This window comes from Anopheles maculipalpis, chromosome 3RL (assembly GCF_943734695.1).
Source record: "Anopheles maculipalpis chromosome 3RL, idAnoMacuDA_375_x, whole genome shotgun sequence".
In the NCBI taxonomy this organism is placed as follows: domain Eukaryota; kingdom Metazoa; phylum Arthropoda; class Insecta; order Diptera; family Culicidae; genus Anopheles; species Anopheles maculipalpis.
The window spans coordinates 78,926,071-79,203,960 of NC_064872.1; the positions used below are offsets into that span (position 1 = coordinate 78,926,071).

The 277,890-nt window shown below is 42.5% G+C and overlaps 38 protein-coding genes across 38 annotated transcripts; 21 read left to right on the plus strand and 17 right to left on the minus strand.

Annotated features, from left to right (window-relative positions):
* Positions 1–10,916: 10,916 nt before the first annotated feature.
* On the minus strand, positions 10,917–12,761 carry LOC126562217 (transmembrane protein 135-like). The gene is made up of 5 exons (XM_050218661.1): positions 12,614–12,761; positions 11,560–12,375; positions 11,349–11,489; positions 11,116–11,282; positions 10,917–11,043 (listed from the first exon to the last, which is right to left on the minus strand). The coding sequence occupies exons 1-5, from the start codon at positions 12,758–12,760 to the stop codon at positions 10,926–10,928; spliced, it is 1,389 nt and encodes a 462-aa protein (XP_050074618.1). The 5' UTR covers position 12,761; the 3' UTR covers positions 10,917–10,925.
* A 2,080-nt stretch (positions 12,762–14,841) lies between these two features.
* Positions 14,842–16,505, plus strand: LOC126562208 (sodium channel protein Nach-like). The gene is made up of 5 exons (XM_050218652.1): positions 14,842–14,948; positions 15,014–15,566; positions 15,629–15,911; positions 15,971–16,228; positions 16,294–16,505. The coding sequence occupies exons 1-5, from the start codon at positions 14,842–14,844 to the stop codon at positions 16,503–16,505; spliced, it is 1,413 nt and encodes a 470-aa protein (XP_050074609.1).
* Positions 16,506–16,745: 240 nt separating this feature from the next.
* On the plus strand, positions 16,746–25,621 carry LOC126561622 (uncharacterized). The gene is made up of 6 exons (XM_050217882.1): positions 16,746–17,198; positions 22,333–22,461; positions 22,845–23,126; positions 23,347–23,465; positions 23,895–25,344; positions 25,439–25,621. Exons 1-6 carry the CDS (start codon positions 16,746–16,748, stop codon positions 25,574–25,576), a joined length of 2,571 nt encoding a protein of 856 aa, XP_050073839.1. The 3' UTR covers positions 25,577–25,621.
* Positions 25,622–25,946: 325 nt separating this feature from the next.
* Positions 25,947–26,881, minus strand: LOC126563102 (NADH dehydrogenase [ubiquinone] iron-sulfur protein 4, mitochondrial). The gene is made up of 4 exons (XM_050219718.1): positions 26,768–26,881; positions 26,450–26,597; positions 26,202–26,377; positions 25,947–26,127 (listed from the first exon to the last, which is right to left on the minus strand). The coding sequence occupies exons 1-4, from the start codon at positions 26,812–26,814 to the stop codon at positions 25,947–25,949; spliced, it is 552 nt and encodes a 183-aa protein (XP_050075675.1). The 5' UTR covers positions 26,815–26,881.
* Positions 26,882–36,573: 9,692 nt separating this feature from the next.
* On the minus strand, positions 36,574–51,611 carry LOC126561825 (uncharacterized). Its single transcript, XM_050218157.1, has 3 exons — positions 51,168–51,611; positions 40,184–40,325; positions 36,574–38,139 (listed from the first exon to the last, which is right to left on the minus strand). Exons 1-3 carry the CDS (start codon positions 51,407–51,409, stop codon positions 36,574–36,576), a joined length of 1,950 nt encoding a protein of 649 aa, XP_050074114.1. The 5' UTR covers positions 51,410–51,611.
* Positions 51,612–59,905: 8,294 nt separating this feature from the next.
* On the plus strand, positions 59,906–65,672 carry LOC126561680 (probable beta-hexosaminidase fdl). Its single transcript, XM_050217975.1, has 5 exons — positions 59,906–59,980; positions 62,259–62,545; positions 63,304–64,001; positions 64,066–64,222; positions 64,448–65,672. Exons 1-5 carry the CDS (start codon positions 59,951–59,953, stop codon positions 65,604–65,606), a joined length of 2,331 nt encoding a protein of 776 aa, XP_050073932.1. The 5' UTR covers positions 59,906–59,950; the 3' UTR covers positions 65,607–65,672.
* Positions 65,673–70,151: 4,479 nt separating this feature from the next.
* Positions 70,152–74,281, plus strand: LOC126561024 (nose resistant to fluoxetine protein 6-like). Its single transcript, XM_050216973.1, has 12 exons — positions 70,152–70,444; positions 70,521–70,725; positions 70,800–70,982; positions 71,072–71,271; positions 71,362–71,531; positions 72,476–72,644; positions 73,030–73,223; positions 73,312–73,462; positions 73,526–73,712; positions 73,797–73,939; positions 74,022–74,136; positions 74,199–74,281. The coding sequence occupies exons 1-12, from the start codon at positions 70,163–70,165 to the stop codon at positions 74,279–74,281; spliced, it is 2,082 nt and encodes a 693-aa protein (XP_050072930.1). The 5' UTR covers positions 70,152–70,162.
* A 3,636-nt stretch (positions 74,282–77,917) lies between these two features.
* On the plus strand, positions 77,918–81,723 carry LOC126561025 (nose resistant to fluoxetine protein 6-like). Its single transcript, XM_050216974.1, has 11 exons — positions 77,918–78,047; positions 78,130–78,272; positions 78,367–78,507; positions 79,449–79,614; positions 79,689–79,823; positions 79,910–80,106; positions 80,169–80,338; positions 80,407–80,769; positions 80,835–80,985; positions 81,065–81,397; positions 81,463–81,723. The coding sequence occupies exons 1-11, from the start codon at positions 77,918–77,920 to the stop codon at positions 81,721–81,723; spliced, it is 2,190 nt and encodes a 729-aa protein (XP_050072931.1).
* Positions 81,724–82,187: 464 nt separating this feature from the next.
* Positions 82,188–84,766, minus strand: LOC126561027 (uncharacterized). Its single transcript, XM_050216975.1, has 6 exons — positions 84,706–84,766; positions 84,246–84,385; positions 84,029–84,172; positions 83,102–83,944; positions 82,828–83,021; positions 82,188–82,755 (listed from the first exon to the last, which is right to left on the minus strand). Exons 1-6 carry the CDS (start codon positions 84,764–84,766, stop codon positions 82,188–82,190), a joined length of 1,950 nt encoding a protein of 649 aa, XP_050072932.1.
* Positions 84,767–85,792: 1,026 nt separating this feature from the next.
* Positions 85,793–88,055, minus strand: LOC126561028 (uncharacterized). The gene is made up of 6 exons (XM_050216976.1): positions 87,297–88,055; positions 86,890–87,219; positions 86,714–86,793; positions 86,177–86,640; positions 85,977–86,110; positions 85,793–85,909 (listed from the first exon to the last, which is right to left on the minus strand). The coding sequence occupies exons 1-6, from the start codon at positions 88,053–88,055 to the stop codon at positions 85,793–85,795; spliced, it is 1,884 nt and encodes a 627-aa protein (XP_050072933.1).
* A 4,053-nt stretch (positions 88,056–92,108) lies between these two features.
* LOC126561029 (nose resistant to fluoxetine protein 6-like) lies at positions 92,109–97,796 on the plus strand. Its single transcript, XM_050216977.1, has 8 exons — positions 92,109–92,309; positions 92,393–92,530; positions 94,736–94,907; positions 94,990–95,082; positions 95,148–95,874; positions 95,948–96,098; positions 97,242–97,428; positions 97,495–97,796. Exons 1-8 carry the CDS (start codon positions 92,109–92,111, stop codon positions 97,794–97,796), a joined length of 1,971 nt encoding a protein of 656 aa, XP_050072934.1.
* A 470-nt stretch (positions 97,797–98,266) lies between these two features.
* On the plus strand, positions 98,267–116,508 carry LOC126561030 (uncharacterized). The gene is made up of 25 exons (XM_050216979.1): positions 98,267–98,342; positions 99,622–99,776; positions 99,849–99,995; positions 100,061–100,223; positions 100,299–100,430; positions 100,498–100,691; positions 100,802–100,974; positions 101,052–101,220; positions 101,710–101,903; positions 101,970–102,450; positions 102,531–102,654; positions 102,712–102,802; positions 104,957–105,018; positions 105,096–105,208; positions 112,929–113,195; positions 113,372–113,518; positions 113,978–114,272; positions 114,343–114,706; positions 114,806–114,974; positions 115,282–115,361; positions 115,441–115,554; positions 115,628–115,778; positions 115,840–116,169; positions 116,247–116,361; positions 116,432–116,508. The coding sequence occupies exons 1-25, from the start codon at positions 98,267–98,269 to the stop codon at positions 116,494–116,496; spliced, it is 4,371 nt and encodes a 1,456-aa protein (XP_050072936.1). The 3' UTR covers positions 116,497–116,508.
* An 8,730-nt stretch (positions 116,509–125,238) lies between these two features.
* LOC126562052 (uncharacterized) lies at positions 125,239–130,248 on the plus strand. Its single transcript, XM_050218464.1, has 6 exons — positions 125,239–125,683; positions 125,805–125,976; positions 128,635–128,771; positions 128,860–129,057; positions 129,324–129,857; positions 129,931–130,248. The coding sequence occupies exons 1-6, from the start codon at positions 125,483–125,485 to the stop codon at positions 130,246–130,248; spliced, it is 1,560 nt and encodes a 519-aa protein (XP_050074421.1). The 5' UTR covers positions 125,239–125,482.
* A 3,776-nt stretch (positions 130,249–134,024) lies between these two features.
* On the plus strand, positions 134,025–136,255 carry LOC126561031 (2-amino-3-ketobutyrate coenzyme A ligase, mitochondrial). Its single transcript, XM_050216980.1, has 3 exons — positions 134,025–134,079; positions 134,682–134,884; positions 135,236–136,255. The coding sequence occupies exons 1-3, from the start codon at positions 134,025–134,027 to the stop codon at positions 136,253–136,255; spliced, it is 1,278 nt and encodes a 425-aa protein (XP_050072937.1).
* A 343-nt stretch (positions 136,256–136,598) lies between these two features.
* LOC126562558 (ATPase ASNA1 homolog) lies at positions 136,599–137,783 on the minus strand. Its single transcript, XM_050219104.1, has 3 exons — positions 137,361–137,783; positions 137,024–137,282; positions 136,599–136,940 (listed from the first exon to the last, which is right to left on the minus strand). Exons 1-3 carry the CDS (start codon positions 137,771–137,773, stop codon positions 136,599–136,601), a joined length of 1,014 nt encoding a protein of 337 aa, XP_050075061.1. The 5' UTR covers positions 137,774–137,783.
* Positions 137,784–139,232: 1,449 nt separating this feature from the next.
* On the plus strand, positions 139,233–158,847 carry LOC126561274 (uncharacterized). The gene is made up of 6 exons (XM_050217249.1): positions 139,233–139,310; positions 139,990–140,182; positions 151,756–156,254; positions 156,554–157,720; positions 157,794–158,414; positions 158,482–158,847. Exons 1-6 carry the CDS (start codon positions 139,275–139,277, stop codon positions 158,845–158,847), a joined length of 6,882 nt encoding a protein of 2,293 aa, XP_050073206.1. The 5' UTR covers positions 139,233–139,274.
* Positions 158,848–163,138: 4,291 nt separating this feature from the next.
* LOC126563644 (peptidyl-alpha-hydroxyglycine alpha-amidating lyase 2) lies at positions 163,139–174,750 on the minus strand. The gene is made up of 3 exons (XM_050220289.1): positions 174,544–174,750; positions 164,014–164,183; positions 163,139–163,938 (listed from the first exon to the last, which is right to left on the minus strand). Exons 1-3 carry the CDS (start codon positions 174,748–174,750, stop codon positions 163,140–163,142), a joined length of 1,176 nt encoding a protein of 391 aa, XP_050076246.1. The 3' UTR covers position 163,139.
* A 5,247-nt stretch (positions 174,751–179,997) lies between these two features.
* LOC126563354 (uncharacterized) lies at positions 179,998–188,456 on the minus strand. Its single transcript, XM_050219990.1, has 4 exons — positions 188,409–188,456; positions 186,011–186,121; positions 180,298–180,380; positions 179,998–180,092 (listed from the first exon to the last, which is right to left on the minus strand). The coding sequence occupies exons 1-4, from the start codon at positions 188,454–188,456 to the stop codon at positions 180,002–180,004; spliced, it is 333 nt and encodes a 110-aa protein (XP_050075947.1). The 3' UTR covers positions 179,998–180,001.
* Positions 188,457–192,709: 4,253 nt separating this feature from the next.
* LOC126562780 (cuticle protein 16.5-like) lies at positions 192,710–193,634 on the minus strand. The gene is made up of 2 exons (XM_050219363.1): positions 193,611–193,634; positions 192,710–193,540 (listed from the first exon to the last, which is right to left on the minus strand). Exons 1-2 carry the CDS (start codon positions 193,632–193,634, stop codon positions 192,710–192,712), a joined length of 855 nt encoding a protein of 284 aa, XP_050075320.1.
* A 17,538-nt stretch (positions 193,635–211,172) lies between these two features.
* On the minus strand, positions 211,173–211,525 carry LOC126561032 (uncharacterized). The gene is made up of 2 exons (XM_050216981.1): positions 211,500–211,525; positions 211,173–211,430 (listed from the first exon to the last, which is right to left on the minus strand). Exons 1-2 carry the CDS (start codon positions 211,509–211,511, stop codon positions 211,173–211,175), a joined length of 270 nt encoding a protein of 89 aa, XP_050072938.1. The 5' UTR covers positions 211,512–211,525.
* Positions 211,526–221,352: 9,827 nt separating this feature from the next.
* Positions 221,353–222,246, minus strand: LOC126562740 (uncharacterized). Its single transcript, XM_050219317.1, has one exon. The coding sequence runs from the start codon at positions 222,229–222,231 to the stop codon at positions 221,362–221,364; it is 870 nt and encodes a 289-aa protein (XP_050075274.1). The 5' UTR covers positions 222,232–222,246; the 3' UTR covers positions 221,353–221,361.
* A 6,070-nt stretch (positions 222,247–228,316) lies between these two features.
* On the plus strand, positions 228,317–229,284 carry LOC126562712 (uncharacterized). The gene is made up of 2 exons (XM_050219279.1): positions 228,317–228,362; positions 228,422–229,284. Exons 1-2 carry the CDS (start codon positions 228,317–228,319, stop codon positions 229,282–229,284), a joined length of 909 nt encoding a protein of 302 aa, XP_050075236.1.
* A 520-nt stretch (positions 229,285–229,804) lies between these two features.
* LOC126563068 (translocon-associated protein subunit beta) lies at positions 229,805–230,739 on the minus strand. The gene is made up of 3 exons (XM_050219677.1): positions 230,592–230,739; positions 230,301–230,498; positions 229,805–230,223 (listed from the first exon to the last, which is right to left on the minus strand). Exons 2-3 carry the CDS (start codon positions 230,491–230,493, stop codon positions 229,838–229,840), a joined length of 579 nt encoding a protein of 192 aa, XP_050075634.1. The 5' UTR covers positions 230,494–230,498; positions 230,592–230,739; the 3' UTR covers positions 229,805–229,837.
* Positions 230,740–231,386: 647 nt separating this feature from the next.
* On the plus strand, positions 231,387–233,236 carry LOC126561953 (phosphoglucomutase). The gene is made up of 2 exons (XM_050218346.1): positions 231,387–231,517; positions 231,603–233,236. The coding sequence occupies exons 1-2, from the start codon at positions 231,440–231,442 to the stop codon at positions 233,208–233,210; spliced, it is 1,686 nt and encodes a 561-aa protein (XP_050074303.1). The 5' UTR covers positions 231,387–231,439; the 3' UTR covers positions 233,211–233,236.
* Positions 233,237–234,447: 1,211 nt separating this feature from the next.
* LOC126563686 (optineurin-like) lies at positions 234,448–235,246 on the plus strand. The gene is made up of 3 exons (XM_050220330.1): positions 234,448–234,569; positions 234,643–234,977; positions 235,049–235,246. Exons 1-3 carry the CDS (start codon positions 234,465–234,467, stop codon positions 235,233–235,235), a joined length of 627 nt encoding a protein of 208 aa, XP_050076287.1. The 5' UTR covers positions 234,448–234,464; the 3' UTR covers positions 235,236–235,246.
* A 950-nt stretch (positions 235,247–236,196) lies between these two features.
* On the plus strand, positions 236,197–236,912 carry LOC126563050 (protein lin-7 homolog C). Its single transcript, XM_050219659.1, has 2 exons — positions 236,197–236,262; positions 236,349–236,912. Exons 1-2 carry the CDS (start codon positions 236,226–236,228, stop codon positions 236,903–236,905), a joined length of 594 nt encoding a protein of 197 aa, XP_050075616.1. The 5' UTR covers positions 236,197–236,225; the 3' UTR covers positions 236,906–236,912.
* A 1,124-nt stretch (positions 236,913–238,036) lies between these two features.
* On the minus strand, positions 238,037–239,524 carry LOC126562380 (actin-related protein 6). Its single transcript, XM_050218884.1, has 3 exons — positions 239,415–239,524; positions 238,323–239,336; positions 238,037–238,195 (listed from the first exon to the last, which is right to left on the minus strand). Exons 1-3 carry the CDS (start codon positions 239,492–239,494, stop codon positions 238,066–238,068), a joined length of 1,224 nt encoding a protein of 407 aa, XP_050074841.1. The 5' UTR covers positions 239,495–239,524; the 3' UTR covers positions 238,037–238,065.
* A 423-nt stretch (positions 239,525–239,947) lies between these two features.
* On the plus strand, positions 239,948–243,802 carry LOC126563531 (nodal modulator 1). The gene is made up of 3 exons (XM_050220177.1): positions 239,948–240,117; positions 240,217–240,772; positions 240,844–243,802. The coding sequence occupies exons 1-3, from the start codon at positions 239,981–239,983 to the stop codon at positions 243,775–243,777; spliced, it is 3,627 nt and encodes a 1,208-aa protein (XP_050076134.1). The 5' UTR covers positions 239,948–239,980; the 3' UTR covers positions 243,778–243,802.
* A 262-nt stretch (positions 243,803–244,064) lies between these two features.
* LOC126562604 (uncharacterized) lies at positions 244,065–245,323 on the minus strand. The gene is made up of 4 exons (XM_050219152.1): positions 245,185–245,323; positions 244,654–245,098; positions 244,441–244,584; positions 244,065–244,374 (listed from the first exon to the last, which is right to left on the minus strand). Exons 1-4 carry the CDS (start codon positions 245,321–245,323, stop codon positions 244,065–244,067), a joined length of 1,038 nt encoding a protein of 345 aa, XP_050075109.1.
* Positions 245,324–246,946: 1,623 nt separating this feature from the next.
* On the plus strand, positions 246,947–247,674 carry LOC126562991 (uncharacterized). The gene is made up of 2 exons (XM_050219597.1): positions 246,947–247,091; positions 247,157–247,674. The coding sequence occupies exons 1-2, from the start codon at positions 246,947–246,949 to the stop codon at positions 247,672–247,674; spliced, it is 663 nt and encodes a 220-aa protein (XP_050075554.1).
* Positions 247,675–249,899: 2,225 nt separating this feature from the next.
* Positions 249,900–250,432, plus strand: LOC126561033 (uncharacterized). Its single transcript, XM_050216982.1, has 3 exons — positions 249,900–250,011; positions 250,092–250,239; positions 250,315–250,432. The coding sequence occupies exons 1-3, from the start codon at positions 249,900–249,902 to the stop codon at positions 250,430–250,432; spliced, it is 378 nt and encodes a 125-aa protein (XP_050072939.1).
* Positions 250,433–251,392: 960 nt separating this feature from the next.
* LOC126561034 (uncharacterized) lies at positions 251,393–251,934 on the plus strand. The gene is made up of 3 exons (XM_050216983.1): positions 251,393–251,525; positions 251,599–251,746; positions 251,808–251,934. The coding sequence occupies exons 1-3, from the start codon at positions 251,393–251,395 to the stop codon at positions 251,932–251,934; spliced, it is 408 nt and encodes a 135-aa protein (XP_050072940.1).
* Positions 251,935–252,223: 289 nt separating this feature from the next.
* On the minus strand, positions 252,224–253,028 carry LOC126561035 (uncharacterized). The gene is made up of 2 exons (XM_050216984.1): positions 252,881–253,028; positions 252,224–252,819 (listed from the first exon to the last, which is right to left on the minus strand). Exons 1-2 carry the CDS (start codon positions 253,026–253,028, stop codon positions 252,224–252,226), a joined length of 744 nt encoding a protein of 247 aa, XP_050072941.1.
* A 274-nt stretch (positions 253,029–253,302) lies between these two features.
* Positions 253,303–253,755, plus strand: LOC126563410 (uncharacterized). The gene is made up of 3 exons (XM_050220051.1): positions 253,303–253,417; positions 253,494–253,659; positions 253,728–253,755. Exons 1-3 carry the CDS (start codon positions 253,303–253,305, stop codon positions 253,753–253,755), a joined length of 309 nt encoding a protein of 102 aa, XP_050076008.1.
* A 1,369-nt stretch (positions 253,756–255,124) lies between these two features.
* Positions 255,125–257,622, minus strand: LOC126561701 (conserved oligomeric Golgi complex subunit 5). Its single transcript, XM_050218007.1, has 4 exons — positions 257,567–257,622; positions 256,156–257,499; positions 255,893–256,081; positions 255,125–255,818 (listed from the first exon to the last, which is right to left on the minus strand). Exons 1-4 carry the CDS (start codon positions 257,601–257,603, stop codon positions 255,127–255,129), a joined length of 2,262 nt encoding a protein of 753 aa, XP_050073964.1. The 5' UTR covers positions 257,604–257,622; the 3' UTR covers positions 255,125–255,126.
* Positions 257,623–257,758: 136 nt separating this feature from the next.
* LOC126563298 (39S ribosomal protein L42, mitochondrial) lies at positions 257,759–258,187 on the plus strand. Its single transcript, XM_050219929.1, has one exon. The coding sequence runs from the start codon at positions 257,798–257,800 to the stop codon at positions 258,185–258,187; it is 390 nt and encodes a 129-aa protein (XP_050075886.1). The 5' UTR covers positions 257,759–257,797.
* Positions 258,188–258,251: 64 nt separating this feature from the next.
* On the minus strand, positions 258,252–259,765 carry LOC126561036 (cyclin-dependent kinase 10). Its single transcript, XM_050216985.1, has 5 exons — positions 259,756–259,765; positions 259,585–259,685; positions 259,444–259,516; positions 258,543–259,373; positions 258,252–258,473 (listed from the first exon to the last, which is right to left on the minus strand). Exons 1-5 carry the CDS (start codon positions 259,763–259,765, stop codon positions 258,283–258,285), a joined length of 1,206 nt encoding a protein of 401 aa, XP_050072942.1. The 3' UTR covers positions 258,252–258,282.
* Positions 259,766–268,781: 9,016 nt separating this feature from the next.
* Positions 268,782–270,098, plus strand: LOC126562891 (dynein regulatory complex subunit 4). The gene has a single exon (XM_050219490.1). It carries the CDS (start codon positions 268,797–268,799, stop codon positions 270,096–270,098), a length of 1,302 nt encoding a protein of 433 aa, XP_050075447.1. The 5' UTR covers positions 268,782–268,796.
* The last annotated feature ends 7,792 nt before the right edge of the window (positions 270,099–277,890 follow it).

A 277,890-nucleotide genomic window follows, 5' to 3' on the forward strand; every position in this document is an offset into this window, starting at 1 on the left:
TTTTGTATTAATCAACAGCAATGCTTCTTAAAAGAACAAAACAGTTGTAGTAAACATCAATCAATAAAGCTTATTGAGCCACCAAAGCGTAAAATATATCGGTTTTCAATTCATAAATTACTTTTTTAATCTACATACCTTCTTGCCCTATGTAAGTCTGCTTGTTGTTATAATATAAAATACTAAAAAATATTACTATTTACAACATCAGGTAAAAACTGGTTCTTCAACTAGACGGAAATTCTATTCTATTGGAAAATTCTAAATAAACCCCCAATCGATTATTCCCATCCTGTACTAACGAGAGCAATGCTGACGCAGGAACACAAACAAACAAAAAACTCACAAAAGAAATATGTATGAATATTAATCTCATTTGGTACAACCATAACCTTTAGCTCCTTCCCGAAAAGGATCTCCGCCCTCAGCCCTCTTCAAAAGGCTTACTTCCGGCTGTTTGAGAAACATTTCTATTGTGGAAATTAATCTCCATTCTGTACCATCCAGTGTTTGGCAATGCTAAACCAGTAAGCTCTACACCGAATAAATGGTTTGTTTGCATTTTTAATGTGTTTTCCGTTGCACAATTTCATCACGGTAACCCACGATGGTGGTTGTTCTGCCATCGATGAATATTTAAACCTAATGGTTCAATATAGAAAAACAAAACCATCTTTTGATGCTGGATCGGTGTGGCTCTCGACGAATACAACAATAAACCCCCGCTGGGTATCTCAACACTTTTCCATCGCAGTATCAGCAGCAAACCATGCTGCGAAAAAGCAGTGCGGCAAGCTTCGATTAGCTTGAGAAAATTCGTTTTTCTATTCCTTACAGCAACCTAGACGTTCGGAGGTTTCTGTGTGTCTGTAGAGTGAGCTTTTTTTCGCGCAATCGTTGCATTACTTTGGCACCTCAAGAACCTCGAAACTCCGTTACGGTAAACGGTTTGCTAATCGTGAAAAGAAACTCGCACACAAACACACACAAAATCTCAAGTGTGCTGAAATTTGAATAACAAATTTACCTTTCCAACCCAAAACCACAGCCATCCGGTCGGTTGGATCGCAGCTTTTTTTGGGGTGCCCAACGAGAAGAAAAAACAAACAGCAAGACGCACACACACCTAACACTCATCCAATACCGCCAAAGAAAGGGCCGATCTTTGCACCCCTTTTTCCCATCACTTCCCCGACTAAACGAAGGAAAAGTTAATCAAACTCTATCTGTTCGCATCATCTTCACCCTACTCTCCTGCAAGCTTTTCTGCCGAGGGAGCTCGCTGCGAGGAAGAAAAATCGATCATGTTTTTCCAATCTTTCCAACCACGAAACCGTTCCACCTCTCCGCACCGGTCGATCGATTGGGCACCATCTGGTGGTCTCGGGAGGTCGGTTGGTTCTGAGCTGTACGTAGGTCTCAAATGCGAAGCAATCTTTCGCGAGACGATGCAAAACTCCTACACAACTTTTTATTTTCTTTTCTGCTTCTTCCCTTATCAGAGAAAAAAAATCAAAATTTTGTATTCTTCAACCCTCAGGTACACCTCAAGGGCTTTAGAGCAATTATTTCACGCGGTTTCATTCAGCAAAAAAAAACAGAAACCCTCCCAAAAGCGCTTACCATACCGTCGTACCGTCTGATTAACAAACATAAAATGCTTACCAAGCGCCTCGTACCTTCATCGATTAACTTTTTCTCCCTTCGGTAAGAAGAACCCAACGAAATATCTCATTTTAATACCCACCCGAAACCCGGTCATCCATCTTGCCGACTGGTGGGTACGGCACGGTAGTAGCAGCACCGAGGCACCAGCGGGACACAACGCTAGCGGTTTTCGCGCAACAACAAAACGGTCAGCAACATTTTATCGATTGTACCAAGCAACGTTTACGAGCATTACTTTTTAACGACAGTTCGGACGCGGCAAATATGCAGACGTCGTTTCGAACGCCTCTCTAAAGGGACTCTTTCAACGATCCCACCATCATGCGGATCATGCGATGGATGTATTTTGAGAAAACATTTTCCCCCCCTCCGAAAAAGTCAGTTGAAAATTCGCCTCTTAAACACGAGCACGCAGGTGTCGCTTGGTGGTGTTTTGGGATCATCAGCATTGGAAAAATTATTTTCAATTATTTTCCCATTCAAAGCTCCTAATCGCTTTTCATGCTCCGCAGAGCAGCTTAGAGCTTTTGGCAAAGAAATTTGAAGAGCTGTCGTTCATTGTTCTACCGCTTGCTCTTGGTAACTTAAATAATCCACCGGACAACAACAGCTGAAAAAACTGAGAATAGGAATTTCATTACATGCCGAGCTGGTTTTTGGAATGCTAAACTTGGGTACGCAAACCGTGGAGGCGTCCACCAGAAACGGTAACTGTTGTAGCAGCTGAACAACAGTCCGCCACGGCCATTCACCATCGGAAAGCTATTTTCAAATGATAGCGTAGTCAGAAAATTCCATCATCAATTCCACCGTTCAACGAACACTCTATCGGATCCGGGCGGATAGCGCCCTTGCGGAGCCAGGCAGGCTTCCCTGTCAATCAGACCCGTCCCGTCCATCAAAGTACGAGCCGCGGCTCTTGGATGGGCACGAGTTTTGGGGTGAGATTTTCCAGCTACTTTACATAGCTTAGATTTAATGAGTGGTTAATGAAGTTGGTCGGATAATTTGCAAATTAATTGCTCGGCTAAGATTCAACTTAAAAGCCGATCCTGGCCGGCCTAGTTGTCATCATCAAGTAGCGTCAAAGTGTCTGCTTAATGTATTGGTGGAATTTGAAAGACCGGAAAGCTTGAGTGGTGCGTTGTCTTCGAATGACATAACTAAATCGTTTACTTAATTTAGGTTTTCTCTTTTTTGTTCTGATTGTGGTAAAAGAATGAGCTTATGCTGGAGGACCTAAAATAATGCAAACAACGGTTCAGAACAATTTCTCAGAAAAGTTTTTTTACAAGAACCGGAATGGATGGATGAACTTCAAAAAAAGTATCTTCCGGAGGTAGAGCGTTCGGATTAGGTGTGTGAAGCAATGGAGCTATGTAGACTGTGGCCAGCCGTGTCCGACAACAGCAACAAAAAAACCGGAACCTCGGCAACCCTCAGAATAACGATCCGAGCGTTATAGACACCGAGCGTACTGGACGCAAAAGGAAGTATTATCTGTTGATTGTTTTTAAGTATTCATAAAAGTTTTCTTGCTTGGCCGGGGCAAGAACGCATCACAGCAATTCAAACCCCTTTTCCAACAAGGATAGTCTCCAAAGTCTAGGCAAGTTATTCCTAGCATTCTAGGAACGCAAAAAAAAGTTTATGAACATTGTTTTGGTCGTGTTATCTTGCTTAAGGATGCAAAATTTAATTTTTCTCCATCAAACTGCGGGGAAATGGACAAAAAAAACCCTTGACTTCTCTCTAAAACCCTTCAGGTCAATGGGTCATCATCAGTAGCACAGGTTTTCTTGAGTGTATCCATTAAATGAGCATACAGAAGGGTCATTTTAAAGACCACTCAAACTCTAAAGGTGCGCAGCTAAACTGGCACCTTAGCGTTGGGACGAGCTACTGCGAGCCCGGATGTGTAGGTTGATGGTGTCTTTTCCAAACCGAATCACATCCCGGCTGCCAGCTTTATGTTGCATGTTTGTGGAGTTTAATTAACCATCACTGGCAGTACCGGCTTTTCAAGAACGTCCCCGCTTTTTGGTGTATGTATATATGCCATCGGCTAAACGGGATAGGGTTTTGAATGCTGAAAGTTTGTCCGCATCACGTTCATTACGGTCGATGAGGGCACTATGGCTATGGCACAAGTTTTGGCGAATGAATCGCCGGAAGGTAAAGCGAAATATGGCCGCGGGACGAAACAATGAAGCAAGTTCTGTAAATAGTGATTATCCACATGCCTGCCTGGCACCGAAATTGGGTACCTAAGCAACAGGCTTTTATGGAGAAAACCTCTCTCAGTACTCTTTTCGGTCATTAGCTTTCCAGCACGGTTTGCGTTAACTGCGTAAGGGGTTTTTTATGTGAGATACATTTATAGCCCAAGAAAAAGTCCGTCTCGGAGGAACAATAAAACGTATAATGTCTTTTTTTTAGCAGAAGGATATACTTTTGTAGCATCGTGGGAAAATCAGGAGAATTAATTACTTTTCTCTTTGAAATATTTATAATTTATCCAAGATAACCAGAATCTTCAGAAGATCATCCTGATGACATGCGCCCAACAAAAATGGGATCTAAATAGAGCTGGAACGATCATCAGGACACTTCTCGATATCTCGACAAAAACTGCATGCATTACAGTTCATCCAAAACTCCCTCATTTCTGTACTCATTGGAGCAATGAAGAAAAGCGAAACAAATCTTATTCCACTTCCAGACGCACATCAACACATTGCCAACTATCATCCACCATCCAGCGCCCAACTGGCTCCGTTTGTCAACTAATGTTTGGTCCTTGCTTATCTGACCATCGGCACCATCACAGCTTGGTTGGGCTAATGTCTGCAAACATCAGAGCACAGTGAAAGCAACAATTACATTGACCACCAGCAGCACTCGTGTGAGCTCCACACAGACACAGACACGAGATACGCTTTGTGTAGACAAACACTCTACAAAAAAATGTCCTCACCACAAAACGTTGGGTGGACATGATCATTAATATCCCTCCTCTCTCTGACTCTCTGTCTGTAGTGTAGCGTTATAACGTAGTCTTTTGTGAGGATAAAGTAATAAGTTGTCACTCTTGCTGGTGGGTAAGCCACCATCCTAACCTCTCCCGCCCAGGGCTAACCAGCAACCGGTGGGATCCGGTACGAACATCCAAGGACGGCAGAGCACGATGACTAGAAGAGCGTGTGCGAGTTCTCTAGTTTTATCTGTAATTATGCATCAACTCTACTTACCCTCATTACGCGCCGCGGTATGACGCTGGTATGCACGATTCCAACTGCCACCTGCGGTTCCTCTCGCCACCCTCCGCTTTCACCAGACGAACAAGAAGCAATAGTTTTCACCACCACTCGTGAACGGTTGCCATATTTTAATTCCACACCCACCACTGGTGGTGCTTGCTCCACGAAGGATTAAGCTTTTGGGGCAAAACACAACACCACAAATTTGTCGTCACTTGTCACACGAGATATGAGGATCCACTAAACTATATCGTACCCTTTTTACCTGTGTAGAACTAGCGAAGGATGGTCTACCGCTTGTTGATGGTTTTTTTTTTCTTAATCCAATTCTGGCCAATCAGCACATCAATCCTTGGTGAGGTTTTTTTTTATTATTGAAGAAGCCCGTAACTCGTTTCACGATTATTCCCAACAAATCGTTGCGGATGTGCACGATGCTCAATTGATTTTTGTCGTTTTCGCACCGATTAACAACCATACACGCACACGCACATCTAGTGAAAATAATCGGCTTAAATATGACCGCTTACACGCACACACACACACACGTTCACAAACACTGCTTTTTGCTTTCCGTCACGCCAAGAGCACACGCTGATCGTTTCACTGCGTGACACCGCACAGTATACCGATTATATGGTTTTGGGGCAAGTTTGAGTGACGATTGCGTTGACCTCAAGCTTATAGTGTAACCGGCTTTTTTTTATTCTCTCTCGGGACCAAAAATTTTGGACAAGGGAAGGAAAAAAAGGAACTCTCGTTCTAGTGGAGGTTCATTCCGGTGACACTAATTGAAAAATCACACACCACTCTGGTCTCACAAAAAAAACACACAGACACACACAGACGCACTCACACGTTCACACACTCCTATTGCTTTTCCTTCACCGATGAGGGGAGGGGAGGGGGAGAAAAAAGCTCCGATGCTTTTTCGGTTTTTATTTTCGTTCACAAATTTTCATTCACGGGCACCTTCCTGTGGAGAGGTTTGCTAGAATGCTGCTATAAAGAGCGATAGAAAGAAATGGAAAGCACAAACGATGACGTTAAATAGCGCGCGAATACACCAATAGCACCAACACTAGCACCTCCATGTTGGAGAGGATCGATCGGTCCTGTGGCTGGACGCGTGTCCACACGAAGCTCAAAATTACCACAAAACGCACCCCAAGCACTGTATGTGTACACGGGAGGGTGGTTGAGTGTGTTTTGTGTGTACTCTTATGTCCCCACTTTTAACCCTTCCACTACATAGGACACTGCTACTAATGATGATGATGGTGGTACTTGTGGTGCTTGAGGTTCTCCGCTCGCTGGGGCAATATTTACACACAAAGAGTGAGCGAGGGAGATGATCTCTATTGTGTAGAGTGTCGATAAACATGGAGGTAGTTGGTTCGAGTTCTCACACTTTCTGCACGAGGACTAATACAACTAATCTATGTTTACTTTTAGTCTGCACTTTTAGGACACCAACCTGAACTGCAAAGCCCACTGAAAGCTTCCCGATAGCTTCACATTCGTTATCATGTATTGATGAGACGATGTATCCTTGCCTTGTTCTTCCTTGACGTCAGCTGTCACCCTGCTATATCAGGATCAGGACATAACCTTCCGATCTACACTACCCAGCACTCCCTGCGCTCCAAACGAACGAACGTGTTCAAGTGGAAAAGTGGATACGATAGGACTATGGAAATGAGCTCTAACACGTAACACACACACACACACACGCACGCACAACATGTTGCTCAAGAAGCTCCACTTTGCATACATTCGGGGGACCCAGTTTGGACGATAGGCAAATGAGACGACCACGGATTAATGTATCAACGGATACTGTGGTGGATGAGTCTGACACAGTACGACCAACACACTGCTGATTATAGCCAGCTACTTAAGCCACTTGAACGACACAACAAAGTAACAAACTGGACCTTTTCGCTGCTCGCAGGACACACCGAAGAATACGAGGTGTGAGTCCAACTTCCTTCAAGAAAAATTGCAGGAACGATAACGCAAATCGCCTCAACACCTCTCACCTTTAGTGCCACAAAACTCCATAAAGCTCGCCCAATCTCACCCAGTCAACGAGTTGGTGTGCTTATGTACAGCAAAAAAAAAAAAACACAACATCGGACAATCACTTCTTTTGCATTACTGCTGCGTGTCTAGCGACAATTCCGGACATTCGGAATGGAGGGGAAAAAGACATTCGCGGTCCTCCAGCGTTGTGTCCTGCTTTTGTACGAAATGCAAAACGGGGGGAGAGTCTTTTGACTTCCTGAACGCAACCCGCTACACACCTTTGTAGGAGCGAACTTTCACACGGCAACAGTGTGCCCAACTCTCGAGGATGAATCCAGATTTTATGCCCTCAAGCTGGACAGCTCGTTTATCTCGCACCTCATGGTAACTGCACGTGCCAGCAGCGATGAGTGTTTGTTTGCTGTTCTGCACATACTTTCGCTCGCATTCGCTTTTAAAACAATGGCGACAGATTTGCCGAGTTTTCCAGATCTTTGTTCCAGCGCTGGGTTCTTGTAAGAACAATGGTGCAACATTCACAGCCTGGTAGTGGGGAGAGTTGCTGGTTCGTATCCATCATCATGCTCCAGTTTCTTCATTTGTATATTTTATGTCGTCTAAAAGTCGGCACACAACGACAGGCGGCACACAGTCACAGGCCAAATGGCGCTTCCACCAGCGAAAATCGTGCCACCAGCCATATTATCCACCAAACAAAAAGCAACAGCAACAAATGCTCCCTCCATTCCGCAATCGCACGCAATCGAACCAGCGACTCAGGCAAAGCTCAGCGCACAGCACTCAGTAAAAATTTGCCAATATTCGTGGTCGAAGTCGTTGTGGTTGTACGTCTGAACCGTTTGGCAGCATTGATTCTGCTGGTTCCGGTCGATGCGAAGGACCTCCTCACCTCTCGCCGAGGCAATCGTTCTCCGGACTCTTGGAACGTGCAAGCAATGTCGCGCTGCTGACTGGCCACGAACGGTTCAACGGTTTTTGGAATAATTTGTCTAGGAAGTGTATGTTGGCACCTTCAAACGGTACTCGTTCACTGTCCGTTCCTAAAATCGGGCCACCAGTAAGCTACCAGTAAACCCCCAACTAGCCACCATTTACGAGTATGACGAAGCGAAAAAATTACAAAACACAAAGAAAAGAACAAACGAAACACCCCATTCATATTTCACAGCACACGTACACTTACGCTCCAGTAGGCGCACATTTTGTCCTCTTCACACCCGAGCCTAGTGGAGTCCTGTGTACCTGTGTGCTGCCGGACACTGCTGTTACTAAGTAAATGGATCTTCACCAGTACGACAAATTAAAGGACACCCGTGAAGTGTGTACTCTTCCTTTACACAGTCGTCCTCGGACATGGACACACACACACACACGCACACACACGCACTTGCACACTTTCCACGGGACGACGGTAGCAATCAGCAATGGCTGGCAAGAATTCTTCTATTCCGCGCTTCCGTTAACACTCCATACACGGAGTGTGCTGCTAATTCTGCTCCTGCTGCACAATTCTTTCATTTTTATTCCTCTTTGCTAGACGAGCTAACGAGAAACGGTGTGATATGTCAGTGTACAGCGAGCGACGTGAGGGGAAGGGAATGGCACAGGGTTATGATTGCGGAACCCCCAACCCCCAGCAAGGAGAATCCGGTACGGATTTTGCTTCAGTCTCTGATCCTGTTTGTTTCCTTTCCCCCACCCCATTATCCTGGCAACAACCCCATCCCCACCCGGACCACCACTAGTATCACCACCGGGAACTGGGGTTCCACCTCTGTGTTTGCTACACAGCAGAGCCCTACAGTTCTCTTGTTTTTTCTGCAGCACGCACAGCGGTAACGATCTACCAACCCGCATGAAATCTCTCCGGCTACTGAGAAGTGGCCGAACGTGGCCGGTACGCGAATCCGGATGCCCGCAGGAGCGCGCTCGGCTGTCCCGTTCGCACCCGTTCGGGTTTTTTGGAGCTTCACGGCAAGTTTGCCGTTGACGTAATAACACGGACCGAAACGACCGAAGGCTGACTAAAGCTTTAAGCACACGCAGCGCGCAACAGTACAGAAGACCGGATGCGATGAGGATAACGATGGTGCGGGAATATTGTGTGAGTGTGTGTGTATGCTGCCTCTTTTTTGCTGTCCCATCATCGATCGATCCTGGTGACGTAGGTTAAAGTGAGACAACTGGTGGTTGCCGTGTGCTGTAAAAAGTTTTCCCTCTCCCGGAAGAAAATCCTAGCGTTTGAGAGAGCTTTCACAAAAAGCTTCCTTTCGTTCGATGTGGGAAAAAGCTTCGAATTTCACTGACAACTAACTAAGCATCCTTTGATTGGTGGTGTTGAACAGCAGGATACAGTAAGCTTTAGCTCGTAGCGTCAGGTGTGCGTTTGAGCATATGGAAGGTATTTAAAAATTAATGCTAAAGTTAAAAAAATTGTATTTTTCATTGTACTTGCTTATTAACATCTGGCTAAACATCTGGAAAGCATGGCTGTTAAGATTAAATCATACAGGTAATCCAACGGCGTCGTTGATAGTCATTTGAAGATTTCAAGATGTTTGCACACAGTTAAGGACTTTTGACTATTTTTTTCTAAGGTCAAGGATCAATCGAATCAACCTTTCGATTCCTGCAAAAGGCTGCTTCGACGAAGCCATCAAACTTGAGCAGCTCATAAGTAACTCCACAAGATAAATCCGTGTGTCTATACGGCCAGGCCGTTCTTACGAAAAAAAAAAAAGATAAAGAATGTAGCCTCAGCTTTTCTTCCCTCGAACACACGATGTAGATCCTCAGGGGTTATGCACCCCCAATGATACTGCAAATTCCCCCACTTAGAAAATTTGAATGTATAGGAAAAAGTTGGATTAATCCAGAACTTCCCGATCTATACATTGACGTCTTCACTCCATATCTATTTGGGGCTCTTTCTGTGTGCACGAGGACTGCCAGAATTTACGGGCTAGATCTTTCGCTTTCAACGTTCCGGTGACCGGTGTCCCATCCGGATCGTCTCCTGGTACGCTGTATTGACTATCAAGTTCCGGTGTATTAAGCTAGGGAACTTAGTAGTTGCCAGGTCTAGGCTTTTCAATAATTCAAATTCAATGAAAAAGTTTAAGATGCTTAGGAGTCTTTCGCATGACAGGATCAGCTCACCGTAACATGCAAAATCGAAAGATGGTTGTAGTATTTGTTTCGTTAATCTCCAATTTAAAGTTTTGAGAGGTTCCTGTGGGCCATGTCTAAAACATCAGCGTTTAGCAGGAATTTGACTTATACAATGCGATGAGGATATTCTCCTGCATATTTCTATTCTTGCGTCGCATGGTGCTTTGGATTGAAACACGGCATGCGTAAAATCTACAGCAAAAGATCACACAGCAAGTATAATAACTAATACAACACTTTATTCGTCAATAACTTCGTACACAGCTAAACAAATGTGTCCTACGCAATTTTTTTTTTAAATCCCTGGGTCACACGTGAAAACATATCCACGTACAACGTAAACTAACAAACCTTATCAAACCGTTTTAAGACAAAAAAAAACATGCACATTATCAAACAAAAGTAACTATAAAAGCAACAAACAAAAAAATCCCACGTAACAAGTAATTGAATTACCATTGCGTTAAAAGTACTTATATACCCGCTTTGCTTATAAGTGCGCTAGTTTCCATTCGCTGTGATGATTGATTGCGTTTAATGTCTTATCCTCTTGCGTATTACCGTAAAAACCGCTGAACGTGTAGTTAGTTCTGTTTCTGTGTTAACTAATCTTTGATTTGTTTTAATCTTTTGCAACAACCCTTTTTGCTAGACGCAAAGCTCAAAGCTTGCTAAAGACACCGCAACGACACTGTCCCATGCCGTTATGCAATTTTGGAAATGGGACAGAAATTACATTTCTGCTGTTAACGGGGAATCTGTTTCAACGTAAGCTTCTCAACTCAGTTGGCCCTGAAGGATTGGTTCCGTTTTACATAGCTTCATCATTGCGCGTATTTGGCCGGATGTATCCAAACCGTACACATCGAACCCACTACGATCCATGATGCAAATTCTGATTGGGGAAAGGAATGGAAAATGCATATTATTTTTCTTAACTACAAACAAGAATGATAAGTTTGCTTACCTTCCACCCGAGATAGAGTGTAAGAATTTCCAGTAGCTGGGTCGTAGATTTTGCGGCTCGATTGTGGCAGCATGAAATAGTAGTGCGGTACTGACGGCGTACAGCATCACGGTGAACCCGGGCACTCTCGGTAAGTAACCTTTTTCTATACCCCAGTTATAGGTTATCTGAAACCGGGATAGCAAGCCATTAAGGATAGGGGAAATTTTTAGGGCGACATGCGGCTCCCATACCTGTAACGTTTTCCACATAATGTACAAGGCAATCGTGTTGTCAGAGTAGAAGGCGAATGCGACACTAGCTAAAAGACCGCTAGGAAAGGCAAACATTGGACTATCACTGTCGGTAAAATGACGTAGCAGACAGGAAGACATCTGAAACGAGCGAATGTACGTCTCAAGTTAATTAAACTATTAATACAAAACAGTAACACCAAACCCTTACCTTATAAATAGAGGTAAATCCACCGAGAAACAGCCCCAATCGAGCTATCTCCTTGTTAAGGAACGTTTTGCGTATCAGTTCAGGTCGGCTAATGAACTTTCGCATTTGGAGCACCGCTTTCATCACGACCTGTATCCCAAGACCGATCGAAAACATGCGTCCACCACTAGAGAGCGTATCGTACAGACATCCGTACCGATGGCGACAGAGCCGATGCTTTCCCATCGCCTTCAACCGTCCCGTAAGCTGTAGATAGGCTTGCAGAACAGCCTGTATGAATGGTAACGGGTACTTTGGACTTTTCGAAGTCCGTGGGTTCTGTTCCCGGCTGGTTGGTTCTTCGGGCGTCGCCGCAATTGGAGCCACTTTCATCACCTCACTATCACCGATCGCAAACTTCACAACGTCAAACATTGAATCCCGGTAGGTTTCTTGACGGTTTTTCCGGAAGCAGTACATCAGCACCGAGGTAGCTAGGCCAAAAATGGCAATCTCTCCGTGTGGGATAGATTTCACTAATCCTCTCGATTGCAGTATGTTCCACATGGTTTCGGTCGCTACGTTCGATACATACAGGGCTAACAGTGCCCGCCGGGACGAGCGTTCTACCATGATCGATATGAGTGCGGCAAAGAATGCTGGCACATAGGAGGCCGTATAGAAGTTGTAGTTTCCCATCACTCTTCGTATCGAGCACATAAGCATGGAGTAGCTAAATGCATTCGTTGTTAGGAAGGCGGTCGATTGCAGCCAACCGCGCAGTGTTTTCTTCAGCTCTGGCAGTGTCGGTATGCGACCGCGCATTACGAGGGACAGCTTGAAGTAGGGAAGATGTAAGAGTACACTTGTTAATATGCTAATTTTACAGAGGAAAGGACAGGACCGGGGTTTAAATCCCATCTGGATCGTTCCCTTGTTGTGAGGACTTGTCTATCCAACTACGTTGTATCTGGCAGTGTAGTAAACCATTCAATGGCCGGAATGTGACCTTAGCAGCTAAGGTCGCTTTCAGCTAAGAAGAAGAAGAAAGGAGACAGAAATCCCGTACACTTACCGCATAAACGGCCGCATATATCCGTAAACAGTACTGCACACCGACAATCATCAGTTCCGCCGTTGCCAGTGTGCACGATTGCGTCCACGGGTGCACATATTCAAGGCAGGTGACGGGCACCGGTGTCATCTTGCTTAGTACCTGCATCTTTAGCACCGAGAACCGTGTTTGCGTAAGAAAGCACGGTGTCAGTTCGTTGAGCTGCCTAGTAGAGAAAATGCGTTTTGAAAGAAAAAAAAAAAGGCAACAATTTAAAACCACTTCCATATGGACAGAAGTAAAGTAGGTTCATAAAACGATTAAGAAGGTGACCCAACCACCACCCACCTCCCTCCGCCCTTCTTGGTACATTCAGGTTTCTCCCTTCTCCTTTCATCTTTTCCCCTTCTTGACAAGATGATAGTGAAACAGAGAGTGAGTGAGAGAGAGTTTTAAAAGCTGCGCAAGCAAAAAGCCCACTTAATCGCTGACATAATAACGCCGTGTTGGTGGGAGGGGACAAAATGCTCGCGACGCTCTGTCGTCCCCCAAAGGCGCGACGACGCAACACGACGCGTTCATGTTGAATTTGTTTACTTGCGCTTCAGCCGCCTATCAAACCCCAAAGTGGTTGATTGAAAGTATTGCTACATTTCTTATCAGTTTTGAACCGTGGAAGAGAAAGGGAAAGAGCGAAGGATTGTATTTTTGAGGAGGAAAAAGGAAAGTCACGATTGACGATAATTTTTATCAATAATCGAAAACCGATGAACAATGATACTAACTAAAATATGAACACATGTGATAAGCCAAGCGCAAACACGCAAGCAATGTGTTAAAGGTCGGACCACATGTGGGGAAACTAGCGATGCAACACTGTTGTTTTGCGTGTGAGATTAAACCAAAGCTTAAACACGCTTTTTACGCCAATCGTCGCGTCCTATACACCCCACGGTTCATCATACCATCCATTAACTAACCAAATTTATTCCAATTCCAGCGTAACGATCCGATTAACGTGTGGCGTCTGCTGCAGAGTGCTGTAATGTAACCGATAGTTACTCGTTAGCATTTACTAAATACACTTACCCTTTTCACGGTTATTCCGTCCTTGTCCTTTCCTGGCCCGCGGATGGAAAGTACTGCCCGTTTATAAGTGGACAAAAGTGCGATTAATTATCGGCCAGCCGTTAACCGAATGTGGCCCTTTTCCCGACGCCAGACTGAACTGTACTGTACTGATGGATTTGATGCATGTGTGTCTGGGGGGTAGCTACTGCAGTGTACAGCTATCGGATTAAATCCGGATTCCCTTTTTATCGCACCCACGTAATAAACCTTGCGATAAAGTAACTTGTTTTGCGATCCGGAATTCTTAACAGCAAGTTAAGCTGCTTTCTTGAGAACCATCTCCTGGGAAGAGCTTTTTCACTTCATTTTAGCACAGCCTGATTTTAACCTAGCATGGAACTGCTGCTGCTGCTGCAACTTCCAACACTAATGAATCACTGCATGCGCGGCGATACCATTCGACAGAAATCGTCCGGGTCACACACTATTAAGTAACGCAATGTTGTAGCGCGATATGCTCGTTTGATAAGCCGCGCTTGAATTCCTATTTTGTTGTGCACAAGGAAAATAGTGATTCCCGATGGTTTGTGTGGCGCAGCGACTGCCAGTTACGCCAGACGACCGAGTGACAAATAACAACAGTAGCAAACGGCGACGGTATACACACACTGCCAATAACAACAACACTCGACAGCTGTGCTGGGCAGCATTGGAGAGGGAGGGTGCGTGTGCGCGTGTGAGTGACGTTGTGAACTGACAGCTGTAATTTGTAAACAAATTCTGCAGAAGCGGTTTAGATTTGAATTTGGAATATAGCATGGGTTTATTTTATTTTGCGTAATTTCTAGAAAACTATGTTTTGCGACTGTTCTGACGATCAGTGGGACTTTTTTTGTTCTATTACCACTCTTATATGCGTGATTATCTTCAAGCACGTGCGTGTGGTGTTCAACAACTAATCACTAGAATCATTCAAGATATCAGACCGATAATGCGTGATTGATTGTTAATCTATTTTGTTCTTTTGTGTGATGGGTTTTGAAGCTGGTGGGAAATCTGTTTTCGTGGAAACATTGGGAAGGCATTGATGCATAATTTATTCACTGATTGAGGCAGAAATCAGTTATATAAATGGAACATTTTACAATCGGAAATGCATTCCCGTGCACGCAACCACCATGGTGTATCGGTTTTCCTTCACGAAAGCTATTCAAGATGTTCTTGCACAAACCAGTTTGCATGGTGTGTTTCATCTTGTCCACGCACGAAGCACATACATCGAGAAGTAAGTATCGGCAGGCAGTACTTTCCACTAGCAGCAGTTGGTAAAACGTTCTCCTCTTATTTCAGAGTAATATGGTTCGGTATCATTTCGATGGCCCTCTTTGCCGGATGTTACAATGTGGGAAGTTTTTGGGTACGCTACTGGACCAATCCTACCGTCATAGCACTGGACCGTGATTACCATCTATGGAACACAACATTTCCCAGCCTAACCGTATGTTTCCAGAAGCGACTAAATGAAGACGCACGTGCTGAAATGATAGCACGAATGGATCCTGAACTGGCCCCAAGATACGGAGAATTTCTCGACACGCTGCTCGAGAGTGATATTGAAAATGTCGGCCGTTTGGCAGAATTTGACGAATTTGAAGGGGTCAATTTGAGGGAGCTGCTGAACGAGCTTACCGATCGACCGAACGCCATCATCACGATGGAGGGTGATCTGCAGGGAACTTTGATCCGCTCGTTAACGGAAATGGGCATTTGCTATACGTTTAATACGGCCATCGGCAGGTACCTGAGCATCGATGCGTTAACACCGGACGAAAAGTTGTATGAAGTGAGTGTTTTCAACGGGGAAGCATCGGCAACGATATCGAACTGTACGTCCAATGCTAATGTAAGTTTACATATACATTCAAAAGCATTTTGACGAAATAATTAGAATGGAATATTCTGCAGATTTATTTTCACAGCCCGTACGAAATGCCAACCATTAGAAAATCGCTTCTGGTAGAGCGAGGATTTTTCACCTTCACCAAAATGGATTTTAATGCGCTCGCCATAACCTCCGTTCCCGCCTTGAGAAGCTTAAGCATTAAGCAAAGAAAGTGTCGATTTCCACACGAGTCAAACCTGAAGTTCTTTCCGGAATATTACTCCTACGGATTATGTCTGCTGGAGTGTAAATTTTATCTGTTTCTCAAACACTGCGATTGCATTCCATACTTTTATCAAATTGGAGGTAAAATTTGACTCGAAATGCTCTAAAGATAGGTGTTAATTAGCCTCTATTCGTAACAGATACTTCAAAGTATTGTAAGCTCTCGCAGCTAGCGTGTGTGGAGCTGTATCAAAGCTACATTTCCTTTTTAACGGCCGACGAGTTGCGGGAAATCTTTGGAGCGTGTAATTGCATGAAGAATTGTGACGATGTCACGTTCACGCTGCAGCAGTACGGTTCAACGTTTTGGTTCAATGATCCAGTTATTAAGTGGAACATTCGTATCCCGAAAATCCGTTACAGCCGAAGGATCATCTACGACTTTATCGATGCGATGGGTACGCCAACAAAGCGCCCGCGGTAATTTTGATATTTGCTAAAAAGATTATCCCTTTCATTTCAGTGTCCACCGGAAGCATATTGGAGTTTTTCTTTGGCTTCAGCATCATCACACTGATCGAACTGGCATACTTTTCAATGAGGAATCTAATTTTGGCTTGCCTTCGCATCAAAATGGTTCGAACAATGTGCAAACGGAAGCAGAGAAAAGTGAAAAATGTGGCACATCAGACTGTAGTCAAAAAAGCCCCGGGAAAGCTGATACCGATTAAATAAAGGGGGAATAATCGAACGATCGATTTAAAATTCTGATTTGAATGAATGTAAGTGTCCTCCGCGCGATTATACAAGCCTGCAATAGTATGCTGGCATCATTTTTAAAGCAACTGACAGTCTGGCACAACTGACAGCATGAAGTGTCAACAGAACCGCTTTTTCAGAAATAGCAAACGGTCGATTATTTTGTTTGGTTATTTTAGTGTGTTTGCCGCGTTCTTTGTGCCTTCGTGAGTAGAAATGTCTTATACAGAATATTCAAAAGTATTAGAAGCGTTCATAGCGAAACAGAAACGACTGCTAGAATTAGACAAAGAACGTGTATCCAGTGCTCCACCGGAAGTACCGAAGAAACAACAAAATTCTACTCCACCCGGAGAACCACGCAAGATAGATTCCGGGAGTGTGATAACTGGTGACCGCATCCCTTCCAATCCGTCCAACGCTAAGCTTTCCAAGGAAAAGGTCAATTCTCAAATAAGTCGCAAAACAAATATCGTGCAAGAAGAAGAAAATACCGGTGTACGCGTTAAAACTTTCCGTGAACTAACAGGAGCAGCGGGAGGAGGATCTATCGATTCGATAAATATTGACCCACGGCAGGATGTTGTGGATAACCTATCATCGGCATCCGAGGAAGGACCGTCAACCGTTCCATCGGCAAGCGGTGCGAAACAAATGTCGCCGCAACAGGTGAGTTCGCTATGGGTGTACACACAAACGTTCCAGCACGAAGAAGGATTCGGCGCACTAAGTGTTACCTTTGGTGTTTGGCTCGTGCTCCTTCCGTGGGTTAAGGATAGGTTCGGTGCAGACAGGTCGGTTTTCGATGCTAAGAAACGTCGACAAACCGGCAGTCCCTTCCAAGACGTGCACTTGGCAAGACATAGGCACACCCGGACGCCAAGACGTACTGTGCCGTTTAGAAATAGTTCCTTCTACAGTGTTACGTTTAGTCTTCCAGAAACCATTTTTTCCTCAAAGCATTAAAAACCTTATGGAAGTTTAGTGATTCCTAGTGTGTGTTTTAGTGCCACATCCGAGTGAAGGGAGAAAAAAAAAGATTGTGATCATAATCATGGTGTAATAATATCCAAAGCAACTCTCGATCATTTACAGGTTCGATCACTCGGATTAAATCGTAATTGGTTCCGGGACTGTAAGTCATGTTTGATACAAGTTTACAATTGTTTTATCCATATAATCGTGCCTAAAAGACCTATTTCTTAAAGTTTGGATAATTTAAAGCGGTTTAAATGTGAATTAAAATTGATCATCGGATACCGTTCCTCTATTACCCTTCCCTGATCCTGATTATCAGCCCTTAATCAGTAATACCTTACGGATTGCATAACAAGGACACTTCCATATTATGTCCAAACAAATAAGCAATACGTGACGCATTTGCGTGTCTGAAAAAAGGGCCAACAAGACGCAATAAATTGTAGTTCGTTTTTTTTTCATAAAAATTGTTCTTAAAATATGAGCGTAGATAATGATTGGGAAAAGGTGCAAATATTAAGCTCGAAAGGTGTCCCGTCTGATGGCAGTTGGAGACAAGATTTTTTATTTTTGGTATACAAAACTGTACCTCATTTGAACGAGCAAATATGTTCATGGTTGAGCAGCAAAATTTAGCTTAAAAAGCGACATTTTCGACACACGTATTGTAGCTGGAAGTTCTATTGGTTCTAAAAGAATCAATTGGAAAGCCCTCCAGTTAGCACAATACAGATGAGATTTAAATTCCCAGGAACTATGCTGGACTGTATATTTAGTTAAAAATTATTTTAAACTAAGCTTGATACTGTATGATGTATTCAAGGTTAAAATTTTCTAATTCGAATAATTTATTTAAATACATACATGGAATTTTTAAAAAACAGCACTGAAATAAGAACTTAAATGTACAGTAGTCTCTGAATGATCACCTTATATGGTGATCAATTCTGCCCGTAGAACGAATCTTTATCATCTCAATGATCGTTACACGGTCCATTTTATAACAGAAAAGGCTCACTAGATTTTATAGTTTTTATCGATCGCATACACAAAGCTAGCTTGCCCGGAACCCATGCGTCGTGTCTCACCTGAATGGCGGCACTCACCTGTAAAAGCTCGTATAATTAATTAATATCATTTCGGCACTATTCGAACCCCACCCACCGGCACCTTCATTTACAGTCGCCCATAATTAATCTTTTCTCACCATGCGGAAGAATGCACCCTCTGGATCAGTTTCCTGCCTGACTGAGGCTTTCTATTAACCTCCAAAAACGATTTTACGCGATGCGAGAAATTCTTGAATGAACCATTCCTAGGAAGTAGAATGGAATAAAGATCCTAGAAGCGAGGGCAATGCGTTGATGTGTATCACCATTACGATGGCCTAAAATATTATATTGTGTCCCCTTTTCACTAAACTCTGATGGTAAGGATCTCAGTGAGAGCACAGCACTGAGTTTAGTTCCGCGTTGGTTGACCGCGATGCATATTCGTCGTTGACAAGTGACCTCCGACACCAGTACGTGTCACACATATATCCCTTCTTGCTTATTTCAGGTCGGCACTTTCATCTTACGGCGCGAAGTAAGGCGCGCTTGTAAAAGGGAATCGAAAATTGGAAATTAATTCCAAATCTGTCCTAAATACATCGGCATCAATTCCTGGCGCCGTTTTTTTTTAGGGTTTTACTATTGCAGAGGGGTATCCCCTATAAACTGATCATCAGCTCAAGAGTGGCAGAGGAATCAGTGTCAACAGAACGCAATCAACTGTTGTACGCGCCGGACCGAACCGGCACAATAAAATGCATATTAATTGACAGGAAAGTGGAATGAACGAAAACGTCGATCCACTTATCCTGGCCAGCGCTACCGTTAGTCAATATTATTAGATCGAGGGTTGGATAAGTGACACGATTCTGGGAGTAGATAGTTGGTGCTGGCGCTGAATTTTCCATTTTGTTATCTGTTCTCTTACAATCGGTAAGGTGTCAGCAGTATCATAAGAAAATGTTCGTCCGCATGAACGTTTTACTTTCCATTAAAATTTCTCTTTTCCGGGAGTAATAATTAAGAAATTAACCATCCCAGTTTTGCCAGAAGAAGAGAGCCACAAGGATAAGGAAAAAAATTCTACGAGGGTGAAAAAAGGGATTTTAAAAGCAGCTTCATTTACATACCTACCTTTTTGCAGTTGTGGCTTGTTCGACAGCGGATTTTAAATTTACATCCACTTGGTTGCCCCACCTCGCAATACGTGACCGTGAAGAGGGCAATTTTTCTTCGTCAGGCGATTGAAAATTATGATGTGTTTTTGCCCGTTCTCGTTAGTTCTACTCGCTGTCGATTGAATTGCTGTCGGTCATTTGTGGAGTTTTGTGTTCTTGTTGCGTTTCTAAACCGTTTAAGGATTATTCTACACGAGAAGTAAATTGGCATGTATGGGTATTATGTTATTATACCGAGTCTAGGACCTCGTTGTCTGTGGCAGGATGTTAGGGTGCTTACAGTGATTTTGTTCCTATACATGTGGATGGATTCCCGGAAGGTTACTAAAGCGTTTTTTGAAGGTTTGAAAATTAAAGCATTATGTTGCGGCAAAACGGCGTCGACTGTCGAAAAACGATAGAGGTCATGCTGGGGGAACATTTTAAAGGGAGGTCTGTAAGTGTTAAGTTTGTGATATGAACCTGAGGTATTTTTTTATTGATTTTTTTGCTTTCGGAAGACGGTTGAGAAATTACAGCACAGTAAAATAGTTGGACGAAAGAATTTATAGTCGCTTCCGATCTCATATAATCATGTTCGGTATAATAACCATGACCATTGTCACATAGGCAGTGAAAGCATGGATGAATGTACTTTTAAGAATGTTTGCTACTTTTGATGTGTTTTCGATTGTGTAAGGCTTGTCTGCCTGTTTAAGTCTTCGTCGCTTAACGACATTCAAGGTCACAACACCGACCGTCTGATGGTGAACGAGACTTATTGATAGCATTTAATTAGATAGCCAGTCCTAACTACGAGGAAATTGTCTCGATGGGATTTAACCCCTCGTTCCTGCCGTGTGAAGACGGAGTCTACTGTTCGCCCAGGAGGGGTTCTTCCAAAAATTAGACAGTAATTACTCAAGAATCCCATAATTTGTCTTCCAAATATACGTTGTCCTTAATACAATTATGAAATGTAACCTCATTGAACAATTTTTGAATATAAATAAAACTCTTCCACATGTGCTTTCAAAGGTTGAGTAAGCCTCGATTGGTTTACTTCATTGGATTTATTCGATTAGAAGCGCCCTTGAAATTTGTCTAAATTTCCATGATTCAGCAAAATGAGTGTTGAATGTGTGACATTACAGTGGCCACCATTTTCACGGACCTCTATGTTTATCGTAATGCATGGCCAAGGTCTGTCGAAGCTCTTTCCCCGCCCTTAGCCCTATTATGACACTGTCGAAAACACAACGCCACACAGTATCAATTGCTAGCAAAGAATGGACGCAAAAATATAATATTCAATTTTCCCACTGGTGGCAACACTTTGACGAAGACGTTGCCAGTGGGATTGCCCTTACAGAAAGTGATTATTTGTTCCCCAAACCAACCGTACGGAGATCTCACCAGAAGGAGGGAAGTGTTGTAGAGAAAGGGCTAGCGTTGATGATGATGTTACATTTTTCAACAGTCCTCGTCACGAACTAGCGTCGGAGTACTGTGTGCACCGCTATTGTAATTGCATAGAAGAAAAAGCTCCACTACACCACAGAGGGACATGCATAGTCGGTTTTGCTGTCCATAGAGTAAACCGTAGAACTTTTTTCCAACCGCTAGCATGGCTCGTCATCGCCGAGTTGATAAACTTTAGAAGTTTAAATTACATCGCCGCACAATTGTTGAAACAATTCCATTATCTAGGTTCATTGTGCCCCGCAAATGTGTGGCACTTCCGTCGCATTTCGTTACAATTACCTTCGTCCTGACTACGTACCCAGGTGACTGGTCTAGTTTACCTTTACATGATCGGGGTTCCATCCAAAAAAAAAAACGAGACCGATGCGCCGCTTTACATAGAAACGTTTATGCATGTTGTCCCACAAAAAAAGCTTATTTCCGATTTGAGAAAGGTGTGTTGACTGCGTGCTTGCAGCATATTACCACGTGTTTATAAAGGAATAAAGTATGCAGACACGTGGAAACTTTAGCTGAAATGTTTATGAGTTAATGTGCATACAGGTGCAAACGTGTGTTAGCATTCCTTTATAAACCGATCGGTTATATTGATAAGATTTAAAGCAGCACGTGACAATAGAAGACTGTAGTGTCTGTCTAAGGCTAAAAAAAGCAAATTTCTTAAGGTAATTTTAGGCTGTACTAAGAATAGTTCGATTTGAATAGGAACGGCTAGGATCCCAATCGATGATGACGAAGTTGTCCTGTGGATCAATATCATACGTTAGTAAATAATTGCAGTCAGGAGTACAGTAATCCTACCAGCGATTCTCTCATGTCCTCATTTTCGTTGGCGTCAAAACGAAACGGTTATGCAAATGTGTTAATCGTTTCCATTCATCTATAAATATCTGATTCCGTTCGTTTGAACCCGGGAATCTAAAGGTTGGATTTTCCGGCAAATCACGACCTATTTTACTACGTTTAACTGCTAACGGGAGCATTATTAGGCCACAGTTTCTGCGTCTTTTTTCGTGGGCGCACATTACATCTAAAACTCCAAATGATATAATGTGACGAAACTATTGTAACTATCCCCATTGTGTTTAGAATGTTACTAACTCTCTCTCCATTTTGTTTATCTCATTACAGGATGAAATGGAACAGTGGGTCTCGGATACGTTCTTTTCGTACTTTCCGAGTTTCAACAAAAAGCAAAAGGAACAAAAAACCGTCCTGTCCCGTACGCGCCAGCAGGAGTATCAAGAGTATTTGAAAAATGTAAATTTCATTGCTAACGTGGTAAACTATCTCTGTTTCTGGAATCTTTTTTCGGTAGCACACAGCAGTAGATTGGCAAAACATTGGAGTAAACGTATAAAATGGGTTTTTGATTTTTTGCACTTGTGTTTGTAATGTTTGCATGGAGAAAGTAGCGAACTCAAGACACCTGTTTTTAGCCATTCAAGGCTGAGGTACTAGCCGTAAGCCTTAGACTCGATCAAAATTTAGTTTTTTTTTAATTCTAATGGCACAAGTTAATAGAAATATTTTCCTTTTTCCTTCGTACACCTTTCCAGTGCACAATAGAGCACCGTTTTCTGTATAATCATGAAATATCCAATTAACACTTGTTTCCTTCTAACTCACTCTCGCATTGCTAGATTCCGGAAGTGACGACCAAACACCAGCAGTACATGCAAAAGTACGGCACCGGCAAACCGTCCGGGACGGAGACGACCAATGAGAAGGGTACGAGTCCGCCACCACCGCCCGCCGCCGGTCAGCCGCAGGTCCGGTTCGGCAAGTCACTGGTGGCGGAAGCGAATGTCAACTTCCGCAAAGGTAGCCCGCGTGAGAAGTTGATCCAAGATTTAGCCCATACTGATCTGCCTACCATTCTTAACACAGACACTATCGATCGCAGGAACAGGATGTTGGCCGATGTAGGTATTCCGGGCTATTTTTTTTTTTTAACAAAAAATTGGTCCTTTATTTTTAAACTCTTTTTCTCTAGTAGCAAATCGCGCTTGGAAAAAAACCCCAAAACTAAAAGCTCTTCTTCTAATATGTAGTTTAAATTTGTATTTTAAAATTAATTGTTGTACACGTTTTTATCTTCCTTTTCTGGATGATGTATCTCGTTTTTGATCCACGTTCCAACAGGAGGAAAGTCGCCGCAAGATGGAATATCAGAAGGAGCTCATCAAGCAGATCGAGGAAAAGCGTAAAGAGGTGGAACGATTGCGCGAGAAGGAAAAGCTCGAAGAGGAAATGCTGACCAGGTACCGAAACGAGTGTGGAGAGGAGTGGAAGTTTTAGAAGAAGAAAAAAAGCTTTCACGCACGCACGCACTCATCTGATACGATGACTCGGTGGCACACATTATGTTAAATGAAAATGGAGCAGTTATTGTTATTGTCACGGACTAAAGCTATTTAGCTTAAAAGGGAACCGTTTATCGAAGAGAGGCCGTTTGGTTTTGGTCGTCCAAGAAACGCACCTCTTAAGTTATTTATTTAATTCAAACTAACATTGAAAATGAAATGTTATATTTTTTGTTAGTAATCTTAAAACAAAATTCTTCACGTGACCCAATTGTGAGGTCTGCAAAAGTAAATCAGAAAACTAGAGCTTTAGTCACGCCAGTCCTCCAGGAGTTAAACTTAATGGTTGCTCTTTCTCTCGCCGGTTTTTTTTTTCGTCCTGTACAGTCGTTTGGAACAGCAGCTTAAAACGATGCAGCTCGAGGAGCAGCTCGAACACGAACGGGTGCGCAGTGAAAAGATCCGTATCGCCAACGAACAGAACCACATTCGCCGGCTGCAACTGTTGGCTAACCTCGAGAACGATCACAAACTCTTCAATCCGTACGATGGTCAGCGGAAAGCATTTTCGGAAAATGGTGTAAAAGTGGTAGCACCCGCGCCAGGAACATCATCCATTCCACCGGGTGCATCCCAACATCCTAACGGATCCTATTCTTCCGGTGATGAGCGGACCAAGGTTTACCGGTACTTTAGCAATTCCGCCCAACAGCAGCCGCAACAGCAGCAAGAGAAACACAACCATTTTGTATCGTTCGGGGCGGCCTCTTCATCGGCACTATCATCCGAGCAAGATTATGAATCTTCCAGCGAAACGACAAACAATTCACTAATGGCGGATCACCGGTATCAGTACTGTAAAAGCTGTCGTGGTGATATTGATCGATCGTTTCTTCCACCGCAGCCGACGATTGGTACGAGAGATCATTCCAAGCAAAAGCGACAACATTGCGCCAAGTGTGGTTGTAAACGATCGCCGGGACAGATGCATAAGAAGCAGGACGATCCGATCGTACGGTGTATGAAATGTGATCGAACTATGAAGCGATCGCACGGTAAAGGACTACCAGCACTGTGTGCCGTCTGTACACTAACAACGGACGCGGATCGGAAGAATATGTTGCACCAAAAGTTGCATCAGGAGAAACGTTTGCACAAAGGTCGCCATTATTCCACACTAATGGATGATGATGACGATGAAGCGGTACAGGTACATCAGGCTGCTGTCGTCGGTTCACCCAAGAACAATCCGTACAAAATTATCGACATACAGTACCACGAAAGTGATAACGATAATGGTGATCTGGATGTGTTGAATCCGGTGATCGTGAGGAACAATTATCGTAAACCACCGTACTCGCTCAACATCGATAAAGATTCACTGTTTCATCCGAGCAAGAAAACACCCGAACCGGTACTTTCGGTCAACATTCGCAACGGGGAGGTGTTTGTGGACAATAAGATACGAGCGGGAGGAGTTGTTGGAGGGCCGTCACGAATCCCTGCGAGCCCATCCGATGCGGATGAAGGACATCGGGACGATGAAACGTCAACCGTTGGGGATGATATGCTCGATGAGCGAATTGCCAAGTACGTTCGCCATTACAACACGCTTTGGATGAAGCGTGGCACCAGAAAAACCAATGCGCACCACCATTCGCACCATCTGCATCATCTGCTGCATGATGAGGGTCCTCGTGATGGGATGAAAGATGGCGGCGGCAAATCATCATCCGGTACACGGCTTCCATCGCTTTCGCCTCCGAAAGTGTACGTTAGTGATCGACCGGAAAACCTCAAGAGTGACGGATTGAAGCTGGTGGAGAAGAAATGGGAGGTAAGGAGTCATCGAACCAGGATTTTTTGTGCGTTCGTATAAGCTTTGAGTAATATTTCTCTCCGGGGGATTTTTTTGTCTTGTCTTGTCAAAGATACCGGCCGTTGAACGGACAAAGGTAAACGAGAAAGGATCGACACGGGTACTGACACAGCTCGGTGCCATACGGAAGCAGTTGCAGCTGGAACAGCTTCAGATGGATGACCCATCGTCGTACTCGAAGAAATATTAGAATTTTGTTTTTCATATTTTACATATTATCGACACTCCGTCCGCTTACGTTAAAGTTAAGATTTGAAATAAAGGTGACTTTTAGCAAGAATTGCGTTTTTTTCCGGAAGCGAATGCGTAAAAATGAAACCGTAAAACAACTTAAAGTTGAGCTCTCGAATAAATTTGGCTAATTAATTTCCATTCCTAAATTAATAGCAGAAATAATGCATTTAAAGAGAATTCACGATGAAAGAAATTCGATTTTCACCATCTTTGCTGGTTTGGTTGTATTGATGTTTTTTTTTTTCTTCTTTGAAGCGGTGAATCTCTCTTATTTACAACGATCTAACAGTGTAATTCAACAGGACCATTTTCGAGCGATCCTCCCTCTACTTGGTCGATACACGGGTACGCTTGTTCCACGAGAAATTGATACCGTAGTTCTTTACGCGCGGTTTCTTCTGAATGTCGGGCTTGTCCACGAACCATCTCCATCCATTCTTTTCGCAGTGTGCGATCGCTTCGTCAACGTTGGTGAAATCGACACGCATGTTCGACAATGGATCACCACTAGAAAACAAAAGAAAGAAATTCGATTAACTTCACCCCATAAACACATAAACACACCGATCGCAAAATCTTACGTTGAGGACCATCCCATTAGTGGGTTCTCCCAGCGCTCACGGTTATCGAACTCGATGCTCCAGTGTTGGATGTTATCCGTGCCACTCTGCATAGCGTTCTTCGCCGGTATGAAGATACGTACGCGACGTTCCTTTACGTGCTCCTCCGGCACACCGGTAATCGGACTAATATCGACCTAACAATAAAAATATTATGATTATTCCCCTTTGCACTGCTGAATATAGGTGAATTCGTGTTTGTTGCAAACCTTGGTAGGGACGGTGATGGTTGGCAGATGATCACGGGCACGTTCCGCTTCACCGGCAAGGACAACGCTCGCATCCAGTATTGGGGCTTCTTTCTGGGCCTTTGGGTCCTTGCAAACGATCGATGACGTAGACAGTGATGCACGCATCCTGTGGGGAACCAAAAATCAACGACATCATTTTTACGAAAACAATCCGATTACACAACCATCATCCAGCCGGGGAGCGCGCAACACTCATTAGGGTAAGTTGATTTTTTAGTGTTCCACTGCAACAAACCAAAATCGGTAAGTAAAAGTGTTGATGGAATAACGATTTACCATTGCGTAGCACCAGTTCTGGCCACTGAACGTAGAAAGAGGCTCATTTTCGTGCGATTTTTCCTAGGCAAAACACGGATCAATACGGATTTTGCTGGGCCAGATATTTTTTGACAGCTGATCTGTACAAAAAAACACAAACACGCCTACTGTCAGATGGAAATGACAGCACGAGCGATTGATTACAGTGGAGGGGTTGTCGTAGTTAAGCTGTTCTTCCACGCAACACTATGTTGAAAAGAGTTGAAAAATTAATTAATTTCTACTTAAGTATCGAACTTAAGAAGAAAAATAATAAAACACACAAACACAAATCTTCACCCAAAATCCTTGTTATAGAGTTATTAGACGTGGTGGTTTTGGTTGTAATAAAGGTTGGTTGTAAAGCGATTTGACACAAGTTGCCCTGAAGCAAAGTATTAAATTAGGATTAATCTATTTATCATTGTTGGCTGTTTTGGTTCCTTAGTATCGTTCCGCTTCGATCCTGTAGCACTCTATCTTAAGGCTTCCCCTTGCTATTTCTGGCCTTCTTTACTTTATTTCTTCTGAACTGAATCAATCGATGATACGAGAACAAGTTTGTAGTAAATCGTAGCCTAGCGTTTCTAGTGAAACGTAGTTTTTAAATCGTTTTTTCTCACATTGAACAACTTAAAATGCTGTCACATTCTACAACAACACCCAATAAACACACCCTAATGCTGTCACCAGCTGCGGTACACGTGTAAACGCACCATCAGCGTGCAATAGTAGATCTCAGTTGTTTACGTTTTTTTGTCCGTAACCATAAAACAAAAATGCTGCAATTACTAATCGCACAAACTGTTTAATAGTCATATGAACCACACGTGAAAAAACGTTCGCGAGGGGTGGCTTAGGTTAGCACAAGCCAAATCCCAATCCTGCATGTGCCGAAAATCCGAAGGGCACGCTTCCTTTGCTCAGTGTGCGGTTAAAGTACGTGTTGTGCAAGCAGCCAGCCAAGATCGCAAGCAGCTAGCCAAGCTCGCAAGCAGCTCCACATCCCTCAACGGGATTCACACTTTTGCAACCCGTCCAGGGAAAGGGTTGTTTTTGTTGTTACGCGAGATTAGCGAGGAAAGTACGTGCGTGTGCTGCGACAGAGGCAGGTTGGGTGTGGGGCTCTGATTTCAGATGTTTCCGCTGCGTGACGACGAATAGGCGTGTGTGGTTGTGTGCGCGTCAGCAGCGGTGCTATCCGTCACAAAACCAGCGCACTATCGATTTCTATTTTGACTGGTCCGCCCAGCGTACACGGCAGTGCCCATCCGCGTGCAGGTTTATTCCGGGGCCCACCGGAAAAAAAGGTGTCACCAGTCGCAATCAATCGACCGGACCGTCTGTAAATAGGTGCGCTATCCTATCCCTGGGGTGTACGTGCCTACGCGCTTCGTACGCTGTGTTCGTGTGTGATGCAACGGAACATACCCGCAGCAATTAGTGACGGTCCCATAGTAGGCACAGATTTGCTTTACTCGCGAGTGTAATTATAACGCTAAAAAAGAACCACCTCGTTGCTGATGTTGCCGATGTCGTGCAAATGTCAAAATTCATCTCTCGCCTCGCGAAGGGATTGAGCAGCAATAGAAAGTGTCGAACCGCAAGGGTGACTTCGAATACGGGGTGTCCGGTGTGTCGGAGTATGATTCTTTCATCGCGCTAGTGCTCCCACGGATGAAGTAAGGAAAGGAGAAGATCGATACCGAGAGAAATAGAGAGAGAGAGAGGGAGAGAGAGAGAGAGAGAGAGAGAGAGAGAGAGAGAGAGAGTCCGAAGCGAAGGAAGAAATCGGCGCGCAACCGGCACACTTTCGGATCCCCTCACAAAAGTCACACCCGAGTGGGAGGGGGAGTCGTAGTAGTAGTTGCGATAGTAGCACCCCCAGTACTGGAGCAAAGAGCGAATCGGTCGGCAGAACAACCGTTCCCTTAATGATAGGTCTCGGTGGCGCCGATTGACGGCGAGACACGGCTTTTCCCGCTACTACCTACGGTGGGCCCTCTCTTGCATTGGAGGAAAACTGGCGTACGTAGCGAAAAGAAAGGAAGCTCCCCATAATAAGGCTTCAAATAGAAAACAAAATACGGCCAACGATAGTGGCTGAATTCATTTGGTTCGGGGTGGGAAAAGTGCAGTGAAAAACGCGTATGCAAAAATAGTGCACCATAGGAGGGAAAATCAATCAAAGTGATCGGGGTGAATAGATGAGTTCGTGAGTGAGTGTGTGTGTGAAAAAGAGAAAAAGAAGAAGATTTAATAAGCCCGTTTCCGTTACACCACTTCCAACACTGTTTTGCATTGTTTTGTTTTTTTTCCCCCTGTGTACGTGTGGAAAAGCCTTGCGTTTTCAAGTGTGCAACTATTAGTTCCAGTAATTCACCATCCAGTCCTGCTACCGTCAAGAGGTTTGGACTGTGCAGCAAAAAATACAAAAGAAACGACCCTCTCCGGGGAAAGAAATAGCGGCAGGGTGGAGGAAAAGCAGGTAAGTGGAGCCAGAAGAAGCGGCATGGAAGCAGCATGAAACATGAAACCGTCTGACGCTCCAGAAATCGATCGGATGTGAAGGAGGCAGCGACCATTATCCGCCATACATTCTTGCAAAATTCCGTAGGGAATGTAGTGGTTGGGGATGGAAATGGCATTATTAAATCAATAAATTTTTCCCTTTTTTTGGTCGCCCATTATCTCTCTCTTTCTTGGGGGAGGGAAAACCCCTGTCGAGACCGGTGTCCGGAAGCGGGAACGCGTGACCCCGGACTGGGTTGCCGCACGAGAAAAGTTAGCAACGCAGAAGAGTTTTAGTATTTAGAATTTTTCTTTAATAGGAAGGTCACAACACTGCGCTTATATTCAATTTCCACACACGTGTCTGGTGCGTTGATATCTAGAAGTACTTAGGTACGTATTTGGATAATTGAAATGGATCCACACCACCCTTCTTTGCAACGAAGAAGATAATCCTAAGGTTCGATGTACCAATTCGGCGAATTGAAGTTCCTCGTTGGTGGGCCTGTGCTCTATCGTCTGGATCATCCGCATACTGCTTTTGGAGCGTGCCGTACTAAGGTTTAGTTAGGTTTCGTCCACAACAGGGGAGCCCACTGCGGCAAAGCCTCAATTTCCCTACTGGCAAGTCAGTAGTACCACTAATCCGGTAGCACCTTTTACACCGAATACCCCTTTTTTGAAGATGGGTGTTATGTACTGAAATTTTAACAACACCTTCGTTCGGCGTTGTTCACCGTGGAGCCATGGGGCAGAGAGTAGTGGCTGTGCTGCGGCGGGGTTTGTGGCAACGAAACCAGAAGCGGTGTGACCTGTTTTGTATGTGCGTTTGTTTATTCTTGCCTTGTTGGGTCGTCGCTACACGTGCGATGTGGCACAGCAACGACGACGATGGATCGTAGCAAACGGTGCTGTTTAGGCAGCTGCATGCATATACAGCGCACTGAGAAATTTAGAATTTAACGTTCCAAACAGTGTGCTTTGGAATATATTTTTTTAAAGCTGTCTTTTCTATAGGCTACAGTGTTGGATAAGCAAACTGCAGGAGAAGCTATTCTTTCTCTGTTTAGTTATAGGATCCTCGTATATACGTTCCGTTTCCAATCCCATTGGAGAGGTAGTCACTACTAGGGAGAACGGTCAGAATCAAATTCTAACACTGGTTCTCTGCTTGCCAAATCCACGTTGGACAGCTTTTGCCACTGATCAGAGAAATGGTTGTTTGGTTAGTTAACTTGCAGGGAGACTCCGAGTTAATAAGTGACCTAACTAGTGTTGGAATAAGCGAATAATAATGGGGATTCGAATCTTCGGATCCAAATCCTGGTTGCTATTCAAATATCAGAATCCGAATACATAATTTTATGTCCAGGATCCTTGACATCGCTTCTACACTTCTTATCCGAATCACAATTGACTCCGAATTCCAATCCAATCTCCTGATCCTAGTCGAATCTGTCAATTAGACCCAACTCAATTCGAATCTTTCTATGGACTGAATCTTCGAATTTTACGAGTTGCGAATCTGATAGCTTTAGACCTAAAGAAATCGAGAAATCATGACGTATTTTTCATATTTTTCTATTTTATGTCATATTTTTATTTTTGAATATGCTTTCATTATTTTCAATACTACTCATGTATATATATTGACAAAAGAAATAGTTTTAATATTGTTATTACTCAAAATGCTGTCCGTTGTTTATAGATTGAGAGCAATTAAGAGTACTTAAATTCAGTGTTTATGATTTCTTGTGGACGAAACTTATTATTGTCTTAGTAAAGACAATAACTTTTATTGCTGTTTTATTTCTTTTTTGACTCTTCAATCTGGAGAGCTGGTTTGGTTTTTCTTGGCTTTTTTATATCCGTAACTAGATAATCGGGTCGGCATACGACCCCTGAGACTATAGATTCACCATATTTTTTTTTTCTAAAACAATCGCTTTTACTTTAATTTTTTTTACATTTTTGAAGAAAACATTTACGTTTGATTTATTTAATTTATGTGCATTATCATGCTGCTATTGGTTTAAGCATGACTGTAAAGAAGACTGCATTCTCTGACTGCATTACTGCTTAATAATGCAACCTCAAAACCGTGTGGCTGTCCTTCTAACGCTAGCAATAATGGAAAACCGTGTCTCTCTTGTGCCTGCATTGTTGCTTTCAAACTGCCGTTTTTAAGGTTTCAACCCCGAATGTTTCGGGCCGGTGCGGGCTCTCACGCCTAAACAGTTGACGCTTTTCATTTCGATGAAGTTATTTTTTCGGTTTGAATTTTCCCACTAGTAAACAAGCCGTTGAATCATTCTGTTTATTTTGCCTTCCTTTTCGTTCGGTTAAAATTCAGTTATTGTGTTTCGTTTCCCCCTCTTGTCACGCACGAGGAAATAAAATCACAAATTTGTAACGTGACCTTGCATGCGTTTAGCACTTTTGGAACTGCATTGAATGGCGCGTGCCCGCAGAAGACAACATCCCCCCACCGTATGTTGATAAACAATTAATTCAAACAAAACAAACAAACAACCTCGTAACCACATTCGCATAGCCAGCAGGGAGTAGTGGGGGCCACCGTATTTGTTTCCCGTTTGCGACGGAAATGTAGCGATTGTTCAGCCGTTCTTTTTTTTTTCGTCGTTGCAACAAACTAACATTCTTGTGGTGCATTTTCTGCTTCGTTGCACAAATGAAGCTACTCAGCCAAGTTTGGAGTAACAAATAAATATAAAACTAATCATTAGCATAGGGTTCCCTTGTCATCACTATCGTCCGTAAGCTAATCGGAATATTATTGTTCGCTCGGCTGCATTCTAATGGAGTTGAATGAATGATGGTACGGAAGGTGCCGTAAATAGTTATAGGGGTAGGATCCATACGAACGTGGAGAGCGATCGAGACGCGTTCCATGAATCGCTCCATTCAGTACCGTTTTCGTAATTGAAGTTTAGCTAAACTCGTTTGGTTATTTAATGATCCGATCCGACCTCACAACTAAATAGAGTTTAAATTGTGATCGTAAGCAATTTATGACAGTTTTTGAATGGTAATATTGACATTATTTATTTATTATTTGCCTACCTTTCTGATAATAAATGCAGTCGTAAGATTTTTTGTTTTTTATTTCATTAAAAATAATAGCTTTATATTATATGAAGTTGCTATTTTTTATATACGTTACATGCTTATTCCTTGCCAGTACTTCTGTGACAGATCGTTAATGTTATTTCTAACTTCTATGAGTTGATTTGTATCCTTGGTCCTGGCAAACGGCCTGGATTTACAGTACACATCATAAATAAAGCGACAATGATTTTTGATTGTGTGGAAAAGATTTTTTTTTTTGTTAAGAAAATCATTATTATTTGTTGAATAACTATTCTAGCAAGCATGTGCGAGAAGTCGGAGTAATTGTTTTAATTTTTTTGTGAAAAATAAATGAAGTTTTAGTTAGCCTTGGAGGCCGGAATTATTGTTTGAATTTATAAATATTGTCAACCCGACGTTTCCGATACCACGTAGTTGGATAGTCAGTCCATACTACGGGGGGACAGTCCGGAAAGTATTTGCCGCCTACATCACTGGGCCGGCCCCAGCAAGTCTGCTTACTTATCGAGTGCTACAAACGCTTTGCGGTCTTTGCCAGCCGCAGTAGAATCCGGAACCCCTCCCGCGCCGTCGTCCGCCGATCCGTTATCCCGGACTTGATGGCAGATGATTCCACGCCATCATCCCATCATCCCACATCCCTCAATCGGGGCCTACCACGCCTCCAGTGTCCGTGTGGACGGCCTAAAAGAACTTTCTGAGCTTAGTTGTCCGGTGCCACGCGTATTACATGGCCAGTCCATCGGAGCCTGGCGAGCCTAATTCGCTTCACGACGGTGAGGTCGTCATACAGTTCTAACAGCTTGTCGTTGTCGTCCAACGAGGCCAACGATCCTTCTGACCATCTTGCTCTCGAACGCGGCTAAGAGGACTACGTCTGTTTTGGACAGGGTCCATGTCTCAGAGGCGTATGTGAGTACTAGGACTACAAAGGTACGATACAGTCCCAGCTTCGATCCGTCCCAGCTGTTTTCGATACTGACTTTTGACCCGAAATAGGTGAAGTTTTGGACAACTTCAAATTTGCGGTCACCTGTCCGTACATCATCCCCACATAGTTCCGGATTTCTTAGCAGGGCCGCTGATGGTGCCACCATCAATTTAATCTTTGCCTCGTTAATCTGCAACCAGAGGTTTTCTGCCGTCTGCTCGATCCTTTGGTAGGCCTCTCTTATACCTGGGAGAGACGCAGACCAATTATGTAAGCAAGTCTAGTAAGACATTAAATCGCCTTCTTGACCTTGAGCAAGTCTTTAAACCAAGAAGAATTTCAAGATGAACCAATCATTCAGATACAATTACAAAACAATGCGCAACTCAAAGTACGAAAAAAAGTTTGTTGAAATGGGTTTCTAATTTTTAAAGCCAGTAATTAACTATGCTTAATCATAAGTATGTGCTTAATATTGCTACACACCGCAAAATACAGTTGATAACGCATGAATAAATAGAGCGTAACATTCCACCCAGACTGCGGACCTGACAGACTGACTTTACTAACCAAAAAAAGGGCATATATTTGGTCCATGATGACTCAATTTTTATTCCCTAGTCAGCAGCTTACTTTACATCGCTGAGCATAGATAGAGCGTAATAGTAAACTGGCGTACTTGCAATCTTTTTATGCTGCCATCTACCCAAACGGACCAGCAATTGGGAGTCGACCCATCAACGGGTCTCGCCAAATGCAAATCACTTATACGTCTGATGCGTGGTTTCCTGTACTGTGCGGCAAAAACAATTGCAGCAATAGTTGAAGTGAGCCGATTGTCACTCAAACGTTCCCTTGCCCTAGAGCTAGTTCCGGCTGTAGTTTGATGGTTCCGCTTTTGGCCGATTATTCATTGATAGTTTGCAATTTTATGCTGAATGAGAGCGCATTCTTCGAGTTAAATATAGCAAGCTGATTGATTGGTACGTTGCGTGAATTGCCCTTTATTTTCTTGTATGATGTAATACGATCCATTGGTATCAACGCGAGATAAGAGGGGAAACGTGGCGGTAGCCTTCATTCCGTTATCAGCTTTTCAGACGTTATGGGTTGCCGGGTTCAGAAACGCAAACTGTTGGGGTTTCCCCGCTTCGTTATGCAGTTTGATTGGTTTTTTCGGAGAGTAGCAATTTTTTTATTGTTGTCCCTTATCTTTTATCGCACCCAAGTCTGTGAGTTCCTGTTACGATATGAACCAGCGACATCAACGTGGATCGGAAGTTTTATAAAATTACATATTCTATTCGAATTAATTACACGTTTTAAATCTATCCTCGAATCATGTTTCCATTTGCCTCACTATCCTGAAGACTTATGTTCATTCATTAATTTAATTTATTTTAATTACAGTACAACCATCCCCTTTCTTGCCTGGGGAGAACGTGAGGGTGAGCCACATCATCATTCCACCCCAGCAAACAGTGTCCGGCTGGGGTTCGGTGGTTCGTTGCAAGGGTCAGCATAGATCAATTGCTACGACGATTCGAATGACGGACATCCCGAGCTCGGTCGAGTACACCCGTGTCCGGTTGACGGTCTTATGAATGTGGGTGCCTTTTTTTCGGAAGACAGCCCTAGTGCATCGGTTCAGCAGCGCGCGTTCGTAGTTTTGTTCGCGCTTTCGCCGTTTTTACTGCAGCGGTGTGTGCCGATGCGAGCGAGACGTACCTAAATCGAGTGAGTTTTTGATGCTTATCTGAAATGCTGTTTCATGTAGTGCTTAAAAGTGTGATAGTCTCTAGTGCCTAATGTATATTGTAAATATTTTTAAAAAGTATTATCCTCTCCAAAATAATTTCGCTACATTATTGTTTGAAATCCGCTTCTGCTGAAAATTTGCGAGAGGCTTAATGCTTTAAAAATAGACTGACTAGAGCAAAAAATTCAATGGATTAAATTTTGCTGAAATCCGATAAGCCCTTAACATCCGCTGTATTAAAGATTAGCACTTTATCAGTTGTTTTGGAGGATTAGCGATTCTTGAATAAAGAATGGTTGAATGAAGACAATATAAATAGATTGATCGACTACTAAGGACAGTCTCATAGTCCCTTCGATCGAGGACAATGGGTCCATTTTGAGTGATTGTTACCTTTTATCACTGGCAGGGCTCTGCAGCACGGTTCGGTTAGCGGAATCCGTCCCCTGAATTTGTTTTTCATGCTAGAAAACTCATAATACGAACATTTTTTTTTTTTTTATTGCTTCTGTGTTGTGGCAATACCTGCTGCAAATAAACTGATAAGGCTGCAATGTTCAATATGTAGATAGAAACACACTAATTGATCAATAGAACGCAGGGCTATAATAAGCAAAATATTTGAAATCAATCCATTTTGTTTAATGCACGCATTACTAAGCTACTTATCATGGTAAGTTGCATACCTTTAGGCGTGAGCGTATGATTTTATGTATTTAACATAACCACCATTTTATAATAAGATTTTCGTCACAGGTACACAAATACACACACACACATACATACAACTCTGTCGTGTTTTATTTGCGGGAAACACATTATACATTTATATTTTTTTACAATACTACAACATTAAAGCCATTTTGATGTGGTGTTCCTTGGGACCTATATGATAAGATACACGATATGGGGTTTTTTTCTTTCCTTCGCTGGGAGGTGCGCTACTTGCAATGAAACCCTTTACCCACCCTGTGCTATGGGCCACTTACCCGTGTTCTTGTAGTGCTGCTGTTGCTGTTTTCTGCATGTGAGGTTTACTAATGATAATACCAATCGTCAACAATACCCTAGTTGTGGAGATTGTTTCCAATATCTGCAGCTAGCTGACTTACTTCAATGGGGTTTTCTGTGTCTGTCTATCATTGCCTCGACACGTACGTAAACGTTTACTTTCCAATGTTTTGTTCTTGTTTTCCACGTATCACGCATTAATAAGATAACATGATGGCAAAGAGTGGACATATTCTTTTCCATATGTTTTTGCACAAACATTCTCTACAGGAGAACTTTCCCACCATCTCTCTACTACTTCTACCACTACTTCTACTGCTAAAAAGGCCATTTAATTGTGTTGTTAAGGTCCGGAATTGTGTCTTGGGTGGTGTTGTGTTGGTGTTCTTTTGCATTGTTTTTTTTATAGTGTTTTTGTTATGCTTTTCGATAAAAAGTGGGTTCGCTAGTGCGCTCACTGCCTTACACGTACCCGCTAGATTCCAGCTTTAAGGCCGCTTCATACGTCGGTAAACCGGTGTTGTCGATGATTTGACTCATATCTAACCGTACCAGACCGTTCTCGTTCAGCAAACTTCTGATACCGGATGGTGGTCGTTGGTCGGCAGTGGCGTTCGTCGCCATGTTACCGTTCGTGTGATCTTCCACCGTTGATGCCGGTTCCTCGGGACAGTAACTGTCGGGCTGATTGCAACACTGATTGGATGACGTGTTTGGACACTGATGAATGATGTCACGCGTCTCGCTTGCGGGAGTGTCCCCATGATCCATCGGGCTTATCGTCGTCGTCGTCGATGAATCGATAATGATGTTATTATTCTCACTGTTTACATTTGTGCCGAGTGTAGCCGCACGGCTCCACGTCTGGTAGTCCTCTTCGCCAATTATTGGCGAAGAGCTGTTGGTCGGTGAATCGGGTGCAATGGTGCCGATCGAGTAACGCAGGTTTTTGGTTTCATTAGCTATGCTGTTACCATTGTTGCCGTTGTTGTTATTCATGGTATCCGTCTGCCGGGTGGGACCGGCAGTGGACCCGACGGATGAAGCAGATGCCACCATCATCTGCATTGTCAGCATGTCAATGTCAACTGTAGCCGTCGTGGAGTTGGTGGTGCCTGCGGTACCACTATCGTCGATGGTATTGTTTCGATTGACGTCGTTGTGCCCACCACCGTTGGTATGAGGCGGCGTTGACTCAATGCTGATAGTCTCATAATCGACTAGGAGTGTCTCGTTATGTGTCAGTTCGATCGGATCCACCGGGGGACGGCACGAGGGCAGTATCTGCACAACCGGTGAGGTTGATGAATCCCTAGAACCCTCGACAAAGTAACCACAATTACGACAGTAAATTGGCGGTACTACTTGTCCAGCGTTGCCGGCAGCATCTTCTTCACCAGCACCGCCAGCGGGGCGACTAATGGAGCTATATCCACCGCTGGACGCTGTGGGACAGCTGCAACTAGCTGTCTCGTCATCGTCCCGATGGGTATCGCGCCATTCCGGCACATGGCCACTTCGACACAGAGGTTCACCAGCAGGATCATCACTGTAAGTGCGTTCATTTGACATCGATACGCCACATCTCCGTTGGGATCGTCTTGCCGACGTCTTCGGCAGCAGTGGAGTCGTTGCGGCAGATCCCGGACAGACCGATTGTTTATCGCACTCGTGCGACTCTGGATCGGAGCAACTGCTGTGGGAGGATGGACCGGCAGTTGGTCGCGTGTCGGTCGCCAGGGTGCGCTTGCGGCGAGAAACACTTGCTAATAGTTCGTCCTGTGCAACTACGGTATCGTAGGACGGTGGTGGACCATTCGGGTACGGTGTGTACTGGTAATGGTGCTGTTGTTGCTGTTGCTGTTGAAGCTGCTGCTGTTGATGATAATGTTGATGGTAGGGATACTGGGGATGGTGTCCGGTATGATTTATAGCGCTCGTGACCATCGGTAGCGACTGATAGTCACCGGTCGTACTGCTCCCATCCATAAAGAATCCACCCGTCCCGGAGGGTGGTGGATCGTAGCACTGCAAAAAAAAAAAAGGCAAAAGGAAAAGTTCTTAATCTTTTGTTGTGGCAATGACAGTGTAAGACGGGTCAGAAGATTATGGTGAAAACTGTATAGAAAATAAAAAAGGAAAAACCCTCCCCTTGCCGCTGCAAGTTCATTTTATCAACACAGATGCACTTAACGAGTAAAGATGGTTAAGATGCAACCTACTTTGAACCGCGTTGAAGTTAAGGTGCCAAATGACACCGACACAACCCACCGGGTTGAAGGTGATCCGAGAGCAAACGTACAATAAGGAAGCATGGTGCAATGGTTGGTGAGCTCCCGGAGCGGACATTTTTGTGATGCACATAAATTAATTAAACTACTTTGTGTCTGCAGTTTTTTTTTATTCGCGGCAAGACGGCTACCTTCACCGCTAGATACATACTGCTAGAGAAGATGGTAAAACTCTTCTACCTTTCCGACGAGGATTATACCACCCGTGTGCGCGAGCTCGGAAAAACAGCTTAATGAAATACACCGGGACACTTGTCGTAAACAGGGCAATTAATTTTCATTACCACGTTTCTCTCACCACATACTCCTTTCTCCCTGGAATCTTGCCTGTTTGCCTCTTGGTAGCTTTTACGGGGAAATTTTGTGGCACACCCGCCGCACTGTATGCGTTTAATTTCTTGATTAAGATTATTCGATTTGTTGATTGAATATTTAAGCCTACTCCCAAAAAAAAAAAAAAAACCCGTCACACACTATACGTGGAGTGCCATTTGGTCGTTTCGTTTTGTGGGTGACATGTTTTCCCTTCACCACCACAACGATTCCTACCCTCTATACATCCTCCACCGGCGAGAGCCTTTCACCTAGCAGTGATTTGTGTCGTTTCGTTTTGTCGAATTTTGGATGGGATGTTAGAATTTATCGCCCGATCGGTCAGTTATGTCGTTTGAATGGGATTTTTGGCTTTGCTTTATTATTCCTGGTGCTTGTAGTTACTTTGCGCACGCTAAATTGTGTGGCCTAGTGTTAGTAGCAGGCAGCTATTAATGGTGCAAACAAGGAAAAAGTGGAGCTGCCAAACGGCATCGATGTATCGTGCGTAGCGGGAATTTCCTTCCGAAATTGAATTAATTTTGTTTTTGAGATTTATTGATTTTTTTCTCTCTTGTGTTGCTAAATGTAAATTAAATCTACTTTAGCAGTTTAACTAGAAAGGTGTTAGATCTCCATTAAAAACTGCTTTTTTACTAAAAACTATTTTTTTCAGTCGCTTAATTTTTAAATATTATTTCTAAAGCACACCTTCAACTCTCCTTTATTACAACACAATGAATTGATTGGATTTTTTTTTCAATTAATAGCAAAACTTCGTAACCCATCGTAAGTTTCGAAAGTTCCAGCCACCTTTCAAAATGGCCTCCGGGGCAACGATATCGCAACCGTGTCGGAAGCTTTTCCCCCCAACCCAAAAGGCGTAATGTAATCATTTTACAATTTTGTATCGATTTTTACAACCACACACACACACACGTTGAATGCCCGCTTTGTGGTTCTTTTGATCGGAAAGAAAGCTTTTGCTAACTTTTCTGCGAATCGAACCCTCATAAAAAGGAAAATGACATGAAGGACCTCTCCTTGCCAAGGGTTTAAGGATGTGGTACCCAGAACTGCACCTCGGAACGAAGTGGTAAAGGCGCAACGTTCTTCGCTCTCGGTCGTTTCGCGCATGCAGGCGATTATAAATGTTTAATGGATCCCAAAAATATCACATCCGCTGACCCAGTTAATGCTGGTGTTCGCGTGAAAGGTGAAGAGTGAATAGAGACATCTATCTTGGCGATTGATTTTATTCGATTCCGAACGTTTCTTCTCGACGTCTTGCTATGCAACACGAGAAGCTAGAGAAGACAGTAAATTGGCACTTAAACATTTCTTCGATTCGATTTTTTCGCTTCTGCCATTCAGCTTAGCTTGATCTTGTTTGAGCCAGGGGTTCGTGGGCTAAATGGGATTTTTGTCTGGGCAGAGGAATTAGTAGAGAACTATAATACTGTACCCACCTGTTCCACGCTGTAGATTTCCATGTTTGCCTCCGTTTCGAGCCACTGCTGACGATAGATGGAGTTGGAGCGCTTTTTAATGTTCCGGTGGCAGCAGTAGCAGACGAAGCACACTACCGTAATGACCACGGACAGCATGGCGCTGAAAGAAAGTGAAAAATGTTGTGGAATTTTTGTTAGTTGAAATTTGATTTTTATATTTCTGTTTGATATTTATCCTGGTCATCGCCACCAATTTTTTATTGGCAAGAAACTGTAAGCCGTTTTTTTTTAAAAGATGAAGCACTTTTTGCTGATTTGGTCCATACGCTACAACGTCGCCTTATGATCTACCATTACTGCCTTTCCTTGAATCTAGTTTACCCGTAGCTCGATAGTCAGTCCATTCCTTTCCATTCCTTCGACTTTTTCCATTCCTAGCTGTAACCCTACTTTACCTTTTGCTTACTGTATCACTGGTATTTCAGGCTCCCCTTGTCCCATGTCCCAGCCTTCCCCTTGCGTATATCCTTTCGATAGCCACAACAAGAAGCTATGCTGTTCTGAGATAAATAGTATCATTCCATTCCGCATGCGATAACCTACCTATCACTATCTGTACAGAATTGTAGATATAATCAAAAGCACAAAAAAATCCTGTAGAGATTATGAACCAACGGGTCAAGCAAATCGTGAGACTCCCTACTCAGTAATGATACTGTATGATTTACAACACTGATTACTATATCAATTTCGGATACGCTTAGATCTACTGCACCATGGTCCACAGCGACTACCATTCCTATGTGGACTCTGCCCACGTTCCATTACTTCTTCGATTGAGGATGTCGCTATGGTCGCGATGGCTCGATAACGTCACACGATTCTCTGCTCTGTGTATAAGAAATATTCTTACCATGTTTTCAATTCATCTTAAAATATTGGTTAATTTTTTTATAATTATTACCTTAGCTACATCACCAAACTGTTCTTTCAAAATTTTGGTGCCGGAAGCTAAATAGTTTCACTTCGTTCTCAGCTGCACAACTGCAAACCTATTCCTTTGTTTACAAATTTCCAGAAACCTATCACAAAAAAAAAATCACAGTATATTTATTAACCGTTCTTTGGAAATTCTACGATCATCATAAATAAGGTGAGAAATCAATGAACTTTCACGACGATGATAACGTAACAACTTTGATGTTGTCGATCGCTGGGATTCTGCAAAGAAGCGTTGCAAGTACATCTCGTTTACAACCACGATAAGCGCTGTACAAGAATGATTTCTTTTTATTTTCCGATGAATTTACTACAGGACTCCCGACTACACGCTGTGAGCCTTCTGAGTGGAGAGGCTCGCCAACACAAGTACTAGACGGTGGATTACATCGGAAAACTTTGTCAGCAAAAGTTCGGCAAAAGCAGCTTGCCAACGCTGATTACGCTATGATAATAAATCCGCAACTCCCTTGTTGACCAAATTCCTTGCTTTATGGCTTGACCCGGTGTGGCTGTGGGTTTTATTTTACGATTGAAAAGCGCTCTAATCTTTACGAGTGTAAATATGAAGCGCTCGCTGTCGTCTCACCGCAAGTGCAAATGATGCGTTTATCGGTTGGGTGGTAATTTTATGCTTTTGTGTGTTTTTTTATCTGCTCTTTCTTCCTGGTTCTCTCGCTCTGTCTGTCTCTATCCGGCGTACTGATCAAGTGCGCCCAACAAGATGTTATTGTACTGTCGCTAAACAGTAGCAAAATGCGCAAGGTCGAACATGAAGAATGTACTATTGCCTAATGCAAAATAGCGGCAGGAAAATGCTGCCAAGGCAGAGAAAGCACAACCCTCGCGAACAATGCATTTCTTGAATGGGCATATGAATGGGAATTGTACTAAAAGAGGGGGAGGGTTCGGTGTGTTTTTTTTTTCTTTTTGGACTCTGACTGAGTAACTTATTGTTTGTTTGGCATTATTTTTTCAACCGATACATACGGCTGTTAGACGGTTGACAAGATTTCGAAATGTAAAATCATTTTTTCAATTGTCGTATCTGGTGGAACTATTTTCAAATAATATGACATTTTGTCTCATAAAAACCGTTGCGCCATTAAAATGAAAAAGCAAAGCAAATAACAATTATTCTCCTACGACGATGGAACCATCTGGCCAAGAACTGTGCATAAGTTCATTACTGGTTATGACAGGTAATAAGTTTTTATTGTCTCTTGCCCAGCTAGCTGCTGCTGGCTCATAGTTAACTTGAACCTCAGTTCAGTCCAGTGCAGAAAGAACAAAATAAAAATCGTTTTCCATTTGTTTTGTCTACTCTCAGTTTTTGTACCACAATACACTTGTCTGACTGATCTTTGTGATGACGGAAGTGAAATTGAATTCAGCTTGTCGGGAAAAAAAGTGAAATACACACATTTCTAGCTTACCTGCTGGGTCACATGTATTTCCGTATCATTTTATAATAGTGTTGCAAATTGTGTTTCTGTACATTTTTTCCACTTCATTTATTTAGCATGGAACGACTGGAAAGGCAAGCACAAAAACGGTTCTCCTTTGTACGCAAGAAATAGTGCAGAACTAATCCGCGGATGGAATGGTCACACTTTTACTCGAAATGTTTGGAAAGGAGAAAACACTACCGAACAATTCTGCTTCTTAGCAAAACAATTTCGATGATCACACTCGAAAGCACTTGCTTTAATTCTTTTGAGGGTTTTTTTCCCCTTCGCCTTTTCCCTCTTCATTTAAGATAAGTTTTCCCTGTACCCTGTTCCCTGTGTGCCCTACAGGTAAGAAGGGACCTTTTTTGTCGTTGCTCCAGAAGAAAATGCTGTGAAATTGATTTTTTGTTTAGTTCGGTTCGAGTTTCCCTAAAACCGATTGGTAAAAAAGGAAGGAGCGCGTGTACTTGTTGCAGAAAATGTTTCCTAAGAAGGAAGGAAAGAAACATTGTTGAGAGTATGAAAAGTTTTTTCGTTCGGTGGACGAAAGGTTTTATTTTGTTGTCATGATTTGGGGTCGAATGGTCGAACTTGCACTTGTTTGTTAAAGTTGTTCGATAATTTGCTATTTTTGGGTGCAAATGTTAAGGAGAATATATACTATAAAAAAAGAAAGTTTTGAACAAAAATCTTCTAAAAGTGAAGATGAACCGCTTTCTCTTCTCTCTTTGTTGTTGATAGTTAGAATTTCATCCGTTCAAATAAAGCCTTCAAACAAGAATAGATGTAAAGCCACAAATTTTTGCCCCATTTCCCACCCTCAAACGTGGAAATTGATTGTAAATTTACTAAAAAATAAAAAATGAACTCTCAACAAACCAAAAGCACCGAAGTGACCGATGCCCTAACTTATTTTATTCTCATTCAATCGCAACAAACTGAACCAAGAAGCTACAAATGGAACGCAAATTTTGCTTTTCTTCGTACATTAGTGATACTTTATCGAAGTGGGAAAAAACTTTTTTTTTCTCTCTTTTCTACAAAACTTGCAACTTTTGTTTTGCAAGGGTGTCAAACCGGCTTGGATAGCTTGAGGGCTAATTGTTGCGAAAGATGTGTAAGGCCGCCGCTCAAACCCAGACAAAGAAAAGTGCCAATCAATCGTGAGGAAATTGCATTATACGATTAAAAACTTTTGTTTGAAGGTTTTTGTTTTCTTAAATTATACTTTTAAGAAGAAGTATATTTTGTTAAAATTACTTAAAGGTTTAAACAGGGATGGTATTTATACTTCAGATTGATCATAATCCAGCTTGATATGTTGGAGTACCTAAAAATAAAAAAAATTATGTTTTCTTCGTAGCTAAGTATTCGGCTCTGAGTGTTCGGAGCGTTCGCCTGGATGTATGCAACGCATTTTTTTTAAACAATTATCCTTCCTGCAACAACGGCTCAAGGATTTCTAGGGTATGTTTGAGCCTGACATGGGCCAAAAAGTGTCAAAACTGTCCTTTTTTAAAACCAAACATAATGATTGCATACTTGTGGGCGCTGCTGGCGCAGTGCAAAAAGTTAAATAAAGGATTGTAGCATGAAAATGAACGATTAATTCTATTAACCTCATTAAAACTTTAACCATTCATCATGTTTAGCTTATGAAGTTAAAGTTAAATTATCTTGTATCTATAAATTTATCAAATCCCGAGAAAAAAAATCTACCATTATGCTAGCGAAAGTGTAAACTATTGCACGTCCGACCGCGCTTTTGCAAATAAAAGATAAATCACTTAATTGATAGCAAACGATCGGCAGCAAACAGGACAGCAAACTGAAAGCAAATCGTTCGTGCAAACACTAGTTCAATTATGTACTAATCGAATCGATCGTGATTATCGTGCCGCCAGCGCACACCTCGCTACATACGGTGGCCAGTACAGCGCCGAAGACATTCAGAACAAGCTTAATCCTTCGCACCATTGAGCGCATTAGAACCGGGTCGGGGCGGGAAAGGGTGACACTGGGTTTGGTTCTCTTTTCTTGTCCAGAATTTACCGTCCAATGGAAGTGCTAGTGACGTTGAAAGTAGTAAAGTAGAGGAAGAAGCAAAAAAAAAATCCGACCAGCTAGAAATGTACCGTACCGTGCAGAATGTTTTCTAATTTTCATTATTTCATTTCCCATATGTTTGTCACTTTTACGTTATAGCTTTTGCCTTTTTTTTCATCTTTCCTTTTCCTTCTTGTGGACACTTTTTCCTCGCTTTTCTTCAAATAATAAACTAAGAGTCCACCATCGTTATCACTTCCGGGGGTGCGGAACAACACTAAATGAGAACTTTTTCAACCCCCGGACTCCCACTTCTTTCCTTTTGATTGCAAATGGTTTCTAGAATCTCTAGTTTGGAATCGCTAAAGGAGGAGGAGGGCAAGAAAAAATCGCCTCCGGGGGAGGGAAAAAAAGCATACCGACCTGCATCCAGCTACAAACTGCATACATCCGGTCCGGAGTACGGTCGCTTTATCGAAGAGTGGGTTGGAAAAGGGAAAAACTCTCCACTCCTCCGGAAAGCCAATGGTGCTGCATCGTCAACCTGGAACACCGGGGACGTGCAAGGCCATACCGGAGCTTGCCACGGCGTCGGCCCGAACCAAGGTGACCGAGGTGAAATCACGGCAAACAGCTCGCGGCAATCGAAGGAAACCATAAACCATCGAAAGCTTTATACAGTTTGGTTGGGTGGAACCAAAAGAAAAAAAAATGGCATGGCAACTTTAGCTTTAGCAGGATATGTTCTATATTCCCGGTTTTCTTCATTTGCTCATTTGCTCTTTACTGATGGGGTGGTGGTGGTGGAGGTACTTCTTTCGCCTTGAGAGTGGAAGCCGGATGGATACAGCCTTATCTGTACATTTATCGGTGCAGCAAATGAGGATGTGTGTGTGTGTGTGTGTGAGGGAGGGTGAAAAATGGCGGATGTGAAAAATGTGTCGACCGGTCCTTAGCTAAATTACATGTCAAGAGAGTGTAATTATAAAGCTGCCGAGTGAAATCACTTCCGTTCTACATGGTCTTATTGCATTTTCTCTCTCATTCGGTGCGTTTGTGTTTTTGGTTGACGTTTGAATGACGATTTGTGAAGCCGAAATAGAAGAAAAAGCAGAAAAATTAGTTTCAAAACAAATGAGATTTTGATGTCTATAGTAAACCAGAAGTGAAATTCATTAACTGCTTAGCAAAAAATTAATGATTCAATGAAATTGCATATAAAAGGTAGATAAAACGCCTTATGAGCTTTAGTAAGAAAATTAAAAAAAAAACAAACTAATTCTAAACCTATTGAAAACTCATATAAAATTACATAATAATCGAATGCTAGAAAATAGGCTGAATATTTTTGATAATAAAAAATAGTCTTCAGTGAAAAAGTTAATACATGTTTGCGCCAAAATATCATAGATAATATAAATCTAAAATTTATTTGAAACATTAAAAAAAAGTATAATGTTTCCATTTTCTTCTGTAAAAATCATTGTGGTTTCCATTCCTTTTTCATTTTTGTTTGTTTCTCATTAAAACATGTGTACGTAAAATGTTTTCAAAAATTCATCTCTTCTCAATCCGAAATCAAAAGTTGAAGAAAAAAAACCCGGAAGGATGTTGCATTCACATTATGCAAATGTAGAGTGCTTAGGGAATAGTTGAAGACAGCATCATCATTACACACAATGATCAGAAACCAACACCAAACCCAACCCAACGAACAGTATGCTTCCGATTTGTATAATTGTCAGTGGAACTGTGACAGACAAACACCTAACGGTGTGTAAACGATGTCGTGTTTAGATGTAGACCGATACCACCAACAGCTTCCGGTGAAGGAAAAAGTTGCCCGCAATTTACTGCACCTCAAGCTACCCGTTTGCTCTCTTCCGTTGTTTGTTACTGGGATGTGAAAACTGTCACTCCAAAAAATGGATACACGTGCCATCTCCATCTTTTGCTGCTACGCGCAAGCACCCGGCAAACAAAAGCTAATGGGATTCAGCAAGAACGGAACGGACTGACTGCGAGTGGGACAGGAAAATCATTACGGTTAAGTTTTGCGGCTGGCTTTGAACTGGGTTTGTTGGGTCAAAGGATTTCGGTTCGGCGCACCACAATCAACCAAACGTTACCATTTTTTTTCCAAGTGCATCGTCAACACCTCCTCTCATTAGAACGTCCTGCTGTGGGGAGGGAATCGTTAATGGTGCACATCGAGGACGAGTGAAAAAAAAAACAACAATCAAATAGGGGCAGCCAAACCCAGCGTTTTTCGAGAGTCGATTGCTTCCGTCTTGTTTTGTGCTTGCCGTGTGGTCGCTCGGTGATGATGATGGTGGATGACAGAAAGTACCGGAACTGGTGGCTTTTATCAAACTCCGGCCCTGCTGCTGCATCTCATTCTGAAGATGCATTTCATGTTCTTCGGCAAAAGACAGGGGGGAAAATGCAGCAACTGTAGCCTAGGTACGGATTGACAACAATTGCACGTTGTATTAATGGTCACGGATGCAAAATGGTGTAACCATTGTAATGAGAGACAAGGTTCAAAGTGAACGTGAATGGATGGGACAAATTATGTAAATCTTTGGGAGAGTTTGGTGGAATGGTAGGTGATTAAAATTGAGCTCGATTATAGTCTTATTGGAAAGAGTCTTGTCGGGACTATATTATGCTATCTATATAGAAGTAGGTATTACAAGAAAATGCTATATCGAAACAATTTCAAAGTTGTCTTAAAACTGTAATTACTATACAAAAATCACTTATTGCTTGTTTTATTCAAATAATTTTGCATGTTGAATGCATGCGCCTAGATGTATGCAATATAACGTTTAATATCTTTCGTCATTCTACAACGAATTGAAGGAATTGTGGTCCGACTCAGAGGGCATTTTAAAAGGTATTTCAATAATTGAACTGAAAACTTAACAATCTTTCCTGTATGTATCTTGAATAAAAAGATCCATATTTATTAATTCTGAAATATTCTCAGCTACCAAACCCATTGATAATAATGGTTTCCTTCGCAAGTAAAAGACATCACACTCACTTATCACATCTTGCACCCCGCAAAATTGCCAACTGAATGAAAACGTTGCCCCTTTCCTTGTCCCCGCTTTTTTTACAGAATATTACCAATAACTGCTCACAGCAGACGAGCGACCACGCGATAAAGCGGAAGCGAATGTCTGTGCAGCGTGTGTGTACTTCAATGAAACCGCTCAATCGAAACCATAATCGATCGTCAAGCACCAAGCAACCACGAAACTATCTCTGCTTGTTTGGCTTTCTGGTTCCTATTTGATCCAGCACACCCAGCACCATCATCACGCGGACAGTATTTCATTTCCGTTCGTTCATCATAATCACATTTATATGTTTATATGCTCGCTGGCAATGAATTGGAAATTTTTCGCGCGTACATTTCCACGTGCTGCTCCGATGGCGCTGATTTCCCATCCCCATCGCACACGGTTGTTGGTGTCTTTGCGAACCACTGGAAAAGCGTATCATCGTCCCATTAACCGTCATTCCGAATCGAAACGTTGCGTGGGCAATGACGACGTCGACCATTGTGCCGATGACATGTCAATCTTTCGATTCCCGCGATTGGTGGGTGGGTCGAAGATGCTTTTACCACCAACCCGCGTACCGAAAGCCGCGTGTGAGGGTTGATTATTATCTGGACGTGCTGGGAATGATCAAACATTTTCATCTTTCTTGTGTGTTTGTGTGTTTTTTTTACTCTTTCTTTAAGCTTTTGGCTGCTAACAAAAGTGCGCTTCAAAGATTGCTGGTTCGGAACAGCCACCAAGAGTGTAAAATGTGCCGTTTTCCCATTCAGCTCTTTCTACTATAGATAGTACTCGTACTGGAAATCGCTTCTTAGCATCGTTTACAAAAAAAAAAACACACACACACACACGCGTGTGCTAGAATGGAACGATATTTCCATATCAACTATCGAACGAGGATAACAGAAGAAAAAAATCCAACCCGCATGCCGAACGCTCACTAAACGACAGCCATTTGCAAGTAGAGTTTATGTTTAAAGTTCACCCATTTAGCTACGAGTGGTTGGAAAGGAGTTGTCGTAGAGATGAGAGGATTACGGGTAGATGGGAGAGGGAGTATGGTTTCCGATCAAAATAATCCAACCCTTACGGTGTTTCGAACGTAGACGGTGTTTCCCCTACGACTAGTGAAAGTGTTGACTGTTTTATTTTGGTTCTTTGTGTTATGATTTGCATTTTGTCTGCAAACTTGTAAAGAACAGTGAAGCAATGTAAATTTGCATATTTTGCACCAAGTAGCAAAGTACAGTAGCATTAGACCAGCAAAATCGTTTGCCGTTGTTGGAATGGATTAAAAAAAAAATAGCGAGAACCTCCATTCTGTCTGTCTCAAGTTGGTGAGCTTTTTATAGCACGCAATTTGTTCCCATTAGACCCCTTTTTGTATCTGTTTGCATTATAATGCTTTTATTTGATTCATTTTTTCACAATTGTTCTTAATCATCACACTGCCAATGTTGGGCAATTTAGATTCCAATCGGTGCAGGCGTGATTTATACCATTCTTTTAGTACTCTAACTAAGCTCTTCGTTTCTATTAACAGGGCTCAGTAGCTACTCACCGCCCGGTTATGATTTATGTTGCTACATGTGTAAGACCATTATTATTTACACGCAATGTCGGTGTAATCAACCGATCTAAGCGCCATAAAAATAAAACAGGCATGCAAGAATGTAAGACAAAATCATAAAGTCACCGGATCAAGATCATCAACAAAGTGAGCGACTTTGTACCGAGCGTAAGAGTAAGAAATATGCCTGCCACAGACTATTCTTAGTTCGAGTTCGACGGCGGAACCCATTGGGCGATGTAAATGTTTCGCTAATTGGTGAAATTAAAAATGAATAATTTATTTTAATACCATTGTGGCTGAACCGTTACAAACTCGGCTAGCTGAGGCCTTAAAGGGGGGTGGGGGGGTGTGGGGGGCTTTTTTGTTGTTGTTATTATAAAAGGTTAAACTGCGTGAACACTGCCATTTGTGTGTGCGTTTCACGGTTGTGGCCTTCTGTTGGGTCGATATTTTATTACGAAAATGCCATATTATAGTCGTGCAAGTCGTGCCCATTATCGAGAGCCTTGTGGTGGAAAATGTGGAAAGTGGTAGTGGTGGTGGCGGTGGCAAAAGTTGATTCCGCTTGATGGAAATCGAGTTAACGTCACGATGCTTTCGGGTTTGGTTCCGGGCGTGCCACATTCGCTAGACGGCGGCAGGTTTGGGTTGTGTGAGGTGTGTTTTATAGTAATTTACAAACGGGGGTTAGGGTGCCTGGTACTACAACTTTTCCTCCTTTCTAGGCTTGTCTATTCACTGCTACGAGCAAGGGAGAAGGAAGAGTGAGTCGGCTTGCACAATTATGGATGTATTGAGAATGATGAAAATCAACTTTATCACTTTAGTTGATGGGGGGCATTTTGTCCAAGTTGTAAACATTTTTCACCTTTTTTTGTCTGTGTAAAGGTGTATTATACTAATGACTGGGAAGTAACGCACGTATTGGAAGGGTTCGTCACTTTTCGTGCTACAATCGTTTGAAAGATGCGATGAATCTAGCATACGATTATGCGTTGGTGTACAGTGCAACATTTTACTACATTATGGGTTCGTCTTCTAATATTTTTTCCAACAAATCCCACAAAAATATGAAGAAGTTTAAAATTTTCTGTAGAAAAAATAAAAAGGAAGCTCGAGAGTGTTTTTTAGCCATCTTTTTGTTCTTTTTCTTCATTTTCTTGGCCTAACAAGCTTCTATTTCAGGCCATGCTGGCCATTCAATGGCTTACTAGACTTACTGATACCATGTAGTTGGATAGTTAGTCGACACTACGGAGGAACGGCCTGGATGCGATTTATACCCCGATACTGTCGTGTAAAGACTGGCGCCGTTCTCCCATAAATAGCCTTTTGTGGCCTTAAATTTGTATATTCTGGATGGTTGATTTGAGAAAGCATTAAAAATGCTCTTCAATGAACTTGTGTTTTGTTCTAACTTAGTCGAGTATAGTTTTCATCCATTTTATATCTTTGAGTATTTGAATTTTATTTTCAAACCCCTTATAGAGCTTATATCTATAGTATGCACTGTACAGCACATGCTGTGAATCATATATGAGCTTTTCTTGTAAATTGAAATATGAATTGATTACAGTGCGTAGTTGTAAGTGAGAATGGTAAGCGAGTATGACCTAAACATGCTGATAAACTGAAGAAAATTAATGCGACACGGAACCGATGATGTCAATTGTAAGATAGGCTAATCCACCGTTGAGCCTTGAAAATGTCACAATCCTCTAATAAGCTTTAAATAACTTGAAGATGCATTGAAATTAGCAGACTTCTGTGCTTGCCTAGCTTTGCTAGCTAACGCATACCTGTTCGAAACCGTATTATTCTTGTGCAGATATCGCTTATCAATCAATCGATTTACTTACCCGCCAAGCATAATGTTAACATTGCCGTGCAGATTCGCCCCCGGTCGCATCGTTTGCAGTCCCTGATGGTGACCACCGCTGGTGCGCACGTTGCCCGCGTTGCCGGTTGCGTGACCAACGACAATGCTCTGCTCTACGCTGCCGCTCGCCCCACTGTACGAGCTGACGTACGAGATGGTCTGATTGTTGAAGCTGTTGTGTGAACCGACGGCCGATATGACGGCGAGCCGTTTTAAGGACATGCCCGGCGACGTATTCAATGTCAGTCTCGGTTCAATTTCGTCCCGTCCCGGCGTCGTTACCGGCTCACCGCGCGACACATTCCGCTCGGGATAGAGGGAGAAAATGGTTAACGGCCAAAGGTGACAAACATTCGGCTGGAGATTTTCGAACGGATTGTGGATGGCTTATTTCACGCACGTTTGCCCACCGTTGTCACGTTTGGAAAGCATTGTACTATCGCGTACGGTTGTTTTTCGCACACAGAACACTGAGTCACTTTTTTTTGGTTCTTTCGGGACGCTACGCTAAGGAACTCGGAAACTTTGCTTCACCGAGAGCACTTGGATATTTCGTTTTAGCTGGAGAAGATAGAAAGGAAGGAAATTGAAGAAAACACTATCTCCAAACTATTGCAGAATAAGGGCACGTGCTGTGCAACTTTCACTTGCTTCACGCCACTTGTTTGCACTGGTTTGGCACCGGCAACCGGGAAAATCCGGCTATTGGGCCGTTCGGTTGAGACGCAAAATGGCATAAAAATGCTAATCACATTCATAGCTCCATTTACGATGCAAAATGCACCGATTGGCTGCAAGATGGTTCTTGTTGAGCTTGTCGTTCGAAAGTAGTGATGTTCGGAGGCTAGTTTTAGAGAAAAAGATTGATGATAATAAATACAATTTTTCCGCAAAAATTCTATCTATATTTACTCTATTCAAATAGTATAAGTTTTCAATAGTTTTTCTGCTAGTAGAAAAGCTCTGATTTGCATAATTTTGTACACTGGCCTGATCCCTCGAACCTGTCACCTCGCAGTCAAACTTGGAGTAATAACCTTGTATTACTTTGCTGATGTTCACATTTAAAACATAATACAGCAATTAACCACCACTAGTCTTGTCAAACACACACACTAATGAGAGTCATAAAACATTATCCCAACACTGAATTAGCTTACTCGCTGTTTGATGCGTCGCATAGACGCATGGCACAAAAATCCTTGACCTAAGGTTTGTTTGAAGTCCCAAGGACCTAATGTACATTCCAGTGAAAGCTAGTAATTTGCTTGTAGATGGTAATAATCCCATCAATTTCCTCCTGATAAAAGCGGTATTATTGTCAGATGGTCACTTTCCTGGTCCCACTCAAATCCTCGTTTTGCAGTGAACTGGCAGCCCTGTTTGTGTCCATATCCTTGCTAAGGTGTTTAATTTTGGAACCTCTAACCAGCGGAGATGTCGTTACTCGCTATCCATCATTCATGTTTCCCCACGGGCATGGGGCGGAAAATGGAGGTCAACGTGTGACGCTAAAGACCAACCAAAAAACGGAAACCGGAAGCATTACGTCTCGAGTGTTTCGCTGAAGAAATCGGAGTTTTCGTCTTGCTTCGTAGCGAGCGGCTTCCGATAAGCTCCAAATTTTTGTTGTACGTGCCCCTTCGGGTCATACCGAAAAAGTTGGCCATAATTCGTGGGTTAATAGGGCTAGGCTTTAATGCCTAACTCTTGTTTGTGTGGCTGCTTTGTGAGGGATGGTGGTGGTAAGTTAGCACGCAAAAAACAAATTAAGCTGTTGTGGGTTTAGTGGCAACGTATCAATGTACAAACCATATATTTGGTTTGGTTTAAAGGTGCAGTTTGCACGGGAACTTTACTGCAAAGATAATGCATCATTTACTTGATGATGGACTCGTTCAAAAATTCGTTAGTATTGTTTTACGCTTGTTTAATTAGCTAATCCTCACTACTGCATTATGCTGTTTTCACACACTGATACATTTTCCTATTGGTGACCCTTTTTTTTGGTGTAACACTTTGTGGCCTAGGGAGAAATTGGAGCTTAGTTCAACACCGTCTCAATTAAATGCAATGAAGCTTCATACCAAAATTTTGATGCCACAATAACCAAGAACCTCTTGCAGACAATAACAGTAATTCATCAAAATTTATGTTTGAGAGCTATTGAGAGCCGAGAAAGTCTTTTGCACCTTCAGATTTTTACGCTGCATTTTAGACAAAAGAAGTATTACTCAGTGTTGGCTATTAAGTCCTACCGTTTTCGGACTGACTGAGTGAGGGCTGCCTATCCAACTACGTGGTATCGATGACTCCGGTAAGCTATTCGTTGGCCGGCGTTGATTTTAACTTAAAATGGACGTTCATTACAGTCCACGCCATTTAACCGACCCGTTCTAGCAAATATCAATATTCCCTTCAAGCTATTTTAGGGTCTTCATTAGTATGTGGATCAAGCAAAATAATCCTTCCGACACTTTCGTCTATTGCATCGCATCTAAAACAGTAGATCTATTTTTAGAGCCAAATAATAACACACTCAGCTATTCTCTTTGAGTTTTTATTCACACACCAACAAAAAAAAAAAGAAGTCTTCGAATTGCGTCAACCAATAAGGGTATTATGGCACCGCAATGTGTGTTCCTTCCTTCCCATCAAACCTTTAGAAGTTCTATTTTCGCTTCGTTTCACTTTCACTCAATCAATTCCATCCGCAAACCCCGGCGTGCCGTGCATGTGTATCGATTAAGAATAGTCCCGTTTTGCTGGTTCTAGTAGCCACCAGTGTTTGCCATACACTGCCACCACGGTTTTGCAAAAAGGCAAACACTAACTTCGTCACTCGGTACATAAGATTTCGCCGTTTGTTGGGGGTAGATTTCCTAAAAGATGATCTCTCAGCCACATTAGGAATACAAACTGCTCACTGCCTCATTGCACTTTCCACATTTACAAATCGACCCCTCGCACAATGCAGTCAACTTCTCGCTGTGTAACATACCACTATTCTGATATGTAGTTACGAACGCCACAACAACAACAAAAAAAGCCTTCGCCACGTTTCAATTCTTCCTTCTGGCTTCCGGCCGCCTAAAGGAATCGATTAAATGGCGCGAAAAGTGTCTTTGAAGATAATGGACCCTTCCGGCTGCCAACGCTTAATAGCATGCTTTACACTTGATTTCGCTTCTTCGCACCCGGGGACGATTCGTTCGTGACTGGTACGATTGGTGGTACGGTGCAGCTACAAATCTCATCAGCTAATGATGACGGAAACGAGTTAAGCAGGGAATTGGCCACATTTATTCGGTCAAAGAGCTGTTGGGGCTAACATCCTAAAGCAAATCGAGAGGAGAGGTGGTACGTTTCTTCCCGATCATTCAACCCACTCACAGCGGAGCGGTTGAAGGAGAAAGTGTGTACAGTTTTAAGGCCGAAAGTACACTTAACCGACGAGGGCGAACGAAGCAACGAAAAAAGGGGACCAGCAAAAAGCATAATACGAAATCTTCCTAATGGGGATGGAATTGTCATCGATCGTGTGCGCTGGTTGAGGGTAGCCAGCCCCGCCCGAACCCCACAATCTACCGGCGTGACGCAAAAGCCGATCGTTCATAACATAACAGCGTCTCGGGGAAGGTCAAGTATACCCGCGAGAAAATGACTACGCGGACCGAACCTCCCGGCGTGACGTAGCGGTGACTGTTCCACGCTTCAACCGTTAGTGCAAGCGTTTGAACTGTTATATCCGTTGGGATGGCAATCGTGCTGGACACAACAAACCATCCCATGCTAGTGGTTCGTATCTTCGTTCGCGACATAAACGACGTCATCTGTCTGAATAAAGGATGAAAATTTGTTCCACTTTGGCTTACATTGGTTTGTGATTTAGAAATGGGTTCATTAGATGATTAAATTTTCAACATACACTTTTAGTTTCTTTTTTTACAAATCAGTCAGGTAATCAACAGATAATATTTTTTTTTTAAATCGCACTTGTACAACTCCCTTCGGTGATTTCTTTTTAATTTTTTTTTTCACGAAATTGCAACTAGTAATCCAGCACGAATCACAACACTCGCAAACAATGTATTTACACCTCAAAACCGAACACAGCCACGCGTGTTTTCACGCGTGTACCTTCACTACGGTTAAGGGGTTTTCACCGAAAAAAAGGGCACACGCTTTATCGAATGCCGAAACCCACGGGCAGCACAACACGCCGTACACGCCTGCACGCGACACTTCGTTCGAGCGGACTGAAACACACAACGTCCGAGCGCGCGAGCATACACTCCTGGCGGGAAATACACTCGTGCGCGTTGTCTTCGTCGTCGTCGTCGTCGTCTGTCTTTCCACCCAAACCACACCAATGTCCTTGCCCATTGCAAGGGGTTAAGCTTTTCGTGCTTCCAGCAGTTCGGCGCAGCTTTTGAATGGTGGTGGAAGCCTTCACACACAGGGCGAAGGCGTTGCGTTCCCGACCAGCCAGCTTTCTCACAGCTGATGGAAATGGTGAGACGGTGCGCGTGTTGTTATTATTTTTTGTGTGTGTGTTGGGAAAGCTATCACTTTCTCTCTCTCTCTCTCTCTCTCACACACTCACAGTTCTTTCAGTCTCCCTTTGTCCTTTCTGGTGCTGGGCTTGCTTGTAGGTCGGTAATGCTGCTGACATTTTCCTCCATCCAACCACCCCGGGGGCGATTTTCGTTCGATCCTTTTGTGTGTGTGTGTATATCCCGAAAGGCAAACGTGGGGCATACCACCATCAGGGTTGGAAAGCGCATCGGGTTTCCTTCACTTGCACAGGGGTTGCACTTTATGGATTGGTTTTTGAGAGTTTTTTAAATTGCTTTCTTCTAAGAGTTGGTAAATTTTAGTTTTTTGTGTGGCTTACTATTATCTTAAATTGGATTTTTGCTGGGAAATCAGGTTCTTCGTTATTTCTAGAACTCTTAAAAAATCAGCTTGCATTTTTAAAGGAATTATGTTCTATAACACTTACCAAAGATTTAAATTTTGGTATTAGAAAATTGTTAAAATAATGTCCTCATTCTTATGCTTAATTACAGAATAAAAATAAACAGTACTAGATATTACTTGAAACAATCTTGCATAAAAATGCTGGAAAGTTTTCTTTTTTTATTTATTTAACAAACCAATCAATAAATAACACAAAAATAACTAAAATATACGTCCATAGGATGACTATTTATAATTTTAAGAATTTTATAACTTCTCAAAATCTGTTCTGTAGCTTTTAGTATACTTTTTGTTGAATATTTGATACTCAACTGCTTTATCTAATGTGTTATGTTACTAATGTTATATTTCTACTACATTTCATCCGGAGAAACGTGAAACCCTGCAATTGGATGCATAACGCGTACCACTCAAAACCTTCTCTGACTTTTCAAAGTTTCTGTTTCAATGTCGGATGGAGAACGTCGGCACTGTACTGGTAAATACTGGTGGATTTTTTTTTTTTGCATATTTTTGTTTGAATAGTTCAAAATCAAAAGCAACAAAAAAAAAACTTACTTGTCTCTAAAGAATCCACACTGACGAAAGATCATACTTATCCTGGCTGATCCATTCGTATTATGGATAGAAGAAACGACCGTTGAATGAATACGAGTTTCTTTCGTGCCGCCTTAAGCTTTAGTGCTCTGGAGCTTTTCACTTGGAACCCCACTTTTCCGCCCCAAACCAGTCCAAAACCTCCCGGGCTCTGTCCTACCAAAAAAGACCGTGATTTGTGTACGACCCTTCTTCACCTGATCCTCCTCCATTTTGCTCGCTAATCACCGGTCTATGGCTTGCTGTGCACCTGTATCTATTGGTTGTTCTTTTAAGGTTAAAGCACAAGCCGTGTTGGCTTCTGTTACCGTAGTAGTTTCTTTCTGCTCGCTTCCTGCTCTCCTGTTTGTTCGCTTGTTACCGAAAAAAAAAGAAGAAAGCAAAACTGCGCCACTGATCATAATGAACCGCACGAAGAGCCAGTAGTGGGTATCGCTTGGCGAACTATTTACCACCTTTTCCCGCTTCGAGAGCGGCACCGGCTGGTACGGGAAGCGTTGGGGAAAACATAGTGCGACAGGATCGGGTTAGTGTTTCCTGTGTTTTATGCTCGTGCTCGTCCCCGTGCTCGCGATGTGTCGATGCTTTTGGTGGCTTGGTGATGATGGTTTCTTTAGTTGGCCGCTCGGTATCGGGTCGGTTAGTTTGGTGTGATTTTTTCTCATCTCACCGAGCGCACGACGGAACACCGGCTGCACGTGCTTTCCGGTGCGTAAAGTTACGCTAATGCGTGGTTGTGTTTGTGTGTGTGCATGCATTATTTGGTGGTATAAGGAAAATTAGTGCGGTTTCGGCTAAAGTTTGTGTTTTTTAACGAAACAAAATAGAAAACCTTTCTTTACTAAATTATTCTGCTTTTAGAAGAACAGTTCGTAAGTATGAAATTCTACAAAATATGAATACAACCAATAATGTATTGGAAATTGAAGCTCATTATCATGATTTTTCTTTTTTGTGTACAGATATTCCGGAATAGCGATAATAAATAACTAAAAGCTAGCCAAACTGATCTAAATGTCAAACCACTTCCGTATACTTCCCTCATACCTTCTCCTAGCCCTGAGCTAGTCGAGACGGAAGCGAGTAAAATGTATACACCCGGTGATTAAATAAGTGGAAATCGAAATAACTACTTCATCCCCGGTCCTTCACTGGTGGACCACTCACCCAAACCCTTCCCCACTATTCGGTAAACAATATTGATTGGTTTGCGTTAAAAATACACAAACATCACACACACACACTCCACCCAACCCCTGTTCTACCCGTCCTCCAAGTGAAGTTTCGGTGGTAACGATAACTTACGTAATGGCGTGTCCCGGCCACTTCCTTCTTAATTAGATGAATTTCAAACCCGAGCCGTCCGAACAGTGTAGTATGTGTGTGCGGCGGACACGTTTTATGCGTCAGTTTGCTACGGTATCATTTGTGGTTTTATTATGTCCTGTGATGGAAAAAAGAGGACACACATGGTATGTGACTGTGTGTTGCTGCGTTGCTGCCAGATCATCTGGATGGGGATTTTAATTTGCTTTTTCGAGTTTGATTTGTGGACGATTTTTGAGCATTGGCTTTGGCGATGGTTTTTGTGGTGTAGAGATAAAGTTAGGAGAACTTAAAATAAATTGTTGCCTCTATTAGAAAACGCTATATGTCAGGACGAATATAGAAACATTGTAATTGATCTTATCAATTTTTTTCGCTTAATTAAAAACAAATTAAGGAACAATTTAAATTAATACTCCGCCCAGGACGTTTGTCTATTCCTAACCAATGCCAGGACAAGACACACTCGGGGTTTCCCGCTTCATCCGTACGTCATCAATTTGTCACTAGAAACCGTCCATCATCATCATGGTGTCTTCATCGTGGCACGCGAATCTGGGTAAAGCCATTGCGCCATTCGCATTGGTAAAAATAATCCTACCAGATGAGTACCACGCAGCAATATTTCGCGGTCATTCAGTAGCGTTCTTCGCGGCTGATGCGAACCTTATCATTCGGAACCGCGCCCGTATGGTTCGTTACTTCTTGTACGGAAAACCGTACGCGTACGTTGGGTGACGAGATTTTGCCGTTCCGGATTCGGGTTTAAATTTCGCTCGCATTTGGCAAAAGGCAAAACAGATATAACGAGCTTTTGCGCTATCAGGGCTTCCTCCTGTGAGCTCCAATCCATCCGAAAGTATAACGATGACCTGTGTTTTGTTGTGCGGGGGATTGTGTTTTGGAAGATTTTGGCAAAGAAACACTGGAATAGCCAAAAAGAGAATGTTCTGTTTATTTTATTTTAAATTCTTACTAAATGTACCGAGCACAACTTTAGTATGGTGACTTACGGTGGGACTAGTAGCAACTACTACCACTGCTACTACTACTACCACCACTACAATCCACTACGAGAAATGGTACCTAATTCCAATTCAATTATTTCAGATAGATTGAAATTTCGCAATTCATTTCACCGGGAGCATACAGCCGTGACACGGCAAAGATCTGCTTGTGGCGGTCGTTCCTCCTGCCCGGCTAGCTCAGCCGGATGTATAGAGCCCAGGTGTGGTGTGTCGTGGCATACCAGTGTGTTCTGATGGTAGTTGACATTTTTGGTGCAGAAAAGAATGTGACAAAATGGAAAGGGGAAGCTCTGGTACTAGTGGTTTGAATGAGAGCGCATCTAAAACCGAAGCACCAAGCACCATTGCGAGCATATTCAGAAAATGCAGTTTTCCAGCTGAGCGGATGTTGTGTTACTCGGGCAGATCTTTGTACATTTCTTGTGAGTTTTAATTTCCTTGTGATATTTTCGTCTTCCTGTTTTGCTTTGTAAGTGGTAAAATCGAATTAATGGGAAAGCATAGTTTAAGGCTTAGCTATCAATTCCGTCCACAGGCATATGTCTATCAGAATTTAAAGATTTTCATTCAATTTTGTTAAATCATCATTTTATTTAAACTCCTTATGACTATATGAATAACTCGCTTGGTTGTTATTATGCCTCCAATGAGATATTTAATGCATATCTGTGTTATTCCACTGGTAAAAACCTGCTTAAAATGAAATAAAAGCTGATTCGCTCTAATTAATGATTTTTTTTTTATTTCATCGAGTTAACTAATTTTTCTCAATTCTTTTCTCAATTTTCGTTTCAGGTATTTTAAACAAATGGTTCCATAGAGCTTAAATATGTTGCTTGCTCAAGATTATAATAGTAGGGTAAGCAATTTTTTTTTTAAATAACATAAGTGATCAAGATTGAATTTAAGTAATTAATTTACAAACTCGTTTTACAATTAGAAGAATTTAATCTCTTGACAAACAGCATCAAATTGTTATATAAAGACACAGCAATTCAATTACATTAGGTTAAGTTTTGTTCTGTCGCTACGTACTTTTGTAGCCCAGTTGTCTGTTTTCCATACAAAGAAAGTGTTTTCTGGCTTCTTTTGTTTATTTTATTTAATCTTAAAATCGTATACAAAGCTTAACGTCAGCAAAATTTCCGCTTCCTAAGGTTCAACAACTGTGCAAAGTGATTTTACGTAATGTCGCGATCGTTGGAGGTGATGGAAGCTGTTGCAGCTCGCTCTCTCTCGAAAAGCCACCCCAAAAGCTCACCCTTTTTAGCTACACTTTCGCCGCTGCATGGGACGAATGGGCCCGGATGGCCGGACACTCTGTTTTGCGATTCATCTGAAGTAAATTTAATTACTAGCCTGCGTACAACCATCATTGGTCACGTCACTTTCGCCAAAATCTCCAACCTCTAATGTCACAGTACCCTCTTTCGGTGTGCTTTTTTACGGCGACCATTACCAAAGACTTCACTACAGCGTACATGTCTCGGGGTGAATCATGAATCTTCAATTAAACTCGAAAAAAGACCCGGGAATGATAGTGAAAGTTGAGACTGTTTGGTTGACCCGTTCATTACATAGAGCACGAATGGTTGGGCAGTTCACTTGTTGAAGGCTTTCGCTTGTCTGGGTCATTAGACCCCGTTGGATAAGTTACCTTAAATCATTATCATACAATCCCCTCGTAAAGCAATTCATTCAATGGTGTATATAGACAAACAGAGTAAAAATAAGATGTCACCTGGTGTCATCAATATCGGACAAAAATTTCACCTAAAGTTAAACAAAAACAACACAAAAAGAATGGGTGAAGGGCATCATAGCATCTTTAACTTCCATTACACACACTCTCTCTCCTCCTTCTTTGCAAGACTTTTCTCATCAGTGTGTTTATTTCTTTGTCTTGCTAATCATAATCACTCACATGCTCTCCATTTTCGCTGATGCATAGGCTGAAATCAGGCTCCACTTTCTGTGCAGAAAAATCATCTCGTTCTCGAGTGTCCTCGGGCGTCCTTGAGGCCTATCAAATGGGTGGTAAACGGTGGCAGTGCAGTTGGATTCCCAGTTTTTGTTTTGCTTTGGGCCCCAATTTCCTTCTGATTAGTTCTTATGGCATAATCAGAAAACTTTTTGCCACAGTTCGTAAGATTTTTTGGTTTTTCGTACACTCGTTCTCGCGTTCCTCGCTGAAAGCATTGTTTGACTCGAACTCCGAGATCTACCTGTAAAGGGTGGCCGTGATGTGTTGCCTAGAAAGTTGAAAGAAGCCGACAATCTTCGATGCCAGACTGAATCTGCTCACGAACTTTGTGGTTCGTAATGTGACATAAATCATTCCACCAATAGAAAGTTCACTGTAATTATGACACTTCTGAGGTCTGAGTTCGTTTGAACGAATTGAGATGGATGGTAAAAGAATAGTTTCTGAGATGATTTTTTTTTTAATTCTCTGAAGAACAGTCAAGCCATATAATGATTTAATTTAATTCAGGGGCGAAATAAGTTGTCGAAAAGCTCTCACAAAATCGATCTTTTATTCAAAAAACGAATGTAAATTGTCACCTTGATTCAAAATGTATAGAATATGCATGATCCAAGACCTAAACGCTTGATATATGTACTTCCATGTTTGATGTTAAATATTAAATTACTTTCATCGGCCCTCCTGTTGGCTTCCAAAAGTTATCTACAAACTCAACCATAACGCATCAAATCTAGCCTGGTCTGGCATCGACTCTGGACACAAAATCGTCATCCAATGCTAGCGCCAGTCCGGAGAGTTCAGCTGAAGGTGTTCTAATTCAATTAATTCCTTTTCGGCCTCAATGTTCGTTCCCATGCAGTTGGTGCTCAGAAGGTGAGCGATGCATTTGTCATTTGTCGCACAACGCTCAAGATTGACATATTTCTTGCGTTAAATTGGGCTTTAGAGTACCAATGATTGTGATTGATTGCTGGGCAGCAAAGAGTCACGTTAGAAATTTGAGGTTAATTCGGTTAGCACAAGTTTTGATCCGCAACAAAGGTATTTGCTTGATTGATGTAATTTAAATTCAAAAATAAAATCCAAATAAAAATCAAATTTTATAACTAATTCATTTAACATTTTACATTTACTTTCTTTCTCCCTGCAGCGCTCGTCGATAGCATCATCTCAGTCCCGCAACATTCGCATTACAGTGCTGAAAAACATGTTTAAAAAGATGGCCCTCACCAGGTCAGCGCTGAAGAAGGCCTTGGTGGTGTTATTTGTCAGTGCGCTGGTAAGCTGCCTGCTCTTGCTGTACTGGAATGACAGTTCCGAATCACCCAAACCGTCCACCTCGATGTCCATGGGTTTCTACAACACGCATATCTACGGAAGCGCGGAAAGTACGATGACTGCTGGTGATAACTTTCGAACCAGTGCCATCCCAGTGAAGTAAGTTAACGGAATACGAAGCATGCTTGCAGCATAATCAAACATAAGTAAATTACAATTGTGCCAACAAAATTCTACTAAAATGGCAAAAAATTACTTCCCTAGGGGAGAAAAAGAAAAGCAAACACACACACACACACGCCCGCGTTTTAAATTGTCGCCTATCGGTATGTTTTTGTCTGCCGAGCTCGATAATGTAGGTTTGGGCTACGCTCTCCAAAATACTCGATAGAATAACTCATAGCACCCGGACCAGATAATCAACGTTTGCAGTTTATGATCCGTGTAAATGTCACGAAACAGCCAGCCAGCCACCACCGTCCGTCACCGAAGGCATCAACGAAAGCTGTTAACGATTTTGCCCAACGATAAAAACCATGCTAATGAGCGGAAATGGAAGCATAAAGCACAATTAGCTGCCGAATGGCGATTTTTATGTGCAGCGGTCCTTTTGCGGGGGATGATGGTTGACATCTTTTCATCCAAGACACGCAAAGTCTGGTTTGGTTTAAAAATTAAACTATGTGGTTATTTTGTTTGAAGGTTGTAAAAAGAGCCTTTAAAAATTGGAGAATTAAGCAGCAAACAGGAGAGCTTTTTTTTGGTTGCTCAAATTCCCGCAAGAACTCAGATTTTATCATAAAAAATTAAACGCACCTAACCTAATCGAGGAGCAGTTCGAGTTTATTGATTGGATTATTTATTAATTATCGGACTTTCTTCTCTTTTTTGGGTTCTTGGCTTCCTCCAAATTTTAGCCCCATCGAACGCTCGTGGACGTACAAATGCGTCAACAATCGATGCGTGCGGCACCATTTCGTGGACGGCGTTGAGGAGGACTTTGACACGAACAACAACGCACACCAGCAACAATCACCCCAACAGTCTCACGGGGGAGGACCCGGCAGCAGTAGCAGCAGCACGAACTCTGGCAGCTCATCCGGCAAACGTATACCACACCTAACCTGTACGATGACCTGCGGACCAATCAATATCTGGCCGCAGCCGACCGGTGCCACCACGATCGGTAGCAAAACGTCCCGCTTTCGGTTGTCCGACATGAAAGTAAAAATCGTGACCCGGTTCGAACCGGTCGAAAAGCTGCTCCAAGAGGCGTACGACGTGATGCGGTCCGAGATACGTGGTGTGATGGTTGCGCATGGTGCCAGCTTGGAGGAGATCGAAGGTGCACTACCGGTCGGTAGCGTTCCCGTGGGACTGCAACCATCGGCAACCGAACAACGGCCGGTAGCGACGGAAGTAAATGATGCCGCTGCCACGGCTGGGCGGAGACCGAGTACTGCAGATGCCGGTGTGGGAAAGATTCATTTCTTCAAGCTGGTAAGCGACAAACGGTACGACGTGGATGCGTTCGAGGTGAACGTGCATGTGGAGAAGTCGGCCGACACGCATCTGACGCTGCATACGGACGAGAGCTACAATATGACGGTAACACGTAAGTAAATTCTCCCTAATTTGTTGATTCTTGCAATTAATGCAGATCGGTTTTCTCGTTACAGATTCGGCAAGGGTGTTGATCGTGAAAATTTCTGCAAACACATTCTTTGGCGCGAAACATGGACTTACCACGTTGCAGCAGTTGATCTGGTTCGATGACGAAGAGCGTACGCTGAAAGTGCTGAACAAGGCGTCCATTGAGGATGTGCCAAAATTTAAGTAAGGAATCAGTTCATAGTAATGCTATTTGATTTCTTTTTCCAATCCTTTCTTCTTTCTGTAGTACCCTAGTAGCGTATCTCGTCCTCTACTGCCATTCTATAAACCCAATAACATCCCTATAAGCTTAATCGATGATGGTCGTTCTCTTCGTTCGATACACACACGATACACGCATTAAGATAAATAAATAATAAATATAACAATTATCTTCCTTTTTTCCAGCTACCGTGGCCTTATGCTCGATACCTCCCGGCACTACTTCTCGGTGGATTCGATCAAGCGCATGCTCGTCGGCATGTCACACTCGAAGCTGAACCGGTTCCACTGGCACATTACCGACTCGCAGAGCTTCCCACTAGTCTCCAAGCACTATCCTCAGCTAGCCCGGTACGGTGCCTACTCCGAGCATGAAGTATACACCCCGGACGATGTACGCACGCTGGCAGCGTTTGCCAAAACCCGTGGCATCCAAATCATTCCGGAGATCGATGCACCGGCACACGCCGGCAACGGATGGGACTGGGGCCCGAAGCACGGTCTCGGTGAGCTGAGTCTGTGCATCAATCAACAGCCTTGGAGCAATTACTGCGGTGAACCACCGTGCGGTCAGCTGAATCCGAAAAACAACAACACCTACCTAATACTTCAGAAACTGTACGAGGAGTTGCTGGAAATTGTTGGCCCGCTCGATTACTTCCACATCGGAGGCGATGAGGTGAATCTGGAATGCTGGCAGCAACACTTTAATGATTCCGATATGCGCACGCTTTGGTGTGATTTTATGCAGCAAGCGTACCATCGATTACAGCTTGCAAGTGGACAGAATGCAACAGCACCGCGGATGGTTGGTGTGTGGTCGAGCGGGCTTACCAGCGCACCGTGCCTCTCGAAAAACACGTTCGCTGTGCAGGTTTGGGGTGGTAGCAAGTGGCCAGAAAATTTCCAGCTCATCAACAGCGGCTACAGTTTGGTAATATCGCACGTGGACGCGTGGTATCTGGACTGTGGATTCGGAAGCTGGCGATCGACTGGGGAAGCTGCCTGTTCACCCTACCGCAACTGGCAAACGGTTTACAAGCATCGTCCGTGGGAAGAGATGAAGCTAACCTCGTTGCAGATGCGTCAGATTTTGGGTGGTGAAGCGTGCCTATGGACGGAGCAGGTGGATGAATCGCTGCTTGATGCACGCCTTTGGCCTCGTGCATCAGCCCTAGCCGAACGACTGTGGACCGACCCGACCGAGGAACGGTACAGTGAATCGGTACCGCTAGAGGTGTATAACCGGATGTCGGTGTTCCGAAATCATCTGCTCGAGCTGGGTCTGCGAGCGGAACCAATCTTCCCGAAGTACTGTGGGCAGAATCAGGACGAGTGTGTATGATATTACGTGAACCCGTTCTACTAAAGTGTGTGATCACGGTAAGAAGGTATAGCGGGCGCCGTCATCGTAAGTGGCATTGTGGTTGTGATAACTTTGACAAACAGGGCTTCTTCTGATACACGCCCTCCAACTTTGGTTATTCTCACGTAAACCTGGGACAGTGTAAACTGACCTTCGTTTATCTGACAAATTTCGGCTTCGCTCGCAGCAAAGCAAGCAACAAAAGGGAACATAAATTTAGGAAACGCTTGATTGAAACTCATGATATTACTATGACCAACAATCATGGAAGGACGATGTGCCCATTGCACTGCGCATTATTGGAGAGGAAGAGAGGGAACGAGCATATTTGTTTGTTGTTAGATATTTATGAAAGGAATAGAAAAAGAAAATAATACGATTGTAAATAGTTTGTAAATGAATGATTAGTGTACGGTAGATACTTATTTGGAGGTTTCAGTCTAGGGCTAGCAAACACAAAACTAAAGTATATATATAACCTACAGCACGTAGTGTTTAGCAACAATGATAATGATGAGGATGATTAGGACACCACGAGAATGTAGTTCCGTACGCAGTAAAAATCAGGAATATAATAATTAGTTTGATATTATTTCTTACTTAAATTTCTAACCGGGAACTACTAAAACACTAATAGAAAATTAACTCATTAAAAAAAACAAAAGCCCTCAACTCAAGGGATCAGCAATGAAGGTTGTATGTTCACCAGGAAAATGAAACACAATGTAGAAGAACATCATCCGATGGAAAAGGAATAATTCAAAGAAAAGAATTTAGATATTTAATTTCTTGCTCCTATTTTTACTTTAGTTACGATTCTTTCCACCATCATCATACCTCAAACCGAGAGCCTAGGGCACTGCATAGGAAAAGCTAGAATGGTGGTCGGTAAACAGTTGGAAAGTATTTGCTCGCATGTACTTAAGCAATACGATACGATCGTTGAGATTTATGCTAACGCCATACCGCCCATGGCAAATGCAAAAAGAAAAAAAAAACAAAAGACCCGTGTTCACAACCGTGTGCATACTATAAGCGCTAGCACTAGTTTGGGGCTTGTCAGCCAACAAGACGGACCCCGTGAATGCCCTCTAGTAAAGATCGAGCTTTTTTACGTAAGGTAATGTACGTATTAAAACTAATTTCACTCTCTAGTAGAACACCCGATATACCTGTAGATGACGATTTCGTAGGATTACGAGTGTTGGTTTGGGTTAAAAAATTGTTTAAACTCACCCTTTGCTGTGTGTGTTTGAATGGTGTTTGTGTGATTACCGTACCAGCGTTGGAAGAGATGTCTAGTTCTTGTTATTATGTTCTTTGTTAGCTATTGCTGCTTTAATTTTTATAGTGAAGAGGAAAACACACACAAGCCATACGAAGAAAAGCTTCCGCGTGGTTTCATTTTGCCAAAATTAATAATTAAACTACCACAAAACACACTGCTTCTCTCTCTCTCTCTCTCTCTCTCTCTCTCTCTCTCTCTCTTTATCTCTTAAGTACCATGCATAGCAAACATACACACAAACACACACGATAAATACTCGTCCCTTTTTTGTAGAAAATGCAATATATTAAGTAAATAACGTATGCATTACATTAAAAATATACTTAATTTTAAAGGTGTCTTGCAAAGAACTCAAATAATTAAATCCCCTAATTCTACGTTCAAGAAATTTTCTGTAATATCCCATAGGGTTGATTAAAAATAGATTCTCTGCTGGGTTTAAGCGCACCCAAAGCCTAAATGATTGATTGATCCTTCCTATTGAACTCATAATTATTGCAAAAATCTGTCTTTTGAGACATTTTGATACTGATGGGCGTAAAGAGATACTCCTTTTAATGGCTCGCTTAACATCTTCTTCAAACCGATAATTGTGAGTGATTCTTCTTTTTCTTGACATGTCCTCACTACGGGGGATCGTTTCTGACGGAATTTGAATTTTGAATGCACTATTGTGGATGATTATTTAATACCTAAACAATGTACCGTATCAACCGGGAATACTGAATTTCTCCTCTACGATACGAATATGAAACCATTAAGAAGGATCATGCAATCAGGCTTACAAAATGGGGAAAAATGTTTTGGAAGGAAGAAGAAAAGAAAAAGAGTTTTGGAAGGATCTATTTGAAATAAATTTTCAGAAAAAAAAAATGCAAACATTTTGCTTGTTTTATCAGGTGGATGGATTGCTCGGACACATTTATCGGTTGATAAATCTTTGAAGTAAGGCAATTTTTTTTTTAAATGGATACGTTAATAGGACTCTAGCTTAAGCTATCTGAAAAAGCTAAAAAAAACACCTACACTAATAAAGAGAGAGAGAGAGAGAGAGAGAGAGAAGAAAAAGGGAGATATAGATAAAAATTGTTTAATTGTCAAGTGACCAAAATTGCCTGATACTCAGCAAATAAATACGTGACATTCTTTTTTGTACAGCAATGCCACATCTCCATCCCACATCGATTCGAACGCAAAACAATGTTCCATGCGCAATGTTGCACTATCCTTTTCCTGGGGCGGTTACTCACTATACGAAAAATTAGATAATTCAGATACACGTATATATATTAGTATATACTTTTTTATACTAAAACAGCACCAAGGGGGAGGTACCTTCTATGATGTGATGTTGTTAGGTGTAAAGTAAACGAATGGAAAGGAAGCAATGCAGAAACGCCGTACGACAACCGGAGAGCCATAGTTTCGTAGTTTAGATATTTAACTTAAGCAAGGCAAACTCAATCATAGCACCACATACAATGCCGTCTTGGTTAGATTAATTCTGTTACTGAAATGTAGGATGTTTAGAACACAAAAAAAAGAAAAAAACTGACAGAAAACGGTGCATTACAATGAGTACATAATGCGTACAAACAAAAAGCGTTTTGTAATGTGGAGTGCATAAATTAATTCTTTGTGAGTTTAGCTGTTTGTTTATCGAACGATTTTGTACTGTTGATTTCAAGTAATGTTCGCTTCAGTGAGATAACAAAAAGTACAACTAATTAAAAAACATTAAGCATTAGTAAATGATGTATGCGATAATGCAATGCTGTGTTCTGTTTCGAAGTGAATCGTGGAATGCAAAAAGCCCATATTTAAATGTATCGAGTTGTTGCGCATGGCTCTCTTAAGATCAGTTCAGTTTTGTCTCTTTACTGGTAGCGAAAATAAACGAAAAGAATCATGATAATTCTTTGTTGCTTAAATAAAGTGATTTCGGCTTGGTAAATCGTAGTAGTAAAGTATCACAATTTATCTCCTTTGGGGTCGGGATCCGCATTTAATTCATTAACTAATTGATGCATGACGACGCTGTCGACGAGTGGTTTTTGTGTCTCAAAGGAATCCCATTCATCGATGACCCACTACACTTGGCCCCATCGTCTGCACTGATTCTCCTGAAAGGGTGAACGGTTTGCCTTTTTCTGCCCTGAATCTGACTGCTTTAAATCAGTAATGAGCTATTTAGCAGCAGTACGAGCACACAGTAGCCGTCACAGTGTATCGATTCGTATTAAACATTTATCCGAAAGTTCGCTTTCAAACCGCTAAAGAGAGCGTTCGTCCCAGCGCACCACCGACCTGCTGTCAAACAATGAAATGTTATTGCCATTATTTGATTTTTTGTTTTCAGTGCCATCAGCCAGTTTTCCTTTAAGATAGCCCGACCGTACACACGAAGCGAGATGGTTCAAGGTGATGGGCATTAATTATAGATTTGCTTTCGGTTGTGGCTTGAACAACCGCTGCTGGCAGGTTGGCAGCATGAGTTAGTGCAAAACGCATGCAATTAAATGCTTCCGCCCGTTCCCGCAGTGGAATTATGTTGCATTTTTGAGTGCATTTTGTACGACCATCGCGATACAATAGGCGGGCAGACTGGGTAGCTTTTGTGTCAGTTGTACAATAGATTTCAAGAGAAGAAAATCTTTCCGTTAAAGTGTTCGGTGCTTGAAATGTGCTTAGTGGCACGAGTTTTTGGATGCATTTTGTTTGCCGCAGTTTTTGTGGAAGCGACAAAAAGTGTCATCAACAATACGGAGTGCGCTAAAGATGCTGGATTTAACTGTGAGTTTGTACAAGATACAATTATTGAAATTATTGCAGAGAAGTCATTATTGAAGATAATTACTAGGGACAAAGCAAGTGCCCTATGTCCAGCGATGAATCGTGCGATGGATGCTCGAAATTTGCAGTCTATCACTATGAATTTGAGGTTTTTTACTGCCTCAAGTCGATTATTGATGGTTTATAGCTCCAGAACTTTAATGGGCTTCGCCGTCCAAATGGTTTAAAATCCTCGGCATGTATCCTTGTTATCTCGAGCACAAGACACAAGGATCGAAAGTTTATGCTATGTGCTCTAGAAAACTGACTACCATGGACCTGTAATAATTTTTGATACGCTACCCATCAATCTTCCTATCAAACATCAAACAAACAGTAATTTCCGCTAATAATTAAACGCTTATCTCCGCATTCCTACTTTTAAAAAATCCTTCCAGTCACGGCATACTACCAGATGCCCTCGCTCTACCTCTACGATGACTACGATCGTTGTCTTGAAGAGTTCCCGGTACGTGCCACCTATTGCCTGATAGATGGTTGGATCGTACCAAACGACACCATACCGCTATGGTCCGTGATAGAGCAATTTTCCAGCGACACCAAACGTAGCTTCCGGCATGATCGAATACAGCGTGGCCTGTGCATGAACCGGTGCCAGCTGCTAATGAGCAAATTCGATCGACGCACCCAGATGAAGTACTTCCAACCGCGCTTCGTAACGAACGATTCTCAGAAAGTAAACTAGGAAAATAATTCGCCACGGATGCAAGGATACTCCAGTCGAATTTTTCTAACCTCCCCCTTTTCCACAGATCACGTTCGATCCGAATACGTTCCGCGGGGCACTCGATTGGCGTAACCGGTACCGCCGTTTAGCCAATCAATGTGTCAATTATGAGCTAAAGCGTCAGTACTCTCTGATGGCTTACAGCACAGTCGAATATTGTGTGACGAACCGGCAGGCAGCGGCCCGGGACGTGCCTGCGTCCGGGCTGGTAACGCCCACGGAAGCTTTAGGTGACATTGCAAACGATGAAATATGTATTTTTGCCATCGCTCACAGCACTTCTACTCTTTCCCACGATTTTCAGATGCGATTGATGTTGTGTTTCTAGTAATTCTGAGCCTTCTGTTTGTCCTTACGGTGATCTCCACCACCTACGATTGCTATCGGTATCGTCAGATGAAACCATACGGCACGGGAGTGGTTGGATTAAGCGATTACTATCGATCCGGTATCGAGCGTTTCGGTGCTAGCCAGCGTATGTGTGTGTATGACTTAATACGATATAATTCTCCAGCAAGGAAAAATCTGTAAAATAATGCCTCTTTTTATGTCCTGAACACACACACACCCGCATACGGGTAGGTCTATTGGTGTCGTTTTCCTTACCCCGAAACTGGCATCTACTGACGACGACACGGAAAAAGGCGACCACATCGGCGAAAGATTTGCGCTTCATACAATCGGTGCGCTTTCTCGTAATGTACCTCGTCATTGCTGGCCATTCGATGCTGTTTAATTGCATCTTTCCACTGCACAACCCACAGTACGTGGAGCTGGTACGTATGATGATGCTTTGGGGGTGTCCTTCTTCCGTAGAGTTTAATCATTTAATCATTGTTCTGTGCGACGTGTGCTTTCTTTTACAGAATTATCGTCGATTCATTACGATGCTTATATTTAATGGTATCACGGTGGTGCAAACATACTTTACCATAAGCGGATTTCTGTTGGCCGTTCATTTTGTGGATTTTGCTGAGAAGCAGCGGAGCTTCCGTTTGAAGGATTTCCTTCAAAGTATTATCTACAGATTTTTAAGGTAATTTTGAATGCTTTCAATTTAGTAATTCACTGTTTAGCATGAGCTTTAAAAGGCTCAGATTTGTTCTGCGGTTCATTCATTGAGCTTCTTCTGCTTTTATCTCAACGCTTATTCGGAGATGAACCTAATGCTTTAAAAACGGTCTAAATTTCGAGCAGACGCTCTATAATACGTGAGATATTCATCGATGTGAACATAACGAGTGCAGCTAGCTGTGAATGTACTATGGGCATTCTTATTTTATACATTTTTTGTAACAAAGACTAGGCATCTACTACTGGTTGCTATCCACATCTATTGTATAAAATAATTCTTTGCTATCTTTTCTTTTTTTCCTTTTATTCTTCAATATTCAGTTTTCAACAGCATCAATTGATATCGATATTAGTTTGAAGTATCTTTTGATTTCAACACTTCATAATAAATAACGCGATTCTGTTCCTATCATGCCATTAAACCTCTTCGATCTCTTGAAGTCTTTTTTGGCTTTAAAAAAAATGTCAAAACTCATCATGAAACTTTCTATATTCCTTCGCATTAATATTTGTTACTGCATTTTCCATAATTGATGCTTCTGGTGTTTCGGTGGTAAAGGCGAACATGGAACCAGTTGTGACACGGCAGGGTTGGGGTTCAAATCCTTTGCAAACCGTTCTCTCGTAATGAGGACTAACACTTCAACTTCTTCTTGGCTTAACGTCCTTCCAGGTGATGATACCGCGTAGTTCCAACGTGTCTCAACTATGTATTTTCAATACAAGTCTACCGTAAGCCATTCGATGGCCGACCTAGTAAGATTGTTAAGTCAAGAAGGAACACTTTCCTGCTAGAGACCTCTGTTGGTAGAAGCAACCGACTTGATTCAGATATGAAATTCAACACTAAAAATACCTGGATTAGTTTGCCCTTCGGTATAATTTTACGTACGATCGTTCTTTCAGATTAACCCCCGTTTACGGATTTATGCTGCTTCTAGACGCTTCCTGGTTAATACGCCTGCAAGATGGTCCAATCTGGAAGCGTGTCGCCGAAACGGAACGTACCTACTGTAGAAGCAACTGGTGGGCTAATGTGCTGTACGTTAACAACTACCTCACCGTTTCCGAACCGGTAGGTGCCGTGCGTTTTATTGACATTGCCAGCATGACAAGCATTTAACATCACGTACCGTTAAACGCTAATTGCACTTATCATCATTATTATTGTGCCATGTAGTTTTAGGGGTGGGAATTTGTACACCTCGTTTAGATGACTACTAAACGCGGCGGGCGAGTTCCATCATCATTTCAATTTATGCTAATGAGTTGATATCTGTAGTGACTTGTTTAGTTGAATAGTTTAGTTGAATAGTTTATATAGCTGTATCAGTTTAATTATAACATGTTTAAACCGATCGTTAGCATTATGAAACTTGCGTAAACAAGAAATAGAAAGGAAACTTCGTTCAGTATGAAATAATAATCTTGAAGTGATTCTTTCCCGTTTCATCATGTAGTGCTTGCAACAGACCTGGTACCTTGCAACGGACTTTCAACTGTACATTATTGGACTTACTCTGCTGGCAGGTACATGGCGCTATCCGAAGCTTCTAAAACCTTTGCTTACGTTGGCCGTAGCCGGAGCACTCGTAGTACCGGCCATCGTCACATATGTAAATCGCTTTGAAGGAGTCGTTATATTGCGGCCCGAGTAAGTGTTCCAGTAAAATGGGAGTTTGATTCGTAGCCGTAAAACGGCGTTAACTGTGTGCGTTTTGTCCTTTTCCAACTCCCGAAAGAGCCCTCAAGTATGTGCTGTGGTATGACGAAATGTATCGCAAAATGTACATCCCAACGCACACCAACTTTGGCAGCTATCTGGCCGGGTTGATGGCTGGCTTGATGTACCACAGGCTGAAGCGTGCCGACTTTGTTGCCGTTCGCCATAAAGTAAGTCAAATAACATCCATTCTTTACATCAATCATTACCATTTATTATTCTGCCTTCTGCAGGGCTTTCTCGTCCTCTGGCACGCATCGTTACCGGCTGCAATCGTCCTGCTGCTGTCCGCGTACATATTTTATGCGTACGATTTTGAGAAGCCCACCATATGGATAGCCATTTATGCGGCACTTTCCAAAAATCTCTGGGGCGCACTTTTCGGTGTCCTGTTCGTTGGAGTAGCGTTCGGAGTCGGTGGTAAGTGTGGATACTATGGAGGGAAAATGTCGGATGTCGTTATGTCTGCGATTGACGGTGTGAAACGCTTTTTTTTTGTCGAAGGATTTCTTCGTGTCGTCCTTAATAATTCGATCTTTCGACCACTGGGCAAGGTGACGTACTGTGTGTTCCTGTGTCATCTGTTTGTGATACGCGTCACGTTGGGCAATGTGCGGCAGCCAATCTACGTAAGCGATATGCGAATTGTAAGTTGCCGTAAAGAAAATGCAAGTTTGTTGAATATTGGTATCTTAACTCTATTTTACTTATGCCTTCTTCATTCTGTAGCTAGTAGTTACCTCTTCAACCCTTGTGTTGGCCTACATTATGGGGACGTTGATGTGTTTGCTGATAGAGATACCGTGCTCCAACATACAGAAACATTTATTCTTCTTCAAAAAAGGTAACGCCAGTTTTACTGTAGTTCACCAACCTTTTTCTAAATTTTCCCTTCTTTTTTAACAGAAAATATCTACAAAGAAGAGATACAGCTAGTTTGCAATGGAGAACGCACCAATCAAAAGAACCAAAGTGAAGCAGTGAACTAAAGAAACACCAGTAGAATCTTAAATAATTCTAAGAGTAATTAGAAGTCTTTAAAAAGGTATTTTTTATTAGATAATTTTACTTTATTTATCGAAATTTGTTGCATCAATATCATCATTCAAACTTTGGAGGTTTAGATTGATATTGAATTATTATTTGTTCTTTAATTTTGGACTACGTTTTTGCTTCCAACTAACATTTAGACATTAAAATAACTGTCCAAACTAAACAAACCAATTATATTTAAAAAGACCATACTATCACTTTCCCTCTGTTGTTATGCCATTCACCCACCAGCTCTTAATAGTGCGCCTGCACCACAAAGTAAAACACGGCACCATGCCTCATTGACGCACAATCAGCTCTGTTTAGTTAAACGATTATTGCCCTTTTACACAATCACAAACCGCGACTTTTACCCTTTCCAGCGAGCCCTTTTCTTATTAGCGCACGTTCTACGATCCACAATCCGCGATCCCGTATTTTTCTACCGGCAAACGATGACTTCGGCAGTGACAAATTAGCCTGTTCTAGGAATCAATCCACCGGGGAAAAGTGGTTGAAATTGTGATTAAACAGAAAATGGATTAATAAATAGAGCATTTAAGACACATTGAAGAGAACGGATACAACGGGATTGCTTATGTTCTAGGGTTAGCTTTCAGAGTAAATGGGTTACATTTTATGATGCAAAAAAACCAGTTCGGGATTGCTTTTTTCCGGTGGGCAGCAGACAGCAGCAAATGCAGTTACGCATACGAATGTGCGTTCAATTTGTGATTAAGTCGTCAGCGAGTTCTGAGTGATTTTGACGGTAATGTGAGCAGTGTTAAGTCATGCAGGTGAAATGTTGATGTGTTAGTGAAACCGTTGGGATAAAGCGATATTGTTGTGAATTGCTTTAGATTAATGTTAAATTTACCACATTGGTCATTTACACTATTTATGCTCTTATATTTTCGAAACTTGTTTCTTAGATTGTTCACAAAAAATATCAAAATACGTTTAACAACATTGATCGATTAAATCTTTCTTGAACTGACATTTCCATAACCACACACTAAGACTTAATAATCTTCTTAGAAATCTGGTAAGATTTTAAGTCATCCGACTAAGCCACCATTTTTTCTTCAACGATAAATTCTTATGTGAAACAAAATGGCACCTAAAAGTTACTTGCTTTAAAAAAAACCTCACTTGTGCGTCTAACCAGTCTGCATCGTAAATGCAACGGCTTATAATAACAGCTACTGCTCTACTGGCATCGATAGAAATTATTCAAATGTCTCGAAACCTACACACCATTATTTGTGCATTTGCAATCTTATAATGTGCGTCTCCGATTGCTATGCTTTTGGTTTATCGTGACGCAACTCGTAGTGCGCGGAATCCGGCCCACCGGAGACGGCCATGAACAGACCCTTCTAGACGGAAGGCTGTACTAGCTGGTGGAAGCTTCAGCGCACAAGGACACCGGAAGAAATTCGAATGGAAAATTCCACCTGCTAAGCTATGTTCTATGTGCTGTATTGCTGGTCTTTGGAGGCTTGTCATTCTGTGCCACCCATCCACCGGTGATTGGCGTGGCGTTGACTTGAATGTTTTTATTACAGTATGTTATTAATGCTTGGGAGAGCGAGTGTCCTACGGACAGGGATGTTTAATTATATATACGGGATTATTCTGATTCCTGGCTCACTGGATGGGTCAAAGGGTTAGACGAGTTTGCGCCTTAGATAACTGAACTTATTAATCGATCAATCAACAATATCGATCCGATATAACCAGGATCACCCAAGTTTGTCACGACGTGAAATGAAGGTTAATTGATCCAGGCGGGCGTTATCTGACTGGCACTACCAGAACATTACTGAATTCATTCAGCAAATTCTTATCCGTCTCCACTATCGTAATAACAGCACGAAAAGACGGTCTAATGGTTGATGAATGCGTTCCTTGCGAACAAACCGGTTTAGCGTAGCGACCGACCAGTGCGTGACGTTATGTGATGCGATAGACACGGGTGTGTGAGCGCGAACGCGCCGTCAGTCCCGGGTTTGATGATCAGCTGGTGACCTTGGGGCATCACTACCATGAGCTTTTCTTGCTATGCAAAAAAGCACTCCCAATCATCTCAGGAGTGGCAAGCAAAGGAGAGGAAACGTAGAAGAAGACTTTTTTCTGCTTCTTTAATTTAGTTTCGCTGATTGATTGATGAGAGCGAGTGTTGGTAGTCACGATCTTGCACTAGAAATGTTGATCAAGCCTCATTAGTGGCAAATTTTTAAAATTTCATTGCGCCAGTCAGTTGTTAGGCGAAACACTTTGCTGACGCTTAAAGCTCTGATACGGTTACAGGTTTTTTAATGTTTTGGTGCGAGCATTACCAACTTCGACACTCTTCACCTCAAACAATTACCATCCGCCGAACATTGTGGGCCAGTGTGTCAAATGATGCGAATCAGACGTACGGCAAATGATGCCTCTGACGTAATGGGCAATAAATGCTCACACGAGATCATCTTTTATGTTGCGAGAGATGCGAAAAGAGAAGCTGAATAGTTTTTCGCTAAACGGTTTATTGCTTTGTAGTGTAATGGGAATTTTTGTTTTCATCCGAGGGCTAAGCCCAGTAAAAGTTTCTATGACTCATAGTCTAGAGAGGGTTTTCATCGGGCGCTTCCTTTGTTTTGATTGAGGAATGTACTAAGCAGCTTGGAAAAAAGGGGAAATTCTGAAGCTGTTTTCCAATGATTGTACGCTTCAGTCGGAAAAGTATTTAATGATTCAATTTTATATACCCAAAGTAGATTTAAAGTCCTATAAACGCATCTTCGAAAAACAAATCTACGCTGCTTTCGGTATGCGTATACGAAACGGTTTCCATCATCAACGAAAAAGTCGTCAAAATTGCCTCACAAGTGTCGGGGTAACTAATAGCAATAATCTCCTGAGAAGGGAAAACACCCCTTTAGCTAACTAAAACACTAGGTCAATGTTACGAAAAATGGCTACGGTATAAAATGCGCCATAACGACGAGATGAAAGCGAAAGCTTCCAAAATGCCCGGAAAGTGCGTGTCGTATTGGTATACGAACAGAGGGCGAACGAAAGAAACACAGAGGGAAGAAACTCGATCAAACGATCAGATGACCATCGAAGAAAGAAAAGCTACCGAATTAATCAATTATCAGAAGCGGTTTCTTCATTACTAAGGTGTGTTTTAAGTGTTTAAATATTAGAATGATTAAAAGAAATTAAAACAGTCTGTCTCATGCTTCATGCAAGAAAAAAAAGCGAGAGGGTGGGGAAAAGGCGATTCTACACGACCGCAGGCAGAGGGCGGTAGAATAGCGAAACAGTACGTCATAGACACCTGCACAACGCACCTGTCTGCTGGCTTATCCCTTTTAGCTGTAGGAAGCTCAACGCAGCGCTATTAGTGTTACAACACCCCAAGATCGCGAGCAAGACTGTCGATCATTTCTCTGTACCGATCCGGTCATCCAGTAGCTGCTCGGCATCGGCGCGTACCACATCGGAGTTTATTCCTGGCCTGGTAACTGCTGGATACTCAAAATCAAAAGAACGGCTTAAGGAATTATTAGTTCGGGATTTGTTTGTGTGAAAAACAGACGATGAAATTTCCCTTTACCGTGCTACGATCGAACAGCTCATCCCACATGGTCCGTTTTGTGATTTTGGTGCTCTGTATCGGATGGCATTTAGCAACAGTTGAGGCGTTCGATGTATTACTAGGATACAACAGTGAGTTTCGTTGTCTTGCGTTTGCAGTGAGTGAACGGGAAAATGATCTTAACGCCGTTCTCTGCAATCTGTTTACCCTTAGAGAGTGAATATTGGAAAATTCCTCAACTGCAGGTGTACGATAGTATTGAGCAGTGTCTCCACAACAAACCGACGGGTGTGTTCTGTATCGCAAAGGTGGTAATCAAACCGGACAGCCGCTCGGAAATATGGAGATTAATTAAAGTAAATAGTGCCAGTGGCGATTTTCCTGCTTCGAGCTGATGGTTGTAGTGAAATAAATTGTGCTTTTTGTGGTGTCTTTTCTTTCCCGCCTTAGAAATACTCCAAATTTACGTTCCAGTACAATCACGATGTGCTTACGCGTGGCGTGTGTCTTGAACGGTGTGCCGGTGTGGTGGAGCAGTTGGGCTCGTCAGCAGATAGGTATTATGAGCCAAAGTTTAACGTATCGAAACGGGTAAGTTGTACAGAATATTCGATCTTTTGGTTTATTTTTTCCCTCAGTGGAAAGTGAAAGATTATTTTTATTTTATTTCTTCCTATTTACGAGTGTATTAATTGATGAAATATTGCATAACTTTGTGTACTGCATATGACGCCCAAAAATATGCAAATGCATGTAAATGTATACAAGGATATATTAAGCCAAAGTAGAGTATTAAACGATTGATAATCCGTCTTTAGAAATATTGAATAAAAATAAGGTATTGATGCAGGGCATTCTAGGAGTAGTAGCGAGTGTAGGGGTACTTCATACAGACAACAGTGTGGTGATAAATTGTCAACAGCAATGGGGCACGTATTCCAAAGCTTCTGTAAATATTGTTAATTTATAGTAATGGATTAATGTTCTGGCAGCAAAACGGGCACTACGATATACATTTGAATCAAATGCAACATTATCCATTTCATGTGCATGTGAAAATAAATGCACAAACTCCAAAAAAACAATAAATCCACGATTTTGATATTTTTTGCAGTTTTTTATTTGATCAGTTAATCTTTGCTTGGGGGAAAGCAGTTCAAATAAATTTTTTTGCTGATCCTGATACAGCACGACAGATAATGATGCCAGTGAAAAGCTATTGCTATAGCTGCACTTATTAAATCAATTTAGATAGAATCCTTAGATAGACATTCAAGAAGCTCAAACATACAAAACTTCCCAGCCGGCCTACGTGCAGTTAGGTATAATTTTTGTTTTATCGGGAAAGTAGGCAATTTCAGGTTCGATACCTTTAACCGAATGATCTTTAAAAAGTCTCCTTACACAATGGGTGAAGGACCAGTGACGGAATAGAGTATGAGCAAAGTAGTGAGCATTGGTGAACGAAGTTTTGGTCCTGATAAGAAAGTAAGTAAGAAAGAAAATGATAATTTTGATCTTATTTCTTCCAGTACGCAATTTCGGATTGGTTGCTTCCAAACGTTACCCAGTACCGGCAATCCTATGGCCATTTGATCAATGTGTGCCAAAACTACGATCTTCGAACACGCTACAACCTCACTGGATATTCCGAAATAGAAGAATGTACCACCAATGCAACCCGACAGCGTCCTATGGGTATACTTTTTTTCTCCACTCCTGTACTCAATTCTCACTTGGCGCATCTAATAGATCTCTTCCTCTTTTTACAGACATTCTAGACATTTGCTACCTAACACTACTTGTAATCCTGCTACTGCTAGCGATCGGTTCACAGTGCTACGATAGTTGGCTTGCACGAAGATCGCCCGATGAAAACCATTACGGAAAAACGCTCAAAAGTCGTGGTATGTTCACTTCAAACACATCCAACCTTCGCAACCTGCTGCTACACCACACTAATCAAACTTTAGCTGCTTACCTACCTTCACAGTGGCAACTTTGGCGACTGCTTTTTCCATGCGTCGAAATTGGACGCGGTTAACGTACAAAGCGGCGCGTAGCCAGTATCAGCAGGATTTGGATTTTCTCGATCTGATACGGGTGCTGACGATGAGCTTCATACTGCTGCTGCATGTGTTTATTGGAATGGCCATGTTCACTGCTCAGAATCCACTGGCAATGGAGCAGGTAATATAGGAGTCAATTGTGGTTGTTTTGCAGTTGCCCTGAAACTTACGCTTCCGGTTCAGTTTTCAGCACATCCACTGTCGCAGATGCTATTCTCGATTGCACCGTTCCAGGTGGACATGTTCTTTTGCATCAGTGGACTACTGCTCACCGTACAATTTCTCGAACACACCGAAAACAAACGCTTCCGTATCAGTATCATTTGGCAGGGATTGATTAATCGTTATCTAAGGTAGTTACTATGTTGCAGAAACGATTCTGCGTGAACCTTAGATATCACTGTGCCCGTGTTCTTTGCAGATCGCTACCAGTGTACGCAGTGCTGATGCTATTCACAGTATCTCGCTACGATACCTTCCAGACAACACCGTCCGCCTACAAAATTATGCCCAAAGTACGGCTAATCTGTCGGCAGAAGTGGTGGATCAATTTCCTGTACATCAACAACTACTACCAGCCGGAGGAACAGTGTCTCATACACACCTGGTATTTGGCCGCAGACTTTCAACTGTTCGTCATCGGATTGGTGGTGTTGACTGTACTGTGGCGGTTTCCGAAAGCTACCTTCTGGACGGCAGTCTCACTAGGTGTGGTAGGTTTCTTGTTGCCTATGATCAATACGTACCTGCACGCCATGGATGCAATGATGCCACTGACCATGAAGTAAGCATGCATATTAGACACAAACGGTCCAACATGTGTCCAACATACTGATCTATTAATTACAGAGGGAATGAATATCAACTGTGGTACGACGAGTACTTCGTAAAGTCATATCAAGCAACAGAAACGCACTGTTGTAGCTACTTTTGCGGCATGATTGCAGGGTTACTCTACTATAAGATCACTCGCAAAGAGCTGCCACTTCCGATCGCGACGGTAAAGCATTGTTTTACTCAAGATTCCGGACATAATGGCGAATGTTTACTAACACCTGCCTTTTTCTCGCATTTCTCAGATAAAGAATGTGTTTACTTTGGCGTACATTTCCATCATCGGCTTTGCTCTGCAGGCCCCGCTCTACAATATGATGCGGTTCAGCAAACCGTCCGTCTGGATGGCAATCCTGTCCGGCGTTCACAAGCTATCGATCGGTTCGTTCTACTCAATGGCATTCCTGTTGCTTACCTTCCACGATAGAAACTCGTCCCTCCGTCGCTGGTTTAGTGGGAACGCACTTAGCCGCGCAATGGCACGACTCGGGTTCGGTTTCTATCTTGTGCAGATGACGGTTCTGAAGGTGGTGTTCGGTAACTATCCGGAAGATACACGCATCAACGTTCAACTGATCGTAAGTAGCGTTACGAAGCTGTGATTGCGTCTTCCTAATTACAATTATTTTATGCCACATTTTAGGTATCAACATTTTGCTCAACATTTATCTTGTCATACGGTATCGCACTGTTTGCGTTCATCTTCATCGAAAAACCTTTCGATGTACTGTTCAAGCTACTACTGAGCAATGGGAATAAACGCAAAACCGAACCGAACTCAGCAACGGTTCAATCGAATGGCAACATTTCGGTGATATCCTCGGTAATGGGACCCGGTGCAATGGTGAAACAGAACGAAAAAGTTATAAAACATGGATCTTCCGTAGAACACGGCCCAAATTAGTGGAACCAATACCCCAGAAAGAGATTTTTATTGGTAGAGCAACCATCTTCCTTAGCTGTATTTTGTAATAAGAGCAGGCCAATGAAAACGCAAGTGCCGACTTTTAACAGCAGTTTTAGACCCCATTTCCTGAATTTTGGGAGTAGAAACGACGAATGTAGGTAATCGTTACTTTAAGGTTTAAGGTAATCTGGCCTGGCTGCTAGAAATAACTATTAAACATAGGAGTTAATTATTCTGATTTTGAAGAGCTTTGTTTTGCTTCTTTGCCATCGTGTTGAGATTTAGTAGATCCTACAGAAAATAAGATTAAAAAATAAGATAAACATAATCTTCTTGAAGTTATTGAGCGGATCCTTACCAAACATTCGTTTAAAGATAGCAGCAGCCGGTAATTCAACCATCAAGGCTAGTATTAGTGCAATGGCGTAACATACGATCCACGTATAAGCAACAGCTTCAAACTAAAAGACATAAAATTGTGAAATAATTCGTGAAATCTTCGATAAACCTTTTCTCTTTGTTTCACTCAAAGCCATCCTTACAAAAATCTTCCAACTGAAGTCAATTCCCTCTCCGGTAGCATTTTGTGTTAAGCTCTTTAACACGCTAAACTGCACCATAAACACACCGAAGGAGAGTCTGCTGAGCATTTGGAGTACGGGATGGAAATGAATCCACGAGTGACGTCCCTGCCATACGGTTGCACCGTACAGAATGCCCGTCGCACACATGGCACCCCAACAACATCGATGAACCGCACCGTAGATTGCATTCCAAAGCATCGGTTCGCTGTAGTCCAGATCGTAGAACAGGGGAGAAACAATGGCCTGCAGTAGAACCATCGTCGGTGGTACCCATTTCAGTAGCGATGCAAATGTTCCATCGGAAAGAACGGGGACGGAAGCTTTTCGATAGTGATGGTAGGCGATACCAGCGAACATACCACTGAAGTAGCTGCAGCTATGTGGATGTGATAGCATATAATCATTCTCCAGGGCTGGATGAGCGTAGAACACGAACCGAAGTTGCCTGAAAAGGAATAAGGTTGCTAGAAAAGTTAGGCCAAAGTCCAGGCAGTAAATAGTGACAGAATGTACGTACTTGGAGTTAGCAAGAATAACTCCGGGCAGTTTATGGCGGTAAAGGTTCACGATAGGAGCACCGATCGAGAAAATTGTTGTGATAGTTACAAGCGGTTTCAGCAGTCGCGGATGACGATTGGCCAGCAGTAGGAAGGGAAGTCCAACGAGGAAGAATTGAAAATCAGCTGCCAGGTGCCATGTTTGTTGCATACACTTTCACAATTTAACAAAAAAACAATACCAGAAGTATTTTCTTAAAAAATCTGTAGTGCTTAAGGAAGGTTTTGTTTTACCATATTGCTGTATTTGAAGTAATTGTTGAGGAACAAAAAGTTCAACCATCCATTCGTCCGGCAGTTATCCTTTTCCAGACCAAAAAACCTATAATCACCTGGACCTCGGGCAAACCAATCAAGCCAGGACACCTGATACAGCCATACTACAAACAAGACGGGGAAAATGCGTACATAACGCATCACAACACCCTTCCACAAGAAAGACCACCCAATGCGGTTCGTCTTCGATGCGGCACATTCGAGAAAATGTACGGCCAACATAACACCGCTGATCGTGAAGAATGTATGCACCTGAAATGGGAACACGCTAACAGCGATCAACGACAGCCTTAGGTCGAAAAATTCTTCCAACATGCGCATGTTTGCTGTTGGTGCCGCCACAAAGCACAGGGAAACGTGAATGGCGAGTATGATCAACACCGACAGCATCCGAAAGATTTCAACGAAAGCGAAATCCCGCTGAAGGGTGGACTTTGGTGTGGCAATCAGCTGAGACCAGGTTCTTCGAAGCGAAAACTCCATCCAGAGAGCGTCGCGTATTCGCGTTGTTTGGTGGTCAGTTTTGTTGTTATTATTTGAAGCAATCTTGGTGTAACGCCAATCGGTGTAGCTCGCATATCCAACTGCGCCAAATAGCAGTACAACAATCAATCCGAACAACACGTGGTACACATCAAGTGCTGGACGATGAGAATCGGCCGTGATACATCGTTCTAGCTCGGAGTAGCCGGTCAGATTGTAGCGCTGGCGAAGGTGATCGTTTACACAGATGTTGAGGATCCTACCGTACCGGGCCACATGTTGAGGAAGCTCTCGTTCGGATGGTATTGAAAGAAGATGCTGAAAACAAAAACAGAACAAACACCACTGGTAAACACTCGACGAACGATCGGCCACTCGAGCATCGGGCAAGCAAACACCTACGTAGGGTTTCACCGTAATGGGTTCCGTATCGAGTGTGGCTTTGAGCGAAGAATTTAAACTGTTCACTAGCTTTACGCACGCTTCGACGCACATTCCTCGATCTAGGAGCGAGTGGTCGTGGTAGGAAGCGTGTTTGGAATATTTCTAGAAAAAAGTGCATAAACATAAGAACTTTTGATCACAACAAATCGTAAGATCATTGCCTGATTCTGATCACCTCTATAGCGTGCCATATTTTGGAGTCTTCCTTCGGTTTCAGAACCGTTTTCACAACACAGTAAACGCTTGAAGGATATTGCGCGAAACACTCGGTTAAACTGTCATATTGAAAAAGCGGTGGCATAAGCTCGTAATCATCTGCAAAATGAAAATCGTAAGATTTTGTACAGAATGCACAGCTTTTCACGTGGGGTCACCTTTGGAATTTGCACTAAAGGACCAACAGGAGCCAACAAACACTGACAATAGGAGAACAATTTGCACAAAAGCTACGCCTTGCCCGCCCATGGTCCGGACCGATGCGATGTGTACCGTACGGATGTTGAAACGTATATGAATCGTCGAATTTTTGGGCAATCCCAAAGGCGGAGAAAAAGGCACCCAGGAGCTGATGGTTTGAATCGGTACAAAAAGAAGATTTATTTATTTACTGTTGATCACTTAAGCCGTGCTCGTACTCAAGGATGGGTAGTTCACCTTGAGATTTGAGGGCTTTTGTATGAGGGATGGCATGGGCATGGTTTGGTGAACTGTGGCTGAAAGTGCAACTTCCCGAAACGGTAAGCTGATACCTCGTTTCTTTTCTATTCCACATATGATTGTTAACAGGCTAGAAAAAAAACATTAGAATAAGAATTTCCTTTTCTTTCTTTGCAAGCTTGCAGCATTGCACCTTTACATGAAAACTTGCGTGTAAAAAAAGCTTCTCTACCAAAGAAGGAAGCATCGTGTGCCCCTTCTATTGAGAAGACCGCCGCCTGTGGGCAAATAACGATGCGCCCTGAGGCTGTCAAAATCGGGGAATAAACGATACTATAAATGTTCCAAAAACAGGTTATCCTTGTTAAACTACTAGAGCAGACCATACACTAACGTGAGTCAGCGATGCACCTTTAGTGATCATTCTGGAGGAACGCCTCGAGGTTTTTTTTGGATGAGACCATCGTCGGTGACTTTAACATTGTTTAATTAAATATCGAAAAATCTATCAAGTTTAAGCGTCATCGAGAATGCAGAATCAAACAATTTCCTAAGCAATTGCATTACATTTTTCATAATTACTTTTTATTCTTTAGACAAATGCCGTTGTAAAAAAGGTATCTTAGCATGCTGCCTCTTTAGTTGAAAACCACTGCTTCTTGGCTTAATTTCTTTCCCGCGCTACACAAAGCTTCATCGACTCACTTACACCGGCACACGTTACGATGTATCCAATTTCAAACGAAGAACGACAACTGTTGATTAGTCGACACTCGATTATCCGTGTTTTGTCCGTTTGAATTTGAACCAGCAACGTGTAACGATGTAACCGTTGTAATATCAAGCTTTGGTTTTGTTTTATTAAAATTTGCTATTTTTTAAACGTATAAAATGATAGCATTACCTGACTGATATATTTTTGGTTTTCATTTAATTACTTTGCTACAAACTGGGGTTTCCGTCACAATCGCGCCAGATATGTATTTCAAGACGGCATTAAATGGAACATCATTTTTTACTACACCCGACTATCTGATATGTTAAAGTATTGTAACAATACACCACTCAAGATCGGAAGAAGAATATCCGTCGTAGTACTTTGATTGCAGAATTTTCGTATGTGTAGTGCAGCAGTACGGAGAGAACGTACGTTATTCCAAACACCTTCAGTGATTTTCGAATCTAAAAAATAAAAATACCAAACGAGTTATCGATACAGCACAGAAATGGCGTCTAATTGTAGCATTACCAGAAAGAAGGGAGTTACTGTTGTCTCTCTAATCACATCGCTACAATAAACGATTCGCATGATGGGAAAGTGAATAAAGTAAATGCAGTAGTAAAGCGTCGCACCCATTCTAACGATCGGTGGGATGTAAATATCTAAACCGGGAATAAAATCAAATTTAAATTGAATTAAATGCAAGCAAACCCAACTTCAGGAGATACCTTTTTCTGCAAGTATTATGCGCAGGAAGAATGCGCCAAAGAAGGATGCTGCGCAAAGTTTGTACATAGAGTAACAAACTGCTAACCACCAACGATTATGCTGAGATTCATCCTCGGAAGCAGTGATCGTAACGGATATAGAGAGCCCGAGAATTACGAGCAAAAACAAAATTACAAGATGCAAGTTGTGTAACATCTTCTTTCGAGTTTCGGAGTTGGGATCGGTCCGTTGGCATTGATCGTAGACGATTCCAGCTACCATGCCACTAACACTCCAGGCAAGATTGTTATAGAAAGGTGTATAAAGTTGTGCCATAAAGTTGCTATCGAGTAGAAAGAAACGCATCTCGTGCAGATTGGAAGGACCAACGGGATCAAAATCAGTAAACAGCACTGTGAGGAATGGTCCAAGGAAGGAGCATACGATCAGGAATGTAATGATGAACCCTGTGTGTTTAGGTTTTCTAACAAAAGAAGAAAAAATTTGTCTTAAGTAGGTTTAAAATCTAAAGTAAAACACATAAAGACGTAATTTACCTAAATATGGCCAGTATTGCCAATGTGATCACTACGTACAGTTGCATATCCGCACTGACGTACCACGAGTCTGGCAGGCACTGTAAAACAAAGATCGACAAAGGTAAATCACGTTTCTATGGTGATCGTTTGACACACACCAACAAAACCACTCAAACATAATAGTTTTTTTTTACCGGTTTATGCATATTAAAGTTAGAGATGAACAGCACGTTCATCCACCAGTACGATCGGCAGAAACCTTGCTCCATGATCAGCTGACGCGAACCGAGCGGTCCACCACCGCTAAAGCGATCGTACGCGAACGTCGCGAATCCAACCATCAGCAGATTGAGTGGAACCAGTCTTATCAATCGATTTATAACGATCGCTCCGAATGTGGGTCGATGGGTGGGACCGGTATGCAGCAGCTTCACCGTAAGCAGCATGGAACTCATCGTGAAGAACACCAGCATCAGAAAGGGGCAGAGTAGGCGCCATACCTTCGCGTTCGGGTGTGCTATGAACTAGTGAACTAGTGTTGGTAAGTGGAACGATCTATTCTAGGCGCGAGATATGTAGATATCTTGGCTAGCTCACTCACTTCCTCCAGTAGTTCGATGTTTTCCATCGGTACCAGAAACGGGCCGAAGAGGCAACAGTGGGCTAGAACTACTCCAACCGAACCGAAGCATTTGTACAAATCGAACAGCGCAAACTGTTTGATCGATTTACGCTCTGCCGAAGGTGTCCGAAGCTCCTTGCCGATCCACTGACGTGCGTTCAGCAGCAGAAGACAGCCGAGCGCTAGCACTACTGCCAGTGTAACACCGATCGCTTGCTCGAACTGTGGCTTTGGGTCACTTTTCAAGCAGTATTCTATCTCCGTGTACGCCGTAAGTTCACGATACTGCGTCACCAGGCGTCGATTAATCTCCTCACTAGCAACGCACTCTGCCGACACATCAGGATGCATCGAGCGAGGAAAGTACGCTCGGTTCAAGATATATCGATCCGATTGGTTCCATGAGGCGGGCAAACTGGTTCCGATTAACTCGCTAACGTTAGACGCAATTCTTTGTGCAGCTTTCAAACAAATTCCACGATCGAGAAGTGTCCTTCGAAAATGGCGACGATCATGAACTTCAAAGTAGGACCGCGAGTTTGTAACTGCTTCGCCGGACAGTATTACACGCACCACACAGTACCAATCTTTCCCGGGAGCAATGTCACACCTGTTCCAATCGTCCAGCTCGTACAGTGGCGGTTGCTTAGCGGCGTGTACCGTGGAAGAAAGAGAATTCACCAATTTAGGCACCGTTTGTAATGACACTAGTAGTAGAACTATTCCAACGGAATTCATCTTTCCGGATGTACTCGCTGGAAGTGAACAGAACACTCTGAATGTTGGTCGGCGGAATGCGTTGTACACACTTTATCACTTGTGCTGATGATGCACGGGGCAAGGGAATAATTATCAGTTGCTGTTGAAGTTGTTGATGCTCAGACATGTGTTTTTCTTTTGCTTTGTTTTGCCGGTTCTCCGGGGGCAAACGTGTGGGAGAAGACCTACAAGTTACCGTGCGTGTTTATTGATTTTTTTGTAGCCATTACGCTCACAACGATTGCGAGACGGTTGAAGAAATCCAAAGTCCTTTTGCATTTGAATGGACCGTTGAAAATTGTAGTTAACTGGATTGACTATGTTTTGGGGGTAAAAATTATTGTAAAACCCCTTAAATAGAGAAATAACAGTATCAAGGGTAAGCAAGTAAGTAAGTAACATCAAATTATACGCGTATTTTGGACTGTTTTTGATGCATTTTGGTGCGTTTGATGATTGTTCAAATCTTTTGGATTGTAAATATCATCAGGTATCACGGTTTCATAGGTTAGAATCGTATTAGAATAAGACGACTCTAAAATTAAATTCTTTGGTGAACTCGTTTTCGATCGATTATGGATTTTTTTTTTATTTTAAATATGACGACTTGCGCCGTATTGTCCAATCGTTTCCGATTAGTAATATTTTCTCCTCATAAATCATTCATATTATTTATCACAGCCTCTAAGGTACGACATATTGAGGGAACTCAGCGAATGACCAGCGCTACGTCGTTTGATGAACCATAAAATGAACGAAGTATTAGCATCCTTTTACGTCATACGATGCATGAACCTGGATATTTTCACCAGTAATAGCATGTTTGGCTTGGCCCGCATTGTTTCCTGCGCAACTCCACCACTAATTTGCGAATAGAAAAAATTTGCATAACATTTTTAATTATATAGCAGGTTTTATCAGGCAAATATTCTGATCCCTCCTGAAGATTTTCGTTGAGGAGATTCCTGGTTAAAATTTTTTAAATCGATATTAATATGTTTATCGTGCAAAGTAGTAATAGTGAATTGAGCAGTAATTGCTCGTACCTTTTTTTTTGAAGTTTCATTTCTATGCCACTTCAAGCTTGTAAAACTGTGAGTTTTGTACTTCCAGACTTTGTTCTTTGTGAGAGAGCGACAAAATACATAAAATCGATACTCTTTCACACGTCAGAACCAGTAGCAAATCTCATTCGACCTGCTGTAGTTAAATATAAAAATATCTTCACATTTCTTCCCAATGGTAGTCGAACTCTTCAGAAATGAAATGCTTCAAAATTCCTTCGTTTTTATAGGGGCTAATAACAAAAGTATGAATACGCACAAAGAACCAAAAAATGTGTAATTTCCGTATTCGAGCTAACATTTCAACGTAACACTTTTCGAAGATTCAAAATTATTTTTTCTAGCTGGAAAATTCAATAACCGGTTCGTTTTTATGGGAGTATTGCTAAAAATATTATAATAAATATTAAACCACCGGAACCGGATTCGTAGTAGAGATAATGGAATTCCAAGGCGACAAGTTCTTCTGTAACGGCTAAAACGGGCTTAAGTATGTGATGCTTAGCTGTTGCATGCGATAAAGTAGGAGTCGTTCATTAAGAGTTAATGGAAATGGATAGTTCCGGCAAACGGAACCATTTTTGAATAACAAGTTTAAGATTTGTATTGAGCTGTTCACAGGTAAAGACAATAGTGCACGGGTGAAGACAAACGGGTTGACCATCCCACATCGTAACAACGCAAGGTCATTTGTGGTAATATCGGCCAAGGAGAAGAAGTGCCAAAATCTTACGATGGGAAACCCCCATCGGATTCCCCTCGCTTCGTTCTCAAGATCATCGCATCTTGCGTCTTATACCTGCCATCTATTTAGGTTTATGAATATCAACGTTTCTCGCTAGTGAGAAACTTATTATTTTAAATCAAATTTTCAAATTATACCCTTAGCTCCTGCTAGTAAGTACGAGCAATTCAGATAGCGTTGCGTGCCTCTCTGTACTGATGACAGTTCAGTGAGTATAATTTTACAATAAACTAAGTCCCGCTTATCGTCGGTAGCTTTACAATCAGTCATGCGATTAAACATGCAATGAAATGCAGCGAGATGAACCGCAACTACCACACAAACATTGATCTGTCTGGAACGCAACGATCATGTAAAGTTGTTTGAATAACCGTTGAGGGGCGGACGATGGGCTGTGCTATAAAGTTTATGATTGAATATTTGTTTAGCTGTCGCAGTTTCACTCTATCTCGCTCACGCTTACTCATTTTCTTGCGAACCAAATTGTCCTGCAGTTACAGTTAAGAGCCCATCAAATGAATGATTTTGAACCCTTTTGTCTGGAAGCCTTCACTCCCGCCGGGACGGAGGAAGGTTAAGTAAGTCGAGCGTAAGGGTGAAGGCATTACCTTGATGACCCTTTTGCTCTTAGCACGTGCTGTGTGCGATTTTATGACGCCGCGGATTCTCTCCCGCTAAAGGAGCTTGGTCTTACAGACGTCGCAGTTGCACAATAGTGCAAGATGCACTGTGATCTGTCGATTGAACTTGAATGTGTGATTTTCATTTTAACAATTGTTTATTTTTGTTGCTGCTTGTTGATTTGCTGTCTTTGTTGCGTGCTAGAGTTATAGTTTTGCTTTCCTTTTTGAATATTTTGAAACAAATTAATCGTTAATTAATTTAATTAATGTGTTGTCGAGCATGTGATGCGTGTGTGTCCCCACGTTATCCATTGCGTATTAGTGTGGCTATGCTTGCATTATTTTTTTATTTATTGGGTCACGTTTGGTCAAAAATGTTTCTTCGGTTTAAATATTCTAAATGTGATTTAATCATACCCTTAACTAGCTGAAATTCAAGGACAGTTTCGAGTGTAACGATGTTACGAGATGAGAATATGAGAGGCGCCAGTGAACGTCCGCGTCAGTCTCTCATCGCTATTTTCACACGATTCCTGCATCTAACCCAAACGCGCTCACCTATCCACTTTAATCTAGAAATTGTAATATTTATTCACCCATTTTTTAGGATTGATTTGCGATTCACTTTTATATTTATTTTGGTACTTACGTATGCATGTTCGTTGTTTATTTTATTTCATTTGGTATCTTGAGGAAGGGTTTTTTTCATTTTTGTAACTATATTTTTATTGCTTACTTAAAATTTTTTCTATTTGATTTATTTATTCGTCTAATCTTTATATTGTGATTTAGTTTTTAAGGATTTTTTTTACTCAAAATTGAAAAACTCTCCATTTTTATTGTTGTTTTTGATATACTTTTTTGATTCTAAATAATTTTTGCTAATTATTTTACCTGATTTTTAATGTAATTATTTTATTTCTATTTCATAATTAAAAATGGCCTATTGCGCTTCATTGACAATTTTTACCATATCGATACGCTTTACGCACGTATGGGTTTAATTGGCCCACCCATGACCTTTTGCGCATGCGGTCAAAAGTGGCAGTAATAATTTTGAAAAGTTTAGAAAATTAGCCGTGTTCGCAGAAACTTACCGCACGCAACCAGCTATCCTTGCGAAGCTTACGATCCAAATCTGGACCATCAGATTGTTACAGCCACACACGCACATTCATCTAACCACACAACGTGTCGCTAGATCTCATGGTGAGCTACTCGCGATCGACGAGCGCGCGCTACCAATCAACCAAACCATCCCATCCGGCTGAGCTTTAACACCTACCCGATACGGCGCGTAAACCCCCAATCTCTACCCCACCCTTATTCGGTAAGCTAACCACCAACATCGCGACTAAGATTTGCGAACGGCTCACCAATACAAATAGAAACATTTACATCCACCCGATTACCATTGTAAATTGATCGTACGGCCTGGCGGCTGGGCGAGAAATGTCCAGCCCCACAACAACGTATCGACCAAAGTTAGACGCACTAGGACCGTTCAGTTTATCTGTGGCAGTTTCGGAGAACAGGTTCTCTCGATAAGACGCGTTCTTACGGAACCATCTTCATCATATCGCGCCGGTGGTCATACAGCATGGATCGTAGTGTGGTGAAATTGGGCCTGCTGTTGCTTGCCTCTAGCTTAATAGTTCGATCGGAATCATCTTCGGTGCCGCCCATCTTTCTGTACGATGATTTTGACCACTGTGAGGCACAATCGTCCGTGTACTGTTACGGTCGAACGGTGCTGCGAGTCGACCAATTTCCGGCCGGGTTCGTTGTACCACAAACGGAAGTAAGTGATGAGTTAAATAACCGAATTCTTGACGTGTGCGCTGGTGCGAATTAAAAGGGCTGTATCCTTCCGTTTCGGTGTAGAGCATGGATCGCATCGTGTACAAGCATCGGGTACATCACCTGGAGCTAGGGATCTGTTTGCGCGAGTGTGAACAAGAGCTGGAGGGAATTGCCAACCGGGAGACGCTGTATCAACCGCAAATTCCTGTCAATTTTACTGTGAGTATGGTATCCTAGAAATAGCTCGGTGGGTTTCGAGCCAATCTTGCTTCGTGTTAATGTGTGTGAAAATCGTTTCGCCAGCAGCAGAATCAGATGTTGAACCAGATGAAATCTCCAAACTTGATTTGAGCTTGAGAATGCTGGTTGTTCGGTGAATGCGATTAATTATTTATTATTTGTTGATATCGGTGAGTTCGGTTTGGGTTAGCCTGTTACGTGGAGCAGTTTTCTGCATGCTTTATAATCCTGTTTTACATGTGTCGATTAAGCTTTGGAAGCTGGCGCTATTTTAGTTTTGTTGAATATTTATGTAAAGGTAATCTCTTAACGCCGAACTTGTTTATTATAATAGAAGCTGATAAACACGACAGTTAGTCAGGCAATATGATTAAAACATGCAGATCACAATCGAATAACGGTTACCGAAATGTGAGTAACCCATAGAACACCGATATTCTTATGATGATCCAATAACAGAAGCTCGCCGGAACTAATTTTTTAAATTATGTCGCGATAGGAAAACTTGAAATTATAAAGCCCTGAAGATAGCATTGTCTCATGTTGCTCTTCTTCTTGGGTTATCGACCCGCTCGTTGTCCAGCCGGCGAAATCGAATGGCTTACGTGGCTTATGGATGCCACGTAGTTAGATGGTCGCTCCTCGCTCAGTTCCAAGTTTTCGCATTTTTAACCATTCGATTTTATTTTTTTAAATCATTTTTTAATGGCTTAACTAAAAAAATAAAAAGTGCCAGAAAAAAAAGCACTGATAAAACATTTTCATTGCTTCGCTAAGGCTCTTCTTTTTTTCTCGAAAACTTAGCAACTGTGACGTGCCGCTGGTATTATATTCTTTCAAAAAGAAGTGAATTTTACGTTGAAGATTAGAAGATAAAACCGGTCAATTTGGGAAGACCATTGGCGTCCCTGTGATTGGTAGATCCATTTAGAGTTGCCAAAGACAAGAGCAGATCGCTGCAACTTGGAGCATGTTGAATGGAAAAGAAAAAAAAAACGGAAGATTTGCCTGTGGCTAACACCATCGGCAAGGTTGAACATTGGGTAGCGATGATCTATTGGGTTAAGAAATTTTTAAATAAAAAAGAATCATAAAACAGCGCATCCTCTGTTTGAGCTAATATTTTCATCGGAGATCCACTCATCGACTATAAAGACACCTTTTAGTAATTTTCAACACGATAACGCTGGGTTGCATATTGTTGCAGCTCCAATCAGATAGTTTATGCATAACAACGACCATGAAATTTCCACCTCTAATAAAATAATCTGCTACAATAGCTGCATGAGACGTACAAGACTTTGTATTGAGACCAAAAAAGTGGTCAATAAGGATTATGCAAACAAATATAATATTAGCATGACTTTTGAAGTTTTTAAGCAGCTGGTGGATCATTCTCTCAAAGTCTTCATCCTTACTAAGCATCTAAATTTTGTAATTACCTTCTTTGCACAATCAAAAAAATATGTTTAAGTGTCTTATAGCTCTACGTACAGTGTGTTCTTAATTCGCAGTAAACAATAGTCCAGCAAATCTCTCAAGTCATGCACTTAGTTTTCACACAACTTAACGAACTCCAAAATTGGACTATAAGGTTTCCAATCCGTCTAGAGCCAATTACGACTAATAAGCTCTTGACTGATAAGAACAGTTCTCAGAGGCTTCCGGTGACTTATTAAGCCTATCGGAACTGAATTTTACGTCATAAACTGAGAGCTTTCTTGTTTGAAAGTTTAAATACTTCTTCATAGTTATCTAACATACTTTGCTTCCAGGAAACTTAAATTATTTACCCTGATTGTTCAGCTTGTGTTAGCGTTATTCCTGCTTGTTAGTGTTGAAAAAGTTGCATACAATCGGTACTGTAATTGACGCAGTGTGTGAGCCTGTAACCGCCTGGAACAGATGCAATTTAGCCAATCAGTGAGGAAAGTCCTTTGTTCTACGCACGCAACTTTCACAGCTTTTCCCGACACTATCGTGGGATACATGCGTACACGAGTTTTACGAGCTCATTTAAACCCGTCCCCTTATCCGCCATTATCACTGCTAAACAATCACGCAAAATTGTACCGGAATGCAGCGCCGGCCTGAAAGCAGTGTCCACCATCTACCGTCCGGTCGATCGGCAATTAACCGTGAACTACAAATCTCATTCAATTTGCTTAATTCATCTATTTCAAGTTCTTGATTCCGAACGAGCTGTTTCCCACGATGAAAGACGATAAGCGCCGGTACGAAACGATGGTGAACGTGTGCGTTAACCGGCGACTACGCGCGCGTTACAACATTACCGGTTACACCGCGCTCGAGTACTGCCGACCCGAAGCTACCAAGCAACAGGCCCGCCCGTTCGGTATGTTCGGCATTGGCATTGGTAGTGCAGGCGCAGGTTGACATTGCACTCTTTTTTTTTCTCTTTGCTTTCTACTCAACAGATGCATTGGAGTTGCTGTTTCTTGCCATTACGGGGACACTGGTGGGAACTCTTGTTCTAGCCTCAGTACTAGACTTCCGTGGGATTGATCAAGGTAGTAAGCAGACGATCGCAAAAGACTACCTTTAAAACTCAACTTAACTCTATTCCCTTACGCAGACAATGCAATTGTGTCCGCTTTCTCAATCCGCCGCAATTGGGATCGATTGCGGGAGAGGCCCAGCTCACAACTGCACCGCGACCTTCGCTACATCGATGGACTGCGGGTGATCATCAACCATCTAGTGATCGTGCTCCACAGCATCTTGATCGCAAGTGCCGCCCCATCGCGAAACTATGACGAGCTGGAAGAGATGATGTCCTTCGCACCGCTTCTAGTATACATTTCATCCAACGCATTCCTGGTGCAGGTGTTCTTCACGATCGGTGGCTATTTGCTGAGCGTCAACGTACTGCGCGATTCGGAAAAAACACCAATCAACGTACGGTACGCTGGCAACAAGATACTGAATCGACTACTCCGTCTCGTGCCCGTGTACGCATTCTTCCTACTATTTTCCGTAAGCGTAAACGTGCGGTTCGATGTGAACCTGAGCGGCTATCGGTTGTTTACGGCGGAAAATGCAATCTGCCGTCAGAACTGGTGGGCCAATTTGTTCTTCGTGAACAATTTCTTGTGGCCCGAAGAGCTGTGCCTTATGCACACCTGGTATCTAGCGGCCGATTTGCAACTCTTCCTGATGGCGATGGCACTGCTGCTGGTCATCTATCGATGGCCGAAGAGTGTTGGGATCGTGTTTCTGGTTGGTGTGATAGCATCGTTCGTGATACCGGGCTATATACTGCACGTGCACAAACTGCATCCAGTGCTGCCGGCTAAGCTGAGGTAGGAAAGTTTTCGAAATGGTAGATTTCTCGTCTGCACTGATACTGATCGTTGCATTGTTTTTCTTTTTCAGTGAAACTAAATTCTTAACCATGTACGATCCATGGCTTCGAAGAATCTATCTGCCCAGCTATGCAAACACGGGAAGCTATCTGTTTGGTGTAATTGCCGGGTACGTGTATCATGGTACGAAAAACAACCGGATTCAGCTGCAGAATTCTTTGGTAAGTACGATCATTATGATTAAGTACAAAATTTAAAATAAAATGACACCTTGAGTTGCTTCTACGCTAAGCAGGACTTCGGTTTCTATCAACCCTAAGTTATCCTGTTTATGACAAGCAGAGAATCTCGTAATACGAGAACAGATTAGGGGTAATGTAATCTATGGTAGTGTGGGTTTCATGGGACGTTAACCCCATAACGGGTTAACGACTGATACGATCGTTATAGACTGACCACTCCCCGATCTAATCCGCCCCTTGTCGGATGTAACGCACGTGAGCAGTGGTGAAGATACCGATGATGATGTCATCATCATCAAGTTTTACGTCGATGCCGTTTTTTAGCTGCTGTTGTTCCGATGTCTCTATTAGTTCGATTCAGTTCAGAGTCTGATACTGCTTCTACGCTGTTGTTAAGCGGCTCACTATCGCTGAAGTTGTTTTACCAACCTGTAAATTTAGGTGCGATTGCCGTATTGTACCGCCGTTAAAGAACCTTGAATGAGCACTAGGGTTAAGGAACTGGATCGATACCTTTCCAATCAGTTCCTGTCTTTCTCAGATTGCAACGTTTCCCTGTCTCACTTGTGATCCCTTTCTGTGGGTTCTTGAACTTCACCTATTTGGTATTCGGGCAATGCAGTGTATCAGGGATGGCCTGTGGTACTTTTTTGAAGGTCGCATTCGTATACCGGCTGCCACGCTACTTGCCGCAGAGATCACTTCTCCGGATATTTGAGCGTTTCCGTCAAGGTGATCGTGTATCCACCCGCATGCAGTTGTCAGCGGTATGTCATGTCGTGGTGGGTATACCAGAGGATTAATCCGGTCCAGCCAGTTTTAGTTGATGATTTAGTGGTATCGGTTTTTGTTGCTAATATATGACGATACTGGGAACTAATCACATTCAAACCGTGCAGGGACGACTATCTAGCTGTGAGTAAATCATGTTAAGAAAACTAAAAAAGACAGGGGAAGACTTTCCGAGGTTAAAAACTAAAGTATTAAGGTAGTATCGGGACGAAGTCTTCTTTTTTGCCACAATTTTAATTATATTTAATATTTTAATTCATTCTATTATTGACATAAACTCTTTAAACAGTGATAAAAAAATAAAACCAAAACCTCTTTATCTCTTTCCAGCTCTTCAAAGCTTTCGATAAATGTGTGACACCAGTTCTCATTGGTGTTATCATGTCCACCTACCTGTGGTACGCGATCGACATACCGAAACCGAACATCTGGGTCTCCATCTATAGTGCACTGTATCGTAACATTATCGGTATATTTGTTGCCGTATGTTTTATGCGGTGTATTATCACACCTCGCGGTAAGTTTGATTCCGTTCGAATGCGCAAATACCCCAAATTAATTCTTCGAGAATTTTATTTCCCAGGTGATATTCGAAAATTTTTAAGCACCAGATTCCTGACCACACTCGGCAAGCTAACATACAGCGCATACGTTCTGCACGATGTGGTGATGCGATTTATTCTGCTGAACGAAAGCTACAACACGCTCATAAGTGCACCGACCTTCTTCATGTACGTGTACGTTGTGACCGTGCTAGCATTTATCGGTGGACTGGTCGTGTTTCTCGTCATCGAACAGCCAATGATACAGCTGCTGAAGCCGATGATAAACAAAATTTGTCCTGTGAGAAAAACGAAAGAGAAGCTAGAGCAAAAGCATGAATAGAGTTTGCGATTCGAGTGTCCCAGAGTGAGGAAGATTTTATCGGTGATCAGTACTTGAAAGGAGCACATGACAGTAGAATAAGTTTTAACTGCACACTTACATTTAACTGGTAATACAGGGCTGTTTTAATACATAACAATCGGCATGTTTTTGCTCCTTGTCCGTTCCTTTTTTAGGGAACTGTAAAGTAACCAGTAGAAAATGGTTAACTAGCTATCTTCATGACGACATTGAAACCAAAACCGGCTGATATGCGAGTGAATGTCTTTTTGCGTCGCTTTATGGAGCAAAAACAGAACGAAATACTTAACTGTCCATCCACAATTGCGCTCCATCTTAGCTAAAGACTAGCGTACTCGGATTCTGATACTTTAGTTTCGGTTCAACGGTGGAAGGTGTAGCACCAGGTTGGAAGCAGACTAGCAATTCTTGTGTGACATAATTAGAATAGGAAAAAGGAGGAAAACACAATGGGGAATCTCTATCACATGTTGTGTGTGCTGTGTACTTTATGCGTAGTGAGAAGTGCAGGCGAATTTATAGCAAGTTAGTATTACTGGGTGTAGCGATTAAACGATTGGTGGAGTATGGAGTTACTATTAGTCTTTAAAGTGTATAAATTGAAGTGTGTATTAAATTAAAGTTTGTTACAAAATCAAGCGAATGGTAAAGACTATTCTGTTGAAGCTGCAACCACTGACTAACCATGCTTTTCATTTAATTCTCTTCTTAAGTGTCCTTTACGACCGAAATTGATATTCGTTTCACTAAGACGAATAGTTTTCTATTTTTCAACACATAAAATTACAGTGAGTTAATTGTGAGTGCTACGCAAAGAGAAAACGAATGAGACTTAGTCCCATTTTAACGTAAAACCAGCGCATAAAACTTTTCATGGAGATCTTCGCACACCTTTTTTTTTGTTTAAAAGTCGATCAATTGTCAATCACATAATTACATTTAACTAAATATTGGGTGCTTCTTGATGCGATACGACCATGAGCATATACTTCTGTTTTTGTTGTTTTTGTGCAGCATTTCAACTCTCACGTTAGTTTAATGCACAAAGATGTGTACATTTAATAATAAGGGCTTCTCACGAGCCAAATTTCTACTCCTTTGTACTCGTCATGTCCTTTGGCGATGGACTGTGGACCAAAAGTCTTTGACCTAAGATGAAACACTCTTCTGTTCAGTAATATTGCTCAATAGGGTTCTGATTAACCTTTACTTCTTTATTTTTCAACTTAAACTACACTACTTCTTCTTGGTTTATCAACCCTATAGGTCATGAATCGAATGGCTTACTACTAGACTTGCCGGTACCACGTAGTTGGATAGTCAGTTCTCACTGCGGGAAATGGTCCGGTTGGGATTTGAATCCCGGTACTGCCCTGTGAAGACGTGTACCTCGGTCCTCGCACAATTTCGTGTACCTACACTTTATTATAATAATTTTCGTTCAACAAAGTTCATTTAATTTACATCGGCTGAAGGTTATGTAAAATAGATACAAAGGATATACCAAGTATTAGAGCGTGTTTGCTACACTGTACTCTTTTCAATGCAAAGCTAAAAAGTTAAATTAACCTTCGCTCGATAAAAAAAAAAACCAACCGTAAGACGAAGAAATGCATGTATGAATTTTATCTCAACCATACGCACATTAATTTTTTTTTTTACTTTCTGCTAATTCCATTACGACATAAATGTTCCCGCTGTTTAACACTGCGATCGTTGGACCCATGACCTTGCTTGTGATGACTGAATAAAAAACCACACACACACACACACACACACACACCTAATTTCGCCTTCAACACAGTGTCACAGTATCACCGTATGCCAAAGCTCTGGCAGATGGACGATTATGACGAGTGTCTACAGTCATCTGGACCGGATGAACCGCCCGATGTGTATTGCGGCAGTACGGTCGTACTGAAACCGGACAATCGATCCGAACTATGGAAATTTATTGAGGTGTATAACAGTTAATACGAAATCACCCTTAGCAAGCATTTGCATCTAACCATTTTCTTAACTTTTGTGAAGGAATTTTCTAGCGACTACAAACGACACTACAATCACAAGGTGCTGAGACGATTCGTGTGTATTAAAAAATGTCAAAAGGTGGTTGAAAAACTATCGCCACAGGAAAGAAAAGCCCTTACGGTAGAAACGTTTCCAATCGACTTTAGGGTAAGGTTTTTTATCAACTAAAAGCAGAACAGATTTTCATAACGTATACCTTACCTTTTTTTTAGTACAATTTTAAAGATGGCATTTTAGAAAACACCCTAACCTATCAGGATTTGTATGCAGACCTAGTGGAGATTTGCATCAACAAGCAACTGAACGAAACGTACGGATTGTTGGCTCATACAGAGATAGTGTCGTGCGACAAATCATCCGATGAGTTATCTTTGGGTGAGCGTGGTTTATAAACCATTTGTAGTTCATAAACGTAACCTTTATTTATTTCTATCTTTATTTCAATTTTAGATGCACTTGACAAGTCCTTTTTGATCATTCTTTGTCTGCTTATACTATGTGTGATCCTATCATCCTGGTACGACAGCTCAATCAACTACAAGCTCAGCACCGAACACTACAAACATTCGCTCGAGAGTAAACGTAAGAATTAAGTTTTTAATTTTAAAATTTCTTATTGCATTTCAATCACCCCGATTACTTTCAAAAGGAAAAATGGTTTTGGTGTCCTTCTCGATCCAACGCAACTGGTATCGGCTAACGTCACGCTCGCGTGATGAAACGCATCAAAAGTTACGCTTCCTTCAGGCGTTTCGGTTTTTCACCATGTCACTGGTTATCTTTGGCCATGCAGCCTTACTGCTGGTCGTCTCACCTACAACCCATTCGGAAAAGCTCGAGCAAGTAAGTGTTCTTTTGTTTTCTACAAAACAAAACCAAAAATATATTTAGCTCGACAGCTCGAGTTGAAGGCTGCCAACCGTAGTACTAATTTGCGCCTTTGTTTATGCAAGGTGATGCACAGCGTCGGTAGCGCGATTCTCACGAACGGTGTGCAGATCACGCAAACGTTTCTCGCGATGAGTGGAACACTGTTGGCGATCCAGGTGTTGAGCTTTGCCGAGAAGCGTAAGGGTCGCGTAAGCTATCTTTACGTGCCGGTGGCTATTCTGTACAGATACATAAGGTAAATGGAAGGCGAAGGAAGATTGTGAGGTATATAATGGAAAGGAATTAAGCTATCTTAATGGTATTTCACCACAGGTTAACTCCAGTCTATGCGTTTGTGATTTTGCTTCATGCCACGTGGTTGCTTAAGCTACAAACCGGTCCACTGTGGCGTGTGGGTGCAGAAACGGAGCAAACGTTCTGTCGCCGCAACTGGTGGACGAATTTGCTGTACGTAAACAACTATGTGCATGCGGATGAACCGGTAAGCTTGGATTTGTTTTTGGTGATTTTTTTTAATAATAGCTATAATTAAACTGGGTTTGTAATTTTTGTATGATAATTTATACTTTTTATACATTTTAATTTATGATTTTTCAAGGCATTATAACATATCAATAATTTTTCAGTACTTTGAAAAATGTTTTCTTATGACATGCCCCTAACAATACGGCACTGATCCGTCATAATTGATTATAAATAAATAATATACCATAGATGACTTAGAATCGATTTGGATTTACACGAGTTCATGAACCCACCAGCTTAATTTTTCTTTCATTAAAATATAAAACTGTAGAAAAAATGGTCAACATTTCTTCAAACAGGGTATTTTAGTGTTTGATAAAAAAATACTGTTTGCTTAATATATTTTAATATTAATTTAATAAATGTTTGAACTCACTCAATCCCTTCCAGTTTGTATTTTCACAAGTTGTAGTCAAACATTTATTTTTCCTTTTCCTTCTTCTAGTGTATCCAGCAAGGATGGTATCTTGGGACCGAATTTCAAGTATTCATCATAGCACTGATCGTACTGATCACGATCATAAAATTTCCTCGAGCCAAAATTGCCATTCTATCGCTTGTGCTTGCCGCGGCGTACATCGTTCCAGCTTTCTTCATATACCACCAAAAGCTAGAGGGAACGTTCCTCGTTACGCTGGAGTAAGTCGTCTTCAAGTAATAAGAATGAACGGAATTAGACCATTGCTTTCCTTGTCATCCCTACAGAGCCCAACGGTACGTCCTCTGGTACGACAAGTTCTACCTGCAGGCGTACATCCCGGCGCACATAAACTTCGGCAACTACATGCTGGGCGTGCTGACCGGTGTCATCTACAACGAGCTACGCCTGCGTTCGATAAATCTCACCGAAAGTAAAGCGTTCCGCGTCGTATGGTATGCAACGTTGCTGATCTTTCCACTGTCCTTGATGCCGGCGTACATATTCTACGTGAACGATTTCGAAAAACCGTCCCTGTGGATGGCGATTTATTTCCCCATCATGAAGAATCTTTTCGGTATCGGGATAGGCATTATTCTTATTGGTTGCATCTACGGCGTTAATGGTGTACTGCAGCGTATACTCAACTATCCGTTCTTTGAGCCGTTGGGCCGATTAGCGTACGGTGCGTACCTGATACATACGTACGTGATGCGCTTCATGTTTATCAGTGCACGGGGACCGGTTTACTACAGCGATGCACTTACGGTAATTGAGTGAAGGAAAGCGAAACGCACCAATGGCAAAAGATGACAATAATGGGCTTGTTTGTTTATGTTTATTTGAAGCTTTCCTTGGTGTGTGGTGCGATAGTAATGTCCTGTTTGCTGTCACTTGTTCTCTGTTTGCTGGTCGAGTTACCTACTTCCGCGCTTCAGAATCATATCCTGTTTGGTAGTTTTAAAGGTAAAAGCTTCTAAACGCTCTCCTCGAAGAGTAAGATTTCAATTGTTTTTATTTTTCGTCTAGGTAAAAAGCCGAATCGGGTGGACGAAGAAAGTGCTACAAATAACAATGAAAAACCGATCGTACCGAGTTTTGAAGAAAAGAAGGATGAGATGTAAATAAAAATTTAGGGAAAATTTGAGAAAATCAAACAAGAACCGTTCCTAAATTCATAACAAAATTAATAATAAATTTTTGTTTTACTTTCGGAGAATTAAAAAAATTACATCGTAGAAGTTCTCTAACCCATTTGATTTCTTCTAATTTTGGCATACTTTTAAACCCAAATTTCTTTTGCCTATGCTGTTATGTTGGCGGCTTTCCAAGATGCTTCCCAGACAGGTTTTATTCCAGATGCAGATAAAGATTTTTTTTTCTCAAAAATCCAAACAATTCTGACCAACCAAAATAACAAACAACAAACCGGACACAGCGCCGTTCAATAAACAAAAACAAAGCGTTACTTTCACCCAAGCTCACAAGCATTTGACGTCATGAAAATTGCGTTTCCCGATCGACAGGAATGATTCAAAATCCCCAGCAATAAAGTTCCACCTGATAACGAACCAAAGACAGCAACGCCGCGGCAAGCGATGAACCGTTCCACTGGATGCTAATTTTTTGCGTTCCTTTTGTTTCCTACTTCTCTGGTTTCGTCACATGGCAGATGAACAGGATCAGATGCACGAACATGCGTCAGATTTTGCACAAAAGAACTGGTTTTATTTCGTGTCAAAGCGTAAAAACTTATTCTACCCAAGAGATGTATTTTTTAGGTAGGCGCATTAGGATTATGCCAAAATTATACAAAATTTTAAACGAGGAAAAGTTACGTTCTAAAGCGAATGCGGATGGTGACGAATTGTCCGATTTGAAATGTTAAAAGTGACTTCATTTGATAGTTTTTTTTAAATATTCCTTTTTGAGGAAAAAATCTTCAAGATATAGCTTTAATTTACAAGATTAGTTGCTCTACAAGTTTAGCGTTAGCGCTCTACTGTCATTAAGCCGTTCTGGCTTTCTGAGACACACAGTTTCTTTATGGCGAAATAGTCTTCTTTGCATGGTTCAATTAAGATCGTAGCGTATGTTTTTCGCTGGATATATAGACGAAATAACCCGTGTTACACTGATGGGTTTCTCCTTTGAGCCGGGTAAAGGTTTTGGTGTCTTTAGTGAGATTCCCTTCGATTCCTTCTTTATAAAAATAAAATAACAGAGGTTGAGATGTTCATCTTTAGATAACATGGTTAACTATTTTATATTATCAAAAATCAAACAATAACGCTGTTATTGCCCAGTTTTAAACATTTGTAAATTTACTTACCCTTACCCGGTAGCGCATCGTCCCGCTATCAACTAAGAACTGGCACTCTCAAGGACGCGATTCAAAATTTCACGGACAATCGTGCATAACTAGTTCAACAAATAACGTTCGTTACACTGAACGGCTTGAAGTTATGATTTTAATGTGACAGTATTCGTAATTCGTACGTTTGTGATATCCATCGTACTGAACTCTCTTGACCCTTTCCAACTACATTGATCGTCCACATTTTCCTATGTAGCAGGAAATGGCTGCTTACTGTACCAATTATCATCTTAACGCATCATTCGCATCATTGGCAAGAGCTGGAAGTGGAGACACAAAGCGGATAACCCAAAAGCAACATTACTGTCAAGTATTACATCGAATTTGAACACTTCATCTTCTATTAAAAAATCAATAACATGCATCAAATTAATTTACAAGTGACGAAACATGATTCACCGGTCGGTCACATTTTCCTCCTAGGCAAAAGTTCTTTTGAGGTGATAGAAATTTGCATAAAAATCAGCAAACTCATCGTTGTGACGCCAACGCGGGAGTGTGAACCAATCTTTTTCCCGCGTTCAACCCCAACGTTAGTGGGAGGGGAACCACCTAAATATGAATCGTTGCTTTGTGAGCATTAGGAGAACGACGAAAGTAGGTAATGTATTTACTAATTTTTTGTTAACATTATATTCCTAAGTTTATATTCAGTTTTGATGTATATTTACAATAAACAGAACGTAAGCCAAACGATACTAAAACTTTCCAGCAATAGCACATTTAATAAAGATAATTATGAATTGAACGCGCTTATAAATAAACAAATCTAAAAAAGTTAACCTAAACCCGGCTAGGAAGTAAACAACCGACCAATGCCCTACGTTCATTTGAATCGCAAATTTTCGGCACATCGCACAGTCACCTGTTTACCGAATGCTAACCGGCATCCACCAGCAACCGCCGCAACACGTGGTGGAAAAGTGAGTCTCACCTGCTCACGCTCACGCGGATGCGAGGTGAGCTTTTTTCGCTCACACTCGCCAGCAACACGCTTTTCACGCTCACGCTCGCTCGCTTTATTCGCGCTTTTTAGCGGGCGGGCTGGATCACTTTCGCAACGAAGCGATCGAAACGTTTGGACCAGGGATAACGGTGACGGGACGAAACCATTCTAAACCAAAACGCCGTTGGCACCGTTCGGCGAGTGTCAGTTGACGCCGGAGCATCCGAACGATCACACGCGTGCAAGGAAGCGTTCGAGCGATTTGCTTTCCAGTGGGATTAGTCGTTTGTTTTATTTAAAATTTGTTCCATTTTTAAACATTTCAAAAGTGCATTGAATAGTGTAGAAGAGTATATTAGTGTTTATTTTTAAGAACTTTATAACAGTGAAATTTGTGCTTAACGTAGTTTTGATCGTGATATGGAAAGTGATGTTCGGATGAGTGCAGAACAAAGAATAGTAATGAACCTCAAAATGTCATCCTGCCTAAGGCCTGTTTCTTCTTTTCTGGCGATTATTTTTGTGCTAGCAACGATCGGTTCTATGCAGACGAGTGATGCTTCGTTTGTGAATTGTAAGTGTGATATTAAATGCTGTGTCGATTTTTCGTTAAGTCAATGAATTTAAAAAATATATTAAATCTACAAAAGATAATATTTATTCTCATGTATTGTGGAAAGTTCTGGAGCAAAGTGAATTATTTTTGAATGTAAATGTTGGTAACACAAGATGGGAAGCAGAATTAAGCACTCTTTTGTCCGATTTACAGTTTTATCCAAGAATATTCGTGTGTGCTTTATTTTCAATAATAGTATTAGGAATACAAATGGGTTTTATTCATTTATTTATAGTTTTTTTTTTCAATTCAGGACAGTGTTTTTTCCTATTTCATAAATGTCGAAACTTTTTTATGGTCGAAAAAGGTCGTTTTTGTTGTACAAAAGGAATCGTTCAAATGATGTTTATTTAAATGGGAATTAAAGAAGAGGTAGCATTGTATTAAATAACTTTTCATTTTGAACTACTAAAATTTAAACCAACGTAAAGAGTTAATTTGGAGGATCTAGAGGATGGTCCGGTGGTAAAGGCGACAGCCGCGCCGGTCTTTCCACTGCAGGACCGGGGTAAGGACTGACTATCCATCTACGTGGTATCGGCAAGTCCAGTAAGTCATTCGATTTCCGGAGTGACCTAGTAGAGGTCGTTAAAAGTTAAGGAGAAGAAAAGAGTTAATCTATACATCAAAAGAGAAAATGGATTAAACGAATTTTAGAATTAAAAAAACGATATAACATGAATATAATTTCTAACCTTAAAAGATAAACCAGAATAATGAATCATTTTAAAAACAGCCTAAAATATGACTAACTCATGTGTATTTTTGTACAAAGGCAAAAAAATTGTGCTTTAAGCTTTTCTGCAAGTTTAGCAAAATAAACTAAAAAAAGAAACTCCAACCGTGTAAATGAAAAACACACATCCCGCCAAACCGTTGTTCACATTCGTTGCCTAATGGAACCGGCCCAAACCCGAACCAGTGGGTCAGGAATTAATTTATGTTGAACGATACGAAAAAGGGTGTCAATCAGCACGGGAAGAAGCGGAAGATGAGCTCGTGCAAGATTCACAAACCGTTTCCCCCCAAAGTTGCTGTAAGTCACCCCGGATTCAGCTTCCTTTTCGAGAATGTTCTTTTAATTTGCGTTTGGTTGCGATCTTAATACACACGATATGCTGTATTTTCCAATGCAAAAAAAAAAAACAAGCATTGGTACTACCGACCATTTGTTTACTCTTTTGCTAATCCGAATTTTAGATTAGGGCTAATGGAAGAAGCGCCTTATGTGTTATGTGGTACGCAATTTGTTTAAAGAACATTACTCACGTTGTTTACCCAAAATGTAGAATTTTCTCATGCGCAGTTTTTTAGAACCCTCTCCGTTACTTCTGTTTAGATAGCAGTTGGGATTAGTCGGTATTTGATAGTTCTGCTTGAGCCGCTTCATCACCAGATGCTCGAGAGACCTTCGGCCAGCGGTCTAATAAAACGGATCAACAGTGCGCACCGTTTGGTGGTGTAGCTTCACACTTCCTTACAGCTGATCCGAAACGGGTTTTTCGTCGAGAGGGTGGATTCTTTTTCATGTGGTCACATCACGACACTAACATGTAAATCAAAATAGTTTTCATTGTTGTGCTACTGCTATCGTAGAGTTCAATGTCAATGTCAATTTGGATTTATATTTAGCTGCAAAGTAGTATATTTTATTGTTTCTCCAAAAAAAGAGAACATTGTGTGAGAGTTTTATTATGCAGCATAAGCATTCCATTACGCGATCATCCCTTGAAAAATAGAGATATCTTAATTTACCGACTAATTGCATCCATCTCCATCGCTGGAACGTGTTAATGAACCGCCCTGTAACACCGTTCTATGATTATAGGCCCTTCAGGGAAGTCCGGTGGGAAAGGAAGCGCGAAAGATAGTGTGACGAGCCATTTGTTTCTCATTAGTAAAGCAGCCGACTTGTGCCAACCGGGACCGGGGCTGCAATCAGCATCGATCATAGCAGCACCAAGAACCATAAATCAACAAAACCATAAAATTCTGCTTCATTTACAAGCAGTTTTTTGTATGAATCACAATACGCTAGGAATTAAAGTGTGGTACAAAAAAGTTCACAAATTATCACCTTTATGTAATGCGCACCGTTCAATGCTCAAGGTGACGGTTGTAGAAAAAATGTAAATAAATTTCCAACCAGGGCAAACGTGTCCTTCTGCTCCCACGCCTGAAGATGAGCCTGCCTGCCTGCTACTTGAAACATAATGCAATTGTTGACCTGCTTACACTGTACAACGCCCGAAAGCCGGTACCCGAAGTGCGTGCCCGATTTTATCGAACTTGTTAATTCCAATCACAGCTAGGTGACTAGCTTTGCAGCAATACACTGTGACACACGCTGACACACGATGTACGAGATTGTGTAAAGTTGGTTGTTTTTATTGAACAATTGCTTAATGCAAGGGACGATTAGGTAGTTAGACTGCAGAGCCTGCCCTATCATTGATCACAGTTAATACGCGATTATGACGCAACGTTACAATCAATTAGTAATCCCAGATATTATGGAGCCATCAAGAAGATGGAGGAGTAAATTATAGAACAGAATCCCCGGAACTCATCACACAACAATCGATGGCATGATATTGCTCAACTAGAAATGGATTCTCCTGGCCGCTTGATGGGTGGATCTTTTTTAGCAAGATAAATGGAATTTCTGCTGAGATAGAACTGATAGAGCTATTCATTAACGAGAAGAGCTTTGCACGAATCTTGGGACACCGACAATCATAAGTATGTAGTAAAGTACAGAAATAAAGGTTTCTTAGAAAATGGATGATTTTTCTGGATGGAGCAAGGGATTTCTTCGTGGCTTAACGCTCTGCCCGATCATGCCGACCAAGCCGACCTACGGCGAATAGCCAATTGCATGAATTCTTTCCGTCATGAAAACATTTTCATCACAACATCAAAGTTCCTATTAAGTTAATATGGGATAAATTTAAAAAAAGGCTATTAAATAAAGCCTGGGATTATTTTTTAAGATCAACTCATAAGAATGCATTCAAACTTTCGAAAACGTTGAACTGCTTGTCTAATTATCGAAGAAACGTTGGTAGCTTAGACTGTTGATGAAGATTTCAAAAACAATTCACACATGTTACAGCACAACGGCTTCCGTGTAGAAAGTAAATCGGGGTTTGGTCTGATGTTTGAAAATTAGGGCAACAATCTCTTGTCTTTCCACTTAACCAATTTTATTTGCTTTTCTTTGGTAAAATTACGAATAGTATCCGGTCAAAAACGAGACTCTGTGATACGTCATAACTAGATGGTCAATCTTTGCTACGGGAGAATCGTCTGGATGGGATTTGATACCCGATCGGCTTCGTTACCAAAATGCATGGATAAGCCTCGACATAGAAGAAAGCTGTCAAATTGGTGGCAAATCTTCATCAAGTCAGGCCAATAATTCACCACATAGTAACAGATCGGTTACGCAAAATTCAAAATTAAAAACCAGGCTAACGCGGAAACTGATTTCTCAGCTCCAGCTTTTGTTTTCTGAGATTGTAAAATAAAATTAAAATAACAATAAAATCTATGCATATGCATACGCAGCACCAAACAAAAGAGGATCTATTTTAAGTCTTTTTAGAAGCTTATGAAGAGCCTTCTTTTTGCATATACTCAAATGAATCATTTTTAATTATTTCCTTATGAAAGAGAACTTTTTTTTCTGTGTATTTGTGATATAACTTTGCATCAGAATACTTATTTCCCGATATCGCCAAAGGCACGAATCCGGAAACGAACAAACGTTACGTGTGTTCTTTATTGTGAATGATTCACCTGGCATCGTGCTACGCTTTTATAACCTCACCGATATCAAACTATAGAAATAGCGGATAAAATGTCACCCTTGAGAGTTACAGGTTTTCGGCAATACAGAACCAAACGTAACCGGCTAGCGGGGTTGTCTCCCGCCACACGCTTTCATAAAGGACCACACAGTCGCACTGTAAGACGCACCTTCTTACAGCCAGAAAAACGGTTAAATTCAACTCGCGTTTTACCCATTAAGGTGTGGAGCTATTTTGTGCGATCCGTTCTAACTAAGGCCCGCCGATGAAGTGGTTTTTAACATATATGTGGCGCGCATTTTGTTTTACATTTGTCCCGGCAACACAGAAAACAATACAGCAAACGTGACAACAGCGCTAACTTTTTCGTGGTAAAGTTCTTAAAGTTTGCTGCGATTAAGGGTGTCTGAGAGGCTTTTTTTTAAGATATGCAGGAATCATCTGCCTGTCTGCTGTGTTTATTTAATTTGCACATCAAATGAACGAACCTGACGAACAGTCGCATCAATGGGGTGAGATTAAAGCGATCCCCATTTCAAGAAGGGAAGCAGACGAACGATCCACTCGATCTAATTAGCGGCTGTAGAAGCTTCTAGGGGACCGGGAAGCATACTAACCATAGTCCAGGCTCGGAAAGATCGAGCGCTTTGAATGCTCGTGCTAAACTGGTTAAGACGAAAGGAAATCCAACCCACTCTCGTGCTCGCTCAAACTTGCAGGTGACTTATGTCACACAGGTTCTCGAAATCAGGTGTTAAAATCCGTTCCCACCAACACTAGTATCCGGATGGTTGGACGAGAATTCCAAAAAATCCCGCCAACGGGGAATGAGTGTGTTTCTTTCCGTGTCTTACCGACTTGTATCTATGCCAAGACCAAGTCGATAATTACCATTTTCTCCACAGTGAGTTCACCGACATTTGTTCGGGAATCGATCGGTGGTCTGTCTGGAACGGGAGCTTTGCAGATCGTCTCAGAGTAACACATAGTCGTTAAGACAAATAATAAGCCCTTCTTGGGGTGAATTGAAATAAATGGGAGTGTGGAGCTCCTACAAGCGGAACGATACGTAATGATTTGCGATTAAGAACTGTTATTCAAGAAGGGAAAAAAATCTCTGTAAGACTGTCAACTTTACAAAACTACAAACCGTGACGTGGATTTCATCCCTTTCTAGAGATTTTTTCCACCTATAAGAACCGGTTTTTATAATTTGCTTTCCACGAGAAAGTAATGACAGTACCTGAAGTACGTTAATGATGTGCAAGTTCTATTGCGTCCTAGTTCGGTTATCAGAAGCGAAATAAAACGGTTTTCCCAGTGGTCATTATGCTACCTTTAGTACTGTAAACAGGTTTTCTCATCTGCACAAGAGTTTGAAGTACTTGTTCTTTGCATCTTTCTCTTTGTAATATGAGCCTCGTGGTCAGCACCACGTACGGGGTAAATACTTCCCGTTAAAAGAAAAAGGGGCTTGTGTATAGCTGATATATTGGTAGGTAGAACCTTCTAGAACGAGTTATGGTGACCTGCTCACACACAAAAGATTCATCAAACTCTGGCTGCCCTTTAAGAACATTTAAAAAGTTTTAAAATAACGTTGAACGCGTTCCAAAATTAAACCAGTTCCGGCAGGCGTGGTCGTAAAACTTATTCGAGGATTCTATCGCACATTTGCATACCACAGGTGGGCAACAGCGATGTCTAGCGGAAATGTGTTCAAAATCCTACACCTTGACCCTTACCTTGACCAAAAGTCGATGTCGATCTCATGTCGTAGCTGAGGATAGAACATTCCTGATCTAGTGAAACATTGTAGCAAAAGGGATGTGCTGATCGAGGCGTTGTTTTACATTTCAGATGCGCGATCGTTATTCTACCGTGCTGCGAGTCGTAAAGCGTTTATAATAACCGTCGTTGATGCTGCAATTAGCTTCTATCTCCTACTGTCCTGGTAGTATTCAGTAGGAACGCTAGGCAATAAAAAGTGTGACGCGTGTACCGCAAACCGCGCCGATTTATTCAAATGCTATATGATACTCACAGTAAACTATTGTTTCTGATCTGATCACATGAATCGCGTCGCAATTTTGTGTCCTAACACACACACTGTGTGACTGGTTTGTGGTTTACATGGCACCAAACCGGATGCGATGCTGCTTAACCGCTGTTCTGTTTATAAACTGATCTGAGAAAACCTCTATATTGGATATAAATCTATAAACAGAAAAATTATTTAGTTTTGTAATTGTAATTTCCATTTGAGTTACTTAACGCGATCAGACGTTAACCTGCAAGCTCTGCCCGTAATTGAACCACAATTGCAATCGATCACCAGTTCACCTGATCATCATCAGTTTTCCTGAGCTACTAGGCACAGGCGTCGGTAATCGGTAGAATTGGATGTCGTCACGAAACCTTAAAAAACATTCTATTATAAGACGTGCTTGCCAAAGAAACAAGCCTATCGTTCGAGAGCTGGAACAGGTTTTCCGATGGAAAATTGTGATCGTTTCATTATGCATCAAACCAGACGACGATACGTTTTTTTTTGCCTGTTGTTGCATCCGGGGAATTCCCAAATTGACTAGAAGGTTTATTTTGTTGTTTGTTGAAGTCTGCTTCATGCAAACAGGAACATATGATGGGATTTAAAATAACAACAACCCATTTTCCCGGGGAATGTCTAGGAATAGCCTTCAAAATAAAGTTATTCCTGAGAGATCAATTAAGTCTGGAGATTGATTTAACCGCTCGAGCAGGGCAAGTGTAATTATATGTTTAACTATCGGATGATTTCAATTATGCAATGAGATCATCAACGGGTAGGGATCATGTAACGTGATGAGAATGGAAAACTGATAAAACACGTGTTTGATAGCTTGTGTCCTCGGATTCCTGTAGAATGTCCAAAACCCCGTCGTTTTCTAAAGTTGAGCTTATTTCAACCAAGAGTTCCCCCATACTACTGTCACGTTTTTGTGTCATCTTTCTTGCACGATCTTCCTATCAGTGCTGAGCGAATCGGAATTTCTTCGCCCCTGATGTTCCCAGCCAAGGAAAGATGTGATCGTGACCCTTGCGTATCGCGATTGGTCACAAAACTGGTTTAGCTTGTGGCACGCGCGCTACGCCGGTAGCCAATGCGATGTTTGTGTATCCCTAGAACAACGTGAACGTTCACCTGATCGTACGGCCAACGGACTACACCGTCTAGTTACATCGGATGTGGTGATAGATGGTTAACTAGCGGGACTGGGTTGCATCATTAACAAACAAACACACCGAGAAACCTACAAACCTAGTACCGGTACGTGTTTTGCCAGGGGAGATTGTACAGAGTTCTCGTATGAATTATGGTGTTAATGCAACCCATTATCCGCGTGTCAAAGAATTCAGTTCATTTAAGTGAAAAATTATAGCGTACAAGTTGCACTGGCACAGTTTCGATCAATCGTGGTTCCTCTATTGTTTACTATACCTCCATTTTCGCAGATAGACCCCTATTTAAACTCACATAATGATCATCCAAACGCCCATTTTCATATTTCTCTAATCGATTCACTTCTACTACAACTCACCTACCATTTCCTCCTACCTGCAGTGGACGAATACTATCGTATGCCCAAGATTTACGACTACGATGACTACGACCGGTGTGTCGCACAAGCGCCCCAAGTTCCCGCCGAGGACGTCGTTTACTGTGTCGCGCGCACGATCATCAAACCGGATCAAGAGTCGAGCCTTTGGCGACTGGTCGAGGTACGTCTACCGGTGGGAATGGCTAGCAGATGTAACCTTAACCAGACCTACCGTAAGCTGTTCTGCGCTTGAACTTGAACCAACCAGCTTATGACGCTAACATCGTGGACTCCCATCACAGCAAAAAAGGAGAACGACCCTATTAAAATTTCGACTTGTGTATTTTGTGTTTGCAGAATTTCTCCAACGACACCAAGCGACACTTTCGTCACGATCATCTGGATCGTGGCTTTTGTATCGAACGATGCCGTCAGCTGGTACAGTCACTCGATCCAAACGCGGCGGAACAACTGTTTGTGGACAAGTTTCCCATTTCCTTTCCGGTAGGTATCTCTGGACAGTGAATTAATCAGGCAAGGTGTGAAACAGATGTGAATTACTAATGCAAAACAAATACAATTCATCAAACGGAAGCTGCAACAGGTGTCGAATTTTGAGAAGAGTTTATTTACCAACTAGAGGCAAAGATGGAGCAAGACGGACAGTCTGTACGTCACTGTGACGCACTAGCTAATGGCATACAATTAATCTCACTATGATTATACTTTTTTCTCGTAATACGTGTCTGGATCTATTACATCACGTGTCAGAGGGAGATAATAAGTTTACTACAAAAATATTGCCTTGTTTGCATGAAACGATAACGATCAATAACTCAATTTCATTCATTAAATTGATCGTGACGCAGCTACCTTATTCTCTCCTCGGCTTCACTATATATGGCTCCAGTCTGTCTGGATGTAACGATTCCCTTTTTGCATCTCATTTCTTTTCCATTCTAGTACATCATGCACGCAGACGTCTTCAACAATGTAAGCAACGATCGTGCACGATACGGTCGTTTGATTAATATCTGTCAGAATCATGCCCTCCGCCAGCGATACAATTTGTCTGGCTACACCGAAATTGAGTACTGTACTGGTCCGAACCGAAGCACACCGATCGATGGGCTGGACATTAGTTTTCTGATCATCACGGGCATGATCTTGCTGCTGGTAATCAGTTCCACGTGGTACGACCACTACACTAGCAAGCAGCTAGGCAATGAGCATTACAAAAAGGATGTTCCATGTCGAAGTAAGTCCCAATTCTATCGATACTTCACCGAAACTTTTACACAAGCGCCTTATATTTCTTCCCCAAACAGAAACGATGGTTCTGACTTCGTTTTCACTCGTCCGTAACTGGTACCGATTGGTATCCCGCTCTAAGGATCAACTGAACGAAGATTTGAAATTTTTCCAAGCGATCCGATTCTTCACCTTCTGCCTAGTGGTTGTCGGACACTGTGGTGATCTGTTTACCACTACATCGTTTGCAAACACGCAGGACCGTGAAGCAGAGTACTACAGTCCGCTCGGGCACATGCTGATAAACGGATCGCTAATTGTGCAGTCATTTTTCGAGATGAGTGGCTTTCTGCTCAGCATACATTTCCTCACCACACAGGCCAAGATGAAAACGGTTAGCTGGGCCGCTATATTTGTGACGGTCGCGTACAGATACATCCGGTAAGCGGAGCAACGATTCGTCAATGTCAGCGCAAGACGAAGGTATATAAGAACTAGCTGTTATGTTTTCTTTTCCTTCGCTCTCGGTCTATTGGACAGACTTACACCAGCGTACGCATTTATTTTATTGCTGCATGCAACCTGGTTGCCGAAGCTACAGGATGGTCCACTGTGGCCCCGTGGTGCTGAAGTTGAGCGTAACCTGTGCCGGCGGAACTGGTGGACCAATCTGCTGTACGTTAACAACTACGTTAATGCGGACGAACCGGTAAGAATGCATAGTGACTCATATGATTCATGGTTTGAAATTTCCTGGGCAATTTGTAGGGTAGTTTATTGACCCCTGAATGATATTCGCACAGCTTGACCATCATCGTTGTGATCATCATCATTTCTTAAGGTGTCAGGGGATTCTTTCTTTATGCACCTTTGTGCATGGGACAACATCTGACCATCGCTAAATAAATTCATTATCACAATGGCGTACAGCGCACTGATGGGAATTGTTCTGTGAAATTACCTTTATAAGATGTGTAATTTTATATGGTTTTATGAGCTACTTCTTACCTTTGCAGTGTCTCCAACAAGCATGGTATCTGGCCTGTGACTATCAACTGTTTACGGTGGGACTTATAATTCTAGTGGCAGTTACTAAGTATGGTCATCTTCCTGATTGCTTTATCCATTTTATAGACGATTTTTAAAAGCTCATTAAACGTAACTTCTTTCTCTAGGTATAAAAAGTATGTAGTTCACATCTTTAGCGTTTCTGGCGCGATTGCTATCCTGATACCAGCGTTAGTTGTCTACTTCTATCAGTTTGATGGTGTGTTTGTCGTCACATTGCAGTACGTAGCAGGAACATACCCATCTGGAGTTGATACAAATCATTAATAAATTCTGTTATTTGTGTTTCTGCAGGGCGGAACGTTTCATTTACTGGTTTGACGAGATGTACCACAAGATCTACATACCATTCCATACGAATATTGGCTGCTACGTAGGAGGTGTAGTCTATGGCTATTTGTACTATCGTGTTCGTACATCCGATAACAAGGGCAACCGATCAGGAGTAAGTTTTCTGCAGATAGCTTTATTTTTCCACGAATTTTTAACCCTCACTTCTCTTTCAGTTCCTCAAATTCCTTTGGTACATGACAGTGCCCTGCGGTATGTTGACGCTCATGATCAGTATGATCTTCTATTCGAACAACTTTGAAAAACCATCGCTCTGGATATCGCTCTTCTTCCCGCTGCACAAAAATGCTTGGGCGCTGTTCGGTGCCATCGTCCTGTACGGGATCATTTACAACTACAATCGATTCATCAAGAGTGTCGTCAATTTCCCACTCTTTGTACCGCTGGGACGGCTGACGTACTGTGCGTATATTAGTCACGTGTTCTTCCTGAAGAACTTTTTCTACGGGACGCGTGATGTTCCATACTTCAGCAACGTGTCGATGGTGAGTTTATTGGATGAGAGGGAAAAATATTCTAAAGGAAAACTAATGAAAGGTTTTTTTCTTTTGCTACCTTCCAGTACACAAAAGTGATTTCGGTGATAGTAGCATCGTACATCTTGGGTGCCATTGTTGCTCTCACCCTGGAGTTCCCCATCTCTGCTCTGCAGAAGCATTTGCTCTCCAAGCAGCTCGGTAAGTGTCAGCTTTATTTGATGAGTGTGTGTTTTAAAGTTAAACTTTGAATTACTTTTTTTATTTGTAGAGAAAATATCAAAACCAGAACCACCGAAAGAAAACAACAATGAGCTTAGTCCACCTTCTGCTTAACGGAACCAAAAACGATCAACAAATTTAGGCATAAACGTTTCTCTTATGCAATACTAATGTTAATACTCATGATATGATGCTGTTTGTGAACTTTAATTTTAAGATATATTTAATAAAATAGATTGTGTAATTTTGTGTGGTAAGGAATGCATTAATTAATTTAAATTAATACTTTGCAGTTAACTTAAATGATGCACTTTTTTCTCAAACTCTTGGAAGCATTGTACAAAAATAATGACGGTTACGTCTGCCATCAAAGGAGAGTCAGACCTCGCTACGGGGGGAACGGTCCGGAAGGGATTTGAACACCGATCGGCGCCGCCATAGATCAACTGTTATATACCATTTATCAATTTTTCAAGCATCCTAAGTTCTCTTTGAAAATAATTAGTATACATTTCCACATTTTTGCTAATGGCCCAAAAGTAACCGCCCGTTTAAAATAACTACGAACAGACATATCGAAAGCCCGCGACCCACTGGTGCGTTTACAGTGTCGGATCGAACCGAACACCTGGCTGTCAAGCTGTACGTTTTGTTTTGATTGGGTTCGTTCCGTTTGTCGTCGATTTTTTTCCCTCTTCTACGCGCATTTTACTTAATTCGCTAGCCTCACGGCAACAATACTAGACAAACGGTGTCTTTCGTGTGATTTCGCGAGATAGTGCGCTTATCGGTAGAGTTATAGAAAACATATCTAACGTCACCACGCTAAAGCACCCCTGCCCGTTCAGCGTCGTCGTTGTCTTCTTCGCGAAGGTCGGGTCATGAAGGTTACATAAATAAAAAAAGCAAAGGAACCGCGCATCTTTCTTCCTGCCACAATCCGATCTGTGGCATGGTGCAAGTTCTTACACGGCATATCTAGAATTCGTGCGCCATATATATTAAACTGCAATGAAAGTGTTCTTATGACGATAGACAGCATCCGTCCATCGGAAGGTCGCCTGTGGTCTGTTGTGGCAGTGGCAGACATTTGACCGTTTTACGTTGCGGCGACCAAAACAACGGACATCCCTTATCTGTAATCAACCGGGTTCAATTCACACTTGCCTTCCGCAATGCCCACAACCGATGCGTCGTGGTGCCAAGTGCTGTGATCCGCGCTCCCAAGCGTAGCCGTATAGCGTTAGTTAAGAATCCTTGGACGGCACCAGGACGGTGATAGGGTAGCAGGTGCCTTCGGGAAGAAAGCGTAAAACAACAAATGTATTCCGGCCATGAATAGCAATACGATAACGATGAACGGCGACCAGAAGAATGAATCGTTCAAGCTACTGCAGCTGTCCGACGACTCCAAGAGTCTTTCCGATCTCGAACTGGCGGAGGTGGTATCGCAACGGAAGCGCAAAGTACGCAGGTTGGTTTGTAACACGCGTTTATCGCAAAAATTTCATTTCGTTACATCGCGATAAAGCGGATGTTGATGTGTTTGTTTTCCTCATTTTGCAGAAAAACACGCCAACGGACATCGTCATACCGGGGGGATGAAGAGCGAAGTTTGGGCAGCCGGAGCGGTCAAATTGATTGCAAAAATTTCGGCATCTGGCTAGCGGTGGCCATGACCGTACTGTGGCTGTTTATAATTTCCTATGTGACTTCCGTTATACACGGTGAAAATCATCGCCTTGAGCTTGCGCTACAGAAAGGTGAGTGTTTTCATTCTATTTAAAGTTAAGAATTAATAGGAATAAGAACATTTTTCTTTCGCAATCACATTCACAAACCGGCAAACAAACAAAAAAGTGGAAAATATTTGGTAAATGAATTGTGTAATTCACTGTTTAATAAGAATAGAGCGATATCAGACATCTCAATAACAATCGAATCACTACGAAGAATCGGAATGTAATTTCCAATCGAACAAAGTAAACATTGCACGCCAAAAAGACGCCAACCATGCCGGAGACATACACACACATAATGCCGCAAGAAGCGAAATTCGGCGTCCTTCACTTCCGAGCACGTTGCTAAGAGTGTTGTCGCCATTGAAATTCCGATTCTCGCTCCCGCATCCATAGCATCAGCGGGAGACTGGTAACACACGGAGGTCGTTTTTCCCGCGGATATTTTCCATTTCCTGCCAATTGCCGATGCTGCTAACTGATGCGATGGAGGCGAGAGAAAATTGTCGCAAAGTAAGCGTGAAGGTTTTGTACGCGAAAATGACAAAAAAGAGAGAGAGGTAGAGAAAATTTGCAGCTTTTTTTGGAAAGGGAATGCTCACATCATTTATTTTCCGTTAGTTTTCCACCCCGATAGAGGTTGCGGAAAAACTGAGCGAGAAGAGAGTAAGAGAGCGAATAATACTCCTCTGCGCAACATGCGTTTTGAGCAATAACAGGACGAGAGAGCGAGCGTGCGGATCCACTTTTAGGGAAAACTTGGCGTCGGTAATGGGACCAATTCCTCTGCGTTAGTGTGTTTTCGGATTCGGATGCGTTCTGATTGTTGGTACGCTTGCGGCCATTCGCGTACGCGCCTTTGCTCCTCACTCACACCGTCCTTGGACGAATTGTTGGTGGCTTCTGTGTGTGTGCGTGGTGAAAAACTGTTCAAGAATTATAACCCCAGTGCAGTGGTGGTGACAGCGCGTTAACGAGGCAAAACGAGCTCCTTTGGAGTACGTGGAGTGATATTTAGTAATAAATTGTTATCGAAATTGCGGTGAAGGTAGATGTGTTCATCTCTGGGTAGTGCTCTCGTGTTTGTGTGTGTGTGTGTGTCTATGTGATCCAAAGCATTTAATGGCCGTGGAAGGAATTAACTTACCTATCTGCCGCACGGATTCCGCAGTTATTCCTACTAGAAAACGTACAGCAACAGCATCAGCAATTGTACTGAGAATGTTCTTAACTTAACAAAAGCGAGGAAGCCTTGAACTGCAAGCACAACGACCCAGTGAAGACGTATCACCGGATCGGATCGGCATTATATTTTCATCGACATCCTGTCCTCGCTATTATTCAACTTCCTGCGTGACGATGGCCACAGTGTCCGTCTGCTGTGTGTGGGTAGCGAGCATATCCTTCACCCTCTATCCTTCACCGATTTTCCCATCATAATCATCATCATCATGATCCTTTTGCGCCCCAAGCAAAAGGATACTGCCATTTTATTTGGGAGGTGGTTTGTTTTTCCGTTCACTCTCCCTCTGGTGTGTGATAACATTTTCCCATACCCGAAAAGGCAGAACAAAAAGCTTTCCTCCTCTCGTAAAGCTACACAACACTTTGTGCTGTCTAATCGCAGCAGGCGAGCCGTCTTTAGCTCTCCCATCGGTGTTTCTCTAAACTGTGTGGTGTGGAGTAGGTTGATATGTCCTGCGTATACGCGCTCTTTACGCTCGTATATCCTTGCCTGGATAGCCTGCTGCTGTTTTGTTTCGCACCCTTGTACATAGGGGCAACAGCAATGTGATTGCGCGAGAGCCAGAAGCTTCGATGCTGGGGAGAGTGAGTAGAGCGAAGCAGACAGTAGTAAGGAAGCAAGCAGTAGCAGCGTGCGTGTATAGTAATTTCAGTGATGAGTTTGTACTTTTGTTTTGAAGCTGGCTCAATGCGCATTGTACTATATTTCGGCTTTTGGTCCGGTTTAGAAGGTTTTAAGCTTTGCTCATCTTTTCTTAAGAATTTGCTTGACATTTTCCCTGCTGACGTAAGCCGATAATCGAGCTCGGGTTCAATACGCAGATTATCCTCTTAACAACAATTTTTATTTATATACCAAGGATCTTTTAAGTGTTCTATCAAATGCCTGCGTGCCTCAATCGCAATTCCGAATATTTCTTCCATTTTGGCGTCAATTTATATAATTTTGGAATAGAAAAGCATGCTACCAAAAATAAATACTTCTAATACACTGCTACTAATTACGTACTAAATAAAATTGCTATAACATCCACTGCACATTATCGATAATGCACAAACTTTGTTTAAAAATTCAATTTTAAATAGTTTAATATCAAATAATGTCTTAAAGGCACGGCTAGACCGCGGTTCAATTTCAATCAGGACAGTTCCTTCGTATAAAGGATTATTTATCTAACTACGTGGTATCAAGTCTAGTTAGCCATTCGATGGCCAGCCTAGGCCTAGTAGGTCGTAAAGCCAAGAAAAAAAAATATTAGAAATTATCGGTTCTGTTTGGCTATTCAAAGGATTCGAATTCAGTATGTGATATTCAGCTATACAAGGGACATTTATTTTATATCAGCTAAAATTACAGGTTTCTACCATTGGTTTAGACACTTATAATTTAATGAAGGAAGTAAAAATTTGCCAAAGGAAATTTACAAAAGTATAGAATGTGATTGATGATAGGATTCACGTTACAACCAGTAGCATAATATGAAAATGTATGAAAATGGTCGCCAGCTCCAATTCCAATATCCCACAACATCAACATATATACGCCCGATCTACGATTGTTCTGCCTTTCCAGCATACAACATACTCGTCTAACAACGCGACGACAAGTCGGAATCATGGCGATGATGATGAAAAATCTCTATCCCATATTCCGGTTACCTTTTGTCTGTGTGTTGCTTGTGTTGTTTGCAAAAGCGTACGAACATACATTTTATGTGAGGGATATATTCAAAAGATTCTATGGAATGCGCTTGGAAATGTGTCATCGCGCCCCGGTTGTGGTCGGGGAAAAAGAGAGACAAATTCTTAAGATTTCCAAGCAAAATACGCACCCCAAAGAATAGACCATGTGGAATAGCACCACTTGGGGAAACGTTTTATTTTTTTGCACCCAAGAAATAAAAAACCCAGATAGAGCTCGATTCGGAAGTTTCGGAATGCGGTGTACCGGTGTTGTTGGAAAAGTGAAAACAAATTGTCTGTTGTAGCACCAAACATACACACACCCGGAGGCGTTGTCGTTCGAAAAAAAAAGTATATGCAGGAAACAAATATTATTTGCAAATTGATTGGGAGATTATGTTGAATTATGCAGCACGTCCGGTACAAAGACCCTGAATTACTTACGAAAGCGACAATGAGAAGATGGCGTGATAGTGATTGCTTTTCCGGTTCCTACCGCCAAAAGCAAGCAGCCGGGTAATTTGGTTTTGCTTTGCCACGGTTTCTGTACAGCTGTTGGTGCAAGTACACGAGGTCGTCCCGCAAGCCAACTTCTAGGAAGTGAAACCATTTCTGTGACGATGATGATGGAATAAATTACAATAATATTGTTATGTAAAATTGTACCGTTTCGGCTATAATGTCCGTTAATTGTGCACACTAGTTTAGTAACAAGTTATCTAAATTTTATTCGTACCTCAACAAAAAACAGGCTGGTAAAGACACAGGACAACGTCTTGGAAAGCTAAAACCATACAATTTGTGCAGACCTGTTAAGATTATGTCAGCTTACTACTGTATCATTCTTTCATGTGCTCTATTAGGATAAAAAACCGTCGGTAAAATATCACACTGACGTGCTCACTTGGCCTTTACAACTACAGAGCTGTCAGATGTTTTGTGACTTGTGGGTAACATATTACGTCGCATCACTATCTCTCCTCGGCGCAGACCTCTTACTCCATTGAAAGGAACAACAAAATAAAAGTTGTTCCAAGATGTTAATGTAGTAAACTTTTAGCGTCAATAAACATTCCACCATTTTGGTTGCTTACTTGGAGGTAAACCTTCTTCTTGCTCCTGGTTAGTAAGTTCCCCGGAGTTGGAAAAGCACTATCTTCCCTTGCCGACGTCATCTTCCAACCAAACTCGTTAAGGTTTTATTGCAACAGGAAACGTCGCACGAGTACAAAGTACGGTTCCGATGGAAGGCACTGTGATACACTCGCCCAAAAGTAGGCGCAATATCCTCGCACCGATGTTCGTGCCTAATCAAGACCGGCCTTGTAAATACTCCTCCCCTGAACATGAGAATTTGTTGTGGTATTTGGGTGTGAGAATTTTTGGAGCAGAAAGCCCTAAAAAAAGCAGGAAACACCCCTGCTGTTGTAGGTTGAAGTTGAGGTGCGAAGAACGGCTTTAACCTTGAACTTTCTTAGGCCGGTTCGCTGGGTTTGCCGTTAGCTGATTATTCGGACACCACCTACGCTTGTGGAATGTTCTAAGGACACTTAAAAGTGAAAATGTTGGGACGCAAATAAAAACACCTCTCTCGCGTGAAAATGTGAAGAACTAGTCCAACCGTTGGTGTCCCCATCGTGGTGCGCGGTTTCGTAGATTCGTGTGCTTGTTTTGCCATTTATCATGACACATTCAGTTCCTGGTGTGCTCGTCGTTCGCTCGTCGCTTGCTGCAATAACTACCCCGAGGACGAAAGCATAAAGCTGGCAGGCAGGTTAAAATGTAGAAAGCGATATTAGGGCTGATTTGCATAATTCTAATTTTGTTTCCTTTCCCAACGATTCCCCAACATTACTAATGCAACAGTGTTCTGCGTACACAGCCGCCTGGCGCACGACTTTAAATCGAGTGAGTGAATTTTCGGTTACGGTCAGCTGTGAAGAAACCTTCCTGTGCCCGAAAATGGGTTTTTCCTGTTTAAAGGTAGGATATTAATCCGCTTTCGATGAGGGGTGTTGCGTGTACGCCGGAAAACCACCGGACACATAAAGTCTCAATCCCGTTACGGGGGCGGTGTTGTGTGACCTTCTGGTGGAAAATTCATCGGTCGTTCACGCGAACAGAGGAAGGAAGAGATTAGATTGGACTTTCGTACACGGTTTGAGTGCTTTTGGAACGAGAACGGGACAATCCATCTGCCATAACGGGGGCTCTTCGGTTCCGTGAAGCAAAAAGGGATATTCAAGTAGCAATGGAGCGCTGTTGGTTCCGTTTAATGAAATCGTCTTGAGATTTAGTCATGCCTAGGTCGAGGTATACACTTATCACGCCCTTTCTTCATAGAAGAAGTAGTTTGTATGTCCGCAGAAAGGGTTTTCGGTTTCTCAAGGATAGAATTTTAAGGACTTCCACGAAGGAACATTTCTCTGGAGAAGTTCCCACATTACCATACAGAAATGTGATTAGTTGGATAGGATGTTTCGATCCTATCGAACGGATTGAGTTCGATTTCGGTTATCTAAAGTGCCTGCAAGGTCACACAGGAATTGAAGAAATCCTTTTAAAGTCACAAAAAAAAACGATCCTTCAACAGATTTCACTAGAATGTTCTGGAAGCTTCAAACAGGAGCATCCTTCCAACAAAAAAGCTCTCTCTATCCGGTAAAACAAAACAAACGTTGAGTGTTTTACATCCGTGCGTAGCTGCTCCCCGGGGAATTGGAGTTGTCAGCAAATTTGTCTCGACTGCCTGCAGGCGTGGGGGACAAAACGCTTTCGGTAAATTCCTCCATTCCATGTAGAGGATTCCCGTTTCGAAATAGAATTGGAAATGTCAGCTTTTCGGTATCAAAAAGAACCTCAGCGTTACCTTCCCACAATTGGATTAGTATTTGATTTGTTTTTCTATAGGTTTCCTTTAGCTCGCTGCTACTAACCTAACTGCTAAGGGAACGGTGTACGGTGTGTTGGATACGGTTCCGTATTTTTTCTCGCTTCCCTAATCATAACAAAAGCTTTCGAGCGAGAATTTTCGCTTTACAAATGTCAATAGTTTTGATTGATTCGAGGGACAGTTGTGGTCAAAATATTAGCCTGTCTGTGTCTATATTTTTCTTTCTATTCTTAATAGAAATAAATTTCTATTACAAAATTACAAGACAACGGCGTTCTGGTGTTCGAACGGCACCGGTTTTTACATGGCAGGACTTTAGATCAAATGGCACCCGAACTGTGAGGACTGGACTATCCTACTACATGGTATCAGCACGTCTAACAACCCATTCGATGGGCGGCGTGGTCGTGGACCTAGCAAGGTCGGTTAACCCAAGAAGAGGGATAAAGAAGAGTTGTTGAAATACTTTTTTAATTATTTACATAGCTCAATGAAACGACTCATCGTAATAGAATCTGTCAACCTTGATTGTATTTTTACTTCGTCGTATAATTTATTAACGATTTCATACTTTCAGGCTTCTGTTTTGAAAACAGCTGTATGTTCCCGAAGCAAATTTACTTCCAATATTGATTTGCTATTGGAAGCAAATAGTTTGCTAGACATTTTCTGGTTTTGGTTGGGGCGTTTCCACACTTGAATGCACTTTCATCCTTAAAATCTCACCCGTTATATTGGCCTCATTACGTACGCCAAAGACTTCGTGGGCATTGGAATTTAGCGCACTCTAGGATTGTAATCGATAAGGAATATATTATGGAAGTTTGAAATAAACTCGTGCAAAATGCTGCTTGCTGTTGCTGTGATACATGCTGCGATTTGCGTGTCGGTTAGATAAAATTAAACGTCACCTTCTTGTCCTCAAATTGTGTGCAGCTCCAGTCGTGTCTGGAATAATCAATGTGCCGCCAGGTACAGTGAGTGAGTGAGTGTGTGAAAAAAAAGTTGGATGTCCCCACGTGTCTACTAGGATGAGCAGCCAGCTGTCACAGGTTCGACGATAGCGCCCCCGAAGCGGTTGGTCCCCGTCCGCACCGGTTGGCTGTACGAATCGTTCAGTCGCGTGCAAGCGGACGCCGCCACGGATCTACGGGTGCACGCCGGCTGGCCGAAGGCGTCCCACTACGGCTACGGTCTGGCCAAGGGTGACGACTACATCGACCGCCATCACAACGACGAGGACGACGACGGGTGCACCGGTGACGACACCGGCGACCAGCAGCAGGAGGAAGAACTCGACGCTGGTGACAGTACCGCCACTGACGGTAGGCACAACTACGGTGAGCTTGCCGAGCTACGACCGACCGGAATTATCCGGGGTCCTTCAAGGCGTGGACAATATCCACCGCCTCCTGCTTACCATCACCATCATCTGCACCAGCACCATACCCATCAGCCCTATCAGAAGCAGAACCATCAACAGCCGCCACCACCACACTATCGGGTGACATTTGACGAACGACCTTTAGTGCCGCACGAGATGGAATCGGTTGGCCATCATGTGGCGGTTCCATTACGCGTCGGTGGCAAGAAGATGCGCAAGCGGCGCGAACTAGACGCACTCGTGGCACACTCGCTAGCAAAAAGCTCCAAAGGTGGACGTCATGCGGCCAGCAACGGAGTCGCATCACACGATCAACTCCTGTCAAACTCAACCGACGAACAGGAAGACTATTCATGGGTAAGGAAGATGCTAAGCGTGGAAAATGGATGTAATGTAAAAGGGACACATCAGTAAGAATTAAAGTCTAATTTGCATTTGCTTCCCCTTTTTTTCTCTCTTTACTTTACCAATCTGTCAGCAACCGAAGGTTCGCACACAGTCCCGCTGCCGAACGAAACGATTCTCCTGCCTGCGTACCTGCGGTCCGCTACTGTTTGTGTCCTGCATCTTTATCTCGCTTGGCTTCATGTACTGGCTGTACTTCGATATACGGCAGCAGATATCACAGTATCGGATCCGCATCGAGCAAGGTGATTTGCCGCTTTTTCGATGATGATGATGATGGACGCGCACACGGTACCAGGCGTCTCCATGGACGTACGAGTATCCATACCCAGTGGAATATGATATATACGCTTCCTTGTGTTCCTCGAATCCTATCATTATTGCGCATCTGTGTTTGTGCTTCAGTCAAGACCGCAAAATGTGGTCTCCAATATGCTGTACGGTTTCATTCTTTTTTTGTTTTTTGGCTTCCACTTCCAAGAGCACTGGAGATGTGCTTCTGCTTTTGCTTCGGTGGTCAATATGCTCATTGAAGCATAAAGCTAAAGCATTGGGAGACAACACAAAAAAGAATGTTGAATTTGGCAAACCATTCGAACCGCAACATTTCTACCCGATTAAACCACAGAAAGCTTTTTATGAAGAGTATCAGTAGTAGCAATAGACAGACTCTGGGTGAGGTTCTTGCGGGTGACTTTGCACTTGTTATTGTGCTCATGTGCACTAGAATGATTTTTTTCATATTTTTCGTTTTTAAATGTGATTTTGCAGGCAGTTTTGAACATTTATGTAACTATTTTCGCTTTAGTGATACTAGCGCATAAAAATTCAACAGAGACTGACACAAATTGAAAGGCCCTGTCCTGCTCGATAACAACCGTTCTCCCTCCAGAGGGAAGGTCTTGAAACGATTTGGAGTGAATCCAATTTCGTATGCTCTTCTTCGAAATGTTGAATATACAAAAACACGAAGACAAATCGTCAGCAGCACCAGCCCTGTCTAGGATCAAAAACGTGTGCACCATCGTACACTGCTCGGTCGCATCCGTGTCCGTGTGTCCCTTGGTATTGCTTTAATTTTCCATTGAAAGCAGCTGAACTTGAACTCGAGTTGTGATTTCCTCTTGCGTCACACCGGATGGAGCCGTCTGGCGTTCGTTGTTTGTGTTTTGCTGGCTGACCAGAAGCGTCTGAGTCGAAATCTAATAACGCGCGTAAAGTTTCGTGCTTTTCGTCTGCAACCGACAACCGACGCATCGAAAATAGATCGATGTCGCACGATGACCCGATGTGTCGGGTACGATTTTGAAAAATCGTTTCTTCCGTTTTTCTTGCGATAAAGTTGGTGAAAGTTAATTTATTAACATCCCAGGCACACACACACAGAGCTGGTACGGTGGGTCTAATGGGCGAGAATAGAAATTAACCAACATCCATCATTGTGAAGCTGCGGACGTCATCTTATCCACCAACCTCTCAGTCTCTTTTTCTCTTCACCGGGCAAAAGCGTAATGGAAAAAAGGTTCATTTCTAGTCCGTCTAAGCTTCAGGGTTGGTAATTTATTTTCTCTCCAGTTGTTTGTTGCAAGCATGCAAGAAAGAGGGAAGCTTCTAGTTAAGCTACAGGGTTTTCCTGTGTCAAAATCCAAGCGGCTTTGGCTCTAGCAATAATCTTATTGTCTCATATAACCTGATGTAGATGTTGAGAATGGCTCAAAGAGCTCTATACCAACGTTAATCGATACCAGGATGTACATTGACTTATAGAAGTTGGTTTCCGAAGGTTGGAAGTTGGTTCTAATCTCCAATGTCCCACTCTTGCACGAGAGAAAAAACAATTATGTACTGGCCTACTACGATTCCGAACATCCTCGCCGCTTCCAATGGTTCTGACAGTTCCCATCAGTTCGGATGATTCCAACGTTTCCTATCGATTCCGGACATTTCTGGATGGAATCGCCGGCTACAGGAATCGGAACAGGAACTACGCTTGTTGAAACCAGGCCGGAACCGTGGGTGTACTCTAGTCGTACATTGTTTTGAAACCCCTGTAAGCATAATCCCCAATGGCTGCGGAAGAATATTTTATTGGGATCATGCCAAGCTTGAAAAGCTCCTGTCGAATGAATACGTTCGTTTTATTACCATTATTAGACCGCTCATTAGAATGTACGTACGGAACAACAGTGAACCCCGGAGTGCGTAACGATACTAACACCAATTAGTAACATAATTCGATAGCATAAATGAAGCAGCAGGATAAAGCTGTGTGAAGGTCAAGGGCGAAACGAAGATAATGTGTGTGTGTTTATGTGTGTGTGTTTATGTGTGTGTGTGGGGGGCTAAAGTAAGTGATCTCGCATTATAGCTGCTGTACAGCTACCAAGAACTTGCGTTTCGTATGCGGTCGTTACGACACTGTTACGGACGTAACGCCCGTTAGGATGTGATTATCCTTTCAATTACCGGCATGGACGGTAAAAAAGAGGACATAGAGATAGCGCTTTAGCGAGATGCACAGAGAATAATGGGCAATTAGCAGTGGAAAATAAAACGGAAAACCTCATCACCAGCGTAAAGTGATGGGCAACGAATGAATGCGAAGAGAAAAAGTGTTTCTTGCCGTATATTGTATGTCCTTTTGGTGGAGCAGGGTAGCATGAAGCGTTGGGAGGAGATTTACGACCACGACTGTGTGCACGGCATGTTCCTTGGGTGGATAATAGGAACGAAATAAAACGATCGGAAGTATCGCTTTTACTACTGTGTTTGTTCGTTCCCGTTCCCGGCTGTGCCTCGACGCATTAATCGGAATTAACTAAATTATTTCTGTTTTTACATTGTTTCTCCTTTTGTTTTGTTTCATGCACTGGCCTCTATACCTGCTCATCGGTTTCGCACAGTTTCAGCAACTAGTCAAAATGTTCCAGAAGCACTGCAGAAATGGCACGAAACGTCCAAAAACCTGGAACAAAACCAAACTGCACTCAATGGCAAGCTGCGAGAGATGCAGCAGGTGCTCACCAACTTCTTCGGCGAGGTAAGTAGGATGGAGGAACACTTTCATTTCGGACAGAAACTTTTATTTAATTATCCGGTTGTTGCTTTTTCTTTGCTCCTTTTTGTAGCTCAAACAACTCCGCGAGTCGATTGAGAAGAAGAACGAAAACTCACAGGAGGCACAGCTCAATCGCTTACAGTCGAGTGTGGCCGATCTGGGCTCCAACATAGGGGATTCGAATTCTCGCATTGGGTTGCTGGAAACCCGATTCGACACGATACAGGCCGACCAGAAGCAGCTTAACAAAACGCTCGACGATTTGCAGGTAAATTGGTGTAGGCGGCAGCGGCGCCGGTCTTCAAACGGCGGGACCGGGGTTTAAATCCTATCCAGTCCGTCCCCCCGTAGTGAGGACTGACTAACCAACTACGTGATGTTGGCAGTCTAGTAAACCATTTCGATAGCCGGCATGACCTTAGAGGTCGTTAAGCCAAGAAGAAGATGAATGCTAACATTATCGTGGTATCATCTGAAGAACGTTTCCGAAAAAAACTTTGCTGATAACTTTTTATTATCATTTATTTATTTTAGAAACTATTTAGCCGCATTCAAAACAGCACCGTCGTGACGGATATTATCGGTGGCGATGGAATGGCCAAGAGTATGGAGAAAACGATAGCCGAACTGCGCGATCAGCTTACCGGCCAGCTAAACAATCTTGCCCAAAACGTTACCGGCGAGCTGCTGGTGTTGAAGCAGAAAAATCTATGGCTCGAATCGGACCTCAGCAATCAAACGAAGCGCATCGAGCAGCTGTTTGACAATACGGTCAACATTTCCTCTCACGTACTGTCGATCGAAGCGGTTTGGCTGGAGGCACGCAATAATGCCAGCGCGCTAGAAGCGGACCGTAAGATCATTAACGAACAACTAGCTGCGTTGGCGAACGTTACGACCGGACTGCACGGTACGATCGAGAAGGTGCAGGAAGAGTGCCAACAGTATCACAGCAAGCTGGATGAGATGAAAGGGAAGCTCGGTGAGCTGCAGGACCAGATACAGCAGAATGCGGCCCGAAAGGAAGCATCCATACATCGACCGGATGAAGCAAACAGAACGGAACAGGTAAGGATTCCTGGCAAATAACATTATTTTATTGAAAAGTGGTTTAAATTTTAAATTTTGCACCGATTTTTAGGTAAACCAGGGAAACATGCCACCCTTACTGTCGCAATTTTTCGATGAACAGCAAACAGCCAGTACGGCGACGAGTGTACGCACCTCTGCCCCATCCAAACCGACCCCTTCATCATCGAGCGCTAGCAGCAGTTCAACCGCTAGCACCACTACCACCACCACCACTGTACCTTCCCTATCCAAGCTGGTGCTGTATCCTGGTACGCTGGTACAACAGTTGACCACCACAACACCACAACCACCCAGCTCGCCTGGAGTGATAAAACCGGCAGACAACGGAAGCAAAAAATCAGATGGACTTTTCGATTCCGTCATGTAAGCTGAGGTGCGAAAGGAGTAAGTTGAGCGTTTTATTTTTGACGATCCAGTATCAGCATTAAGTAGCAGAAGAGACGAAGATTTCTTGTTTTCAAACATTGACTAAGCCGTTAGCTCCATTGCTGATATTGTTGCAGCTAATATTGTCGATCGACGACATGGAAATAGATAACATCAGCATTCGTCTGTGTAGCTTACGATGGGGAGGAAATAAACAAAAAAGCAGAAAGATAAACCAAAGTTTTAAATGGAAGCGCGATTGAGCGGTATAAGTAAGCACGTGGAAGGCGATAGTAAAGAGCGCCATTCTGATAAACGAAACAAAAAAAAAGCGAAATGCAGGAACGAAATATAGAAGGAGGAATTATGATAGAGTACTGACTTATAAACTTAATGGGAAGGAGTAAACTAGAAAAACCTTCCATGTGATTAAGTGCGAGAAGCGTACACGTGGTTACAAAATATTGAAAAATTGATGATGAAAATGAGATAACAGTACGAGAAAACAGGTCAGAAAATAATGTTCGAAAGTAAAAGTGATTCATTTTACTGTTTTGTTTCGTACAATGTGCACTTATTACAATCACATGTGTAGAGAAAAAGGACACAAAAGTCACGTGTTATGTGTTGAAGAAATTAAACAAAATAGTTATCTTTTTTTCAACAAATAATAGCAAATATCAAATCAAAATCCTAGTGATTTTTAGTATGGTTTAGAAACTTCCATTCAAATACCAATTAACAAGCAAAAAAAAACACACATCGAACATTGTCACGGACATAATAATAATAATACTAATAGGTCCAAAAACCATAGAATTCTTATGCACACGTTTCATCCATAGTAGGATTTATTTTCTAATGAAACAACACCGGTTTTAGTCCCCTTTTACAAAAGTAGTGTTCACAATCTAGAACTACACCGTAACAAGTAACACCACAAAAGAAGTCTTTATGTTTGACAACACATAATCGACGTTAGCGAATGGGGTTTACCATGCCCATTCATTCTTTCGATGGTGTGGTAAAAAATGCGGAGATAAATGTTAACGAATCCTTAAGCCAAATCAGTAAACACACACACACAAAGCATACAAAAACACACACGTAAAAACATCATACTTTCAGTACCTTACAAAATTATACATTTGAAACCAAAAGAAGAAGCAAAAAAATACGTTTATTCTGTAGAAAAAGTCGGGAGGCGGTTGAAAGGTAGACGGCGTTAAAATCCCTGGTGTGCGAGGCTTTAGTTTAACCTGTTGGAACGAATGTGGAAACAAATTGGACAAATGAACGATACACGCGAATGTCCTATGAAGGTGGAAATCTATTCGTTTCTGAGTTCTATTTCCCAGAGCAAAAATAGGAACTAATAATGGTGATAAGAAAAGCGGATGGATGCAGATTGGAAAGTACGGAAACTACTTCCATATTTGTTTCATATTTTAACACTTTTTTGCGTAAACTTTAGTATAAGATGCTTTTAAATCATGTATGCGTTTTTTTACCTTTTCACTTGCCTTTAAAACCAAACATAATTTTTTCTACTGTACAGAGTTTATTTTCTTCTTAGCCTATTGTTTAACGGTTACGCTTTCATCCTCGTGCACGCATTTGTTTTCTGGTAGAGGCGTATTACACTACACACGATTTAGCGAGGATTGGAAAGCAAACTTGTTTGTTAGATTGTTGAAAGGGTAAGACGAGTGAGTGGCTTTACAATGAAGTAGATGGCAAATGGCAAGCAGGTTATGGGTTGCATTTTGTTTCTATCCGTGAGTGACCAAAACGAGAGCGAAAGGAATAAGCGAATTTTTTGTAGGAAATATTTTCGTTTTTAAACATAAAAGAGGCAAATCAAACACTGCTTTGCTCCCGTAAGGAACAACTCCAGCACGGTAGCTTGTATGTACTTAATTTCTACTTTATAATGATATTAATTTCTATAAGGTCACCCTTTTTTTGTACCATTTTTGGATTAAATAGAGAACGAGTAAAAAATATCGATACGGTTTTTGTGGGTTTCTCTCTTCCCCTTGTTGTATTACGCACGACCCTTTGTAATGCGGGTAAATAATTTGTTTTTCGTATTTTTTTTTTTTGTGTAAAATGAAAAGAAAAAGTGCATAAAGCAAGCATGAATTTCGTTGAAAGAAGCGAAATAAAACCAGATTCAATCAATACCAATAGTTGTAAAACGAAACGAGAAAAATACGTATTATACACTGAAATGGTCAAAAACAAACATGCAAACAAACCAAACTGTTATTGATGAAACAAGCATTGAACGGAACAAAAAACAATTATTTATAAAATCATCACAAAAAAAAACAATAAAAAACTCATGGTTCGCGCTCTGGACACAGATTCCAGCCAGCAGCAGATTGATTGAATTGCTCCCTAATAAATCCTTTCGAATTTAAAACACTTTTGTCGCGTATTAATAATTCATTGGTTGATTTAGTAAAGAAAATAGTAAGTAATTATAACATTAATTCATACGCTATTGATCAATCAACTGAACGAGCAGTATACAAAATCATGAGAAATATGTAGAATTAAGAGAATCCGCCGGTCTGTTTTATGCTCATCGACCCCGTTACTCACGTTCTCTGCTGTTTAGCTTTGCAATGGCTTTTTGCAGGGATCTCCAAATTACAACCTCTCAGCGAATTAGCTATCGATTCCAAGAAAGAAAAACAAATCTTTTAAGCCCCCTAGACCGCTGCTCAAAGGAAGATTTGTTACAGATTTTATATGGGAGTTGCCAAAACCCTCCTCCAAAACACACCTTCCTTTGGAGGAGGGCGGAGTGTTTCAGAGGGCTCAAAAAGGCAAGGATTGATTCAATATTATTTTTATCTGTTCGAGTTCGTTACAGAAAGTGGTTAAAAATTAGAAACATGTACGATGACTTATAACTTGTCATCTGTATAACCCGATTCGGGTCCATCTCTTTAATTTATTATACCACTGAAGAGTGTTGAAACCCCTGTGGAACGTACAATGTTTAACGCATATATCTTTTTTCTCCCTAACAACATCCATGACGACCGGTACAATGGAACACTGGCGCGCGCCGTGCCTGTGTTGCTAAGCGATCCTCCCATTCAGCGCTCTCTGGCAGCGCTCGACGCGATATGATCCTTTTTGGCCGTTTAATATCTGTCTCTCGCCATTCTCTCTCGCTCCCGGCTGGTTTGTTAAAAATTGGTGGAACAAATGCAACCGAGACCAACCTCCTCACCCCCCAGCTGAAACTGACCCATACTCTATGCTATGCAAGAAATAGCACGATAGTGGATGTTTGCGCTTCAAACTGCACGGACGGGAATCATATAACATACGCATCGGGTCGCGTAATTGGTTTCGGAGTTCCACACCGCGCCGCGGTTACCATTGCAGCTGCCTTTATGCTCGCCCACCTCTCGGAGCATCCAATTGATCCAATTTCGCCGGTCTAATCAAACGAAATTGTAGGTTCGCGTTTTCCCTTTCGTTGGGAACGCTGTTGGAAGTAGTGAATTGTATCGTGTGTAGGTGCACTAGTGAAATCTTTTAAAAACGCCATTTGTTATTACTTTGTTGCACAAAACGCCTTTCTTCTTCATACACTCACTCCTCCTCATTGAAACGTGATCATTCCATAGAGCTAAAGGCTACGGATCTACGATCTACGCAAACTCCTTGAAACGACCACTCGTGCCGGGTTTGCAAATTTGTGTCACTACAGTTTACTTTGTATAGCGAGGCAGAATACAGCACATGGCAACGATGCAGTTTACACGCAACTTGTTGCAGCAGTGCAGCAGCGGCCCGGGCAGCAGAGGTAAGCAAGGGTGCGTTGATGCATTTTATGCACATGCTTGGGTGGAACCGGTTTTGGATGTGTGTGCGTGCATGTGCGTGCGATTGAATAGTGTTTGATGCGTATGGTAGACGATTTTGGAGAGAATTAAGCCCGGAACAAGTTACTTTAGTAAAAAAATGATTACGAGGAAATCTTTGTGATTTAACTATTACTGAAAGGAAACACTTCTTATACCATCTATTCCTCGGACCAGTAGTGACCAGCGGTCAGCAAGAAATCTATTTTTACTAGCCCTCCGTATCGTCTCTTGTTTCCATTCGGCGGTTTCTAACCCTGATTGACATGTGTTCCGTTCCGCACATCCTTCATACGTTCAAGGACACAAGAACGCATGACGAATGACGACCCTTTTTTTGGGGGAGTGAGTGCGAGTTTTGCGTCACAGTCATCCATCCAGAAGCGAAAGTAAAATGCTTTGCCAAACCTAAAAAAAGATTGCAATTAGAAAAGTCGAAGACATCAGCTGATGTGTGCCACAAGAGCTACCAGGAATAATAAAAAAAATGACGAGATTTAGCAGAACCTCAACAGGTTGATTGCAGTGAATTCTTTTCTTGTAGCACGCCCCATCTTCTACAGTACCGCTACCGCCGGGAACCACAAGCTCCGGCAAATCATTCAACATCAACTGGACGATATCCGTGAAGCCGGCACGTACAAAAGCGAACGTATTATAACGACCCCCCAAGCTACGGCCATCGGTGTCGCTGGAAGTAGTGGCAAAATTCTGAACTTTTGCGCCAACAACTACCTTGGATTATCGGTGAGCTATTTGTATAACAAAAATGGACTGATTATAATGAATTGTCAGGCGCGGACCTTGTGTTCTAGTAATTTCTTCAATCATTCCTTGTTCTTTTATAATTTACATTTATTTTTAATTGTACTATCAGTAGCAGTTCTATCTCCGAGCGAAGAATTCGGAGATCATGAACCTATTCTTGCTTATAAAATTTGAAGAAAAATCAGAACATATGTAGGGAAATCTTGTGCTGAGCCGTCAGATAAGGTCGTACACGTCTGAGCAGTGGACAATCGTTCATAAAGTCCATAAAATCTCTCGGGCAGGAGTTCACGGAGTAACTAATTTTCTCAATATTTTTTATCAATTCAGGCAAACAACGATGTCATCAACTACGGCAAGAAGGCACTCGACGAGTACGGTGCCGGTTTAAGCTCGGTCCGTTTTATCTGCGGTACGCAGGACATTCACAAGCAGCTGGAGGATAAGCTGTCCAAGTTTCATCAGCGCGAAGACACAATCCTTTACGCGTCCTGTTTCGATGCAAATGCGGGCATCTTTGAAGCTGTTCTCACGCCGGAAGATGCTGTCTTTTCCGACGAACTAAACCATGCATCCATTATCGATGGTATACGGCTGTGCAAGGCAAAGAAGGCACGCTACTTGCACCGGAATATGGCCGATCTGGAGGAGAAGCTGCGCACGACGGACGCACGCATCAAGATGATCGTAACGGACGGTGTGTTCTCGATGGATGGTAATGTAGCTCCACTGCCGGAGATATTCGAACTGGCTGACCGGTACGGTGCGGTTACGTTTGTCGATGATTGCCATGCGACCGGGTTCTTTGGTCGTACGGGGCGTGGTACGGAAGAGTTTTACGGAATGCTCGGGCGGTGTGACATCATTAATTCTACGCTGGGCAAAGCACTCGGTGGAGCGGCCGGTGGTTATACGACCGGTCCACGGGAGTTGGTTGATCTGCTGCGTCAAAAGTCCCGTCCATACTTGTTCTCGAACTCGCTGCCACCGCCAGTGGTGGCCAGCGCATCGAAAGTGATCGATATGCTGATGGAATCGAGCGAACTGACGGCAAAGGTGCAGAGCAATACGCGTCGCTTCCGGGAGGCAATGACCAAGGCAGGTTTTACTATCTCCGGCATGGATCATCCGATCAGTCCGGTAATGTTGGGTGATGCTCGACTCGCTTCGACCTTTGCGGATGAGATGCTGAAGCGTGGCATTTACGTGATTGGCTTCAGCTATCCGGTTGTGCCGAAGGGAAAGGCCCGCATACGCGTGCAGCTGTCGGCGGCTCACTCGGAAGAAGAAATTGACCGTGCTGTGGCAGCATTTATCGAGGTCGGTAAGAAGCTTGGTGTGGTGTCGTAAGGACATGCGCGTGTACATACACGGCGCATGCAATGAAATGCAAACGTGAACGAATTTGTGTTGCAAAATGGTTGCTTTTTATTATCATTATGGTCCTTTACAGGGGAAAGAAAAGAAAATAATATAAACGAACAGATTTAGGAGCATCTCCGCGACATCAGCCGCTCCAATATAGCAGCTGAGTGCTGATATGACGGTAAATATAATTTAACCCTTTGCAGCATTGTACAGAGCTATTACCCGATAAAATGTAGCGCATTTGCAGCGCAACCCAACACAAAACACCCGGGGGAAAAGGATCGTTCCGATATAGTTACACATGATTAAGCGTCTCCTTTACTTACTACTCCTGCGGTGCTGGAGTGTCCGGTGAGTACGGGACCAGCAGATTGCGGGAAAACTTTTTAACCTTCTCCACTCCGCGCACTTCCTCGTCCAGCAACGGTAATCGAATCACGTGGAAATCCTCGTACAGATCGGCAATTTGGTCGAGATACTTTTCCTGCACTTTGCACCGTGCCGAGCACATGCTGCACGGCTGCTGTCCCTTCTTCTGAAACATCAGCTGATTGACGATGATGTTGTGCGTGTCGATGCCACACTTGGTTAGCTCCTGTACGAGCCGTTCGGTTTCGTAGAGGGACAGAAATTCGGCTATGCACACACAAACGAATGTCGTTTGTTGCTTTTTTTTTTTGGGGAAAAATAATACAATTAGAGCGAAATGAAGTGAAAAATGGACCGAGAAGCAAGAAAACTACTACTTACTGGATTGTGAAACTGTTCGTTCACTTGCTGAATGATACTGAGCATCTCTTCCAGTTTGTTTGCGATGGTATCGCCGTTAAAATCCTGCACACCGAAAAGTGAACCCATCTGCGAAATGATCGGTGCAAACTTCATCTTCAATCGGAGCAGCTTTCCCAGCCCCTTCTCTACGACTTGCGGAAACGATAGCAAACGCAGTGTGTGGCCAGTAGGTGCGGTATCAAAAACAACCACCGAGAAATTCATCGCCTTCACCAACCTGTGTCCAAAAAGATCAAGGTATGTGCATTAGCAAGACATTTAGCACAATTTCCCCTGCAACAACGCAATTACGTACTTCATAACTTCGGCGTAGCTCATCGCCTCATCAATACCGGGCAGCGTACTGATCACCTCCTGCAGCATACCCTTGCCAACGTTCAGCGGAGACGCATCATCCTCAAAATACTCGTCCGGCAGCTCACTGATACCGACGTTCGGATCGATCTCCATCGCGAACAGATTGTCGAATCCGTTCACCTTCGTCGGCACCTTGGTAAACTTCTGATCGAACGCATCGGAAATGTTGTGGGCCGGATCGGTCGAGATGATCAGTACGGATTCGCGGTGCTGTGCCAGCTGGACCGCCAGACTGCAGCTGCATGTTGTTTTGCCGACACCACCCTTACCACCGACAAACACCCATTTGAGCGACTTTTGATCGATTACGTTCTGTAGTGTCGGATCGCACGGTTCAAATTCATCTTCCATTGTGCTGCAGGCTAGAAAAGTACGGATAGAAATATTATTTTTTTCAATAAATGCTGATTAATACTAATTACTTGCAATATTTGCTTACTTTTGGAAGGAATTGTGCTGTTTTTTCTTTGTTGCACGTCAGATGTCAACAAACCAACACGTCAAATTGGGAGGGAAGTGTTGCCAGTGCTGCACGGTGTTCGCCGAAAAGAAATAATTTTTCCATTTTATAATTAATTCTTATTCTCATTTTTGACCCAGGAAATTGCAATAAAACATTTACAAGATGAGAAAACTAAACAATGAGCTTTGAAGCATGAAATAATTAACAAACACAAAGAAAAAAGCATTCAACGTACAGCAAATGTCCTCCTGCTCGGGTTCATCGGAATGACAGTTCACTGGAAGCTCCCATACTCAAACATTCGTAATCACAACGGACAAGTTAGGTGCGGCGGTGCTGTGAAAAAGCGAACAAATTTAACTAAAAAATCGCTCGCAGTTATCAAAAGTTTGCTGTGAACAGTAAAACATATTCATAATACATCGCGACGTAAGATAATTATGTGATATTCATAGAAAACCACACGAAACGCGGAAGAGAACAACAGTACGGCAGTGTAGAAGAAAGCCCAACGCGTTGCTGCTTTAGTTCCAATGCGTTCCCTTAAACGTTGTGATTGTGCGTATAGTTCTGCAAGAAAAAGTTATCTTCTTCATCAAAACTAAAGTAATGAACGACGCGTTTGTCCAAGTGTCCCTTTAAACTTCATATTATTTCATCGGTACTTCAGCAGACCCGCAAAACCACCTGTTTTGATCCGCGAAAACACACACATACCATCACAAACCGTTCCGACGCATCTACGTACTCAAGTACGGGGTGCTCGTTCCGGCGGTATAGCTTTCTATCCAAACCTAACCGAACCGTAGCCGTGGAAGGTTGTGCGTTGAAAAAGCAGCGGCTACTGTCAGTAAGAAAACGCGCGCGCGCAGCTTGTTTGGAGGCCATTCCTTCGCGTTCGATCGATCGCTTGTTTGCATTACTTCGGTTTGTGGTTGTGTGTTTTTTGGCAATTCAAAATGAGCCTTTTAATACCGGTGGCCTATTTTATGCACAGTTAAAGGTCCCTGTCCGCAGAACGGGAACGGGATATCGGCTGAATAACCCGGACACCGGTTAAAACAATTGGCGGTGGCGTGCCTTTTGTTGGTGCTTTAAAGTACTGAGAAGTTAAAGCAGGCTGTGGCGATAGAATGAAACAATCCGATTATTCATTGACGAAAGAGTGTGTCGTGTGTTTTTGCCTGTGGTATTTTGTGTTCCGTAGCTGTGTTGTGTCCTGTATGTTTGTACCGTCATCTTAACTAGCCTTGTGTAGAACGACCCCAGAAGAGGGTGGCAACTGTAAAAGTGTCTTTTGTGTGGTAGTGTCGATTGTTGATATATCTGGATTGATTCCAAAATATATATTGTGCAAATTCGTGCCCGTCGTATAAGTAGTACTTCTTCATGGCAGGATATCTCCGGCAGAAGCTGAAAAGATCCGTAAGTATCATCCATAAGTCCTTCAGCAAAGCATTCCAAAATATTCTACCAAATATCTCGATATCGTATAAATCTATAATCCTGACATGGTTAATCAAAAGTCAGATCTCACGCTGCACGACGAATGGCTTTGTGATAGGGTTGTCCGAAGGACAATGGACGAGAGAAAAGAAAAAAGTAGGAGCCGGTCGAAGCTACCAGGCTTAAGAGTAAAGCAAACATTGCCCTATTCGTGCTTATGCTCAGGAAAAGGAATTTTGGACACTGCATCTCAGTAGCCTTTTCAAACTGTGTTTATAGTGCACAATACGTTAAAATCGTTTTACGAACTTGAAATTGTACATGAACCGAATTCTCTTATTCAACATACAACGAAGCTTCTTTGTAAAGTCTGTGTAATCCACTTTTCTGCGATTGCTAGCAAAATCTGCAAGCGCAAGTCGTACTTATCTTCTTTTTTTGCGAACAAAATCCGGTTTTATTCCCATACTCCCCAGGAACCACGCACTGTGACGATCGCCCCCGATCGCTATGGTGTTCCGCGCTTAAGTTAAACCTTTACTTACTTCATTTTATCATTTGCCTCTTTTTATTTTTACATTTTTACATGGTTTCTTCTGTCGGCTGAACGTTGTGAAACCTGCCTGCTTCGCGTTGGTGCCGATTGTCCGGTAAACAGACAAGCAGCAAGTACTCGTGCGAATTGCAAGAAAACAGAAAACACACTCCCGGCACCATCAACACCACCTCCGACTCTGACATCGCCGATTCTATCGCAGATCGTGCACGGTTCCTAAAGAATCCGGCCATACTAGATACGCTTGACTCCGTTCATCGGTCGCTGCTGTTCAACAATCTCAAATTTGATACCGGTAAGTACGCGAGTTCCGTGGACAAGAACCGTCGTCTCTAGGATGATGGCCCCGTACTGGTTGGGGTGGTTTAAATCTTCTTATCATTTAAGTGTGCTTTTTTACCGTCGTTGGTTAATTCTTCTGCGATGGGCGCTGCCTCTGGGTGTTCTGTGGACGCATCAGTTTGGTATTTCATTTACGATGCGCAATCAGGAAATGGACTGTTTTTTTTTGTTTTTTGTTGGAGCTGGTAAAACGAACGCCTTCACTGATGCGACATGTGGTTGCATAGGCTTTGAAAAACCCTTGAAAAAGGAACAACAGAGATGGGAAGCAGTTTGCACCATGTTAACGAGTGAAAAGGAACGAAAGCTTACCACTACGGGGTGTTTGTTTTCTGCATGCGTAACCCAAAACTAAAGTAATTGATTCCAATTTCAAGGTTGAATGCATCTTTCTAGGGTTTTTTTGCTGCTCTTTTACTTTTAGCTTGATGGCCACTTCACCAATTAACTCATGTGGCGGTATTTTGTGCTTGTGTCGATGATGTGTTTTCGAACTCGGTAGCTCTGATTCGATTCCTCTCGTTTGTTCCCTTCAATTTAATCAACTGTATGATTGTAAACAATACTTTTGTTTATTTCGTTGTTATTTGAACAATTTGATACTAATACTGTGGTTAGAGTTTTATCACGCTTGAGCCATACCGTAACCTGATGAGAAATGGATCATCCATGGAGTTGATGAGGCAAATTGTGTTTTAAGATAATATTGTAACCACAAAACCATTATTGATTTACACTCTACACCATACAATGTTATTACTTGCCCAACGCCTAAACCACCCTCTCTGCCAACGAGCGACAGTCGAACGTGGAAGGAACCGCAACAGCAAGGCACGTGTTGATATTGTAGAGCCTCTTTTACAGACGTGTTTTGTGGCGTTGTTCGCCCCCCCCCCCCCCCCCCCCCCCCATACCCCACGCTACGCAATCGGTAGTGGAACAAATTCGTGGTTAACGTGGTCTGGTTTTCTTTACGCCTCCTTTTTGTTGCTTTTCTTGTTGCCTTGTCCCAGACGTTTGGCGTCATCTTTTCTTGTCTTCATTCGCGACTGAATCCCGGTCAACGTCATCAAACTCCTGCGTGTCGCGCATACATGTGCATATGTAATTCGCGCGCGCACATACATAATTTCTAGAAAGCAGCGCGGAACTTCAAGGTTGGCATGCTGAATGTAGCAAGCTGAGCGAAATTTTTTTTTTTTCAGTTTCCAATGATCCAACCCGATCACCAAGGAAAAAGCGAGATGAAACTGTTTTACTTGGGCACTTTTGCATACGTAGACACGTTGTAACAAGTTATGGTTTCTCTTTTCTAGCTGTTTCGTATTTTTTTATGTACAGCAACGTCAGCATATACCAGACCCAGCCGAAGGATCTGGCTACCCGACTATAAGTGTACACAGTCGCGCCGCGTCGCAAGGCACAGCCTCAAGTCTCTCGATCATAATGACACATAAGCGTGGTGCGAGATCAAGTGGCAAACCAGTCAGTCAGGAGGTGGACGCTGGCTCGGGAACGGCGGACCACCAATCATGGCCATCATAGTGCGCAAATGGGTAGCTCATTGTCTCCGCGAAACAGCTTCCGTGAATACGGCCAAGCTATAAATGCCCGTGCGCTGCTAGGCAAAATTGAGGTCGATGAAACGAGAAGCTGTATGAAACATGAGCTTGCAGCAGTAATTACTGGATATGTTTTGTCGGGGTATTGTCATGTAAATGCCCCTCTTTTTGTAGCTATCTCGAAAGATACTTGGCAGAAAATTGTATCATTTATTTATGTAAAGTTACTACATTAAACAGAATAATGTTTGTTTTTATATTGTTGACCACAACTGTATCTTGCCGTCGATTTATTTTACTAGCACCAGGAGCTGGTGGTTGGCACACGCCAAACCGGTTGAAAGTTTTTGTCGCCGCAGGTTCCAAGCTACATGACAGTTTGCTACGTCCAAGTAGCACGTGGTCCGAAACCCCCCAGAGGATCATTAAAAAGACCGCACGGCTGCCAACATACGTACATAGTCGCTGCCGTTGATAACAAGTGCATAACCCTCGTCGAAATACGTCTTACCGACTGCTTCTCCCGGCGATTTCGGTGCCACGACGGTAAAGTTCGTTACGCGTAAATACTAACCACTAGAACACGACATTCGAGGCGCCAGTATAGGTAATGATTTGGCTCAACACTTCTGTGTGCTCAACCAATTCTAACGGCCTACCGCGTGACCTTTGGCTGGGCAAAAGCCTTTACTCCACAGAACTGTTGTGGGTTAATGAGAGACAGCGAGGAATAAAATCAACATTTGTTGATAATGGCATAAAACGCTAATGGTGCTGTAGCTTTGGATGAACAGCCAACGAAAACTGGCCACACAGAGCACCAGATTATCAATTCGGTTCGATTCAACCGACAGTAACTCCAGGAAGATAAGTGTGTGGTGCTCCAATTTCATTCCTCCTGATCAAATAACTTTACTCCCCAGTACTAGCGCGGATCTGTTCGATTTCAGGCACGACGGTACCGACACGGATGAACCGTTTTACCCTTCGGATCCGTCTAGCTGAGTTTGTGTTTGCTTAGATTATTAGTGTCAAAGCGCGCTGGCTTTGCTCTCCACCGGTACGGTTCCATATCGTTGCTCTGCATGCCCGAGAGGAGGGTGCATTGGTCTGTTCCCGGATGTGTTGTTTACAACGTGTAAGATAATACCACGTGGAGCAAGCTCACGTTCCTTTCGAACCTGCAACACTTTCTGGAGGTTAAAAGGAGAAGAGAAAAACCCCCGAGCAAGCTGATGCCTGGCTCACGGTGCGTGTTTTATTTATTTACGTTGGAATGATTTTTCTCTACCATTCGGTTGATATTTGATAACTGACCAGCAAACATTAGCTTCGCTTTTCGTGCGAGGGGCATATAGTTCACGTGTTGGTAGCAAAGTACATGTAAGGTATGCTGCAAGGTCTGGCAAATGTTGACAGGGTACTGTGCATGTAAAGCTGGGATAAATTATGTGGAACAAAGATAACATAAAGGGCTTTAGTTATGCTTTATTTAACATTTTTCGTTACAACTTAATTTTTTTTCACCTGACATTTCTTTCTGATTTGAAATGGTTGCGCTTAATCCGGAGCTAAACAAGCATTAAATGTTTGCGTTTCTTTTATTTATTTTTTGTTGCACTTTTTTCATGAACCATCTGAAACGGTTCCTGACCTGTCCCAACAAACACGGTGGGTATAAGGAGCTCTCTATTCAAGACCGAACGAGAAAATCAATATCCGCAGCGACAAACCCGTGGGATTCAAAATATTCTAACTACGTTCAGCAGTCCCCCCCCCCTTCCCAATCGTTACCACTCCTTGTCTCTTCGCGTCCACATTCCGTAAATGGTAGCGTCTGAAGATAAGAAAATCTTCCACCCAACGGGGGCCGGTTAGGACGAAGCGAAGGAAGAAGAAACAAGCAATCGAGCGCGCCGAACCGTCTGTTGTCGTTCGTATGATTCGTTATGACCTGCAAACACCTAATATCGCCTCAGGGTAGGAACTTCCCATTCGCCGGCTCAAAGAAGCGTGGGATTTCTCGGTTCGGTGACGTATCCGTGGTTTCTTCGGTGCGGCGTTATGATATGGAAACCCAACCATCGCGCGTTGACGAGCCCCCGTCATATCAAGTTTGGACGATTATCCAGCCAATGTTGTGTTCGGGTTGGAGATTCTTCGTCCCACACACATTACGACGCTTATTAGAGTGATTTTTTTTGCAAGACGAAGAGAAAAAACTTCAATCCGTTTGTTTGGTGAGTTTGTTTTAGCAAATCAATTTAATACGGCCACAGACGGAACGTCATTTGTTGGATGATGGACCCTGTTTTGGTCACGTTGTCCTGTCCTTAAAAGGAATTCAAGCGGCATCAGTAGAAGCGGCAGCAATTCCTTTTTAAGTAGCCATGTCTTCAGGGCAGGTTGCGCTCGCTTACCTTTGTCTTGTTTTCACGCTCTTCTGTACGAAAGTAGAGGGCGAAAAAACAGTACAGGGAACTCTGCCGTTGGGAAATGCGGGTTTATTTATCTTACTTACAACCCAAGCTCCGAGTACCTACTATTGCTGTGTTAAAGAAGGTAGATTTTTTTCTGTCAGTCTCTCCTCTTCTGTGTTGGTGCTATGCTTGAATTTCTTGGGACGCACGATACGTGTCCTTGTTTAAGATTCTTCTTTTTTATTGACCTTTCTTAAAAGGGTTTCTTAAGGTGTATATACTGTTTTTAATAAGCATGAAGCGAATTCTCCTACCAGGTTCGTTTCCCTCTGTAAGCTGTGTGAGAAGATAAATGATCATTAATTAATCGGGTGTCAAGCACGGAAACAGGTACGATGGCGGAAGACTGTCTTGAAGTTGGTGTGGACCTTTGGACGCTTGTTGTGTCCTTGTTTGCTAACCGTTTTCGAGTAGACGGGCAATTAATTCTCAATTTCACAACGAAGAAAGCTAGGAAACGGTACTGTTTAGGTGTTATTTGTTTCATTTTCCTAATGATAAATGAAGATACAGATAAGATGATGGGAACTGTACACGCGTCTCTTTGATGGATGTGAGAAATGCAGAAAATGTTAACTAAAACCAGAAGCTGTATATGTAGCATTACACTTCGTTAATTGAAATGTAATAATTATACGGAAGGAAAACATTCCACACTCCGCTGGGTTGGAACTTTGGTTAATTATGAAGCAATAGGAGCTACCTGCCGTACTTCTGTATTTATATCAATTGCTGCACTTGAAATATTGGTTGCACTTGAAGCATTCTAAAGCATTGTTTCCCGTCAAAAAACCACTTCAAACCCTTCCATCTCCCATGCACTCGAGTGGGATTGCGGCTCATTTCACAATGAATCGTGTTGTTGACGCCCCATTCCTTCGGAACAGCAGTGCAATGCCAGCGAAACCTTATCATTTCAGTCTCTTCTCTTCACCTTTCCACTCGTTCGCCAACTTCCGGCCCGAGAGGGATAGAATTTTATTTCAAAATACGGCGTGATGTTGTAAGCAGAAACCCCTTTTGGTCTGGCTGTCTGACCGATGCCGGTGCTAAGCCGTAGGCCTCCACTTGAAGAGTGCGCGTTTTCTTCACTTCCGCCTTCGGTACGGTACTGTACAGTAGTTTTTACATCGCTTGCTTTTGGGTGTGTTTGATCGACGAAAAGCAGACATACCGCACAGTGCGTGCCGCGAATGGGTGAACTCTGGCTCCGGCGTCTGGTGCCGTTTTTTTATCGCTCGATCGGATCGGGATAACCACAACAAGAGCAAACACGCACACAGCATTGAGCCGGAAGAGTAAGAAAGCAACCGAGTTGGTGAAGAAGTAGGTATCATTGTATTTAATGGGGATTGTAAAACCTCGATGCCCTCCCATTCACCTCCCATCCTTCATGTTCAAGTGTGGCTCGGGGTGTGTGCGTGGTTTATGTAAGTTTTGATGCTCTCTTGTCGAAAGCTGCTGATGTCGGGTTATTTGGAAAATAATTTCACCCCTTTTCTAGACTGCTACACCTCTGCAGCGCCTGCTCCTGGCAAAGATCCGTACCTGTTTCATCAGGTCAGGCTAAATATTATTATTTCTTCCGCTTTGAAACAAACCACAAAACAGAAAACAGAAACCAGAAGCCTCGAAAGATGTATGGGTATTGAACCCCTAGGCAAATGGGTATTCCGACCAGAAAGAGCCCTTGATCGCTTGTCAAGGATCGTTCGTCTTTACCCTGTCTTTGTAGGCGGTCAAAGGTCCTAAGGGTGTCCATTCAAAGTATTTGGGCTATATAGGTACGTTCAATTGAGTGTGGCCAGGTCATGCCGATGCTCATGTATATTGTACGTGGTTTTAATTACACTTTTTAATGCCTTTTTGCTGGCCTCGCTAACCGGAAATAATCCGCTAGAGAATGCTCGTTTGCCGTGGATGTAATGAAGCGTAAAAGAAATTGCCAAAATAGAGGCGCGCCCTAAAATGGAACAACAAAATATCGTGTGTTTAAACTGGTTGTGCCAAATTTACGCTCCAATTGTGTTGTTTTTTTTCATATGTTTTGGATCGTTCGTTTGATGTGCCGCTGATATTAATTTTGTGGTGGTTTTGACTCACTATTCTGTCTTATTTGCGAAGAATACGCAAGTGCATCATGTCCAGTAGGATATTTCATCAGTCAAAACTCTCTAAGTCGTGGGAAACTATCAAGTTTCAACTCATTTCTCATGTCCGAGTTCTGTTTTTATATCCTACATTTCATCATCATGTTCAACCAAGAAAAGAAAATCATCATAAACTCCAGTACCAGTAAGCTTCAATCGAATTATTTGCTATCCACAGTGCTTTTATGCTACTTTTTGCACGTAATAGTCCAATATCTGCCATTATCTTACAGTTGGTGCACTATGAGGCCGTGGGCGATCATCAGTCTCGCAACAAGCATCGATTATTTTTCACCGGACTGGAGATCGTGCGCTCCCCCCTCTTTCCTTAATTACAAATTGGTCTACCATATCTCCGTTGTGTACAGAAGCCGACAAGCGAGGCTGGCCTAACCTGCTGGTGCTAATTAGATAATAATAGCTACAATTTTGCTAGCGATTGTTTTTCAACGCCTTTATCGTTTCCTTCTCTTTGTGATTTTAGATACGCAACACATGCAGTATGGGATGTGCTTTTCGCTGTAGCAATCGATGAGATGAGAAATTCCATTCGTTTTGCAAACCGGACCGGACAAAAAAATCGCTTTGATAATAATTTTGTACTGATTTGCAGAAGATTAAAAAAAGCGTCTGGAATCCATTTGTTCAACATCCAACGGCTTTAAACTGATGATACGTATAACGCTAATCCGCTATCATCCTTTGATAGATGATTTGCAAAAAAAAAAAAAAACAGCTACAAGCACAGTGGGGATTAAATTGATTTATTGATCAACTGACTTTTGTGTTTGTATTTCTTTCTTCACTCGCATAGAAGTCACTCGATTTTTTGAGTCTCTTTTGAATGTTCCTGTTTTCTCCTTGTTCATTGCATGTTTTTTTTTTATTAGTTGCGCTAATTGTTGTACCATTTTATCGCACCACCCGCCACTCAAAAAAAAAAGCCCACTAAAACTCGTTCCAAACAAGTTTTCCTCTCACCAGCAGCCTCGATACGATTGCGAAAAGTGTTCACTCTTGACCATAAAGCAACTCAAGGGCGGTTTTCTTTATTCGGCTACATTTTGGGGCCGTAAAATTTAACTGTGCAATTAATTGCCTTTTGCGAATAAAAATTGCAACTTTTAAGAAACGGCAGAGCATGAAACCTTCGCAGACTTAAGGTTTAAAAAATATAAGCAGCAACGCTAAGACACCGAGGTTCTTTATTGGATGGTTCCTTCCTTGTTGTTTTTTTTTTTTCTTTTGTTGATCGGAACATTGCGTGCTCGGTGACGTTCTTAGTTAAAAGAGCCGGTTTGCTTAACTTCTATGATGTTTGCGAAGCCTCGATCTACTCGGGGAACTTGCTTGCAGCGACGACGACTACGACGAGCGCGGAGAACTTCACATTTCTCTTCCAGCACATTATTTATCTTTTCTCCCCATGGCTTCTCGGTGGCAACAACTTTTATTGTTTATCTTTTTGCATTTCGTGCCGATTATTGGCTGCCGGTGGTTTTTGCCAGCAGTGGAAGATGGCAGTTTCTGGTTTGTCCAGTTTGTTTGCCGTCGTTGCAATGGTCCAGGTTCGTCTACCACATCCCCCCCAACACACCCCAATCCCATTAAAGGTTTGGGAGTGAAGACGAAGAGGCAGCTTTTTAGCGCTCATGCACTGGTCCTTGATATGTTGGACTTGCCACGTCGTTATCCTCGCGGACGTCGCGAGAACGGGGCCGGTTGGGCCGGTTTCGTGGCTTTTTGGAAAGTGTGATAATGGTCACAGAGGCAAGTTTTACGCGTATTTATGAAGGTGCTAGGGTAAGAGGAAGCTTTTTAGCCTGGTATTTTATTTGGCAATCATAATTTGGTTATTACTGGATCTTGAAATATGATTATTGGAGCAATCACGAGAGGTATTTTATTTTTAATTAGAGTAATATTTGTTTTATTTCTTTTTTTCAATACATCTAAATACTTGTATTCTGCTGCCTTATAATATTTTGTATTTAAAAAAATATGTTTTTGTTAAAAAAAATAACATTTTGTTTAGTATTTGTAATTTACTTTGAGATTTTTTCGTTAAGATTTTTATAGCACTTTCAAGTGTATTATGAAAGTGAAGTACTCGTTGGCATATTACATAAATATATAAAAATTAAATTTGTGAAACGAAAGAAATCCATCTTACGAACGTTAAATTCAAAATATGCCACAATCACTAATCCCTCCCTCGTTATCTTTTCGCCACATTCTACTTTTTAACTTCCCCAATCGCAAAACAGAAAAAGGTCAACAATCTCTTTTCCAACCACGTCCCAGCACATTCCAAGCATGACCATAAAAATCACGCGTGCATCTTGGTTGTGTGTGTTTTTGCGCATTCTCTTCCGTGATTTGTGACGTACAAGGCAAGAACAAGAAGTCCTTGTGCGTGTGGGGATCGGCAAAGGGAACTGTCATTGTACCAATCGAGATGGGCAGGAACATTCACCTGTTACCACCCGAGTGAGACGCATTCGCCGGACAGCAAGAAACAGGATTTTCTGGGCTGAACTGTGAAACCTGTTTTTCCATTAGCGGCCGGCGAACGGTCGATGATATTGCGCCAAAGTTTCGGTTGAATCCTTTTCCGTTGGGGAATAAAATATTTTGAATTTCTTAACATGCTTGTTGATATCTTTAGACTTGTAAAGAAAAAAGAAACTGTTTCAAGTGCATGCTGCTGGTGTATAATATACGCGTCATGATCGTAAATTGGTCAAATAGTTCATGATTTACTTCGCCAAGCAATTGATTCGTTCTCACGTGCACTTTAATGTGAATGAAACAGTTTGCAAATATTTCATACCAGGCTTTAACACGTTTCTTGACAAAATGCGCGTCTTGAATACATAACGCCAGCTCTCGAATCGCAACGAAATCTCCAAGACAAGCCAAAAATAGGTGGCTTGGATTTGCATAATTTATAAGTTCTTTTGCTCGAGAAAATGCACGGCATATGAACAGTTCTAGTGCTGAAATTAAATGCGCGGTCATTGCCATTTCGCCCATGCCCGATTTCGTCCAACGTGAGGTTTCGCGATCGTCTTCAGCGTTCGTACACAGGCAAATCGATCGCACAGTGTCGTCGTAAATCAGTTTCTGCATGCCAACAAGTTTGCTATAAAAATGGAAGAAAAGGAACGATAACGAAGCACGGTAAAAAGCTCTTTACACACCCGGCGTGCAAAAGCGTCCTGAAGATGTTGATTGGACTTTAAAATTAAAGACAGAGAAAGAGGAAGAAAAAAAGGTTAAAAAAATTAAGCAAAACTCTGTTGACCTCATATCGCGAACGAAGAATACACTCACAGTCGACTGGTTTTTGCTATAAAATAGGTAACATGCAAGGTATGTTTGCCAACGGGGTGGACAGTGTGGTCCGCCCCGTTTGGTCAGGAAGATGGTGACGATGCAAACGGGGACCGATCTCCGTACACACAGAGATGGTAATAAAGATGGTAATGTGTCAAAGCGTGGAGATAAATCGATGTTGTGCGGATGGGCAGTGGAAAGCTGGGGGACCTTCAACGACACAAACAGTAAACAGTGCCGAGGAATGTAAAAAAAAAAGAAACTGGTTGCGGCCATCGCATGGTCGGCCAGTCGTCTTGATGGAAGAAAAGTGCATAGCCGGGCAAGCAATGTTCGCCCATCTTTGGCCGTGTCGCTGAGCAAAAGACGATTGATTAAGTGGAGTTGAAGGCGACATTATCATTAAGTGGGGCTTTCTTATGGGCAGTCACTTTATTGCAAATTGTCTGGCCACGGTTGAGCCCGCAACGATAATAGTTAAAGCAATAACTTTTTTGAATTGCATATTGATATCTTTGCTTTTTTTCTATAAGTTTAACATCTTTTTAACTTCAAATATTTTCAAAATGAACTACAAATTTAACGGATATATTTCATTAAATTTTTTACCTTCCTAAATTTCTTTTCTACGAATTTTCAGCAACAATTGTTTTATTAGTGTAGATTCAATTTTGTAAAAATAGCATTGTAGAGTCGTAAAACATTGTGAATTTGAAGCGTTTGTCCTTCGATCTGGTAAACCTAACAAACGATTCGAATAATGAATTTTTAACTTACATTTCTTGTTGTGCTTTCGTTATTTCAATTTGAATTCAACGGAAATCTATCTGAACATAAGAAAAAGATTCCATCTGGTTTGCCGACTTCATTCCCTTTTTGCATTATTGGAAGTTGTACGATCGGGTACTGCTTTGAAGGTTTTCATTCCAGAAAGAGTTAAAACCAGTTCCGCCCTCTGGATCACTTCCTACTCAACTTTATGATAAAACGCGTCAATGCACACATGCAGCGGTGCTGCAACATGCATCGGAACGTGCACCAAATACAAACAGTTCGATGCAATTGATGAAAAAAAAAATCAGTTTGAATCTGTAGGACGAAGCGTTATGCCATCCCACCCATTTTAGCTCCCTTCGCAGACGCGCATGCTGGAGGCGTACGCCTTGCACTGCATGCCGTTGGTTCGTGTTACTACAACACAAAAACAGCGACCAGACCCCAAATAGAAACACACTTGCCCATTAAGTACGCACTTATTTGTACATCTGGTTCTGAGCTATAGGAAGCAAACGAGATGGATATGAAACGGTCGTCATCTTGTCTTGAGCCAGTGTCACATTTGCTTTTTCAAGTGTGTTCTAAAGGGATTGATTGTGTGAAGTTTTCAGTAGCTTACCACAAAAGGGCCTCCTTATCCGGGTGGTGCATCATTCTAGCGTCGCTGTTGTAACGAGTGGACCCGCACCAGTATCTTCATCTATCGTATGCGTCGGTTTTTTATTTTTTGTAACCCTCGCACATACTGAACGATCAATCGAGGGTGACGCTAGCGTAGAAGAGAACTACTTGTGCAATGATATGCCCAAATTGAATGGGTTTCAATTAAGGCAATACTGGCTGTGGTAGACCTTGATGTGTGTTGTGCTGGATCTGGGAGGACACAACAGATTAGTCGTGTACAGCGGAGCTAGATCAACAACGGTACACCCTTTTTGGTTAACTAATAGAGAGATTGGTGAGATCAGATCCGGTAGGTTTCACGGTGCTACTTTGTTCGACACTTGATTCTTGTTATTACCCTATTTACAAGGAGTAATAATGTTGTTTAGTATGAAGTATGTCTCTTTGTGTCACTTTACATTTAGGTGGTTTTTTCTAGTTTGTTCCTCCAGAGCTTAGAAATAATATTTGAAACATAACAGAATAAATGCATTATTTTTTGTTTGTCCAGATAACTTATATATATTTTTGTATCTCTATTTGTTTCCTTTTTAGATGAACACACTGGTCTAGACAGTCGCATCTTACCGGGTGATCAAACGAGACGCAAGGAAGAACCACTCGAGTCAACGAAAGCAGCAAACACTCGAGAGCCGTCTCCAAAACAGAGTTTCGACAAGGTAATTATTGCGGAAGCGTCATCAGATGTCAGATCATCAGGAAAGGATGTGGTATCACAATACGAGCAGCTACACCTCCAGAACCGTGGTATAGCGTCCCCTACGTACGCCGACTATGCCGACTCGCTAGATGATGAACTGGAAGCACTGTTTGGAAGAGACTGGAACAATAATCTTAACGGAAAAGGTGTCGAACGTGCCAGCCGTGTCAAAATGATGGTGCAGCAGTACGAACAGGATAAGGCCGGTGAGCCACATCCCGTCAGGAGGGTATCGCCTCACACCATCGGCGAAAAGGGCGAGTTCTTTCGTCCTACCAGTGGACCTTCGATAGACGATGTGGAAACAAGCGATTTTGAAAGTGCTAGTGTAACGAGCGGTAGCAGTGCATGTGGTGGTGGTGGTGGTAGACGCAGTGTGCGCACCAGTTCCGCGTTCAGCGAAGGTAGCCGAGATGTTGCCAGTATTGATCGGTTTGATCTGGCAGTGACAAGTCAGCAGCAGCAGAAGCATCAGGAAGATTTAGCAGCAGGCCATAATACGATGATTACCATTAACATTAACTATCGATGTGATACTAACCCTCTAAGGACAAGCAAAGCTACTACTACGTGTGCAGAGGATGATGTCGCAAGGAAAGCTGTAGATATTGTAGTTTCAGCACCACCGCAGGCGGTGGCTGAAGATGGTCGAAAGTCGTACAGAAGTGATAAAGCAATTCACCAGCAGCCGGCAGAACGATACGTTCTCGGTGCTGCGGCAGACCTTGAGGAAGCAGAATTGATGGATCTTGAACAGCAAGAGCCAGCATTGACGGATGAGTTGGTATCGACTGCATCGGAAGAGAAAGAAAGCGACGAAGTGCTGATAGACAAAAATGCGGGTTGTGAAAGGAAGATGGATTATGCCGCAAAAGAACAGCGTGGTTCGTTAACAAACAATCGGTCTTGCCGTTCGCCCGACGACGATGAATACCACGACTGTGATGATCTTCACGAGTCGACACTTTCCTTCTACGAGCAAGCTTGCTCCCAGCCAGTAACACCACAGGACCAGAAGAAACGTTCTTCAAGTGTGCACGATGACCCAAGTGAATCACGCACTGAGTGTAACGATGAACTGAATGGGGAGAAACCAATGATCAAAATCGTCCAAGAACTGTCGGAGGACCATAGAGATGTCACTTCTACAATAACGCTAAGCAAAGCTCAAATACGAGACATGCAAAAGGCGACCGGTGCCCGGCGTAGTGCGGATGCTGTCGAAGAACTGAAAAGACATTCTCCGCCAGATGAAAAGAGTAACAACGAAAAGAGAAGAAAATCTCACAGCAATATTACTACCAAAAAGCGTCACGACAAATCGAATCTCCAGCGTCAGCAGCGTATAATAGATGACAATTTCTGTAACGAAATTCTCGACTCAACCATCCACTTCGATCGGCTTTATGGAAACAATCCCCCAAGGCGGGTTGCGATGGAAAAGCAGGATGTTATCTCTTCGCCATCTCCAACACGGCTATCAAAAGAAGAATGTTTTAGCGATTCGGTTGTGTGTGGAATTGCGTCGCCGGGAGAGGAATCGTTCGATTCCGCTATGTCGGTGGGAAAATTGGAAGGAAAACCGCGCTATTCAGGCAAAACTGTCGGACGATTGATGATGAGACGTTTGAAAAAACTGCAAGGAGTTAGTGCACCACGACCGTTGGATAGCTCGGATACGTCAACCAGCTCCTCTACACAGCATATGAGTGGACCGAAGAAACCTCCCCGAACGTTCGCTAACTCTCCAAAACGATCGTCCGTGCTTCCGGTTCCTTCCTGTCCAACGGCGAACGAAGTGGCAGGCAATGATCCTTTTGACAGTGAAATCGGTTGGAAACTTGACACAAAACCTCGATCTCATCAGGTCGGGTGGAAGGTACCGGCCGTTAATGGGAAAAATGAATCAATTCCAGCACAAATTTACAGCATGCTTAACTACTCGGAGGATGAAGGGCGTAACAAATTGATCAGGACGGGAAATTCAAAGCCAGCACCTCAGCAATCCTCCGCTTCGAAGACGAAAAATAAATACTGGCCTGATGGAGAACCGATTGGGCCTAAGCTTACAATAGATACGGTCGATGGCGCCAAAACACCCTCTCGACGTCATTCAACATCGACCGATTTTGAACGATTCGTACGGGAATCTAATGTAAAAAGTACACCCCATCGTAAGAGTGACATTGGTGGCAATCGTACGGAAACCCGGCGCCGGATCGAACTATTTCTAAGCGAAGAACGCCAACAAATTCCGGAAGCGCAACGAAAGCTGCCAGCAGTAGATAGGCGTCGGCGAACAACCGGTGGTATATTTGAGAGGCGTCGACAGCAGCAGGAAAATTTTTTAGACGATGCCAGGCGTACCAACCATGAACCGCGAAGGAAAAAAGTATCAAGCGGACGGCCAACTTCTTCTGCAGCGCACAAAAAAGCCTGCTGTCCTGCAGCAGCTGCAGTAGTTTCTAATGGTGAATCTTTATCTCGCCCCAATGGAGGAAGTGCTTGCAGCGGAGGAAAGGTGGAAAAACGACGAACGTTTCGCAAGGCAGCTTTGTTGAAACGTACACGTACCTTGTTTGAAGCTTCCAAGAAGAAAATATGGGCTATAAAGAAATTTGAAACTCCGAAGAAACATAATGTTGCAAGAAATGCTTCACCGTCAGCTGACCCTTCCGAACGCGATCCTAATATAAACCGCAATAGCTCTGTGAAGAAGAAGTATAAGTTGCATCACAAGCACTTAGGATACACTCCGGTTCATTTGAGGTGTAAATCTTGTGGCTCCGGACAATTAGACGATAATCGGGAAGCAGAAGCAGTAGTTGTGCCTGTCAATTACCGTTCTACTCGTCAGAATGCTCCGTCTACCCGCGTAGCCTCCAATTCATCTGACGATGAAAATAAGGAAAATCTGTGCGAGCGTGATGGGAGACAACGTAAAAGCGCTGGTGAAGAAATGAATCGCAAATCGGCACGTAGTCTCAATTTTGCTTCCGTTGCACAAGGACAACGATTAAATCCATCGCCTGTGGAGCATTCGGATTGTGAGACATCATCTCCTCGCAAGAACGGAAAAGCGTTAACCGAGACAAAGTTCCTTAAGACGCTTCGTAATTTAAAAATATCCCCAAAACGAATATTTCGCTTTGGGACAAATTCGTCGACATCGCTCGACAAACGATCGACGGACGGGGAAAGCAATGTGCAGGGAGAATTCCAATCGTATGATGATCTGAATCTGGACGATGTGGCTAATATGGGAGATTTTCTCAGTAACATTCGGCGACGATTAATTGAAGACGAGCCGGACCTTCCAGTAAATGGACGACACTCCACAGCTAAAGTTCCGGTTGATGTCCACGACGTGCAGGGAGAACCGATTTATCAGGAAATTTCACCGAAGGGAAACAAAATGGTTCTTAACGAGTTTATAAGCAGTGATACGAACAAGCGGTACTTAATGGTAAACAACAATCCGAACATCCTGTACGCGGTGGTGGAAAGCAAATCGGCCCGAGGCATGTCGGGAAGGTTGGTGAGAGCGCGTTCACTTACGAATGTGGATCCAACCGTTAAATCAACTCCGGTTAGTAAGCCACAAAACAATACAAGCAAAAGTCAGACGAAAGCGAACAATCGACGTGTCACCATGTCGCCACGTTTGGAGGGACGTACCATCGATTTTGTTGACGTAGACGAACGGGAGAATTCCCTGTACAACACCGCATTGACAGATAACACCAACGCTCTACAAAATAGGAGTAGTGAGCTCGGTAATGGCGTTGGTAGCAGTGGAACAGCTAGCAGATCATTGATGGCAGCCGAAAGTACTCCCGGCAGTTCCATCCGGAGGTCCCTATTTAGTCGACAAACACACTCAGATCTCGATCGTACTTTACCTCATCACCAACACCACCACCAGCATTCAACTGACGATAGTGATATTTCGATTTTACAGGAAGAAGAAAGTAGGGACGCTGACGAAACCTCACTGGATTCGTTGCCTGACAAGCCATCGATCGTAAATGAACCACTGATTGTGCGGGAACGGGTTGAAGATCGGTTGACATTCCGTAAGGAAGCGGAACGTTTCCAGAAGAATTCCTCTGCCTCAACATCATACCGTGGTGGACGGGAAAATCTGTTTGCGTTCGAAAAGGACATCATAGTTGAGGAAGAGATGGGTGGGAAGAATGTAAAGGCGGACGTAGATGATGCGGGTACTGCACTAGGACAAAATTTGATCGTAATGAAGGCGCACAAATCAGTGCAAGTGAAAGTGGGCGGGATTGGTGCTGCTCCGCTCGGTAATTTCGATACGGATAGCGAGGTAAGTAGAACTTTTCTTTAAAGAAATATTTAATAGGTTGATTAGATATCCATTATCTATATTCTACATCCATATTTACAGTAGCTTATCTAACCCTAACAATACTTTTTGTATGTAAAGATAAGTCTCCATTCTGTTATTATTGCGTTTTACAAAGTTAGTTAAATAATTTATACAGACTATAAAATATTGTCAGGAAAACTGCAGCATTTTACTGAAAAATATAATGGATTTCTGATTCCCCAGGCTTTTTTTATATTATATCGAATTATAATCAAATATTGTTACTCTTTCTTCAGATCGATTCATTGCAACGGTATGACGATGGAGAGATTGAAGAGCTAGTTAATTCACTGCACGACAATGTGACCCTCTCCGACATGGGAACGCTTGAAACGGCAACTACCACTTCTTCGTCAATGGGCAACGGTCTCGAAACGATTGGATACGATACGGTCGACCTAGCTCAACCTGTATCACGAGCATGCCATCCACCACCGATCAAAAACTTAACCATCGACACGGTGGACGTTTCGGAGCTGATAAGTCACGCTCCGGATGAGAGTCTGTCTACGGCGAACCGCTCACCCATCAACAGCTCACCGTCGAGCGCCAAATTGTCAACCTCCGGCACGGCTGTCATGCGCAATTTGAAGGACAAATTGCGGAGCTCTTTTCGGAAAAGCAAAACGTTTATCAAAAACGAAAAACAACGTCTCGCTAACTATCTGCTGGAAGACAAATCAGGAAGTAGATCCCCGTCAGTGGAGTCATCTACGACAAGCTCTCCGCGTAAATATTCAACCCCAAATAGCAGTGGCCATAAAAAGAGTGGTCGTACACCGGATCGGTACCGAAAACAGGAGTGTGAGGCCGAAACGGACGAATTGTATCAATCGTTCACGCAGAGTAGCATCGTGACGGGAAGCTCGATGACAGAGCTCAGTTGCCAGCACATGAACGATCTAATGCAGCAGATAATTAGGCAAAGTGATGCCCGAAAGCAGCTCAAACAAGCCCTCGCCATCTGTCGCAGTACGCGCGAGTTTGAGTGCTCACCGGAACTGATCGAGGCGGAACGGTTACTTTTGGTTGCCACGCAAAAGGAGACGGCGGTGCGCAATGAGCTTAATAAGATCGATTACCTGACCAACGGGATGACACTGGCGGATGGAAAGTGCGTTGGTACGGTTACGTTGAGTAATTTTGAATTTCCGCTGAAGGAAACAGCTATACGGGATGCACTATTCAACTATTTCTACGTTGTGGTGTGCACGTACAAGCATGAGGTAAAAGCCACAGTTGCCAAAGAGCGCCATATTGATGGTCGGGTGTATTTCCGCAACTGTGCTATACAGTTTAAAAATCTGGACGCCAATTACGAGATAAAGGTGGAGGTGTTTGTGCTGCAACTGCGCAAGAACGTGAAGAACTACAGCTTCGAAAGCCGTTATCATCTAGAGAAGGTAATTCAATTTAATTGAAAATACTGTTAGATGACACTACTAACCAGCCTTTTTGTATGTTTTCTTTTTCCAGGATACAAAACGACCTCTGAGTTGTCCTTCACCTACGAAAAAATTGCGTGAAGCTGGCAGGATGTTGTCTTTCCGCTCCAATTCCCCGAAAACGTTCGATTTCGACAATGAATTTTCACGATTCAAGTCGCAAGGCTTCCTAACGCTCACTTCCTTCACGCTGTTAACGGCGGCAGGTAATGAGGGAGAAGAAAATTCCGCGGAGGAAACCCGACCGTTCGATGCGACGTATGCAACCGCACGCTCGAATCAAACCACCCACATGTCCACGATGCTAGAGACTGGCGATGAAGCGTTACTAGTTGCGGGTAATTCCTACTACTCGGCAACGGGACATTTCCAGCCCGTCGTTTGTCGACAGGACGATCAGAGCGTCGTATTTGTGGCGGAAGATTTTAAATATCTTACGCTCGATTCGATGGCGTACACCTCCAACATGGTCGGCACGATCGGTATAAACGTGCGCAGTGAGGTACGGTTTGATGGGTCCAATATGAGTGGATTTTTGGATGTCGGTGAGAAGGTGGATGGTAACGAAGGGATCACCTGGAGTCGACGATGGTGTCAGATGAATGGATTTATGCTCGAGTTTTGGAACTATCCACAGGAGTGCCAGGAAAAGGTATGTAATACGTGATTTTTTTTTATTGTTTAACTTTTTTAAATAATATAATGGTATCTTTTTATAGCAACCGATTCTGTATATCGATCTGGTAAAATGTATTAACGAGCGTATCGAGCTAGCCGATCGTTCGATCTGCTCCCGGCCACGCACTGTGTGCATTGAGATTTTCTCTTCCCGTGTGGCAGCAGCAGCCGGTGCTAGTTGTAATAGCAGCGGCATTGGCAGCTTACGGAGCAGCGGACGAACGAGAAGTCCCAGCTCGAACGAGCACGAGCGGGAACACAATCGCCCGATGTCGCCTGATGATCGAGAGCGGAACCAACAGAACGTAACGTGCTACCTTTTGGCGGCGGACACACAGAACGATCTGAGGGGTTGGCTGAATGAATTAAATCGCGTAGTAAAATTTTTAAAGGAATGGAAAATTTAAATGTCCCCCCTGTGGCCCCACGTGAAATCACACATCCATCATCTGCTCGCCATAACTGCACTTGTGCCCTTTCTGTAGAATGTTTTTTCACACCATCATTATTTAAGATACATGGTCTATTATTACTCTGTTTATGGGCATTTTGTAATAAAATATAATTAGATTATTATGGCAGGTTTATCTGTTACCGCCACGACGACACGTCCAGCTAGTTCGTTGTTGCTCTCTGATTGAAAAGGAATTAGTTAGTATAAGAAACATGTACACAAAAAAACACACACGAAAAGAAGTGCCTTTCTATCACTTGCTCAACAGCCTAAGAAAGATTTTATTAGCAGCTAATACTGGTAATAAAGTATATAGGGGTGTGAATACCACAAGACTGCTCACCTACGTGGTCAGAAGTCAATGAGCGCGAAGAGACAGGGTGGGACGATGGACTTTACGCTGGTCCCTGGCAAAAGGGTGTGATTAGGGTTAATTTGCTTTCTAGTGGGTTATTAGTTTTTTTTAAGTTTGGACAATTTATCGTTTATGACAAATCGCCGACAGCGCCGTGCACATTCCATCTATGTTACGTTTTCTTTTCTTCACTGTTATGAGCGTTTGGTTGTTCTATGATAGCCATTTGTAGGTACATTTAAAGAAATGGTTTAGGGTTACGTATTACATCTAATACACGTGATCGTCTCAAAAATTGAATTCGCATTACTATTAAGAGATCTCATAAACATAGATGTGGATATTTGCATTAACTAAAGACTGGACGAAAACAAGAAGGATGTTCGCTAAAACTTATGTAGCGAAATGTTAGAAATTTTGCAACAATTGTTATTTAATGCACGTAAATCAGGAAAAAATTGGTCAATTACTATACAATACAATCGAATGTTTCTGCTTTGGGGAAGGAGTATTGAGTCTACAAAAAATGGAATAAATTGAAGCGTTTGGAAGACGTACAATGTGAAAAAAAAAGAAACAAGGTTTTCAAATGCTATTTATAACATCCGAATATTAGACGGTACTTGCAGTGCATACATCTTTATCAGGGGGATGCTTAAAGACGGGATTACTCCTCACAATGACGTCACACCTAACAGCTGTGGCAATTCGCTGCGCTTCGAACCCCTAAACAATTTTCAAAGCTCTCCGTTGATTCGTATCCCAGAAGAGTTTAAACATTCCTGGCGATTCTAGTCCCTCTGGCGGCTGTTAATTCCTTGAGTGAGTTTCATGGGATGAAGAAAAGCCCGAATAATTGATGTAGTAGTAAAAGTTAAGTTTAGTTTAAAGAAGCAGTTAAAATGCACACACAAACACATATCAGTAAAAAGAAAACAACGCTTGAAAAAAGGCTGAAAAACAAATGATAATTTTTTATTCAACATGTTTTGCATTTCTTGTAATGATGGGTGTGGGGTTGTGTGTATAGCGTGTTGGATCTCTACGAGTTGTATTTGCAATTCATGATCAATTCTACCAATATAAACGCTGCTATGCATGTGCGAACGCTTTTCCCATGCACTGGTCGTTCGAGTGGAAATGAAATCAACCGTTCTCAACCCGAGATAGTGGTAGTTGCAGCAGTAATAATGGTACGAATAATAGTTGCACTTTGCTCATACGCCGATCCAAGCTTGGTACGATTGATGTGTTCGTGGTGATGCAGTTTGCTATAAAATTTCTTAACAGTAGCGTCTATTGTGTTTTAGTGTTCTGTCTTTGTTTGGTTTGGTGTGCGTCATATATTAGTATATATCTGTTTGGTGTGTATCTGCTGTATATATGCTTTATAATTTTATTGTACGAATAGTATGTTTTTTTTTGCTGTTGATTGCTGTGTAATATAATTTATCGCTTTCGTATGTATAATACGTATATATCATAATAATGCTTCTTAACATGCAATTATTGGGGTGGTAGTTTGGGCGTACAGTTTCCGCACTATCGGTTAATATGTATAAATTCAAACTGGATACACTTTAAATGCTCTGGTACTATTTTTGGTAAACTCTTTCAGCGGTCCCAGCGACAGTACAGAAACCGTAACTTTTTTATATGTGTGTCCCAGGCATATGTTTTTTGTAACCCTTTCCTTACTTCGTCTCGCTTAATAAGGTGATTATTCAACACTTTTGTGAAAGTGGTTGCTTGCTCACAGAATAAAAAAAAAAACATGGCATTTGCTAGAAGTTGTAACGAGGTTTAGGTGTTTAAAATAATATTTTTGTATGTGAAAATAGAGCTCATCAGGTCCGAAGACCTTCAAAAGAATCTACGGATAGCATTCGATTATATTGAAAGGATCTGCTCGAAAGCAACCATCCCAAAACGCTCCAATACATTGTACGTAAAACGCGATGACTCTACGCTATTCCTTGTGTAAATTGGAATATAGTTTATACTTTTTTTGTCGTCTTTTTTTTGTTGTTGCTCTGTTTATATAATTTTCCAACTCCAACTAGCACCGGATGTTCGTGCCACCGGATGCAAGTCTGTGTCTGAGTGTGTGTGTGTATTTGATACTTTTGCCTTGGTTTCATTGCAATTTCTTGTGGAATTAATAGTCTACTTATTAATTCATTTAATATATTACCACTATCATCGTATAAAAATATGTATGCTTGCATGTGTGTGTGTTTGTTGGAAAGATTTGCGCCATTGCAGTAGTAGTATTAGAGTATTGCGCCTCTAGTATAAGTGACGGGGCTTTCTGCATATACTACCTGCATTCTTTGTCTGGTTTTTGCATGCTGTTTCACTCTAAATGTGATCAACGGCGGATTAGCATCTGGTAAACACTACTACGTACGAGGGGTTTTGCAAGAAACATATTGCACTCTTCTCCACCTTCAAACCGTTTTCTGTCTTCTAAGGAATCTCTCTAGCAGATAAATATTTTTAGTTAGTAATTGGTGTAGAACTTTTCGCGCAAAGTGGTTGCGACGTGCTTCCATCGACGATCCTTTGGTTCCGTGTTCCGCAAAACTCCTTATAAGAGTATAGAGTAAAGTAAGTTTTGTCTCTAGCTTTATCAAACCGTTAAGCTCCCACTACTGTAGCTGCGTTGTGTTTATCGTGCGCTTTGCATACTGTTCACTAACGGAATATATGTATATTTTATATTAACTTTGTTGCCACTACTACACTCAACACGCGACTGTCATAAAATTAGTGTACTGATTTTGGTCTACGGATTAGTGTGTGTTTGTATATAGTGAATCACGCGGCTCACTTTATTCAAAAATTCAAAATAGACTGTCAACTAGAAAGAATTTATGTAATATTAGTATATTGTTCTTTGTATGTGTGTGTGTTTTTTTTATTCCCTTAATCAATCAATCATCACGGGATGTGTCGGCAGCTTCCATACCTTCGTCCTGCTGGTCCTTCTACTGTTAAGTACCGTCTTCTTTATATATAAATATAAATATATATAATTGCATGCATAACTGCGGTTGTTGTTGTGGTGTGAGGCTAATGTATATAAATCACTACTCGGTTAAGTACCTTTGCCACTTGTGGGTAGTAAGCCTTTGGCTCCTCCTAAACCAATTTGATTTTTCAATCCCCGGGCTCACCAGGAAAGGGTCTGCGGGTCACCATAGGTGAGCTGGTGGTCTATGTATATGAATATGTATATTTATGTATAATATGCATATATCGATTTGCTTCTGCTACGTTAGATCAATTGTTCTTGCATTAGGTTTGTAACCAACTCGTCCTCCACTTGTTGTCTGAGTTTTTTTTTCTTCTATTGTGTTGGCTAAAGCATATAACCTTGTTTTGGATGTTTACATTACGGCTCTTGTGGTGTGTTTACTGGCTAAACAAAACAAAAAAAAACGCGAAATCGTTCGCCCGGTATGAAACGTGTTTTCCCAAGCAAAGGCATCTTACCACAACCCTACCAACGCTTCCCGGCTGGAATAGGTAAGCGTTGGATACGGTTATGGGGGGAATTTTTCACTTTTGGTTTTTCCATGTTTTTAATGGGAACCTCAGGGCTTTGCCCTCACATGTGTTTGCTCACACTCGACCCGTTAAAGGTGTGTGTTCCTTTCGTGTTGACATCCCGCCATCAATGGTTTCGGTAAATCTGTTGTATCGGATGGTGGTGTTTGGCATGCGGAATCCTGTCCACACGTTCGAGGGCTAAATCGTGGTCACCGACGTGGAGCGGTTGATGTTGTGTTCGCTACAGCACCGTTGGAGCGGTCTCATCAGCGAAAGGAACGCAACCCATCGTATGATGGGGACCGTGTGCGTGTCTGTCTGAGTGAGCTTCATGCTTACATCGTGAGGGTAAACTTCCACACACGATTCGGCCCGATCTCGGTCACGTACATGGCCGATCCGTTCGGGCAGAAGGTGATCGAGTGCGGATTCTCAAACTTGCCCCAATGATCGATGATCGTTTCCGATCGTGGATCGATCGTAAATCCGCGCACCGGAATCATGGGCGAGGTGGGTCCATTTACTGCGTACACCAAATCACCGTATGCGGCCACATCGAACACGCGTCCCAAATCTGGCTCCTGGATCGTGGCTGCCTGTGTGCCTTCGCCGTACGATGTCTGCAGACCGGCCCGTGGACAGACGACACGCATATTTTCCCGATCGGCCACACACACCATATCGAGATGTTCGAGCAGTGTCAAACCGTGCGGAGTTTGTAGCGAAAGGAACTCGGGAGGTTGTGGGATGGTACGGATTAAGCGTCCGGCAGCGTTGAACTTTAGCAGCCGACTGTTGCAGTACCCGTCGGCAACGAAAATTTCACCCGTACTGGCAATAGCGACTGACGTTGGTTTGCAGAGGTGGCTTTTGGACGAGCCGGGCTCAAAACGGTGCCCGAGCGTAATGGCGGGATAGTCCCGGCCGGGCATAAACTTGAACACCTGATGTAACGCCACATCCGTTAGCCACATGTTCCCATTGTGATCGATCGTTAGTCCGTGTGGCATGTAGAAAATGCCGGCACCACGCTCCTCGAGGACGGCACCGTCCGAGGCTGCGAGAGTTGCGATCGTGTTTTCCGGGATCGGTCCTTCGGCGATGTGTTGATAGTGGTGGCTATCGTTGAAGCTCCTAAACAAGTGATCAGTATATTAATGATGTGGGGAGGGAGAGAGGATAAAATTCGATTAACGGAAGTGTACGTACTCCATTGTCCATGTGCGGCTGCCACGGTGGAAGATGACCGGATTGCCTTGCAGATCGATAGTGACGGCCGTTACCTGCCCGAAGGAGTGCTTCACCTTCGGCCAGTCCTCTACCAGCTTCGGCTTTGGTGGACTGTCAAGATGCGAGGTGTCGACCGGTGCCAATGGCGGCTGTGGAAGGATTAAAACAGATCCAATATAAGCAATGTGTGTGCTGGCAATGAACAATTAAGGATTTTAACATAGTTTTTAGTATAATCAAAATTATAAAAAAGTACGATAAGAATCCTTTTATTTCATCGAAGAATACGCAACAGGAAGCTTCGGACATGGTCAAATACTCGATTTTGTTAAACAGAATGCTGCAAAAAATGCTGGCCTTCTATCACATTTAATCAAAGTTCGTTAAATTTCCGATTTTTGTTACCCATCTGAAGCCGTTTAATCGGATTTTTAGCTAACTTTCTCTATACCTTTTAGTTTATTGATTGTTGATCTTTGTTCTTAATAACACAAAAAGCTTTTCTTGACCGTAAAAACTGCTTGGCGGGGAGCCAAAAGCGTTAAAATAAAATGATCTAAAAATATGATTACTTCAACAAAAGTCGGCTTAAGCTACCTGATTTTTGGAATGATTATTAAAATTATTACATTTACCGAGGAGAATATTTTCCTCTGGTGTTCGTATCGTTATGTTACGCTGGAGGGAATTTGCATGCAATCCAGGAGGGAACTAGTATCGTGCCTCATTTTCAAATTTGAAATGTTTCAAAAATTACGCCTATTCAATGATGCTGACTACTGTTGGTGGAGTTTTCCGGCAGTTTTTGGGCCCTCTTTACCCCGTGAAAAATCAGCGATAGCTCGTTCATTTTTGGTCCAATCGGGTCGTGCAATATACCGTTGAATGCGTCTTTGGGCTGCGCATCTTACTGTCGAACACCCCATCCTGATCCCCTGTAGATCTTCATCGTGCAACCGAGCACATGAAGTCCGGGCTGGCTGGAGAGGCCACTGACGACCGCTTACTCCGCTTATAGGTTAGTCCACCACTGGATGGAATCCACAACGGAACTGATTTGTGATAAATGTTTCACAGCTTTCTTATAGATTGCTCCCTCGACATCGTCAGGTTTGAATCGGGTGAACAAAAACGATCGCGTGAAATGGATTCATTTTTCGTGCGTCATAAAATCCATGCTACATGTAAGTGCAACTTCAACCAGAAAATGAGGAAAATTCAATAAGGCATCTACTGTGTCGAAAATGCGTCTGACGACTTCAATCAACTGTTTTTTTACGCCACCCCTAATGAACAGCTCACGCTTTTCCGTTAACATCGACAGCCAGTCTCGGGTGGCTCATATGTCACACACGTGTTGGTTTGATCCTTTTTGCGGGTGATTATTGATTTATCTCCACCCGGTGCGTGTATCATAAGTGGCTGATAACGGTACGTATCGATCCGGCACCATACGGTTCTACTTTACCACGAACGGAGCGAGTTCTTTACCCCCTCAGTGTCTCAGCGATAATGTTCTTGAGCGCTGTTGCTTCCCTCTCCTGGAACAGGTGTGCGCGGCAAGGGATGTACGCGGCACAACCTGCAGCACACGCAACCTATACGTAACGAGCATTCCAAGAAAACCGCTCATCTCCACGCGACCAAGCATAATGATAAAGATATATCCTATAGCCCGGTGTTTGATGGCGGAAGGCACGCGTCAACACACGCACTAGCGAACTGGAGCTGATGCGTATCGGCTCACAAAAGTTTCTAAACGTGGCGTTTTTGTATGTGTTCCGAAAGGTCGACAGATGGGAAGAGCTTGCTTTTCTTCTTGAAGCTTGTTAAACTCATCGAGCAATCCTTCCTGGTATGCTGCCAGAAAGGTAGGTAAATGAAGGAGCATCTCCAAAACGCATGATTAATTCAAAGACTCCGTTTCCCGCTCCGACTCCAAATCCTTGCCTCCTAGCGGCAAACCGGGTAAAGGCATACAGGGGCACAATTTACATGATGAATGCCCTCCGAAGATTGCTCTTCATATTCCACAATGAGGCACGCATATGGATCGCCTTCAATTCCACTGAACAGAGGTACAGATCTCCTCAACAGAAACCTCCTACGGAATGAAGTACACCTCATATCATAAACCAGCCACAGAAACACATGCAGACGCACACAGATTGTACCTACCGATGGAAATACAATTTCCAATTCGTGGCCTTTCTCGGCCTCTCTCTCTCTCTCTCTCGGTCCTCTCGGAAAGGACCAAGCAGTAAGGGAGCACAAAAGCGGCACTATGGCCGTGCCGGCCGGGTATGTGCCACATTACTTGAAGCAAGATTACACAGCGGAGCCATTAACTCTCGAACGTTTCTTTTCCTTTCTCGTGTGATCCCGGGCAGGAACTCATAATCCTGCTTGGAGCTACTGGTCCACACAGTCATACACGCAAACATATTTTGTGTGGTCCTCTTTTAACGTACCACATTCATATCCGATTGAATGGCTCCATCTTTCTTTTTTTTTTGTAAGCAGAAAGGAAACAGATCATCCAAACGATGCCCGAGGGTGTCTCGGAGTAGGAAACAGATTTTTTTTTGTGTTACCCAGTACTTGAAAGCATTCTTCATAACGTTCGCGTGTGTCAAAACTGTGTGGCCAGTAATTCAGGAACTTTTAGCACACTCGAGCGTTGGAATATCTGAATCCAATGTGTAAAAGTGGGTTTAGAATCTCATTTTTACACCTGACGCTTTTGGACATCCATTACACATATGCGGGGTCTCCTACTCCCCCCCCCCCTCCCCACTGAAGTTTTACGACCAGCCGCTATGTGCGGGAGGTAGTTTCGAGCCCTCTAAAAAGCATACACCAGACACATGAAATGAATCATGGAAGCTTAATCTCTTCTGGAGATGCGAGGAAGGTTCTGTGGCCGGCAAAATACCTAACGGTGAACCCCTGACGGCGATGGACAATTTATGCGTTGCCGGGGACATTGCACTCGGGTTTATTATTTGGCGAGGTAGCCAATTTTTCGGCCAGCATTATGCCAGCTATTAATCATCGGCAATGTGTTGTGAAGTTTATTATTGTTGGTGATAAAAGAGCGAGCGACGTTTTGCGAGCAGGTTTTCTTCGATAACAAAGGTGCTCTTTTGGTGGTGGTGATGTTGAAATAATACGATACAGTAGTATTAATTTAGTGGTCTTTAGAATAGCATGAATTATTGCTTGTTATATTTTAATACCAAAAACAATTAAATATTTTAGCCGTTTTTTAAATTTAGACCTTCTAATTGTTTCTACCAAGCAATAAATAAATTTAAGTCAAATAAGTGACAAAGTATTCGACAAGATCTGTTGAGATTGTACTACCAAAGAATCAGTTTGAAACGTATTTAACATTGCCTTCTCAGACGCAGACAGACTAGAAAAGACTAGAAAAGATGAATAAGAAAAAAGGACTCAAATTCTTTCAAATAGTTGGAAGTATAAAGTGTAAAAATGTCTCCACCATACACAAAATGGGGCGTCCCGGACGTGAGAAAACCGCGATATTAACACGGCAGGAACGAGGTTCAAAACCCACCCGAACCGTTCCGTTGCAGTGAGCACTAAGTACCCGACTACTTGTTAGCAAGTCTTTAGTAGAAGCCATTAGAAGGTCGGTTTGATCCACAAGGTTAAGGTTGTTTGTCTATAATAAGACAATTTTGTTATCCTGATCCTGGAACTTCCTTGTCAAGGTTAAGGTATGAGAGAATTATCTAACTATGAAATTATTTAATTATTAAATTCATCCCTTCAAAAAAAAAACTGTCAGTATCTGCCAAAAGTGTCTGTTCAAATATTAATTGAGATCTCGTTTATTTGTACACAGTACAGTCTGCGAAGAAAGTATTTTTGAAAAAGCGAGTAAACACTTCACAGCTGTAGAACGAGTCCTCCAGATTGTTCAAGAGAATCGTCCAAAAATGAAAACACTACCCAACGCCCATGTCTGTGAAATGTTTCAAGACCATCCTCAATCTAAATTATGGTACGAACCGCACTCAGGATAGCATCCTACACGTGCTTGCAAAAAAAAAAGGTTAGGATAATTGATTGACAGGCGACCGCCCTGAACCGTGACTAGTTCGTCAGCCTTCCGTGACAGACCGCGAAGTATTGGGGCGCTGACTTTTCAAAGCATAAAATATCTTTCCGGAAAATGAAATTTTCTAATCAAGTACAGACAGACAGTACAACTTTTGTTGATTCAGCTACAAATTTGTTTCATGCTCCGAAAGCTTTTTCGACATCCCGGTATCCCCCATTTCGGTGATCTAAAATGTGGCCGCGTGTGGCGTAAAAACGTGCTATTCCGGCACGACTGTTGCAATTAGTTTTTATTTGCCACCATACCACCAATCATATTACCAACGGAGCGCTAGGCAACATGCTTGCAGATAATGGTCTTTAATCATAACCAACACACCGAGACCGTTAGTGCCGCCGGTGGTGGAGAACTGGAACACGAACCACACCACCAAAATGTGCAACCGTTTCGCACCGAAAAGCATCACCGAATGTGTGAAAAACTGGGCAACCGCACCACATGGCCCCTATCGTGAAGATAACGTAATAACCACTTAGACACGTACCGGTTCCGGTGAGCTTACCGCAGAGGAATTGGCGCCGGGAGACACGCGTTAGACACGTACCGGAACGGGAACATTCGTCCCAGGGTACCGATCTTTGAATCGTGCCAATGTCTCTCATCCGTTGCCTTTTAACCTCGTCGTTGCACATGGTGGGTTTGTAAGAAATGGTCTGCCTATTTTGGCAAGGGATTCTTAGGGTCGTAGTGTCTTATTTTTCAAAGCTTTGTGTTTTTTGGGTTATTTTATAGTTTCAGTTCACTCGATCTGTATTAAGCATCGATTATTAAATGGTCCAAAAAAAGTGTTGAGCTTAATCTTTTTCTTTTCGAAAGCTTTCGGCAATTATTGTCAAACAACCGTTGAATTAATTTTGCCTTTTGCATCCCGTTCCCTTCTACTCGCATCTCGCTCTCGGCGAGACGTATTTGTATGGCTAAATTGATAACTGTGCTTGTCTGCTGTCAGCAACCATATATCATATCAAGCGTAATAAATAACGTCCCTCTGGCCCTTGACGGTGGTTGACATTGAAATCATCCATCATCAGCGAAGGGTTACGCTTTAACGGGCCTTCCTCGGTGGGACTAACTTTTACGGCACAGCCAAAATCAAAACCACGCACACCTCGAAGGAAAGAGCGAGAGTTTCATCAATCTCCGTGACATAAGACAACCATGGATGATGTATTCTGCCGTCCCAAGTTCTTCCAAAATAAAAAGAAAAGTCTTCTCATGAGAGCCCAACAAAACAGGTGCAAATGGCCAACCTCCAAAAGAACGACATGTCCTCTCGTCATCTTGAGAACCTTTCGTCGCACACCGACGAAGATCACGCACTGGGATGAGCCTGATGAGTTTACGAACTTGTGAGGTCGTGTTTCTGGGCACCGGTACTACCACTACTCTCCTTCTCTACACACTTCCATAGTTGGTAATGAGGAAAGTTTATCGCGGTCACAAAAACTTCGACGACTCTTTTCTTTTATCCTCAATTTTGTTCATTTCGGTTATTTTTTTCTTCTTCTCTGGCACCTTATCCTAGTTGGTCAATTGTTGACGAGGTTTACTTAAAAATTTGGATATCGGGAAAATGGTAGCCAAGATGGGAAGGATCAAATGTGTCACATTTCACTCGGGGTGTTTGTGACGCGTCCCCTCACCAATGCAGAGTTTGTGAAGTCTATACTTCAATGCAGATATTCCTAGTATCTCTCGTTTGCTCAAGTGCTACCGGTCTCGTGGAGGTCAGGACTTTGTCAGGACGCACACACACACACACCATCGATTCTTCGTTTTACTCCCGTGAGGAATCTGCCCCGGGTGTGCTATGCTGACACCAAAGCAACCCCGGATATGCTTCTGGTAGTGGTGGTGGAGAAGGCTTTTGTGGTTGAGAAGTTTCCCATTCACCACATAGATATGGATGGAGGATGGAGGACGGAGTGTGTGTGTGTGGTTACTCGGTAAAAGTTGCATCGTCCCAATTGGGAGACATTGTAGGAGCATAAGTTCAAGCGTAGTGGATGGAACCTCAGACCTTCTGAGCCTTTTTAAAGTATACACAAACGAATAAAGACGCCTTTTTTATCGTGCTGTTGTGGCTTGGAAAGCTCCAAGGTAAAGCAAGCACAAACAACAACTAAAACAGGCTAAAGAAAGAGTATTGCCAAGGAAGAAAAGAAGAAAAAAAAAACATTTACCAAGTGTACCTAAGCAAAAGCTTGTGTGTTAGTTTACCACACACAGAAGATATACCCTTCTGGAGATGGAATAGAGTAGTAAAAGGGGCCATTTCCATGGAAAAGTAACTAAAAACAGCATCCATCAGGCAGAAAGTAACACAAGAAATAGACAAAACAAGAGGAAAAAAAGAACTAAAGTCGGCGGACATAAAACAACTACTAAATCTTTGGAACTAGGACCAATAGCTGGAACGTTGCAGGAATGAATCCCCACAACACCTGGGGGGCGAAAACTCTGTACTACAAACTCTTTTTTGGGTTCAGCTCTCCCAACGTTGCTTTGTTGGAGGCTTTGAAATCTTGGCTCTTGAATTCTACCGATTGACGTTTGGATGAAAAGAAACTTTTCACACAATAGCACAGCAATGCCTCAACAGCAAGAGAGGAAGAAAGCGCACAAAAAAAAAAACAACGTACCGTTTGAAATTGAAAACAAAACTCAAAGAACCGGCATATCCAGGCCCACGGGTGAGTAGAAAAAAAATATGCCTCTTGTTCGGTTTGCAAAAGATCGCAAGGATTTGCGTTTCAAAGAAGTTACTTGACGGCGGATGGCACAACAAAAAAAAAAGATACACAACAATAAATCGTTATTCTTCTGGATGGGTTAAGAGAAAATTGAAATTGGGCTATTCCGGATAAAGGTAGTATTGAAGTTTGGGCAAATTCATGCAATGATTGCCAAAAATTCTTGCCCCATGAATGTCGGCCCAATTTTCGAGTGCACCGCTTTTTTTGTTTTTGGGAGGGGGGGTTGATAAATATTTGCCAAGCATACCCCGGATCCAATATACGACGGTTGGCAAAATGTGTGTTTAAATGGTGGATGATACGTTGTCAGATTTAGCTGCAAAGAGAAGCTTTTATTATTTATTTATTTAACCTTCATCCATCTACGACTCAGATGACTGGTCCCGGACTCCTGCTTCCCACCATGTCCTCGGAATCATCCCTTTATATTGCTGCTTAAGATTAATTCGCTAATGATGATTATTCGGTTGGGTGACTTCTTGATTTAATGTATGTACCGCGTGTGGGTTTGATGGGTGGCATCAGCAGCAGCGACAGCCCCGTCATGTCGTGACGGTGTGGTGCCGCAATGACGCAGGAATAAACATTTTTCAATTGTGCATCGTGATGTTGTGAAGCCACAAGGTTCATAGCTTCTCGTACCATACATACACTCACACACATACATGGGATGGTGAAGTCCATATTGGAATTGCAAATCATTCACGGCACAATAGAACCGGACGGGCAAGCGCTTGGATGGAACGCTTTTGGAAGAAGCTTTTGCATTTGGACAATAGTGATGAGATGTCAGGATATGATTTCATGTTGTCCAGCGAATGATTCGTTATCATATTGATGTATTGATCCTTGTTGGGTTGTTTTCCCACTTCCCTCAGTAGCTCTATTGCTAGTATGTTGATGGTTTTAGTGATTTTATAGCTATCACAAGGACACTATCAAGCTCGGAATACAAATCAATTCCATATTCTAGGTTAATTACTAAATTCGTAGAAAATTCCCTTATTTTTGCCATTTAATATTGATTAGTTGCATACTTTTAGGCGTTATAGCAACGAAATACTCAAATTCGATTTAATTTGAAATTGTTCACTTTGAGTAAGATTAATTTTAGACAAACTGCCGTTCTTACTAATACACTTTATACTCTATCATAAAACCTAAACATCCGTAGAATTATTTAAACAAAAATTAAAACTATTTTCGTAGTTTTTTCTCTGGTTTGTCCAACATGCAGGCAACGTAACACCTCTTTACGTCATTCGGATAATAACCCCTTTTGCTAGTAACAGCTCGAACTAAACACAAAAAGGGCATAATGAGACACTCACACACACACACACACACACACCCATACCCGCTCACAGCATGTCGGTATCATGTTGCGCAAAGTTAAACCGTTACAGTTCACGCTACTTTCGGAACTGTGTTTTGCTGTCCACTGTTCCTTTCCTCCTCACACGCTTTCCAGGGACTGCCCTGGACAGCTATGGTATGCAATGGCACGTCACCACCGGACAAAGCATATGGCGTAAGCAGCTAGCTACCCTACAACACCACATAACTTCACCCTAACACAATTAGTAGCATTAGCGGAACAGGAATTCCGAATCGCGCCACCACTATCGTACCGAAAATAGCCTCTTGAAAAATTCACTTACCACAACAAGCTTCGCGAAAATGGTGCGAAGTTTATCCACAAATATAAACAAATTTCCCTAGCTTGCCTTCTTAGGCACCAAAAGCTCGCCGGAATCTAATTTGTTGTTCCCGCCGGGGTTGAAGAATACGGCGATGGAATAACTGAGCAATATGTGGAAGGCTACGTGGCCACCACCATGCAGAGCACACGTCGCCTGTACCGCAGCGGCTGTAGATCAAGATGCGCTAAAGCAGATACGATGGTAAGCCGGTAGCTCACACATCCTACAATGCAACATTAATTATGCCAAGATACTGGCGATAGTAGCTTTTCCGAGCGGTGGTGGTGCAGATTTTGGGAGCGAGAAATCATTCAACCAACACGCTTAGCACCCCAGATGACTTCCCGGACACATTCGGTACGAAGTATGAAATTGACCTGAATTATGCAGGTCCTAAGATGGATGCCATGATTCACGCCGAAGAGGCATCGCTGGTGAATCGGTCCCAAAACGGGGCGGGTAAATGAGTGGAATTCTAATGGCTGCATAAGTTTCCAACTTCTTTGAACTATGGGCAAGGATTAGCACAAAGGGGAGGACGAAAATCAAACGCCAGTAGGTTGGAATTTCTAATTTGTGAAACTGGCAAAGTGCCGGGATGTTTTCTTAACATTCCAGTAAGGCGTACGGTACAGGTAATCGGTACGAAGAGTTGAATGTTTTACTCGCACTCGAGTTGGAAGCTTCCTTGCTATAAATGTATAATCAATTTACGATTCACAAAGAAATGAGGATCACTCTATCACCAAAGTATCCATGCCGACAACAAGTTAAAAAAAATCCTCTCTCTCGATTCCAATTTCTGCAGGAATTTCCCTTCAGTTCGAAGGGAAGAGCTTTCAACGGCTTAAAGGATTAAATAAAACGGTTTGTTGATATTACACCGTGGTGGGGCGAGGTGGCTTACAAGGCACCAGGCACATCATCGCCTTGTTTTGTTTGTGGACGACCCACAAACACTCGTTGGCAAATGGATTTTCTGAATCATTTCCAAGTCACCACCCCGGTTCCGCCAGTTATCGCACTCTTCAGATCGTCAAGAGCGTCGGGATCTGACCGACCAACCGTCGGGTTGGTAAGTTTTTTTTTTTATTATGGTACATCAAATCCACTAAGCCCCTTCAATGTACATTAATCGCATAGTAGCAAACTAAGGCAGGGGCAGGCAAACGTTTAAAGCCATTGGTCATGCAGGGACCAACGGTGGGGCTTCATGCATATAAACGAACATCATCATCATCGCTGCCATCGTCGTCGTCATCACCATCCATACACCAGGAAGTCAATATCGATAATGGTCCGGACGGAAGCTACAGTGCTCTTTGCTCTTCACCCTCTACCCATTTTTGGTAGCTTCGATTGCTTCAAACGATGGCAATGGCAGCGATAGAGTACCAGGACGACCTATAGAAAGACCCTTCAGCAAGGTACCGAAATGAGTCATTAGAAGACGATGGCACAACGATGATGAAATGATAAAACTACGAGCAATGCCATTTCGGTGTGCAAGAAGCACACCAGAAATTGTGAAGTACCTTCGCCACTACACTCTACCGGTACACTAATACTTGCTCGTTAACAAACCGTATCAAAGCCGTTGTTTAATGCTCTCGCTTCAGGGTCGTTGAGTTTCTTTCTCTTCCATCCTGTTTACTGCACTTGGTGCTTGCTTTTGTTTCTGAGATCTGGCTTTTGCCAATAACCGACCGACAGTAGAGTACCACAGGAAAAAAAAACCATCCACTCGAACGAAAAAGCTTCCATTTCCGTTTAATAATAACGAAATCGAACGACCATTCGGAGCGGACCGTTCGCTCCGCAACTGGCAGTCGGAGGTTGTTCTTGTTGGTGGGTTGCTTGGAGTGAAGGGCTTTCCACTGTCCACCGATTCGTTACTTACCGCTTCGTCTGCCATTTCGGGTCCGCCAGCACCGAGCGCATCTTCGTACGCGCGCTCAGCAAACAGGTCCCGCATACGCTTGAAGAATCCATCCGCCAGCAGGATGTCGGTATCGCGAGGAACCGTATAGGAGTTGGCACCTCCGACCACCAGCACCAGCACCAGCACTGGCAGAAGCAGCAGCAGCACCGGTAGCAGTTGGTCCATCCTTCCCGTTCGCTTCCACTTCATTCCGGCTGCCATTCTGGTCGTGACGAATCCGGCCAGTTTAGTATAGGATGGGCGCTAAGTTTAGCCGAGCGCCACGCAAAGTTGGTGGTAGAAACGGATGAAGGATGTTGCTAGTATCCGTCCGTCGATTCGATGTTCCTGTGCGATGTGATGCGAAAGAAAAAGACGAAATTAGAACAACAGATGACGGCGGGCTTGGTGAACACTTCCGCAGTGGCAACTTTTCTTTTTTTGCAACCAACGAAACAGATTTCACACTATTTGCCATCGGTTGGTACCATATGTTTAATGCTGGCAACACTGTTCACTCGTTCACGGCTTAGTGTTTGGCAAATCTCGCACATCTCGCATTTGTTTACAACACTACACAAGCTTCGGTTTGTTCAACACTACTTTAGCAACTCTGGAAAATAGGGACACCCTTCCTAGTGGGAAATACTTACGCCTCTTATCAGCAACCGGCCAACCAAACGGAAATGGATGGAATGGACCGAAATTACAGAGCGAAATCAGTCCATTTCCGGCACCAAACCATGGCGAGATTGGTCCATGGTGGCGCTTGTTCCTTTACGTTTTTATCACACACTTTTACTATTCTTATCCACACACACTCGCACACACAAACACGGATGGGAATTCTGCCCCAAAAACAAGTTCAATCTTGTCCAGAGGAAAGAGGCGCACCTTTGGCGCGATCTTCCGAAGAAAAAAGCGCTTCCCACCGAACCCAGACCAGACCAGACCGGACTGGTTCGTTCGAGACACGGTTGATGTCTGACCGTCTGGTATCGCTCGGGTCGCGGGTAGAACAGATCGTTTCTTCACAGCCACCCACCCGAGGCCGTACTATTCGTCTGCCTGGTCGTAGTTGGGATACACGGGTGTTTCACTTGTTTAAATTCAGACAGCAAACACGGAACAGGGACAGCTTTGACTGATAGCACAAAGTGACAGCCTCTCGCTGTTGCGAAAGTAGCAGACAAGCTACGTCTCGTGTGTGCGTATGCGTGTATTTTCAATCGACAGCTAACTAGCACACACATATGCACACCCTTTTTTCACAGTGGAAATTCTCTGTATACTAATGCCTAAAAGTTATGATTGCGCGTGAAAGAGAACTACAGCAGGCAGCAAAAGAGTATGACAGACAGAGAGAGAGAGAGTGCTTGTTTCGTTGTGTTCAAGTTCAAATCTTATGTGTGTGGTTGTGTGTTGGTACAAGCAGCAAAACGCGTGCTCTCGTAGTAACAAAGTATGTACGAGTGTGTGTAACGGGTGGAAAACGCTCTCGGAAAATCTGCCTTTCCTCCGGGAGAGAATGGTTTCGAAAAGCTTTTGCCATGGAGCTTTGGAAGCGCTTTTACATTGCTCTGTTTAACGGTTGCTATGGATGTGTTTGTCATAATTTGGTGTTTGTCTTCGGTTTGAAAGCTTGGTGAGCTTTCAGGATCGAATGCAAGGAAAACTTTCTTCTGAGTGCCAGATTCTGTTTATTTCACGCTACTGGTGAAAAACTTAGCTATCGAACATGACAAGCCGGCGAACTTTTGAATGTAAATAAATGAACTGTAAATTGCAAAATAAATTGGGAGTGCCATACAGTTATTGTATTTTTTTTACATTATTTGTTAAATTATGTTAAATGAAACTAATTTAAAGCACGCAGAAATCACATGAAAAATTCAAGTATACAAAACAGGCTTCATACCAGGAAAAAAATGCGTTGGATATTATTACTCACTAAAATTAAGAGAAAAATCATAAACATACCCATCTAATGTAATTTCATCAGCTCTATTAAATTAAAAAATGATTCACAACTTTTGGGTTTAATATGATGGAAAATCTACAACCAAAAGAGAATGCAATCAAACATCTCATTAATCATCCCAGTTTCGTCCCATTTGTCCAAATTACTGCCACCATTAAGTAGGAAATAAATATACAAATTAATGAGCGAAAACACATGTAATGCAAACATAATTCCGCATAAAGGATACACAATCGGTTTTCCCCGGCTTTGTTACATACGTAGTCAAAAGCACTGAAAAAATAAATGAGTCGAAATTACAGATCAAATAACGAAATTTACATAATCTCATGATGCCTACGGCAGCCACGGCAACACACGTGGCACGTACTGGACGCCAGTAACCTTTCGCCCATATCCGCTTATCGTAACAGTGACGTTAGAGGGTTGTAATGTGTGTGTGTGTGTGCGTGCGTACATGTTTTTATGTGGCACGTAATCGATCCGTAATCCCATATGGGGTACATTTTTGGATGCTTAAAAAAAAGGGGGCTGGAAGGGATGAAAATGAGGAGGTTATGGATTGAATTTCACTTTAACCTTTCACCCGGGCGCAAGTAATAATACGATGATCCCTTTCCGCTGATCTGGTGTGCTTCAAGCTTATCAGCTTCACTCACCGCAACTAACGCAACAGGGTCGTGTGCTTTGCTCAGTGTTGCTCACTTATTGACCAATCGAATCATACGGATCAACTGATGCACACTGGTAGAAGAGAAACGACTTTTCACACACGATTTAGTGGTTTGTTTTCGTTTGATTTCACTTACTGGTGGGTGGTTTTACATGCTAAATTGATCAATTATTGGATCACACCTTTAAACCGTTAAAAAGCCAATTGTGTGGAAAACATCACATTAAAAAGCCACGAACACACATGTTACTGTAGCACGTAAAACGCACTTGTTTTTCACTTATCGTACAATTGAATGAACATTTTGTTTGTTAACGAGATTTGTGAAATCTACTATCGCTACCGATTCGTGCTTGCACTACACATTTCCTATTCCCAATAACTAACCTGTTGCTGAAAAACACCAACCAGCCAACCAAGTATCGCCGGAAACACTTGCCAGCCGAACCGACAATTTCGTGCACTGTGTGGCAAATGATTTGAATTTTCCATCATGTGTCTCCATTGGCGGGCGACGACAACGAAATCGGGGTGTTTTTCTTTCGATTTTTTCCACCCATACACTACCGGCGCTCGCTCCAGTCGTTCGCCCGCCCGTCACCCATATAACGCACGCAACTACTACCCAACACACGCACTAAACAACCAACACACCACCGGTCCGTGGACTACATTATCTGCGTGTGTGTGCTGTGTGTGTGTGGTGCTGTTGTTGCTGTACGTGTGCGTCACTGCTGTTGACAGCGTGGTTGACTAAAAAAGCGAAATGAAACGAAGAAAAAGAAAATGGAGGCCAATTTTTCTACACCCCCTTCGCTCTGGCTGGGGCTGGTGGGGAGTTCCCCCTCTGGTGTGGAAGGTATGTCTTTGGCATGTAACGATTTTTTGTCACCGTTGTTGCTGTTATTGTACGGTACTTGGTGTTCTCACCTCCAAGCGCAGGAATTGCCCCACGTTCACCTATTTTTATCGTACTTGGTGCCACCCAACTGGTACGCTTCAATGAAAACGCTTGTATTATGAAGCTTACTGCTGTTGCTACCGGGGATTTTCAATGCTTCGCTTCGGGATTAAGGTGTAGAAATAGGAAAAGGGAAAAATAAAGGGAAAATCTCATGCTGCTTACGGCTTAGGGAATAAAAAGGAGCATTTAAAATTGAGAAAATGATAACATTTTATGTAAGGGAGCATCGTTTTATTATTTAATTCCTGTAAAATTTCCGTATTGCTGGTAGGGAAGATATTTTGACGAATCCTTTTGACGATCTTTTATTAAAGTATTTTTTGTCTATTTTAGTTAAATTTTCATAATTTTGTAGTATTGATTATTATTGTTTTTAAAAGCAAAATCATTCTCGTTTGCCACTGTCCACTCATTTTTTTTTTTAGAAACAAAAGCGTTTCCCTTTTTACTTTTTTTACATATTTTGTAAATTATATTTTAGTTCACAATACCGCATTGTGCCGTCTTGATTCATTCAAGTTCCATTTTTCTCATTATTTTTAAACTGCTGCTTTTACTATTTAATAAGCATTTAAATGTTCTTTGTTTTGTACAATTTTTATTCAATGACGTAACATTAAAACTCACTATTCAACTAAACATTTCAACAGCAGCTTTTGCGCTGTTCCTTTTTTTCATAAAGCGCCTTTTAAACGTTTTCACATTTAATTTTTATATTTGCTTTCCATTCAGCTTTCAGCAAAATAATAGCAATTACACTGGTTCACAAATCTTGTATCACTACAGCAAAATTGGAAACCAAAAACAAAACAAAAGCACAAATTCATCTACTGATCCTGAACCGAATCCCTCCGTTTCTCTCTGCAACGGAAACAATAATTCTCTTCCTTCTAAAACTGGCTATACCTACGCACAACCCACTACAAGAGGCAATGAAATACACTTCGGTTGTTGTATAACATTATAATACATTTGCACGCATTTTTTTTTCTTTATATAAAGCGAACAATGTTCGTCCTTCACTCGTTTGATTTTGTTGTTGCGTTACGATCGTTTTCTGGGTTGTCTGTTGATTTCGGCGTTGTAAAATGTAAGTCTATAAAACGGTTTTGGTCTCCTAGTGCGTTTGATATAATACTTTTGGTACGACGTTTGTATGGTTTATGTTTCATATGTTTTGAAAATGATTTCGTTCGAAACGAACATTTTGAGCCATTCATTTGTATAGCAGGTTTCTTCCGTTCTGGAAATCAATTACTGTTGGTATAGTGAAAAAAAGATTATGTAGAATTATATGAAAAAGTACAATCTCAGTTATGAGGGCCTAAAGCTATGCAGTTTGTTTTCTTACTGTTGTCGATCGTTTGAACGATGGAGGCGCCCAGCACTTTGTAGACAGACGGAAGCAAACAACTTTTAGAGACTGCATACTTTTAGGCGTAGCTTTTTTAAAGGTTCGAAACCTAGCGATTTATCGCAAAGAAAACTAATAACTTTACTTCCTTTTTGAAACCATTAAAAAAGTGAATTATGATCACATATCTTGATGGGACAAGATACAAAAATAAACCTTTTCTAACATTGGCATGAAATCTAACAACCACAAAGAAACCAACCTAACTTACACAATAAGCTTCTTTCACATATTTTAATGAACGGACTAATTAGTGTAAATTGCAACGTAATCCAGGATTAACAACAATATGCTTAACGCTTAAAGCCCTCCCCATCCGTTATGAAGTAAACTTTCCCCATGTTCCACATACACACAAACATAGGTTCTACAATGGCCGGCCGACACTCCAGTCCAGTTTTGTGGTTAGGCCGTCTCCCAATCCCACGTCGGTTGCGTCCATATGTAGCCCGTGTTCGTCATGGAGCAGTACGCGTTGTAGTACCGGCCAGGTGATCTGAGTTGTAGAGTGAAGAGTAAAGACAAAAGAAGACACAAAGAACGAAGCAGTTAGCGAAAACGGATCGGTGCAAATTTTAACAAGCAAAAAAGAGCTCTCCAGCCACATGGATCGCACGAGGGACCCACTTGTGTTGTGTGCTGCTGCATTGCGATAAAAGTTGTTGCTGTATGCAACCGTGTTGTACACCGTGCTCACTCACCTGCAGTACGACCACTGTGGACATCGGCATCGAAACAGCTGCTGGAATTCTTCCTTGCACACCTCATTCCACCAGCAGGTACGCTATCCGGGTGGCGCGGGTTTGGAGAGGAAAGTGAGAGAGAAGAAGATGAAAAATTGCGCATACATACACGCGGAAACATTCCAAGCTTCTGAGCTCCTGAAGGTATGCAAACATCCGTTAGATGTTGTCTTTGAAGGGTCTGTTGAACTGTTGCTGTTTTATTTTTCTCCTTCACAGTACAGAAAACTCCCACCAACTCCGACTCCTTTAGAGTGCGGAGGGGAAAAAAAGGTAATAAATTTTCCGGATAGTTAAGCAAACCGGGATTGGAAAGTTTCACCGAAGGCGAACCATCGTAAATGGGCCAGCCGCTGCTGCCGGAGGTTTATTGACACGTCGTAACGGAAAGTTTTCCACTTCGGTAAAGGTTTCGCCGGCTCAACGTAGGGGAAACTCCCCACTTTTGGGAAGTGGAAAAGCCCATCAACTGTCCCGTGAATCATGTCGGGTTAATTAAGTCCAATAAATGATTCAGTTCGGGGGGGCGCGCGACACTTGCACTTGGTTTGGGTGTGCCTTTTTGCAGCACTACCGGTGCGCGGAGTAAGGAAAAGGAGGAGGGTTTTTTTCCGCTGAAAATTATTTTCCGCACTGGAGGGGCTTTTCCTTTCCTTTTTTTTTTGAATATTTGAATGCAAAGTTTTGCGTCGTAGGTTGGTAGGAAGCTACCAGAAGTTGCTGTCGGATGCTTCAGTGAACCGTTGTCATAACTTTGTGATGAGCAGCAATGTTCACCTCAGAATTCAGGCAGTAAGTTTGGGTGCGACAATTTCTGCTGCTGGGCTGGTGCTGTCTGGTGCTAGCAAAGATAGCTTTATAATGAGATAAAATGTTTGCGTCTATCTCTCTCGTTCTTTTTGGTTTGAGGTTATGCAGCAAAAACATGGTAGCAAATTGAATTTGTCAACAGCAGTGGTTCGTGCTAGAAGTGGTAGTAATTTGTTGTATTAAAAAAAAGTTGTTCCTAACGTCGAGAAAATTTGGAAGAATATGTGTCCTCGGGGTGTGTATTTTAGTTATGAAGCTCGGGAAATGCTCGGGAACATTGCCTTTCTAACAGGAAATGGCTATCTAAAGGCCTTCAACAAACAATTTGCCCTTTATGGAGACAAGGTCCCTGTCAGACACATGTTTCCTCATTTTAGATCTTTATTTAAAATGTTATTCATTTATCTTTCTTTATTTGAAAATATTTATTTTATTTAAATTTTGTCGTATAATTGACGAATATACAAGCAATACGGCCTTGACGTCCTAACGAAATGAGAAATTGAATTACTTTTGCGACGGCCATATTATAAGCAAACTGAACATATGCTTGATGCCCCGAGCTTTCAAGGCATAAGCCTCTTACTTATTCCTGTACTTAGGGGGTCTCTTCAAAGCTTTTGGATGCTTCCCTCAAGCTTAGTAATTGATTTACCGAATTTGTGAAAGGTTGATTTATAAACGTCAAAAGCATTTGTCATTTCCGTAAAGTACTATTAAAATATTCGAAAAATATTTCGCTGCAGTAGATTCATACCTACAACTCATTTTTGGCAGGTGATAATTCAAAAGTCTTGGCAGATTTACCAGTTTGTTTTGTACCATCTAGACCAGATGAAAAATCCGTCTGACCGTATGGTTAATTTTCTGATATTAATCGCCATCACTGAAGTAAATATAAATATAATGAAATATATTAATTTCATCAGATCGTCAAATCATTTGAAATATTCCTATAAAGAAACGAAAAATACTGTAACACGCTGCTAGCATCGAAAGCAGACAAATCAATATGAAATAGTTTCAGTACTAATATAGTTTTGTGCGACTTGGTTTATTTTTGAAGCAATTTCAAGAGAAGTTTTTTCTATGGTCAAAGTTATCAAAAGCTGTTCGAAACGATTATCACAAACTTTAACACTTTTTTAATTCTCATCATCTTCCACCACACACCATGGCCCGTAGAGAGCAGCTCACTTAATCGACAAAGTTTTATAATGAGACAGGCATCAACTTCTCAACTGCGAACTGTGCTTCAAAACTATCGAGCGCTTCATCAAACGGCTCTTACAGCTCCCTGCATGCAGTTCATTTGCACCGGACACATCAAGTACAGCCAGCAAAATCGGCAAGCCAAGCAGCCGATTGCCCACTTAAGTGGATAACTTTGTCCGAAGCGTTTGTCCGACTCGAAGTTTCCTTCCAAAGCCACACTCCACCGTCCCCACTGCTGTAATCAGATTCCTACCCAGTCCCATTCGCATAGAGTTTTCGGTCGATCACAATCAGCCTAATTTATCATCGTAATTAATGGTTCAACGTTTTTTTTTCGCACTTCCCTTTACGCCATTGTGCGAAAGAATATAAGCTTAAGTAGTGTGCAGAATTACTTCAAACCACCTGGCACCCTCATACTGTCGCTTCCGCTTCGTCGCTCTCTCCCTCTCTCTCTCTCTCTGTGGGTGTGTGGGTAAATATTTTGATGGATTGAGACAAAATTTTCATCTTAACAGCCATTAATCTCTCGTTTTGCTCCCCCGGGAGATAAAAAGCGTCAACATCATGGTTTGAAATTTATTTATTTATTTTATCTCCTCCTTAGGAGAAGCAACAGCACACCGGATATTGGGTGGAAAAATGGTTTCCTCGTAGCGACGCGCCAGTAAGCTTTTTCTCTGCAACTTAAGAAACATTTGCTGGCAAAAACTAAACCACCCCACACGAGACTTGGCGTGATTCTTACGAATCGTCCCAATTGCTTTTGCTACGAGCGATTCGATCTAGGCTAAAGATAACGCTGGGAAAACGGGCCCGCCAAAGGGCAGAAACGGAAAGGAAAAGCGGGTCTGATACAAGCGAATAATTGGATATTTTATTGAGGTTTTCAAGCCAGCTAGCGCTTCAAGAGATTCGTTATCTTGCGCTTTCCGCTACCGTGTGCTACCGTTGTGGCTGTGCCACAAGACAACAAGCCACAAGTGTTTGTGCTTGCTTCCATTGAGCTTGGATGGATGATTTCCTTCGCAAGAAAAGCAGCTTCAGGCGTGTGCTTACATCGATGAGATCGTTGTTTCCTGTGTATGAGTGTGTGTGTGTATTTATGTGTGAAAATCCTTAAATCTGGTCGCAATCCTACATCAACAGCATCATCATTACTTCCCATCGCTTTACTTTCCAAGAACACACAACCGCTGGCACACACACACACACGCAGAAATGTAATTTTGTGTTTTTCAGAAGAAGCAAATGAATGCTTTCCATTCGGGAAAGCATTTTAAAGAACCTTTTGCTACCATGAATGTGTCGAAATTTCCCTTTCACTGTTGGCGATGAGCTGAGGCTTTCTGGGCGGAGAGTGACGAATAAAAATGATTTTCCTTGTTGTCAAGTGCCACAAAAACGGTAGCGAAGCTTTGGCAAGGAGTCGTGAGACATTTTTACGTTATTGTTTTTTTTGGTTTTATGTATGTGTATGTGCCTGCGAAAATGTTCATTTTTAACCAAACCTGAGCCACAAATCCCATTTACGCGCTGCGTCTCATTTTTATTACACCACGCTTTGCACGCAATATATTCTTCTACTGCGTGAGAAAAGCTTCTCTGCCGGCATGAAAGAGTTCGTGGAAAAGGTGTACGGAGACGAAGGCAAGGAAAACATTTTTCCAAGAAAAAAAAATAACCCGAAAGGAAAAACCCTCCAGCCGACGCTCAATTAATGGAAGGGAAATTGATTTTCTTTTACTGCACAGGCTTTGGGCAATCCTTTCCCTTTGTGGTATGTTTATGTTTCTTTCTTTCCCTGTTTTGCTTCGTCAACTGTCAAAGAAAATTCGCAAAGCTTTTCAAATTGAAAGCGAAAGCATATCAGGAAGCATGGGGAGGGAAAAATAGGCGCACCATCATCAAAACCATTCAGGCTATCAAGCGTGCGAGAATACGCTCAAAAAAAAAAAAAAAAGGGTTGAAAACACAATTATTTTTTCGTTCGGTATGCCGGCTGGATGAATCTTTCGCAAAGGTGAGAAGTGAAATGGGTTGGAGAAAGATATTTCCCAGCATCAAAGCCAGAAAGAAACGTTTAACCACGTCTTCGGAACCGGTTGCCTGCTTGTGCTAATTTAATAACACTCGAAAAATCTCCGACAGCTAACTTTTTTCCCCTAGCCAGTTTATTAATATTTTCGGCTCTGCTCTGTAGCTTTTAAATTTGGGTGCTTCAGTTATGGAGTAATTAAATAAAGCAGCGCTTGAAATTCCAATAGACGGAGGAGTGTTCGGTGTGAGAAGGTGTAATGAGCTTCAAACGTTCACGGGAAAGCAGGCTGAATAATTGAATTGTGTTGATAGCTGTCTTCTATATCAACAAGAACAAGAAGCTTTAATCTTAAGTGGAAAAAACCGATGTAAAATCTGAAATAGATGTAGAATTTTAGAACAAACAAATAATTCTAAAATACTGTGAAGTTTATACCTAACAAAATCTCATCCGGATAGTTCCCTCGAAGTGGGAAATGACTGCATGTCTACCGGAGTAACGTAGCAGGCCATGAAAAATATATAAATGTTTAGTAAAGTTTACTTATTTGATCGTTCTAGCAGCTGCGAGATTAATCCAAAAATTTACCTACAAATCATAAAACGAGCTTTCAAACCCTTAGTATATTCTCTTAGCCATGTAAATGGAAATGGATTTTGGAAAAATTGCTACTTAGTTTTATACCTCGATTCTTGTGTAAGATCCGTGTGTTTCGTGATTATGTTAAACCTCACTCCCATCTGAAAAATATAATAAATTCTATCATATTTTGCGACATATATTGAACAGTCAAGGCTAAATTTAGGCTAGAAAAAGTAGAATCAACTGTCGTAGCATTAGCATCGGGAAGCATCCCACTGAAGGAGATCGCACAAACTTAACAATCTCAATAGTTTGCTACATTTTATCATTTGTTATGAAACATTTAAAGGATTAAGAAAGCAGCTCATCTTATCTACCCGTTGAAATCTTATGGTTCAACATCATGTGAGAAAATTTTACATCAATCAAGCAAAACGATTCCCTGTCTTATGCCCTTATGGTAAGTCGAAAGCCTTTGGTATTGCTTCTGCTTCTCGGATCAAACAACACAGACAATGTATCGTCTTATCCGGCGCGCTATCACAACATACAATCGTTGAAAGACGCAACCATTCCACGGCTATATATGTCATGTTCCGATCGTAAGAAATCCCGACCCCTTGCTAGGTATGAATAGCAGCGGCGGCAACAAAACAGCAACCTTAGCTAAGCTCCCGAGAACAGATTGCTTTCATTGAATTGAGTTCAATTTTATCGGCTCGTAGCATAAACCCTCTTCGCTCGTACACGAACCAAAGCGACGGCTTTTGCTGCTGATGGCCGGCAAACCGTGTTACCTTAATGCTGGCAACCAACCCGACGACGGGTATCACATTCCTGCACGGACGCCCAAGAGCATGGAGCGCTGAAAGCTGGTTTAGGAATGCTGCCCTTGCCTAGGAACGCGCACGTAGTTCACAGACGGGCGATAACGAAGCAACCGGAGCGGAATGAAAGCATATTAACTGCGCACACATTGGCACATCGGAACAGACACAGGTGAAATGAAACGCCGGGACTTACCTCCGTCAGATAGCCTCGCACACTTTGATCCGAGTAGCTGCGCTTAACGATGCGGCCCGACGCTGCCGGCAGGATGGATATTGCACCGAACACGGCGAACGCAACCCACACCTGAAGAAAGGTGAAGAAAAAGCAAACAATTGGCATTAGAAGAGAAGGAGAACACGCAGACGAAGAAGTGTGTGTGTGTGTGTGTGTGTGTGTGTGTATGAAAGTGACAGCCACTGAGGTGTGAGTGAAAAGCAGCCGCGGGAGGACATTTCAATCGGGAATCCTGCCAAAGAGAACGTTCGTTAAAGGAAACGGATAATAAAGCGAAAACTGTATGAGATGAACAGAAACATTGCAATAAAGTTGGTACGACACCACCACGACGAAGACGACTAGCTAGCTAGCTCGGTAGAGACGATTCAAGCCTAGGCATAGACCATAAATCGGTGGTAATTCCGGGGCAGAATCACGAGAGGGGCCATGTAACTGTGGAGGACGCATTGATTAAGGCGTTCCTTTTTTTGTTTCTTTACAAGCAAAAATGAAAACAGCACAGCTTCTGGTACGTGCCGAACACAGCTCGAAAGCGAATGACGAAGAAAGGCAGTGTTCCTGTGAAAAAGGCATTATACATGCCACTCCTGAAGAAACCGAGCAGGAGGAAATGGCGATGAAAGTAATAAAAGGAAAATAACAATGTAAGGACATTCTCGACTTACAGGCAGGCACTGGGTTGCGGTACAGACTTTTGCTACTGTATGTTTCTTGCAAAACCACAGGATGTGTGCCACAGAGGGTGTTTGGGGCCGTTTTGGCATTTTTTTTTTCTGGAATCGGTAGTGGCGGGGAAGGAATTGAGAGCAGAAGAACAAAGGGTTGAAAAGTTGTCTTTTTTTCACTTTGTTCTTTCGCTAGCAAAAAAAAAAAAACCTTTTGTAAGGGTAACAAAGAATGGCCACAATACACTTGCGGGAAACGAGATACAGTGATGTGCAGAAAATAAATGAAAGAAGTAATTAAGAAGGGATTAGCGAGTATTACTTCATGAGTATATTACGCGTGAATAATACTTAAAATCTAATTAATTCTATTTGTTAATAATATGTTTTTGAATAAGTATAAATTATGCAGAATTTTAGATTTAAAAGTTTGTATTATCTTTTTAATCATATCTGGCAAAAATAGGCAGTCTACAAACTCGAGCTCTACAAGCTCCATTTATGGCTTTCCTTGACTTTATTTTTACTCGCAGCTGAATAGTTAGTCCAACGACACGTGCTTCGATATCCGTTTCTGTCGTTTGAAGACCGACACTGCTAAGCCAGGCGCCATTAGTCCGCGTCTGGCTATTTTAAATGAGAATTTAATGACGATGACTGAATGTAGTAACTACTGCAATGAATTGTTAACGTTACAGGAGAATATATGTTTCTTAAATTCTTACCAACCGGGCGGGTGATAGAAGCGTAAGCGATCTTCAGGAAACAGGGTTCAAATCCCATTCGACCCGTTCCTACCCAGTGAAGATCAACTATCTAACTACGTGCTATCAGGAAGTCTAGTAAAACATTAGATGGCCAGCGTGACCTAGTAGAGGTCGTTAAATTATTTATTTTATAGATTTCTATATGTTTCGAGTAAAAAGAAGAACGAAAAATATTTTAAAATAGAGACGAAAAGCATCTCACGAAGAGAAATTAAAAAGAGAACTGTAAACTTTTATCATATTAATTCAAATGATAATGGAATATAAAAGATAATTATCTCATAAAAAAGCTAAGAGAATCACAATAAAGTGTACAAAAGAGGTTCATAAAAAAAACGTAAAGTTCTTCTAAACCTTGCAAACAACTGCACCGCATTGTAGCCGCAACAAACGACGGGCATCAATAATACCACAAAAAACCCGTACCACCATTGCGGCTCGTTCCTGATCGATAGCGGGCATAGTTGGAGCACATTTCTAACCGTACCGTGTACGGTAATCGGGCATCCTTACATCTTCTGGACTCAAACGTCCTTATCGATCCTGCAGGTTTCGATGGGAACCGTTGCGAGTAAGGGAGCACAAGCGAACGAATGAAAGGTACGGCGTGGGTAAGGCAAAATGCTTTTCGTTCCCGTTCCCTTATTATAGCGTCAAGTATGCCGGCCGTTTATGAACGGCACACTTAGTGCGTCATAATACTACTATGCTAACAGCAAGGAAAGGAAGATGAAAGATACGAGAGTAAGCGAACAGAAAAGGATATCAAAACGTCGGCTCTTTGATCGGTTGTTTGAGGGGGTATTGAGAAACATCATTAAAGAGAGGATTTTAGGTTTTTTTTGTGTTGTAAAAATTGAAATTCCATTGTTTTTGTTTTTATGAAACATCATTATGGGCCAGCTCAGAACAGTACAGTACCTTATTCATTTTGCTCCTTCGATGCACTTTCTCTCCGATAGATACCATTCCTTTTGCACGAAGCGTTCTTCTTCAACCGGTTCTAGATCTCAGTTTGGCCAAAATCTGCCGCCAAAACAGTCCACAGTCACACACAGGCGGTGAATTGCAATTGTCGTCCAATTGCTACCACTTTGTGGTTGACGCTGCGCCCCACACTGCGCTCGCAGGCCAGTTGGTTGGGGATCAAAAACTTCACTCGATTATGTTATCAAATCTCACCACATCTAACCACACTTATCCTAGCGAGATGAAATCAATTCCTAACACTTACAGACTGCGTGTGCTCTTCACGCCGCTGTTTACAAAACCCGGTGTCGATGCTTATCGCTCACTACTAATAGAAACATTCGAAGAAATGCCCACCAATGCTCAAAAGGCACCGGGACGCAAAAAAAAAAACGAAAAACCACGCTGCGTACGAAAGCGCGTGTGAAACGAACCGACTAGTAAAAACAAACTGATGAACCCACGCGCAAAAAAAAACCACTTTCCAACTTGTTGATAACGATGACAGACAGAACAGTGCTTCGGTAGTCAACGAAGCAAACTGCTGGTTCGGTTGATAAATTGATGTTCCTACCGCACGCGTCGTCGTCCCAGGCGCGTCTCCAGTATGCTCGAGAGGATTAAAGGTTATGTGAGGTGTTTTTTCGTTTCTGTTGTGTGTTTTGTTACACTCTCCGCTTCTGTTGCTTCCCGTTTGTGAGGCAGTGAGTCTAAGATTTATTCATGAGGTTCACTTTCTATTTCTTTGCTTACGATGTTCGATGCTTGTTTTTCGAGTTTTCTTTTCCTGCCCTCGTGGTTTGAACGCTATTTATAGTGGAAGTTTTTTTTTGCATCCAGTACACAAATCGACACTGCACTTTTTTGTCGCTTTTTTCGTCGTCACAAAATGCACAAAATGCAAATTTTGTGTTTATTGTATCACACACACAAAACACTCGTACTATTGCCTTGCGCGAGACACAACAAATATCGTCAGACACACTCAGTTATCTACAAATACACGTGAGAGCAATGCACAAAACACAACAATCGGCAGTGATTGTATCCCACAGGGGGACGATAAAAGGGGAATCGGGTAAAAGATGGCGGTGACACCACTGGTGACAGCTGGTTTGTCCCGGTCGGTAGCGTGCGAGCGGTGTTAATACGGTGTAAATAGACAGATGTCAAAACACTCCCGGTGCCGTACGGGCGAAAGGAAGATCATCAACTGAACTGCGACGACTGCCGCGCGTCGGCTGCTGGTTTTGGGATGCCGCCGGTTTTTGCGCTTTACCAGAGCGCAGAATGTTCTACCGATAGGTACACTGTGCTTTGTGAGATGCATAGTGAGCACTGGTGGTGAGAGTGAGACAACTAGTGGTGGCATGTAAATGGTGCTTTTAGTGCGAAATCGAGAAGCTTTTGCAAACGAGCAAGCTTACCAAATGGAGACGCCTGGTGGGCTGTAAAATAAAGCTCGAAAGAAAAAGCTTTGAGAGGGCAAAAGGAGTTTCGAAAGATTCGAATAGTTGCTAAAACCCTAATGCTAAGCGTTTTAGCAATTGTAAACATAATTTTAAAATGCCTTTTAGTGGCCTAAAGCAAGGGCTGCGTCCTTACTTTCGATCGCTTTTTTTTAACAAAAGAAGTGATTCAACAAGGAATACACCGGAGCGACAATTACGTTTGAAGCTACAAAACTGAATCCAATGCTTGAACAGGGTTAATTTACCGAAGACAATTTGTACGTTTAAAAAAAGAATTGGAGTAGAATAAAAGACACGACTGCTACATAGACCGAACCTATCCGCCGTACTGTTCAGACATTGCTCCTTCTGTTCTCTTTCGATTGATGCAATATAATCAAACTGAACACTTTGTCAGTCACAAAAAAAGTCAAAAAATGGATTTATACATTGGCAGCGATTAAAGACCCAGCCTTTGTTTAGTGAAGAAAAGGCTTTTTTCCCGAGTAAATCTTTATTTTTCCTATACAAAACCCCACGAGTAATATTATCTGCTTCGACATAGGTTACCTATTTGAGGTTATCTATTCCTCAAGTCAAGAATCTGATATAATAGCTTGTCGTGATTTTCTTTAATAATTTAATTAATAGCCTAAATAAATTATTTAAACTATGTTCAGACATCGAAAGAAGGTCAATATTGGTTTACACTTTGAAGAAACACCCAACCAACATGTCCAACAGCTCATGTGGTGTTGGTTAGATATCACACCACAGTTGGGAAAGGTCATGGCCTTGGTCACAATACTAGAGCAATAATAGACTGCGCTTCTGTCCAAAAAATATTCATTACATCACGTCGTCCACAAATCCATCCACAACAGCATTCGTAATGCCTCCGGTCATGATGTACCCGCAATTCGTTATCTTCGTCATGCCCGGGGATTAGGTCGAGGTACGATTTCGTTCATTTGCTCCAAAAGCTAGAGCTGTACAGTGCATGTAATTCGTGCAACTAACCAGCAAGAAGCGTAAAGCATTGCTCCCGGTTTACCTTGCTCCGGTTCAGGGTGACACGTTTGGAATGCTAATTTAATGGCTACGCGTAAACAGACGGCTAGCGATGTGGTTTTACACACACACATGGTACGTGATTATGCGAACGCTTGTTCATGCAATAGAGCATTCGGTTTCGTATCGGTGTGAAAGAGGTATCCTCATTTTAATGTGCTTATCGTCGATTATAAACTAATAAAACAAAGCGTGAGTACGACTCTACTCGCTACGATACGATACGCTTTTATATTTTAAATCTCCCGAGAAACGGATTGCGATACAGTTGGCGTAACTCTCCCGAGCTTATCGATAAGCTGGCTTTGGTGTGTTGGCCTAGATTTCGTCGTATTGCGTCATGAGCGAAGACTCACTCATCCCGCCCTTGGGATGAAGTCGAGGAACGAAAAGGTGACGCATGCATGGTACATTTCTGCCCATCTCATTGCACATTCATGCACTCCGACTGCAGTATGCTGGCGCTGGCGGGTCAATGCACTGATAGAAGCTTTAAAAGTTTTTACTACGGGGTTTCCGGGAGACCAATAGACAACGAGAGTGGAGAAAGCTCTGTGAAAATAATGCCTTTTCACAGAGTTTCGTAGTTTCCTCCTTTCCTTTCGTAGTTTTAAATAATAAAAAATATATTTCCCTTTCTGTGTTATTTTAGGATACATGTTTACTCGCTTAATTTTCCAAACCGTCATATTGACGAAAAGGTTAATTTCTGAAATTAAATCCCTCTCTGATTACCACCGAACTCTCTGTCGCTTAAGAATGTTTGGGAGCTTTATTTTTAGATACATCCATTTCGTGGCGAATGTGAGTAAAATATTCAGGCTAGTACAGTACTCGAAACGTACACGTACGCTCGTAGGTGGCAACATAAATCGGGATAAAAGAAGCAACGAGAGATGTGCCTTAAATTCCGTTTAATAAAACCACTACATTTACACTTTCCGCTAGGGTTGAAGACATACGGTCGCTTTTGTCGTTCGTAGCACAGTGCCATGTGGCTGAAGCTTACCGCTCCTTGATAAAGTAGATTAAGAGAGCTCAAGTACAGCTTGTTCTGTGTAATATGTAGCTGTTCTATTTTTAATCGCTTGTTTGATGTGGGAAAATGTCTTACGACCAAGCGCTGATTTGGAAATCATCCACAAAAATATTTACCTTAACACATCTCATATGACAACAATACGGCACTGGACCGTCATAATTAAATATAAATAAACATCTCATATGACAACTAAAACACTAGCTTTTTGTAGAAAACTAATGAATATAAAAAGGATTTTCTTTCATATTCTTCATTGGTGGTCTGCCATTTCTTGCGTCCTTGACGAAATTAAACTCTTCAGAATACTTCTTCTTCATTTCTTAATTTAAATGGTTTTTTTTAACGAGGCACCGCTGTCCAGATAGACTCCTTTAGTCTTGGACCAAGTAAGAAAAGGTCCCAGTAAGGCCTTACCTTACTGGGACCAAGTAAGGTAAGGAGTTGTAATTGTTTTATCTATTTCTGTAATTTTAAGTCACACTTTGTTAGGTAAAAAAAATCAAAATTTGGCCACAGGAAGTGCGATCTTTGACCATCTTAGAAAATTTTCCACACGTACCCTCCAGCGAAATATTTAGGAAAATCATTACACGTGGATTTGATGTTTCAAACTAAATGCGCTCAATTTATTCTACTAATTTCAGCTATTTATGGGTCAATATTTGGACAAAATTGATTCTGCTATACCTTTATGGATTCACCGGAGTGCCAGCAGGGACCGGCAGCCCATACTCGTTGAAAGGTGTCTGCTGTTGTACACCAAAGTTCTCTTGTGTAGCAGGAGCCGGAGCAGCAGCGGCAGCCGGATTGGCCGACCTTGCTCCTTGCTGAGCTGCATCATCCTGTCCACCGGGAGCAGCACGCGCAATCTCTACATTAGTGGACGCACCTTCAAACGCTGCACCTCCTGCCACGAGCCGGATTCCTGCCTGAGATCCAAATGCCGTCACAAAGGAACGTTGAATTGGGGCAGGTGCAGCGGATGCGACCGGAGTAGCACTGCGAGCATCGATAACTCCTGGGAGTGATGGGGCTGGAGCTGAGGGAATGGCTGGTGAGATTGCTGGAGCTACACCAACGGCTGGAAGTGGAGCAAGCCGAGTGGACAGCACCGATGGAGTGAAGAATGGAGCAGGAACTGCGGCAGCTCGGACAACCGGTGCAACGGCAGCAACGGCTGGAGCTGCATAGGCCAATGGAGCTTCAACAGCATAAGGACGGACCGTTTTCAGCACGGGACCAGCAACGAGCTGCGGAGGAGCGGCATAAACCGTTGGGACAGCTTTTACAACGGGAGCAGCCAAGGGGGCCGCTGCGTAAGCGAGGGAAGATGCTACCGGAACGAAGGAAGGCGCATAGCTACGTCCAACGACCTGATTGTAGGCCGTCCGTAGAACACCTTGAGTAGGAACGGTGTAGGCCGTTGCTACTGGGACTGCTACCGGTGCGGCTAGATAGGTCGATGCTAGTCCGGCCTCTGCAATGCCGGACAACATGCACGCCACCGTCAACAGGACAAGCTTTAGAATTTAGAGACAAGAGAATTTATTAGGAGCAGAGTCTTTCTTCAATGAGCAACTAGACACCTACCGCACGAACGAACATTACTGCCATGGTGTTTGGAGGATTAGATGAAGACGTACGCCACACAACTGATGCACTTTTCGGCGAAAAGGTGTGACTTTTATAATCGAAATACGAATTCGTTCGGTGCTCCCTACCAACACGAGCTTTTCTATTGAGATTTTGTTAGGTGTCGTCTTGTGTTGGTGTAACGCCATGAAAAGAGGCCAGCGGGTAGGTAAGTACAATCGAATTATTCACAATGCACACTGCAGCTCGGTGCGCTTTTTTGTAGTTGCTTCTTTGTCATCCTAAATCCAACGTAACATTAAAGCTTTAAATTTGAATTTAAATTGTTTCATTTTAGTCATGGACGATGTGATGCAAAGCACCAAAAAAAACGAGCTTTTGGCTCACCTTTGCCGTTACGATGGTAACATGAATTATGCAGAATGCTGCTTTTGTGAGTGCGTGCGAATGTGGTGCGAGGGAGAGAAAAGAGAAGAAAGAAAACAGCATTAAAACCAATCAAAGTGCCCAGGCGAACAAAACAACACAAAAAAAGCTTTCCCATTTCCTTTCTTTGGCTTTGGCGCGCTGTAGGGGAGTTTGGGTTTGTTTTCATCATCATTCACTCAACGGCGTACACTCTGAGCGCATAATATTCTCAAAGCAATTTTACGCCAAAAAAAAACCTCCACACACACACACACACACACACACGGGTAAACCTGTTCCGTTCATGGAAGGAAATCCTATCCCCGGCTGTGTTGTGTGATGGTGAAAAATTAATTTTCTTGTTGGAAACTTTTTCGTGGCTTGCATGTCTCTGGCCCTTTCACCGCTAACGTGCCAACTTTTCCAAGGCTTCCAAGTGAATGAATCAAAATCCCATTCTGTCGGAAGGGAAAATTAGAAAAAAGAAAAGCCCCATCTGCACTCGTTCGGCAAAATCTTGCTCATAACAGAGGCCAGAAATATATACATACAAGTGAAGCATCCGGTAAAGTTCGGTACTGAACTAATCGTACATGATTACAGGTGAACCGGTACGGTATCCCTAACCGGAAATCTCACCGGTAGTGATTGGTGCGGGATTGGTTGTTTACTTTCGAAAATGCGAGTGCCGTGATGGGATTTTGGTTGGTAGTAAATATTTCACCTCCAATAACTCCTGCAATAATATTCACGAAGTTGCATAATTTACAACAAAAAAATGATACAAGAACGAATGAAGAAAATGTTGATTGCATGGAGTGCTTCTGTGTGTAAAATATTGGTGAAGTCTTTATGTCACAAAAATACTTTATATGGGACTGAAATGATGAAATTTTCTTTTGGTTTTTTGATACTTTAGAATGTATAAAAAATCCATTCATATTGGTAATTTTTCATATTTTTTTCTTATGTTATCGTTCATTTTGAATCGTTCAATTCATCATTAAGAAATGATATTAATTTTTTTCCGTTTTTTTGTAACCTTTGTTCCATCTATAGATTTTGTTTACTTCTTCTATAATTACTATGAGATTTATGTTTACTGTTAGTTTTATTTATTTATTAATTTTTTTTTTTACTATTGCATGTTTCTCGTTCTAATCTTCCTAACTGGTTGGTTAGTTACAATTTCTAGAAATTCTTAACTATTTTGTTTTGTTTAGTTTACTGTTCCTATCCCTTGTTGTTATAGGCTATTGTTTTATGCAGTTCGTAAAAAGTTTTGTTCTTTTTTCTTTTCTCCTTTGTTTTCATGTTAGTAATATTTGTTTTTTTTTACGAGCGTTATTATATTTTTAATTGTGTGTTATTGCTGAGCATTTTTGTTTTTTTTTGTAGTATTTTCTATATTTTTTTAGTATTTTTTAACACAATTTTCCCACGTTTCAACGGTAAACCAAGAACGGTTCCAAGTACAAGTTTAATTATGACTCCCATGTGCGACCATCATTATCGTTATTAGTAGCGACACGAGCGTCATACGAGTCGTGTGCTGGTTCTTGGACACTATTAAAAGATTTGTCCATGTTTCGATAAAGCCTAAAATGAGGAAGCCCGATCCTTTTATGTATGTGTGCGTATGTGAATGTTTTCCTATTTGACTATGAATAGGATAAGGCTAAAAATAGTTACACCTATGCGAAAAAAAAAAAAATACAAAGCTAAACTAAACCAGAAACGAAGCTTGTATCGAAGCATCACGAAATTAGCCTATTTATAGGAGAACGATAAACAGCACACATCCTTTCATCGTCAAATGTTTGCTGTGCGAACAGGCGCGCGTGGACGTGTTAGAAACTTCGCAGTGGACGGATAAGTTGGTTGAATGGAGGTGGTATTAATTAAATACATGTTGATTATTTCTTTTCTGTAACGTAATTTCTTCCATTACTAGCATTTTAGCTGGGGAAAAATATTGTCAAAAAGAAACATCAAATGAATAAGCTTTCTAATCTAGCAAACTATCAACTCATGGCTCTTATCATGTGAGGAAAGTCGTCTCTTTTTTTCTTGTTCTCCCTTAGCTGTAAAATATCGATCTCAAAAACTTGTAATCACACTGTTTAAGCAGCGACATAATGAGGAAACTTTTGCTAATCTTTTTGACGCCATTCAATGTCGTCATTACTAGGGCGTTGATGAATCCAGTCAGGAATAGGGAAAATAGTTTACACACACTCGTGCTGTATAGTGCTCCGCTGATTTCGGATGTTTGTGTGTTTCATACTTAGCTCCTGTTTTATTTTAGTTTTGGCTGCTTCTTAGACTTTTCCGTCGACTTTGTATTTTCCGCTTTCGCATGCCAATTTCGTCTTTATTTTTATTTTCATACTCTTACCAAATAGATTACTCCGTTCCTATTTATCATCTACCTAGCGAAGTGCAAAGTTTGTTTGATCAACAACACACAACGTTCTCCCTGTTTTGCAGATTGCTTTCTCGATAGAATCGTTTGAAGTACATCGTTTATAAAAAGCTTCATCTCCTTACCGGCTGCTGTAGTTGTTGTGCGAATTGTTTTTGCATCCAATCGAGCAAAACCTTTCAGCAAGCCTTTTCTCCACAGCTCCGTTCCCAAACCTCATTACCATCGATTGTGTTTAGATGAACTTTACGTTTGTAGCCTACCCCAATCGATCCATTTTGTGTACCTCCTGGTGTGCCTCATAAAGTGCAAAGGTGAGCACGATTGCGAGTTTTCCACCCTGAACGCACCAACGCTCCGAGTCCTGACCGGAAGTGCAACTAGAAAAGGCGAAAAGGACGCACAATCACCTTCGTTCTCATTTTCTTCTCTTTCTGCTTGTATCCTCCAGAGAGTGTGTTCGATCGAACGTGTGACCTTTTCAGCGAGCCCGTTTCACGTGCACTCACGCTTGGATGTGTCCATTTTCGGTGTAAATCTGTGTGTCTCGATAGCTGTGCAAAACGAGCCGGACAGTCCGACGGTGGTGTGCAGTTTGCAGTTTTAGCGAATGCTTTAGCGTCATGAAGATGGTAAGCTCGGATCGGTGCCAGCCGCTGTTTCGCAATGGATGCGCTAGACGAGGTCCATGTGAAGGCCGTCCACACAGCGGCATATTGTAGAGTGTAAGATTCACGTGAGTTTAACGCAAATCGTAGCTAAACGATATGGTTCAGTTGAATAATGGCTCCGTTTTTTTGTGCTGATGGTCACTTTGTTTGACATCGCTTGATAGGCAATCACAGTTTCAAACAAAGGTCGAACGGTTATCGTTCATTGTATGTTTAGTTTTGAAAGCTAATTTTGAATTGCTATTGCGGATTACTTATTCTTAACACAAGTTATTATTTGTTAATTTTTTAATTATTCCTTTCTTATTTGTCCTGTATGAATTATGACTGCTCTCCACCGTATTGTTGCTATTTTATTTTAAGTGATATGAAATATGTTAGATTTTCTTATATCATTCATAGCCACCAGAGCTGGTAAAATTGTTAAATCGTACCTAAAAACGCTGCAAATCACTTCCAAAAGTATGATGAATCATCAAAACGAATTATAAAACATCTAGTTGCATACCTCTAGGGGCTCATATGGATCCGAATTTGTGCCATCCCAAAAGCTAAGCAAAATAATTCAAAATCCCAAATGCCTTTCCCGGTTCTTTTCCTTTTGTCCATCCACCACACCTTAAAACACTCCACAGACCACTAATGACACATATTCATCCTCACAAATAAACCTAATAAAAGCTCCCACAAACACATTCCGTAGGCTTAATCCGATTTCCATTTATACCAGATGGGTGTGTGTGCTTATTCATGCTAAAGCTTAATAAAGAGAAGCATCACCTCTATCACCTATCCTCCCAGCCTTCTTCTTACTTTCCTCCGTACCGCACAGGGCTGTGGATGCTGGAGAATGTGCAATAAAGGCCAGTCGTCGGATGCAGCCCGAGCCGGATCGTAACCATAAAGATAGATTCAGGTTATGAGAGGATTTATTTTAAAATTTATGAACAGCTGCATAGGACGGCAAACCGCCCGGACGATCCCACAAACGCCATTCAAGCCAAGCTCTAATCGATTACCCTCGGCACAATGTTTTTGTTTGTTGAGCATGAACGAACGAACGAACGGGTTGCTTTCTCTTCTCTGAAAACCGTCCCAGAATAGGTCAAATTGCAGCGCTTGCTTATCATTCCTTGTTGTGTATCCTATTACCATCACTTGAAAATGGGGGTACAAAACAACTTCCCGACCGTCGAGTTTCTTCGATAGTATGTTTATGAGTGCTTTCCACCCTAGATTGTGTGTGTGTCTTTATGTATCGTTTTAAAAGGTCCAATAAAAGACCTTGCCAAGTGAAACTGTTTACCGTCCACCGTCCGTGTTGGGAAGTGTTCCTCCGTTTTGCTGCCACGCTTCCTGGAAACTATTTTTAGATCACATGCTACAAAAGAGCGAGGCTAAATAAAGCTCTTCCTTGCAGAAACACACACGGGAAGGATTTTTTTTTAAAGAAAGAAAATGATAAAGTGTTTCTGTTTGAAACATTTGCTCTGTAAAGTATCTTGTTTTTACGCATCATATCGTTCTGCTCATCCTTTCTTCTTCTTCTCTCTCTTATCCTCTTATGCATTTACATATATCCCAAGGATGCACTCGTCCTTGTGTGGTACCGGTTGCATCTTAACATCTTCAAGCCCTATTAGCTGCAACAGGTGACACAATGGATAGGACGCAGCAGTAGCAGCAGTAGGTCATCGCTCGGATGTCAAAAGACGCAACCCTGCCCGCACGGGCTATTGACCCTTTCACATAACGAGGACACAACCGATGCGGCCCTGCGCGAACACTGGCGCCAAAAAGCGACCCTTGGTGCGATCCACCCTAGTCATCCTTTTCCCCCCACCAGCAGCACGGTCATCTATTGCCAATGGGCAAGCCCCCGTTAAAAATGCCCCCTCCCTCCCTCCGCTCCCTCATTCCCACCACAGTATAGACCGAAAGCGTCATCCTTCACGTCTGCGACCCTAGTAGCGATGGAACTCGTGCGCATTCCGAAACGATGCCGGCACAACTCGTGCTGCGAGCGTGCCATGTTCGACGACGGCGCATTCGGTACGCCGGCAGGTTGCCCCGTACAGGGATGCAACAGACAGCGCCTCTGTCAGCGAGTGCACACAGGCGCACACGGCAACACCAATGCCGGGCATGCCCGGACAGGGGAAGCGAGAGAGCAAGAGAGAGTGAGAGAGAAAGACTAGATTTTTTGTTTGCTGCTGTGGCCTCCCAACGTATGTGGTACGCGCGTCTTATTATTTCGCTTTTTTTTGCGTTTTACCAACGATGACGCAATGGTAGTAGCGTGTGGCCGCCATTATGCTGCCGGCGGTTTTCATCCACAAACACACATGTGAACGGGGAGAGTGGGGAAGGGTGTTTTGGGACGAGACGCCGTCTCTAGAGGTTGCTAGCGATGAATCCTGCTCGCCTGGTATTAGCGCGTTCCCACCATTTTCGTAAACTCACCGTTGCCAAGGTGTCGTTTTGGTGTCGGTGTTTTGTGAAACGGCGTGCTTCGTAACCGTCCCGGTCGTAACGGACGGATGCGCACTGGATCGCGTTATTGCCGGTAATAGCTAAATGGTAATCAAAAAAAAATTTGCGATTTGTAAATGGAAGCAAAACCATGTCGGAAAAGTGGTGAAAAAGATAGCAGAATGTACATGAATACTTAATATATCAAATTATCTAAATTATGTAAAATATTTTCAAATAATTACAGACAACATTTAAGTATTTGAAATGGTAATTTTCAGTGTAATTAATGCTTAACTCAGATTCAAAATTCTTTCTTGAAACTCATTCTTGTGTAGGAAAATTTGGTAATCCATCAACATGACACAAAATCAAGGCCAGGGGGTGTATTCAAGAAGAAAAAGATTTTGTCTCATTTTTATCTTTCTTTCGCATTATCTCCTTCCCAATGGCTTGAAGATGTACTAGGGTATATGCCAGCCTTCTAATGGCCTACTAGACTTGCTGATACCACATAGTTGGATTGTTGGATTTCGGTGGAACGGTCCGGATGGGATTAGAACCACAGTCCTGGCGAGTAGGACTGGTGTCTCAGTCGCCTGTACAACACACTTTACATAGTCTTGTTAGTGATGCTTTAGGTAGAAAGGGTATAGGCTTTCTAGTGTTTTTAGCACAAAAGCATTCTAAAACGTTTGTTTCTTCTGATTGCTTGTAACTCAACTTGATTTTTCTTTGTTTAAAACCAGTAACTGACAAGCACAGGTTGAACCTCTTTAACATATACGCTGTACAAATTTTAAAGGACCTTTTTTTAAACGATGTAATTACCACACCAGGTGTGTAATACTTTGAAAAAAAACTTTGAGGCCTTAGAATGCTCTTAACCCTGTTTTTATTGGTTGATATGTATTCTTCGACGAATCTTCGCTACTCAAAACATCAGTTGCGAAGGACAAAGCTGAGACTGAAGAGAAGTTTTTTCAGTCCCAGTACTGTAACGTGCCTCTGAGGCATAAACCTTGTTGAAAACTGAAGTAACACTGTTAACTCCGTTTCAGAAGAAGATGCTCAGAATGTTTTATTTTATTTTCTTTATTTTTATTACCACTGTCAGCAGTATGAAGCTTAGAAGTAACACATAATTTCTTTAAAATTGCGTGTTAATTCAAATTTGGATTAACAATTTATTTATAAATTTATTCAATTTATTTTCACAACCATTTTACCACCTTTGAACTGTTTCTGAAGGGTTGGAACTCGAAATGGAACTTTCTCGTTCTACTTGCTCCACACAGACACACGACCCATCCTGGAGGCTTGTTCCAATCCTATACGCAGTAATTGACGCATGCATTGCGGTTGTCATGCATTGCTATCGAGCTCAAGCAGCGAACATTCTCGTGCCCACAAGTGCATCCAACGACGTCATCGGTAATAACCACCTGATGGTGATTGAGATACATTGCAACGGTAACGGATCATCCTACCATCGTGACGACAGCGCTGACCTCGAATGAATGAGCAGCGTACCTTTGCGTACTTCCCGATTCGATCCTCCAGTACCGATTTTTAATGATAACATGTGACCGCTTCGAGCTGCTGTGCTATCGGTAAACAACTATTGCTTTGTGATTGCTGTAGTGGTACCTTTTCCTAGTAGGAGGTCGATTACAGTGCAATTGAAATGATATTTTTGGAAATTAAATTAATTGTATCAAATACTTGTACAATGGAGTTTATAAATACAGCAGAGAAGATGATGGTTGTACGTCCGACGACTAATAATAAATTGGTAAATATAAAATGTCACCTGAAGATAATGATTGCATACTTTTAGGCGTTGGAAGCTTTGAACTCATCTGAGTGGAATTTAATCAACGTGTATGTGCATCTTTCTGATGCAACTTACATCAATGCCACCCATCTCACGATACCAAGTTTTAATCCACACTGGTCGATGGTTTTATCATCTACACCACATGATGCAACGCATTATGTGATGCAATAATGTAGCCTTCTACGAAACGATCCATATTCTCTCAAAATAGACACCTATTCAGTCCTTCCAAGCACTCCTCTCACTACGACATAACCGTTCAACGTACGGGTCAGTTTGTGATTTTAATCGCTTCAACTCGTTTCGAAAAACCACAAACCACATAGCTTTAATACTGACCACCGAAACCACTGGGCCCATTTTTGTCAACAGAACCTATCAGCAGCCAGTTTCCTATGTAGGGTTCTAGCGTTATCTAAACTGCCTGCAACCACCATAACACCGTTGCCGCTGTGACATAATATCCGGCCCAAACCGTACACGAAAAACCACCATCGTTTTTCAATTTTCTATCAGTTGATGATGATGGCATTCAAACAAATCAAACCGTACCAGCATCACAAAACGCCACACTCCAAAGTGGACGGCAGCCGTACAAAAGCCCACCCTTAACACACAAAAAAGGTTCACCAAACCATCGGAACTCGCAACTTCATTCTCGTGCTGCCACTGGCCCGCGGCTGCTCTTTGGGAGCGCGAAAAACGTGTTCACCACTTTGTGCTGCAGCGCGTTTACGAGTACAAAAAGGGCAAAACGCGAGTTTTTGATCCGTTCCACGAGTTTCTTTAAAAATAGTGCCATGACTTTCCTCCGACCCGCTGGTTAGTGGCCGCTAACTGAGGAGCGTCGGGCTTCTCCAGGCGTGGTGGAATGATTTTTCACGCTGCACGTGGCACGTGACTCACGCAGCCAAATAGACGAACGACCGCGTTAAAACCGGTGCGCGAGGCAACCTCATCTCGCTGAAGCTTATGGTGGTTAACGTGCCAGCACAGGCACTTGATGGGTGGGCCAAGCGTGACGTTTCCCGTTCGTGTGATTTCATTAAATGGTATGCTAAATTTGTTTGAAGTATTGGAAGTGAATGCCCACGCGAACGTTTACCGCTGGTGGGGCTCTTTTGTAATTGCATTTGTTAGTTGTGTTGTTTGTGCTACAACGGCTCGAATGGTGGAGTGCGCGAACGGGATGATACAAACTCGTGGGCGCAGGAAGTGGATTTTTTTAGAAAGAAAATGGAAAGGAAATGTTAGTCTATTTTGACAATTTTGTTCTGCACTGGGCGACCATGCGATTGTAAGAATCAGTACTTTTTTTTTGTTGATTGCGTCATTTTGATCATTAGTCGTGGCACCCCGAGTAATTTATTACTCACACAGGAAACATCATATTTTCGACGATTAATTTCTTCGTAACGTGTAACGCCTGAGAGCATGCAAATATTCAATTATTTATGTGTTTGTTATGTTTTTTGCAGCATCCAAAGAAACCACTATGAAAATCTGCACAATTTTAGGCATTTTGAGCAAATAACGTGCTTAAATTTTAAATAAATGTTATTTATTTATGAAATTATTTTTTCTGGCATCACAGACGTTGACAATGTTACTAGCAATGACTTGAATTTAAAATTTGTAATTTAAAATCCATAATTTTATTTGAGCATGTGAGAAACTTTTGCAAGGCTCCGATCACCCAGAAGAAAATTAGACAAGAAAAAGAGAATCTATAGTAAAAGTCTGGATGCCCTGGGAGGGAGACGAAGTTCATTCGAAAGTCGAGTAAGTAAAGAACAAGATAGGCCACAATATGCGAACTCCTATTTTCGTTAACTGCCGCCAATGTAGAACAAATGAAGAAAAGCAAAAGAAGCTTTTCTTTCGTTTTCTAACAGAGCAACAATCCTATATTTAGCAAAGCGATTAAGCCGTCCCTTATGAAATGCACAAAAGATATCCTGTATTTTTTAAATTTAAAACTTTTGTTTAGTTTATTAAAATTTCTATGTACTAAGCAAAGAAGAACGGAAAAATTCATTCTGAAATTTTCGTGACATTTTCATCCTGAAGGAAACGTTAGCGTAGCAAACAAATTAATTGACAAATTTTGTTAATGACGTAGCAAACAAAAGGTTCTTTTGACGCTATAAATATAAAGTTCTGTACTGGAATGGAGTGTTAGCAAATGGACGCTGCACCATAATTACCGAACGCACCTAATAAATGATAAATGGAAGTTTAGTATTGTTAGCTTATAGTTAAAGTTGAATTATATCTGTTTACAATTTAATTATTTGCTCATAATCTGTTGATTTTTCTAAATACACAAGTTTACCATTTAAATAATAGATAGAATCACAAATCTTATACGATACTAGATTTCAGATGAATGATATGGTACTTAGTACCAAAAATAAATCAAAATGTAAGCATGCCTTCTAATTAAATAAATCCCCTGCATCAGGCTGTCCTCAATCGATTGTTATCACAAACATCACAAAAGGATCAAACACTGGACCTAGTATGATCTCCAATCTTTGGATAAACATTTTTCTCCCATTCACAAAATCTCCTCCCGACCTATTAATATAGCAGTCCACCTACGAATGTACGGAAAAGCTGACCCACTAACCTGTGAGCTGCAACTGAAAATCCGAAATCCTGGGTGTCTATTTGTGGATTGTTATATTTGTTTGTCCTTTCCTTCCCCTCATGATGCAAGCAAACAGTAATCTACCCACAGACACTCAAGGATAACAACATTTGCACTACCCACCTACCACCTACCAGCATGTTTTTTTTTCCTGCTGCCGTGTGATGCCAGTTGGTCCGGTCTACTTCCAAGGTGAAATGCTGGCCCGGTATGCTCCAATAACGACAGCATTGACCTAACCTGCGAGTGATACTGGACGATAAACAATGTCTACCATTTCTCGACCGGTAACGAGAACAGATTGGCCTTTGCCCTGCTAAATGTCTTAAATTTAATAAATTACACCCAGCAATACCACGCACAAACGTTAACGGGAATGTTGTGGGGGGGTTTTTTTTTTGTTGCTGCTCCTATTCTTCGAATGTTCACGAAGAAAACTTTCACTGGCAATCGTATTGACCTTGCTAAAAATCTCTTATCAAACGCCATTTCACCTTACCTAGGCAAGGGCAAGCATGACCATGAATTCTGTACCAATCAAGCAAACAAATGAGCGTGCAATCTGTCCAACACATGGTCACCACAACGCCACATACACAATCCAATGCCAATGTGTGTGCTTGTTTGGTGGGAATATTTCCGGAAATGACGCGTATTTTTCTTCGTATCACGCAGCATCCAACAGTGACAAAAGCATGGTCCACTAGCACGTGACCTTCGACCTCTTGCGGTGAGCCTCGGAAATGAGCATAATGAAGCGAAGATGGTCTTGTGGCACTTACCGTGCCTGTACGCAGTGCCTGCCAGTATGCACGGTGCACTTGGTGGCCGATGTCACCCGGCATCGGGTTGCAACAGCAGCACCACCGCATTGAGTCGCCTAGTGCCAAGACTGTGTGTAGCGCCACGATTTGCCAGCCCTTCGCCCAACGTGACCTTGATCCAATTCGTTGGACCCGACGCGTTGGGTCCGCAACGGGGCGAGCTTTGCAAATGGATCGGTGCCTTTCACTATCACCGTGGAAAGAAAAATGCATCGGGAGAGTGTTTGCTGTTGCAGTTGCGTTTGAGACTCATTTGGGTAATGAGCTTTGATGCTGCTACGATTAGGTTAAATTGTATGGAAAAAGCTTCTTAAATACGTGGTCCTTGCTGCTCCAACAGATAATATAACTCTATTTGAAGTCACTTCATTGCAATGTTGTTATAAACTCTACTTAAACTGTCTATTTATTCACCTCATTATTTGTAATATGGAGCACTTATTTAGCTATTAAGTTAGCTGTATATTAGTTGTTAATTTTTCTTTGCACATTAATCCAAAATTTAAGTGTAATGTTCAAAACTATTTTAACATTTTAAATTTTCGTTTCAATGTCTCTCATCGTCTATGCAACTCTTCATCTTTAGCACACCAACTTAGAGCAATCTTCGACTGCTTTTGCTTGCCTTCAATTGACTTATTTTACTCTTAGCTGAAGAATCAGTCCTGCATCTCATATTTGGTAGTTAATTATGTATTACGTTAAAGTATTATGTTGAAAAAAAAAGTTAAAAACGAACCGAAAGAAAATCTCTTATTTTGCTATTTTTACCAATCTATTTTATTGCGCATGAAACTTCGCAAACCGCCTCCAATACCAATAACCTTTACAAGTCACGTTTTCGTAGCACAAACGCTAACAATATCACTCAAAAATGTATTTTAATTGTATTGTAGACACATCCAACATTACCACACTTCAAACAAAGAAATTCACGTCGACAGGAAACACGAAACGCGCCGTAAAAATGGTTTTCCCAAGAATTGTACGCACTACCAAAAAGCGTCCCATTACCCCGATACAGGATGCCGGAAAATGCAGACACCGTTCTGTGAACCACAGTAAGACCCGCATACGCTTTGGTAGATTAATTCCTGGAAGTGTTAATTCGCCTTACTAAGCACACAGCTTCCGTACATGCTGCGTTGCTGAGCTGGTGGGGTTGGTTTTTTTATTCAAGGGATCGTTTATTCAATAAAATATTCAAACACATATCCTTGGCACATTGGTGATTATGCTGCGTAATGGCAGCCTAATTAAAAGTGTGCTGTTGAGCGTTTTGAGATTTACTTCACCTCTGAGACTTGAAGCTTTCTCTTTGATACACTCACACTTACAGACGCATTAACACATAAGAAAAGGATTTAACCAGCTAAAGGATAAGCACGGTTTTCTCACAAATTTTGGGCATGAAACGGTTGATGAAGGTAAACAGCCACTCTGAGTGACCAGAATTTATGTGTCCCACCGTCCTTGAGAATGTAGGTTAAGCTGGCAAATACGCTTCGAAAACGTCTTTTGCCCAAGGTCTAAAGCTAGGAACCAATCCTTGAGAGTCTATGCAAGAGACAGAACGATAGAGAGAGAGAGAGAAAGAGATTTCTAGGGAACGGCCTAGAACGGTACGGCAGTTGGATGTGAAAAAGTTCCAGATTTCGGATTAGACCTTCACAAACAGCTCACCCATTCGGCAGCCCGGCTTGGCGTACGTGCAGATTGGAAACGGTTGTGCAAGCATCCATTGAAATAACAGACAGACCGAAGGAGGAAAACGCAACCGGGGTGAAATAGTGAAGCCCAGCAAACAATCAGTCATCGAGGGGTTTGACATTCTAGCTACTGCAAACAGGCATCTGGGAACGATGTTTGTAATGAGCGTAAACCACTCAGAACACGATCCTGTGTTTTGTTCGCTGGGACCATTGTTCCCAATTCAAACTAGCGCTACGAACCGTTTGCAAAAGATAGATGACCCTTCCAAATGCGGAAAGAGTTTTTTTGTGACCAGTCAGAAAGAAAGCGAAAGGATGTTGGGTGAAACACAAACCGGAACTACCGGTGCCCGAATGCAGCAGTCAACGTTTGACCTAGATTTTTGTCCTACTTGCGGTAAAGCACTTCCCGTTACCAGCTCACTCCAGACTTTCCCCACAACAGCCTCACAGTCGAGCCTACCGTACAGCGTGGGAAAGTTCCGGTATCCAGAATGTTGTTACGTGAACATTGAGCCACACCCAGCTAGTTCGGGAACATAGAATCACGCATCCCGACTGCAGCCAGCGGGGCTGCAGGCTCGCTGCTCCAGAAAATCGTCCTGCAGATGGTTTCGCTTACGTCAACACTATGACGTCATTCTGCTCGACCTACTTTTGGTTCGAGTGTCCTTGAATGGCTAGATGCCGTGCCAGACTGCCGTTCACTTGGGTTGGGGAATTTAGGGACGTGCTTTTGCTTTGCTATAAGCTACAACAAAAAAAAAAACCTTCCTTCGGCAGCCCTCGAAACCACCAAATGGAGGCGCCTGGTTTTTGGTGAACGTGACCGGATATGGCTTATGCTGGGTTTCTCCCCCGAAGCGTGCCCCCAATGATAAGCAATGCCTAATTTTGATACATATTTTTTTAAGGTTTCAAACATCTTTGATGCGACGCTTTGTTACAAGACACCTAACAACACACACACACACACCCGGTGTAGGCTCGTGTGAGATGCGTCTCGCGGGAATTTGCTTCCGGGCGTAAATTCAATACCGTGCACATTGATGGGGTGTCAATGTGCGCCCACGTGAACGCGTACAGTGTGCGATGTGCGATTTAAAATTTCCATCTTCGTACGCTATCACCATGGACAGAGAGCCCATATTTGCTGGGCGCAAAGAAACTGCCTTTTCCCCGGAATAAACTTTTGCTGCACATTGTAGCTATCAATTATGAAAACACGTTACTGCAGCTTGACGTCGTCGGGCACGTTTTGAGGCAGCATAAGTTGTGCCGGCCTTGAAACTGTTGTTGAGCGCTTCATGCTCGGGTTCAGCGGAACGACCTTTGCCTCGGGAAGGGATGCAAAGATTGTGGAACGAGTTGATTTTTCATTCTTTTCAGAGTGCTCGTTGTATTGGTTATTAAGATCTTTTCACGTCTAGACGAACTTTTAAGTACAAAATAATAAATCAGATTAGAAGATCGGTTTGAAAGGCAAGACTAATATTCAGCTAATTAAAGCATTTGGATTAGATGCGATCGAGCTTATGATCGATGTATGCTTATGATGAATCTCAAGTCAGCTCTACGTTCAAGATTAGGTCTACATACATGATCAGTCTCGCTCTGGGGTGTTCGAGATTTTTTCATATGTTCGTTCATAACTCAAAACTCAAGTAATGTTCCTCATGAAATTTATTATTTTTTTATGCTCTGACTAGTAACGACATGTATGCCCAGACCACCACAGTCACACATCGTTCTATTTACATTAGCACTTTACGGTGTACCGGACCATAGCCACCACGATAAGCGGAACTAAGCACATTCCACAACACCGCGACCATAAGCATCCCATAAGCCGAGTCGTATCGATCACCTTGTAACGATCGAACCTTGAGAAAGCTCCTTTTTTTTTTTTTTTTTTATTCATCAGGGACGGCCAGGCCGTATTGCTTACAATAAACTTAAAATTAGTATACTCCTTTCCTCTTTGCTGGGAGACATTTCCTTCTCCGAGATGTGAAAGGGCACCATATCCCGGGTGTGCTCGGTTGTTGAGAAAGCTCCTTATTGTATAATGAATCTTGTCTTGAATGCCATATGAAAATATAAAATCTATAATGTTTTTGAATAGAAACTTATCAAATTGCATAAGTTACGGCGTTTACAAGGAAGCAACATATTCGATAGAGAAATGCCTACAATATTTTTTATTTGTAAAAAGTCTTAAACCTTTCCCTTATTTTAATTAAGAAAAGCCACCCAAAAAGCCAAATCAAATTGATTTTAACATTAATGTTAAAATTCTAAACATCATATTATCCAACACAGTCTTCTAGAGAACTGTGCTCATCAGTACTTCTCGTTGACAGTTCCTTCAGCAAAAGCTTACCTGGGCGAGGCTTTTGCTTTTCAGTTTGTTTGCAAAACGACTGTAAAATAAAAATTTTCCACAACTAAATAATAAACAAACTGTAACCCAACTGCCATTGCAGGCTGTTCCTTCGACAACGCAGCCAAAAACTGCAAACACGTCGTCGTAATCGTAAACGATCACCCAGGGAGTACGGATTTTAATTATGCATACACAAGGACAGTGGCCGCTGTGTAGCCCGTTCATTTTTACTACACTTTGCATCAAACCAGAAAACCGTGTTGTCGAGTTTAAGGCACCTTCGTGCCGCACCAAATAGCAGAAAAGGCGACAAATGTACACAACTTTACGGTCACACTATATCGCACGTCCCAACCATCAAAACACGGTTGTGGGTCTTTCTCCGTTTCCAAAATCTTATGTCACTTCTTCGCTGGTGCGGCTGTCTTCTAAAACGTTTGCCGTCACCTCAAACAAAGCCCTTTCAAATTTAGTTTTTCTTAAGTTGTTGTGAAAATGCTGACGCTGCTATACTTGTTTGGTCATAGCAAAGATCTTGACGTCACGACCGTTTACAGGTCCCTTAAACCCCTCGGGAGATAACTTTTCCATACGATTGTCCAGGTAGTGTTCGAAGCTTGGAGTTAAAATCTAACAACTACCAGCTCTGTATTGCCTTGTCCAAACGCCAAAAACCAAACGTCATCGTCGTTTTATCAACTTGAAATAGTTCAGCTCAACATTCGCTCACTCGTTCGCTAAAGTTTAGTCGTCCATAAAATGAAAGCTAAACAAAAACAATACCAGCCTTCCACGAATCAACGATGAAAACGGGTATGATTGAGATCAAGCAAGGACACGTACACAATGCGATACAATCTTTCCTTGTAGTCGTCATATTCTTTTTGTCATTCTACTGCTAAATAAGCAAGTGTTAAAAGATTGCACTTCAAAGAATTGTTTGGATGTGCTAGGGCTCGTGTATCCATTCGCTGGTTTAGAGGTAAGTCGCTGGCTGCCCCCGACGACAACTAATCCTTAGGAGACTTCCGACAACTCATCGCTGGACGTTTTATTTCTTCGTAGTTCGTTAAGCTTTTTTCCACTGAAAGTGAACCCATTAACACCACACCATCACTAGGTTATGGTGCCCTTTTTTTTCGCACACATTAAGATGATAAACCCGGTACAGACCGCTGGTGATACGACAACTGGTCCATAAAACAAGTCGGAAAACAATTCCCGGCAACATACGTAAAAGCGAAAAATGTGTAAAGGAGACGCATTGGCGACAGAATCGGTGGTAACCTTTTCGCGAAACTCATCTGCTGAGTGAAGCGAATCCGTCCGTCTAATCAGTGTGTGCGCGAACGGTGAGCTCATTTATTGTCCTCTGATTGGGGACGTTTGTTCGGCGAAGTTGGTTTCGAAGCTTTACTAGCTAGAAAATGAGTGATTATCGCACGCTCCCGCACACGCCAATCGCCACCATCGAAGGGGGCACGAGAACAGTCTCGAGCGAACTGGTGTCGATTTGGTGGAAATGTATTAATAAGCAGGATTTGCCTTTTACGGCGAACGCTGGAACGATTGGCCATCATGTATGGTTTTTTTTTGGGCCCAGAAAATTAATCTATTAGTTTCGTAAGTCAACAGGTTTGAAAACATGTGTTTAATTGATTTATAAAATGTTTTAATAGTCAGCCAGTCGAACGAAAAATCGGAAGAATATTAGTTTTCCTCGTTAGTGCAGCATAATTTCCTTGATTGTGGCTCGAATAACTATGCTTCTGTTTCATACTTCTCCAAGAAGATGCCGTCATGTGCTGGAATACGCAATATATGTAAAGGAGAACCAATATGTCAGCATTGAATGAATTTTGAATTGTTCCTCTTGCTGTTTATGCCTGTAGAAACCTGGATAGTATTACTTCGTTAGTGTACGCTTCATTTTCTCTCTCATCATTTTGCACCGGGATGGTAATTGAATACTTATTGATGTACATTCAGCGAACGCTCTTCACAGGTATGAACTTAACCGATCATTGCGACACTTTGTCATCATTCTAATATGAACACCGCATTCTTCTTAGCTTGAGCTCAATTGTTTAGAGTAGCTTCATTTTGCAATAACAACATCACATTTAACAAACATTTGCTTTGTCTCGTATTACGGTGGACAGATTTGTTTACTTCTTCAACAGAATGGAAGCACCGAGAGGCACCGGCACGGCAGACACGTATGGATCGTAAGCGGAGTAGGCAACGTAAGCGGCAGGCGCCAGATTACCGTGGAACGTTTGCTCGTAGACGGTCGCGTAGCTAGCGACGGCTGGAGCAGCAGCCACGACCGGAACACCGGCCACATTGTACGCGAGAATGTCCGGTTTCGGTTGTGGCTTGGCACGGGCAAAAGCGACGATGGCAATCACTACAAACAGGCTGATCTAGGGGAGGGAGAGAAAATAAGCGGTCAGAACCACTTTAACGTACCTGTTTTCATAACTCATACTTACAATCTTGTTCATCTTGAAATGATTTAGTGGTTTTTCGGAGCTGTAAAGTCGTGTATGCTTGTTAGCGCTGGACTGACTGCCTGATGCTTGATAGCGTTAATTATTTATATCATTTTAAAATTAGCTTGCCCTATCAAATCGATTGCTCCCATCGTTAATAATCGAATAAGACGATCGTCGTTCCCCTCTATTCGTACAATCGCCCAACAACGCATTGGTTTCGATTTCACTGGAACTGGAATGATTTGTAGCCGGCTCACGTACAGGCTGGCTGCGTGCTGGACCTAATGGCCGAAAGCTACTCACCCGAAAGCACAAAAACCGGGAAGCAAAGCAAATCGGATAATAACTGCCTCGTTTAATCGCTTAATATTCGAAGGTGTTCCCTCACGCATACATACACACACTGCTCGTTCGGCTTCGTTCGACCTTAGTAAGTACGCCAAAACTTGGCATCAAGGGTGATTGATATGGCACTCTACCATGACCATGAAAATGTATGCACATTGGGTCAATCGACAGAATCGTTCGGTTTTGTCATCGAAGGACTGTCTGACTTAACCACATACACCTACAGAAGTTCGAGAAACTACTAGGAACTGTGGTGGCAACTGGGAAAGATGACTCCTACACTCCTAATTTGGCGTAGGTTGTGCCTGAACACGACCTCCAGGTAGCCGTGGTAGACGAGGTTAATAACACGACCGATTGATGATTGGTCAGTGGTGTTGTGTAAGGGCAGATCTAGTGTAATCTACGGCTATGTATTGACGCTTACAGCATAGGATTGCTTACAGGCATGGTCCTTGTGTATGATTTTATAACTCGTACGGATAAAATTTCTTCTTGCCCTGTGTAAACCGTAATTGGTAGTTACGTGTTTGTTTATCTCTTAGCAGCGCATCAGTCAATGGCACAGAAGCGTTTGATGGTTGTGGATCCTACTCACATTGGGGATTGGGGACAAAACTGTTCTGTAAGGGGGATGTAATTTCGATGCCAAGTAACGGAACGTTGTTCTATTTCAGCCTGGGTGGCTGAAGCCCGAATCTTCGAACTCTGCAGGATCTACACTTTGAACATTTTTGAGTAGGATGTTTCGGAAGTAAATAGTAAATATTGTGCTCTATAATATTTCCTGGTTAATTTTATTATTTCAGTGGTTTGTATTTTTTTAAATAAAAAGCTTTTTGAGTTGGATTTTGGTCTTACTTTTGCCCATAAACATTCTGTTGCATACTTTACGGCGCTCAAAACTTTCAAACCGATGTTAGTAATGAGATGATCGATCGATGAAAGATTTACCCAACACCACTTATAATGTTTCAGGATCCACTATAATAATTTGTCTTCCATACAAGACCCAAGACCCCGACCTAGACCAAGCTACGATGGGAATGGTTGGAATAGAGCAATATCACCAGCCATCCCAAATGGCTGGTGATATCCCCAAACTCATCGAAAAAAATTCCACAAAAATGGACGACACGGAATGGTGATGTGCCGATGCTGCTGCTGCCTCTTTACCATGGTGACCGCCAAAGCAGTTTCCGATTACAACCCCCAAAGGTTCCGAAAATTGGCTCGAAAATAGGCGCGTCACCACCGCTACCATGCGTACCGGCCTGCAGTAGGTGCCATCATCACCTGCAGTCAACGACCCTGACGGGCGCAGCGTGAAATCATCCCGCCCGATACGGTACCGCTCTGCAGATTCCAATGCTTTGTGGCTAGAAAATTTGTCTGAACGAGACTTGGGCGTTGATATGTGGAGAGGGGCGTATTTTGGCAGTTGCTTAAATGCTGGAGCAATTATTTTCCTTGCTGTGCCAAATCACGAGAGTGGATTTCGGAAGGGAGTAGTTCCGATTTTAGTTGCGTAGTAGGTGTGCCAGTAATTTTGGTGTGCAATTACGCTCAATAAGCTTCTTGAAAAGTACTTAAATTTATTTGTAGACGTCTGGAAAATAAAGCTAGCAGAAAGGAGCGTCTTAAGGACATTCTCATCACTATAATAATAAGGCGGGTAATTTAGGTACAAATTAATCTGGAGGTAAGGTCTCATATCTTCTCAGGATATGTATTTTTCCTTATCACAAACGCAACAAAACAAACATCTTCGTAATGTGGATAGTCACGTTGTGCAAAACGGAAGTATAACCCACCTCGCTAGCCCCGAAGAAACGGAGGAAAACAAAATCGAACATAATTGTGTTGTGTCTACTACTCAAACCACAGTTAAAATAGAGATGTCCTACCAAAACGTTTTGCGGCATGATTGCTCGACAGACAGCGTACTAGCGCCATAGTCGCCCTCAGCCGCTTGTTTTGCTCTCTGGTTTTATTTGTTGATCGCCTGAAGGGACATTGTAGTGAGCATGATAATCTTATGAACGCTTAAAAGTTGCTCATTTCTTTCCATGCAAGACAATCCTGCTCCCGTGCTCCTCCTCACTAAAGGTGCAGTTTCTTTCCAATTTTCCCAATCACAACCATTTACCAGCAAGTCGCAAGGCTCTCGTCACATGTTTTCGCAGATGTTTAGTGGCGGTATGACTCGGCCACATAGGCAGTCTCGGTCACAAAGCCGCGTTACCGACGGCAACAGTGTACGGCAGGCGTAACCGCACAACAACCCAACTTTACACGTTTCAGTAGCAATGCTTGTAAGGAAGAAAAAACCTTCCTTCCGTACGATGTCTTGAAGGATATGTCCGGTGCACGGGTTTTACCACCGTTGAACCGATTGTGCAACCGAGTTATGGGTGTGTGTGTGTGCGTTGATATGGGCGTACAAAGGATATCGGTCGGTTAGGGCGAATTTCTGGCAAAAGGATTGCTAGCACGACCGAAGAAAACTGATCACGCAACTTTGGGGTGTAATTGAATGTCCTTATAATATACGGTCCAATACAATACGGATACTATAACAGCCTTCCCAGTGCTTTCTCAGATATTGTGCTGTTGAAGCGTATTCTACTAACCGCATAAAAATAACCGCTCAAAGATGTGTTTTAATTGGTAAGCAAAAAACCCATCTCGTTCAAGAGATAGTCCGCTCGTCTGTGTATTTATCAATGAAATAGTATAATCACTATGCAAGTAGGCAGTAACCGCTCGCTGGAAACAACCTTCAGGGCACGAGGCTACCGACCGAAACCGCGTGTTGTGCCACGAACAGTGTAACATCGTCTAAAACGTGGTCAATGGAAGACCGTCTTCTCCCCTTTTCGTTACACGTTTTACTCCACCGTGCGCGTCTCCCACACTTTCCGGCGTTTTATCCGACGTAGGCGTTATCATTGAAAACACAACGATACAGTGCCTTACCCATCGGAATGTCGAACTAGCGCTTGCTAGGGGTGTTGTTTTTGTTTTGTGATTTTTCTATTCCATCTCCGCTCGAATGTCTCGAGGCTACTAGCCTTCGATAATGATGGCGATGCAGCCAACAGCCATACAAAGTTGTTGTTTTAAGATTATTTTTCCTCCCCGTATCCTTGCCGTATCTGGTGCTGGGAGCTTCGGGTAGGACCATACAACAGCAACAACAAAAAACCCAAAAACAGCATACACAAACATATCAGTCAATTTGATGCGCCGTGTTGTACTAAAAATAGCACCCCGATCAGCCGATACTCTGCTGGTGAGCTGCTTATTCCGTCTTTGGATTTTCCAAGGTTTTAATGTTTGCTTGTTTTTTTTTTTGTTTTTGCCCTATCCAAAAGGAGATGATGATACACAAAAAGCATCAACAACGAGAGGAAAAATAACAACACCATTACCGTTTGCTTCGTGGGGAGTTTCCATGTAGGAGAAAACAGAAAACAAAACTAGTGAAACTAAATAGGAATTCGCCCTTCGAGACTTGACAAACGACAGTCAACTTGCAGTTGCTTGTCGTCCTTAAACGATTTTGGTTTTTTTCTGGCAGGGGAAAGTTGACCTTTTTTCATACATCGAGGGGCTTTCCTTCCTTGATTTTATGCTAGTATCATGTAATTGAATTATAGCATTTTATGATAAAGATTCCAATTTACGTTGACACTTTCGTACGTTAAAATTGCTTCCTGCTTCTGCGGAATTCCACTGTAATATGATCAAACGATGTGCAAAAATCGGTGCGGTCATACAATATTTACTGTATCGTACACTTTTCCCCCCTGCACTATTTTGACGTTCCTTGCTCATACAGCCACAATACATCGTACGATAAACAAACCTCACCCGAACGGAAAACCATGCCACCAATTTGTCAACAATTTAATCATGTTTACCGAAAACGTTCCAACTCCGTACGAAACAGTTGGGGGTTTCCTGAACAACATTTCGACAAACTTTGTGTGTCGTTTCCCCCCCCCCCCCCCCCACAACTCGGAACCGATACGTGAGTAAAAAGGTCAGTCAGTGGTAGCATCTGCCAGCCACACTGCCACCATTACTGACCATCTAATAGAAATTAGACCTTTCTAGAAACACTCCAACCCGGTAAATCAAATCGATTCTAGACTAATCATTAAATTTTTCCTAACCCCATCATTTCGTCGTGGTAAGTGGTCTGAATCACGTCACGACCACCATCAACACCAATCTGGGTACCTTCTTAAGACACCCTCAGCACCAAACCTGCAAAAGGGCTGGCTGATGTTTAGGGGAAAGAAAATGTTATCTTACTAGATATGATTTATTGATGAGGCACAGCTTAATCTCGACTCGATGTTACTGTGTCGCTAAAGTGCCTTTTTGCTAAAAATAAGCAGCAATGATTATTAGATTTCACTTTACAGTTTGGGTTGGTGTAAAAGTTGGCGCGCTGATGTAGGTGGCCAAAACACCAGTGGTGAAATCTTTTGATCTACCAGAAAAGAAATGGTAGGCGCCTAAAGGTATGCAAATTATCTTTTACATAAATTTTCAATAGCTTCTCTTAATGATTAGATTGTCTACTTATAACTTATGGTTTCCGTTCACAGGAGGTTCCCTAGTCCTAGTCCTGATCGGTGAAGCTCTTCTCTCCGGCGGGGCCTCCCCTGGTCGGTGAGGACCTCTGGTCGGTAAGGCAATCTCTGGTCGATGAAACCCCCCTGGTCGGTCTGAGCATATCTGCTCGGCGAGGATCCAAGGCGATCTTTAAGGATGTGGCGGATGGTGATGTCTGCTAAACAGAAGAATTTGTTAGACGGGTATAACCAATCCGAAAGCGCGAAATAATTCGTTGATTGCGGCTGCAATCGGAATATTTCCATGATGAGATGTTGTGCTAAATGGAGCGGAGTTTTGTGGTGAGGTCTAGGTTGTGCCAGACAGAGGCAGATCTTCTTATAAGCGCACTGAGCGGCCGTGTGGGGGTCCGATTCTTTTGTTCAAATCCCATCCAGACCGTTCCCCCGTAGTGAGGGCTGACTACTCAATTACGTGATATCAACAAGTTTAGTAAGCTACTAATAGAAGAAGTGTCTACGAGAAAAGCTTTTGTAGACAAAATATGGAATTAGTTTCCATCACCAAGCTTTCGCTATTACAGCAAGTATTTTTGCTGGAAAATTATTTCTGTATCCTTACACGTTACTCACCGTCGCCGGCGCCGGCTTATTATCAGATAAGGATGGCATTTATTTCACAATACAAGCTCACTTTTGCTCTTACCCAACGCACCTGATTGAAAATACATTCAAAAGCTTTCTCAATGGATGGATCGCACCATAACAAAGTGCCCTTTACGGAACGGGAAACTCCATCAACATTAACAGTCGACGTCCATCGCCCGTCTGCACGGCACAGGTGTGCGTCTACGCGATACAAAATCCACTCTCTCAGGTACAGGCGCATCCGTCTGTCATGTTAATTTAATTACAGCACAGCACGGCAGTTCGTTCTGGTGTCGCACAGCGTGGCGACATTACCCGTTCCGATGGAGCTCGTATCACAGCTTTAAAAGTCACCGTCAACAATGCTTGAGACACGGTCGCTTCCGATCGGACGCGCAATTTCCAGTGTGACCGTTTATGCTTCCCTTCGACTTTGTTGACCACACGGCGTCGACGTCATACATTTTTTTTTATTTAAACACAGTTTCCTTGTCACTGTTTCCCTTTTTTTGACATGGGTTCACTGGTTTATTTTTACAAACCGAAATCTTCCACTCTAAAATCTCTTTCTCGAAGGAATCCAACCAAAAAAAAAAAAGCTTACCATAGCTTGCCGTAACGTAAATTCTATGCCATTTTCAGCTTTGCATGGCCCGGTCACGATGATGGAGAATGTTTACCTTCTAGTTTTGCGACGTAAAAGCACGAGAAAGGCATGAACGATATTGCGTTACGGACGGTCATATTTTCGGATCAAAATATTGAAATTGGGCAGTCTATTTTTAGCTATGGTAAGAAAAACTCCTGGCATGGAGTTCTGTAGCGCACCGATCCCCATGTACGGAGGGATGACGGATGCTTGAAACCAGCTAGAATGACAGACAGATTTTATTCCTGTTCTGCTTCATTTCCTCTCCGTACATGGTGGTGTTGTTTTGTTTCACTCCTTAGCTGATATGATATTTTCACTTTCTGCACGGTTTTGTTATCGAGCGGAAATTTGAGAGAGAAAAAAAACTCCCACATCCCATTACATTTGGTATCGATCGTCTACAATAGATAGGTCGGGGCTTTCGGTTATCAATTTCATTTTCGAACGTTGCCAATTAGATGTTTGATTCGTGATGGAAGAAATTGTGTTCACTTCGCATCGTTTATTTTTCACTTTCCTATTATAAAACTCTTCGATGTAACGACACGGCAGGGCAAGACTTAAGGTTGACGTGAGCTTCTCTTTTTCTGTTGCCTTTTCCGTTCTTCTCCATTTCCCTAACACGATTCGTCAACGTTCATTTGCGTCGTTATTTGCATTTAGTGTCTCGTTTTTGTGTTTTTTCTTTCTTTCTTCATCTGTTGCCTTTGCTGAGTCCACCGGGCACGCATCGTCATCGACGTGGTTACTTTCCGGATATAGTGCGTGTTTTTGTGTTTTGTGCTTCGCAGAAAGTAGGAAAAGTTCGGCTGGACACGCTTGTTGTGGTTTGTTTTTCCTTTCCTTTTTTGCGTGATGTTGTTACGCGGAAAATGACGACAAACTTATAGTCTGGTGTAATGAAGAAGCGACCCCGGATACTGGCTAGATAAGCAAATTTTGTTTTGTTACTGTAATTGTTTTTTTTTTCCAACGATGACTTGTTTTGGGTGGACTTGTTTTTCTCTCTTCTCTATCCGTCTTACCCACAGTATTTTAGTTTCCCATTCTTACCAACTCAACAGTCATGAGCAACCTACAACTCAAGGGGAATAAAGTTCACCGTTGACATTACGCTGCGGTGTACGAGCGAACGAATGTCGCACACATTTTTGCGTTTTGTCATATCGAGCACTTCCGATTTGCGTCACTAACAACCGCTAAATCGTGACCGTGAAGCGTAATGTTGGGATAAACATTTTATCTCGCCAGCTTGATCTCGTAGCAGGATCTGGCGAAGGCTCCAATGTTCCAGGTGGTACGGTGAATTGGGTACTACATTGACCATCATCCTATTGCGTCGTGCACTTCAGGGTCACTTCAACAATTAGGCTCGTTAGAGGGATGAAGCTAAGTTTATTTTCATACCGCAGTATGTTTTGCTGGGTAAAGAGAAGTTATGAAACTTTTCTCCAATTACCTGACGTTGTCTGTATATGTGTGATATTATAATCCGAGGCGGTTAAGAGATTTTGTTATTCAATTTAAGGATCGACTTCTGAAGCAGGTTGCTGTTGTTATTTTTTTTTTTTTTTGTTTCGTCGAAATGCGTTGATTAGCCCAATTAAATTTAATTTTCGACACTGGACATGATTTCGTTTACTAGTTTGGGAAAGTTTTTCGAACGAACAAACCCATCCCCCATAATCACATTTTGACACCGAATGGTTGTTTGGACTTTGGTGGCAAATAGTACAAAGTAAGAATTTCATATGAGCATAGAAAAGGTGCTTAACGGTATGCAGTTATTGTGACATATTCGGCTTTATTTCTTGCATGATTCTTTTACTGATATTTCAACTGCTTTTAAACCCTACTGATGTAATAGTATTTTATAAAAATGTTTTCGTTTTGATCAATCACACTTGAAACAAGAGGAAAATCAACATGATCAGTTCGTTCTTGGTGTAAAATCGGCTTACAGTTTGTTCTAACAATGCGCACTCTTTTAGTTTTGATTGGATGAATGCTATTTATATTTCTATAGAACAAAATAACTTGTAGATTCATTTTAACGATAAGCTAGCTTATTGACGATAAGCAAGTGGCATGAGCAATATAAACGAGGTCAAGAAAAGAATACATCAAACATTAACGATCATTAATTATGAGCTTCATCTGTTTATTCAGTACTCTCTCACTCGCCTGGAAGGTATGCAATCCGTACTACACATTTCTCAATGTTACACGTTTTTTAGGATAATTATTATCTTATTGAGGAAAAGTAGTCCCACAAGCTGAACATTTGTGTAAAATATGAATCGAATAGCTACGCTTTTCATGCGATGAAATTAGGACATTACAAACATAAATCAGGGTATTGACATGTAGCTCTATTTTGTTTATATTCTTGTGATAAAGAGCCAAACATAGCAATACGGTCAGGCCGATCCATCGGTATAAAAAAAAAAAACTATCTAAACAAAATTTTATGCTACACATTATTCTTCAAAATTTCGAAAGTTAAGGACGCCACACTAAAGAGCTCTCCATGGCAGAGATTGTCACAGAGGAGAGAAGCCGCAAAGGCATAAATAATCGATGATGCTAAAAATGCTCTAGCCATTAATTAAGCATTTGTTTACTCAATAAACCTAGTTCCAGATGTCTCAAGAACATACCAATGGTTTTTTGTCCCATCATAAAATGGGTGAGTCATTCGTAGAAAGATTGAAAAAATAAAACAAAACTTAAGTTCAATTTCGGACAGGAATACTTCTCAAAAACCATTCAACAAAAAAGCTTCAGTATGTTTGAATTATTATTTTAATATTTATTTACAAAATCGATCCCGAACCACTCCTACTCAGCTAGGATTTCTAGAGGCAAATATGATTCATCGTCTTTAAACTACTAAACTCTTAATGTTGCGATAGTTCTTAATGCGTAATATAACGTGACCTCTTCCACTTCACTGCACTTGCAGACATTGGCATCCATTTATGGCATTCACTTCATTTAAGTGTCTTGTGTTTTGATTACTAGAACGCGGAAAGATCATCATCATCATCATCATAAGAGAGTTTTTTCATACTAGATTAGCTTCTTCTCAATCGTCATGATGCCGCTACACTATCTCAATCGATCGAGTTGAATAATTGCACTTTTTTTATCGCAAATAGTAATAAAGGTCGGTTGGCCGATCGGCTAGTACAAGTGTCCTTCGAGCGTTTCCTTTGTTGTGGACACAAATGTAGGGCAGTTTGTAGTGCGTGTCCTTCGTGGCTATCTAACCCCGTTTCTTCGGTCAGTTTCCTCTTTTGCCTTCTACTTCTACTACTATTCGAGTTCTTATTTTGTGCTAAGGTACGTCACGTTTTTCATATAGAATTTTTCATCACTGCATACTAAGCGATAGCTTCGGCAGAGGAAGTAAACACTACGTCACTATTAATTTAGAAAACTTATGTATCTGTTCCCAATTGTTGCGCGGTTTTTGTGTGTGTGTGTGAGAATCGGTATACTCTCTCCTCGTAGTATGCTTAGCTTTTTGTTCAGTTCTTTTGTTGTGTTGGTGCCTGCTTAGTAAACGGCACAGCAATGATATGGTGTTTCTGCATGGCTGCAACGATCGCCACTCCCTCTAACGTCCATAGTAGCTACAGCAGATGGACGATCGTGGTACTCGCTGCGTCGGTAAACCGGATATCCCTCGCAGATAGGTATAAGACACAGGCCGTCGCAATATCTTCTTCGGTGGCGGTTTACTCGACTCCTTGCTTATCCGCTCACCACCATTCCCAGACGATCCATTGTTGGCACTGTTGGTGCTGAACAGTGAACACTTCGACTCGGCCCTTGACTCACGGCCCTTCATGTGGATCAAATTGTTCACTGAGCTGTTACTGCACGATAGGGATCGCGAGCGTATCGGTGCATTGATGGCAAGACTCTCGAGCAATCGTAACACCGACGATCGTCTTGACTTACGCCGATTTTCCTTCGCCCCTTCCACACTACCCGGACCACCTTCATCGCCTCCATCGTCGGCCCCTTCATCACCACCACGTTTCGGACCTCCACTAACACCCGAATCACTGGACGCACTGGACAGCACTAGATTCGAGAGCTGTAGCTGTAGTTTCCGTTCCTTGTGCCCTTTGCCAGTTGGCTGGTCCCGTTCACGATCACTGATCGATGAGCAGGAATCGACGGATGAACTGCGCGAGTCCTCATCCCCCTGCACACCCAACTGATCCAGCTCGTCATCGTTCGACTTGAGACTAATCTTGCGATAGACACTCTTGAAGAAGCTGAACGATTTCTCCTTGCCCGGCGATACGGACGCCGACATTGGCGAGACACTGCGTGTTGAAGGCGTCGGTATGTCGATGTAGTAACCGTCCATCGGTTCGGGTGTACTGCTTTCTGCGTGGCGTCTGTGACGTCCCGTGCCCGAAACCGACAGTCCACCATTGCTGCCCGTGTCCAGCTTGTCCAGCGTCATCATCATCACGATTCGATTTTCACCAAAGCACAAACACTACGCTTCAAACTTCTTCTCAGTCTCTATTCTACGGATTCTCTCCTTTGGTTGGTAGTCCTTGCAGGAAAGCTTGGCTTGCCGTTAACTGCACATAAACGCTTTGTCACACTCTTCAAGTGAATGACACTTTCAGTTCGTTTGTTCTTCACTATCGTATCTATTTTTCAACTTGTTTTTCTTTTCTTGCTGTTTGTTTTCCAAGCACACACAAATGGCTTTTCGCGTAAAAGCTCACACGCTTCTTCTCTCGGTAAGCTCGAGTTCAACTGTTGCAAACAACTGATGAAAAGTTTAGAGCAGTATGGTCGTCTTATATAGAGTTTTCCACCGGCCGATCCTACCATGCCCAATGCCAGAAACCCGAACAGCATCCGAACACACCCGAGCCAGATCGGCCAGAGTGGATGCTGTGGACCGAGCGTACCAAAGTGAGAGTGAAAGCACATATGGCTTCGGAAGGAAAAACTTTCTCCCGCACCCGAATGGACGATGCTGACGTTCGTGTGCTGGCTGATCACGCGGACCGTCGAAGAAGTTTTGAGATTGGAAAAGTAAAGCACAAAGCAGGAAACAGTGGAGAAAAATAAACAACAAGGACACCGCAGTATGGCTTCTCTGTAAGGAGAAGAGAAACGCCGAAGTTTAACCGACGAGCAATGCGAAATCTCGGTTTGTAGCAAATCTGTGTAGCGTAGAAAAGGATTGTTGTTGTGTGCATTGCAACGCATCTGATGCAATTATGAACAAAATGTAATTTAACTAGTGGTGTGTGTCAATCATTGAATTAAAGCAGATTAACGTATGAGCAACGCACGGAGCACGAGCTTTGAGAATAAATATAGCGCCTGAAGATATGCAATTCTGCGCTGTATTGTTACGCTGTAAACAATGTGTTGCATACCTTTAGGCGCGCGCTGTGTACATCATTCATCTAATTTTTAAACCACTCTTTTTTCCTCAACAAAATGCCGCAAAAAGCAGCCGGTAACCTATTTTGACAAATATAGCTCGTTGTACCGGTTCCTGTGGCTTTCTAACTAGCAGTGCCTATGCATCCCGCTGCTTTAAAGTAAAGCCGACAAATATAAGATAATGATAGAAGTTTTCTGTGTTGCTGTATCATGTCTATGCTCAGCGTGCCTCACGTCACATTGAAATCATGATGCCGTGATTATTTGTAAACCCTTCCACCATCGGTTCCCCGCAGAAGGATAATCAGTTTCCCCTTTCTCTCTCTCTCTCTATCCCTTTTTGAAGGCAAATTATTATTCCAACTGAGAGGATGTAAGGAAGAACGCGAAAACGCATCGCTTGTTTCGAAGCAATCATCATTCATCGTTGCGTAATGAGTACGATTGACCTAATTTTCATCGTAAAAAATAAATCATCAACCCTCCCAGAAAGTGATAAATGGTACCAGCCAAACGGGGTGATTTAGATTGGGGTGGACGTGAAAAAAAACCCTTGCTTAAAGTTACCAAGAGAATGCCAAATTCAGAACAACGTTTTCTGTCTTTAAATAGTGTATAATTATATTTGGCGAAAACAACTTTTGCGAAAGGAGGTCATTCGTGTTTTGCTAAACTTAGTTACAGACAAACGTTGGGTGGTTATAATTGTGCAATTTTGCTTGGAGTTTGAACACATGATACACATCCGAATAAACCTTTCTTTTCAAGTGTTTTCATTGAAAAAAGGGCAGGATATAGTCAATTTGGTGAAACAATTTTTGATACACTATACTATTGAATAGCATATTATTGAATACTATTGAAGAGCATATTTCAACAATTTTTTAAATCATACTTTTGAAGACCAGCTAGTCATTTTACGATTAAATATAGAACTCCTGGGAATAAGGTCCTAGAGTGGCTAGGCCACTAAAGCTTGATCAAGACAATTAGTAAAATTATTCCGTTACCACACTTGAACGATGTTCGTCGTATGGTTCCTTGGATAATCATGTTGAAAAACAAAATGATAACTCCCATAGAAGACCTGAAATGTTGGGACCACAACCTTCTCAACCTTCTTGAAGAGTTCGTCACACTGTCAAGGAAAAACCTCGGTGCTTCCAATACTCTAGAAAGGGTATTCTACTTCAGATTCCTATGATCGCTGGGACGCTTTCGTAAACGAAGCGCTAGAAGCACTGGGCTTTACCCAACAGTCCCGCGGATGAAATGCAACGTGGGTTTCAAGAAGTCTAGTAAGCCATTAGATGGCCGATATGACATAGCTAGCAAGTCGCTACTAACCAAGTCAATACCAACTTAAAGTTTATGCACATTAAGATCACATCCGGAAAGTGTAATTTTGTATGCTTCCGATATTGACTGACCAATATCTGTTCATTTTGGACACTGTATAGCTCTTGCAAGACAAAAATATCTCCTCAGAGAACACAAATCTGTTGTTCGGCGTGCCGCGGAAATATGGTTTAACTTTGTCCAAAATCTTCTTCATTCTAACATCCGTTACCACGTGATCCTTGCGTTTCTTGTGCCTTCTCTTCTCTTGTAGATTATTCGTTATGATGGGTCTGTACCAGTTCCAATCAACACAACCAGTTCAGCAGCAATGGGTGGTATGGTTAAAATCCCGCTTCATCCCGTACGATTTTTGATAACCAAAATATCACCTCATGCATACTTTCAGGCATTATTATACTAACGGCTTAATCCTGCCATATGCTAGCAACATTTTACAAATTGTAATAGTGTATTTAGGCTGTTTTTTCACTTAATCGCTGTAACACTTTTTGTTGGTGTAACAATCACTATAACACACATTCACCACTCCTCTCTCGTAACATACATGTGCTAAGCCACAACGTGACTTCCAATGACGCCTTGCTACTACGGGGCGTGATAAAAACAATGGTCCACTAGGTGGGTCTTTTTCTCTTTACTAACAAACAAAAGCCAGTTTCATCTGTCCCCAGGTTATTTGTTCCCCAATGTTTCATTCATCAAAACTTCCCCGCTCAAACAGAACCACGTCAAGCTGAACCACCAGCAAGAAAGGTACAGCATAAATTTGCACCCGTTTCCGTTCCGGGGGAAAACGTTTGCCCTTTTGAATGGGTCATGTGATTCCATTATATAATTAAAATTGTAACTCGCAAGTACGTCAAACACTACCTACGGTAGTGTGTTTTATCCAAAAGCCTGCTCCGCTGGCAAGTTTCCCCGATCAAATATTAAAAGTCTGCCCGGGAATAGTGCCCTTATCACACCTCCTTTGCGGGGATGCTTTACTGGTGGAGCTGAATGGTGGAAAAACTTTTCGATCACACCAAAGGCGTTTCGCAAGTTTCCCGGTGTATATTCCGTCGATCGTTGGTGAGAAAGGGACCATTCTCACGTGCACATTCGGCTCACGTGGACACTCAAAGTGGAAGCCAACGAGGTACTGGTAGCAGGGACTTAATAGGACGTATAAGCTATAGGCAAAAACGATTGATTTTGTACCGTCAGCGGAAAATAGGGAAAAATTAGCACCTCACGAGGTAACGAAGCAAGTGGAAACCGTGACATGGTTAAACATGGCACCGAAATGGGAGAAACCATATTTAGTTATATTTATTTTTCAGCCTTAATTTCCTAACCATACTCTGCCATATGTATGCCATACTCTTGATGTTAATACACAAAATCCGACAGAACTGCAACAGGATTCTGATAGTACGGGATCGCTTGATATTCCGTCACGGTGTTAATCCCGGCCGATTGTGGCATCACTGCTTGGTACGAAAAGACGGGCGCAACACCAGTTGGTACAGCAACGGCCACTCCAGGCGATGCAGCAACACCGAAAGGAACGGCATACGTCACGGAAGGTGCTAGAACTGCTGCCGGTTTACAGTTCACCGCGGCCAACAGGCACAGGAAAATGAACTGAGGATTAGAAGTACAACGGATTAGCTTCGTACCGGCCGATTAACTGGTCCAAAACCTTCAACGTTACTTACACTTCTCATCGTGCTTCGAACGAGCGCCCACGGACCAATGACACGGTACAGTGTTGCAAGTGTTATGCCGTTGGCCTTACCCAGCGAATGCACTTTTTATAGCATTTCGCGTGGTGTTCGGTAAACATTGTCCGGCAACGTATCGGAACCGGGGAAGCGAATCAAATCGATGATAAATCATCAGAACCGGAGCTGTGCTCATCACTCACCACACACAGCACGCCGTGCAGAAGATGCTGTACAGGGCTTGTCTTCTGGGTGTATGTAAAAGTCGGCGCCAGTTCTTTTGCGCTCGCTTCGTGCTAGCTGGTGTCAGATAATTTTACCGATTATCATATCCAGGAGCAAGTTTCCCTCCCTCATCTTTCACCGGATAACCGTTGTTTACGCAACAATAATCAGACGCAAGCTGGTTGACATTGAACTAGGTCCGACCTCGACAACGTTGCATCGTACCGCAGCATGCCGCATCCGATCTGATCATATGATATGGTGCCCTCAATTATGACGAGGAAAAGAAAGGAGTGATGGACGATGGGTAGAGAAGACAATGTTGTTAACGTATCGGGAGGCTCGTTCCTGTACATTGACCCGCAATCGATGAGATGGCCCTTTTCGCGGCGTCGAACGTAAGCTGTGAGTAATGGGTAAAGCAAGGTAAGTAAGTGCGTTGCACCTAGGATGAAGTCAAGAAGAAAGGTACTGTATGTACAGTGTAATTAGTGTTACCACATAGAACCACATAGAAGTAGTTGCGTCTGGTAAGTTGCGTCTGGTTGACCAATAACAGTATAATCTTACAAGATAACATGAATTCTTAAATTATTTTTTATTACATTTTTGATAAATCGAAACGTTTTATTCAACTATCTAATTTTATGTAGTTTCTTTTTATTGTCTCATGTTTTGTTTCTTCTTTTTTATTGCTTTAGTTTTTCTCATGTGAGCATTCTATCGATTTGTTTTGTCTTGGTTTACGTGGTTTATTGATTAGTTTCAATTATTTATTTATTTCATTTCATATTATATTTGTTCGACTGTCCAAATTAAAAAAAATACTTTAATTCTACCTTCTAATTATACTTACAAAATAAAATCTTCTAAACAACAGAATTTGGAAGGACATAATGAATAACTCAAATAACAAACACAAAACTCTGATTGGAGACTATTAAATACTACAACAAATTTGAGTTCAGTCGACGGAATGTGACATAGGCAAAATGGACACCGAACAAGGAAAAAACATTAAATTGACGCTTACAGAGAAGGATGGTTAACGACTGCACCGGGAAGAAAAGAAATAATACAAGAAAAGAACAAAAAAAACATGTAACAATCATCCTGGTAAAGTAATGCCGAATTTATTAAATTTTTTTGTATGCGTTCTACTAATTGAACTTCAAATAATCAAAGAGCATTGAAATGAAGTACGAACATGGCTGCAGAATGAAAATTTAAGACAAAATGGATCCCTAATCTCGTGATACACATGATCAAATCAAGAACTACCCCAAGAACACAGTTGGTTGACACACGGTTGAGCCTAAGCCAGTCGATGATGACTAGGTCCTTCTGTCTTTGGAGCATTACAAAAATATCCACCAAACACCTAAGCATACTTGTGACTTCAGTCCTCATCTCCTTATTAAAAATACATAATCACACGATTTTGTAGGAATCCTCCACGTACACCGCTCCTCCCTGCTGTTTCTGTAATATTTAGTAATATTTTTTTCTTTCTTCATTGCTTCCTTGCCTAACAAACTTTTTGAATTAAGTCATTGTTATCAAAAATGTTAATAATCTATTCTTTGTAGTTAAAACACTGATCTAAAAACAATTTCGGGGAATTTAAAATTGTTTCGTGATAATCAAACCAAGAACGAACGGTTCAAAAAAACCACAGCCTATACTTTTGACCATTAAAATGAGATATGTTATTCGCCCACTGTGTCGAACATTGCTGTACTAAACTTAGTACAGCCGGTTTTTAGTACACCGGTTGCTTTCGATTTAAAACGGCGAAAAAAGCCTCATTCAGCACTTATCGCATTTCTAGGCTGTTGGTTGTACAAAATGAGTGAAAATACGGAAAGTGACGATGCAAACTCATCCGATTCAGGTACATTGTTTCATAAACAATTGCGCATTGTTAAACTAAATCGTATTTATCCTTTCCAGTTGCAAACTTTCAACCACAAACACTATCGCATCAGATGGTACTGTTCTTCTATCGCCGGCAAGCTATCGCACGGGATTCATGGGATATTTCGTTCTGGGAAATGTTCCGCACCAGCCATCCTGCGGTAGGATTGGATGCAAAAGCTCTCCGATCGCACTTTTTTCATGCAGTAATGCAAAAAGCTAGCGAACTTGAGGGTCTACCGTACGCGGTGACTCAGTACATTAATCCACTCTTCAACCGGATCCGTGAGGATGTGCTAGAGTTTCGGGATCTTGTCGAAGGAACCGATTACGTGTACAATCAAGACCCGAACGATGTACCGACAGTCAGCGATGGCAACACGATGCCACCGCTAAACTTACACCCAACCTGCCGCCGGGGAAATCGTGCTTCAACATCACGCTCTTCCAAGCGTTACATAGATCCAAGTCCTGAGCAGGTTAGAAACTTTGTCGCTGCGGAACTTAGCGAAATACTCTGGACGGAAGAGGAACGCAGCACACAGCGATCCTCGCTTAGCATTAGCGAGTGTCTGCTGCGGATGGCTCTGCTGACGAAGAAACAGATTCCGCTGATTAGCTGCATCGAACCTGGCATGGCGTGCTACGATCGTTTACGGAAAGCCGGTCTGGTTGAGGCGTGCGATGAGGATGATGGTGGCGACGGTCCACAGAGTGATACGGATGTATCTACACCACGATTTCAGCAAGCGGGTGCTGCCTCAACACCTATTGCGCAGACGACCCATCAGCAACTGTACAGCGAGAGTCCGGCAATTGGGAGTATCATCCGGAAGAAAAATTACGATTCAATTCTGAAGCACGTTCGTAGCAAGCCACGCAGAGGCGGTTTAAAGTGAGAGGTTTACTGTAGTTAGATTGTAGCAAGCATAGCTCCTCGATTGAGCCTGCGTATTGAATTCTTTAGTTCCTTTTTAATTAAACCGCCAACTCCAAGCCCAAATGAAATTGTATTAAATGAATTAAATAAAGGCACTCGTTAGCCAACTACAATTTGTTCACAGTTTAACGAACACAGTTCGCTGAGTTTATTCACAAAACCGAACGAAAAAGGGACGACCAGTTTTCAATCTCTTCGCTTCATAGTTTCGGCCTAAACTTCACGACCACGGGAGCATTGTGAGGTGATGCAATGGGGATGTGTGTATTAAGAACGATGAAAACTATTTCCCAATGAAGCTTCTCATGTATGGAAGAGGAAAAAACAACGTTGATGCTGCACTCCCGAAAGAGTAGTCGTGAGATGAGGACACACTCCTAGGACACTCCTTACACATTAAATTAGTCTTCAAGATGGATGGTTGAGCGGGGCGATCCCACACTACTACCGCTAGCAGCCAGGAAAATCGGTTGCTGCTTCTGGCTCCTGCCGAACACCTCCGCCGGTGGGATTTAGTTCACCTTCTTCGTCGATTTGCCCATCGCCTCATACTTCGACTTTGAGCTGTACCACATCGCGTAAGGGATGGCAAGGGACGGTAGCGTCAGGAACGCGAACGCTAGCCAATCCAGGTAGTGCGAGCTGAACTGCTTGTTGAACTGAGCTTCGGCTACAATAGCACCTTCACCCGGTTCGGAGCTGATCGAGAACTGAGGCTCTGTCGCATCTTCCGTTGCCATGTAGTTGACCTCGGCAGCGGTGAAGTTCAGATAGCCGTACGTTTTCGGCCGCACAACAACGATGTGCGTTACATTGGTCTGTGGTGCGATGCGATCAATCGAGGCAGACAGTTGTCCACCGACTACTTCAAACACTTCCGGATGGAATCCGTTGTCCACTGTGATCAAGAAGAAAAAAAAAACAGGTCAGCTAACATGCACTCGCTCCCGCAACTTACCGGCTTCCCGTACTTACCCAAGCGAACGTTCACGGCCGGTCCGGAACCAACATTATACAGTGTGTACTTCACAACGATATCCCGCGCTTCCACCAGATATTTGTTCAGGATGTGCTTGGAAACCAGCAACCGGGCCGTGTTTTCTTCGTTGGCCAATCCAAGTTGGCTGACGGCGAGCAGTGCCAGTAGAGCGTACAGGAAGCTTTTCATCGTTGCTATTTGGAACGGAAAACACTTTCGACTATCACACCTTTCACGTTCACGTTTGTGTCACTCACTACACTCGGTTGCAGTTTCAGTTTACTTACCAAGTTGTGCGATACTATCGGGAAAAACGGGCAAATGTTAATGCTTTCCTTCGTGCGGCACGAACGTACACGTTGGTGAGAAATAATGTTATGTTGGCATACCAATTTCACTGGCTAAGTTCCAACACATCGAACGAAGCGCACAGTGGTCGGCTGCGCATAATTTTGACGTTTGACGGTTTGACACCGCGTCAAGGGATTTGAATGCAAATGTCAGAGTTTGTGTTTATTTTGTGAAAAATTGCTAGAATTAGCCAACAAAGATTATGAAAATATTACTTTTGGGAAATCATACATTATTGAATTTTAGAATTGATAAAAATTGCACCATTTTATCAAACAAAGTATGACCGGTAAAATCTATTGACAGGTCGAGGTTCTTACAGCATCTTTGAAATTTCGCCTTTTTTTTGGTTACTCTAATTTTATTTTAGTATTCCCGCTTTATTTAAATTTCATTTTTCGTTAATACTATTTAAAATGGTAGTACATTTTGTTCGATTTCCGATAACAACTTTAAAACAAAACATTTCCCCACCTTCCTTCTACTTACCATGGCACGGCGTTTGTTATCATCCCGTCAAGAACAAACGCAAAGTTGATAAATTGTCTTCCTTCGACCTTGAGTGAAGGTGATTTCAAATAGAAAGGAGTTTTTCGGATCTCAGAAGCGACCGTGCTTCCCTGCTTATCTCCCGAACACAACTGGACGGAACGGGTCTTATTACTGTTGTTTCATACAGTCCATTTATTAGCTCGGAACCTCTCGATTAGTTGGCTTTACATCGTTGAAGCATTTGAAACTGATTTACCGTGCACTAGCAATCATCGGTTCTATCACCATCAACATGAGCCTTAAGATCGAAACTGTTGCAACCACCCCATTCGAGGGCCAAAAACCAGGTACCAGTGGTCTACGGAAGAAGGTAAGCATCCAGAACATCGAAGGCGATCTCCTCACACCGAAACGTACGATAAAATCGCACGCACACCTCCTAAAAATCCTTCCAGGTAAAAGTGTTCACCCAGAAAAACTATACCGAAAACTTTGTCCAATGCATTCTGGATGCCAACGGTTCTGCCCTGGCAGGTTCCACCCTCGTGCTCGGCGGCGATGGCCGTTACTTCTGCAAGGAAGCCTCCGAACTGATTGTACGGCTCTGTGCTGGTAACGGTGTGCGCAAGATTTTGCTCGGCCAAAACGGTATCCTTTCCACACCGGCCGTGTCCAGCTTAATCCGTCGCCACAAGGCACTGGGTGGAATTGTGCTAACCGCTTCCCATAATCCCGGCGGTCCGGAAAATGATTTCGGCATCAAGTTTAACTGTGAAAACGGTGGACCAGCTCCGGACGCGTTCACGAACAAAATCTACGCCCTGTCGGGTGAAATCAAGCAGTACAAAATAGCGCCCGTTTCGGTGGACGTTGGCGTAGTGGGTGTGACGAATGCTGAGGTAGACGGTAAACCGTTCACGGTCGAGGTGATTGACTCGGTGTCGGATTATGTGCTGCTGATGAAGGAAATCTTTGACTTTGAGCAGTTGAGCGGATTCGTGAGTGGGAAATCACGGCCCGGTGGCGCACCGCTCAAGATGCGTATCGATTCGATGAACGGTGTAACGGGTAGCTATGTGAACGAGATCTTCGTAAACTGTCTCGGTGCGTCGAAGGATGGTGTTGTCCATACGACACCACTGCCCGACTTTGGTGGACTGCATCCGGATCCGAATTTGACGTACGCCAAGGACCTGGTCGATACGGTTCGGGCAGGCGATTACGATATTGGAGCAGCGTTCGATGGGGATGGTGATCGTAACATGATTATCGGTCGTAAAGCGTTCTTCGTAACACCGAGCGATTCGTTGGCGGTGATCGCACACTATCTGGAGTGCATTCCGTACTTCAAGCGCAATGGTGTTCAGGGACTTGCACGCAGCATGCCGACCGCTTCGGCCGTTGATCGTGTTGCGGAAGCGCTGGGCAAGGAGATGTTTGAGGTACCGACCGGGTGGAAGTACTTTGGCAATCTGATGGATGCTGGCCGGCTGTGTCTGTGTGGCGAGGAAAGCTTCGGCACGGGATCTAATCATATCCGCGAGAAGGATGGTGTGTGGGCCGTACTGGCTTGGCTCTCGATCATGTCCCACACGGGCAAAAGCATTGAGGATATCTGTGTGGAGCACTGGAAGCGTTATGGACGCAACTATTTCACACGTTACGATTACGAGGAGTGTGACTTGGCACCGTGCAACGAGATGATGGAAACGCTCGAGAAAACCATCACCGATCCGGGCTTTGTGGGTAAAGAGTTGAGTGCCGGCGGCAAGACGTACAAGGTGAAGCTGGGCGACAACTTTAGCTACAACGATCCGATCGATAAGTCAGTATCGACCAAGCAAGGGCTGCGGATTGTGTTCACCGATGGTAGCCGCGTCGTAATGCGGCTCAGTGGTACGGGTAGTTCCGGTGCTACCGTGCGGCTGTACATCGATTCGTACGAGAAGGAGAACGTGCTGGGCAGTGCGTCGGAAATGCTGAAACCCTTGATTGATATTGCACTGGAAGTTTCCAAACTGCCTAGCTTCACTGGGCGTAATGCACCGACCGTTATTACGTAAATTGGGGTTTACTCTTGAACGGTGCAATAATAAGCTCGATAGGAACGTCAGTCACTAGTGGTGTGTGCATTTTTTTAGTCAATTTTCTCTCCTGGTTTGTGAAAAGTGGTGTTGTTTTCGTTACAACGGCAATTTTTTTTTTAATTGAATAGATTGTTAGGAAAGTAATGTGTGAATAAAGTTGATTTTGTTTTAAAATAATAAAGCGCAGGACCTTAACGGAAGACTGGTGAAAGAAACGGTTAGGAAAGTCATTAAACGGCGCCAAAAGCTGCTTATCACCTTGCATTGATAGTGCAAAACAAGGAAACGTGGCTCACTCAATAATGCGCTAATCTAATGCTGTAATTCCGGAACGATAGCATTTGTTTGATGGCACATGCACAGCAGAACTGATTGCAGCAAAGCAAAACAAAATGGACAAATACACGCCACTTAATCGCAAGTGCTTTATCACGTTTCTATCGCTCTATTAATAGTAAATAGTGAAGAAATTGTTTAGAAACATTGAATCCATTGTGGTAAGAGTGGATTTCATGTGTGCGTTGATTCTTTACGCCTAACAGTATGCAATTATTATTCTGAAAATACAATATTTATATTTTTATGCAACACATAAGAGAGAGGATACTTTTTTTACACTTTTGGGCACGTTATACAGCAAACAAGACTCTAAAATACGTCGACAGACTCATATTTAGCTAAAATGATGCAGCAAATGGTGGCTGATTTGTTTCCTCCAACCGTACCTGTCCTAGTTTCTATGTCCCACACACTTAATTAGGATACACCTTTTGTTGGAACAGCCAAAGAATGAGTGTTCTCTTCAAACATCAATGTACAACTACCCAACAAATTTAGTCTTATTGATCGTATAAATCCGTATATACCAACCAAATCACAGCTTATCACATCCCGTTCGTCATCAGCAATAATCAAGCCCCGATAGGACGTAGCCCTTTTGACCCCGCTTGAGCGTGATTATTTTATATCGACGCTTATCGACGATTTTGCGAACTAAGCTTGGATTGGGTAGGGGGAGGGTGCCAAAAATGATAAGTTTGATCTCGGGATTAAGAAACACACATGGAATTTTACACACGAAATGGTTAGGACGCTCAGATTAGGGCTCGACCAATGCAGACGGTGCGAAACATTTGAAGCAAACGTATCGTACGAGTATGTGGTAAAGGGATTGTGGGAATGTAAATACGTAGTTACTGGAAGGTGTTTAAGCTTCAAGGGAATTCCACCATGGACGAACTAAAGGATATTCTTCGCGAGTACGTCAAGCGAAACCAGATACTGGAGAGTTCGAATGAGCTGCTTCGTGAGAAATTGTTGGAGCAGGAAAAGTTGGTAAGCATTGTGGAACAGGAAGGAAAAGGAGTCTTTTGTTTCCTGATGCACTTCAAATTTCCTTTTCGCACAGCACAAGGTGTACATCGATGATTTGAACAATATGAAAGCATCGTTGGGAGGTCTACAGGATGCACTGATGAAGTGTCGCGCAAACATTCTAAGCCACGAGATGATGGATAAATCGAAAAACGTGTTTGGTAGCGCTCAAACCAAAACCGATCAAACAAACGGCAACACCATGGAGTTGGTTTCGTTGCAAGCACAGCTGGAAGTTTGTAAGAACGATTTAACTGAACAGCGTACCGCCTATGAGGAACTTTTGATTGAGAAAAACCGAATAACAGCCGAGATGCAGTCACTGTTGCAAAAGAATCACCAACTCTCGATGGATCACGCACAGAATAGGTACGATTGTTTCTTCTCACATTTTTCAATACTGGTCCTAAACGTACGTTACATGTTGTTTCACCTTGCAGCAGAATAAATCCGTCCTCACCACACCAAATCATCCGTGCGACGAAACCGGATGGTATGAAGCTGTACGGCACATCACCAGGCGTCTTTGAACGGCAGATCGAACCTTGCCCTCACTGCAACAACATGTTTGGAGATTTTCTTACACTGGAAACACATATCAAAGATTGTCCGGGGCTCGATTATTAATCGATATCGCGCCCGGCTCATACGATAACGCGACTGATTTTTGTTATTTGTTTTGCTATGCTGGTACCTTATTGTTTATCGCTTTTCCGACGACCTATCAATAAACTGGCCTCGTACGTATGGCACTCTCTGTTAAAAAAAACACTTAACGTACGTTTTTATCTTTAGCTATACTTTATTTATTGTAATGATGTTTTGTTATGTTGATGTTATGAGGACTGACTATCCAACTACGTGGTTTCGGCAAGTCTAGTAAGCCATTCGATGGCCAGCATGACCTTAGAAGATCATTAAGCCAAGAAGAAGAAGATTGTTGTTATAATCCAATAAAATTATCCGTTTTTTAGTATAAAAAGGTATTTTAAATGTTAAATGATTTTTGACTCGAGCATCAAGTATAGTTTGCAATTTGCATACATTTAGGCGCACAAAATTTAAACTCCAATCGACCACATTACTATATTAACCTTGTGCACTTGCTGATGCGTGGAAATTACATCGTAAATATAATACGATAAAATTGTCTGTAACTCTACTAATATGCATTCATTATGTTGATAATATAGTGATACACCGCTCTCTCCTTATTTCTACTGTAACTATTTAAAAATTAGCCAAATAAATTAAATTAATCTAATGAAGTGTCCAAATCACGTCACAGCAAATGTCCACCAACTCGTGCACCTTCATCTGTGCATGTGTTGGTGTATGTTTTCTTTAGCCTCCGCGATCCTGGGTGCGGAACTGGGGAAAATATTAACCCTGTATGCTATTCATAGCGTGCGCCCCCTCCGAAAAAAGTAAAAAAGAGCTGCTTAAAATAATAATAAACACTAACCTAGTGATCAAATCGTGTACGTGTGGTTTCTTCTGCCAGGAACACCAAGATTTCCACGAGATACTGCGTGATTTACCGAGCATCAATCCACTGTTGCCGTGTCGCAAGTGTATCCATCGTCTGGAAATCGAAAAGATAAACAAATCAATAAAATGGCAAACGTATGCGAACCTCTAACGCTGGCCAAAGGTAAAGGGGCTATCCGTCCCATATGCTTCGCCATTACCCCGTTCTAGAGCGATCTATAATGCATGCTTCATCTCTTTTCGTTGCAGATGTAAAACGCTCGATTGAGCTGCTGGAAAAGCTGCAAATGAGTGGCGAAGTGCCTGCCACCAAACTTGCGGCCCTGCAGAAGGTACTGCAAAGCGATTTCCTCAATGCCGTACGGGAGGTGTACGAACACGTGTACGAAACGGTCGACATCCAGGGTTCGCTCGATGTGCGTGCATCCGCTACGGCCAAGGCAACGATTGCGGCGTTCGCTGCGAGCGAAGGACACGCCCATCCGCGCGTCGTCGAGCTGCCCAAAACGGACGAAGGGCTTGGGTTTAATGTGATGGGTGGTAAGGAGCAAAATTCACCGATCTACATCTCACGCATCATACCGGGCGGGGTGGCCGATCGGCACGGTGGACTTAAGCGGGGCGATCAGCTGCTCTCGGTGAACGGTGTGTCCGTGGAGGGTGAAAACCACGAGAAGGCGGTGGAGTTGCTGAAGCAGGCGGTCGGATCGGTAAAGCTTGTCGTGCGCTACACGCCCAAGGTACTGGAGGAGATGGAACTGCGGTTCGATAAGCAGCGTGCTGCTCGAAGGCGCCAACAGTATTAAGCTAGCCAGCTGAGCCAGCTGAGCCAGCTGAAAGTTTAATCCCCTTCCCGAAAACAAGTGTTTAGTGCGCGTGTTCATGTTATTAGGCGTTATATATTCTATGTTCGGAACCGATTCTCATATTTTCCATCCTGATAAATAATGTTCATCGTAAGCGACAGGGTTATTTTGATATAAAAAAGAGAGTTTCGTATTTCTGGTACACAAACACATATGGACAGATACCATCCAGGAGATGCTTGCTTAGACAAAGTGTGTATGGGTGTTGTGCATTTGAATTTGTCTCTAAACGTGCTACCCGAATCCGGGGCTACCCGTGTTAACGTGTGTTGAGTGTAAAAAATCGTGCCGCATCGTGCCCGTCCTCCGTGCCGCATTACAGTTAACTCTCTCTCTCTCTAATCTACAATTTATCGAGAGTATTCGATAGGCGGTTTTTCAAATTACAGCCAACTAACAACTTTTCCACAGTTCTTTAACCACAAGTCACAGTTAAGCGATTGTTTTTATAAAATAACTATTATCTTCATTTTAATTGTATAAAATCGTTTCTTTAAAACTCTTGTACAGGCTGCTACAACTTTAAGAAATTTCGAAATTGCATTGCGAATTGCGAAAGAAATTGCAGATTAGAGAATAACACCATATGTGAATTAGAGAGGTTTTCCAAATTAAAGACAAAAATGCATTGAAAATGAAGGAACTGTCCAGGATGTTCGAATAAGATTTAGAGAGATTGCAGATAAGAGATACAGAGTTCACTGTATATGCTCCCCTCCCCAGTCAGCTGTAGCGTCAATACTGGACAACCCGCCTGCTCGTCTTCTCGGATCGTCGTGCCCAGTTGGACAAGCGGAATGCGCTAGCCTGCTTGTCCCGCGCCCGGGGTAGATGGGGAATGCATGTGTTTGTTAGAGCATAAAACCAAAATGCAGAAATTAGAAACAATTCACCACACACTACACTATAATATTAATAATTACACACACCATTCTCTAGGCATGTTACTTTCTGTTCTCATGATGTAACGAGCGCTGGCGAGAGGACGATGCGTGTTTTTTTTTTTTTTGTATGTAACGGTAGGAATGTAATAAAGTAAAATTCAGTTTACCTGATACATCGTCTTCCTCCTGTTTGCGACTTTTCGTTTTCTTCCGCCGCTAGCTTTCGTACTTCTCGACCAGATGCTTGGTGCCGTACTCCTCGTACTGGTTCCGGCTCATGCATGATTTTAGGAAGCTAAGCGATTGTGAATACTTTTTCCCACCATGCCACGCGTATGTGATAGGACTGCAAGCCCAAGAAAAAAAGACCCATGAAGCTCCATTGTTTAACGTGTTTTTGAAAAATAGAAAGGCAAAACAATCCCGAGTAGGTGGTCGTTGAAATAAAGGTTGAAGACCCGCGAAAAACTTACTTGTCCGGTACCGTTACTTTAACGTCATACTCATCCGGTGCCAGTGCACGTACGTCCCGTTCCACACGCGGCTGCATCCCTGGAAACAGGGCACACCCTCCACACACTACAATGTTTGCAAATAGATGTGGTCGTGTCTCCTCCGGGCATAGATTGATTGCGTCCACTATCGCTTCCGGCACGCCCATCTGCTGTATTCCCACATCCGACGGGTGGAACAGTATCTCTGGTATAACGAACCGCTCGTTACCCAATCTAACCGTTTGCAGCTCATCTGCACCATCCGTACCGCCGGCCGAATCATTCGGGTTGCGTAAAAATCCACGCCGAATCTGTGTATAATCTGGCAGCACATATTCCCGTACGATTGTATTGTCGGGGAATCGCTTCCGCGCTATCCTCATATCTTCGTTAAAATTCTGTGACACAAAGCAACTATCCTCCTTCACCTGATTGATCACGTACGATTCATCCATCACGTTCAGTTGCCGGTAGGAGATGATTTCCTTCAGATGGTTCGTCAGCACCTTGCCACCAATGTCGATACGTCGGATCGCTTCCTTCACCTTGCTACCCTTCACGAACGGGACGATATGGGTAAAGCTGAAGCCCATCTCTACCACCACACAGGCGAGTGGCCTTTTCCGTTCGTCGGCCGACGTGTCGAAGGTGTGCGTATAGTTAAAGGCAGCTAAATCTATCGCGGTCGACTTACATACGGCATCACAGTCGTATTCTTCGTATAGGATTTCTAGCATAGCCTCCTGGATCGAGCCGAAATTAAACAGTGGCTCGGTGATGAGTAGAGGTGTTTCGGAAAACTGCACCGGACAACAATCGGGACTGAACAGATAGTCCCAAACCGTTTTCTGTACGTCCCAGTTCACTAGGTAGCCCCGCTGAAAGCAGAGAATGTAGAACAGTCCCGATGCGTCGCGGCACTCTTCTATCTGGTTACCGATGAATGGTCGCCTTCTTTCCGATTTAGCTTTTGTGATGCAGTTGAGAATGGTTCTGAAAAAGAAAGGAGCATTGCACGATGGAGCAGAAATGAAATAGAATCCATTCACTGGACAGTTGATTGTTACTTACTTTGGTTCCGGTGCATCGGACAAGCCGAGTTTTGCATAAAATGCACCATTATCTAGCACGAATGCACTATTATCTCCCATTTTATGTTAACTTAATTCGCTTTAGTCTACTGTAGGTAAACAACAAACCCACAGCCGGCATTTGTTTTGTTGATGCTTCAATACGGTGACAAACAAAATTTACGTACACACGCACTGTGGAGCATCGAGAAGATGCAGATGGAAGCTTGAATATTAGTTTTACGGTGGAAATTTCATCATTTTCATTTGCTAACAAAATACTAACAAACTATTTATACCACTTTTTATTAAGTTTTCTTTACAAAATCAATTCTAAATATTCCAATAAATTCAAATAATTCCTGTCCACTTCATTGCAATCTGGCAACACTGCTCTCACATGTGAGTTGACAAACACATGACAACCACATCACACTACTTCTGTCAATTCGTACCCTGATAATTCTCTTCGCTCCGTTGAGGGAAAAAAGTACGATTTTCTGCTGGCAGCACCGGGATCTTCGATACATTTTCATCCCATTTTATTAGATAAAACATCCGCAGAAAATGGTACGTTCTGCGGTGTTGGGATTAGCGTTAGTGCTGCTGTTCGCCTACTGCAAAGCCGATGAAGTTTTCGGTTGCGGTGGCTTCGTGAAAAACGTTAATTCCGAGCTCGATCTGAGTAAAGTGGAGGTCGGACTGTAAGTTTTCCTATTGTGGTTAATTTAATTAACGCGTTGGACACGCGTTCCGGTGACCTCTTTTCTAAATGGCATTTACCGTTCTCCTTCCCACAAAAGGTTCACAGCACAGGGCAGCTTAAAAATCAAAACCGAATGTTCACCATCGAACGGGTACTACTTCATCCCGGTGTACGATAAGGGCTTGTATGTGTTGAAGGTGATACCACCACCCGGTTGGAGCTTCGAACCGGAACAGGTAGAGATCAAATTCGACGGCCAGACAGATAAGTGTAGCCTTGGAAAGGATGTGAATTTCCTTTTCAAAGGGTTCGGAATTACAGGCCGCGTTGAGTTTCACGGTGTGGCAGACGCGGGGGCACGAAATGTGCGAGTAGAGCTGGTAGCGGAGGATGGTAGTAAAATCGGCCAAACGGTCACGAACGGAAATGGTGTGTTTTCGTTCACACCGATCAAACCGGGCCGATATGTGGTGAAGGTGCAGCATGCGAAGTGGCACTTTGTGGCACCAGAGTACAAGGTGACCGTTGCATCGGGAAATACAGAGATTCCTGCCGGATCACTCGTCGTTTCGGGCTTCGATGTAGAGGGTAGCGTTTTCAGCGATGGACAACCGTTTGCAAACGTTGGCTTGCTGCTGTACAGCGCCAAAGACGTAAGCCAAGCACAATCCCTTATTTTGAAATAAGCTAAATTTTAAAATGTACTTTTTTCCTCTTTTTGCAGCAAAAACCACTGGTAAAGTGTGCTTCAGCTGACATTCCATCCGTCGTAAACAACGCTAACACAGTGTACGAATCGAACCCCATCTGCTTTACTACACCAAACAAAAACACCGGAACCTATCTATTTCCGGGCGTGTCCCGGGGGAAGTATCTAATTCGGCCCCATTTTAGCGACAGCAAGATCAAATTCCATATACGCCCGGAAGCGGTTGAGCTGGTGGTTGGTAGCGATGGTGTCCGGGTGAGGGAACACTTCGAGGTAACAGGATTCAGCGTATCGGGACGCGTTTTGCGCTCACCCAATGGGGCAAGTGTTGTTGGTGCACGAGTTAAACTGAACGGTCGTGAAATCGCCGTTACCGGAAAGGATGGTACCTACACGCTGGAAAACATTCAACCCGGCACGTACACAATACAGGTCCAGGCGGACGATCTACAGTTTAAGGATCACATCGTAAAGGTATCGCTGGCCAATCCTTCCCTGCCGGATGTGCTCGTGTCTGGATTTAAAGTGTGCGGACAGGTCATTTCGAAGAAAGCGCATCGTGTTGCGATCACAAAACAAGCATCCACCATGATGGTGGAGGTGACCAGTCGCGAAGGTACCGGCGAGTGGTGTACGTTCCTTGAAAACGGTCAATACACGGTGCAGGTACTAACAAGCGATGAGGAGCACGCGAGCGGCATCCAGTTCTTCCCCGTTACACAAACGATCGAGGTTAATTACTCGGAACCGGTAGAGGGAATCGTATTTTCGCAGCTTCGTGCCACAGTAAAGGGTGAAGTCCGTTGTCTGGCAACGCGTGAATCGTGTGGCGATCTTGCCGTTACACTGCAAGCCCTTGATGGTAATGGAAAGGCAGTTGGTCAGCCCGTAAACGTCGCTGTTTCCGATGCGGGTGTGTACACGTTCCAGAATGTCCTGCCCGGTAGCTACGAAGTAAGTGTCCCAAGTTCGAAATTATGCTGGCAGTCCAATACGGTTAAAATCAACATCAAAACTGCCAAGGAAACGGTACCGGACTTTGTGCAGACGGGATACATTGTTTCGATCCTTTCGAGTCACGGTGCAACCATGGCTTACCGCTGGAAGGATACTCGTCCGGCAGAGAAGGAAGCAAACGCGGCCTCCAAGGAGGAAGAGATCGTATTGACCGCTGGCATGAATATGTTCTGCGTGAAACGAGCCGGTACGTACGGAATGCGTTTAAGCGGATGCCATCGGTTTGAGGAAACGACACCAACCGAATTCACTACCACCAGCGCTGGGCCCATCTCGGTCAATGCTAAGAGTCACCGTAATCTGGTGTCGCTGGTAGCGGAAGAAAAGGAAAGTTATCGGGTGAAGGTACTGCGAGATGGGGAAACAGCTGAAGATTTTGTTGATCTCGAACTATCGGACACTCGTACCGATGGAGGATACCTGTATCGAAAGGAATTTTATCTCCAACACGGCGAACGGATTACGCTTGTACCACAAAGCGAAATTATGCTGTTCAACCCTACCCAGCTCGTTGTAACGGGTGGGAGCGATTGTACGGATGTTTCTACCAAGCTAAAAGCTACGAAGGGATTGCTGATTAACGGTCGTACCGAGCCACCTGTAAAGGATGCTACCATAACGTTAACCTTCCCGAAAAATGCGGATCTTGCATCTCAGATTACGCTAACGAACGAACGGGGTGAGTTCCGGTTTGGTCCGATCGATCCTTCCCTCACCGTGGAGCTATCGGCCGAGAAGGAATCGTACGTGTTCTCCGATTTTGACCGATCGAGCAACTCATTCAGCGGTCACAAACTTTGCGAAATCATCGTCACGGTAAAGGATGACGCTGGAAATCGACTGCCGGGCGTACTTTTATCACTGTCCGGTGCGGAAAGTTATCGTAAAAATTTGGTCACCGGCGACGATGGTACGATTAAGTTCCATTCCCTATCGCCCAGCGAATATTATCTGCGGGCGATGATGAAAGAGTACGAGTTCCGACCAAACTCGAAGCTTATTAAGGTACAGGAAGGTGCCACCGTCCAGGAGGAGCTTGTCGGCAAGCGGACACAGTTTTCTATTTTCGGTTCAATCACCTCACTGAACGGGGAACCGTTCGCCAATGTGGCGGTCGAAGCGGTAACGGACGAAACGTGCGGTAATGTCCTGGAGGAAGCGACGAGCGAATTTAACGGTCAGTATCGTATCCGAGGCCTTACACCCGGTTGTCAGTATCGAGTGCGGGTACGTACCGGTGCAGGACCAACGGCTGCTGTTGATCGTTCCATCCCACGCGAACGGGTCGTTTCGATTGAGAAGGCCGACACACGTGATGTGAATCTGATCGCCATTAGTCCGCTCGCGTTCGTCGATGTAACGGTGCGTGTTGTGGCATCACAGAACGATCACTACAAAACGCTAAAGATTGCACTGTACAAAAAGGGAAGCGATTCACCGGTTCACACGCAACGTATCGAATCACCGCTGAATCCAAAATCGAAGATTAATCCGGGAATTATGGTATTTTTCCCTCGCATTCCTTTCGATGGAAAGAGCTATCATATCGAGCTGACTTCCTCGCTGTCTGAGAAGAATTACCGGTACAGCTTATCGTCGGTGTCGTTCGTGGCCAATACGAGTAGCTTTTATGCGGAGTTACCGTTCGAGCCGGAACTGCGAACCGCCGAAGGTGATCTGAACCAAAGTTCACTGTCCGCAATCGTACTGATTGCGATCATTGGCTTTGTGTTCTTTAAGCAGGAGCTTGCCTTTGAGCTGCTGGGAATTGCTTGGGCTAAGGTAGGAAACCTCGCTGGTGGTGCGATGAACCGACGACCTACGGGCAAGGAGCTTAAGAATGATGCCGGACCCATCGATACGCGCGATATTGATGCTCTGGCCTCAACCATTGATGGCATGAAGAAGAAGAAAACCAAAAAAGTTTCCTAGAAATAGTGGCGAGCAGGAAGAGAAGGAGAAGCCAGATACAACGATCGGTAGAAAGGGGATATGCGGCACCTAAAAAACTAGACTCATCGTAAAGAAATTGTAATGGGAAGATGGTGTTGTCGAACAAAGTCTTTCGGGAAATAAACGACGTCGTATGGTGTGTGGTGTAGTAGTAAAATGAAAATTTAGTTCTCATTCAATTTATTGTCGTTTTAAGCTGCAATAAATAAATAAATAGCTTAGTCTTATGTACAACGTTTACATAAACGCTTAGGATCGATCGATGATTAATTTCGTCGGAAGCGATTATTACTGTTCTTGGGCAGCAATATCAACTTGCTTCGGCTAGGATTAATTGAAGGCATCGTTGTAGTTTCCAGCACGGATCCAGTTGAGTCAATTTCATTCTCTTCCATATTATCGTAACTGCTTGTATCTGCCGGTGATGGGAACTGTTGTGCCGCTAACGGACGAACCGGACGTCGGGCAAACTTTTTCCTCTTCGGAACTTTGCAGTCCTCGTAAATACGGCCACAGTCTTTGTAGCTGATTGCCTTCTCATCAGCAGCGTCACGATAGTTGTGGAATACATCCCGCCTAGAAAAAGGAAAGAGTAAGGAAATGATGAAACATTCGAAAAAACGGAATGTCTAGGATACTTACCCAATGGCACGTGTGACGAAAAGGAGAATTGGATTCCTTCTTGCCTGGAAATCAAACTCGCAGACAAAACGCTTTCGGCAGACACGCCGATTGACTCCCAAGAAGCGGAACGTCATATCGGTTAGTGTGTCAGTCCAGTACATTCTGTAAGTAGATGCAGCAAATGTTAAGTACATTTGAGTAAAGCTTATTCTTCAAGTCTTATAATCATACTCATTCTCTTCCAGATCATCTTCATTAGATTCACTTCCGCCTGTTGACTGTCGTCCCTCCACATCACGCTTTCGGCGACTTCCGGCGAGCTTGGAGTACGATGAGTACGATGACGCCGAACTTGACGTTGGAGGTAAGTAAGCGTTCGAGGGGGGCAAATAACTCGTCGACGGAGAACCATAGCCACTCGACGGAGGTTCATAGCTGGAGAATGGTTCCGGTCCTGGATAGCTGGAGATGATCTCGTGTCCTCCCGCATGATACCCGGTGTAAGGGCTGGATTCGATGAACGGCGGTGGTGTTTCGCTAATGATGGACGGTCCGAAAAATCCACCCGGAAATATTTTGTGCCCAAAGAAGTAAATTCCAGCAAAAAAAAGGGCCACCAGTACAATCTTTGCCTTCACCAGTACCACTGTCGTGAGGGTAGACATGATGGGACCGACTAGTTGTGGTGGAAAAAATGGCAGGTAAGTCACTGTTTGATTTTCACACAAGTTACACTAACATTTGCTAGGCTGCCTAACTTACGGGCTTTAAAGAAGAACTTTGAGAATCGCTTTCTTCGCCGACCTTCATCGATCGACTTGGTGCTTGTTTCGGCAAGGTCTTGGGCGGCCACCAACACCAACATTGCTGCCATTAATAGCAATTGCTTGAGGAAAGACATTATTGTCGTCCGTGTACTTCACTTCCCGCGCACAAAAACACAAGAACGAACCGATACGAGTGGCTGATCCTTTTAAGCTAAACACACACACGGCAACCACCTTTTTGTCACACGCAAAAATCGCACTAGATATAAACTTTTGAGGCACTTCACCTAACTACAGACCCTAGCAAACAGGCAATGTTACACCTCCTTTCTGGCACACGGATGTAACTCGAATGCGAACACTAAACCAAGAGTACACTACGTTTTATACGTTCGTTAAAGTTTCTTTTCCACCGATTTCAATCCATTCGAGTCACAAAATGTCGCGCACCCTCGTTCCCCTCACAAAAGATGACCATAATAATTGAAGCTAATTCAATAGGGAGATTTTTTGTTCCGGTTGGGCGCAGAGGCGCGGCACGGTGGCGCGCTCGGACTAAAAGAAAAAGGCAACACGAAACTCACTTTCTTCCTTCCGACAGGGTGGTGGAAATGAGTGGAGCACGATCCAAATTTAAACCATATTGGAGTAGGTTCTCAAGATGGGCAAACAACAGGTTGTTGATGTTTGTGGTTGAAATATGGATCAGCTGAGAATTCCCAAACATAGTTCTGGTGTAACGAAGTGCATCGATGGATGTGGCACACTATCTCCATTCAAAGGAATCTTTGTTTTAAGTTACTGATTAAGTTGGTTGGTGTCTACCATTTCAGATGGTTTCAATTTAACCGGTCTGGTCCGGTTTGGATTATTTTCTATTTCTGAATTTCTGGTTTAGCTAACACTTTTAGCCATACTTTCCTTAATATGATCTACTAAGTCATTTATTTAATCATGATGATGTTAAAGTTTTATCGGAATTCTGAAAGTCCCTGATGTCTGGATAAATTTGACTGGGTCGTTGCCAGTCCAACCATACCCAGCACTTACCTAGTATGCCATTCGATGGCCGGCGTGATCTAGAAGATCGTTTTAAACCACGAAGAAAGCATCAAACACAACCAGATTATGGAGACAAACAGTCTTTGTACTGGATAGACAGTTAACTAAAACGGCATAGAGAGATTTTATTCAGTTCTCGCGATTACGATAAAGAAACTGCGCACTGAAGTTGACCTTTCGAAAAAACTAAAGCGAAAATTAAAGAACTCTTTTTCGCAACCTGTTACGCAAGAGACGCATCCCGTTCTCTCTGGTTGTCCCGGAATTCCGGTAACCGTGATCATTTTCTACGTTACATAAGGTGCTAAACATGATGCGTGTGTGATTTTTCCTACACAATACTGGAAGAAGAACCCCATCTTCCATTAGAAAACATCGATCCGAAAGTGTCAACAGAGTGCTGAAATGAAAGTGAATGTGCACCACTTTCGCAGAAATGCACTCTGATCTCGAGGCACGAACACTAACCCGCCTGGTGCTAATGATGCCCTAACGTTTTGTTGTGACAATCGTACAGCAGTACGGGCAAGGATGATACCCAGCGGAAGTGGAAATAGGTACTTTCGTTCAACTTGAGACATTTAGCACATAACGCGATGACGGGTATTGCGCTTTTAGAGAAAGATGAGAAAGACCAGTCGGAAGTTGTTCCGATGTTGAATCATAATCATTTCCTACCCATTCACGGTCAGAAGATGGAGCTATTTGCTTCAGGTGTTGCCTGTGTGCTTATCCTAACGGTGTGGGAAGTGGTTGGAGAACCTGAAGGACGTTCTAATTCTACAAGTAAATCTGAGGTTGAAGCCCGGTACGATCACTACGAAGACATATTCCGATACTGTAAGTAATTGGAGAAATATTGATGGGACTTTGCAGTAAGTACAGGAACAATTTACTTCCCCTAGGGTGGCCATGGTTTAGTGATCTTTGGACGGTCGTTGCCATAAAGCTCAAGATCTGGATTCTTCTGGTGGCGATGCACGTGTTCGGCGATGGGTACTACTGGACCAAGTGGAATGGTTCGAGTGTGTTTGATAAGAGTAGTCAATACGTTCAACAACCTCCCGGATTTGGTTGGGGTCGTCGTCGTAAGCGTAGAGACGTTCGGATGAATGCAACAAGTGGCAACAACGACATGGCAGAGCTGATATTTGACAAACTAGACATCAATGATGATACATGTCGGAGGCGTATCGTGTGTGAACTTTATCTCGAAGGCAAGCGTGTGCCAGAAATTTGGAGAGTTTTGCAAGACTCGGGCTGTGAAGTGTTTCGTGCCTATCGGCCTAAAATTTCCGTGAAAAGTTCATCTGAGTGCAGCAAGCACTACAATTGTCAGCTGCATAAGATAAGGGATGATGTGGGGCGATTAGGATCAATTAATGGGCCAGCAGAAAGCGATGATTGGAGATGGCCACGGTAGAAAATTCAAGATATTTATGTATGTAACATAGGTGCTAATTTTATTTAATATTTATTTACTTTAAAGCTGCAACAGCGGTCAAGTATACGGCGTAGTATTAAAGTACATTTTTGTTAGAGTAGGGCTCACTATTGCGGCGAGTATGACCACTTTAAAAAACAGCCATATATGGGTGACGTAAATAAACACGAACAAGGATTGAAGGACAGTTATTACATCTGCGAATAAATTATTACCGTTACTCTTATTTACTTTTATTTTATATTTAGTTCAGTTTTACCATACCAAAAAGTTTCGTTGTTCGATGTTTTACTGGGCGATTATGTGTCGTTGTTTGAATGTCCGTTGTGTTTGATTCAACAGCAGTGATGGTAATATTCTTACAGTTAGCTACACCTAAAGCCACTAGTACTGCAAAGAGGTACAATTTAAAGTACATTTCTCCCAACAAACCACTTCCGACTGAGGTTAAATGCAAAGTGCCGAGCACTTTTGCAATGCAAGCGTATATCGTACACAACGTATGATCGCGTGACTTAAGTCAAAAAGCATTGAGATTATTCTTGAATTGAAATAACGCTTCTTAGCTATTATATCCGACACGTGTTCATTAGACCTTGTAATTATATTTCTTTTTATTGTATTATGTTTAGCCGAAAGAAACATCACCGCTATCCCAAAGCAATTTATCTATTTTTGCTTCAATTTTATCTTTCCAATAAAGTTGCCAGTCTGAGAGTGAATTACCAAGATGAACCTTTCGTGACGCCCAATCGGAATGCAGATCGTGATGATCGTACACTACTGGCTCTTCCAGTATGATGGGTAAACTGCAGCCGTGCTTGGCCGGAAATGCCTTAAACAGCACCACGATTATAAACACTGACAGCCAAAAGCCTCCCTTAATGATCAACAATATGCTGTGTGCAATCCACCAGCGCCAGGCATATGGGTAGGCTGAAAATGATGTTGAAATTTTATAGTCTTATATTTAGGGTCAGTTTTCTTTTTTTTTCTACTTACGACTAGAGTGTCTTCTAGCTTCTACTGCAGTTCTATTCAATTCACCCGCTAAAGTAATGCTTGTATGAACCAGTAAGATAAGAAATACTAATCTCTTGCTGTACATTGTAAAGCTTTGTGAGGGTGATATCAGGAAAACGATCGATAAGGAACTGTCCCAAACATACAGCAGAAGAGCTGTATAGCTCTGTGAAAGCTTAAGTAAACAGAAAATCACTCTATGTGGAGATTTTTGTTGGAGGGAGTAATACACTTTCATCAACATATTGGAGTGGGGATAGTTGTTTGGTGACTGCTACCTCTACAACTATCCTTATCAGTGAACGATCACCGACGGATGGTGCAAGAAGTCGATCATGTTTGTAATTTCTCTACTGTTTGGTTGTTTGGCGACCTTATCCTGTGCAAATAATGACACCGCGGAAGACTTTAATACCACCGAACTAGCCATTGCTCATGATCGAGGTTATCATGGGTTTAATGAGTATGGTAAGATACCAGAATTGTATCAGGATAGTTTAAAAACGGACCCAAAAAGTTTGATTGAATTGTTAATTTTTCGTTTTATCAGGATTTCCGGCAATGGTATTTGGATCACATGCAGCAGCACTTGCAGCGTTTACGTACTATATAGTGATATTCTTTAAAACGTTTCTTTTAATTCATCTCGCACTGGTACGGCAGAGAGAAGCGGAAACTCAATGGAGATCGAGATCGGGCACGTATAACGAGGCTGCGATATGGCGAGATTTAAAAGAAAGATTATTAAACAATCAACTTAGATATAGATAGTTATCATAATAATTATTTTTTGTAAATTATAAAGTCAAGTTAATGTAGGATTACTATAAAACCGAAAATGTATTCCATTCCTAATTTTGTTGCAAGGATTAACTTCATGATTTGATGATGAATATATATTTGTTAAAACAAAAAACACGTCTTTTCAGTTGAGTTCGGGATATTTGATTCCATTTTTTCTAGTCCGCATGTTTTATATTTCTTCTTCGCCACACTCGCCACTTCTGGGTACTCCCTCCCTGTTATCCGTAATACTGAAAACAATTAGCACGTGATCACTAAATATGCTCTTCCCTACTTTTCCTCAAACGAACAGAAGTTCAAGTGCATCGGTGTAAGGATCTCCCACCGCCTCGATCAGCCTCAGTTATTGAAAAGCTCTTTTGCCGGTAACATCGACGATGGCGTTACGGGCTATGCTAGTGATCGGTTTGTTGCTTGTCGTCGGTAGTGTGTCCGCACGCCGGCACCATCATCACCATGTGGAACCACTAAAGTATAGTTACGGAATATGTAAGGATCATACGTGAAAAACTCACACTGAAAGGATTGTAAGTAGGACGTACTAATAATAATGGTCTTTATCTTAACAGATACTCCTACTGGATGGACAGTAGCACTCTACATTTGGTACATCGTTAAGCTGGGTTTTATCTTGGGTGTTCTTCTACTGCTACTATTTGCCAAAAAATGGAACACCCAACGGCAGTCGATTGTGGTCGAAAGTGGACCGGAATTTTAGTGAGTAAAAGTGGCCATTCAAATGTAAGTTATCGGATACATAATTCTCTTTTTAACCTTTTTTTATTCTAAAAGTCATCATCGTTCGTTGGACTTGGCGGAACATGATCTATTCGGACGGAGAGACAGAAGAGACGCGAGTCTTTACTGGAATGATCGAATAGATGCCTTGGCTGATTTGCTAAGACGATGAATTGAGTGCACAGTATGCAGCATGAGGAATTTATTTAATTAGTTTTTAGTTATTTATTGTAGAACGAAGGTGCAAAAAGAAATTATTTAAATAATTTTTAAATTTATTGAAATGAGTTTAATAACTCATTTCATTTAAAAGAGGTATAATATATCATTCATAGTGTTTATATTGTATTGGGATGTAAATTTCACTAACTCAAATTGAAATAAAAGGTCTGGCTTTCCTTGTATTATTTAACTTGTAACTGGATATTCAGTCCTAAATGTTTGAAGCCTCTAGGCATATAAGAAAAACCTTCTTGTACGAACTTTCTTCGGTACCTCTTAGTCCTAAGCATTTGCTTTGTTTTCTTTTGCAACGATTCGCTCCTGTTCATCGAGTTAACGTGCACTTAAACAAGATTTAAAAATATTATGCACGACCTTCTTGACTTTTTAGATTGTTCGATGCCTCATAGTCAGTTCTAGAGAGGGTCGATCCTGGGTATGATTAATATCCAGGTCTTGTCTTGGTCTTACTCATCGTCGTCGCTTCCACTATATGAATGCGTCATCCCTATCCAAACATTTTCTACTTTTAACTGTAAAAATAAGGCTTTTACACAATCAATCGTCATCAAACACTCAATTAAGTGCATCAGACAGATCGTGACGATAACGAAAGCAAAAACAAGCTACGAATTTGATGCTACACTTCCGGTCAACAACCACCGGAAGTAATCATCACTGCACTTTCTTTCACATTCGTTCGAGCATTGGCGTGAATTGATCACGATCATTTATCACCCTTTTCACACAGCCGCCACACCGTAAGGGTGCTCGTGCGCATGATATTGACATGTTTTTCGCCATCCGAATGCATAAACAGTCTTTCCGTTTCCGCTGGTAGAACTGTTTCCGTTTCCTTTTTAAATTCAAGTTCAACAGTATCTAAGTTTTAGTATCCTTTTTGACCAACATGCCAGCAAGTGTATTATCGATAAGATGGTGGCGTTTAGTAGCTATTTGTTTGCTAGTGCTAGTTTTAATAGAGCTCTGTACGGCACAGCGCGTTCGTCGCCGTCATCCACATTATCCTAAATTTGAAATACGTGAGTTTTTATTGTTCTACAGGACTCGTCTGGACTTTTCTCCAACTAATAATCTTCATAATAATCTTTGTAGTATGGCCTTTACACTGGGTTAGTGCAGCGTACGTTTGGGGGTTCCTGAAGCTGGGTGCCATTTTTGCCGGTTTGATGCTACTGTTTGTCTTTCGCAATCTGTCCTGGAGTAACAGTCCAACGTATATCGATCACGATACGCCTGTCTAGTGAGTTTGATTCTACAGTGATAGTCTTGCAATACCTTTTACATTATTATTTTCTATTTAGTCACTTTAGAGGCTTCAATGCTGGGATGTGGGATGTAAAGGACACCGGAACCAGTAACGATGAGATACTATATTGGACTGACAAAATTGAACAAGCTGTAGCAAAATTTGGAGAAAAGAGACAATAGAATTTAAATTAAAATAAAATATGGTTTTTGAATAAAAAATTCGTATGTTTGTATTCGTAAAATCGTCCTGTTGCTTATGCTTATAACATAAGCCATTAAATTTTTTTTAAATATATTATAATCTAATCTTCGCAAAGCTTTGATACCATATAAAATACAATACAATTAAATACGCCCAACGAATAATCATTTAGAGACATTTGCATAATTTTTCATTTGAATATTTTATTTTCTTAAGTTTAAAATAAATAAGAATTTCATAAATAGAACTATTCTATCTTTCCTCTACTTATAGTTGTTGGTCCTGGTTCCCTTCAGCGTCATCATACTCATCAATCGATCCTTGCATTTGTCCCTCAAACACGTTCATCGTAATTGAGCTTCCTTGCGCCTTACACATCCGATACAACTCGCCACACTGTTCAATGCTTTCAGCCGAAACATCATCCGGCGATCGGTACTTCCGGAAGATATCTACCCCTAACATACGCGTACCAAGCTTCAGCAGAAAGTCACTCTTAGCCCTCACGTCTACCTCACACACAAACCGCTTCCGGCAATCGGTCGTATGTACACCGAGAAAACTAAACGCCAAATCCGTCATCATGTCGGTAAGTAGTAGATCGGACTCTTCGCCCGGTTGTACCGCTTCTCGGATCGAACGCCTACGGTGTGGTGGTTTGTCCCAAATAATTTCCTCATGATGATCGTGATGGTGATCGTGGTAGTACGGTACGGACTCTCGCAAAATAATCGGTGCACAGCCATGCTTGGCTGGGAATCCTTTAAAGAATGCCCAGATCATGATGATACCGAGCCAGAACGCACCCTTCACGATCGCTATCACAAACGCAGCAATGCCCCATCCCCATCCGAATGGGTAAACTGAAGACAAGAGAGCCGTTTACTATATTTTGAAATAAGGTCATAGCTGATAATGTACTACCTGCAGAATGGAAAGGCCCTCGCTGTCTTCCTGATGCTACTTCCGTATCATTCTCGTTTTCCTTTTCTAGTAACGGTGAACTTTGAACTTCAACTATTACTCCCAACACAACCACCAGTAGTACTAGTATCGTTCTTTCGGCAGCCATTTTTCCCTGATGTTATCACAACCGACACGTAACCGACAATCAAACGTCTGAGCCGGCCGCGCTAAGGTTTTATAAGTATTTCCATCCGCGGCCAGCTCTGCACACTGCACGACTACACATGCCTTCCTAATTGCTAGTGCTAATTGGAGGACGGGACACTTTCAATTTCCTTTGAAAGTACACGGACATAACGCTGAGCGCGGAACGGTATATATGTGACGGGCTGGCAGTTGGCTCGGGTTTGTTCCGTGGTGTGTTTGGTGCGGGCAATAGGATGATGGGTAAAGTGATGAAACTAGCGCTTTTGATGCTGACGGTCGTACTGGTACGGGGTAGTAGTGAGGACACAGCGCTTACAGCACGCTCCGATAAATATTACGATGAAATGTGTAATGTTCCCGGATGGGATTGGTAAGCGTTTGCGGCGAGTTAGGGTTTATTAACGTGATTCTCTTGTCGCACCAGGGTATCGATTCTGGACGTTTCCCGTAACGATGGCCATTAAGGCAAAGGTGATTGCTTGGATTTTGTTCATTACCTACTTCAGCACAATCATGCAGGCGATCGTTTATCAGCGATCGGAACCACAACTACCGGAGATTTACTCCGTCCCGGATCATACTGGCTGGGGGTAAGTATTCCGGTGATTATCGATTTCAACAGAAGTGAGGGAATAACACTGTGTTTTGCCTCTTCCAGACACACATCGTTTACAAACTGGGGTTAAAATGGAAAGAATCGAGCACCAAACTGAACAAGAGACTGAACCATTTAAATGTACTTATTTAAACGAAATAAAAATAAACTTATTTATTTGTCGTATGACGCGGCTTTTTTTCCAATTGCGTACAACAGTTGGCACCTTTCCCTAGGTGCAAAGCAATTATCACAAGTCTCTCGCGTACATTACACGAAGCATAAGATTCCGGATGCTGTAGCTTTCTTGTTATGGCTGGATCAGATGAAGATCAGTTCCTTTCCATTCCTTGTGCTGTTCAACAGTGTTTCGAGATGTTGCCGGGATTGCTCATAGTGTTCTTCGTAAGCCACTGTTATGGCATTAGAGTAGATGAGGGATTAAACACTACCGCTCTTGTATCAGTAGGAAGATCTGAAGATTATTTTAACGATATCGGTAAGAAAAAAACCTTAAACCCTTGGCAACGAAGGATGATTTAAAGTGAAATTCTGTTTCCTTTTTACAGGCTTTTTTGCTCACATTACCGGCTTCGAATTTTTCGTGATTGCAGCTATAATCGCAAAAATGTGGATATTTCTCAAGACGTACCTTATTTATGCACTTGCCGTGACCCGGACGAAGTCTTCTGAACGGTTGTTTTCGGATGATCGGCAAGCTGAGTTACTTTACATACCTCTTCATACATTACAGGAATCGTTGACGGAATAAAATAACGTATTCATTAGTGCTAAGGAATTAATTTAAGGCATTTTCTTCTGCTTGGCTTAACGACATAGAAGGTCGCGCCCCGGTCACGCCGGCCATCTAATGGCCTACAATACTTGCTGATGAACCACGTGGTTGGATAGTCAGTTCTCACTACGAGGTAACGGTACGGATGGGATTGGAACCCTGGGTCCGGCGCCGTTGTCTCCTCACTACGCGGGCCAGTATTTGGGGTCTCGTACATCAGACCTTGTCCAAGAAGCTTCGTACCTAACTTACATGAATTAGTTCTAGGAGGATCATTGACTACAAGATGGCAGGACCTCATCTCACTCCGCCATGGGTCTCTTAATACCAAGAGATTAATATAATGAGTAAATTTCTTATCATTGCTCATAATGATTCTCATGTTCATCCTTCTGGAAAAAGTGAGAACATCACTGAAGTGTTACAGATGCTGGACAACAACTGCTTTGAGAACCCGTAAAATGTAATACAAGCTGTTGATGAAAACCAAGGACCAGGTTGTTTTGTCTTGGTATTTAGAGCTCAAAAATTGAGGTCTGAAAACTCAAGGCATATAACTGATTTTACGGCCAGTACAATTTTATTTATGGAGTTAACTGTAGTAATATAACATACTTTATTCAATATCTACCTTATCATACACTTCGTGCATACGCTGACCCTTACTTAATGCAAATGTTTAACAACATTCTCCAGGTAGTTCGTCACGATCGGATACACGGGATCGTACTGCGTTATGTTCTTCTGCCGAATCACGGTGCGATACTTCTGTAGCGCTCCCGTAATTAGCTCCAATCGTTCTCTTTCCGCGGAATGACTTTCCAACCACTGCAGCAGCTTCTCATTGCCCCAGCCGGCTGTAACGTGCGGGCTTGCCATATCATTACCGGCGTGTCCGAAAAGCATAAACAGCACAATGTACGGCGGTACTACACCACCCTCCTCGGCCGTATGCTCAACCAGCTCCTGTGGGGTAGCCGTAAACAGTGTAGCGATTGCTCGAAGCAAACGGAAGCTTTTGCCCAACGAGGAAAGGTCCGGTACGATCGGTTTCAGTGCACTCTCGAGATGGTGACAGTCGGCTTTGAGTCGTTGTCTGCCCGGCATTGAAATCGGTCGTATGGTGGCTAAGTTTTGTACGAACAATTCAATGCAACGAACGGCTAGATTACGGCCAGCTTCTTCGATCATTGGGCGATCGTTAAATGGTAGGATGTGAGTGTTCCAGGAGCGAACGATAAAGTCCTGCAGTTCTTTCATGTACAGTGAAGGGCCGGCGGTGGAAATGTTGTTCGAGTTTAATCCCGGCTCACGGTGCATCGAGAGCAGGATGACGTTCACCGCGGAATGGATGGATGCTGGTAAAAGGACATTATTAAAAAATATTTTTAATTGCTTATCGTCAAATATAGTTTAAGGAGATCTGTTTTACCGATCAGGGGTTGTAGGATCGCCATCGTTATCGTTTTCCCTTCCACAAGACTTGATGTTAAACTTTTCGATGCTTCCAGTGAGGCAAATTTCGTTCCCAAATTCTGCACCAACCGGTTGATTGATTCGTGATGGTAGAAGATAATATTTGCCAGGGTTATGTTCTGCGACTGTGATACATTTGGGTTGTCTGAAAAGGAAAATAAACGATACAATTTTCATCACAATGAGAAAGCTTAATAACATTTCTATAATTTTACTCACCAAACACTTGCTGTGTTTCGGAACCGAGCTTAACGTTGCGTTCGATTTTGTTCCAAAGATCCTTGTTCGACACACACAGTACACCCGTCACTAGACCGATCAGGCGCGGATCAACGATGGCCGCATTAAGCTCGGTCGATGCGACCCGTACCAATCCATCGATGACTTCCTGGTTCGGAAAATCTATATCCGCCAGTGCGACTTTAAAGTTGTTGGCACACTTTTCCAGATAACCCGCCTCGAGGGAACCAAACACTTTCTCGCCGAACGTAAAATGTTGATCAATTTTCGTTTCTAAACCACGGGCAAGCGAAAGCAGTTTTGGCAGACCCTGCTGAAGTGTTTGCATCACGTGGGATTGAGCCGATTTGAATGAGGCCACCAGCTGTTTCTCGAGATTGGTCCAAAACTTGCGATCGAACTCTTTTGCCAGTATGTAGTCATCGCCGAGAGGAAGCTCGAGTAGACATTTTTGCAAAAATAGTACTTGCGTGCAGTGGCCATACATTTCGTCCAGGAACAACCATTCCAGTGCTTGCCACAGTTTCGTGCGGAAGTTGGATGAATTGGTAAGGGTCGGTGCTTTACCGGGGGCTTTCAGCTGGCGTGATTCATGCCGTTCTTTGGCGGGTGATGAGAAACCCGTTTTGCGCAGCTTGGCCACATCCGTCCCGGCGAAGGATTCCTTTATTGCATCCTTCAGATAGTTACTGAACGTTTCCAGCACATTGGTAAGGCACTTGGGTAAAATCTTCAAATTGTGAAAAATGCGTACACAAACACCGACCTGATCGGGTTTGTTTTTAAGGATGCCTTCGAAAAGATCGCGATTCGCTAGCTTCAGCAGTCGCTGTTTGGCTTTCTTCACGGTGCCTATTTCTTCACGAAGAAAATCAATTTTTGTCAGATCCACATCTTCCATCAGACCTTCCAGCTCGTTCACGATGCTAGCCTGTTCGGCCAGATCGGTCGTACTGTCTAGCTGTTTGTGAACCTGCAGGAAACGGGCACATTGGCGCAGCACGTGAGATGCTTCGTGTAGTCGTCCCAGCACCTTGGTTTGTGTTTCCAGAACATCGTACGGAACGGTTATCTGCCGGCGTAAACGTTCGGCACCGAAGCGAAGGGTTTCGATGTGACTCGAAATGGATTCAATCGATGCGTTCAGTGTACCGGCATGTTTGGCCTGCGATAGTAGCGCACCGTACTGTTCGCGGACTTGCTTTTGTAGAGCGCTGGAAAGTTGTTCGATACCTTCGGATAGTTTGGTGATTTGATCACTGATGGCCACGGTTAGCTGGAGCTCGGGGCTGGGCTTATCCGCAAGGAAGTTTTTGTAAAACTCTGGAAGAAGAACGACGGATGAATAGGTTCAGATATGATGAAAAAACTACTAAGGAGGTTAAAGTACCATCAGTTTCAATCTTATCACACAATTCGTCGGTCATTTTTGGATAAATTTAACAAATACTTTATTGCAACCACAAAATCCGATGACGTGAACTATTTCTCTTTCGTTTGTTTACATGAAAACACGGAACAACTGCCAAAACCATCTGAACGATTCGACCCGTTTGGCAACACTTCCATGGATTGACGTTTCTCCAAACCAAAAACCACATTTGTCAACAAATCTTGTACCATGGCGTTCCTGGGCCGTATTTTTCGACGAGCAAATCATTTCGTTACCCTAAAACAGTACGAAAACGTTCAGGTCGCTCGTGGAAATCCGCAAGACTTGGTGCAAAAGGTGTCCGTGGCTGAAGGTGGCAACTGTTTTGTGGCGTTCCATCCCAAACCAGACTTCCCGTACGAGTTCAGCAAACCGATTGATCTAACTGCACCGGAACCGACCGCCAATCTGGTACGAGATGACATAATCAACAGTAGCCGGGGAGCGCTGAAAGCGAAGCATCCCGAATTTGTACGCCAGGAGCTAAGCAAAATTACCTTCACAACGAAACACCGATGGTTCCCGAGGGCGCGCGATAAGCGGGCGAAAAAGACACCCATGGATCGGCCATACCTGTAGTGTTGGTGGTCTCCGTTTTTCAAGCTTCAAGTACCGTGTTAGTAATTTTGCAATAAAAGCAAAGCATTTGTTTGTAAAATGTATTCTCATTCACACTAGTCGAAGCGTCGTTTCTTAATCAGAGAGCCTAGCAAGTCCGAAATAGTTGGTGGTTGGCTTCCGTCGAAAGGGGCCTTGTTGTTCGAAAGGGCACTGGTGCGTTTGCGCGGTTCTTCCGGTTTGTTTGGAGTGGTTTTCTTCATATCCCGATGATGAGGAAACGTTGGCATCAGGTTGGGATCACACGCTGAAAGGATGGAGAACTCTCAATTATTATTTTACTTTTCACTAATGAAAACGCCTTTTCATAACTTACGAAGCGGTGGTTCCACCAGATATGTGCTTAGAAGACAATGCCTTGCCGATGCCCGACAGGCCGGATTGTACATGAACAAATTGTTAAGCAGCTCGTACCCACTCGCCGAAAGAAAGGGAAATCTGCTTTTCAGATTGTTGTACGGTTGCTCTCTGAGCGTGAAGTTTTGTACCAGCGGCAAACTATCGAACTCGGGCCAAATAGCCACCGTCGGTGTGCCGAGCAGATTAATGATGTGTTCAATTTGGGAAATTTCACTCGTCCCAGGAAGGAGCGGTTTGTGAATCAACAGTTCACCTAAAATACATCCCGTTGCCCACATATCTACAGCGGTGGTTTGTGTTTTGGCACCAAAAAGCAGTTCCGGTGGTCGGTACCAGAGTGTCACCAGCCCTGGTGTCATCGGTTTGGTGGAGTCATTTACATAGCGTGCCAAACCGAAATCGGCTATCTTCAGGCAACCCGTATCCGTAAGCAACAGGTTTGATACCTTCAGATCTCGGTGTATGATGTACTTCGAGTGCAGATACTTTAAACCTTTCAGCAGCTGTATGATGATGCATTTGACCTGCGATTCCGTGAACGGTGTTTCCATGTTATCGAGCAGAGAGGCAAGATCCTGCTCACAAAACTCCATTACGAGGAAAATGCTTTCGAGACTGTTGCCCACCACAACCTCCTTTAGACGGACGATGTTATCATGGTTACAATTTTTGAGAATCTGTATCTCGCGCAAACCGCTGATTGGGAATCCATCCTTGAATATGTCCTGATCGATGCGAACCTTCTTGAGGGCTACAATTTCATTTGTGTTGGTATCACGAGCCCGAACTGCGGATGGCGAAAAGGAAGGATCAATTGAAAAGCTTCACTTGGGTCCGTTGAGAACCAAGCAACTTACACACAATTCCGTATGTGCCTTCCCCGACACGATTCAATTTCTGGAAGGATGATACGTAACGACACTTTCCATACTTAAATGAAGAAGATTCGATGAGTATTCCATTTTCAAGTGTATAAAGTGAATCCCGGCTCAACTTACGACATCTTGTGGACGAATTTCCACATACCCTTTCGTGCGAAAATTCATCAGCATCCCTTTGCGTTGCACAGGTCGATTCGGATCCCGGTAATCGGCATAATCTGTGGGCGAGAAAACAAGCGAAACTCATAAAATGAGTTTTAATTTAATATCTACAACATATGCACAAACCTGAAGCCATGATATAGTATAGTTTTTTGGGGATTTTCCTATCTATTTAATATCTTTTTTTCCCTCCCAAGCCGGCTATCCAGAACAAAACAAACGAATAAACAAAACATTCACATCTCGCTTGACGTTTCTCCCGAATCACACTGGGATGTGTAAGACGTTTTTAGCTTTTTATTTTTTAGTAAAAAGTTAAAGAATTTTAAGTGAAATTAGTAAAAACTTTAAATAATTTGTCTTTTAATTCATGGATTAGTAGAAAGACTCACAGATTTAATTTTCTGATTTTTTAAGAATACCATACTTTTGTACGACAGACACTACTGTGCAATGGCTGCACAACACCGCTTTGAATTTGGCTGCGTACGTGTGTAAAATATTCAAATTATTTGAGAACAGATTATCAAAAGGATTGGTTTTTGTGGATAAATTAACGCAATATTAAACTGAAAATGTTTAGAAGTAGCTTGGGAGAGAAAATTTTCTCATTCCTAGGTAATATTGTAGAGCGATATTAACAAAGGAACCCCATGCGGAGATGATGAACGTTCTCGTGTCCCTGTCGCCATATGGTTCGCATGGCAGCTATTCCATATGGCCATTCAAGCCCCCCATTTTGAAACAGTCACTAAACCTACCATAGAGAGTTTGCCAGGAAGCATCAAAAGAAATTAAACATAAAATTTACGGTCCAAACATACTACTGAAGGGTTAGCAAAAAGGTTCGCTCCTAAGCAAACTGGAATTAGCTTGGAAATGTATTTTTCCCAGTGAAAATGTTTTCCCTCTCAGCGACCATGAAACCGAACCTTTCGAGACTAAAGAAGTGGCATATCAAAAGCTGTCTTCTTTTTTTTTTGCTTCCCCTGTTTGCTGTATATTACGCCTAGCTCTGTAGTGTTGCTAGGCTGGAAGTTTGTTGGATACCTTTCAAGCAAACTGATTTTCCTCACTAATCCTCGGATCATTGAATGTTGTTTGTTTGGCTACGGAGCGTCAACTGAGGCGTCGCGCAGCACGTGACATCGCCCCTTTGTCACCATCTGATGGGTTCCGTTTCATTCAAGGGACAGCTACAAATGTTTGTTTACCATCTCTTCCTGGTATTCCGGGACCATAGCAAGAAAAAAGGATCCATGTTCTTTTTATTAGTACAAAATTCCGCCCCTGTTCCGGATCCTTTTACGTATCACCTTTGGTCCTAAAAAGCGGATCAAAATCTTCTACGAATCTATAAGTGTATTGAACACGGTGGCAAAACACGACACACGCGGCACTAAAATTTAGCCTCAAGTCTTTACAGTGATTGGTTTAGTGTTCGATGTGATACCTGCACCTATTGTGTGTGTGTGTATGGTGCGAGCTTCGGGTGGATCAGTGGAAAGCGGGACACTTTTTCCGGGAAATGAAACTGGGAAGGAGGTTCGGGTTTGTTGAGAGTTGTTTTTGTTGATTCGCTGACGGATTGCTGTATGTTGAGCGCATTAGTGAAATGAATCGATAGCTTAGGTCAATATTTATTACGAGGAAAAATGTCACCATTAGCTTGCAAATCAAATTAACGGTACGCCATTTTGTGAATAATATTGATTGTTTATTTGATGGAAAGCAATGGATCAATGATAATTAAAGTGAAGTCTATCAGAAGGGCACGAATTCTCTCACCTTGAAATCTTGTTACAATACCACAAATATTAACAGGAAGTCGATGAAGTGTGAAATTGCAGCATATATCACGAGTGCTAATTTGTAATTGAATTAAATTGATACCAGTCGAATCGTGAAGTACTTGTTGCACTCAGGAGTAATTTGATGATTGAATGATTTAATGAAAATTTAATTTACTGATTTAATTGAATGATGCGTTTAAGATTGTTTGTTATTGTAAAAAAATTGTTTCAATCCATTTTATATGGATTGAAATTATTCGACCGCAGAATGTAAAATCAATTTGTGAATGCATTGCTGGAGGCGCCCAGTACTTTACTCTAATGCATAAATAAAATCTTTTAATATTCAGAGAGTACAAAATACAATAATAATTGTTATATAATTTAAATATTTTTCGTTGATTCTGTATTCGTATTCTAATGACTCTATGTACCATAAAACTGAAATTGTGAAAACAAAATTGTTATTAACAGTTAAAATTATGATAAACATTCTACCAAACATTGGAAAAATAAAAGTATCGAAAACAGCTGTTTGAAAATCTGATATAAAAATGGTCACAACCTATTATCCATCTCGTAAGCTACAAAATGCTCCTCAAAAGGGCCTTCGTCGAGTAATAAAAATAATGCACATTCAAATAACGTAAAACAATAAACTAACCTCTCACATAACGAAATGCCAGCAACAGTTAAATAGAAACTTTTCTTTTTTCTCTTGCACAAGCATACAGCGGTGCAAATCACTCACTGAAGAAACCTAACCCTTGAACCTCATAATGTGTAATTCATTCAAATGTCATCCATTCGATCGTTATCGAGTGCCAAAAAGTTTAAGGAACATTTTATGCCAACCGTTAAACGATTTCCCGTGCGCAGCATAACCGAAACAGTGCAAAGCGTGTGGTCGAACATAGCATTCACACCCGGATGCCCGGATCGGATACCGGAACCGAACCATTAATTCGGATGCGTACTCCATGTTGCTCTAATGTGGTTATTAATATGCTGATGCTCGTGACATCTTTCCTAGCACTTTCCGGGGCACTTTCTGCCATTGGCGACACGTTCGATTTTGCTTGAGCCGTCTTTAGAAAGTGGGTTTTCGAAAATGGCTAACAGCGCTTCGAATATCTTCGGCCATTCTGAGTGCTCGGCATGAATAGTTCGAGCTCTTTATAATGGTAAGCCCACCGGATTAGGATTATTCATACCCGTACGATTGCGGTCACGTACACCGGGTGTTGGAGGGTTTATTTGAATTAGGTCACCCACCTAGCGTTTCCTTGTGCGATGCTGGGAAAATGTACGTACGAGTGAAAGATGATTGCATTAACCGTCCCATTCAAGTTAAATAGACACGAATAGTAATATTCGCTTATTTAATGTGAATTTCTTACCCTCTCAGCAGTGATTGCTTTAGATCGGTGTAGAACATGCCCGTTAAGCGTTAAGTTAGAAACAGGACAATTTATGTATGCGACATTATGCACATTAGCGATGGCACGATGGTCCACCTCGTCGAGAGACCTCCCTATTAGTAATGGGCGTCCCAGTTCTCGCAGTGGTACAGCCATTTGGTGGTGCTAACTCCCGAAGACGGTAATTAAGAACGTGACCCCGAATGCTAAAAACCACATTATTTCACACACTGTTTTTCAGAATAGCACGAGGGAACAGGAACAGGTTAGGAAAGCTACCAAGAGCTCTCCAACTGTGCATGCGAAATTTCATATCATTAGCGCAAAAGTTGTGGACGTTGGAGCCGTTGGAGAAATGAAAACGGAAGGTGGTGTGTAAATGACACCCTTCAAGCAACAGTTTTCTCTACATGCTTTAAGCACACGGTAAGTAACACTTTGATTATGGAAATGGTTTTTAGGAGAAAGATAAATGGCTTGGTAGCGCGTATGTAAATGTGGAACTAAAGCAACAAAACAATGAGGTACGTTACGGTACGTATGATGTATTACATTCGAAAGGAGTTCCTGGAATGGAAGCATTTCCTGGAAAATTTTGTTAGGTGGTTAGGTAGAACATTACTAAACCGTTCCGATAGAACTCTCAACCACAACAGCAATCGTACGTCATCGTAACGCTGAATGGTGAAGTTGTTCGATGCGTAATCCTAAGATTACGATTTGTCATGGCAAACAGCAAACCCTACTAAGCCTATCGGGCCCTGGGAGATGATATGAATTATAGACACAAACACACTCCGTTCCGTTGCCGGAAGAGACCTAATGAAGGCAAATTGTAACCACCGTGAGCGTGTTGGTGTGTAATCCTGCTTCTAAGAACACCTCATTGGAAAGGTGTGATTTCAACGATGGAATTAATTAACATTTAATCTCGGGTAAGGTCAAAACAGCGTGTCAAAAATGGCACCGACGGAAGTGAAGCAGTTACGCGTTAGGATTGGAATTAGTGAATGGTTTTACATTCGTACTATAAATAAAAGTTAAAGTCTACGAAAATGCCACCAAATTACCCCTCCGTTTACTAATATGATTTTACCACCACAGAGCTCGTTTAGTCACGTGGACACAATTTTTCCTAGCGTCGAAACTGCTTAAAAATTAGATCACAATCTTAACGACAGCATGGTCTTTGCGTACGAAGATTGTGGTTATTATCCTGCATACGGTGCTGCATGTACGTGGTGCAATGCACTTCCCCAGGAAAAGTATTGTGACCCAAGCGGTACCGTACACAATGTTGTGGTTTTTGCTGTTGGGAAAAGTGGTTTTCGGAGCCCGTCACTAGTTTTACGTAAAATCTTATACGTTTTTGCACACATGGTGCGGTTTGAGAGTTTTTTTATTTTGGTAAAAAACGGAATGGGTAGAAGGTTGTGGTTGTAAGCGTTTCAATAGCAATAGCGTCCGATGCACTGGACCCGAACGATTGCGTTCTGCAGGAGACAAGCCACAAACAAGTGAACGGAGTGATGGCTTTTTGGGGAAAAGTGTTTAGCAAATGGTTCGGTAGGGTTCAAAGTTTTGCTGATGAGATTAGATTGAACGTTAGCGTTATGTACGGAAATGAATTGGGTTTTTAAATTCTTCAAATTTAAGAATGCTTGCTAGGGGTCTCGTTAAAAGTAATGGCTCTTTGTTTAACACTATTGTCCAAGGCCGTCAATCTAGGCAAGTTTATCCCTCCTTTTCCTTCGTTATTCATTAGTGAATGCTTTGGAGCGAGAAGTCGTACTGATTTAATATTTATATAATACCTAAATAAATTGGTTTTTCACCATTTCGTGCAAACTAAAATTTTCAAATTGATTTTAAACATTTTTTTTCGATTTTTTTTTATTGATACCTTATGCATCTATGATCGCCTTCCCGCTTAGGCCATACATTTCGTATGGGAGTTAACAATTTTCTAGATTTTAAAGATTGTAAAACCTGCTATACTTTTAAAGCCTATAAAGCTGCTATCCAGAGTTTTCTTCGAAAATTGACAACCTCTGCTGAAAGGTAAGAGAACAATTCAGTATAAGTGGTATATGATTTAGTGCCGAGTACGGCTGCAGCGAAAGGTTAGTTCTTATACAATACTTCGAAATAGCTCTCAACCATTTTCTCCAGGAACAGTACTTACGAAGCCCATGTGTGTTCTTCTGGTTTCTCAAGCTGCCAGTAAACCGCATGTTGTTGTTGTAGCTTATCTAATATTTCGTAGAATACGATGAGTTAAGTGCTTTGATACGTCTAATCGTCGTATTTTACTTGACGAAGGTTGTATCTTTTGGAGGCCTTTGCCTGTAATTTATCGGTTTCTTGAGTGGATGTGACAGAGAGATTCTACCATGATCATACTTTCTAATCGATTTTACACATGAGCTGATTAGTAAATCCTGCGTTCGAGATGAAATTTGTAGAATGTCAAACTCTAGTTCCTAATTGGTAGTTTACGCAAAGGATTAAATGTTCACTGTTTCACTAACATTAAATCAGTTGCAGTAGTTTCAAGTGAGATGTGAGAGGATGAAGACGATATTTAGACTTTTTTGTTGTTACACAAAGCTCTAGTATCAACCCAATTTTTTTAATTGACAAAAATTTGAACATAACTGGAATGCACCAAATAAAAATCGAACAGAGTGATAATGCTGGTTTTATGCAAAACAACATGTTAGCAAGATAATTCCATAAGCCTACAAACAGTCACAATAATTCGTCTTCATTGGGCAAAAATTCCAATAGATGGAAAAATATTCAAGATAAATATGAAAAAAGTTACAATCCGTTTTAAACAGAGCTCAATATTTATCTCGAAAATGTATTAAAACCTCATTTCATTTTAAGAATTTTCAAAACTTCTTAAATGCTTCTATACATGCTCTTCAACCATTGGATTTCAACGATAACTGCACTGCCTACATGTAGGCGCACTAAATTTTATTGAAATTCAATAAAGGGCAGAAAAATGAAACTTCTTTTCATGCTTTTAGGCTTCTAGAAAGTTAAAGATAGTTCATAAAAGTTCTATATCATTATTTGCTCCATTTGCTCTAAGATTCCTGTATATATTTTAACTTTACATTATATATATATTTTTTTGTAAGAACGGCCTGGCCGTTTTGCTATTCACATTATACTTACGAAAAATATTTTTATACTACGTATTACGAACCAAACTTAAATTAATTCTGGTAAAATTCAAAGTAAAAATCTCTTCAAGAAAATCTAATCATAACAAATGTTGCTACTGATCGTTCGATGTGGTCATGCTTCACAATTCATCACAAATTGCTGAAACAACGAACGAACGGAGAAAACACATCTTCTTAGCAAAATTCCACTTAAGCAGCTGTTTCACGTGAGGTGAAAAAACACACCCACCCAAAGTGCATCTCAAAGTTGTCCGAGCGCAAAAAAGCAACGTTCGGAATGGGACCGAAGGCAGAAGCAAGGTGCTATTTTTCGGACAAACCATGTCTGGAAGCAGTCGATAAAAATGGTTTTCTCAGGAAGGCTAGGAGAAGTGTTCGCTTTTAATAGGAAATTGTTCGAACAAACTCTTAGCATAAGCTCTAGCGGTGTACGGGACTCTGTGTGTAGAGACCGGACGAATACCTTGTTACCTTTCAACGCCTCCCCCTGTCTGTCTGGTCCAATTGAAAGAACTGACCGTAGAATAACCGAACCTTCGTCAGTGTAAGTGCATTGATCCGTAAAACTCAAATTGAATGTAGAACTAGACAAGGCACGAGAACCATACCTCTCAACACAAGCTCAGGTGTGTCTAGCAGATGGACCAGACACTGGAGCAATGGTAGAACCTATCGGCGAGGAACAAACGATTTCCAGTCCACATTTCGCACAAGGCAAGTATGATCGGGGCGAGGCACACTGATTGGAAGTGAATTTTTCGCACGGCCCGGTCTCTAATCTGTTGTGAAAGCTTTGAGCGAAACTGAGTGAAAGAGTCACGAGGTACTGGGGGCCCGTTTCTTCCCGGAAACGGCTTTCCCCATTTGAGGTACCTCGGCAAAATTTAATTTTCCTGAGCACGGGTAATGCATTCGGACCCCGGTAGGAAGATATAGGTTAACCCCAATTTCCCGACGCAACAGTGTCCGGGATATTCGCAAAACGGTTGGAATGGGGGAAGTGGGTGCACCATAAGCCGATGTGGAATCGAATGCTCAGTTCAATATTGTGTCGTGCATTTGGATTCAATCATGCATCGTCATGCATTAAACGGAATGCTATCGAGCGACCCAAATGGATATCGCCGGAAGTGGTTCTGTTCTAAATGAATTGGAACACGTTGGTGTGTAGGGATTTGTTTCTAGATTTGATGGTTTCTTGTTTCGATCGGTGTCTCATACTGCTGACTGTTAGCTGTTTTTGTAGTTTCTTGTTTAATTAAAATTGAATAACTATCCTGAAACTATTATCGACAGTTTCTAAGCGAGCACTTTAATTCAATTGCAGGTAATGTTCAGAAAAGGAATTGATTTGATATTACAAGAGTAAGTTAAACTATCTAAAATCCATTATAATATTTTAAGAGTAAGTTAAACTTTGAAATATCCATTTTATAAAAAGCAATAATCAATAATAATCAATTGGGGCGGTCCGGTGGGTGTCGGCGACAACGGCGCCGGTCTTCACACTGCAAGACCCGGGTTCAAATTCCATCCGAACCGCCGTAGTGAGGACTGTCCCCTCTGATATCTTGATTTGATTAGGTTTGGTCCGATGGCAGAAATGGTAGCTTCGTCTGTCTTTACTCGACAGGACTGGGTATCCAAACCCGGTCATACTGTCTCCCCGTACGGCAGGACTAACTTGACTATCTTGAGCTATGAGTTAAACTAAACATAAGAGAACCATTAATAGTTAAGTCAATACCACTCGAGGCTTGTGCCGTCAAAGTTTTGCCATTAATAGTGACCATTTTTTAAATTTCTATCTACACGAACACAATTCTTCAGCGCTCAATCTTGTGCCATAAACAGCAAATAACGCGCAAACGTGTGGCAACGAGATAAATTCAAAACACCATCGAACGGTCGACAAACAGCAGCTACCTTGTAGTGCGCCTCCATGGCAACGGTGCGTTGCTGTCTGCGGCACTGTTTGTATGAAATAAACGCAGAGCGCCTTGGGCCAATCGAAAGTGAATAAGCATCGAGCCACGAAAACGTACGTACTTCAAATGCGTTTGCTTTGCGTTTGTTTCGTTACCTTTTGCTGGCTGTTTTTCCGGATACTGGTTCTCCCTTCCGTTACGGACGAATTCTGCTTCCGTTGCCGTTGTGAGCCAGCAAACGACCGGATATAGGAGCACCGTCTAGCGCGCGGTTCGAGCGGATATTTGGTTTTTGGTATTAAGGTATACGATTTGCGAAGGAGCGAAGGAAACGATAAAGAGAAAAAATAGTTATAAACATGTTTCGTACACATACAGTGCGCTTACGATTTTCTACAATTGTTGACTTAGGTTCCTCGTCAGATGAGCTACATACCGTGCAGTCTGTGGCTTCCGTACTCCGGATAGCGTTTGTTTGGGTGTGTTCGACCAAGCGGAACGGACTGTTTGACCGTGAAGAGATAGAGAAACCGTAGCTAGCGTTTGAATTGTACCGCCAGTACAGTGATACGTGGTGAAGTGTTGGGATCGACGTGAACGAAATCTAGGAAAATGGTACGTTGCTGGTTGGTGTAGGTTGTTTGCAGAAATCTTGGCTTTATAACATTATTTAATTAATTATGCTTATTCCTAACAGGGTCCGAAGAAAGCAAAAGGAAGCAGTGAGTATCTTCTAACCATTCATCAACTTCTTCGTACAAGCTTACCATACGTGGCTTTCCTCTTAATTTTACAGCCGTCATTGATGGTGTCGATACATCCAGTATGTCCCGGGAGCAGCTGGAACAGTTCGCGCTCAAGCTCCGCAATGAGATGGAGCGTGAGCGAGAGGAGCGCAACTTCTTTCAGCTCGAACGTGACAAGTTGCGAACATACTGGGAAATTACACGCAAACAGCTGGAAGAAGCGAAAGCTGTCATCCGCGGTAAGGAGCGTGATGTCGAGGTAGCCCAAGAGTTGGCCGATCAGGACACCAAGAATGTGATGCAGGAGATGAAACATCTGCAGTACGAACATCAGTCCCACATTGGAGAGCTACGTGCGGAAATGATGACGCAGCTCAAGATGGCTCAGGAAGATCATACGCTACAGGAGCGAGAACTGCTGAACGACAAGCGTGACCTGAAGCGATTGTTGCGTGAGAAGGAAGAAAATACTGAGCTAGAGATACAGCAGCTAAAATTAAAGCACAGTGAGCTGTTGAGTGTAGAGCGTGCCAAGTTTCAGGAAGAAATCGAAGCCATGACGAAGCTGTTTGAGCAGCGTCTCGGAAGCTACAAAGAGGAGGCTGAGGTACGCCACGAAATGGAACTATCGGAGGTGGAGGAGCGTAAGAATGGGCAGATCGCTGAGCTGATCAGTACGAACGAGCAGGCATATCGGGAAATGAAGAGCTATTACAATGCAATCACCCAGAACAATTTGGCACTGATCAACAGTATGAAAGAGGAAATGGAGGAGATGCGTCTACAGTCGGATAAGGATCTCAAGAGCTTCAGTGAGGTAATGGCGGAGAATAAGCGACTGACCGAGCCACTCAAGAGTTCCCAGGCCGAGCTGGTGGAGTTGCGCAAGAAGCTGCAGTACTACGATCGGGATAAGGCCACACTGAACCGGGTGAAGACACGCTTGAATAGCACCCAAAAGCAGCTGTCCAGCTTGAAGTTGGAGCAGGACGTGTTGCAGATGCGCTGTGAGATGCTGGTAGAAGAGAGGGATCAGTTGAAGCGATTGTTTGAAAAATCGATGCTAGAATTGCAGCAGAAATCGGGACTCAAAAACTCACTACTGGAACGCAAGCTGGAGTACATCGAGAAGCAGACGGAGCAGCGTGAAGCCATTCTTGGTGAAGTGCTATCGTTGGCTGGCATTGAACCTCAATCGTTGAGTGTCCGAATCGAGAAGCTACTGGTGCAGAAGAATGACAAAATTCAGGCACTACGGTACGACCTAGCTCGAGTGAGTAAGATGTATGATGATCTTCTGTCGCTAATCGAGGGTAAGCTGGTAAAATACGGCATCACTCTGAAGGATCTGGAACTAACGAACCTTCGGCAGGAAAAATAGGATCCTCAAAATGCATGCGTTATTAAAATCTAGTGTCACTCTTACCTTGAATCTTTTAGCCCCCATAATTTTACACACAACTCTTTAAAGAAAACTCTGGCAAATAACACAAGATACGGTTGCGTTAAAGCACATAGATGGCAGGTTAAGTTTTGCGACGAAAGCCGACTGAGCAGTGGACGAGTTTAAAGCATTTATCTTGACGCTCCAAACCACTAATTACGGTACGAGCGTGTAGCACACACCGCGCTGTGGTTGAGTGTGCACAAATGCAAATGATAATTATTACAGGCGCATCATTATGAATCATTTATGGACGTCGTTTAATTTTACTCCCTGTGCCCTGGTTGGTTGTGTAGGTGCGGGAAGGATTCTGTGCTTTTGCGGCTGACGCTTACCAGGAACACCGGTAATTCCATTTTCCTGTCGCACTTTGCTTCGGAGCCCCCCGGATCGGATTGCTTCGAGTGTACTCTGCTCGGTGGAGATTATGCGAGAAAAGAAGTAGTAATTCCCTGTCAGCCAGATGCAAACAAGTGAGATGGAAGCGTACGGCTTGGATAGATTATTCACAGCACATTCGGGGAAAGGACTAGCGTAAAGTAGTTTCTCGTAAGCCGTTGGTGGCTATGTGTCAGTAACCCACAATCTAATGGCTATTGTGCGTTTGACTTTTTTCGGATGATGCATTATATGTTGGAGTTGTTGATGGTCTCATGACCATCATGTCCTATTAGGATGATTTCATAATTAGTAGCTTTGATGACTTGTGCCTTTTCTATGCAGAAACTTTGAGCGGCTTATAACTTCTTAACTGAACGTAGAAAAGGCTTGACTGAAGGAAGTATTAAATTACGTTGAAAATTAATTATAGACCATTCTTCGGTGCAAAACGCAATGTTGTTGAGAGCGACATAAATTTAAACGCACCTTCACTAACTGCAATAGTCGATGTAATGGCACACCGCATAACCTTTTCAACCGTCTTACCTTGGTAGCGTTAGCGAAGACAGCAGCGTATTCACAAGCACGACAAGCGCCATTGCGCCCATCACATTGCTTATCTATTTTGGAATCAATTATGCAAATGAAGCCACCGAAGGCTCCAGCCTGACGGAAACAGCTTATTTATTCATCATCACCATCGTATCGCGGATTCTACCGAATGGCCGGGCGCACTGTCCCATTTCTCGAAACCAACGGGGAAAATGCGATGTCTTCTGGCCGTTCACGGTGAAGCCCCCCGATTTCCCAGATGGTGACATCTGTGTCCGCTAGGTGCTCATCAATGGCGTTTGCGTTGTGGTTGAGGAGATTGTTTGTGATTAAATCAATCCTTGCTTATTGTGGTTGCGATGCACACGGAAGCGTAACCTACGTGCGAAACCTTGTTCCGTGGCTTTGTGGGGGGTTAGTAAACATCTTCGGCGTTGAGTGGATGCTTCTGGAATGGTGTAATGATACTCGACATTGATTGTTGGATGAATGGCACTGGAGTAGAGTGTTGTGTGTGTGGTTGGTCTGAGTGTGTGTATGGAAATGGATGGTCGGATGGATGGATGGATTGTCGATCGAGTGCGAAGAAGATTATCGCATTATCCCTTCGATATGTTCTTAATGGTAAACATAGATTGTGGGCTTCGTATTCCACGTATGTGTACACTGAATCAGTAATGGCATGGAGATGATTGGATATTGGATGTCACTAGGGAGATGTATCATTTTCAAGAAGATGTATTGCAGTTGGAAGGAATCTAAACTGTGGTAAAAATGATTAATCAAGAAAGTTCCCTGTGTAAAAAAACAGCGCAATTTCAGTGAAGCTTCTTTGTAATTTTTTAAGCCAATGTTTCTACGAACATGGATGAAATAATAAACTGGAAAATGTAATAAGATTGAATGGATTTTTTTCGCTTTGTTAAGCTAATAGAGGGATTGAGAAAGTATTGTACAGTTCGAGTTCTTCTGGAGTAAATTTAACATTGACATTTAGTTAATAGCGTAGCTTTTTCTCCTTTTTAACTGCATTATAATTATTATTAGAGAAAAGACAAAAGAGGAGTGACGAGAGCTTCACGACCGTGCCATGGAACACAATGGAATGTCATAAATAACTAGAAAAAGGGTTAGGTAAACGAAAACCAACAACAAAAAAGAAAGGAAAAACATAACAGATCGGAAGGGATTAAAGAAAGAAAGACGAGAACGGAAAGATGAAAAAAACATGGAAAATTCGAAGAGGTCAGGGAAGCATTTAAACGAAGCGAAAACAAACAAGGAATGAATCGTCAGTACTAATGTGTGTGTGACTGGAAGGATGCGCCAGTGACGGGCGAGAACAAGAAAATATAGAGAAGTTGAACCATAGAGGGAAGGTGCATCGGTAGAACCTAGTAGCAAATCGACGATGAAAGTAGTTTGAGCCCCAGAGAGACGAACCTCCAAAGAAGTAAGCTCAAGCAGTTGGCAACGAATAAGGTAGGAGGCGGATCGATTAGAATCAAGACCAAGCAGCCTGATCGATTCCAGACAACACTGGCATATTCTAATAAAGGACGTTCCAGGCTAGATTAAAGGGCTTTTAGGCATGACGAATCGGATATTTCGGAGGAGTTTCGTCTTACCATGTCCAGAATGTAATGATCACAAAAAGTATCTTTGTATTAAGTGCCACTCCTGAATCACAAACAGATGTTCAACGTGTAAAGGGTAAGCCATTGATCGCATAAACACCGTGTAAAGGAAGAATAGAGCGAGAGAAGGAAATTTATGTACATTTTGCACATGAAATATATTTTACATTTAATATATAAATTTCCTTTAAACACAGTGGTTGATAGATTGTGTATAAAAGCAACACAATAAATACCATTCCCACAAGACTTTTATAAATTTATAAGAATTCTTATAATATAATATTAAGACAAGTTCATACAAAACAAGGATAGATGTTGGAAAAAATAAACGATCGTAAATATGTGTTGTGTCCTTACCAAAAACCTATCAACAATAAACACAGAACGCACTCGGACAAGCACTCGCGCAAGTTTTTCAATACTCTTCATCGCCCTCAGCTAATAAAACACGCAATCATTGACGAAAAACTTCCTTCCCTATAAAGTGTTACTACTATCAGTGTCCGCTGGCGAATGGGACCTTCAACTTCAACTTCAACTTGCCAACCATCTCGTTCCAAAATTGAAAGACAAATAAGCTAGGGACACTGTGCAATCGAAACGCTAATTTGAACCTGCCACCAAACTATTATTGCGCACCATGAAAAACGGCAGTTGGCGGGATAGTTTCGCTATCCGATTTCACCCGGAAAATTGGGAGATGCAAATTTGGTTACAAATTCGCACTGGAAGACGTGTTTTACTTTTTGTTTCCTGCACACAAAAAAGAGGGGGGGGGGAGCGGGGGGGGGGGGGAGAGAGAGACAAAAGCTGATCCGTCCGAAGAATATTGCACTGATGGTGCGCTTCACTGGAAGGAGCTACGGATGGCATATTTAATTTAACTTTTCCGTTTTGCTCCGTTTGAGGGATGATAAGGAAGAGGATGCGAGTGGGAAAAACCGGGAACAATCGTGGGGTGGAAAACAATCGAAAATTTTAAAAGCTCTTCTTGATCGAGAGGATTAGAGAGAAATACTGGAAACTTGGAGAGAGCTTAAATTAGAGGCAAGGAAAAGAGTTTTGTGACAAATCTCGTGCTTCTCTCGTGATGATGGAAAACTTTTCCATTTTCAACCGAGAGCCGAGAACCTTTAAAGGTCGTATAAACCGGAATGAGCGTTTATTTGCACGGTTAGGAAAGTTTTCAATCTCTTATCACCTTCACGAGGGCAACAAGAGGTGGAAGGGGTGTTTGTGGGCAGCAGTTACTTCCAAGTCGATAGATCGTGCCTTCTTGGCGTGAGTAATGTTGCCGAGAAGCAGCCCACTAACCGGCCCGTAATGGTGAAATGAAAGTCAGTAATGTTTGAACTGGGGTAAAGGAAGGGGCGAATGGAGGAAATCAGGTACGCTTGTGGGGTAGAAGTTGTTCTTGGGTGCAGGTTTAAAGCGAATGCATCTTTCGCTGCTTTCGATAGATTGGCTGCAGCACGCGTATCAGGAAGAACATCCATCGAAGGTAAGCTTTCCGTTGCAATCGTTGGGTGCAGCTGCACCAAGCTCGAAACTGAACATCAGTCCACTACGCTTGGAATGCCCTTTTGGAAGAAAACAGGAAAAAGGGGCATCAAGTTTAGTAACATTCTTTCTCCCAGCTAGATGCACTTGGTTTTGGTTTTGAAAGGGACGATCGGAGAGAGTTCCATGAAATGAATAGCATCTGGAAGTAAGTTTCCAGGACATGGTGTAGGCTGCCAATGTTTTGCAGCATCTTCAGCCCGGTTGAACTCGTTTACGGTAAGCAGAAGTTCCGGGTTGTGCTATGGTTGTCGATTTAAGCGTACCGTTTTTCCTGTATTTATGTGTGTTTGTGTGCACTTTTGTGCACTCGTCCCCTTGTTTTTTTTTTTTTTTTTTTTTTTTTTTTACACAACCAGACTAGCTTTCGATTTCATGTTTCAGTTTTTATTTACTTCATCATTTTTTTTGTTCCAACGTTCCTTCCTAGGTCCCAGTTTTGCTGGTTACAAAATGGAGCAATGAAAAATCAACACACCACGTACTATGTGCTTCGTACCGAACAAAAGCGAAACTAACGTGTGGAAGAATGCATTTGCTAACGGTATCAAACGTTACTGCTGCTGAGTGTGCATTTAATTTTGTTGGTATGGTGCGGTTCTGCCTTTAGCTCGATGTTCGTGTTCGAAACCGTGATGGTGCCGTTTGGCTTTCGGGTGGGTTTTAGGTTTTTTTTTTATCTTGCTTCTTATTAAGTGCTGTTATTGTAAATGATCGCAATTCAGACGGTCGTGTCATGATTTATCCCGAAGGGGAAGTGTAGATATTGGTCTGTTTCACTTCTTTTCACAAGTACGTGCAGTCAGCGTAACATTGGTGCTATAAAAGATTTGTATTTTTTGGGTGGGCGGTTATTGCTTTTTTGGTTTGCATAAAATAAAATTAAAAGCTCATGTCAGCGTGTCGATGGGTGTTTTGTTTCTCTAACTTTAATTAAATTTAATAGTTTGTAAGAAAAATCCGCTCACCCTACATTTAAATTGGTTGATATTGCAGGATTTTGTATTATTCCTAGAGCTAAGGTTATTTTCCTTAACAATGCAGAGGACAACACATCAATGAAACCTGCCAAGACCACCTTATACACAGTGCTGACTTACTTATGAGGGGTAACACTTGTTCCACAGTCTAGGTCTGCTGCAAGAAATCCTCTATCATCGACACCGTCGGCCAATTAATTTTCCAAGTTTTTTTGCCGGGGTCATTTCTTTTCATTTCATTTCATCAATTTCATTTCTTCATCTGAGGATGAAGAACTGAACTTCACCTGGGAATACCACGCCTCTTCTCTCCATGTGGACGGTCCAAAAGGACTTTACAGGTCAGTCTATGTGAGCCTGGTGACTTTAATTCTCTACATAATGATCAGATTATTGTACAGCTCTTAGAGCCTTTGATTGTAACAGCTCCTCTATTGCCGTTCCACACATATGAGTCCTAACATTCTGCTGAGCTTCTTTCTCTTTAGCGCGGCTAAGAGGGTCTCGTCATCAGAGGGCTCTAGGTTTTTGAAATCGACAAAGACGCTCCGGTTGAAATCTTATCAGGATCACACTGAGGCGTGTCCTAGCAGTTCATTAAGTCAAGAAGAAGGAGACCATATGCAATAGTAACGCACAGCATTCATTATAACGTTGTGATGAACTGAATTAAGAAGGAAATTCAGATTCATTCAAGCAGTGGAGGGCTGAGCTGGTAAGGAAGGCTCCCAGAATCTACAACGAACGATGTTGTCGGCAACATGTCTTCACAGGACATCATCTGTCATCAAGAATGTACCCAAACACTTTTTAGCATAATTTAATTCTACACAAAATACATCTTCTAATGCCATTTTTTACAGAAGTTGCTTTAAACATCCTCCTTCCCATAATGCTTTGATCGTTCTTGGAAAAGTTTCCTTACATCAATCTTTGATGAGTCTTATTCCTTATATTTCGAACCTATTACGTTAATTATTACTTGACTATTAGCATCCACATGGTTACGCTAGAGCGCAATTCCAGCAGCATTTCTACACTTTACTCCACATTCATTAAAAGAGATTCAGGAATGATTAAAACATAAACACTTTCCGGAAACTAATTTAATGTCCATCACCGTGCCAATCACCTCCGCCAACCGCTTCAAGAGCGACTGATTAATTTTCAATTTATTTCTACAACTTTCGCCTTTTGCCGACGATTGAATCTCCATTCAGCGTGCCTGTGAGTGAGTACCCGCCGCACCCATCCAGAGCGGGGGAGACGGCCTTTTTGCAGCCAACCAACCTATTTCCCTCGGCACATTTGGTGCATGACATTAATTATGCCAAATTGTTCCCGCAATCAAGTGCACTCGAATGTGCATGCGGCCGGCGTTCGGTCGTCGCGCGCGCTCGGTCTCCTACCCACCACCATCCTGGGTGACGACGGTGGTGTCTTTATTGAGTTCGCACTATCAACGCCACCCATTGCTAGCGGTGGGGGGCATGCCGGTGAGGAGACACCTCATAATTCATGGTGCTCTCGAATGGTAAACGAATACAAATGACGAAAATGATGAGTATGGGAAGGGGTGCCGTGTTGGGGCAATTTATTTGAGGGAGGTTCGGGAGGATTTTGGGTGAGAATGGGACGCTGTGACGGGCTGACCCATTTGGTCTCTTGGTTGTCCCCGGTTGTTCATCATATATTGTGTAGTTTGGTGCACCGGGTACATAGCCACCGACATGGTTTTGTTTCGTTTTCATACCAGAACCCATCCCGTACAGCCTTGCTCCACACGAACGGAACATAATAAAGTGTGTGTTTATTTATAGCCGATGATGATGATGATGATGATGACCCGGAAATGCATTGAATGTTTTTCTGCATGGAAGATCATTTGTTGAGATGTGTGTGTATGTGTGTGACTCCAATACATTTTAACCACAATATATGGAGCTTCCAAGTGGTAGCCGGGTGCAGAAGCTGGTGTCGCCGATAAAGCTTTTATCGGAGGACACAATTTAATTGATTACCATCGCAATGCGCCATCTTTCCGCTTTCCCCTCGTACCGCTCGACCCCTCTAATGCTCTTTAATGAGGGAATGGTAAAAACAGGCGCTCGGTCGAAACCTCGATTTATCATGTATTAAATGATTCACCCATAAATTGTTTGCCTGTTCTTGTGTGATTGTTTTGCAACCCGTTTAGCAAAGGTCGGTAGCAAGAAAGCAAACGTGACCGAACATGAAGGAAGCGAACAATACATAATAAGACAAAAGAAAGGGAGGGGGGGGATTTTCCAGATTTTCCACTCGAAAAAAGAATCCATAAACGGGGAGTCGGGGGCCACATGAGCATGGTAAATTAATTTATTTTTCATCCGCATTGCAACGGACGTGCTCCAATCGGAACCACGGTAAACCCTTCGGTTCAGCTCAAGCCCACGCTAGGGAAAGGTGCCGATTAAATGGACGGAGTGCTTATTTTTCTGATTGGGTTAAGAGAATGAAAACATTTTAGTGCTTTGCCCGGTGGTGGACAGCACTCGTGGACCGTGTCAGATGCTTTTTGCTTCTCTTTCTCTTCTCCTTTCGTTTCCACCTGTATGGGGGGATAAGCGCAATTTT

Coding starts and splice junctions, on each gene's coding strand:
- LOC126562217 (XM_050218661.1), bottom strand. CDS start 12,760: ATGCAGGTACTAAGCAAGATGACACCGGTGCCCGTCACCTGCCTTGAA. Junction 11,490..11,559: donor GATTTACCTCTATTTATAAG/GTAAGGGTTTGG, acceptor CGCTCGTTTCAG/ATGTCTTCCTGTCTGCTACG. Junction 11,283..11,348: donor TTATGTGGAAAACGTTACAG/GTATGGGAGCCG, acceptor TCCCGGTTTCAG/ATAACCTATAACTGGGGTAT.
- LOC126562208 (XM_050218652.1), top strand. CDS start 14,842: ATGGTGTATCGGTTTTCCTTCACGAAAGCTATTCAAGATGTTCTTGCA. Junction 14,949..15,013: donor CGAAGCACATACATCGAGAA/GTAAGTATCGGC, acceptor CTCTTATTTCAG/AGTAATATGGTTCGGTATCA. Junction 15,912..15,970: donor ATACTTTTATCAAATTGGAG/GTAAAATTTGAC, acceptor TATTCGTAACAG/ATACTTCAAAGTATTGTAAG.
- LOC126561622 (XM_050217882.1), top strand. CDS start 16,746: ATGTCTTATACAGAATATTCAAAAGTATTAGAAGCGTTCATAGCGAAA. Junction 23,127..23,346: donor GGAACAGGATGTTGGCCGAT/GTAGGTATTCCG, acceptor ACGTTCCAACAG/GAGGAAAGTCGCCGCAAGAT. Junction 23,466..23,894: donor GAAGAGGAAATGCTGACCAG/GTACCGAAACGA, acceptor CGTCCTGTACAG/TCGTTTGGAACAGCAGCTTA.
- LOC126563102 (XM_050219718.1), bottom strand. CDS start 26,814: ATGAGCCTCTTTCTACGTTCAGTGGCCAGAACTGGTGCTACGCAATG. Junction 26,598..26,767: donor AGAACTGGTGCTACGCAATG/GTAAATCGTTAT, acceptor GGTTCCCCACAG/GATGCGTGCATCACTGTCTA. Junction 26,128..26,201: donor CTAATGGGATGGTCCTCAAC/GTAAGATTTTGC, acceptor TTTGTTTTCTAG/TGGTGATCCATTGTCGAACA.
- LOC126561825 (XM_050218157.1), bottom strand. CDS start 51,409: ATGTCCTTAAAACGGCTCGCCGTCATATCGGCCGTCGGTTCACACAAC. Junction 40,326..51,167: donor GTTAACATTATGCTTGGCGG/GTAAGTAAATCG, acceptor ACTTTCTTTCAG/CGCCATGCTGTCCGTGGTCA. Junction 38,140..40,183: donor AAATCTACAGCGTGGAACAG/GTGGGTACAGTA, acceptor TTTTTTTTGCAG/TGCTACGATCCACCACCCTC.
- LOC126561680 (XM_050217975.1), top strand. CDS start 59,951: ATGTTGCTTGCTCAAGATTATAATAGTAGG. Junction 64,002..64,065: donor CTACAATATGACGGTAACAC/GTAAGTAAATTC, acceptor TTCTCGTTACAG/ATTCGGCAAGGGTGTTGATC. Junction 64,223..64,447: donor GAGGATGTGCCAAAATTTAA/GTAAGGAATCAG, acceptor CCTTTTTTCCAG/CTACCGTGGCCTTATGCTCG.
- LOC126561024 (XM_050216973.1), top strand. CDS start 70,163: ATGCCCTCGCTCTACCTCTACGATGACTACGATCGTTGTCTTGAAGAG. Junction 71,532..72,475: donor ATTATCTACAGATTTTTAAG/GTAATTTTGAAT, acceptor TCGTTCTTTCAG/ATTAACCCCCGTTTACGGAT. Junction 73,463..73,525: donor TTGTTGCCGTTCGCCATAAA/GTAAGTCAAATA, acceptor TGCCTTCTGCAG/GGCTTTCTCGTCCTCTGGCA.
- LOC126561025 (XM_050216974.1), top strand. CDS start 77,918: ATGAAATTTCCCTTTACCGTGCTACGATCGAACAGCTCATCCCACATG. Junction 80,107..80,168: donor ATCCACTGGCAATGGAGCAG/GTAATATAGGAG, acceptor CTTCCGGTTCAG/TTTTCAGCACATCCACTGTC. Junction 81,398..81,462: donor GCATCAACGTTCAACTGATC/GTAAGTAGCGTT, acceptor GCCACATTTTAG/GTATCAACATTTTGCTCAAC.
- LOC126561027 (XM_050216975.1), bottom strand. CDS start 84,766: ATGCCCATGCCATCCCTCATACAAAAGCCCTCAAATCTCAAGGTGAAC. Junction 84,173..84,245: donor AAATATGGCACGCTATAGAG/GTGATCAGAATC, acceptor ACTTTTTTCTAG/AAATATTCCAAACACGCTTC. Junction 82,756..82,827: donor GTTATTCTTGCTAACTCCAA/GTACGTACATTC, acceptor ATTCCTTTTCAG/GCAACTTCGGTTCGTGTTCT.
- LOC126561028 (XM_050216976.1), bottom strand. CDS start 88,055: ATGAATTCCGTTGGAATAGTTCTACTACTAGTGTCATTACAAACGGTG. Junction 87,220..87,296: donor ACATCGAACTACTGGAGGAA/GTGAGTGAGCTA, acceptor CTAGTTCACTAG/TTCATAGCACACCCGAACGC. Junction 86,641..86,713: donor GCAATACTGGCCATATTTAG/GTAAATTACGTC, acceptor TTCTTTTGTTAG/AAAACCTAAACACACAGGGT.
- LOC126561029 (XM_050216977.1), top strand. CDS start 92,109: ATGGATCGTAGTGTGGTGAAATTGGGCCTGCTGTTGCTTGCCTCTAGC. Junction 95,875..95,947: donor GTGCTGCCGGCTAAGCTGAG/GTAGGAAAGTTT, acceptor TTTCTTTTTCAG/TGAAACTAAATTCTTAACCA. Junction 96,099..97,241: donor TTCAGCTGCAGAATTCTTTG/GTAAGTACGATC, acceptor ATCTCTTTCCAG/CTCTTCAAAGCTTTCGATAA.
- LOC126561030 (XM_050216979.1), top strand. CDS start 98,267: ATGGGGAATCTCTATCACATGTTGTGTGTGCTGTGTACTTTATGCGTA. Junction 105,019..105,095: donor CACGCTCACGCGGATGCGAG/GTGAGCTTTTTT, acceptor CGCGCTTTTTAG/CGGGCGGGCTGGATCACTTT. Junction 114,975..115,281: donor ACGTTAATGCGGACGAACCG/GTAAGAATGCAT, acceptor TTACCTTTGCAG/TGTCTCCAACAAGCATGGTA.
- LOC126562052 (XM_050218464.1), top strand. CDS start 125,483: ATGGAATCGGTTGGCCATCATGTGGCGGTTCCATTACGCGTCGGTGGC. Junction 125,977..128,634: donor TCGGATCCGCATCGAGCAAG/GTGATTTGCCGC, acceptor GGTTTCGCACAG/TTTCAGCAACTAGTCAAAAT. Junction 129,858..129,930: donor AAGCAAACAGAACGGAACAG/GTAAGGATTCCT, acceptor ACCGATTTTTAG/GTAAACCAGGGAAACATGCC.
- LOC126561031 (XM_050216980.1), top strand. CDS start 134,025: ATGCAGTTTACACGCAACTTGTTGCAGCAGTGCAGCAGCGGCCCGGGC. Junction 134,080..134,681: donor CAGCGGCCCGGGCAGCAGAG/GTAAGCAAGGGT, acceptor CTTTTCTTGTAG/CACGCCCCATCTTCTACAGT. Junction 134,885..135,235: donor ACAACTACCTTGGATTATCG/GTGAGCTATTTG, acceptor TTATCAATTCAG/GCAAACAACGATGTCATCAA.
- LOC126562558 (XM_050219104.1), bottom strand. CDS start 137,773: ATGGAAGATGAATTTGAACCGTGCGATCCGACACTACAGAACGTAATC. Junction 137,283..137,360: donor AGCTACGCCGAAGTTATGAA/GTACGTAATTGC, acceptor TTTTGGACACAG/GTTGGTGAAGGCGATGAATT. Junction 136,941..137,023: donor ACGAACAGTTTCACAATCCA/GTAAGTAGTAGT, acceptor AAAAAAAAAAAG/CAACAAACGACATTCGTTTG.
- LOC126561274 (XM_050217249.1), top strand. CDS start 139,275: ATGGCAGGATATCTCCGGCAGAAGCTGAAAAGATCC. Junction 156,255..156,553: donor ATTTCGATACGGATAGCGAG/GTAAGTAGAACT, acceptor CTCTTTCTTCAG/ATCGATTCATTGCAACGGTA. Junction 157,721..157,793: donor GCCGTTATCATCTAGAGAAG/GTAATTCAATTT, acceptor TTCTTTTTCCAG/GATACAAAACGACCTCTGAG.
- LOC126563644 (XM_050220289.1), bottom strand. CDS start 174,750: ATGGACCAACTGCTACCGGTGCTGCTGCTGCTTCTGCCAGTGCTGGTG. Junction 164,184..174,543: donor CCGAAATGGCAGACGAAGCG/GTAAGTAACGAA, acceptor ATCCTTCCACAG/CCGCCATTGGCACCGGTCGA. Junction 163,939..164,013: donor AGCCGCACATGGACAATGGA/GTACGTACACTT, acceptor TCACTTGTTTAG/GAGCTTCAACGATAGCCACC.
- LOC126563354 (XM_050219990.1), bottom strand. CDS start 188,456: ATGGTATCTATCGGAGAGAAAGTGCATCGAAGGAGCAAAATGAATAAG. Junction 186,122..188,408: donor GAAGGAGCAAAATGAATAAG/GTACTGTACTGT, acceptor ACCTTTCTTCAG/GTGTGGGTTGCGTTCGCCGT. Junction 180,381..186,010: donor TGCGAGGCTATCTGACGGAG/GTAAGTCCCGGC, acceptor CCACCCGGATAG/CGTACCTGCTGGTGGAATGA.
- LOC126562780 (XM_050219363.1), bottom strand. CDS start 193,634: ATGGCAGTAATGTTCGTTCGTGCG. Junction 193,541..193,610: donor CAGTAATGTTCGTTCGTGCG/GTAGGTGTCTAG, acceptor TAAATTCTAAAG/CTTGTCCTGTTGACGGTGGC.
- LOC126562740 (XM_050219317.1), bottom strand. CDS start 222,231: ATGATGATGACGCTGGACAAGCTGGACACGGGCAGCAATGGTGGACTG.
- LOC126562712 (XM_050219279.1), top strand. CDS start 228,317: ATGAGTGAAAATACGGAAAGTGACGATGCAAACTCATCCGATTCAG. Junction 228,363..228,421: donor TGCAAACTCATCCGATTCAG/GTACATTGTTTC, acceptor TATCCTTTCCAG/TTGCAAACTTTCAACCACAA.
- LOC126563068 (XM_050219677.1), bottom strand. CDS start 230,493: ATGAAAAGCTTCCTGTACGCTCTACTGGCACTGCTCGCCGTCAGCCAA. Junction 230,224..230,300: donor GGCCGTGAACGTTCGCTTGG/GTAAGTACGGGA, acceptor TCTTGATCACAG/TGGACAACGGATTCCATCCG.
- LOC126561953 (XM_050218346.1), top strand. CDS start 231,440: ATGAGCCTTAAGATCGAAACTGTTGCAACCACCCCATTCGAGGGCCAA. Junction 231,518..231,602: donor CCAGTGGTCTACGGAAGAAG/GTAAGCATCCAG, acceptor AAATCCTTCCAG/GTAAAAGTGTTCACCCAGAA.
- LOC126563686 (XM_050220330.1), top strand. CDS start 234,465: ATGGACGAACTAAAGGATATTCTTCGCGAGTACGTCAAGCGAAACCAG. Junction 234,570..234,642: donor TGTTGGAGCAGGAAAAGTTG/GTAAGCATTGTG, acceptor CTTTTCGCACAG/CACAAGGTGTACATCGATGA. Junction 234,978..235,048: donor ATGGATCACGCACAGAATAG/GTACGATTGTTT, acceptor TTCACCTTGCAG/CAGAATAAATCCGTCCTCAC.
- LOC126563050 (XM_050219659.1), top strand. CDS start 236,226: ATGGCAAACGTATGCGAACCTCTAACGCTGGCCAAAG. Junction 236,263..236,348: donor ACCTCTAACGCTGGCCAAAG/GTAAAGGGGCTA, acceptor TTTTCGTTGCAG/ATGTAAAACGCTCGATTGAG.
- LOC126562380 (XM_050218884.1), bottom strand. CDS start 239,494: ATGGGAGATAATAGTGCATTCGTGCTAGATAATGGTGCATTTTATGCA. Junction 239,337..239,414: donor TCCGATGCACCGGAACCAAA/GTAAGTAACAAT, acceptor TTTCTTTTTCAG/AACCATTCTCAACTGCATCA. Junction 238,196..238,322: donor AAAGTAACGGTACCGGACAA/GTAAGTTTTTCG, acceptor TTGGGCTTGCAG/TCCTATCACATACGCGTGGC.
- LOC126563531 (XM_050220177.1), top strand. CDS start 239,981: ATGGTACGTTCTGCGGTGTTGGGATTAGCGTTAGTGCTGCTGTTCGCC. Junction 240,118..240,216: donor AGTAAAGTGGAGGTCGGACT/GTAAGTTTTCCT, acceptor TTCCCACAAAAG/GTTCACAGCACAGGGCAGCT. Junction 240,773..240,843: donor TGCTGTACAGCGCCAAAGAC/GTAAGCCAAGCA, acceptor CTCTTTTTGCAG/CAAAAACCACTGGTAAAGTG.
- LOC126562604 (XM_050219152.1), bottom strand. CDS start 245,323: ATGTCTTTCCTCAAGCAATTGCTATTAATGGCAGCAATGTTGGTGTTG. Junction 244,585..244,653: donor GATGATCTGGAAGAGAATGA/GTATGATTATAA, acceptor ATCTACTTACAG/AATGTACTGGACTGACACAC. Junction 244,375..244,440: donor TTCGTCACACGTGCCATTGG/GTAAGTATCCTA, acceptor TCCTTTTTCTAG/GCGGGATGTATTCCACAACT.
- LOC126562991 (XM_050219597.1), top strand. CDS start 246,947: ATGGAGCTATTTGCTTCAGGTGTTGCCTGTGTGCTTATCCTAACGGTG. Junction 247,092..247,156: donor CGAAGACATATTCCGATACT/GTAAGTAATTGG, acceptor TACTTCCCCTAG/GGTGGCCATGGTTTAGTGAT.
- LOC126561033 (XM_050216982.1), top strand. CDS start 249,900: ATGGCGTTACGGGCTATGCTAGTGATCGGTTTGTTGCTTGTCGTCGGT. Junction 250,012..250,091: donor AAAGTATAGTTACGGAATAT/GTAAGGATCATA, acceptor TTATCTTAACAG/ATACTCCTACTGGATGGACA. Junction 250,240..250,314: donor GAAAGTGGACCGGAATTTTA/GTGAGTAAAAGT, acceptor TTATTCTAAAAG/TCATCATCGTTCGTTGGACT.
- LOC126561034 (XM_050216983.1), top strand. CDS start 251,393: ATGCCAGCAAGTGTATTATCGATAAGATGGTGGCGTTTAGTAGCTATT. Junction 251,526..251,598: donor TTATCCTAAATTTGAAATAC/GTGAGTTTTTAT, acceptor TAATCTTTGTAG/TATGGCCTTTACACTGGGTT. Junction 251,747..251,807: donor GATCACGATACGCCTGTCTA/GTGAGTTTGATT, acceptor TTTTCTATTTAG/TCACTTTAGAGGCTTCAATG.
- LOC126561035 (XM_050216984.1), bottom strand. CDS start 253,028: ATGGCTGCCGAAAGAACGATACTAGTACTACTGGTGGTTGTGTTGGGA. Junction 252,820..252,880: donor AGGGCCTTTCCATTCTGCAG/GTAGTACATTAT, acceptor TCTTGTCTTCAG/TTTACCCATTCGGATGGGGA.
- LOC126563410 (XM_050220051.1), top strand. CDS start 253,303: ATGATGGGTAAAGTGATGAAACTAGCGCTTTTGATGCTGACGGTCGTA. Junction 253,418..253,493: donor TAAATATTACGATGAAATGT/GTAATGTTCCCG, acceptor TTGTCGCACCAG/GGTATCGATTCTGGACGTTT. Junction 253,660..253,727: donor CCGGATCATACTGGCTGGGG/GTAAGTATTCCG, acceptor TGCCTCTTCCAG/ACACACATCGTTTACAAACT.
- LOC126561701 (XM_050218007.1), bottom strand. CDS start 257,603: ATGACCGACGAATTGTGTGATAAGATTGAAACTGATG. Junction 257,500..257,566: donor TGATAAGATTGAAACTGATG/GTACTTTAACCT, acceptor TTCTTCTTCCAG/AGTTTTACAAAAACTTCCTT. Junction 255,819..255,892: donor GATCCTACAACCCCTGATCG/GTAAAACAGATC, acceptor TCCTTTTACCAG/CATCCATCCATTCCGCGGTG.
- LOC126563298 (XM_050219929.1), top strand. CDS start 257,798: ATGGCGTTCCTGGGCCGTATTTTTCGACGAGCAAATCATTTCGTTACC.
- LOC126561036 (XM_050216985.1), bottom strand. Junction 259,517..259,584: donor AAATTCGTCCACAAGATGTC/GTAAGTTGAGCC, acceptor TCTTCATTTAAG/TATGGAAAGTGTCGTTACGT. Junction 258,474..258,542: donor TCTGGTGGAACCACCGCTTC/GTAAGTTATGAA, acceptor CCATCCTTTCAG/CGTGTGATCCCAACCTGATG.
- LOC126562891 (XM_050219490.1), top strand. CDS start 268,797: ATGTCCCGGGAGCAGCTGGAACAGTTCGCGCTCAAGCTCCGCAATGAG.